General features: G+C 44.6%; 1 protein-coding gene across 1 annotated transcript; it reads left to right on the forward strand.

Moving 5' to 3' along the window:
• The first annotated feature begins 75,097 nt into the window (after positions 1–75,097).
• On the forward strand, positions 75,098–208,646 carry C5_1H10orf71 (chromosome 5_1 C10orf71 homolog). Its single transcript, XM_078642709.1, has 2 exons — positions 75,098–75,167; positions 198,780–208,646. The coding sequence occupies exon 2, from the start codon at positions 198,925–198,927 to the stop codon at positions 206,947–206,949; it is 8,025 nt and encodes a 2,674-aa protein (XP_078498835.1). The 5' UTR covers positions 75,098–75,167; positions 198,780–198,924; the 3' UTR covers positions 206,950–208,646.
• The last annotated feature ends 79,712 nt before the right edge of the window (positions 208,647–288,358 follow it).

The raw sequence follows: 288,358 nt of genomic DNA on the forward strand, positions 1-288,358 counted from the left end.
GTACGATCGATTATTCAAAGTGAAACCGAACAAATATCGGCTATCAGGATGAATAGGAATTGAAAAGAAAGCATTCTTCAGGTCAATCACAGAAAATGTAGATGCTGTCGGAGGAACCAAAGTAAGAAGTGTTGTTATGTCAGAAACCACTAGGTATTGTGGGACTACAATCTTTTTAACTTCTCGCAAATCAATAACGAATCTGTAAATCCTAGTGTCAGTATCTTTTTTCAAAATGGGAAGAATAGGACTGTTGCAAACATTGTAAGGGACTTCCTCCACAACCCCCACTTCAATTAAATCATGAACAATGTGTATAAGGCTTCTTCGCCTTCCTGTGAAATTTTGTATTGAGGCAAGCGTGGCAATGAAGCGCCCTCCTTGACACTAATATGCACTGGTGGAATAACCATTTGCCCTACATCAGTGTCTGAAGTAGCCCACAAAGTACTAGGGAGTGAAGCTAATGCAGTATCCTCTTTAACAAGACAAGATCTCTCAATTGTGGGGTCATTGTCATTCAAAAAACACGTATTCCTTCAGGAGAACATCGTATCGTAGCCCTGAAAGTCTTGAGCATATCAAAACCCACAATATTGTCTGGTGTGTTCGGAGAGAGCAAAAATGGACATGGAGCAGTGAACTTATCAACATGTAATGCAAGTGGTTGTGACAATGGACTAAGGGAGGGTGTTCCATCGAACCCTATTGATGTAATGGTTGAGCCAGACAGGGGAGCCCTTGGAACCAATTGTTTAGATAAGGCGCTACGAGTAGCTTCTGTATCAACCAGAAACTGATCAGTAGAACCCAAAACATGTGCTGTAACATAGGGACCTCTCTGATCTACTGGAACTTCAACTGATTCCTTAACCCCTCCTAGGCAATCCTATGCATAAGCAGAATCTTGAAAATCAGACGGCACATAGTCGGACATTTGATATTGGTTCCGTCTATCAAAAGTGTTAAACCCATCCTGCCCACATGTATTAGCATCAAATCTAGCATGATCACCTGTGCTTCCTCTGGGCCCTGAATATCCTGAACGATTCCTCATTTCTCCCCGTCCACGTGGATACTGCTGAGCACGCAGAGCTGGACAATCGGGAGCCCAATGTCCAAATTTCTTACAGTACGCACACTGGTCAACAGACAAATTCGAACGAGTATAAGAAGGAAAAGACGAACCATAAGATCCACGTCCACCTCTATCACTACCTCTAGAAGGCGGACCATAAGCCTGAGCCAACATAACCTTCGTTTTTAATTCTTTAGTCTTCTTATCCTCATTACCCTTTGCTTCTAATTCCTGGTGTTCATAATACCGAGCCATAGTCAAAAGGGAAACTTTATTATTATTATTAAAGAAAATTTATATGCAGAGAGCGCGACTAAGCCCGGAGGCATCAAGGCGCTGAGGATGGAATCCAGAGAGCTCAAAAATCAACCAGGGAGGAATTAGAGATAGGCTTCTTGGAAACCGGAGAAGCGGTAGTCCATGAACTCTCACTGGCCTTTAGGCATCTAGCTATTCCTGGCAACAGGTTTGCGACATATTTATCGAAAAACAAATGCCTACTCGTGTCATCTGTCAATGACTGGCCACTAAAATCGTGGAATGCCTCCTCAAAGTGTGTAAAGAAATCTGAAACTGATTCATCTGCCTTTTGCTTATACAATGCTAACACAGTCCAATCTATCTTTTAAGGGGGAATAATCGTCTTTAACTCAACTAATATAGCTGCAGGAAGATCCAAAATCAATTTACACGGTTTCTGTGCAGGTTCCCGCTCTACATCCATTTGTTCTAACTCTTTCCATAACGCCCCAAAAGTCACACGATCATCTACTTTACGCACAATTCTCCACATGTCAGGCGTTAATATCAACCCAAAGAACATGTCTATATAAGGCAAAGTCATAGTACAAGAGCTAATGGCTCCCTCAACTTCCTCATAAAAATCTGCTGGATTTTTCCGCGGATCAGGCAATGCAGTTTTAAGGGCCATAACATCCGCTCTATTCCAAGGAGTGTAGACCCAATTATAAATAAAAGAACCCTTTACATCAGCAGAACTTTTATCATCATCTGTTCCCTTGCCTCTAGGAGGAACATACAAAGGCGCGGCTTCCCGCATAGGTTTCGCATGAACTATAATGGTCTTATCTGTTCCGACGAGAGAAGCTTGTACCACGCCGGTCTGAGATGTTAGTGCAGCTGCTGCTGCCTTTTTCTCCTCTCGCAAACGGACTGAATCAGCACGCAGTTTAACCAAACTCCTGATTGTATCAGCCACCTGAGAAAAGACAAAAAGACCATCACGCATTTGTTTACAATCAGTTGCAACATCATCTGGTTCCAATTCATCAGAATGTTTCCTAAACCGCTCAACAACCTCTGTGGCAAATACCTCAGTAAAATATATTTGCTTCCTTTCCTGCCAGTTTTTTATGTCATCTAAAAGCTCAGAAGCAGGGGCAGTACTATGAAGGGCCTTACGAGCAGCAGATCTAAGCTCAGACGAACGCTCAGTGGACAACATAGAACGAGTTTCCCGTGCTTTCTCCTGTTCTTTAGAAGAGTCCTCATCTGACTCACGAGGGGCAGAGGGAAGAATATACGGAGGTGGAGAACGATCTAATAACAAGAAATCATCTTGAGGTTTATTAAGGATAGGATAAAGGGGTTGCCTAACAGCGTATTGGCCAGTTACCTGTAAATGGCGCTCACGATCCTCTCTCTCTATCAGTTCTTTTATGTCCTTGTTTTTCAACGCTAATGCTTTTGCATAAATGTTCTTTCGCTGTTCTTTTTCAATCAAGGCTTGCTCATGCTTCATTCATTCACGCACTTCTTTCTCCCACATTCAAGCACAGTCAAACATATCTTGCCTAGTCTTCCTCTTAAACATACATTGCTCCGCATGCTGAATCTATCGTAAATCAAATGACCCATGCATAGGACAAAGCAGTGCAGGATCCTTACGAGTATATTTATTCCATAACGTTCTGTACATTATAGAAGAAATGCCATATTTAATATACATATCCCTATTAGGCGTCCCCTCCGGGGGGGGGGCGGTTGTGCTTCATTGAGTCTTAAACTGGTACCACTACAAAGGCAACACATCCTACGAAGTGTGCTAGAAACAGGCATGCCAAAAATAGTGCAGAATATGCAGTATTATAACCAAAGTAGCTCTTAAGGTACCTTTAGTACGATGTGCCGTTCAAATCAATTCAAATAGAGAAAATTCTCCTCATTACCTGCCTATATGAATTGCAATTTATATATACATCACATACAAATCCAAAGTTGGCCAACACAAATCCCAAAATTCAAAAGCCACAGTAAGTGTTACTAAACTACCTTACCAATCCCAGGTATCAAAACCAACAGCAAGTGCCGCAGAACGCCTCTTACCAATCACTTGGTGTCCATGTTCCAATTGCCAAGTTCTCTAAATCGACCAAATGGTCACTGCACGGCAAACCAACAGAAGAGATCTCAGTCGAGGACCGGCACCACCTGGATGGTCAGATCAGAAAGAAAGGAAAAACGCTGTGGTTGCCAAGACTCGGGTCTCCTCGAGCAGTGATCGCGTCCAAAGCGAGATTCCAATCCTTTGTTTCGACCACTCCTTCGGGCATCTGAGTCGCTGATGAGCCCCGCGTTGGAGCGCCAATTTGTAGTAGTGGTCCTCAGCAAGGTCTACCAGTGCTAGGGGTTTGCCCTTCTCTGCACAGAGTCCTCAGACCATAGAATAGAAGTTGGCAGAGAAACTGGAATAGAAAATACAAGATTTATTAAACCTCATGAGGTGGAACTACATTCACACAACACCCTTCGGTAATGTATGAAGTAGCACACTGAATGGAAGGAGCTTGATCTTTTTATACCCACACAGGGGCTCAAAAGAAGGTGGTACAAGTACAAGAAGAATGTTTTAGGTACATATAAGGTCATACAGAAAATGCACAGTCAACAAGTGGGAGGAGCTAACAGTTGCTAATTCTGGTGAACACATCCTGACAGTTACAGAATAACAGCAGCTGCATGGACAGCTGCAAGTTCAACTGAGCATGTGCGAAGCAGAAGAAACTAAATATAACCTGTCTCTAGGCAGATTTCAAGGGCAGACAACAGCATACAGGATGGCTTCTGCTAATGCTAACCCAATCGCTGCCAAATTACAACAACTTTGGGCACCTCGCGCCTCCATGTCAGCAGCTTGTTAATCAGCACGCTCTTCAGTTCTGGCAGCCATGAGAACTCGCTCCAAACTAAGAGATTCTCAGCATTCACCATCGAAACAAATCTGACAAGCATCTGTCAATCACTCTGAAGCGTATAGCTTCCTCATCATTAAATTATTTGAACTTATAGTGTTTGGTGAACGTATCCAGTCTCTCAACAAATTCATCAATGGTCTCACTGGCTCTCTGTTGTTCTTGACTGAAGATGTACATTGTGTAATCTACATTTGGCATTGGATTGAACTGCTTTGATTTAACTATATGTAATTTCTTCAGTTTGCAGCATTTTCTGTATGACTTCTATTACACCTTCACCAGCAGGATTTTTAAAGGATTTGATCATCTTTTTGTTTTCTGCTCCTTCCATTGCATAAATTAAATCATCAAATGTCTCTATCCAGGCAGTCCACCTGTCGCCAATATTTAGCTTTATGGCGGTATCAAATGGCGGTGGTGGTTTCAAGAAGGTGGAGGCCTTGTAGCCATTTACAAGATTGGCTGAATCCAATGGTGGAGTTCTTTCCGACACTGTCTGCTGTCCACTAGGACCTGCTTCAATCATACCATCTCTAAGGACCTGTTCTGTGCTGGCCTCCGAGTCAACCTGGAGAGTCGGTGGAACCTTGACCTCCATCTTGTCTCCATTGGAGCAATTCCCTGTTTTGGAGACCTTTGAAAATTGTTCTGAGCTGCCACTCAGCAGCTTTGGTCGTTTGCCGCATCAGGTTTGGACAGCCCCGCACGCACAGCTTCCTCTGGAGTAGCTTCCCTCACCGCTGTGGCACAAAGACACTCTTTGCTCAGTTCTGGTAAGCAAATGACCATTTCTTGGATTTGAATTTTGCTGCTTGTAAGAGTCTCTATGTATTGATTGCCACCTGATTGATCTCTGCTTCCCAGCACTTCTCTTCGCATTGCTATCACTCTGTATCAATGTATGGCTTTGAGTTGTGTAGTAGCGCAGTACCTCTTTCTGCGGCCTTCCCAGCAGAAACTCGTTCAATTAGTGAAGATTTCGCTATCTTCAAATGCTTCACATGGAACTGGAGCAGCACTTTGTCTCCACATATGCCAAGTTTAGATTCCGCAATTCGAATGAGGCACACATAGCATGCACAAGCAGTTTGCTGGATCAAGGCAAATTTTCTGGGAGAGCTCTGTTGATCTTCAGGCTACTTATCCCCTATCTCGCCGCCAGTTGTAGCGTTCTGCCAAGTCAGGGTACTCATCAATTACTATGCCACACACAGAGCTTAATATAACACATCTTTATTCTTCTGTGTGTAACAGTGAACTTAATATTCTAAAACTGCCTCCATTTCACTATGCTCTGACGCTTATGTCACTGTTATTTGGAGTCAATCAAGAGTGATAAGGGTTATGGCATTACAAACTCACACAACACTACAAAGAATTTACTAAAGATTTGAGAGGTGCACTCAATGGTGTAATTAGCAAAAAAAGTTCATAGAATTTATAAATCTTCTGTTCCTTCTTTATTGATTTCTTTTTTTTCCTTTCTTTTTAGAATACAGAGGCACAGCCAACGCGTTTCATTCCCTTTCGTGCCTTGGGAATTTCGTCAGGGCTAAAATAACATCATCTCAATCCCATAATTCGAAGGAAAAAACTGCACGTTCACCGTAGGTGCAAGATAAATGTATTGCCAGGGACCCAAGTATCCGGTACCTTTATTCTGGTTTTCTGGAAGGAAGTCCAAGTACGTTCCTCCGTGTATAAGGATTAATAATGTTTGCAGAAAAAACGAAAGGTTGTCCTTGTCCCCAGGGGGGGGGGGGGGGGGGGGGTTTGTCCTTTGCGCCAACAGTTCCTATGGATAAAGATAAACTCGAAACCGGGTGGCGTTTATTCAAGTTGCCACGGGCAGTGTGAATCACTGTCGTAGGACCTCTGATATGGTCTACGGCACCGTCTGCTCCTCCGTCCGTATTCGGAAGCAACACTACACTCTGGAGAGGCAGCAGAACCTTTTCTTTTCAGTTTTATATAATGTGAACTTGTCCCAATGGCAATTACACTTTTAAAATCTATGGCAATACGGTTCTTTTCCCGCTGACAGCATCTTGTAATGTAGAAAGCCATGAGTCTCACATGGAATGGATTTGGGCTTGTCCACGATGCCTCTGCTCTTTCCTGTGCGCATAACAGTCCTGAACAGCTACCTGAGTAAGTTCCAGATTTTTCAGCAAACATTGAAGGGGGCTTACATTATCTTTTGAGTTCACCAAGAGAGTCTCCTGCCTTGCCTATTGATAACCTTCACACACACACAGTTCCTCAAGTGACTCAGCTACTAGACACACCTACTGCACAATACCGTGTGCATCAGATGGATCTTAATGGACTGAAGGAGCTATCAGACCCTCCATCAGAGGATGTAAATGTAAATGTGTTTGCATTTATATAGCGCACTTCTACCCAGAGGTCTCGTAGCTCTGTATTCATACCGCTGTGGAACCCATCCTGGCTCTCCTGTGAAATGTCCACTCCTGGGCACCCCAAGGTGAAGCCAGGCATACAAGCGCTGCTGGGGCCGTTGTGGAGATTAAGCATGCTCATGCCCAGAGTCACAGAGTGGGACCCATGATTAGACTAGGCACCGAGGTGAGAATTATCAGGTCCGGGGAAATTGAGTCCAAGAACCGCCGAGGCGGGAATTGAACCCTGGTCCCGGGCCAGACCTCTGCATCAGGGTCTGCCGCTCTAACCATTGAGCCACGCTTGTCATCATACAGATTTTGGGGGCCCCTGGCAAGACACAGTTGAGGCCCCTGTATGGAACAAACTAGAATTCTGTTACCCATTTCCTGCTAATTCAAGCCTGCATGATACAACAACAATACATAATATGTTCAACTTTAACAGGGTCACACTAAATGTTTGAAATATGTCCAGCTTGGGACCTCAAAAATCCTTAGAATGATAATGTGGCCAACTCAATATTGGTCCTGCCTGCCCATACGGGTGATCTGGGCGGGTTGTCCCCGGCACGGGTTCTCCGCCCTCCAGACTTCCTAGCAGACAAACCCAATGCTCTGCAAAAAAGGGCATTCTGAAACCTTCCCAGGATGAGAGTCACCAGGAGCACACAGCCTTTCTCCAGCAGTTGCATAGACATGACACCTCTTGAGAGGAGACATTGGATTGGCCTCCACACACACGCATCATCACACAGATGCTAAGGGGCACCTGAAGTTCACCTGAAAGGACCTTGCGGCTTGTCCGCTACCCCACGATGCAGGCACAGCTGATGATTCACTAGCTCCATTCACAAATCCCTGGGAGGGTCCTTTCTCTACGCCTAACAGTGAATGCCCACACATTCACACTCACTGCCCTGTATGCGCCCAATGAGCAGCAGGAGCATTTCCTCCTCAACTCCCTAGGTTTGGTAGTCGATCTCCAGACCAGAACATAGTCATTGGGAAGGACTTCAATTTAGTCCATGATAACTTCATGGTAGGTCGGGGCCACAGGCATAGCCAATCAGACGTGCTCTCAGACACAGGGTTACAATGGCTCTGGGATGTAGGCCTCACTGATGCCTCATGAATCCTTAGTCTGGAAGTTACACTTTCTTCTCGGTGTCACACCAAGCCTACACTTGGATAGACTGTTTCCTAGTCTCCTCACACATACTGGGGTCATAGCCCAAACAGATATCGAAATGGCTGCCATGGCCGACCACTCCCTGATTAAGCTGACCTTCATCATGCTGGGCCCATTCACCCCCTACTGTCAGTGGTGCCTTAACGATAAGTTACTCACCTACGATTCTATTAAGGAAGAGATCAAAAGAGGCTATATGCCACTTCATTCACCTTAATGACATGCCCACCACTTTGATCGCCCTTCTTTGGGAGATACTGAAACCAGTTTTATGCGGGACACTCCTGGCCATCTCCTCAATAAAGAGCGGCAGGAGAAGAGGGCTGCTCTTAAGGCCACCTTGAAGACGTTAGAGGAGACTTATTTCTGAACGAGCACATAGGCAGCTGATGCTGGTTAGAAAGCTGCTCAAAGCTCTTGATTGGGATATGGCAGAGTACACTCTGCTCACACTAAACAGAAATACTACGCAGCCAGAACTAAAGCAGGACCCATAAACTCGCCCATAATCTTCGGGCACAAATCCAAAGAAATAGGATTGCTGACTGCTGAGGGCCACAGTCCTCTCAATGATGCAGAGATCACTCAAATGTTTGAACGCTTTTACGCTGATCTATGCACACCAAAAGTGGCGGACTCAGGGAGATCCTCCAATTTCTCCTCATGATACGCACACTAGGGTGCCCAAGGTAGATGCCCTATCAGAGGATCACATCAGGACGGATGAGGTCCTGGCTGCTACATATATAGGATACAACCTGGCTAGGCTCCGGGATCTGACAGTTTCACCCCAAGATTTTATAAGCTATTTGGCCCTCAACTGGCACCTATTCTAACACACCTTTATAACTCATTCAGCGAACTAGGCACACTCCCCAGGACGATGAGAGAGGCCTTGATTACCGTCCCCCTAAAACTAGGGAAGGACCCTCAGTTATGTTCCTCATATTGACTGATTTCACTTCTGAATGTTGATGCCAAGCTCTTTACTGGAATTCTAGTGACGCGCCTAAACCCATATATGCAGGGCTCGATAGACCCTGACCAGGCGGGCTTCATCCCCGAAAGGGGCTGTAGCGACAACAGCAAGAGACTCCTGCACCTAATAGATAAATTCACAAGGGCGGATCACCTGACCTTGCTCCTTTCTGTTGATGCTGAAGAGACTTTTGACAAAGTGCACTGGCCATTTTCATCGAGTGCTGTAGCATGTGGGGCTGGGAGCATTACTTTTAAAATAGGCGTGGAGTGGCTATTCCAATCCCGTCACCCGAGTGAGGGTAAACGGCTACACCTCTAGATCATTAACAATAGCTCAGGGCACTCACCAGGGTTGCCACGAATCTCCCGGACCACGCTTACACATCTGCACTGGATATGGCCCAAATTACAGCGATACTAGGAAACAGTTCTCAGAGACATCAATGAAATATTTGAGACTGAAACCCCCTATTCCCTAGTTACATGTTGCTGTGTCTCCGAAACAGTTGACCTACCCCCTTTGCTCAAACAAAGAGAGAGTGATAACAATGGGTTTTACTGGGGCCAGACAAGTTATCACTTCTAAATGGGGCACAGTCACCACACCAGTCCACTCAGACTGTCTGCACAGGCTCTGGGAGAAACTCACAGCTTCCGTGGAATGAGTGATGACACGCTTCGATAAAATGTGGGGACCATGTCTTTGCTTTTTGGCTCAAGAGTATCGAGAACTCCCTTTCCCCCCATTACTTATGGGTGCTCCACCTAACAGCGGGCGAACTCCAACACACTGGCAGCCCAGACTCTACCCAGACCTCCTGAACAGGCACCCTTGCTAGCTGGAGTATTCCCCACAGATCTACAGCTTCCTGATTAAGCCCATAGAACCCATCACTCCCCTAATAATCCCATCCTTTCCCCGCCCATGTTGGGTCTGTTCCCTCCCTCTATTCTCCCCTGACGCCCCGCCACCGCACTCATCCGGCCTCAGCCGACCTCTGAATGTAGGTGAGAGTATGTGTTAGATAAAATTCCAATAAACAGATTTGAACCACAAAAGGAACTGGGTAGAGAGACAGTCAGAGGTAGAGGTAGGCAGAGAAGGAAAGATGTTTAGAAACAGGATAGACAGATGTCAAATAGAGGAAAACAACTTCTTCGGTGGGCCTCTTGGACAGTGGAGACCCCCTGGGCAATTGCTCACTTTGCCTAACCTTTAAAACTTCTCTGTGATGACGTCCAGTACAATCCACACCTCCTGAGTAATGGGTAGGGTTTCTACTGGCAATGAGTAGCTCATCATCTTCTCTCCTACACAGGTGCACACTGCAGAAGTGGCCGGGGTAACTGTCATAGCAGCTACAATTGTAGTTTCATTATTGTTTGTGCTGTATGTAAAAGAAAATACTGTAACATAGGTTTTTAAAAAGAAGTTTTACTAATGCATAAAGTGAAAAAAGTTGTGACTAACATATGTCTATGTAAGATATAAAAATGTGGTGCTAAAAATGTCTGTTTTGTACTCTACATTAGAAAATTATAGATAAACATACATTAACCCACAACCTAACCCCTGTTACATTTTCTTTATCCCTAACCTTTTTTCCCCAAATACCATTTCCTCTGTTATTTACAGGAGAATCTGCAATGCCTCAATATCTTCCGCAAAGTTCTGGAAATAAACATACATGCCTTATAAACCTCCTCATTATAAATAATTTGTCTATAGCACTGTATTACAGCTACTTAGCAGGGGTACATGCTCAGATATCCACCTATGCATAATCTGCTGTTAACAGATGTTTTAGCCTTATTTACAGATGTTTTTCAATAGGCTTTGACTTTAATCTGCAACCTCCTTCCAAACATACTTCTGCAACCCACATCAGGTGCACTCAGACTTTACCTTGCTTAACTTGGAGTAATACGTTCACCCTAAACTTTTGTGATTTGTAAGTTGTGCACTATCTAACTTTCAACATACACAACCACACTTACCTCGTGGGCTTACACTTTTCCCATGCTATGCACCCACAGGTGTGCAAACAGAAACTCTATGCTGTATGTAACTATGGTGATATCAGTGATGTCATCAATGATGTCATTTAAAATGCATGAGGGGTGTAATACGTGAGGTCATGAGCTGCCAATGGCGCAGAGTTATAGTTAGCTCAGTAAACTATAAATGGAGAATTTCTGTCTTTTTAAACATTAATCTTTATCTTATTTCAACACCTAACTATAATGTCACTTTAATATTTGTTTTTTAGTGACTATACTGTAGGAAAGTGCTCCCTTTTACATAGTTGCCCCCCCACTTTTTGCCTGATGTTGATGTTCTTTTGACTAATTGTGCCCTGGGTTCCTGCCAACCAGGTACCCAGGGCCTATGTTCTTTCCCTAAAACTGTACTGTTGCACACCAAACCACAACTCTCTGGCCAAATGTAAGTCCATTGTAAAAGGTACCATGGGTAGCTAGGTCCCTGTGACTAGGGAAGGCCTCTAAGGGCTGCAGCTCATATTGCGCCACCCTTAGAGGCCCTGTACCCTGACACACATACACTGCCATTGCAGGCTGTGTGTTTTGGTGCAGAACAAAGTGAAGAGTATGCCTACAACCAACTGTGTTATGGCATAGGTCAGCCACCACTCTAGCTGGGTGCACTATGCCACTGGTGAGGGTACAGTTGCATGAGCCCTGTACCCCTACAGTATCCATTCTTAGGCATTGTAAGTGCAGTAAAGCCATAACGTGTATATTGTCTGGGAGTTTGTCATTACGAACTCCACAGCACCATGATGGCTTTACTAAAAACTGGAAAGTTTGATACAAAACCTCTCAGCACATTAAACCCACACTGATGCCAGTGTGGGATATAATGCAAAATGCACTTAGAGATTCCCCCTGAAAAACGACCTGACTCTAGTGTCCTGGCTGACTGGCTGTTTGCCATCTGCTACCCCAGACATGTTTCTGGACCCCTGGGTGGAGCGCCTCCCACTCCCAGGAGTCCTGAAACAAAGCACATCCTGGGCAGAGGTGCCAAGCCTCCTGCCCCAGGATGGGCAGGGTCCTTGAAGGGGTAGCTTCAAAGGCTTGCTGCCTTTGTGAACTGACCCAGCCATGTGGTGCTGCCAGCACCTGGCCCCCAGCGGTTCTGCCCCCCACTTAGGGAGGGAGAATTGGCAGGAAACCCAAGATAGGAGGAGAGGTTTGCCTACCTTTGCCAACCCCACCCATCAGGTGGGGGAGGCAAGGTGAAGCACCACTCTAGGTCCCTGCCATCTTGAAGATTGGTGGACCAAAACAACCAGAGTGAGGCTTGTGCCCCCCTCCCATGGAGGGTGGCATAATAGGGGGTGTACCCACCCCAAGGAAGTGACCCATTGGTCCCAACCTGTATCTACCTGAAACACCCTTAAATTTAGTATTTAGGGTCAACCCCAAACTGTGCCTCCTCAGACAAGAAGAAAGAAGAAGAAGAAGGACCAAAGAGCCATTCTGAAGGAAGAAGAGGAGGACACCAACTGACTTGTCCGCGGCCCTACCCGCCTGTCCCGAACTCGACCTGCTCCAGTGGACTCCTTGGTGTGTCCTGCAGCCTGCAGCCCCCCAGAACCCAGAGGATCTGTCTTGCCTTACCCAACAAGGCTTTGTCTCCCGTGAGCACCAAGATTTGCTCACCAACAGACTCTGGCTCCAGCCAAATCCACGAGTCTGCACCTGACGCCCAAGGCCCGAGTCTGAGTGCCCCAACACTACAAGGAGGTCCCTCCGGCAATCCTGACCTAGGATCTGGTGATCTCTGACCTACCTAAAGTCTCCCAACTACGCTTGCAGCCCCTATCTAGAGGATCCCGCAACCGGAGCCGGCAAGGAAAACCCAGCGCAAAAAGGCACCCGGCACCCAACGCCCCACAGTCTAGGGTGGCCCAACCAACGGTGTCCCGACATCACACAACAACCAACGACATCCCAACTTACCTCTCCAACTGGTGGTTGCCTCCAGAAGATTTTCGTACCCGAGCCTGCATTGTTGGTTCTGACCAGAGCTTCCCCATTGAAACCAACAGGGCTCCCGACATCGATCCCACACCCTGCACCCGGCTGCCTCTGTGTCACTGTGAGTGTGCTAACTTGGATCCCCCTTTGCCCTGAGCTAAACCCCAGGAGCTTTGCTCCCACATCCAAGTGGCATGCCCATGAGCAGCCACAAACCAGAGGTCCCCTATCCCCCTTTGGATAATATTGGGCCTCAGCACTCTGCACCCGGCCACCCTAGTGCCGCTGAGAGTGTTCTTTGAGTGCATCCTTGACCCCGGGGGAACCCTGGTTCTAACCCCAGAAACCCAGATCCCTCAACCAAGTACTTACCTTTAAAACAATAACTTCCTTTCCTCCCATAGGTTTGCATTGACCGCTTTTCTGTGAAAAAAGTTCTAAGTGTGGAGTTGGAAATTGTACGAGAACTTAAGAAACTGTGGACCAGATGTAGGTCGCCCAATACCAGTCAGTAACGGCCGAAATTTCCGAATTTCGGCCGTTACCGACCGGTATTGAGCTTTATAGATGTAGGTGGCATTTTTTTAGGATTCGGTATTTTACCGAATCGGTAATTTAAGGATTTGGTAAAATACCGAATTCTTAACATACGATTCGGTAAATTACCAAACCCAGGATGTAGGGAGCACTCAAGTTGGTACATTCCTCAGTTAAATATTCGTTATTTACCACCAACTACAAGTTGGTGGTAAATAATGAAAACCTTTGAAAAAGCATTTTTTTTGCTTTTCCAACAGTGCGATAGGAATGAATGGCAATTACCAAATCGGTAAATACCGATTCGGTAATTACCGAAACTTACCGATTCTGTAATTTTTAACGAAAAATTACCTACATCCCATTAACCTATTATTAAATACCGAATCGGTATGATTCGGTATTTAAGAATAGGTAAATTGAGATTACCTACATCTGGCCCTGTGTGTTTACAAACTCTGACTTACTTACCTTTTATTTAGGAAATGCCCCAGTGTGATATCTAGGCACATCACACTGAGTAGAAAAAGTAATCTGAAAAGTAATCTAAAAAGTAAACACAAAGTAATTGCAAAGTAACTGAAAAGTAATGTAAACTGTTTTTGAACATTTGACCTAACTGTAACTACATTCAACTGCATTCAGCTGTATTATCAGAATAGTACTATTGAAGGACTGTGGAAAATTGCTAACATGACTATCGTGTCGCCATCTCGAAACGTTTCCGCGAATTTTGCCCTTGAATGTACAAACCCTGCCGATCCTGTACCCTCCCCACCTCAGGCACAGCTGTGCACACAAGAACTCCCCCTTCATGACATTTGCCACCGAGCCGGCCCGGGAAGGTGGCCTCGAACTGTTTCCCACACTCTGCTCCTGGGTACACATATCTGCCTTCGACAGCAGCTGAAAGCTATGAACAGGATCATCAAACAACCTTCCTGTGCGGCCTAAACACCTCCTCCCTGGGAACAGCGGAATCTAGCCCTTTATGACCTGAGAATACGACATCAAACACTTGCTGCTTCCTCCATCCTGTTTTAAAGACTCTTGTGTCCGGACATGAAAGGCGGGAGGGGCGGAGCTTTGGGTATAAGAGATTGTAGCCACGGATTGAAGTGGCAGTCTCAGCAGATCAGTTTGTGTGTATTCCAGGAGACTGTCCTAACCCGGGTTAGCAGAATAAAGATGGTGTTCCAGTTTCAAGCCTGAAGTCCCGAGTCCATTTCTTTTCCTGGAAGAGGTGAATGTAGACTTAGGCGTGCCCTGCGCCGCTGGCCCGTATCCTCACAGTAACGAGTGGGAAGTATTCGGGGGTCCGTTCTACAGAATGGCGCCCGAAAGGGAACACCTCCAGAGGTCATAGGTCAAGCCCGGTGGTCGTGGACAGGTCCGGTGATCGACATCCAAGGGAGGCGCCCTACACCAATTCTGTCCAAGTTGTCAGCTTGTAGACCTGCGGACTTCGAGAACCGGTCCTCACCACCCGGTCTGGGCTAATTGACTACAACTCTGGCTGGGGTTCCTGTCGGACAGTCGGATTCCAGGAAAAGAACCGGGATCTGCGGCTGAGACTACAACACCTTTAAATCGGTCAGGTAAGGGGGGGTCTTACAAACCCACCTATATTTAATTCGGAGTTGCAACTAAATCGGTGTAAATCGGATAATTCTGGTAGTCTTCGGCCTTTGCAAAGTACAAAGCCAGTAGTGATTGTTTTTATTTACACTACTGATTAATTCAGGTAAATTGGATTTCGGATAAGTAAACATGCCTAGGCTCAGTAAGTTTAAGAAACTGTTTTGTTGTTGTTGTTTTAGTTTAGAAGATAGGTTAGAAGAGAATCAACCACTACCCCCTCTTGGTACACCTCTGTATGAGATGTATGTCAAGACGGGAATAACTCACATAAAATGGACGTCAATTTGGCGGAAATGGACCAAAAAGGACCACGAACGTCAATGGCCAGAATAGGGATCCTTTGATCAAAATATCCTAGAGTACCTTGAGCAAATGCTATTTTTAAATAGAGCTCGTCAGGCCATGTTCGAATCTTTTTAAGTCTGGCAGAAAGAAGCTAATCAGCAGAAAAGGAAAGCCGAGAAACATGCTCAACGGCATCAAAAAACACTAGATGAGGGCAAGAATAGGCAGAACAAAAGAGATACGGAAGAAGAAGAAATCATACAGGACAGGAAGTTTAGAACAGAAATTAAAGGATGCTACGTATCCAAACAAAAGAACGAAGAAACAGAGAATCAAGATCTCCTTATGAGACAGTTATTGGAGGATAGGAAACCTCCCCCTTACAATCCCTCACCTATCTACCCTGTGCTGGTACAACAGAACGGTCAACATAGTTGCTCACAACAGCCAATTGCACCCCCACCCGAAACCCAGCATCAGCCAGCCACTGAAGTTCAGCCCACTGCCTCCAGCTTGAGCTCAGTACACCAAGCGGTCCCGCACCCGCCTCGGTCTCCCGTTCATCTATCAGCCCAATTCCTGGAACACAGTACAGCAAACCGCCACGCACCCTTTGAATCTAGACTCATCGTTAACGAGTACCCAGTTAGTTGAGGATCCCAGCGCACATCAACCTAGACCCAACATGTCCACAGCAGTAAGCCAAGCGGAAGGATGGAAAGAACAGGCACTGAGTGAGGCAAGAACCCTATTTTCCCCCAATACATACTTTCTCCGGTCTCATCGGAGGCAGACAGAAGAGGAAAAGGTTATACTAGAACAAGGCTATAGATGGATGTCTGACGCTAGCTATACATTCGATCAGATTTGGCAAACGATGAGGCAGTACGCTCCCGAACAACAGTTTATGGTATTCCTCAGCATGTGTACAGAGGTACAGGAAGACTGGGTGACATTCCTATCCCCACTGACACCCATTCCCTTACAAAAGATGAAGGAGGAGATAAAGACGGGTCACGTAGTGTCACACAAGTTAGAGCACTTCCTTTTGATACTCGCGCAGTATAGAAACGAGCTCATGACACGCATGACTGAAAACGAACGATCACGAATGAACCCTATGCGAGAGGTACCCCCCTTCTTCCACCCAGCTACCCCGGCCATTGCCCCAGACCCAACTGCCAATCCCCCGATCCTCGGCCAACCAGAGATAGGCCCCCACATGGTTCGGCAATGGGTACACACGCCTTGGCAACGATCTGACATATTACAGTTTAAAGCAGCATTACCAGATCCGCGCAAAAAACCCACAGCCTATTACAAGGAATTAGAGCAGCAGCTTAACACCTCCATCATGACATACACAGACATAGTAATGTTCTTTAGTATCGTAGTTCCAACAGACGTATGGGCTGAAATACACGGAACAGATCACGCAACACGATTAGGAGACACATGGAAGGCTCTAGAGCAGGCCGACCAAGATCGAAAGGTAGGAGATAAACCACCACAGATAATACTCTACTTACCAAAGAAAATAGTCGCAATGATGAAAGGAATATTGAAACCTAAAAATATAATATGGGACAAACTGACGGCATGCAAACAGGGCAAAGACGAAAGCGTCTAGGACTTCTTTTCCCGTTTCGAGCAGACTTTCACTGATTATAGCGGTCAAGACCCATCCACTGGAGGCGGCCTCCGCCTCTTTGTGGACAAATTTGTTGAAAACTTGTCACACGATATATCCCTCCTCTTAAAGACGTCCGAAAGCTCCTGGCAGGCGGCTACAAAGAGGCGGTTGGTCATTATGGCTAACTACTACCAGCAGAGGATACATGAGAAACAGGAAAAGGAAGGAAAGAAAATGAAGGATCTGAAAACAAAAGCACTGCTCCAACAGGCTTATCCTACGCCCCAAGTAGCCCTGAGTCCGACCAATAGACCTCACCCCATAAATAGACAAAGGCCACCCTTAGGAGAGAACCAGTGTTCTTATTGCAAACAGGACGGCCACTGGTCTAAAGACTGCCCTGTCCTCGCCGCCAACATAGCCGCTGGCATAACCAGACCACACACATTCCGATCACCAGGCACTCATCCAGTACAGGGGCAAGGTAGAGGCAGAGGACAGGCCACACCACATCAGCAACCCAGAAAAATATCCAATCACTTTGATAAACCAGCTGAAAGGTCCCAAAACTATTATACGGAGGACTATGACCCTGAGGAGGGTGAAGGTTACCAGACAGCACAGGACAGCCAAGAGAGGGGAAATGGGCCAGTACAGATTCTAACCGACCAAGAGGGGCCTTACATTCGTATAGGCCTTCCCAATGGAAAGCAGGACAACTTCCTAGTAGACACTGGGGCAACAACAACTTCAGTCTCGCATGCACTGGTCCCTGGGGCACCCCTTTCTGGCATTACAAATGTTTCCGTAGGTTTTGCAGGTATCCCTGTAGCCAGCCCCGTGTCACCCCGTTTCACTACCCCTACCCTTGCAATTAGGTCTATACACTGCCCACGCTCCAGTCGTCCTCATGTCTGAATGCACGGAGAACCTGTTAGGCTTAGATTTATTAAAAGCATTACACGCTACCATACAGTGCTCTCCAGACGGCGTACAGGTGACTATGAGTGCCCCTGAAGTTACAAAGGCCTTTTTTCCTCCACGTGCCAATTACCGCCTGAATTGTCCGCAATCCCGGACGCCCTCTGAGCCCAGTCCGATACTGATGTTGGATGCCTAGACATACCACCCTACCACGTACAGCTAAAAGAAAATGCCCACATGCCTCGCATTCCCCAGTATAAGATACCCGCAGATGGTCAGCATGCACTCATCCGGATAGTACACGATCTAATCAAGAAAGGAGTAGTAGAGGAAACAAGGGGAAATGAATGCAACAACCCCCTTATACCGGTCAAGAAGAAAGGTCCAGCAGGAACTCCCCATGTCTACCTACTGATAATTGACCTCCGTGCCATCAATAAAATAGTTGTTCCCCAGTACCCTGTAGTGCCCGACATCACCACGTTACTAACCATGATTCCCCCTACTGCCACGCATTTTACCGCCATCGACCTAAAAAATTCGTTTTTCTCCATCCCCATACACCCGGCCAGCCGTGATATATTTGGATTCACTTTTTAAAAAAAAAAATTATTGGGAATATAAGTGCAGTTACAAGAATAGAAAACATTATTGAATTAATCCGGACATAAAAACAACAATTCTTAGATAACAGGCTCAATACAGAGTACAAACAATAGATAATGCAACTATACATAAATACTCATACAGAAGATAAAACAGGACCAAATTCATCTTATTTACAGTTCATAATAGTAGGATCTTAAAAAGATACGCCAGGACATAAAAGCCCAAAAAAGAAAAAAAAGAATTTCATCTAGACTGTTACAACTTAGACTGCCTCCAGTCAGTGACAGGGGCCCAAAACGTTCTTCCAAAGTCCCGTGTTTTTAATCTCTTTTGTTCATACAGGCAGGACTCAATATTATGAATTCCAAGCAACCTAGAGAGCCACATTTGGAAGGACGGAGCCGCAACATCCTTCCATCCTGCCGAAATTACCAGCCTGAGCACAACCACAGATAAAAAAGTCAGTGCTTCTTTGCTTCTTCCTCTTTCCCCAGTTTTAGATTAGAATCCGTGCCCAAGATCATTAGAGTAGGGGATAGATCGATCTTATGACCTAGCAGCCCCTCCCAAAATTTTTCAATCCCGTTCTTAACTTGGGTTAAAAGGTTACAGTTAAAAAACATATGCAATAAGTCTGCTTGACCATCCCCACACCTTGGACACATGTCATCAGCCCTGACCCCCCCATGCAAATAATTTCGCCGGGGTATAGTACAGGTTGAATACTGTTTTGTAATGCTGGGCCCTTAATTTTGTGGCTCTAAAAATCTTTTTATTCAACAATAGGGCCTGGTCAACATCTATATCTGGGTTTCCCAATCCCAAGCTACCTCGGTCTTATCAACATCGTCTTGGATCTCTGAGATAAGGATGTTATACAGGATCCTAATTTTTTTACACCCTCTAGTCAGTGCATCCAACAGGGGGCTAATAGCGGGAGGTGGCGGTTTTGGTCTCTGAGCCTTCAATGAGTGTACCAGTTGGGTATAAACAAACCAATGGTTGTCTGGGATTCCAAAACTATTTTGTAGGGCGTCAAATCTTGCAATCCCTTCTCCATCCATTAATTGCCACAAAGTTTTAATGCCCAACCCTCCCCATACTTTAAAAGTCCTATCTGCTTCTATCACTGAGAGGAAGCTCAAGTTATAAATATGTAAATATGGATTGATTTTGGGGATGTTGCAGAACTTTCCACAGGCCTTCCATACTCGCCAGACACCGTCAATAATCTTATACCTCGCCTTCTTATAAAATCTGCGATCAATTTCGCATAACAATAAACCCAACGCCTTTCTTCCTAGCAGTAACTCGAATATAGAAGGGGGACGCTCAATTTCTATAATTAAGTCATTATGATAAGACTCTGACTGGAAAAGCACAGTCATTTGAGTCAGAAGACATGTCCAATGGTACAATCTTAGGTTAGGCAAAGCCAGACCCCCCCTCTCTTTCGGGAGAGACAGCAAATTAGTAGACCGCCTTACCTTCCCAAATTGCCAGATAAATTTAATAAACATTGATTCTAGGTTCGTAATTATTTTCTCCTAGAGAAATAATGGTATGGCCCGAAATAAATATAGTACCTTTGGAAACATTGTCATTTTGACAGCATTCACTCTCCCAATCAATGATAAATGTAGCCCGTTCCACCTTCTCAAATCGGACTCAATTGTTTTAATAAGCGGTGTATAATTTTCTTCCAAAATTTTATCAACAGAGGCATTAATTATCACCCCTAGATATACAGCTGCGTCCACAAATCTAGGATCCGATTTCACTATGTTTTTCGTGCAAATAATCTGAGTCTTCGCTTCATTTAATAAGTACCCAGAACTAGCACCAAATTGTTTTGTCAGATCTGACAAGACCTCCATCGCCTGCTGGGGATCGGACGAGAATAACGCGATATCATCCGCGTATGCTAAAACTTTATTTTCATATCCATTAACCCCTTCGACGCTCATGACGAGCTGGGCTCGTCATGGCGTAGCCTCCTCGCACGCTCATGACGAGCCCAGCTCGTCACGTAAAGTGCGATTATGAAAAACCCAGCGTACGGGCGGAATTCCGCCCGCACGCATGCGGTTAAAAACCACTGGTCTTAACCTGGGACACCCTAATATGGCCTGGATTAGCGGATCGATATATAGGGAGAAAAGAATCGGGGAGCACGGGCACCCTTGACGGGTTCCTCTCCTTATAGAAAACAAATTTGATTTCTCTCCCAAACCGTCACTCTAGCAACGGGCTCTTGGTACATCGCCCTTAATGCTCTAATGATTTTCTGCCCGAACCCTCTTCCTGCTAAGATGTCCCAGAGAAAGCTCCAGACCACCCGGTCAAAAGCCTCCTCTGCGTCGAGCAGGATCATGGCCAGCTCCCCTCCCGTGGCAGCATGGGCGTCAAACAGAGCAATAGCTCTGCTGGTATGATCCGTCGTGCCACGTCCGGGGACGAACCCATGCTGCCAGGGGGAAACGAGACCGCCTATGATCCTGCCCAACCTCAAAGCCCAGATCTTAGAATATAGCTTAGTATCAGAGTTAATAAGGGAGATAGGTCTATATGACCCCGGATTCTCACTGGGTTTCCCTTTTTTATGGAATATAATGATGTTCGTCTCTTTCCATGAGTCCGGGGTCTGCCCAGAGCAAACAATCCCATTGAAAAGATCTACTAGCAGAATAATGATTTCAGATTCTATGCTCTTGTAGACCTCCAAGGGAATGCCGTCAGGGCCTGCAGCCTTCCCCGAGGCCAACTCATGTAGGGTGGTCTTGATCTCTAGTTCGGTAATATCCTTATCAAGTTCTTCTTGTAGTAAGGTATCAAGGCGTGGTCCTGAGTCATCAACGCTATCCTGCTGTTCTCCGTCCCTAGCCTCCTCATCATATAGTCTCTGAAAGAAATCTCTGAAAACATGTAAAATCTCTTTAGCTTCAGTATATTCTTTACCCCTTTCAACTATCTTTGTAATTACGTTTTTGGACTTCTCTTGCCTTAAACGGAGAGTAAGAGCTCTACCGGCGTGTTCTCCTGTTTCATAATGGTTGGTTCTAGTAGCCTGATATTCCCCTATCGCCTTCTGGGTAACCAATTTTTGTAATTCTGCCTTAGTAGCAAGGAGGGCATTATAGCTATTACTCCCATCCCCACCTGATGCTATAATCTTAACATGTTCTTCTTCAATAATTGTTAACCTCTCCAGAAGTTGAGTTTCCACCATCCTATCTTCTTTCCTCAATTTTACTGAAAAACTAACAGTCTCGCCTCTCAAAGCCGCTTTGAAAGATTCCCATACTGTATTACGAGAAGCGAGGTATCTATTGGCATAATAAAAGTCTTCCGACCACCTCCTGATATGTGCTACAAATCTAGGATCTTCCAACAGTCTCCTCTCAAAGGTCCAAGAGGATCTCAATCTTTCACCACCAACCCTTTTATACTGGACTACCAAAGGGTTGTGATCCGAAAGTACCCTCGGTAACCTAGAGATGGCAACTCTATTGATTTCTGATGAAGGAATAAACAGATAGTCCAATTTAGAGTGCTTCTGGGCTGGGTTCAAGAAGTAGGTAAAGCCAGGGTTTTGTGGTTCCTTGTTACCCCAAACATCGACTAAAGCCAACGATCCCATAAGTGCCTTGATCGCCCTGAAAACCCTGGGTTTTCGACCTACATATTTTACTTTATCATCCCAGTTAGCTGAGATATTTAGATCTCCGCAAACTATTAAAGGCTCCATCCAGCCGGCTAATTCAAGCTCCAGAAAATCAAAAATCTCGGGGTCATCCCCGTTAGAACCATAAATTACACACAAAGTAGGACCAATTTCCAACTCTGAGATAACCCATCTCCCGTAACTATCTGCCTTCACCCTTTTAACACCACCCAAGGACTTCCTAACCAAAACGGCGACCCCCCTGATCATTGTAGATTGTAAGGAGCAGGCGACCAGCTCAAAGCCGTTTAGGAACAGAAGGTTCCTCTTCGCCCAGGGGAGATGCGTCTCCTGGAGACAGAGCACATCGATCTTATTAAATTTAACAAAGTGGGACAGTCTTTGTCTCTTCCTCCAGTCATTTAGGCCGCCCACATTTAATGTGCAGATTCTGATATCTAGCATCCTGACTTTTGGTTTGACGCCCCTGTGAGCTCTGTCGCTTGAATCTGTGAATTTTAGTTATCTGCTCTTTTTGTCCGGATAAACCAACAACAACAATAATGCATTTTATCTTCCCATTTTCCATTTTCATCGTTCCACAACCTGCGAGCGTTGAGCATCGACCTGGGATACTGCTTCTGCCACCTCAGTTTCCGTTGCCACCACTCGCTCCTCCAAGTTTGACACTCTGTCCCCCGTGGTGGCACAAGCTTTAGAGAGTTTCTGCACCACTCCCTGCATTTTCCTCATCGCAGCCTGCGATTTCCGACTATCCTGGCGCGTCTCCTCTCTGTGTGCTAGAATCTCTTGGTGTATTGACTCTAGCAGAGACATTTGTGTCTGTTCCACTAGGGGACTGCCTATTAGGGGCTGGGTGGAAGAGTGGTCCCAACTTAATTCCCTTGGCACAAGCTCCTGCCCCCAGGCGGCCTTCTTAGTTTTCATAGCGGTGGCTGGCAAGTCGTTCTCTGGGTCGGTATCTGACTCCTCACCTGAGCTATGATCTTCCTCCTCTTCCGACCACTCTCCCCCACCATCAGAAACAGAGAAGAAGGCTTCACTTGGTTCACTCTCCTTTTCCCCAGTGGCTCCTACTGTTGCCCCATTTATTACATCTTCTATTTCAACAACTGGGGGTTCTAGTGGGACTTCTAATGAGCCAGGTAGTCCTGCTACTCCAACAGATTTTGTCTCCCCAGTACTCGAGGATGACGAGTTTGCAACTATAGCAGGCTGTTCCACCTCTGTGGGGGTCACAGTGGTCCCCAAATCTGGAACCAAGTTCTCCTTACTATTGGGTAGCACCTCCTTCACACAAACACTTTCACCCAGAGTTCCTTCAATGGGTACTTGAGTCGGGAGGGGTACAACATAGCTCCCTGATGCGTTATGCTCATCCATATGCGTACCCTCTCCCAAATCCTTATGCCCTTTCTCCTTACCCGCCTTAACCAGCATGTCCAAAACAGAGGCAGTAGCTAGTCGGGTCTTGGGGGCTCCCTGCTGCCTCTTCCTTTGCTGATCTTGTGGGGGATGCTCTTCTCCCCGAGCTGCGTCCGATATCTGCCTCTCAGCCTCCTCTTTAGGCGCTTTTTTTCTGGCATTGCCCGTTTTCGAGCTGAGATTTTGTTTGGGAGCCATTCCGCCCTGGAGCCACCTCCACTGCCGATAATCGGTCCGACTGCAATCCCCAGTGCACTCCAAGCACAGTTTCCTCTCTCTCTCCCGGTTCCGCCGGCACCGCGTCGAACTCCGCGGTGATTCTGATTCCGATTCCGATTCAGCAGCTGGCTCCGCCCACCTCTCGGAGCGTAGCAGCCGGGAATAACAGCCTCCAGCGCCTGCACCGCTACCCTGAGAAGCTGCCTCGCGGACCCATATCGGACGAGGGTCATCCACATTGCTTTTCTCCAGCACCGGAATGAGCCTCAGGATCAGGTATGCGTGAGCCTTTCTTTCTCCTTACGCGATCGAGCGGTTTGCTCTGCTGTGCGCTACACCGTGGGTCTCATCAATGTTGGCGTCCTCGCCGCAGCTCTGCACCGGCCACTCAAGCGGCCGCCATCTTGCTTTCCAATATATTTGGATTCACATTAGCTGGCAGAAGCTTCCGATTCTGCCGAGCTCCACAGGGGTACACAGAAAGCCCTAGCATATACAGCCAGGCCCTGAAGAGTCAGTTGGACACCATGACCCTACCCCCACTTCAGCACTCATACAGTACGTCAATGACCTACTTATCGCTTTCCCATCCGAAAAAGAATGTCTCGAATGCACCACCATACTGCTCCTACATTTGCACAAGTACAGGCATAAGGTCTCCCTCCCCAAATTGCAGTACTACCAACAAGAAGTTACATACCTCGGACATCTCCTATCAAAGGAAGGGAGACGACTCACACCATATAGGATACAGGCAATCTTTAACATGAGCAGACCCCATACCCAGACGGCAGTCAGAGGTTTCATAGGTATCACGTCCTACTGCCATCAGTGGATCCCAAATTACTCTCTCACAGTCAAGCCTTTGCTCGCACTAATCACAAAGGAAGTTCCCGACACTGTGCCAAGGTCCTCTGAAAGTGAGCAGGCTTTCCAGACACTCAAACAAGACATGTGCTCTGCGCCTGTACTAGGTTCCCACTGCTACACCAAACCTTTCTTCCTTTACACACATGAGCGAGACGGATGCGCACTGTCCGTACTGACCCAGCCTTATGCCGACAAACAGCGCCCATGTGCCTACTTTTCAGCAACCCTAGACCCTGTTGCCCAAGGACTCCCGAGTTGTTTAAGAGCCGCTGCTGCTACAGCTGTGTCGATACGACAAAGTGCCGGACTAGTGATGGGTCAGACCCTCACTGTAATGGTACCGCACTCTGTCGAGGCCCTCTTGAACAAAACAAAGACCCAACACCTGACTAGTGTACGCCTGACCAGTTATGAACTCACACTCATGGCAACCCACATTACCATACAGAGATGCACCACACTTAACCCAGCCACCCTACTGCCCGCTACTGACGGACATCAGAATGATACTGATCCACATGACTTCCTTTTCCGGAAGGAGGAGGAAACGAAAGGACGAATTGACCTGTCAGACCTACCCTTAAGTACACCGGACGGCACACTCTATGTAGACGTGTCGTGCTTCAAGCAACCTAACGGGAAGACCACAGCAGCCTATGCAGTAACCACATTACAGACAGAAGTAGAGACAGCTAGGGTACCTCAGCAATCAGCACAGGCAGCCAAACTCATAGCACTCACCAGAGCTTGCGAACTCAGTGCTGACTTACGGGTGACTATTTTCACTGACAGTCAGTATGCGTTCAGGGTGGCACATAACTTTGGCAGACTGTGGGCAAACAGGGGGTTCCTCACATCCCACGGGACACATATCCAACATGGTGTCTTGATAGACAATCTGCTCGACGCTCTGACACGCCCCAAGCAACTGGCCATAGTGAAATGCAGTGCACACAAGTGAATCACAGACAACATAGGATGAGGGAATGCCTTTGCTGACCAGACAGCCAGAAAGACAGCACAGCAAACAGTAGACAGAATGTATGTGTCAGGCCCGGCTAGACGGGTCCCCGAGGGAGGGATGATTGAAGACTCGATAGACAATGTGAAAGAAATACAGGCAGAAGCGACTGAGACAGAGAGAGCAGTATGGAATGACAAGACCGCCCAACTAGACGACAAGGGATGTTGGACAGACCTCTCGGAGCATCAGAGATGGATGCTCCCAGATGCCTATGTCCTCCCAGTGGTGACAATGGCCCACGGACCTGCACACATCAGCGCAAAAGGGATATGCAGACTCCTAGCACCGACCTGGGCCAACAAAAACATTGCCAAAACAGCCACAAACCTAGTAAAGACCTGTATGGTATGCCTCATGCACAATCCTGGCAAAGGCACTCCCACGTCCCCTGGCAATTTCGCTCCTCCTTCTTTCCTATTCGAAGTCCTACAGATGGACTTCATTGAGATGGAATGAGTGAACAACCTAAGATATGTACTAGTAGTGGTCTGCTCCTTTAGTAAGTGGGTAGAAGCATACCCTGCAAAAGACTGTACAGCCACCACGACAGCAAAAATCCTCCTGAAAGAATTCTTCCCTAGGTTCGGACTACCCCGCCTGATATGGAGTGACAATGGAAGTCACTTCACAGGCCTGGTTATCCAGAACGTTTGTACAGGTCTAGGCATCAGACAGAAATTCCACGCCACGAATCATCCGCAATCCGCCGGATTGGTGGAAAAATACAATGGCACCCTCAAACTCAAAATATCCAAGATCTGTGCAAGCACCAGATTATCATGGCCGGATGCACTACCACTAGCCTTGCTGTCCACCAGAACCACACCACACTCGCGGTCCGGACTCTCACCACACGAAGTGGTCTTCGGTAGACCCGCCAATGTGTGGGGAGTACCCAGACCAAAGAGGTTTTCCGAAATAGAATACCCAATGTTGATAGATTACCTGAAACAACTCACTGATAGTTTTCGGTCTATCCGCACACAGGTAGAAGACGTCCTTCCTCCGATTCCTGAAGGACCCGGCCACACCATATGGCCGAGCGATTGGGTGCTGACCTGGAACTTCCAGAGGCAGAAGAGCCTCGAGCCCCACTGGAAAGAACCGCAGCAGATGCTCCTGGCTACAAGGACTGCTGTCAAGGTCGAGGGTCGGAAAAAGTGGATCCACGCAACCCACTGCAGGCGTGCACCTCTGCCATTGCCCCATGATCGGTGGGTGAATACCAACTCGCCAGACCAAGACAACGGGACAGCTCCAAGGTCTATACCCTTTAGTGACACACAACCGAAAGGCACAGAGACAGAAAGAGAAACGGACAATACGCTACTGGAGGCCATACCTCCTCACTCAAGAGACGAACAATTGTTTGATGATCACACCACCCCAGGCAAAGAAAGATACAATTTAAGACCAAGAAAATAAAGTGGGACATACTATTTGTCGTCCTCTGACAAGTGTCTGACACCGCTGACCTGACCACTAAGACAATCGCACTCAGTCACGACCCAGATACAGGATGAACGGAAACAACGAAGCACAAGTAACAGAACAGCGAGAGAACAAAAAGGAAAAGTACTGTAAAATGCTACATGGAAGGTTCACTGTATGTCTGGGCTTGCTACTAATCATCTGTATGGCACTGACTATCATCGGATGGGTACTACATGACATTCTGCCTAAACCAGTACCCAAAGATCTATCAGAACATGAGCATGCCATAATGCCACCACATGAGGGCCACAGACGACGAGAATATGTGAACAACACATTCCTCCAAATGCTGCTCCGACACCAGCTCGTCATGAACATTACTAACTGTTGGGTGTGCGGCCTGATACCGCATTCCACCAAGCGAGGAACACCTTTCCTTCCCCTGCCATTTTCAGAAAACGGGTCCGCATGGGCCCTCTACAACATTTTTGCGGGTGCATACCTGAGCACTCCAATCCAGGCCCCTGACACCCCGTTTGGGCCTCAGAGAAAAGCAATAATACACAGAGTCATGGCAATGATGGACTATCTCAAAAACAATAACACCGGAACTCCAGGCGAAAACGAAAAATATGAACAATGGAACTTGACCTACTATGTAGCCAGCTTCAAAGAAAGAGAACGCAACAGGAAGCCACCACCAGATGTCTTTGTGGTGCCGCATAAAGGAAATCTATGCCTCCAAGTAAAAGGCGGAAACAGCAAAGCTCAACTGGGCACCAGCATATGCAGCAACACATATGCCTTCTCTGAAACCGCATCCCCGCCACTGGTGACGGCTCAAGGCACCTACTTTGTCTGCGGTGACAAAGCGCATACCTGGCTCCCAGCCAACTTCACAGGGACTTGTTACATTGCCTTCCTCCTCCCACCAACATACACCGCTACAGTTACCCACCATCAGATGGGATTCAAAACACGACAGAGAAGAGACACTCTCAACTCCGAAAGCACTGCAGGCCAAATAGCAGGCGACTTCTTCAAGGGACTCATTCCTTTCTGGGGTCCGATGGTCAACAGCCAAGAAGTCAGATATCTGTCCAGAGTGGTCGAAGCAACCATCAACAAAACAGCAGGAGCACTGAGCAATATCATAGCAGAGGTCCAAGCGGACCGCCTCATGACACTTCAGCACCGCATGGTGCTCGACATCATCCTGGCAGACCGTGGTGGTGTATGCAAACTGATCGGGTCCAGCTGCTGTGTTTACATTCCAGACACCGCGCGAACAGTGTACCAAGCCATTCAGAGACTGCATAAAATCACTGAGTCCATCCACACAGAGGATGGAAGTTGGTCCTTAACTGGCTGGGCATGGGGGCTGATCACAAGCTGGGGCTGGAGAATAATGACTGTTATCGGAGCCATCCTCGTTGCTCTGCTCTAATGCTGCCTCTGTATCCAGTGTGGGCCGGCACTCTGTGGAATCTGTGCCATGTGTCTAACCCCCACGCCTGTCAACAACCGCAAGCAAAAAGAAAAGAAACAACAAGAAATCCATGAACTCATGCAGATACGCTTCTAGGGTTTGCCATTCAATGGCAAAAGGAAGGACTGAAGGACTGTGGAAAATTGCTAATATGACTATCGTGTCGCCATCTCGAAAAGTTTCCGGGAACGTTGCCCTTGAATGTACAAACCCTGCCGATCCTGTACCCTCCCCACCTCAGGCACAGCTGTGCACACAAGAACCCCCCCTTCATGACATTTGCCACCGAGCCGGCCCGGGAAGGTGGCCTTGAACTGTTTCCCACACTCTGCTCCTGGGTACACCCATCTGCCTTCGACAGCAGCTGAAAGCTATGAACAAGATCATCAAACAACCTTCCTGTGCGGCCTAAACACCTCCTCCCTGGGAACAGCGGAATCTAGCCTTTATGACCTGAGAATACGACGACATCAAACACTTGCTGCTTCCTCCATCCTGTTTTAAAGACTCTTGTGTCCGGACATGAAAGGCGGGGGGGCGGAGCTTTGGATATAAGAGATTGTAGCCACGGATTGAAGTCGCAGTCTCAGCAGATCAGTTTGTGTGTATTCCAGGAGACTGTCCTAACCCGGGTTAGCAGAATAAAGATGGTGTTCCAGTTTCAAGCCTGAAGTCCCGAGTTAATTTCTTTTCCTGGAAGAGGTGAATGTAGACTTGGGCGTGCCCTGCGCCGCTGGCCCGTATCCTCACAGTAATGAGTGGTTCTACACTGTTTTTACTTACCTGTCCCACGTCTGGCTTGGTTCTAAAGATAAATTACAACAAAGAAATATTTGTATACAAAACAGTTAGTCAGAGTTCAGTCTTTGAGTGTTTGAAACCATTTCTTGCCTAAGTGTGTACAATAAATGCTTATAAATAGAGAGTAAGGTATTATCTACATTAACGTCTTTAAGCCTTTGGGGATCCACTGGAATCTGTGCACGCTATACCTTACTTTGTTATAGTATACACAGAGCCAGCTTCCTACATATACATAAATATATATATTTATGTAAAGCACAGTTGTGGTAACCACTATGTAGTTATAATTAGGTCAGGTGCAGCTTGACAAATCTTCATGAATCTTTTTTAAAAAAAGTTAATCTACTCCAACTCATTCCTGGAAAATCTCAGTTCGATCCATCAAGCAGGGGCCAACAATAAAAGGAGTCTCAAAACATTGATTAACCATTTTAATTCCCCTCAGAAACTTTGCTTACCAATACAAAATAAATAACTGAACAGAATTACACTAAATTTGTCAAAACCTTAGAACTTTACTCTGGAAGCATGCTTTTGAGAAATTTGCAATTAAAGAAGTACTCAAGGTGGTCATGAAGGGGGGTAAAAAGATATATCTGGTCAGTTGGTCCACAAGGAGTCCTGTGGAACCCTAATTTTAAAACATGGGGCATTCTGATTGGCCAAGGGAGCGTTTTCTCCCCTGGGCTTTTTAGCCCCACTGGGCAAGAACCAGTTCCGCAGTAAAGAGTAGTCTGATTGGCGGGCACCAGCTAGAAAAGAAAAGTTCCAGCTGCTGTTACAGGACTTGGGGAGTTGGTCCCCGAGTCCTGAACATTTTTTGTAAAAAGCTCATAAGGGTTCAGGGTGGTCACACCTTGATCCCTAGATATATGTGGGGCAGGAGATCCTAAAAGGACCCCCGCCCTTAAAAATATTTGTACCTGGCCCTAAAGAGGGTGCAATCTGACTATGGAGGGTAGATAGAATGGGCAGGAGAAGCACAATGGACACAAAGGACAGAAGAAAGAGGCAGCATACAGGCCACAGAGGATAGACACCAGCACAAAGACCATGGAGAACAAGGCGGCATGGTCAGGGGCAGCAAGCTGACCATGAAGGACAGGTGTGCGGGAGCAGGCCATACACATAACAAGCTGAGGACAGGAAAGAGGGGGGAGCGGCAGCAAGCTGGCAATAGAGTGCAGGCAGGCTCAGACAGCAAGCTGACCCCAGAGGGCAAGCGAGAGGGGGTAGGGGCATGCACATGCAGAACAAAGGGCAGGTGTGAGGGGGATCAAGAGCAGGGGCAGCAAGCTGAGCTGACCAAAGAGGCAAGACTAGCAGGGGCAGCAAGCTGACCACGGACAGCAAGCGGAAAGTGGCTGGGGACCACAAATGGACAAGGAAGAGCAGATGGGAGGGGCAAGAGAGAAAGGCAACAAGCTGAACATGGAACGATGGCCACAGGGGCAGCAAACTGACCCCAGAAGGCATGCGAAAGGGGGGGAGCACATACAGGGAGAATGGAAAGCAGGAGGGAGGATGGCAGATGCAGGGGAAGTAAGCTGACCATGGAGTGCAGGCGGGAGGGGTAAGGGAACACACAGGAAGAACAGAGGGCAGGTGGAAGAGGGCATGGGCATAAAGCTGAACACCGAGGGCATTCCTTAATGGGAAGGGGCAGAAAGCTAACCAGGAAGGGCAGGTAGGAGGGAACAGGGGCATGCACAGGGAGAATGGAGGGCAGGCAGAAGTAGGTCATGGTCAGGAAGAGAGAGTTGACTACAGAGGACATGCCGACATAGGCAGGGGCAGCAAACTGACCAGAGAGGGCAGATGAGAGGAGGCAAGGGAACAGACAAGGAGAACAAGGGCAGTTGAGAGTGGGCAGGGACAAGGGCAGCAAGCTGATCATGGAGAGCAGGGGCACACACAGGTCAAACAGAGGGCAGGTTGGAGGGGCAGCAAACTGTCCAGAGAGGGTGGGTTGGCATGGATAGGTCCTGCAAGCTGACCACAGAGGGCAGGCGGGAGAGGCAGAGGCATCCACAGATAAAACTGAGGTCAAGCATGAGAGTGTAGGGGCATGGGTAGCAATCTGACCACAGAGGGCAGGTGGGAGAGTGTAAGAGCCACACACACATGGAGAATGGAGGGTAGATGGGAGAAGGACAGGGCATGTAAGCTGACCGCAGAGGACAGGCCTGAATGGGCAGGGGCAGCAAGCTGGCCACAGAAGGTAGGAGGGCAGGCGGGTGAGGGCACAGGTATACACAACGAGAATGTCAGACATGCAAGAGGGGGCAGGGGTAGCAAGGTGACATGGACAAGAAGCCAGCAGGGACAGCAAACTGGCCACCTGGGGCAGGAGTAGGGCAGGGGCCAGCACATGGAGGGGAGCAAGGGCAGCAAGCACAGTGGATAGGCAGGCTGTGCTAGCACACAGACACTGGAGGTTAGGTGGGACTGGGCAACATACTGACAACAGAGGGCAGGCAGGAAGGCCATGAGCAGCAATCTGACAATGGAGGTTAGGCAGGAGGATCTTGGCCAGTGCATGAACAACAGAAGGCAGGCTCGAGGGGTAGATGCAGAAATCTGACAAGTAAGGGCTGCGGGAGGGACTAGGGCAGCAGACCCTGTGGTCAACCAGTACTGTGCAGCACATAGCCATGCACAGTCAGGTTTGGCTGCTTGCAGTGGATTAGGCACAGGTGAAAGCACCTCTGCACACTGCTGAAGGTCTTGTGCAGCTGGGGATTGTCCGCCTGTGGTGAGAATGGGTGCAGGGCCTACAGCAGACCCCCCACTGCACACCGCCTTTAGCAATGTGGAGTGAGGTGCTTGGTGCCCATTGGGGGGTGTTGGGTGCAGAGCTTGGCCAGAGGCTAGGCTGTGCAGCCACCCCTTGCTGTGCCCAGCCTATGGCCATGCCCTATAGAAGGTTGGTCACCCACGGGGTGGGCCTAGATCCACCCCCGCTGTGCATAGTCAAATGCTGTGTGCAGTGGGGGGTGTTGGCTGAATATGATCAAAAATATCCCAGAACTTCACTGTAAAAACAAACATTAAGGTGATGGTATAGTTAGGTGTGGCTATAAGATCTCACCTGACATTAAAAATACCTAGAAATGCACTGAAAAGACCAAAGGTTAAAGTGACATTATAGTTAGAAAATGAAATTAGATAAAAGCTAACATTAAAAAGAAAAACTGAAATTCACCAGTTATAGTTCAGTGAACTAACTATATCTTGTGCCAATGCATACACTGCTTATGATCACACATATTACATCACTCATATAATGGTAAATGGCAACATTGATGACATCACTTATGGCACCTCAAATGACACTGTTGATGACATCCCTGATGACATCACCCAATAAACGTGATAGTTTGCTATAGGCTTTCACACTGGAAAGTATTCAGCAGGCTACACCTAGAACCGCATTTCTATAACCTTTGTAGTGCTAATGGTTGTAACCTTTCACAATATGCAGAACATGAAGTATATCTGTGAAATCATCCTTATTTAGTAGATATGCTTGTTTATCTACCCCTCCCCCCCTACCCCCTCTCACTATCCTATTCAGGATAGTGAGAAACATAAGGAGTCTCTAGACATTAATGTGATTGCAATTTACGTAAGTGTAAACTTACACGTGTAAAGTATTAGCAAGTTACCTTGGTGAACAGCCCCAGTATTGTCTCTGTGAACATTTATGTGATAAGGAATTTATTAAATCTTGAATACTGTTCAACAGAGTCGTGATTATTTGCCTTATTAACATGTATCTATTATATACCTCATCTAACATAGAAGTCTAAGTCAACCGCTTCACATCAATGCATTAGACACTGATAAGGCATGCAACACCCCGCTCCAATGCACATCTCTCTGTAACTTGTATAAATATCTCACATATATTCCTGAAATGAGCAGAATGGTGTAGAACATTGGAACAACGCTTACAATCATACTGCAATTTTAACCGTTTATGAGTCACCCATACATTATACATTCTTCAACAATGTATAAAATCTCGGAATTTTCACTGAATTTCAGGGCATATTATATCTGCACCTTATAAATCTCCAGTTTATATAGAATGTGTTGATAGCACCGTATGACAACAGTTTTGGGGGCAGCTTTTTCGCTCTTCTGCGCGGGCGGCAAAGGCAGGGACCGCCACAGGCGGCAGAGTGCCTAGCTACGCCACTGCATGACAGCTCTTTAACATCAGCATGTGCACAAAAATCGACAAGTGGACAATGTATTGTAAGGATAGGATTTCGTTTTTCTCACATTTTGTGCCAACAGGTCTTTGATTTAAGCTGCAACTTATTTGTAACAAATATCTGCAATTCACACTATGTTTGCTCAGTCACGACCTTCTTTAAATGAACTACAGTTTTCACTTTAAACATTACTGGTAGTTAAACTGTGCACCATAACTTTTCTAAGCATGGGCGGATTTTGCGGATTGGCAATCCGCGAACTTGCGTATTTACGGATTCGCAATCCGCAAAATCCGCAAACTCCCGCGAATGTGCGGATTTTTTCTTTTTTTTTGTGTTCGCAAGGGTTTCTGCCAGTTCGCGAGGTTTGTGTACCAGTTCGCAATTGCGAACTTACTTGTCGGCTCGCAACGGCCGCGACTATGTTGTTTCTACGTCTGGTTCATAATCACAGGTTTGCGAAGTTACCCTAGCGGTCGTACATGGGCGCGGCCATCTTGTTTGCGTGACGTAATTCCGTTTCCGGGTGCTATGTGTAATCTCGCAAAGTGTGCGGCTTGCTAGTACAATTTTGCGTGTGATCGCGAGGAAAATCTCGCGCGAACTTACCCACGCAGTCGTGAACGGGCGCGGCCATCTTGTTTCTCATTCATTGCTATGGTTCTGGGCATGCTTTCTGTATCCTCTCTGAATCTCTGCCATCCTTTGCTTGTTTGAAGTTTTTTTTAATCTATTTTACTTATTATCTATCCCTCTATTTTTCTAGCTCTATATTTTTGTGTTTTCTGCTACTTTTTGTTAATTTTAAACTACTTTTTTAAACTCTTTTCTTTTCTTCTTCCCTATTCTATTTCTTCTTTATTATTTAGCTTCCTTTCTGCCCAGACCATGGTAAAGGGAGTCGGGAAGCAGCCCGCGAAGGGGAAGGGTCCCGCACCCCGTGCCCAGCTCCCGTGCGGGCGTTTGAGGGGGGAGAATGTTGCGCCCCGGGAGATCTTCAGCGCGGTGGAGGTGGCCGCACTAGTTTTTTATGTTCAGCGCCGCCTCCACAGGACCATCATGGCAGGCGGCAAGATCGCTAGCGGTTACGGGCGCCGGAAGCGGTGGGAGAAGGTGTGCCGGTCCATGTACCACCAATCTCGGGTCCGACACACCTACAACCAAGTCACCCACCGTTGGACGGATATCCTGGACCGGGAACGCGATCTGCTGGACCTGCTTGGCCTTGAGATCCCCGGGCTTGGTGAGTAGTAGTAGCTATTTCTTTACTACTCTGTTTTCTCCTGCTCTGTGTGTTATTATCTTGCAAATTTTTGTTTTTTACCAAGAGCAATAATGCTGCTGATTACATTGTAGGTAAATTATATTTCAAAATCTTCTGTGCATTTCAGGTGCACTGCTCTCCTTCTCAGTAGCGCTGCTACTATGCTTATTTGTTTTCGATTTTGTATTCATTTCATTGGCCTGTGAAATTATGCATGAGTGTAGTTTAAAGAACTGTGTAATGCTAGACACTAAGGGTCAGATATTTAATTACCGGCGCATCCCTGCAAAGTAGCAGGGATGCGCCAGTAATTGTGCGCCACGCCACCACCACCCATGGTGCACCGTATTTACAATGCAGCGCACCATGTGCCCAAAACGTCACCGAAGCTTTACGCTTCTGTGCCGTAAAGGCGGCGCATTGCTGGAGTTGTGTCGCAATGATGGTGCAGCTCCAGCAATGCTCTGGGGTGCTCTATTCCCCAATGCTGCGTCAAGCCGTACGTCTGCTTCAAGCAGGCGCAGGGTTTGAGTCACGCATCATTGTCCTCAAAGTGACCGATTAAAATCTTGTAGATGTCACTCAGCCACTTTTAGGATGCGTTCCTGTGCAGGAACGCCCTCCCTTGCGCCGGAACGCCCCCTGATGGCGCAGGGCTTTACAACTTGATGCATCTCCCACATGCGTCACGTTGTTAATATACGCCGCACCATGGCGCCTCTTTTGTCCTGCCGCTGCGTCACAAAAGTCACGCAACAATGAAGCAAAAGAGCCGCAAGGGGCTTCTAAATCAGCCCCTACAGACTCAAGTCCAGTCCTTCCTTTGTACACATGGCGATAAGAAGAAATAGTGGTGGAGGATTGATAGTTTGAGTATTTTAATGACTGGTTAATGTAGTAGGAAACTTTTTAGTGTTGTCGCTGATCTGCAATCACGATGGACTTTGTCTGTCACTTTGCGTGCTGCGGACTGCTGCCTGCCAGTCCTAGGCGAACCTTTTTAGTAGTTTGTTTAGTGAGTTACATAAGAACTTTCCAAGTCGACGATCCGCAAATCAAGCAATACTAATAACGTAGTAGACCACATGGGATCGGTCAATATATCCCATGGAATAGTTGTCTATTTGCTATTTCGCCAAAATATTTTGTTATTGTTCTTTTGAAATGTTTGATTTGGTAGACAACAATCATTCATGTTTTCGTGTCTTTCTTTCTTTCATGTTGTACATCAGCTCCCCCCAGGGGCAAGAGGACAGAGGAGGAGGTGGTTGCTGCTGCTGCTGTAGAAGGCCAGGATCGGCCAGGCGAGGGCTCCTTTGCTGGCCCCAGTAAGTTTTCATTTTAATATAGAGTACCTATTTTTTCCTAGCGTTCCTCATTCGATTTTTTCTAAATCGTCTTTGATTTTCTTGTAGACTGTATCTAAATTCTTATCCTGCCTCGACTATGACTCCCTGTGGTATTACTAGATTATTCTTATTAGTCTGTCTATGTAGCTAACTAAGATTGCACATTTGGCAATTCCATTGGACTCCCATTCTAGTCAGCAATAGCTCTATGCACTGAGCCTTCCCTGGAAAAAGGAACATTTTTACTTTAGATTAGACAGTCACAAATTATTACATTGTTTTCTGTTTTTTTTCACATTTCTTTTTTCCTAGACCAAATATTATATAGTAGTGAGTGGTGTATTCTAACAATCTTAAATGTACTTTGTAGGTGGAACATCTGGTGGCGGGGCCAGCGCGGAGGTGGTGGTACTGGATGAGGAGGACACTTCTGGAGAGGAGGCGGTGCAAGTGCCGGACGACACCAATGTGCCTGTGAGGGTTCACACGGTGGTGGCGGGCAGAGGTAAGCTATATATTCCTTACTTATTGAGATTGAAGACTGCAGAGTGTGCTTTCTTCACGGGTGTATTAAAATCAACCAGGTAGTAGCCTGGTAGTAGGCTCAAATAATGATTTCATCCCCAGACTGTGGTGGCCTGAGAAGGCAGAAATTCCACCCCACACTACCTCCTCGGCTCGCAACCTTGGGGTACAGTTTGACGCCGATCTATCCTTCAAACATCAAGCGTCAAAAGTGGCAGGCACTTGTTTCGGGGTAATAAAAATGCTTAGAAAGTTCTTCGACTTGCTGCCCCTCGAAGCAAGGAAAACTGTTACGATTGCATTAGTCACCTCCCGCATTGACTATTGCAATAGCCTGTACGCTGGCACCAATAAGATGGTTACTCATAAACTCCAGATGGTGCAGCATGCAGCTGCAAGGCTGGTTCTGAAATGGCCAAGAAGATCCTCAGCAACCAAAGCCCTCAATGCACTACACTGGCTGCCTATAACTAAAAGGGTCCTCCACAAAGTTTTAACTATCACTTTTCGCGCTGTGCATAATTTAGGCCCCACTTACCTAAGAAATAAATTTGTAAAATACTGTCCAAATCGCGCACTAAGATCCTCCAATGCCAACCTTTTGACCATCCCTAGATTCAGACTCAAAACCCGCGGGGGCAAATCCCTAGCGGTGTTGGGTGCCAAAGCATGGAATGCCCTACCCCCTCTATTAAGAGCACTGGACAAGGAGTCTGAGTTCCGCAAGCAATTGAAAACCTGGATTTACAATCTTCCAGACCCAATGGCCAGAGCGCTAGTGTGATCCCGGTTATGGTCTCCTTAGCAGTAAGGCAACTTTTTCATCTGGTTGTCCTCATATTGGCGCCGAGATGCTCCTTGGAGCGATTGCTAGCGCGTTATAAATGGACTCTACATCTACATCTACATCCTCTAAATGTACTTCGACTTAGCTGTGAAGTTTTTGGCGAGAAGAATCCCAATCAGATCTGAGATGAACTTGATGGATGGGATGAACGAAAAGCGAAAGAAGGGTGTAAGTAAGTTTATCACTGTTCACTCAATAAAAAGCAAAGCACCTAAAGTCATCCCATATGTAATCAAATACATCCCATGTGAAGTGATAGATAATCAGATTATTTAGTTTCTTCTTTTTCCTTCTATAGTACTCATTTGCACTGTAGGGTGAAAGTTAAAATAATTTAGCAGTAGCCCTTTTAACAGAGTATTCTCAGTGCCACCAGTAATAGAAAAATATGAGCTTCACCACCTGCATGTACTGTACCGGTACAGTAACACAAGTCTGTCTCACTCATCATGGTGTGCGTCTGTTTTTCTCGGGTGCAAGTTCACTGCGCTGGCATTATGCCGGCTTGCAGAAGATAACGTACCAATTTTCCTAAACAAGAGAGAAGAAGAAGAATAAGACTGGTGTACTGTCATAGTCGACTGTAATGGAAGTCCATAGTGCTCGTAGAATTTGTTCCTTAAACTCCCACTAATGTTAGAGCAAGGATGAAGAAGTGGGAGGTTAGATAGATACTGGCCTCAATAGTTATGTACTGTGCTTTCAAGTTGCTAGTTGTACTGTGACACAACTTTCTGCTCAATCATTTTGTGTTAATCTTAAGAGCATTGGTTACAGACTATGTCTTTCTTTCTTTCTTTATATAGTTGCTCCTTCCAAATCCAAAAAACCATCAAGGAAGGAGCAGACTCGAATGGCCCGGCAACGGAGGCTGGATGCCACTGTCGCAGAATATCGGCGGCTGCTGGCCCTGTAGGAGGAGGACACGCAGTCTACTAGTACATCTACTGCGACAGCTGCATCCTCCTCCGGGCCCACACGGGCAGCCAGCCAGCGCAGTGCTTCAGCGGTACGGAGCCGGGCTACCAAAACCAACCGCCACCGCCGAGCAGCAAAGACATCAGCTGCCCCCCACAGGAGTTGCAAGGCACGCCAGCGCCGCTTATGCCTTAGAGTGTCCTACCTGGAGCAGGAGGTCTTAACTTATAACAACTTGGTGGAGGGCCTCCGCTCCGACCATGCCACCCTCCGCAAGTAGTATGATGCCCTGGCCGCTACAGTGATTTTGGAAAAGGGGGGTGGTGATGGACAGAGTTTCTGAATGATGCAGAATACTCTTACCAAGTCAATAGATCATGGTTTTAATCCATCACCGTTTTTTAGCTCACTGCACCATCCCAGCTCAGAACCTGGCTATATGCAAATTAGTCTGTTCCTGTCCCAGTGCATGATGGGAACAGGGCAAACCAAACTACCAAGCCAATTCTTATACTGGGAAGGAAACAAGCTTCCGGGGACCGGTTTCTGGCATCACAGCCTTCTTCGGCCCGGCTTGCTTGAATCCTGATGGTGCAATGAGCAAGGGACTCACGTCTGAGTATACCCTCCCACACATAGTGTGGATAAAACCGATTTTGGAAAAGGGGGGTGGTGATGGACAGAGTTTCTGAATGATGCAGAATACTCTTACCAAGTCAATAGATCATGGTTTTAATCCATCACCGTTTTTTAGCTCACTGCACCATCCCAGCTCAGAACCTGGCTATATGCAAATTAGTCTGTTCCTGTCCCAGTGCATGATGGGAACAGGGCAAACCAAACTACCAAGCCAATTCTTATACTGGGAAGGAAACAAGCTTCCGGGGACCGGTTTCTGGCATCACAGCCTTCTTCGGCCCGGCTTGCTTGAATCCTGATGGTGCAATGAGCAAGGGACTCACGTCTGAGTATACCCTCCCACACATAGTGTGGATAAAACCGATTTTGGAAAAGGGGGGTGGCGATGGACAGAGTTTCTGAAAGATGCAGAATACTCTTACCAAGTCAATAGATCATGGTTTTAATCCATCACCGTTTTTTAGCTCACTGCACCATCCCAGCTCAGAACCTGGCTATATGCAAATTAGTCTGTTCCTGTCCCAGTGCATGATGGGAACAGGGCAAACCAAACTACCAAGCCAATTCTTATACTGGGAAGGAAACAAGCTTCCGGGGACCGGTTTCTGGCATCACAGCCTTCTTCGGCCCGGCTTGCTTGAATCCTGATGGTGCAATGAGCAAGGGACTCACGTCTGAGTATACCCTCCCACACATAGTGTGGATAAAACCGAGTTTGGAAAAGGGGGGTGGTGATGGACAGAGTTTCTGAATGATGCAGAATACTCTTACCAAGTCAATAGATCATGGTTTTAATCCATCACCGTTTTTTAGCTCACTGCACCATCCCAGCTCAGAACCTGGCTATATGCAAATTAGTCTGTTCCTGTCCCAGTGCATGATGGGAACAGGGCAAACCAAACTACCAAGCCAATTCTTATACTGGGAAGGAAACAAGCTTCCGGGGACCGGTTTCTGGCATCACAGCCTTCTTCGGCCCGGCTTGCTTGAATCCTGATGGTGCAATGAGCAAGGGACTCACGTCTGAGTATACCCTCCCACACATAGTGTGGATAAAACCGATTTTGGAAAAGGGGGGTGGTGATGGACAGAGTTTCTGAATGATGCAGAATACTCTTACCAAGTCAATAGATCATGGTTTTAATCCATCACCGTTTTTTAGCTCACTGCACCATCCCAGCTCAGAACCTGGCTATATGCAAATTAGTCTGTTCCTGTCCCAGTGCATGATGGGAACAGGGCAAACCAAACTACCAAGCCAATTCTTATACTGGGAAGGAAACAAGCTTCCGGGGACCGGTTTCTGGCATCACAGCCTTCTTCGGCCCGGCTTGCTTGAATCCTGATGGTGCAATGAGCAAGGGACTCACGTCTGAGTATACCCTCCCACACATAGTGTGGATAAAACCGATTTTGGAAAAGGGGGGTGGTGATGGACAGAGTTTCTGAAAGATGCAGAATACTCTTACCAAGTCAATAGATCATGGTTTTAATCCATCACCGTTTTTTAGCTCACTGCACCATCCCAGCTCAGAACCTGGCTATATGCAAATTAGTCTGTTCCTGTCCCAGTGCAACAGGGCAAACCAAACTACCAAGCCAATTCTTATACTGGGAAGGAAACAAGCTTCCGGGGACCGGTTTCTGGCATCACAGCCTTCTTCGGCCCGGCTTGCTTGAATCCTGATGGTGCAATGAGCAAGGGACTCACGTCTGAGTATACCCTCCCACACATAGTGTGGATAAAACCGAGTTTGGAAAAGGGGGGTGGTGATGGACAGAGTTTCTGAATGATGCAGAATACTCTTACCAAGTCAATAGATCATGGTTTTAATCCATCACCGTTTTTTAGCTCACTGCACCATCCCAGCTCAGAACCTGGCTATATGCAAATTAGTCTGTTCCTGTCCCAGTGCATGATGGGAACAGGGCAAACCAAACTACCAAGCCAATTCTTATACTGGGAAGGAAACAAGCTTCCGGGGACCGGTTTCTGGCATCACAGCCTTCTTCGGCCCGGCTTGCTTGAATCCTGATGGTGCAATGAGCAAGGGACTCACGTCTGAGTATACCCTCCCACACATAGTGTGGATAAAACCGATTTTGGAAAAGGGGGGTGGTGATGGACAGAGTTTCTGAATGATGCAGAATACTCTTACCAAGTCAATAGATCATGGTTTTAATCCATCACCGTTTTTTAGCTCACTGCACCATCCCAGCTCAGAACCAGGCTATATGCAAATTAGTCTGTTCCTGTCCCAGTGCATGATGGGAACAGGGCAAACCAAACTACCAAGCCAATTCTTATACTGGGAAGGAAACAAGCTTCCGGGGACCGGTTTCTGGCATCACAGCCTTCTTCGGACCGGCTTGCTTGAATCCTGATGGTGCAATGACCAAGGGACTCACGTCTGAGTATACCCTCCCACACATAGTGTGGATAAAACCGATTTTGGAAAAGGGGGGTGGTGATGGACAGAGTTTCTGAATGATGCAGAATACTCTTACCAAGTCAATAGATCATGGTTTTAATCCATCACCGTTTTTTAGCTCACTGCACCATCCCAGCTCAGAACCTGGCTATATGCAAATTAGTCTGTTCCTGTCCCAGTGCATGATGGGAACAGGGCAAACCAAACTACCAAGCCAATTCTTATACTGGGAAGGAAACAAGCTTCCGGGGACCGGTTTCTGGCATCACAGCCTTCTTCGGCCCGGCTTGCTTGAATCCTGATGGTGCAATGAGCAAGGGACTCACGTCTGAGTATACCCTCCCACACATAGTGTGGATAAAACCGATTTTGGAAAAGGGGGGTGGTGATGGACAGAGTTTCTGAATGATGCAGAATACTCTTACCAAGTCAATAGATCATGGTTTTAATCCATCACCGTTTTTTAGCTCACTGCACCATCCCAGCTCAGAACCTGGCTATATGCAAATTAGTCTGTTCCTGTCCCAGTGCATGATGGGAACAGGGCAAACCAAACTACCAAGCCAATTCTTATACTGGGAAGGAAACAAGCTTCCGGGGACCGGTTTCTGGCATCACAGCCTTCTTCGGCCCGGCTTGCTTGAATCCTGATGGTGCAATGAGCAAGGGACTCACGTCTGAGTATACCCTCCCACACATAGTGTGGATAAAACCGATTTTGGAAAAGGGGGGTGGTGATGGACAGAGTTTCTGAATGATGCAGAATACTCTTACCAAGTCAATAGATCATGGTTTTAATCCATCACCGTTTTTTAGCTCACTGCACCATCCCAGCTCAGAACCTGGCTATATGCAAATTAGTCTGTTCCTGTCCCAGTGCATGATGGGAACAGGGCAAACCAAACTACCAAGCCAATTCTTATACTGGGAAGGAAACAAGCTTCCGGGGACCGGTTTCTTGCATCACAGCCTTCTTCGGCCCGGCTTGCTTGAATCCTGATGGTGCAATGAGCAAGGGACTCACGTCTGAGTATACCCTCCCACACATAGGGGCCGATTAGGATGGCGGACGGACTTGCGTCCGTCCGCCACCCTTGAGGAGGAGGGAACGTCCGCAGGGGCTGCGGCGTTCCCTCCGTGCTGATTAGGATGTGACCGCCAGGGTGGCGGTCACATCCTCTATATTTAACATTGCGGCGGGTGCAGCTTCAAGCTGCACCCGCCGCAATGTTAAAAAAGCATGTTTTACATTTACATGCACAAAGCGGCCGGCACCGCACGGTGCCTGCTGCTTTGTGCACGCAAATGCAGGGGGGTACCATAGGTACCCCCCATGTGCACCCCCCACCCCCCATTCACCCAGGGGGCCCGCAACGGGCCCCCAAAGTGAATGTCCGTATGCTTTTCCATGGCGGAAAAGCCGCCGTGGAAAAGCATGTATTCACGAACATCCTAATATGGCGGACGGTGTCTCATAGACACCGCCTGCCATGTTATAGCTTTTCCGCCACGGTCGGAAGCCGACCGCGGCGGAAAAGCGGCGGACGGAATTCCAGACCCACCAGCCATCCTAATTTGGCGGTGGGTCTTTGGAGGCTCCGCAGCGGTTTTTCCGCATCCTCCAGGCCGGCGGACACTTCCGCCGGCCCGGAGGATGCGGAAAAACCGCCATCCTAATCGGCCCCATAGTGTGGATAAAACCGATTTTGGAAAAGGGGGGTGGTGATGGACAGAGTTTCTGAATGATGCAGAATACTCTTACCAAGTCAATAGATCATGGTTTTAATCCATCACCGTTTTTTAGCTCACTGCACCATCCCAGCTCAGAACCTGGCTATATGCAAATTAGTCTGTTCCTGTCCCAGTGCATGATGGGAACAGGGCAAACCAAACTACCAAGCCAATTCTTATACTGGGAAGGAAACAAGCTTCCGCTACAGTGAACAGCATCCTGCCGTAGTGTCCCTTGCCCCTTTTTTAGAAACTTTTGGGGGGTGGGAATTGGGAGTTGGGTTCTTTTTGGGACTTTTGAAGGACAATCGTTGGGGTTAGGGAGGGTCTTGCGGGAGATTATTTTGTTAGGGCTACACAAATATAATTTTTGAAACTTTATCTGAGCATACCTGTTTTTTACTGCTTTTGAGTCTGGTGGGTGGGGGTTTAACAGTAAGTTTGTTTTCCTGAAACTTAAGTCTGTGTCATTTTCTTCCTTTAAATGTCAATGGCTAAATGTTTTCAACACTAAGTGCCTCTCACAGAGTAAGTGATCTCCCCTTTCCCACCATGGATTTTCTTCAAATCACTTGCAACCAAAATTACACATTACCACGAGTGCTCTAAGACCCCAGAACTCAGTTGCAAAAATCAAGAACACCTCGAAACACATGCAATCCTGCTGCTAGGGCTAACCCTAAGTTACAAAAAGTGCCAAAAGGCTTTTCCGCATGGATGTTGTCCAAACCAGTTTTATCCGGTATTAGACCTTCCCAGCAATGGCCCCAGAGCCGTCAACCCAGGCGAAAACAAGTAGAAGACCCTCAAACAGCCAAAAAGCAAAAGTACAAAAATGTGGACTTTGTCACTTTCCTGAAAATTTCCAAAATCACTCAGTGCGCGCTCTGCAGCTAGGCCCTAACTCCCCTCTGCCTTCATGGATTCCCTTCAAACGTCTTGCTATCAAAACTATCCATACCCAGCGTTGCTCCAGACCCCGAAACCCACCCACAAACACCAGGAAGCCCCCCAAACAGGCCCCCGAAAACGCTACATTGAGCGAAATGTCAGAAAATGCAAAAACTTTTTCCTCATGGATGTTGTACAAACCAGTTTTATCCGGTATTAGACCTTCCCAGCAATGGCCCCAGAGCCGTCAACCCAGGCAAAAACAAGTAGAAGACCCCCAAACAGCCAAAAAGCAAAAGTACAAAAATGGGGACTTTGTCACTTTTCTGAAAATTTCCAAAATCACTCAGTGCGCGCTCTGCAGCTAGGCCCTAACTCTCCTCTGCCTCCATGGATTTCCTTCAAACCTCTTGCTATCAAAACTATCCATACCCAGCAGTGCTCCCAGACCCCGAAACCCACCCACAAATACCAGGAAGCCCCCCAAACAGGCCCCCGAAAACGCTACATTGAGCGAAATGTCAGAAAATGCAAAAACTTTTTCCTCATGGATGTTGTACAAACCAGTTTTATCCGGTATTAGACCTTTCCAGCAATGGCCCCAGAGCCGTCAACCCAGGCGAAAACAAGTAGAAGACCCCCAAACAGCCAAAAAGCAAAAGTACAGGTGATTAAAGTTTTAATTATATTAACTGTGCAAAACAAAGAAAGACAGAAACACAGGAATAAAAGTGAATATGTACGAAAAAGAAAATTTTTGATTCATTGGCTCATTTTCAGGGCTCGGTGTCAGGGAAGAAGAGTTCGTCCTCATACTCTGCGAATTCAGACAGGAGTAGGTCAGTGTCACCTAACACAGAAGAAATTCCCTCATCTAAGTTGCTGTCCTCCTCGTCTTCTTCCATCGTGCAATCTGGTACTATGTAATCTGGTGGTATGAGGTGCTCATTCATCTTGATCATTGTTAACCTCTCCACATTTTTGGGTGAGAGGCGGGTCCGTTTGCAAGTTACAATGCCACCAGCAGCATTGAAAACACGTTCAGAAGACACGCTTGCGAGTGGGCAAGACAAGTAATGTATAGCCAGGTTGGTGATCTCTGGCCACAATTCTTTTTTCCCATGCCAATACGCCAATGGGTCAGCATTAACATAGACCTCTGTTGAGTCATTCAGATAGTCCTGCACCATCGACTCAAGGTTCTCCACGGTTCCTCCACTTTGCTTACTTTTTGCTCTGACCTTTTGAGAACCAAACCCAAACTCAGCTAGCCAATCCTCTTCAATATCATCACCCGATATTTCTGTTGTGTCTGGTGCAGATGATCCGGTTGCCGGTGTCTTTAACGGCTGAGAGGTCACTTCTGCCACAGCCACAGGTGCAGAAGTGGAGTCTTTTGACTGGGGATGGCCTGCTGATGCTGATGTACTGCCTCTTCCTTGAATTTGCTGCCGTTCTCTTTCAAACCTCATGGCTGACAAGGCTAGCCAATGTTTGTACTTTGTAACATCTTCATCACCAAAAGGAAATAATGCACTGCCTGCCAGCGCCTTTTTGTAGCGTGGATGCAGAATAGTAGCACAAATGTAATGCTGTTCTGAGTGGATATTTTGAAGACGTTCATCGCCAAGTAGGCGCTCTAATAATTTCTCCGCCAAAACAAAAGCTTCTTGCTTTTCTTCATCTTTTTTAAACTTAGAAGACACCGCCTTCTTTTTGTGCTCCAGCATGCGCAATAATGGGATAGCTTTTCCCAAATTACAGTCCTCCCTGCTGACTGCACGCGTGAAGACCTCAAAAGGACGAAGCATGTCTGTCAGGCTTTTAACTAACTCCCATTGCTCCGCATGTAACCTCAGGTCCTTCACAGCTGTACCCAGTGTAAGGAAATACTGATCGAGTACCGTAAACTGCTCATACAGACGCTCAAGCATGTAGAAGGTTGAGTTCCAACGTGTTGGCACCTCCTGGATGAGTGCTTTCACTGGCATTCGACGTTCATGTAGCAGGCGCCTCAGATGCTTCCGGGCCTTAAAAGAATGGCTGAAATGGTTGCACATTTTTCGGCAGGTGACCACTAACTCGCATGCTGGACTGTCTTTATCCAAGAATTTTTTTACCACCAGGTTTATACAGTGCGCCAAACACGTCACTCTGAGATAGTTACCCAGATCCATGGCCTTAACTACATTGGCGCCATTATCCGTGGAAACATAACCAATCTGGCGTCTTTTTGGGGACAGCCAGTGAAAGACCTTTGTGTTAAACTCATTCAAAATGTTTTCTGCTGTATGACGTTTCTCCAAGCCAAACATGGCTAGTGTTGCATGTTTCCGAGCAGCTTTAAAAACTTGGTCCAGGTCAGCACCTGCGTTTAGCTTTGCTTTAACCCCTGAAAAAAAGACCCAGTGTGCAGTGATGCACATGTAATCAGTACCTGCGCCACTGGTCCACATGTCTGTTGTCAGATGTATAGTGTGAACAGCACTCTTCTGCAAAGCTGCCCCAATCACCTCCAGCACATCTTCATGTAGTGCTGGAACCGCAACTCGGGCAAAATAGAACCGGCTAGGAACCTTCCATTTAGGGCAGAGCGCTGCCACTAATTCTAGAAAACCAACCCCTTCTACAAAAGAAAAAGGGAGAAGATCCAGCGCTAGCATTTTAGCCAGCTTAGTGTTATACAGACGCACTGTTGGGTGGTTGCGTTCATATGGCGCGTCTGAAAACAACATGGTTCTAATGTTGCCCTGGACCATTTTACGGGATGATGAGGATGACTTCTTCGACCCAGTTACGCTCGCTGATGAACTTTTTCGCATTGGTGTCTCACTCTGTCCCACACTCTTAGTGTGGCTCACAGGGGGTGTGCTGACAGGGGTACTGGGTGTAAGTGAAGCGTGTGACGCTTCTTCCTCCTCGTCATCATCAGATGGAACATCAACGTTTTCTTGACTTCCAATTCGGGCTTCCTTGATCTTCTTTAGGTGCGCAAACCATTGGACAAGGTGCTGTCTCTTAAGATGACCTCTCTGGCCTCCGGTACCATAGTTGGTACCAAGCTTACCACGACTAACTGCAAGCTTACAAATGCTACAAATGGCTAGGTTTTCCTTTTTTGGGCAAATACTAAAGAAGTACCAAACTGCGGACTTGAAATGTCTGGGGGGGCCAGAGGAGGCGATACTGGTGGTGGTCATGCTGCTAATGCCAGATGAAGTGGAGGATGCGTGTTGCTGAACTTTACTACGTTGTGCACTTTGCCCACCACTAATTGAGGTCGAGGTGGATGGAGGTCCCTTCTGGCGAGGAAGAAATATGGAAGCGGTAGGTGGTGGTGTACTAGTTAACTTCAATGATTGTGGTGTTCCCATTGCCTCCTCGTCGACTTCATCATCACGCTCAGCAGCTTGTCGGGCTAGGGTCAAAATGTCTGTTTGCTGCATGCCCGCTGGGGCTTCAGTGACGTTAGTAATGACTGCGTCGTCGTCGTGAGAGTCTTCAGCAGCAGGAGTATACGCCACTTCTTGTTGAGCGTCATCACACTCCATAACTATGAGAGTTTTGACGACCTTCCTTTTACGCTTAGCTACCTTTGTCAGATCATGGTGTGCCTCAGCCTCACTCTCAGACGGCAGTGGTGCTGGTTCCCAAGTAAGATCCATATCATCAGAAGGAGGTGGGCTTGAAGAAGATGTAGACACCACCACCCTTGATCTTTTCCTTGCTCGGGATGTGGAAGACAATGAATGATTATCAGGAGGAGTGGCTTCCTCGAATGATACCTCGGCTTGATTGTCGATTTCCAGATGTGCCCCTACTTCTGGAGGAACAACTACTGTGGGCACTTGTTGTGCACCTCTGCTTGCTCCTCTCCTTGCGCCGCCTCTCCTTCCACATGTACTTGGGCTTGTACTTGCACATGTGGTTGTTGTTGCGGCTGTGGTTGTTCAACACTCGTCAGATGAGTTACAACAACCTGTGTTGATTGAGGGACATTGCTGCTACTTTCTTGCGATGAGCCAACATCACTGATCGATGGTGATTGAACAAGTAGACTGGCTGCCTCTGCAGCACTCAAGGGCTTGGACTTAAGTTGGCGTGGGGGTGGTGGCACTGAGCCCAATGGAGCGGGGGTGCTGCTCCCAGCTTGGTCCCCAGCAGATCCCGCTGCTGCTGCAGGCGTACTTTTTTTTTTATTCCCAAAAAATGTGGCGGTCGGCACACCAGTTTGCTTGGTAACTTGCTTCTTCTGCTCCTTTCTGGCATCTTTCTTGCTAGAGGAGCTACGAGGAACTTTTTTTGGGGCCATCTTCTTCAGATGTCACTCAGAACAGCAGGCCGCAGTTGCACAAGTTGCAGAGTTGTCTGTGGCCACACGTGACATTGTGCTGCACACACCGCAGCAGGACTTCTTCCTGGCACTGGTGGTTCTCTTGTGCACCTAAAAGCAATGGAAGACAGAGGAACATCAGTTATACAACCCAAAAAATCGACAAAAACCACAAAATTCAGCACAATCCCAGCCCACCCATGCCCTCAATAATGTTTAAATTCAAGAAGACACCCCACAGAAAGACTAGGCCCATGCACCACTCACTACCCCTGGGCATAATGGATGAAAGTTATGCAAAATGGGTGCACCCCAAGCACATGTTGCCTGTACCAGCACTCAAGATGGCCACCATCACCCACATGGCCAGTCCACATCAACAGTACACCCCAAAAAAAACGAAAAACACACAAAAATCACCACAATCCAATGCCATCCAGGATGTTTACATTAAAGAGAGTGAGAGCCCACAGGCAGACTCGCCTCCCCTTCGGCTTTGGATCACGCCGAGAGGTACCGACGGACAGAGCGGGGCCTCATTCTCCGAGCCGTTGCCGGGTGAGGTGAGGCAATCTTCCCACACAGAGTTGGGGAAAACATCCTCCACATTCGCATCAACTGGGAGGATACGGTAGGACGGTCTTCGTGACCATTTATGTCACTACTTACAGGCAAAGTATGGTCTGTTGGATTTCATGTAATTATGTTCCAGTTCTTTTTTGTTCACTTTCAATAGTGTATTTTGCAGTAGCATACTAGTTAGCTTGGCCCTGACGAATGCCGGTGAATCTCCACCTTACGGCAGAAACATGTTGGCCTGAATTATTACCAAGCAAAGCTGACAGTGATTTTTTCACACTGTCCCTACTCTGTTTTTTAACCTGACGTCCAGGTGAATATTATTAAAATTTCTTCATTTGCCTTGACCGCCATTTTATAACACATCACTTTATTTTTTATTGCACTGCATTACATCAGCATCACCAGTGGTGAGGACACTTACATTCTCTGAACTATGGCCTAGTGATACAAAGCCAATACATCAGGGCTTGGGGACACAGACCTAGTTCAAGATGTCCTACATGATGAGGCTCCGCTACATGGGTGGGCTGATAGGACTTAAACTATTGTTTTGAGTGTCTCTCCATCACGTGATAGCTGATGCACTGCACTCTTATTGTGCCGAGTCTGGCGATAGTCTATTTTTACTCAGCTAGTTTAGACCTTCAAGTTTCTTTGTTGTTAATGTAGACTCAGTGCATGCACCACTCACTACCCCTGGGCAAAAGGCCCCACCAGCAGCCCCAAAAAATCGACAAAAACCACAAAATTCAGCACAATCCCAGCCCACCCATGGCCTCAATGATGTTTAAATTCAAGAAGACACCCCACAGAAAGGCTAGGCCCATGCACCACTCACTACCCCTGGGCATAATGGATGAAAGGTAGGCAAAATGGGTGCAGGCCTCAGACACTGCCTGTCTTCAAAATGGCCCCTTGCACCCCAAGCACATGTGGAGGGCCTGCCTGTACAAGCACTCATAATGGCCACCACCACCCACATGGCCAGTCCACATCAACAGTACACCCCAAAAAAACGAAAAACACACAAAAATCACCACAATCCAATGCCATCCAGGATGTTTACATTAAAGAGACCCCACAGGCAGACTCAGTCCATGCACCACTCTCTACCCCTGGGCAAAAGGTCACAACAGCAGCCCCAAAAAAATAGACAAAAACCACAAAATTCAGCACAATCCCAGCCCACCCATGGCCTCAATGGTGTTTAAATTCAAGAAGACACCCCACAGAAAGACTAGGCCCATGCACCACTCACTACCCCTGGGCATAATTGATGAAAGCTAGGCAAAATGGGTGCAGGCCTCAGACACTGCCTGTCTTCAAAATGCCCCCTTGCACCCCAAGCACATGTGGAGGGCCTGCCTGTACAAGCCTCAAAATGGTCACCACCACCCACATGGCCAGTCCACATCAACAGAACACCCCAAAAAAAACGAAAAACACACAAAAATCACCACAATCCAATGCCATCCAGGATGTTTACATTAAAGAGACCCCACTGGCAGACTCAGTCCATGCACCACTCACTACCCCTGGGCAAAAGGTCACAACAGCAGCCCCCAAAAAATCGACAAAAAACACAAAATTCAGCACAATCCCAGCCCATCCATGGCCTCAATGATGTTTAAATTCAAAAAAACAGTTGTATCATGCACCCATAACTAACCCTGGTCCTACTGGATACTGTGGCTACCCACAATATATTTTATTTAATGTTCAGAAAAAGTTCCAAAATTGTAGTTGCAGCAACTGTAATGCCCCAAACAAACTTCCTTGTGAAAGTTGATTTCTAATCCAAAAGTGATCAAAAGAAAGTCAAAAAGGCTTTAAATCCAAATATCCAGCAGCATCCACAAAGAGTAATCCTTCCAGGTCAAGGTCCAAATGAAAGTGACCAGCACATGAAGAAAGCACTGGGAGGAGCCTGCTGGACAGGAACAGGAAGTTGGAGACTGTGGGGCACTTCCTTCCAAAATGGACTCCTTGCTAAAAAAAAGTGCAGGCAAATGTCAACCTGAGGAGTGATTCTGATAAAAATCATCATTTTCTGAAGGTTTATGCTGTTTGCTGGTGGATTTCTTGTGCAGAATAGCAAAATCTGTATTTCGCGAGTGCGAGATTGTTGCTGCCCGCCGCACCTACGTGTTTGCAATTGCGAACTCTCGCGATGCGTGCTGTGCAAGGTGGCAAGGCGCGATGACGTAATCGCGGTAGACAAACTCCCGCGGGATCCCGCAGCAAGATCCAAAATGGCGCAGCACTCGCAAAATATCGAGAAAAACAACTCTGCAAACGCTGAATGACGGTAAGTGAACGCCGCTCGCCGCAAAATTGTATCACCAAGAAAAAAAATCCGCCGCGTGCGAATTTACGGATTTTTGGCAAATTCGCTAGAGTTCGCGGATTGCGAATTTGTCGAAAATCCGCACATTCCGCGAGCGGAACGGATTTTACGCCCATCTTACTTTTAACATAGTGAATCACACTCATCTGTCGTACTTCACTATTCCAATTTCAAACATGCACACATGTACATATAGTCAATCTATGCTGTCTATGTTAGTGGGCACTTTATTACCTACTTTGCTTTCTAAAAAGATCTAGCAGTTTATGGAGTAATGTGAAGAGCAGTAGCTTGGATGATGTTATCAGTGATGTCATCAGCAGTGTCCTCAATGATGTTAATCAAGATGTCCAACGTTTTAGTCTACTACAAAATTCTCCATGCCATCTTTCCTAATGCTCAGTGTAATAACCATATGGCAGCACATCCTCACAATCAATCTATCTCTTTTTAGCGGAAACATATTTGTAAAACAAGTTAACTTCTGAATTTTTTAAAACATAAACTCAAGTGTTATCCCCAAAGCTATATCACTGATTACATCGTAAATGACTAACAAATATTTCAGAGTGGCACTTTCAACAGAAGGAGACAACCTGTTGGTTAAAGTAATTTATGTTGTGGCTTGAAACATTGTCCTCTTTCTCCAAGACCCATCAACACTCGTATCCCTGGAATGATTTTCTTTCAGATTATCAGAAAAAAATATTGCCACACAAACATTTTGCAGCCTAAATAGCAGTACAAAAATATCATGAAGATAAGTATATATAGTTATGTATAGGTTTTATATAAATGTACCTTTATAATATACATATCTTCAAGATACGTGGACCTGGGGTAAAGAAAAGTAAACCTATGCTTACCTAAGTATACTTAATTTAACACTACTTTTATAGTCAATGTTTAGGCCATGGTATTTTTGTTTAATATTTTTTTCCTCGATATTCTGACCTACAACTGTCTGAAACTCCTGAGTTGACCTAACTCTAACAAAAACTGTCACTTCCTCAAAATCACTCCACCTTCAAACTTAACTACAAACTGTTAAAGAAATAGGATCTAAAAGCTCTCTTGAGTCAAGTAACTGGTTTAAGACTTCCTACAATATTGCATGCAATATTTTATTATTTCCTTTATTATCCAAATCAATGGTGTGACTATAAATAAGCAAATTCAATTATTCCTGTGTGAAATGAATGAATGTAAGGCCTTTGCCCTTGTAGAAAGAAGCTCTATTGTAGTTGTTCTGTGTAAGAAAATAGGGCCAGATGTACGAAGCATTTTACCGATGGCAAACTGCTGTAATTTGTTACCGAATCACCTTTTACTTTTGTGATTCGGTATTAGGAAGGGGTGTCTTTAGGGCGTCCCTTTCTAATACTTAATAGCACTGGTGTGTATGACTGTTTTACGACCGGAATGCTGTCACGCAACATTCATAATTTACCAACTCTGTAGATGAGGCAGTAACCAATTCGCAAATGGGAAGGGATCTCCAAGGTAACCCTTCCTCTTTATGAATGTGGGTGAAAAAAAATTAGGAGCAGGCAGTGATCCCACAAACCCCTGCTTACTCTTAAAAGATTAAAAGAAAACTTTTAATTTTCATTTTTGTAATGAAGCCCATTTCCTTTAAGGGAAACGGGGTGCATTACAAAAAAATGTATATGGCTTCATTTAAAAAGCAATCACAGACATGGTGATCTGCTAACCCCAGAAGGTCACCATCCCTGCGATTGTATCCATTCACAATGGGTCCCAAATTGAAACCTTCCGCATGAATAAGACAGGTTAATTGCGACCCACTGAGAATCGCAAACAGTGTCTGAGACACTTTTGTACATAGCTGTTTGCGATTTCCTAATAGCGAATCGCTAAAATGTACAATCAGGAAGTCTCGAATTTACTTTTTCGTACACCTGCCCCATAGCGTAAGAAGAGTTTCCTGCAAGGGGAGGGACTTTAAACAGAACCTTCCAACACACTGAGATTATATAGTAACAATTCTCGTACAGAGGGAGATATCATAGCAAGACAATTTCTTTACAGGGATATCCAGTAAGGAATGTGCTTTTATAAAGGAGAGTAATGTAAGTACGCCTGGTGGAAAAGGATATTATACAATGGTGATTTCATACAATTCCCGAGTCCTTCATATAATTTTTTTCTTTTAAGTGGTTATGATTTTTGGCATATTTTTTTATCCTGTGGGAAGACCTCCAAGTGGAAACTGTCTCATAGGAGCTGCATACTTGATGTGAGGTCCGGCCACGAGACATTTCCTGCTCGAAGTTCTGTGGAAAAGATCACCTCTCAGTCAATTGTTACTCGAGACCAGACAACTGCCTTTCACACAAAATGCTTAATGTTCACAAACAATTTTTCGTAATATTGCCCACCCCTAAGTAAAGTGTTTCTTTATTGTTACTGTTGTTACTGTTAGGTAACATCCAATAACAACACGATCTACCATCAGAGATATTGTAAGGTGAGCACTCCAGTGGTATAGAATTCTTCCTGTGTCTGGGACTCGTGGGTGACTTGCACCCGTCACTTTCTCCTGTTTTCTACCTCCTACATTTGTTTGTTTCGACACCTGCACAAGTGCCACCAGTGCCTACGTAACGTTTGTTCTTGTGCTGGAGTGTCCTCCATATATTGCAGTATTATACCTCTATATTTATTTTGTACGCCTTTTGTAACCTGCACACGTCACTTTTTCCTCCTGCAATGCACCGTTTGCTACCTCTTGTATTTTGTTGACTCACGATTGTCATTTTTGTAATGCACCATTTGCTACCTCTTATATTTTGTTGGCACACAATTGTCATTTTGCTTCATTTAATGTAACGTTTGCTTTTGTATTTTGCTCACTTGTAATGTTCTCATGTATCAGTTCTGTTCCTATTGTGAAGCGCTCTGACACCTTCGGGTAAAGTCCGCGCTATATAAAAATGCATAAATAAATAAAAATAAATAAATAAATAGAACTGTTTGGAAAGGGAGCATTCCTGTAGAAGAACTGTCTGCTTGAGTAAGGAGGGTGTTCATATTTACAAAGCGAATGCAAGGACAGTGCTTGTATAGTGGGAACTAATATCCTATAGGAAGTGCTCCTTTAAAAGGCGCTGTTATAAAGGGTCCTCATATTCCGCTCTATATGTTCTGATGCGGTGGCAGTGCTGCCCTCCGGGGTGATGTAATGGCTCCGTTTTGCATCATCTGTTCAGTGGTGACACCGTCTCTGTTTTTAGCTCGGTCTCACTTACACGCTTACATCATATTTCTGTCCCTTCGGGCTCCTCAGGCCCAGCTTTCGAAGCTTGATGCATTTCTATAGGAAGCGCTTCCTGGGTCCTGTTCTTTGAAGCGTTATATAAGAAGTGCAGCTCATCGCCAACACTGCACGCTTAAGTAGGTGATTAGACGCGAAAGACTGCCATTGACACTTGATTGTCTCAGCAGCCAATCAGACCAGGGGGAGTGCCCAAGGCTGTTAGTTCACAGCAGTTGGGCTCAGAAATGGCGCTCGCCATCTCTCTGCCCTCAAGGTCTCAGGCGTTAGTGACAGATTGGCTACTGTGGTACAGAGACATTTCCTTATTTCCCAGTTTTGACTCTTCTCTTGCTCCTCACTCTTACGGCCTTACTCTAGAAACACTGTCTGCACCACTATGTTCTCTAACTCCCACAGCTCGAAAAAAATGTATAGACTATATTAAGAGTCCTCTGGGATTCAAATGTCGATTCAACTTGAATTTTCTAATGAGATGCGTTAGTCCGAATCCATAAAATATCGAATTAAAAATGGACAATGTTTAATACTGAGAACAAGGCAAAACCAAGCACCAGCAAAACCAACAGGTTGGGGGGAAAAAAAAAGACATGCGATGATGTGAGCGCACAGCTTCATCATGTTGTAGACACACATGGGGCGAAATGTATGAAACAATTTTCGTAGGCGAAGGCAAAAATCGTTTTCCAATGTACCAACCTCTATTTTGCGATTCGGTAACCTGTTACCGAATAGCAAAATGGGTTTGCGAGTCGGTATTAGGAAGGGGCGTTGTCCTTTCCTAATACCGAATCGCAGCGGTAAGTAGGAATGTTTTGAGACCAAAAACCGGTCGCGAAACATTCGCAGTTTAGCATCAGATTCAATCTGATAGTAACCCATGCGCAAATTGGAAGGGGTCCCCAATGTACCCCTTCCCCTTTGTTAATGGTGGAGAAAACTTTTTTAAGAGCAGGCAGTGGTCCCAGGGACCACTGCCTGGGGGACCAATGCCTGTTCTTAAAAAAGGAAAATAAATCTTTTCATTTTTTCTTTTAAATGCAACCCATTTTCCTCTAAGGAAAGAGGGCTGTATTTTAAAAAAAAATGATTGCTTTATTAAAAAGCAATCACGAACATGGTGGTGTACTGACCCCAGGATTCCAACATTCTCCTGAATTTGGCGATTCCTATTGAGTCGCAAATTGCGATCTACCTCGTTAATATTAATGAAGTAGATCGATTTGCAACACCCTGGGAATCGCTAAATGAAACTCATTGTGTCTCATGCATTAGGAACAGCGATTACCTAATTGCGATTCATAGAAAATTGAAATTAGGAAATTGCTATTCCTAATATTGATACATGTGGCTTATGGTCTATTACGTGTGTGCACCTACAAAATGAAGCAAAAACCAGAAAAGAAATAGAAGTAGAGCAAAAGTGTTTTTAAAACGGGCCCGGCAGCAGCAATGTGCTGCCTGGTTCGTTGCAAAATAAAAAAATAAGTTACTTAAAAAAAAACTTTAGGGAGGAAGTAGCAAAGGGAAGCCGGAGGGTGAGTTGGGGCAGCAAAAGGGAGTGGGCTATGGGAGGGGGCATCAACAGAAACTGGGTGGGAGGGAGAAGCAACATTCAATTGAGAAACACTAAAACGAGAAAGCAATGCCGGGTGTGGGGCGGATGCCAATGCAAATTAGCCTCCGGGACATTTAAGTAGGGAAAAGATAACTTTCTAAAAGTTACTTTTCCTTAATACTTATTGAAAATATGACTTCACAATTCAATTGGATTTTTAATAACTATAAAACATAGTTAATAATCGGATGGGTTTCTCGTAATGCGGTATTCGTTGGCGCCTACTCAAGTATACGTGGTGTATGTAGAACGTGACAATGTGAAACAGTGCCACAGGCAGGGGGATGACCCTAAACCCCCAAGGTAGACACAAGGCCTCAGAACAACAAATGTAGATTGCCTGTGCACACGTGAAATATAAAGGCAGAACAAATACTGCAAATCCAGCATACAACAATAACAGTAGTCCAATGATGATGATACAATGCCCAGCCAGGCTGGGCATCGTATTGGCATTAAACCAAGAACAAAACGCATCATTGGACTACTGTTATTATTGTATGCTGGATTTACAGTATTTGTTCTGCCTTTAATTTTCACGTGTGCACAGGCAATCTGCATTTATAAAACATAGTTTTTTAATTATTATTTTAGCTGGTCCCAAAATACAGTATTATTATTTTTAATATGTTCTCTGGTTTTCCACATAGTATAGCTAGGCCTACCAAAGTGAAAACAGCTTTTGAGTGTTAATCACTGTAAAGATATGTGAACACCAATCTTCTACTTACCTTACTTTTAAATACCATGTACCGTGCCTTGTGAGTGTCAAGGCTTCATAGGAGTGACCTGTTCATAATTAAAATGGAGGTTTTTACATGTTGAAATGGTTTATTTTGATAGGTCGAATTACGGGTTTTACACTGCCGCCGTCAAGCTACAATTGTTGGCCAGAAGCCATGTTTGCACTGCCACTGTAGTGGATGGTGTAATAAGGGCTGCATTCAACTAGTGGTATTTAACTTCCAGGCACTGGGCACATTTTTGATCCTATATCATGGAATTATAGGCAAGTTAAATATACAAATTAGGAGTATGGCAATCCGACCATGTTAAATGGCGTAGTATAGACATGTTACTACTGGTTAGTAGGGGTAGAGTGCACAGAGTTTTAAAGCTAGCAAAAGTGAAAAACATCCGGGGAGACCACGTAGAAAAAGCGGATTTCCTGCACTTAGGCTCTGGCTGAGCTGTTCCAAAAATACAGACCTACCAAGTCCCAGCTACTTTTCAGATATAGGAAAATACAAGATTCAGCAGATACAGAAAATATCCCTGTGACAGCAGTAGGACTTTCAAGATGCCTAGGTAGATTATTACCTAAGTGAGAATGGTGTCAGAACGTGCATAATTAATCAACCATCCACTTATACAGTCATATCATTGAGTTAAACACCTGCTCCAGATTTCTTTCTGTAACTAACATATCACACTTGCCTTAACAGTGCATGTTTTGTGAGAGGTGAAAGCTTCTACATTCTGTACTGCATAGTCTGTTATGCAGGGAATGGAAGATTTCACTTGCTGCCTTCTTTGAGAGACGGACGTTTGTTTTCCTACAGCCATGCTGTACCTGTTCTTCGAGGATGCAAAGTTTGCACTGCTGCAGCCTGATCAGCACCTGTCCTGTGATGGGAAAAGTTTGCACTGCTACTGCTCTAACTGTACTTGTCTTCCAAAGGAAGGAATCTTGCACTGTCCAAGATGTATCTGTTCTATGGAGAAAAGGTGTTTCCACTGCTATTGCCCAATTGTATGAAAACACAAATACTATAATAAATGCACTTATATAACATGCCATACAAACCAGAGGCCATTTCAAAACATTTGATATAAGATACCTGAAATCCTGAGGAAGGCACTTGACTCCAAAGGAATAATATTCGAGCACTGAAACATTTCGGTGGGAAAAAAAACAGAGTCCATGGCTTGTCCTTCCTATTTTTAACCTTGTGGACACACCACTACATAACGTTTTTTCTCACCCACACACATTTTAATATAGGTCTGACAATTTAATTGACATAAGGGAGATAACCTCACTCAGACTAGAGAACCCATCACGAGAAGACTCTAAAACCATTGAATAGTAATACTACCCAAAGCTTCCCAGTACTAGATGCGGAACATACTGTCAAGAATACCACACTAGGTAGATGAGGAATCATCATCCAATATGAATACATGAAAGAATAATAGTTCCAGAAGGCGTTTGACTGTTTATTCCAGGAGATTTGTACTTATTGTATATTTATTAATTTTAACAGAGAACGTACGATAGTCCGTAACCTCCTCTCTCTCCCTCTTTAGTGTGCCAGCTACCAATGTTGTACCTGTCCTGTATCCATGAGAGAATCACGTGGTCTTCCTTCTGATACTGTGATCTCTCTTTTATTTATTCTTTGTGTTAGGGAAGTTTACGCTTCTTCTGTCCATATTGTACATTTATTGTGTTTTGAAGCTTGGTATAAAACCTTTCCATACACAAAAGACAAAACGACCCACAATGCCAATATTTGTTTAAAAAGAATGAATCCTTACAAAATATGTGAGCAGAATTTCCTATTGATACCCCTTTTATCTTGTGAAGTTCTTAATGATAAAATCCAATAAAGTGTTTTAAACGGAAATAAAATGTGAACACAGTTTACCTTTGGTTTTAATATGTGAGAAAACAAGGACCCCCTGATTAGGATCAGATTCCTGGGTCAGGGAAAACCCTTTATGTAAATAAACACACCCAGGTACCTTTGGTTTTACGCATGAAACATGCAGTTTTCAAATTGCATTTGACATCGTTGTCCCTGATTACGAGTTTGGGTGCTATTTATCACACTTGATAAATAATGATACATGGGGTACGTTATTTAGCAGGTGCAATAAATAAAGCTATTAAGAGTTAATGGAGAATATCGGGATTTTTGGAGTTAAATGCATTAAAATCTGCATGTTACAGTAAACATTATATTCTTTTCACCCGTTAAATTTCAGCAGGCTTGCCCTTTTGAGATTTAATGAAGGTTGACATATTTAACGCATCCGATAAATATATGATGCGTTAAATACCTACCAACTCGTAATTCCGAACTGTGCGCAAACAGGCTTATGCATAGTTTGGAATATACTGACCAATTCCTATTCAAGCCATAGTCACATTTTAAAACATAGCTTACATAGCTGACAGGTGGCACCATGTCATTTATGACATCTTTGGCCATATCTAACCATTTTAGCCAACAGCACTTTGCATGCTAGGAATTAGACTTGATAATGAAAGTGTTAAAATCAAAAACACAAACCCTACAATGTAACATGCTGTTGGTTGAAAAGCCAGGACTAGCTGATAGTATCATATGTCATAGTGCCACTTTACAGCCTAGTTAAATGCAAAATAAAATTTAGTTCATGATGTTCTGATTTTTGTCTTGTAAGCAATGGCTGGTTAAACAGCTGGTTGGGTGAGAGGGCAGAGATTAAATGGGGACATCTCAATGCTAATGGGCTAACATTAACCCTTGGAAAACCACCATAATAAAAAAAAAATTATCCATCAAAACAATGTGAGCAGCAGTTGGAAGTGTCCACAGAAACACTGAGAAAGGAAAATGTGTGCTGGCACCCCTCTCCCCATTTTAGAGGTCTAGAAATTCATGTTATTTTGGTGGTGCACCTGCAACACAAGTGTGATACGCCCTGCCTTGAACAAGTCGAGTACATGCTGCAAGCAAGCCCCCACGAGGCCATCAGTGGCTGTTACATTCAGCTTGCCTTATCTCATGAACTTAGAAAGAGAAAATGCACTACGGCATGTTTTGTGAAGGTGAAAAGTAATTGGCTGTTTCCAACATTATTTTGCAAGTTTACGCCGGATCAGTTTTTTTTTACTTTCATGTCTTTGGAGGTAAGTTAAGGAGACGCTTGCTCCAAACACCATTTGCCCTCGTATTCTGAAAACAGGATTTTGGAGGTGATAAAGTCTGGTAAAATGTGACCAGAACGTTTGTGCCTATTTGTTGTGTGGTATTATTTTGTTGTATTGATGAGTTTTGTTGTATTTCATGCTATTGTGTTTTGTGACAAAGCAAAAGGAACAATTGATAGACGGAGTGCTGAACAATTCAAACATTCACCCCAGTCACAAGGATCTGGGATTAATCCATTGTTCTTATGCTCACCACTCCACCCAAGTCTGGACCCAGCCATATGCAAATCAGTCTTGACCCTGTTCCTCGTGGAATAGTCCGGCCCGAACTGCCAAGCCGGGTCTTCCCTGGACCAGAAACAAGCATTCTAGGGCCGGTTTTGGGGCATTACCCCATATCAGTCAGGCTAGCTTGAATCCAGTGGCGCAGTGAGCACCGCACCCACGTCTGGGCATACCCTTCTCACTTAGGGCGACAAAAGCAAAATGAAAAATTGATGGACAGAATGCTGAAGAATTCAACATTCACCTCCAGTCACAAAGATCTGGGTTTAATCCATTGTTCTTTTGCTCACCTCGCCACCCCAGTTTTGACCCATCCAAATGCAAATCAGTTTTGACCCTGTTCCTCATGGGAACAGTCCAGCTCGAATTGCCAAGCCAGGTTCTCCGTGGTTTCAGGGCATCACCCCTCATCAGCCAGGCTAGCTTGAATGTTATGTTATGTTAGGAATGCTTGTATAGCGCATGACTGCCCCAGCAACGGGGCGTTCCAGTGCTCGCGAACGGGTGACCATGGAAATTGATTGCTAGCCAGATGGAAAGACAGCCAGGTAATGTCCGTTTCTAAAGGCCCAGGGAATGGGAGCGCAGCATGCACGCACATTGTGTGCTAGATGGATGACAACAGCCAGGTTTTGATCTGAATGGCCAGTGATCTTGTGTGCTGTGGGCCGTTATTGGAGTAGAGTTCCATAGGGCTGGGGCCAGGGACCTAAACGATCCCCCCCCGCTCTGCTCCTGTGCACCCTAGTAGTGCAGGCCAGATGCAGATTGACAGAGCGCAGTACTCGCGTTGGGACATATAGTGTGCAGAGCCCCTGCAGTATCTGAGAGCCCTGGCCGTGTAAGATCTTTTGAGTGATGCAGAGAGTTTTGAACTGAATTCTCTGTTCGATAGGCAGCCACTGTAGGCGGTACAGGAGATGGGAGGTATGGCAGTGCTTAGGGAGGGCAAAAAGAATGCGGGCAGCCACATTCTGTGCCCTTTGAAGTCTCTTCGTGACAGTTTTATTTACGCCCAGTAGCAGTTCGTTACAATAGTTAAGACGTGACAGAACCACCGACTGAATAATCACTTGTGGGGTGGGAGCGCCAAAAAAAGAAAAATGTGTTTCAGACTGCGTAGGTGGCCAAAGCATGTACCTGCCACTTTTTTGGCATGAAGCTCGAAAGAGAGGGAGTTGTCCATCAGAACCCCTAGATTCTTAACTGTGCTTGTCGGTTGGGGTGGAGTGCCCAGGGCAGCGGGCCACCACTGGTAGTCCCATTTGTGGGGGTCCAACCAGAAGCACCTCTGTTTTTGAAGAATTAAGTTGGAGGTAATTTTCCGCCATCCAATCTGAGAGGGCCAAGACATCATCACAGAATTTCAGTTGGTCTTGGGCTGGGTTGTTGGTGAAAGTGAATAACAGTTGCATGTCGTCCCCATATGATATCAAGTTGATCTTCCGGGCTTTGGCCAGGAGGGCTAGAGGGCGGACGTACTCGTTAAACAATGTGGGGCTCAGAGCAGAGCCTTGGGGGACACCACTGCTGAGGGGATAAGTGCTGGACAGGTAGGGAGGGGCGTGAATCCAGTGGCGCAGTGAGCACTGGACCCACGTCTTTACATACAGTTCCCACTTAGGGTGGCAAAACCAAAAGGAACAATTGATGGACCTACTGTTGAATATTGCAAACATTCACCCCCAGTCACAAGGATCTGGGTTTTATCCATCATTCTTTTGCTCACTACGCCACCCTAGCTTGGACCCAGACATATGCAAATCTGTCTTGACCCTGTTCCTCATGGGAATAGTCCAGACCGAACTGCAAAGCCATGTCCTCTCTAGACCAGAAACAAGCATCCTAGGACCAGTTTCGGGGCATCACCACTCATCAGGAAGGCTAGCTTGAATCCAGTGGCGCAGTGAGCACGGGACCCACTTCTGGGCATACCCTTCCCACTTAAGGCGACAAAAGCAAAAGGAACAATTGATGGACGGATTGCTGAACAATACAAACATTCACCCCCAGCCACAAGGATCTGTGTCTGTTTTGTGCAGCATTATTAGCAAGTGATTTTGTTGTATTATATGCCACAGAAGGTTCTTTGCATTCCGTTTTGGCTGTTATGATTTGCCCTATTGTTTTAAATGTATTGGTATGCTGCTTTGTGCATGCTATTGGGTTATGTTCTATTGTTTAATTTAGATATGTCATGCTGCTACATTTCCAGCCAAAAGCAGCACATTTACTTTAAAGATCTCATGGCAGGCAACCATTTACCACAGAGAATGTAAAATAGCACTACTCTCATTCTTCAACTACTTAACCCCTTCGGCGCTCATGACGAGCTCAGCTCGTCATGAGCGTAACCTGCGCTACGCTGATGACGAGCTGAGCTCGTCATGTAACGCGGGTTTTTTAAAATCGCAGCGCGCAGCGGGAAAATCGCTAGCGTGCATGCGGTTAAGACACTAGTAAGCCCAAAACTGAAGCAGCGAGATTAACTTAGCTCCACAATGATTGCTTTATGTGATACTTCCCTTTGCTGCTTCATTTATCCTTCCGTTGAGCATTAGGGTTTGCTGGTGCACCAGGTCTCATGCTTGTGCTCTTCAGCATGGTCTGGTATGGTATTTTGTCAACGTCACTCCTGAGGGTGTCTTAATGTTATTTTTCTTTCTAGTTTCCCCTGTAGGACAATCTGATTTGCTGTTTTTTTCTCATTCTCTTTCCATAAGGTGTGCGGATGCAATGTGTCACGCGCCCCCATTCCATAAGGCTGCCCAGTGCTCTTTGATTCCCATACGTGCCCCTTTATAAGGTTGACTTTTTTTTGTCAAGCTTACATTCCAACGTAGCTTGATGTGGTGTTTCTCTGCTGATTATTTCCTAGAGTAGGCTAACGCCTTGTCCCACACCCTCATTCCCTAGGGTAGCCAGATGTCATGTTTCTCCACATTATTTCGCTGCTATAGGTTGATGCCATATCTCTCACACTCACTTCATAGGATGGATTGCTAAATGTCTCACAAGCTCACTCTATGAGATGAAGCAGAGACTTGTTCCCCCTAGCCTCGCTTGTGTGATCCAATGCTCTAAGCCCCCCATTCTCACTATTGTGGAGTGATACCAAAGGTAAGTTGAGTCCCCATTTGACGTTATCTGGTGCCATTGATTTCCCATACAAGCAAAGTCTAAGATGGCTGAATGCTGTGTGTCCTTTGCCCCAGATTCATAAGGTAGCCTGACCCTGTGTCTCCTTTCATTGCCTCTGATGTCCTAGCTCTCACCCACTTACCCACAAGTTTAACACCATAGCTGTCCCACATTGATAATTTACATTTCTTTATTTAACATTCTTGTATGTCAGTCCCGCACTAAAATGTATCAGGGCATTCGTTATACAATGTAACATTACCTGGGATAAACAGATTGAATTTCAGAATGATTAAACAGGAGGTGTGACATTGTATCACAGAACTGTTTCTGAGTTGTATAACAAAAGAGCTACAATGTTTTTAAAACCAGAAGTTAACTGTATGAAGCTAGTTGAGGAAGAGGTAGAAGAGGTGAGTCTTAAGGTGCCTCCAGAATTTAAAGAGGTTGAGCTGAGCTCTGATATTGAGTAACAGCTACCTCCAGGAAGTTGTAACTGAGCAGTGAAGGGCTCCTTTTTGTAAAAGATGCTCTGAATCTAAAGCACTCACTCTGCAGAGACTTACAGCTCCGCAGACCATTTAGTCCACCAGACAAGAGTAGTAATTATGGATATGTAAGGAATGTTCTTTTGAGGAATAGCTTTCCAAATAAGGCAGCACAATTTTAACCTGGCCCTTGCATTCAAAGGCAGCCAGTGAAGCTCACAGAGAATGGGGGTGATCTGGTCAACATTTTCTGATGTGATAGTTAGTTTAGGCGCTAAGTGAATTGTTACTTTAAGTGGTGAATAAACTGTTGTAGACTCTTGCTTGAATTGCATCCATAAAGTCTACCCAGGAGACAATAAGAGCATGAACAGTTAACTTCAGGTGGTCTGTAGACACAAGATGCATAATGTTCTTGAGAGCCTGGAAGAAGATGTTTGCAGATTTAGCCGTTTTTTTCTAAAATAGAGCCCTGATGCCACGTGCCTCCAAGATCTAAATGAAAATAAAGAAGGCCAATGCCTCGACCCATTACCATGAGGTCACTACCAATGTAGTTTTTATTACATTTTCCACCATTGCTCCTTTCAAATTGGGGCAGTAGCACTCCCTAACGCCTCTATTCTGCTATGTTTGGGTATGAAACACCTTTGATCTGTTTGTATTAATTTGGGAAGCAGTCTCTAAGCTACGATTTTCCAGATAATTTTATATTCTGTATTGAGAATTGATGGGGGTCTATAGGATTTGAGATCAGTTGGGGACTTATCGGCTTTCAATAAGGAATTCACTATTACCTCTCTGGTTGTGGGGGGCAGAACTCCCTCAGCAAGTGAGGTGGTATAAAGTTGGAATAAGTTAGGGACTAGTTGTGTCGCAAATGCTGAATAGAATTCGATGGGGGACCATCTGAGCCCGGGTTTGATTACAGGCAAGTGCCTTTATTGCACCACGGATCTCGATAGGGGAAAGTGGCCCGCCAAATCCTCGGCATTTGCGTCGGAAATAGTAAGGAGCTCTACAGATCCAAGAAATTCAGTGGTTGCTTCTGTTGTGTCAAGGGGAGGGGCTGCGTAAAGATTCATGTAATACTCCTGAAATGCCCTATTTATTTCTGCTTGGGAGGTGACCAATGTGTGGTGACTATCATGGACCTCCAGGATTGGTGTGGGTGATGTTTGTGGTTTTATCTATCGCACTAAGAATGTGCTGGCCCTGTCTGCCTCTGCATGCATGCACAATGTGTATGCATTCAAATCAATCGTTCACAGTCGTTCTAATAACTTTGCATATTTTATTCTAGCCTCTTGTAGATCTTCTGCTCCTCTCATATCCGTTCTGGCAGCTAACTCTAGTGCCTGCAATTTATCCTCCAACTCTGTTATGTCTCGGGCTACCTCCCTCTAAGGCACCTACTAACGTCACCATGGAGACTCCTCATATTTTTACCTTAAGAGCTTCCCATTCCACTGATCTAGTCGTGGCTGTACCCTCATATTTGTCAAAATATGTAGTGATGGCAGTTGCTAGTGTGTTATGAAACACTGGATCTTCTAATTTTAAGGGCTCCAAATGCCATGTCGGTATTGGCGAGGGGATCCGGCCCCAACTAAGAATCAATTCTATTGGATTATGGTCTGAGATGGTTTTTCCCAAGTAAATGCTCTGTATGATCGATGGGAATAGGTCTGGTGTGCAAAGGAGGTGATCCAGAAGGGTGTGTAAACAGTGCGGGTGGGAACAATAGGAATATTCTTGCATATCAATATGCTGTAGTCTCCTGATATCAAGTCAACCCCACCCCTGTGTCCCTCTGGCTAAGTTAGTGGCCTGCGCTATAGCAGTCGTGTTCGATAGGGGAGGGTGGGATCGGTCTAGTTGCACATCGAATACCGCATTAAAATCTCCTCCCAGTATCCACGTATACTGAGTCCAGTCTGAGAGAGCATGCAACAGTCGGGACAGGAAGGCATCCTGATCAACATTAGGTGCATAAATGGACCCCAATACTATTTGTTTGCTATCTAGGGCTCCTCGTAGCAACACATATCTACCTTGGTCATTTATTCTGCTCTCATTAAGAGAAAAGTGAACCCCGGCTTGTAACCAGATTGCTGCCCCTCTTGAAAAGTCAGAATAAGCACTTGCATAAAGCTGGCCCCTCCAACATCTCTGCAATTTACAAGTTTCTGAGGATATCAAATGTATCTCTTGCAAATATACTATTTGAGCTCGACAACTGTGTAATTGAGCTACAATTCTATGGCACTTGTGAATCGATCCCATACCCGAACATTCCAGGAGATGATAGTGTACGATTTAGCAACCTACATCATTAAAAAAACACAGAAGCCATTTTAGTCCGCCCCCCCTCTCTGACCCCCCACCCCCGCGATTGCGAGCAGATAGACCAGCTGCAGTTTAACTAATATAACATTAGCCCAATACTGGGTCAAACGATTAAACTTCACTCAACCAAACTGTGCAAGAAACATTAAATTTAATACACTTTCACTGAAACAATTGCTTTCACTTGTGGGGTAAGCTGCGTACTTGTTATAAGTATATACCATATGCAATGGGTGGATTATCCCAAGACAGGCCAGACCACGGGACATTTCAAACGATTCTTACCATACAGACTCTTAGGATATATTCCTATCATGGCATATTTTTCACTAGCCGGGGCCCAACTGAAACCATTTTAGAACTTTCCTCAGATCATGTGTATAATATCTGAGTAGTGAAGGGACATCCTCCCAGTGCAACCACAACAGATTCAGCCCAGCGGGTCGTTACTCAGTTGCGTGGACTCTGATGAAAACAATGCCACCCAACCCCCCCCCGAGTCTGAGTTCATCTCATCAGAGGGGCTTGCGCTGATAGGCGAGTGAAGAGTCCGCAAGGCAGATGCAGACCGGAGGGCTTCCTGTCTGCCCTCCCATACCACCTGACGGGAAGGAGGGCTAGTCCCAGTACTTTGTGTCATAAGTCCTTTTCTGCGCCTCCGAGGTTTCTGTTGTGAGTTCTTAGGGCGTCTAGTCGGTAAGGTGTCAAGGAAATACCTGTCCAGCCAATCCCATGCACTCTCCTCGCGTCGAAGATTAAGGAAAGCTGGTGGTGGATGATTTTCAATTTGGTCAGGAATAAAAGGGCGAATGTAAGACCCGCAGCACGGGCCGAGCCTTGACTTCCATGAATGAAAAACATTTGCGTTGGACCGCTAGAGTGTAGTCCTGGAAGATTGAAATGTTTACATTATCTAATTGTAGCATGCCATTGTCCCTTGCTGCTTGTAACACGTGATCCCGATCCCTGTAATTCAGGATCCTGGCCAGTATCGGTCAGGGGTTCACCTCAGGAATGGGCCGATGCTTGGGGACTCGATGGGCCCACTCAACCATGAAGAGCGCAGACAGTATTTTAGGGGCCATGCTAGTTTTTAGCCACTCCTCTATAAATGTTGTTGGGTTAGGGCCCTCCGATCCCTCCGGAAGACCCACTATTCTGAGGTTATTGCGCAAGGTGCGTCCTTCTGCATCATCCGCGCGGGCCTGTAAGGATTCAATCATTGTTGGCGCATATGCAGCAGTTGCTCATCATGCTCTTTCACCTGCGGTACCATAGTGTCTAGCATCTGCTCATTTGACTTCACTTTATCAGCCAGTTTTCTGTGATCATCATTGAGTAGGTTGAGTTCTGCCGAGATTGCGACTAGCTGCTGTGCGATTGCGGATCTGGAGTCATGAATTTCCTGCAGGATCATGTCCAGTTTATCAGTGGAAGGGGTGGATGTGGCCCCATCCTCAGCCTGCCGGGAGCGCACAGATGAGGTTTCCAGCCCTTCCAGACTCCGACACTGTTCTTGTCTTCTCTCTGCCCATGTTTACTGGTGATTGGACTAGTTATAAGTTATGGCTCAGCACTCCAGAACACCACTTCGATTAAGTCACTGAGCCTACTGGATGATGAATGAAGGTACTGGAGGGAACAATGCTTGAGAGGGTGGCATGTTGGTATTCGTAGGTTCTCACAGCCCCCTCCTCATTGGTCTCTGGGGGGGCACAGTGTCTAATCTCCTGTAGCCTCTCACAGCACTGCCCAGTTCCACTCAGTTATCAAGGCGAGGAGGGCACTAAATCAGTGGGACAACAGACCTGATAATCCCTTACTTACCCTTGGTGGTGAGATCCGCCCTTCTTCTCTCTCTGGTGCGTAATGTATGGGACAACCACAGTACCCCTCTCCGGGGGTGGCCCAGATGTATGTGGTGGGCTTATCCATGGTTTATATTGTCCATGGTTGGGGCCAGCCCACACTGGTGGAACCTCGGCATGACGTGGGGACCCCGGTATTACCATCTTCCGGGTCCCATCTGTCCCCGTAAGCCAGAATTGAGGAGAGGAGCCCCGTAAATGTCCTCGTCAGTTAGCAGGACCTTGGGGGCACAGGCAGGCCTCTGTGGCCACCAGAGGCCAAATAGGATAGTTCCCAGGGCCCCCGCTCGGGCCCGCATGCCCAGAAGTTCAGTATCAGTTCAGAGAGGGGGTCGCCTGGGGAAGCCGGTACCCCACTACGTACCTCGGTACTCAGGGACTTGCCTCTTCGTAGGGGGGGGGGCGTCTCAGGTATCCATCCGCCCTGTCTCCGCACCTCCACAACCCCGCAGAATTTAGAGCCGCAACCAGGGGGAGGAGATAGATGGATCCACAATTGCCCCTCGGGTCTGCCGCATCCGCTGAAAAAAGGCTGCAGTAAATAATCCACTTAATCCAGTTCTGGATGATGTCTGGCAGCCGTCCCATATCATGCCATGTCTCCGTAGGGCTCTCTAGTGCTCAATGCCGTTTGGGTGCAACCAGGCGAAAATCCGGGGTCTCGCGTGTAATTGCACGCCGTCGTTGCGCAATCCAGTCCAGCGCGTGCCTCAGGAAAGCTCGCTGCTTTGATGCTCACACCTAGAGGCGCAGGCCCGCCACGGCGTAGGGATATTCTGAGGTCCTGAACCCGTCCAGTACCGCTCAGCAACTCCCCTCTGGGCCAGTTTTTCAGCCCTTTGGTGTCTGGCTACATTTGGAGACCTGGCCAGCATCTGAAAAGGCAGAGTTTGTAAATAAATGGTCGGATTAGGCACCCCAGAGCATGTCACTTATGCGACCACCATCTTGGGCTGCTAGCCACACCCCCTCTATTCCTGCATTCCTCCTGCTTCGCTTGCACTCCACTAGAGCTCGCTTCACCTTTGTTAGTTACATTCTTTGGCCCAGATCTCGTATAATTCATATAAACATATATAAGATCTGCAGGCTTGGTGTCCAAACTGATTCGAGACACCCCCACTGAGTATGTCACCAAGCTCACAATACCACTAGAAACACCTCTTACCAAGGAGAGTATAGTTCTTGGCAACTATCAAACATGACAACTCTGTCCCATCAGGGATTGTAGAAACAAGGCTTCTTTTCGCTCAGTCACTCGTGCTCACTTTGTCTCAGAGAGCGATACACAGAATAAACAGTGGGGACATTTCTCAATAAGTATTTGTTGAACCAGCGTCATTCTAGTGTAAAATAGGTGTGCTGAAACAACCGTTAGACAGTAACAGATATAAATGATGATAAGCACTAACAGGGTAAAAGAATGGTAGATTTCCACCATAGTGCTAAAACTATAAATACAGGCAAGTATAAGAATACATGACAGTAATAAACGCGTACTCCTAAGATGCGTCCCTAACTAAATGTACCTGAATGTACCTAGCATGGATGTGGGTGTAAAGCCAAGACTCCCTCTAGGATAAAGTCAACCCCAGTACATGAAGATAGAGACTGTGGGACCCCGTTCTGGTCTCGAGGTGCACACCCCGCAAGGGATGTCAGACCACTGCAAGCTGGAGTGTCTGCGTGCAGGAGCCTCAGCGTCTCGCATCAGTGTGTTGGCATGGAAGTCCTTTTCTCCTCTCTGTACCTTAGAAAGAGATGGTGTATATATACCCAAAGTGATACCCCCTGGGATATACCTCGCGTCGTCATGTTGAACTAGGATGACGGAAGGAATAACCCTTGTACATAGTTTTTATGCAGGAGATGTTCGGCCTGCTGTCTAGCTGTGATTCCAAGAATCCTCATGCATAATGAATGAGGCTTAGGCCTTTCGGAGAAATCCCCAGGTCCTCTAGTCATTACCTCAACTAGGTAAAAGGTCAGTCCTAAGAACCGTTATGTAGTGTAATATGAGGGCAATGTAGGTTAAAGGTGCATGTATTACCTGAACAGATATTGGGGTACTGATATGGACTATAACAGTGCCGCCATCATGCCCTCCGACGCTCTCCTCATGGGCCGAGCTCAACACTGCTCATCCCGAACACCAACTACCAACATATCCTCGCACCACTCCTCACGCAAGAGGCAGGGCACCAATGTAATCTTGTCCGCCATATCCCCTCAAATCTGCCAAACTTCCATCTCCCCCCAAAAAAAATCATTGCATCACTCGCTCTATTGAATGTCCTAATGCCATATGTCTATCGCACCCCTGCAGTTCTTTCCTGATGCTTTGGGACAGTCAGATGCGTTCCTTGATGCCATTTGTCTCCCACACTCACTCATTTGTGTGTCCTGAGGTTGTGTATCTGTCACACTTGCTCAACCGTGTGTCTGGCACCATGTGTTTCCTACACTCTAGCATATGTGAACTGTTGCAATGTCTCTCGCTCAGTTATGTGCCCTCATACCATGGGTCTTCATCATTTATCCTTTGAGTGTTCTGGTGCCTTGTGTTTTTCACATTTGTGTAGTTGTGTGTCCTGCTTACTTGCATTTGCAAAAACACAAAAGAGTTACCCTTATTCACTGAAAAGGGACAGGGTATATGTAACAAACAAACTGTCATAAGGCTGTATCCTGAGGAAACGATTTGCGTAGATGTCGTTATACCTGGTGGTAAAGAGAGACAATCCCTGATCAAAAGGGAAGAAAACATTTTTGAGGCCTTGCTCAACTTGATAAGGGATGATTTGTAAATGCTTAATGATTGTCCTGAAGAAGGTGATGAATATTTGATCTTTCAGCGAAACACCACGTTGACAGTATCCTAAAGTTTGGCTTTGTTTCGAATCTGGTTTTAACTTTTTCATTACATTTTTTAATTATATTTTTTATGTTAATATGATTGTAAGGTAGTATTCTATCAATATATATGAAGATCTGTAAGAGTGGCGTTTTATAAGAGATTTGTATACATCTAGCCCCGCTCCTCCTATGGCACTCTATATTACCAAATGGTAATAAGGAACTGTATAGCGATGGATAACTTGAAAAGGTCAAAGTGGTTAAGTTACGTGGAGTCAGTCTTAAAAGAGATAGGGCTCCAAAAACGTTTTAAAGACCCCCTGCATGTAAGAGGTGCCTAAGCAGAAAGTTATCAGCATGTTTAAGTTAAAGGCTGAACACAAGCACAGGGAATATTACCAGGAAAAATCCACAGTACAGGTTTATCACCGTAATCCACTGCCTATGGTGGGAGACTTTTCCTATTTAGCCAACATAAACAGAGCACGCCAACGATTTATTATGCTAAGATTCCGCACTAATTGAATTCCCTTAATGCTTGGTTATCCAGAAAAAACATATAACCATTCCAACTTAATCATGTGCCATGTATGATAATTTATCACCACAATCCAAATTGCATATAGTCCTATTCTGTGGGCTGTATGAGAGTGAAAGGAAGGCATACCTGAAGCCAATTCTAAAGAAAATGGGACATAAGCAGTGCCGGGTAGCTTTATTTTATCTAAAAACCCGACCCGACCCCTTGGTTCGCTACTCTGCCCCAACATTCTTATGGGCCTGTATGAAGAAAAGGAAGGGGTTGACATTTAGCCCATTAAGCTAATTGTAAATTTTGATGAATTAATATTCGAGAAATGAATTGCCTCTTTTATTATATTTTTAATGCATTTTCATCTTATTCTAGGATCATGAAGAACATTTTTGTAATCTTAATGATAATATTCTTGTAACAACATTTTATTAATGTATTTATTATGTGTGCTTTTATGGTAATTTCTAATATGATTGAATAAAGATGATGATGATGATGATGAAGAGATTTGTATCACCTGCACCCACACTTTACAAGGACTTATTGTAATTTTCATGATATGTATTTTGTGTTTACAAACAATGAAGTTTTATAACTGCTTTTTATTTATTTTTGATGAATAAAATATTTAGTTTTACATATTTATTATTCCATGTGTTGTTTGGCTTGTCATTGGAAGTATCAAGACATTTTGTAAAATGAATTTCGTTTGTTCTGATTGCAGATATTTTTTTAAGTGTTTAGTTTTGGAATCCCATTGTTCAATAACTACGTGATGACCATTGTTTTTGCCGCTTTGTAAAATAATTAGCTGTTTTTGGTTTTAGCTGAAGGTGGAACGGGATCCTTATTATTGTTTGTTCCTGCTTACTTGCGACTCTCACTATTGCTTAGTTAAGTGTCATGATGCCATGTCTCTCATGATCGCCTTAATTTATGTTCTGATGACGTGTGTATCCCAGCCCAGCCTTTGTGTGTTTTACTGCCCATTGGTCTTTCACCCATACTCAGTTATGTGTCTTAATGTTATGTTCCACAATCGCACCTTTGCGTATCCTGGTGCCTTGTGTCTTCCACATTTGTGTAGCTTGTGTGTCCTGATTCCTTGTGGCTTTTACTCGCGCTTAGTTGTGTGTCCTGATGCCATATCTGCCACATCTGCCTTGTTTTTGTTCTGATTCCATGTCTCTCCCACACTAGTGAATTTGTGTGTCTTGAAGGCATGTGTTTTTAGCACTTGCTCAGTTGTGTGCCCTGATGCCATGTTTTTCTCACACTAGTACATTTGTGTGTGTTGATGCATGTGTCTCCGATACTCGCCCTTCGTGTGTTCTGATAGACTAAATCTCTCACTCTCACTAATTTGTCTGTCGTGATGCCATGCCTCCCACACGCTCCTTGCTGTGTGTCCTGATTCCGTGTCTCCCACACTATGGGGGTCATTAGGATGACTGGTGAAAGGGACCACCCGCCATAAGGGCGGGGGTACCGTGGCTAGCATTAGGATGCGCCCGCCACAGTGGCGGGGGCATCCTGCATTCCTACCATTGAGGCGGCCGGTGCACTCAGCACCGCCCGCCACAATGGCAGGAAGGCATGCTGTGCACTTCCATGGCAGGCACCGTAGGTAACCCCCATGTGCACCCCCAACCCCCCGGAGTCCATGGGGCCCGCATCAGGCTCCCAAAGCAGACTCTGCATGCCCCTCCGTGGCGGCATTGCCGCCACAGAAAGGCATCTGAAAAAGCCCATTGTAATATGGCTGGCGGTGTCTGATAGACACCGCCACCATATAGACCCTTTTCCACCCCGGTCACCGACGGATGGCCTTTACGTCCGCCGCGGACCCCCCAGCCATACTAATATGGTGGGGGGTCATTCCGGCTAGGATGGCAGGGACGATCTGCCCGCCATCCTAATGGGAGCCTATGTCTTAATGCTATGTGTCTTTTACACTCTTTCCATTGCATGCCCTTGATGTATAGATCTCCCACACGAGTACATTTGTATCTTGATGTCATCACGTACATCTTAAGGATTTTGGGTGCCCTGGGCCAAACGTATTTTGGGGGCCCCTTGACAGAACAGCTTTGAATTTATGATCCGGTTTCAGCTTTTTCATGCCCTCTATGGCCAGGTCACTGAAGGAGCAGAGGCACACTGGTCCACATTCTAAATGTGTTAACATCTAATATTTATCGATGTTGATGTGTACTTTTAACATTGTAATACAGCAGCTCACTAATATTTTCTGTGACATATGAAGATGTGAGGTCCTGTTTTGATCTAAAGGAAACTTTTTTGTGGATGTTGCATGAATGATAAACACAACATTTATCTGCAAATTGTCTGTAATAGGCTCTCACACATCATCCACATTAAAAATAAATGAAAGGAAAACGGTATTGGTATTTGAAAAAATCTGCTTAAGAATTATTCCAAGGCCACCAGGGCAAGACTCTGCAGGCTTTATAAGGGGCTCCCCTGAAAGTCTGGGTTCCAGGGCCAGAGCCCACTTTACCCATGCCTTAAAACGTCTCTTGATGCCATGAGTCTTTCACACTCGCAAAGTTGTGCGTCCTGAAGCCATGTGTCCCCCACGTTCAGTTGAGTGGCCTGATGTGTGATCTGTAGCCCTGGCTCTGTGGGTGGCCTGTTGCCAGGTGTATCTCACAGCCGGTGCTTCTGACACTCAGCTCTGTACTCTTGACCTCTGTTGCTAAAACTGTCCACACCGACTCAGAGTCATCTCTGCATTTTTTGGTGCTCTTTCAGCAGGCACGTGGATGGAGCTTCGCCCACTGTGAGCTAACCAGAACATCCACAAAGCCTCCTGGTTCCGAAATGTCCTCTTCAAAACCCCCCAAAAACAACCGGCCCGAGTGTCCGGCCGATGATGCCGCGTGTATAAATAGCCGCGGTGCGCGCGCGCCCGGCTGGGTGAGACACCTGACACTGCCTGGTATTCCAACCCCGGGGCTCTGCCCTCGCGCGAGCCGAGCCCTGCCCGCCCGCGCGCTCACCGGCTGCACTTCTATTTCAGTATTTCGGAGGAACGTCCCATCCCCTGTGCGTTGACTTTAGCTGCTGTGGAGCTCTTCCTCCTCCCCTGCCCTCTCCCAGGAAGAGGGCACGGCCCGGGAACCCCGGAACCTGTGAGAGCAGACCGGGGGGGCTGTGACCTTTCACACCTGCTTCTCTCTTCCGGCTTCGGGGTCTTCACGCGGCCCGCCAAGCTGTGACGCCCCTTGGACGTAAATATCACTTAGAAAAGGTAAGGCGCTCAGAGACCGCACGAGCTGGATGTGTGAGAGGGGCCAGGCCGGCACAGCCCTAAGCCATGCCTTAAAAAGGAAAGCTGGACGGGTGTGTGACTCTGCCACGGTCCCTGCTGTGCGCCACATTGAGAGGATAGCACTGCCACCACAAAATGTCTGTACCTTCTGCCCAAAAGCTAGACTGCTGAGAATGGCTGGCCCTGACTGTCTGAAGAGAGCATAACTATGCATATATTGTAATTGAACTCTAAAATTTACTATATCACTCTAAGTCCTCATTAAGAGGGCACCAGACCGACGGTCGAGTGATGCTCTAGAAATAGAAACATTTCGTGAAGAGTACAGCAGCGGAGTGTGGTAAGTGTCTCACAAAAAAAACGGAGCATTGTTGTCAAGTATTGGTGGTATTACAAGCGCACGTGGCCTGGTTGAGAAGTGCTGAGATGGCGCCACTGCAACGTGACAGCCCGCGGATGAGGGTTGCTGCTGCTGTCCTGTAGAAATCAATTGTGGGGTTCTTTAAGATTACCACGGATCCTCGTTGGGCTAAAGGTAAGCTGTGCCTTGATATTTGTGGGAGGGTGGGGTAATTTTGGGCGGCACTGAGATATTTGATAGGTACAGTTTGTGATTGGTGGGCGAGCAGTTTGGTGCACAAACCTGTATTGGATGCAGTTTGGATAGTTTATCAGTGATATAAATGATTCGTTGCTGTTATGCTCGCAGCAGCCATTATTAAGTGTTAGGGTGTATTTTGGGGAGCAAAGCTCTAGCTCAGGGGCTATATATCTAAGGACTCTGAGCTATGCTGTTGGTACATATTTGTATTATTTGGCAGAGCTGGGAGCGGTTTAGGGTTCTGGGAGGATTGAGCTGGTTTTCCATTATGGTTTGTTGAACTGGGTGGGTGAAATTTAAGTTCACTGATCATGGTTATGGTGCACCTTTATTGAATGGGCAGTGGTGGGGTGTAATTTGTAGTTTTGGGCACGGAGAGAGTCCCGTCTGGGTTGCTTGGTTCGGTCAGCATGAAGTCATGATACCAATTAAGCTGAAGCTGATTTTAGCACAGAACTGTTGGTGCAGTTTTGGTAACTGGGGGTGGCCTTACCATAGTTCACCACGTTGTGCTGTGATGCTTTGTGCTGGGAAGGTATTAAGCTGGTAGGTCCGGCGTGGGGTACTGAGTTCACAATTTGCAGCACTGAACGGGGTTGTCGGTCAGTTTGGGGTATTGAGATGAGTGGAAGTTAAGGATTTCGAGATGGCTGAAGGTGGAAATTGGGTAGAAACTAAGGTTGGCTCCCTCTTGGAGAATAAGCGGGTTTGAGGTCTGGCATGGTTCGCTGACCTGAGTGTTTGTGCAGTTTAGGGTGCTAACTTGTGTTGCAGTGAAGTTTGGTGCACCCAACTGTATTGTGGTAGCCATTTATAGTTAATTGCCAGCCTTCGAGGTGCAGGTTGGAGTAATATGCTGGGTTTGGGGTCCCTTGTAGGCCTGGGTGGAACTTGTGGAGTTTCACTCCACAGAATTACGTGGAGTTACAAAAAAACTCCTTGAGATTCCACGGAATTCTGCTAACAGGCAGGAATAGGCATGTTGTGCAGTGATTTAGGTCCGGGAGCTCGTTCTGCAGTGAAAAATCCACAAGAATGGCATCACATAGCGGGCCAGAGGATACAACTCCATGAGTCGATTTTGCTGTCGCGTAAGTAGATTTTCTACTCGAGCGGCAGCTTTCTGACCGCAAATGGTCGTGACCCCCTGCGTTGGAGAAATCTCGCTTGGTGCTCTCCTAGGGACTGAAAATCGCACATGGGTACGCCAAAACTCGTTCGCCAACTTACCATTTTTGAGCCACCCACGAAAAAAAATTCCACTACCAGCCAGGTGGTGAAATTTTGCTGGTACTCTGCTTTACAAGTGTAGAGCTGAGTAGCTAAAATTCAGCCAATATCGCAGATGGAGCGGAATATATCCAGGGCCGGACTGGGAACCACAACCGGCCCTGGCAAAGTGCTCGGCCGGCCCCCCTCCCCAATCGGGGGGGTTGGATGTGCCGCCGAGCTCTTTGCCGGGGGCGGTTTTCAGCCGATTTTGGTACAGGGCCGATTTTGCACCTGTAACAAAAACGGCCCGCAGGGCCCAACACCGCCCCCACTCGTGCTGCGCACTGGGGGATTGCCCGGTGCCCGCTATGGCCAGTCCGGCCCTGAATATATCTCCCACCCCTAGTCCTTTGCTTGACTGGATAGACAAAGCGGGTTAAGGCGCATCTTGGTGGGAATGAAATATTGTGGAGTGTAGTTTAGGTCACTGTGCTACAATGGTTGTTCTCTTTGACCGCTGACCTCCTTTTAGGGTGAACTTGCCACATTTTCGATCTGTGTGCTGTTTAGCGGTACTGAGCTTATTAAGTGCAGTTCACTGCACTAAGTTGGGGATGCTTGCAAATAAAGGCACTGATCTAGATTACGCTGCAGCTTTGGGTGCACAGTTTAATGGTGACGGTTGGAAGAATGTGTTGATTTGAGGTGCTGCTAGTGTGCTGGGTTGGACTGCGGTTTGGGGCTCTGAACAAACTTGTTGTTCCAGCTTGTTATAGTGAGCTGAGCAAAAGTATATTTTGTAGCGCTTATCTAAGTTGGGGTGTATTTTTTGACACTAAACTACACTATGTGGTGTGTTGCATTGAGGTAAAGTAGGGCACAGTAGGACGCTGGCTCTTTATATAATATAACACAAAGAGGTATAATGTGTATATTTTAAAGAGACTCTCGGTATCTCTTATTAGTGGACAGGGGCTTGTTTTAACAATCCCAAGGTGCTCTTTTTGTGGTAGTGCGGTCAAGCAGCCATAGCCTTATCAATGAGGAGTGTTAGACATTTGTTACATACACACAATCAATAAATGATACGCACTCAATAAGGAGATCCACACCAATAAAGAAAAATAACACGTATCTTCACATAATTTTTGACACCAAGAACTTCTTTATTGGGTAAGTACTTTTAAAAATAGCAAATGGGTACTTAGCCGCGACTTACTGGACCAATTCTAGAGTTAAGGTAAGTATGGAGCAAGGTCCAAGGCAGCACCTATAGATCACCTTGGTAGGCTGTGGGACGTCCAGGTGCAAAGGTGCTTGTGGCGTCAGGTGGCCCGCTGATTTCAATGGAATGCGGCCCTTGGAAAAAGAGGCTGCAAGCTGGGGCTGGGGGGGGGGGGCCAGTCCGGGAATACCCACAGGGGAACTCGGTCCTTGAGATAAACAGGTACTTAGGGACGCCGTTGGTCCACTTCTCCTCGGTCTGTAGGACTCGAATGCAGTGGTATCTTTATGCTTCGCTTCCGTGCTGCAGGAGACATTCGCAGTTGAGGGGCCAGCACAAAGTGGCTGCAGGCAGTGACTGGAAGTCCAGTCTGGGCAAACCCAAGGTGGATTTCAACTCTGGTGGGTCTCAGGACCTCGTTGGCAACATTGGCGTACATCGACTCGGGCTGAGGGGCAGAAGGGCAGTTGTGCTTTCTGGTGTCAGGTTTTTGCAGTCCAGAGTCCTCGCTGTTCTTCTTGTGTGGCTGCAGCGTGGAGGGAAGTAGCCTCGCTACTCCACGGGAGATACTTGTTGCTCCTTGAAGTGCTGGCAGTTCTTCCAAGCTTTTGGAGGCAAAGCAGCTGCAGGACGAGTCTTTGGCACAATTGTCAGGGACAGCAGGCAGGCAAGAAGGATTGGCGCCAAGTCAGTTGCTGCTTCTCAGTTCTTGATCTTTGCAGCTCTTTGGTGTTCTTCTTCTTCTTAGGTCTTTAGAATCTCCTTGCCAGGGGCTCCCCTAAATACTAGATGTAGGAACCTTAAGGGGAGTGAAGGGTGGTAGCCAATCGACTACTTAACCTTGGGGTCACTACTCTCCTATTTGACCACTTCCTGTGGTAAGTGGGCATAATAATGTCTCAGAGTTGCTAATTCTGCCACCATCAAGATGGCATAAGTTTCCTAAAGGGGGGCACCTCACGCAGCTCACTTTAGGGGTGTGACTGGCCTAGTAGTGCACCACTCCTCTCCGCATATCCACATGGGCCCAGGTCAGAGTGTTAGTATTACAGGGTGTTGGCATTTTCCCTTCTGGGATTGCCATGGTTGGATATCAAAGGTATCAGAGACCTATAAAGCCTCCGTCCTTGATATGCTGATTACTTAGCCATACTGCTTGGAGGAGGTGACAACACCTTCGGCCAGAGCAGGCATTGTTTATGCCCTCAGAGAGCGTAGGCTCTCACCTGCAGGGGTCAGAAACCTGTCTGTGGTGGCAGACTGGTCAACACAAGTCAGCCAGCACACACTGGAGGCTGGTAAGTTTTCAGGGAGCACTTTAAGGTGCTCTCTGAGTGCATGTGTTAATAAATCCACCACTGGTATCAGTGTGGGTTTATTAATACAAGGAGTTTGATACCAAACACCAAAGATTTTAGTGAAGCCATCATGTAGCTGGGGAACGCGTTTTTGCCAGTGTCCACCACATGTGCTTAAAATGGCTTCCCTGTTCACTTGTGATATCTAAGAATTGACTTAGACTTCACAGAGGCATATCTGTTTATGCAGATATGTCCACACATGTAGTATAGTGCACCTTGTAATCATGTGGATATGACTTTATTGATATATGTGGTTGTATTTTGTTTTTATAAAAGTTTTAAATAAAACTATGATATATGTGAATATATTTTTATTTGATTGTGTATTGATTGTTGATAGTTCATAATTAGGGCTCCCGGTTTTATGGTGTTTAAATTTTGGACATTTCCATCTGTATTTATTCATATTTATTTTTTGTCAGCTTTATCTGTATTTATCCACATTTTTTATGGGTTTCATGAAAAAATAAAGCTGAAACTGGTATGTTTCTACATTTATTTAACCAATAAATGTGCAGTCATGCGTGAATGCTTGCCATGTTTCAGTGGTATGAACACCGGCAGAGATAAATCAATGCACTTATATGAAAATATGCAGATTTCAGTATCAGCCTTGTGCTTATTTTACAGCTGTTTAAGCCTCATTACTAAAATAACTTTTTTTAACCTTCTTAATAAATTCACGCAGTTATTGGGCTGCCAGTCATGGCAAGGTGTATTTGGAGTCACTCAAAAAATACCCAACTTCCGTTTTTATCCAAATTTAAAAATAAATGCAGACAAGAAAATAAATGTTTTTCTGTCTGTATTTATCTGTAAAAATCAGTAAAAACGGAAAACAGGGAGCCTTAATCATATTGCAGTAACCTATATACTCACCCTTTTATCCTCTTTTCTCCTTCTTTGTGAGTTAACATACTGGGGATAGGCCACCTATATCACACAATTTGCATATCAAGTTTGTGGGCATTATTGTTCTCTCAGACTAGGTTTGTTCTTTAGATTATATTGAAAAGGGAATTATTTTCTTTGTGTTACAAATAACCATCCCTTTTCTAAGTATTAGGGTACCTCCCTCATATTTTGGCGGGCCTCAGGGATGTTTGCCATGTCATGTTTTCACTTTTATCTGTATAAAGACACAAGCCTGCAATGGCAGTTTGCATGTTGACTCTGAGTGGTCCCTTATGGTAGTACAATACATGCTGCAGCCAGTGGGAACCACTTTAGCCTCCTGCCCTAGATACCTGGGGTACCACTTAATAGTGACTTACGGGGGTGCTGTCTTTGAAAATTAAAAGTCTATTGGCTATCAGTATGTGTCATTGGACTCAAGTGATACCTCACTGATAAAACCTAAGTAAGTTTAAACTTGTTTTGGGGTTGCTTGTGGTCTCTTCTGGAGGTGGATTTACCTGACAGTTGGAACAGACTGTTCCCATAAGGATCAGGTCAGTACTGATTTGCATATGGTGGGCCTTTATCTAGAGTGGCATGGTGGGCGAAAAACGATGGACTTGAATGTGACCTGAGTGATTGCTAGTGCTGAGATTAATTCTAGCATTCCATCCATCACCTCGTTGTTGCTGCACAAAAAAATGGAATGCGATCTTTGAAAATAAAAAGTCTGTTGACATCCTGGAGACCAGATTTATCCTGTACCCCCTTTCAGCCATGTGATTAGTGCTTGTAAGGATCGGGCACTAAATATGGGTTGTGGTTTGACTTTGGTAATGGTTTGCACCATCCACCAATGGAAGGAAGACATTTGTTGGGCAAAATAATCCCATGACCTTATTCGTTGTCCTTGTGATAAGTTCCTTCTACAAAAGTACACAGAGGTCAGATGTGTTCCTATAAAAATTGAGACCTCCGTCAGTGGCGGTAAAGTTGACTGTCTGATTTCCTGGAAGGGCACTTTATGAGACCACTTACTTGAATAGTATTCGTACCACAAGCAACAACTGGACTGACTTATATGCTATGTTTTTATCACAAGCAAAACCTCTATGCTTTATACAGCATCAGAGCTCGCCATGCTGCTGTGAGTACCACAGAGGATGTAATGTAGACTGGCCACTCCAGACAGAGAGAGTCTTGCACACCTTGTGCCTGACCAGTGTGATCTCACTGTGTTCAGCCAAAGAATGTGATGGCTCGTTCTATCAAATAAAACACAGCCTTGCTTTTGAGCTTTCCCGGAGGTCAGTGTGTTAAATCATTGGAACCAATAAAGAAGACATGGAAACTCAACATGGCTACCTGTGTCATCTGGTGTAGGATACAACACAGTGCCCATGTATTGTAGTCACGAGGCCAGAGATTACGGTTGGGGTGCTAGTCAGACCCCGTTAGAATGATCCTCACGGAAGCCACATCTGGCTAAGCTATCTGCAGGACTTAGACATAGCAACTGTTGACATCCAATGAGAATGTTCCCACACTGTGCACACTGATAGGTGACGGTGAAGCTGACAGTGGTGAGGCTGCCATTCCTCAAGCCTGCTGACCGGCCTTCGAAGTTCACAAAACTCCTGCCTATCTGAGACCGCAGTTGTCCCATCACTTGAGAGCTTCGATAACTATGCACAACCTTATAGGAAGTGGATACTGCTATCTAAGGACCCTGCTCCTGCAGTCCACAGGTGAGGATTTGAACAGTCTTTAAACCTCTGTTGAACTTCGTGGGCACTGCAAGCTATACACGGGTGAGAATGACAATCCCGCAACTCAATTTAGACCGATTGTTTGCAATCTCTATAGAGCATGTGATTTTCAGGACAAGGCAACAAAATTATCGATTTCAGGCTTGTCACCTTGCTGTGACCTGTGCGTTAACAGATATGGGCATCTGCTGCAAAGGTCTTTCAGAACTGGTGCCCGGATTACTCATGGGCAAACTGGATGTCATTAACATGAGCGGACATTCTTGTCTTTGTAAAGTGTATACCAGAACACAACTCACGGCTCAGAGCAGCCTTGCAAAGGTTAAAGGAACACTTATGGGGTCAGAAGAAGGCCAGTGCTGTCTGAGTACACCAACAGGAATATCTTGAAAATGCTTTCAGTGTTAATGGCATCTCTGGTGACCCTCTGAAGGTTGAGAATATAAAATCGGCCCCTGCACTCGGCAATAGGCGAGTGCTCCAGAGCAATATGCACTAGGCCGCTAGTTGCTACTGCTTCATGCAGGGTCTTGTCAACTTGTTCTAGCACCTTCTAGACCTGCTCAATACCCCAGTTCATTGAGACTATTATGAACCCCACCAAGCTGACCTTTGATTAATAAAAGGTGGCTTCGTAAATGACAGGACACGGTTTTACTTTGAATATTTGACGGTCACTGCTTGTGATGGACACTAATCAGGTGATCAAAATTAAAGCCCATTTGAGAGAGAATGGTCCCCTTACATGGATTTATTGGTGAAGGAGCACATTATTTTGTGTGTACTTTGACAAATACATGTGCTGCCCGCACACCCTGCCCCTTTCATAGTAGTGGAGAGATTTTGAAAATACCAAGAGTTGGAATTTCTCCACTCAACTATGTTGACATATTAAGTGGCCATACCTCAAACTGAGCAAAAGTTTATAGCCATTGGAACGGTAAAATCTCCCAGGCTGACACTGTTCGGCCCTTTCAAGGCAGCGCGTTCTAGCTCTTATTCACATGTCTAGGAACAGAACACAGAAGAATATTACATGCTGTTCTGAATGCAGGGGCGATGCATGACGCAGTTCTGAAAATTATAAATAAGAAACACCAACATGAAAAAATGGCTGTTTCCCTCTTCAAGAGCATTCTTCAATAAGGCCCCGCACTGAGGAACTACATGCTTCCCGCCACCATCTTGTCTGGAAAGACTGTTGGCTCTCCAGACTTGAGACACAAATGATGGATTACACAACTAAGATGTTCACAAAAGAAGGTAAGCATCAAAAGAGGGCCAACACCTTATCCAATGTCCCTAGGTAAAACGTCATACTTCACAACAGGCATCCAAGGGAAAACAGAGCAGATGTTTGAAATTACTACCACAAAAGGATCAAAGATCAAAGCTGAAGCAGGTGAAAAAGAGGAAACAAGAAATGCCAACTTCAACAAGAGATGCAGCTTCATAAATCCTGGGCAGTACTTCATGTTTGGACCAATCAACTTAAAGCCGACAGTGTGGACAACCAGGGGGCTGTGCCACGTCCCATCAGACACACTCCAACCCCAAGTGTCTGTTCCTTTCCTAGTACACCGGTAGTGTCAGCACCACTTTAAATGGCCAACTTGGCCCTCCCATCAGTGCTGCCACCCCAAAAGGTGGGAGAGGTTCCAGTCTGACCTCCAGCCAGGAATCAGACTGACCCTTAAGCTGCAGGTCTTTGTGCCATTGAGTCTATACAAACAATTAACATGTTCATGATCGGCTTGTTTTGGGGGTGGGGGGGCAGGGGAGGGGCAGTGCTTCAGTTACACCCTTGGGCGTTCATAGAAGCAAACACCTTCCAAAATATGAGTGAGGAAATACATAGATTGCTTTGTGTTTAAATAATACCTTCAAACTTGAAACTTTGTAGGTATATACTGGCAGACATACAGTCTCTTACCTTAAAAGTCTCTGAATCCCGGCCACTCCCTGTTGCCAGACTGAGGTATTACAAAGTCCTGAACTTTGCCCCGCCATATATTTTCCCAAGACCTGGGGCTGTAGCCTGTCCTGCCCTTCAGCTCAAGAGCCATCTCAACCCCACCCCATCCTCCCGTTTCCAGGCCTCCACCCACATACCCCTGAAGTGCTAATTGTATCTGTTAGATGTCTTTTTGGGGTCATGGTCATATACTTTTCATCGAACATACCCATTAATAAGAAGAGAAAATAATATTTGGAGAATGTACTAGACATGGAGGTTTCACTCAGCTTCCGGTGGCAGCGGTGGAGGGTTAATGCAGGTCACTGTGGGATGTGGGTTGTCAGTAGGACACTTAGAGGCCAATATGCCTCTCTCCAGTGTCCAATTCTAACCAATTTTTTCAATATTGTCATTCCCTACACCACGATGCACCGACTGTCAAATAAAAGGGGCGGCTTGGGGCTTATTGCAGGTGTGACCTGTAGTCGGGCTAGGGTTATCACTACTGCTCCTAATCCCAGTAGTATCATTAAGGCATGGGTTTTATGAAATCATTTCCTCACTACGGGTATGCAAAGATGACATCTGTGCGACCCTGTAATAGGGCATTGACCCTGAAGGTCAACCATATCGTCAAAAATAATGTTGCTATTTGTATAGAGGGCAAAGGTCACACAGGTCGGCTGTAATGAAGAAATTCGTCACTTTGATTGTTTTATTTTAAAAACTAGACACCAGGAATAGTCTTAGTGGGGGTGGGTGGCCTGGCGATGAGATGGACGGTAGTAGGCCGCAAGGTCACATAAGGATTGTGTGGTCTGAAGCGGCGCAGCATCGATGGCCGGGTGGCCAAGAATGCCACTCAGTGCCCGGGAAGAGGGGCATAGGCATCACTGTCTAACAGTTTAAAAGATATATATTAAATATCAATAGATTTCTCAAATCAAAACCCAATTGTTTAAGAAAATCTGCAACATAGCAGTTCGAAGTCTGAAAATGTTTATTACCAAAAAAATCTATCTGTGAATCACAGAAATCGGCAAAAGTGGGACCTCCCAGCACACTAAACGAGCATAAATGCAAGCAGAGGCAAGACATACATGTATAGTTTTACTGATGATCATGTGATGAGACTGAAACAAAGGCATTCAAAGGTGCAGGATTCTGAAGTCATGGGAAAATATTCACGTTAGCTTCAAACAGATACAGACATGTAAACTTTTGTCGCAGAGCAAGCTAATCAGACATTTCTTGCTTCAAGAGACAAGCATAGGAACAAGGCTTTACACGTCATAGATGTGGACAGCTTGTATTCGTGAGTAGAAAGATGACTGCTGTGGTTATAGTTACCCAAAGCTCAAATTTAAAAATCTCATCCAATTAAAGATCTTCATCCTGAATTCTCCTTTTGATTCCTATTTTGTGATTTAATCTTGTCATTATTTTAATACTGTGGCGTCCCTTGCCTATTGAGGCAGCAAGCTGAACAGATTACAAGTGTTTTTGTGGTTGGATGACACCACCTCGCGCAGAGGCTCAGACACTCTAAGGTACATTTATGGCTGCTTGTGCCACTGCACACAGACTGCAGTTCATATAGACTCAGTGGCGGAATATGACACTCATTGTCCTAGGACCTAGTTCATCCTCTGAAATTTATAGGACTAATTATGTCAATTGACCCCAGTCAATCCTCCAAAACCGTAAAATGTGCCCAGATTCCAATATAGTTAATGGGTTGTACAAATTGTAACACACGAAACACTAATTAATCAAGACACACATAACTCATGCATTGAGTAAGTCACTGAAGCCATTGAGTTGTGCCAAACTGATTTGATGAGGAAAGCATTCTTGGGAAGACGAGTTGTGACATGTGAGACAGATCTGCATCAAATATGGGTGCATATATAAGCGAGATCAATGTTGAGCCTTCAGGAGATGTTAGCAGTGATGATGGTTTGATATCACAAATGTTTGAAGGTGTCTTGCACATCTAGCCATGTCAAGGCAGCTACTTGGGTCAGTGGTACGAGCAGGATGGTTACAGCATACAATGTGTGTCGAGCCAGGTTTGAAGCTCTGACTCAGAAATTCATTGCAGTTGCATTTCCCATTGACACAGTGATGAACTTCTGTTGTGCGGCATAGTATGAAAAAAGTGTTCTTAAGTCTCTATAGAGCACTGTCCAACTTGCTGAACTGTAGTGGTCTACCCACAACACTCTTAAGGCTAGCCTTTCTCCAACACTTATACATTAAGAGGAAAGATGCCACCATGGACAGGCAAGACCTCTTCGGCACAGCATCTGTCTACTCCCAAGGGTTCGCAAGCACTTTGCAGACAGGAGGTACAAATAGCAGGCCATAGTAGATGCAGCAGACTGAATAATTGTACGGCCTTCGGTGTCAGCATCAGAAAATTGTTTTCCACAACTCCATTAGCTAATTCTTGGGGAACATATTATTCCTTCCACTACAAAGTTCTATGGTTGTTCTCTGGAGCATTGGCCTTGACATACCCTTGCCAAGGGCCCAAGCCTTTGCCATGGGTTGGAGGCTACTATTCGGCCACACAAAACTTTTCACACACATTATGTATGTCCTTCCATATGAGGGACCCTAAGGCCAGTAAGGTCCCAGAAATCATTACACAGAATATGTCCAACATAGTGTGGAAAAATGTGCTCATATCAGCACTCGTTCTATGTGCCACTCCTACCTATATTTGGCTATGCCAGCCTCCCTGCAAGACAACAAAATATTCTTACTTCCATTTTATCAGATAAAATTATCTTGCTGTGTAGTTGAAGTCATGAAGTCTGGGGTAGGCTTTCTATAAGAACAGAGATGGCAGAAAAACAACATTTAGGTCATAATTATGAGTCTCGAGGCCTGAGGACCGCCAGACCTGCAGTGGCGGGCCAGCCACTGACGCACTGGCGATCTGATCACCCTATAAAGGCTTTAGTGGTCATACCGCCATTGCACTGCTGCGGCTGCCAGGGAACCGCCTGTCCCCGGCAGTCCTGCAGCATTCTGAGGCACGGCCAAGCATATTACGACTTTCCTCACCACCAGTGCTGTCATGGAAGGACTGGCGGTGAGGAAAGAAAGGGAGCCCTGCAGGGCCCCCTCTTGCCCCTGTAAACAGGGATGCTTCCGGGGTGCCTGCCAAAAGTCGTAATGGGGCCCTTAGTGTCTATGGTAAAAAGAACATGCACATGACTAATACCCTCTTACAATTACGGAATATTAGCCCAAGTAGTCTTTCTGGATGAGGTTCAGTGGTCCACTCTGATCATTGGCATTCTTTAAATACATTTCTTCGCCAAGACTTCAATTCGTCCACACTGAGCTGGAAAAAAAAGAAAGCAGTCCACTGAGCTGGAAAAAAAAAAAGAAAACAGTCTTCTTTCATGTCTCTGGAGTGGAAAGAGATATCAAAATGTAGGTTTTCTTTAGCTTGATATGCATAACTATATGTTGGCAAGGGAACCATACCTTATCAGCCCCTGTCATCATAGAAATAATACTTCTATGATATGTTCACAGGCTATATGTTAGGAGAAATGGCCGCAGATTTTGCCTTGCAATTACCTGTTTATGTGGCATTTTCCATTGAGGATACAATGTGTTCTCCTTCTTCAAGTAGTAACTAAAACATTAGTTACCAGAGAATCCTATACTGCTGTAGTTAACTTTCAGTGTGCAATTTATTAGTTTTATAACACTTTTATTGATGTTATTTCTTGGCAGGTGGGAAGAACATTAAACATAAATCATAAATGTACAAGACACATTGAGTACTTTAAATTGATACCCACTCGCAAACCCCAGGTAAGCGCTAACGAATCCAGATAAAGAGTTCCATGAAAATCAGGTTACTGAAATCTGAAAAAGGTCGAACTAAAGTTCCAAGATGTTGTCATGTTTCAAAGGGCATACTGTAGCACAGTTTATAGGTTCTTCCACCTGTGAGTAGTGGTTGACACCTCTCATTCACAACTCCACTGGTGGTGATCTTTCAGATCCCCAATGCTTCCAAGTGTCCTTTTAGCTAAAAGAAGTCCCAACAGTTCTAGGGATCTCTCTCCACAGGAGTTACTATATCTTCCATGAACCCCAAGAGCCCAAGTTTAGCAGAGAAGTCGACAGGCCACCCTAACACCAGTTGTATGTGTAACATTTTGCAAGTATTCTTGGATCACCCCAATGCCTCAGACTTTCTGCAAGAAATTGACCATTGAGGTGCAGGAAGACGATTCGGGGACCGGTTTCTTTCCAACTTCCCAAGATGTGTAATAAACTCTGTGAAGGTGTGATATTTCCGCTTCTTGGTGGACTGTGTTCTCTTCTGTTCACTCATCTTCCTCTATTGGCCAAAGGCGACATTTCCATCATGACCGGAACTCAGCAGATAGATCGAGAGCATTGAACATTAGGGATTGATAGACCTGTGGCATCTTCCTGCGATGTGTAATTTATGAACATTTTATATTTTTCATTGCAGGCCCTAGTAAAACCAGAACGGTAATTGTGGATTACTAGATCTACACTAAGAGGCAGCGGGGTACTTTTGTAAAGCAACTCACACTTGTTGCCAGCAGAGTTGAACACACGGAAAAAAATACCGGTGCCCAAGAAAAAAAAACATTATTTGGGACACTGAGCAGCATGCAAGCATATAAGAGCTGCACTGAGGCATAAAAACCACTCACTATGATGCTAGAATCCAGTATTTAGCAGTTCTCTGGAGTGGAATGGCAGTATTCGGGAAACATTGTTTACAACGCATGCGATACATCGCATGCCATTACAACGCAAGTCGTTACAACGATGGGTTGTTACATCGCATGCCATTACAAAGCAAGTCGTTGCAACAACTTGCTGTAGGGGGCAGAAGGTGTTGGATTTTCAATCCAACATATTCCCTACTGTTGCACACCCTGGAGTTGGAATAGTAAATTATACTATTCCAAACTCCAGCGCCCCCCTTCAGCAAGTAATTGTAAGACTTGCGTTGTAATGACGTGCGTAGAAAAAGCATGCATTGTATGTAACGAGTGCTATTCGCAGTATTCTATTCTAGTTCAAATATAGATCATGAACAAGTCAGCTTTTAATCCGGTTTATTGAGTTTGTCACACCTTTGTACCATATGCACATCCTTCTCATTGGAGCCATTTCCTGAACAGTCAGCAGGCTCAAAGGATATGTGTTGGCCCTTTATTGCTTTGTTTCTGGTATGGAGAGGTGACTGTGCTTCAAGTTGCATGTAGGCTCAGGCCCTGCGGTTCCCCGAATCACGGTGGGTTTCTAAGTCCTGATACCAAGTTACCAGCAGAGCAAACCTCTCCACTCTGTGTGCTTCAGAAGTTGAACAAAACTGTCATGCATGACTGCCTTACCGTTACAATAGGGAACCCACGTAATTGTTTGTTTTTGATCCGTTGTACGCAGAATCTATATGTACAGAAACAGGTGTAGGATTTGTGGTATTTTGTAATAAACAAATATATATTGTCAGCATTTGTGTCTTGTGCTTTGGAATTCAGTTTAAGGTACATTGACGCGTCTGCCTTCAATGTTAACATTTATCTCGATGCTGCTATTTAGGACCTGGATTTCTGTGACATAGATTTTTTTAAAGATTAAGAGATAATTTTTAAACAAAAGCAAAACTATGCTTCCCATGTCGAGAAGGATGTTGCAGTTTGCTTCACGCATTCGTGTGATGATAAAAGCGTATTTGCCATGTTTTTGTGGAGGTTGTCTTGAGATTTCCTTGATTGTGACCCTTGTTACTTTCAAAGCAAACCTCTATTTCAATTGGTTGTAAACTTGTACGTCTAATTTCCATTTGAAGGTGGGCATATCTTCAGTCTTATCCTGTTTTCCCATGTCTGTTGTGCAGCTCAATTCGTATATACCATGATATTTTAGAGATTAATTTATAGTACATGTTTTGATACCGAATTACCTTTGCCCAGACAGGCCACTGGCTTCCTCCCGACTTAAAATCTGACATCAACCATATTATTCAGCTAGTTGGTCACAGTCTGTTCCCTGCGCTCCCAGAAGTCATTAAAATCCTTATTTGGTAGTTTTATCTTCTTTATTTCCTACTCTCCCTGCTTCAGAACTGCCAAAGTCATCCACATTAAACAAATCTACTCACTGCCACCTTCATCCCAGCAACTGCTATCCCTTTTATAGGCTCTCCTCCTGCCCTAAAACACGCCGAGGTCCTTTATTTAAGTAACTCACCAAAAGCAGCTTCTGCATTCTTTAAAATGAGTTACACAATGACTATTGCCACACGTGCCTCAATTTTACCAATTCCAGCCTCCGGATTCACCTGTTCTCCATTCTCATCCTTTTTATGGGTCCTTTTTAGTCTATTGAAACAGTGGATCATGACATATTTCAGAAAATTATATTACGCTTTGCATCACTGGTGCTGCTCTCTGTTAGTGCTGGTTCTTTCACAAGCCTGATATGTTGCCTTGGTATCCGAAGATGTGTGTGTCTGCTTCACTTCTACAAATGTTCCATTGGCTCTAATGTTGGCCTCCTCCGCTCTGCAGCCTCTCTAAAAGATCATCTCCTCTTTTGTTCCCTCTATGACCTGATTGTTGATAGCATTCAAATCTCAGTGCGAATGGGACAATCTTCAGTGTTGTATCTGACCACTGGGTTTAGGGGCCATGGGCTTTAAATAATGATAAATTTGTTAGATCAGGAAAAGTAGTGCAGCCAACAATCCCATTTGTGAAAATGTATCAAAATTCATCTTTGGTTTGTAAAAATCCATTGCTATCCACAAACAAATTATAAGTCAGTAGGCGGCTGGGTATTGTTGTCAGGCCCACGTCATCTAGGGCGAAGTGTAGTGTTAGGATTCAATCTGTACAAATCTCATCCCACCTACGGTGCTCTAAAAGGAAATGTGGCCACCAAGAAGCCTTTAATAAGAACCAGTATTAGCTATGTTACAGAAAACACCTTTCAGCAGGGCTTTAAGTGGAATGAAAAAACTCAAAGGGGTGTGGCCGATGTAATTAATTGCGTGGCTTAAAACCACATAGGTTAAGAATCTGTGCTTAGCCTAGTGTGCCGTCTAACTAGAATTGTGCTGCTTCTCTCGTTGCATCCAGATATATCATACAAGTAACATTACACTAACAACAGGCCAGGACTACGGGTTTTGTCAATGGTTAGTTCCGTAAGATAAATAAGCAACAACTATGACTTCATTGTACAGAATATTGAAAATGCTTCATTTTTGAAATGATGAGGCTGTGAAAGAACTATAACGAGCCTCTTTGATAAAGTTACATCAAAGGCAGTGAAGGGTTGCACTGCTGCAGAGTTAAGATTTTTTTGTTCACCCTGATGGTGAAGGCAAAAATGGAGAGCTCGATAGGGACCCGTCTCAGCATCTGCTTTTTAGAACTGCCGGTGCTCAGCCACGGCTGGACCTGGCCTACCTAAGGCCCTGCCTTTGAGCACACACACCAATTGTTAGTCCACAGCAGTAGGTCTAGTCTTGTATCTTTCTTTGTTTTGAATATTGATCTACAAGCCTCTAGCCAACACACGTAGTTATGCCACCAACTTCATCAGGGCTACAAATATAACTCATTACATGTATTTTGAAACAATGTCATCTGGATGAAATCCCCAAAACCGATAGTATTTTGAAAAGTGTTTCTTAAAACCGGACAGAGAGTACCCCCAGCATCTAAGTGTTTATCGAATTGGCTTAGGATCTCTGACATCTTTATAAAAGTAGTCCATGCCTTCAGGGTAGTTCGATCTACATTGTTAAAATCATTTAGTTGTTCTAATATTTACAATTTGAACCAGTGTATTATACTTTTTTCTCCATGCTGTTATGGATTGACTATGTTTGTCTATGTCACTATGCAGGTGGGCTCATGTTTGCCGTGTTGTTATGACATGGCTTTTCAGAGCAGAGAAAAAAAGGTTTCTTTGCTCAGGTCTGATTAACTAAAAATCACCAACAAAAGGCATTCTAGAAAATTACTGTAATGTATACTCCACAATATGAGTATGTTCAATATACTTTATTGGCAACTCTGCATCTTATCTTAGCAGCTATAACACCACAAGGAAAATAGGGTCCAAGGGATATTTTTAAGACCTGCCTAGGTTCGCATCCCCAAACAACAATTCATAACACTAATAAGAAACAGGGGTCTAATCAAAAACGAAATGTATTGAACTATAAAGGAGGTGCAACCGTCAACAAATCAGTCGAGGATACACAATTCCTATGAAGCCTATAAAAAGGGGAACATACCAGTGAAACATAGTCAAAAGACAAGTGATTGTTAGAGAGACTCAGAGAAAATATCTATATATGGATTCCCATCAAATGTCTTGTGATGATCTATATTCTCATTTGGTCATCCAAGGTCATGGAGTGGTTGGTGTCTAGATCATTGAGACTGATACTGCATCCAATCAGTAGAAGGTTCAGTGAGTCTGCCCCACAAGCACTGTGCTGACCATGAGCAAGATTAAGTCATATGGGAATGTGTGCAGTGCAAACAAAAATCGTGGTGAGATAAAATAGAGTGGAGAGGCAGAAGAAGAAACAATTTATTCAGAAGATTGCCTTTCCCTCTAATTAAAATCAAGAACAGTGCAATATGTCAGTCTTAAACAAATATTCGACTGTTAAAAAATAGGCCAACATGTTTCAGCCAAGGGGGAACAAGGTCCCACGGCTTTCTTCAGGGCCTCTGTTCTAAAGAATTACTACTGCTAATGTGATTGTAAGGAAAAATTAAAGTGTTTACAAACAAAAAAGGATATAGATGGGCTTTTAGTCCATAATCATGTTCCTCCGTATCAAACTGGTGTATCTCACATGTAAGAAAAACAAACACACATGTCTCAGTCAAATGTACACTTTGTATGTTCCAAAACTGTAATCAAAATTATAAATATGCACTCACCCAGGTTGACCGGGGACTAGACCTCACCTCTCCTGGACCCAGCTCAGGAAGATGGAGGCCCAGCTCTATGAAAGAAAGGTACAGGGTGTTTTGAGTGAAGAAGTGGCTCTATGCACGCCTGTTGTCTTCTTAAACCCAAGAGAAACACCTATGTTTAACCCTCTTTCATTGGTACTCATCCAATCTAATAGGGAAAGGCCCACTCTACTACCTGTAAGTCACTACAAAAAACACCGGGTTATACTTCCATTAAACAGTTAAAACAGAAGAACCCATGAACAGCTAGCCTAGAGTGGGTTTGGGGTATAGTTGTAAGTTCTCTATCTTAGATCTACGATTGTTTACAAAAGGAATCCTACAGTTAGCAGCATCCGGACAGTCTCCCAACAACGGACCTGTCCGTCGTTGCCTCTGTGCCCAATCCGAGTCAGGGGGGAGGCAGCTGTTGCCTCATCATCGAAATATTTAAACAAAGGATGTTATGGGGGTGGAGTTTCGTTATCACACCCCCGCTTCGTGTTTAAATTGTACACTGTTTCGCCACTGTGTATCGAGTCATCCTGCCCTCTACCAGCCTGTATATTATGTAGACAGTGGGGGCCTTACCAAAAAGCAAACAAACAGAAAACAACCATACCGCCGAGTTCCTTGTCCTCGCCAATTTCACAAACTGTTGCCCAACTCTCGCGGGAGTTGGGAGAACTACCGGATGACGGCACTCGCACTCAATCCGTAGTTCAAACGGTGCCCCTCGCACAATGGTATGATAGAAATAGTACGCGAAGGCAAACAGAACCCAGCCATCGACATGAGGATCAAAGTACCAAAAGAGGAACCCATTAGGTGCAAAACAGTAACTGAATGGTCCTTAATTGTTGGTATCCTTCAGTCTAGTGTCGTTACTAACACAAATACGCTAAGGTCTAAAGTCTTGTGCAGGTAAAAGAATAGAGTTTATTTGTGAGTGGTAAGCTATGAAACAGTTATACCTCATCACATCTGAAATAGAGGAATGGCATTTAACATTACGTTCAAAAGCATTATGTTCAAAAACATTATGTTGTGACGGCAGAGGTGACAAGTAAGGGGAACCTGATGTTCCTAAAGTAATGTCAAACTTAAGTAGCGTCAACAGTAATGTAAAAAAACGTGTGGACCAAAGATGACTGCATCTTCCACCTAATGAAGTTACTTTAGGTCTTTATCAAGGAGCTAGAACCAGGAACAATGCCCCATCAAAGGCTGGTCCAAGGTATCTCATCATTCAGCCCTCCAGAATCAGTGGATCATTTATAGATCCATCGTTGTTCTTTCTTGAATAAGTAACTAGCTATATCTCCAAAATGTGATGGTACATAGGGTCTTTCTAGCACTGTCCATGTGAACTCCTTTTCTGTGTGTCTCAATTCAACAAAATGTCTAGTGAGTTTAGTTATAGTCTTTCTGCACCGAAACGCACTCTTATGTTCCAACATCCTCAAGCGAACCTTTTGTGTAGTCATTACAACATAACTAATAGCACACAGACAGGTCAGTAAATAAATTACCTGTGTACTTTTACAATTGGTGAAATGACGCTGTTCCCAAGGGCGATCTGTCCCAATCTCAATTTCAGTGGTGTGTTTTGTTTGGGGACATACCGAGCAGCATCCACATGGATGATGTCCTGTTACTGCTGGTAAGTCCCACAAGGTGCCAATCGTGCGTTTTGTATTTTCCTTTCGGGGAGTATGTACTAAGCGATCGCGTATGTTACTGGATCGCTTAAAGGCAAATAGTGGGGGCTCGATCTTTTCATTCCCCGCATTCAAGATAAGCCAGTGGCGCCTGACAATCCTCTGAATTTGATTAGACTTAGTACTGAAAGTACTCACAAAAGTAAGCCGATTTAGTGGAGGTTTTGCTTGAGAGGGTTCCAACAATGTATCTCTATGGTTATTGTCTGCCCGCTTGAGTGATCTTTTGATCAGTCCTTTGGGGTAATTTCGAGCATTCAGATGTTGGGATAAGCCTTGTGAATGTTTCATAAAGGTCTCTTTGGTTGAGCAGTTCCGCCGGACACGGAGTAACTGCCCATAGGGCAAGTTGTCCCGTAGGGATTTCGGATGCTGGCTTCCATACAATAGCAAGGAATTTCTAGCCATGGGCTTGCGGAACAGCTCACTCTGTAGTCCTGAGGGAGTGGCATAGATTGAGAGGTCTAAAAAAGACAATCGATCCTTACTTATCTCCACCGTGAAGCGTAAGCAACGATTCTGATTATTAAGCCACTGGTGGAACAGTGAAATAGACTCCCGATCTCCTCTCCATATCACCAGCACGTCATCTATGTAACGTTTCCACCATACAATGGATGGAAAAAAAGGGTTAGTTGGAGTTAGGACGTGCTGTTGCTCAAAGGTATGAACATAGAGGTTCGCCAGGGACGGCGCGAAAATACTTCCCATGCTCGTCCCTGACACTTGTAAGTAAGTTGTCTCCTCATACTTAAAAATGTTTTCTTTCATGGCAAGTCTGGCTAAGGACATAATGAATTGGACAAGTGTGGTGGAGTCCAATACTGTATCACCCAGGATGGACATGATGGTATCTAAAGTCTCATGCCGGGGTATAGACGTATACAGAGACTCCACATTAAATGAAACCAAATAGTCTGTTTCGAGGTTGTACTCTATCTCCGGTATCAGTCGCAACACATCTGTGGTATCTTTTAGGTATGTCGGCATAGTTTGCACAATAGGTCGCAGAAAATGATCCACAAATTCTGATAAGGGCTGTAAAAGAGAACCCAGACCAGATATTATTGGTCTTCCAGGCGGTGGTCTTTGTGCTTTATGCACTTTTGGCAATGTATAGAAATAGGGTACAGTGGGATATTTCGTCTGTAAAAATTGGGCCTCGTGATTGTTAATCCAGCCCTCATTTAGAGCCTCTTCCACCAAGATCTTAATTTGATGACTCAAGCGTGCAGTGGGGTCTTCTGCTAAGGGTTCATATGACGATCTGTCACTGAGTTGGCGAAGACATTCTGCCCTGTAATCGCACGTGTTCTGAATAACGATTGACCCACCTTTATCGGCTGGCTTGATCGTAATAGTAGCATCCTCTGCTAAAGTCCGTAGGGCTTGATGTTCACATTTAGATACATTTCTGAAAGTACTGCTCTTATCCGTGGTCCATATTCTTGCGATATCATCATTAACCGCTTTCTCAAAGGTGACAAACTGGGGAGGTGTCAAGTGAGTAGGCGGAGTGAAAGTGGACCTGTTTCTCAGTCCCGTATTCTCATTCTGAGAGAGCTCTTCTTCTCTAGATTTGTCTTTGAAAAGGTAGTGTAGCCGTAGTTTACGAAAGAAGTGGGCAAATTCTACTTGTGCCTGAAATGGATCCCCATTGAAAGTAGTAACATAGCTCAGCCCTTTATTGAGTACCTTGTCCTCTGTCTCGCTCAGTTGTCTACTGCTCAGATTGATCACGAGGCTGGATTCTGGTTGTTGGTCGCTAGAGGTGGATTCCTCCTGGTTTGGCTGCGAGTCCCTGCATGTGGCCCTGTCGATTCCTCCCAATGTACCTGTGGTTGCTGGTTTCTCCTTCTGGCCCTTGACCTGCGCGGGCCGAAACCTAAACAAGGCTGTGCATTGTAATGTGGCTGGTAGCCTTGATAGGGGGAGGCCATGGGCGGTTGGAAGATATGTGGAGGGTGTGCTTGATGTCCCCAAGGCGGAAGGGGCCACCATGGTTGAAAGTGTGTCTGTTGTTGTCCCCTATACTTCTGGAACCTATTTGGCCCCCCTCACCCTCTGCCGCCCTGCATTGCTGAGCTCGAGGTATCAGAATCACTACTGGAATCAGTACTAGAACCCGAGTAGTTAGAGCCATACTTCTTACCACTTTTCCTAAACTCAGGAGCGACATAATTATCACTTGTGTAGGGATAGACATGTTCATGCTTAAACATGGCCAGATCTTTCTTGAATTTATCTATTTTGATCTGTAAAATAGAATCCTTAAACTCTTTATTATTTTTGTTCGATTCATCTTGCTGTTTTTTAAAAAGAGTCGGTGTAATTGTAGCCTTAATCTGTGATTCAAGTATTTGAATTTCAACCAAAAATGAGTCTGCCACCCTCTTAGCTGTGCTAATTATAAGAATTAGCCAGTCTCGCGTACAACGCCAGGCTATAAGAGACCAATCTTTCAAAAAAGCCTTATCGTTCAAAAAGAGACGAGGAGCATTAGTTACTATCAGGCCTGGTGGGGCGCAACCTGCCCTCATGTATTCAGCCATCGCAATACCATGCACCAGGGTACGAGATTGTGATTTCTTCAAAGTCAGAACTTTAGTCCATTCATCGACCGTGCCTCCTACGGGGGGGGGGTAATGCCTCTAAAATACTGGGCATACTATCCAGTATGGATTGAAAAACAGAGTCATCATATGCTAGACCTCCAAACTCAGCCATGCTGGGTTAAAATAGTGACGAGAAAGACAAATAAAGGAGCCAAACCAAACAGACGGAGATGAGTTCCGCAGCAAAAAGCCCCCAAAAATGTTTGGGGGGGGAAGACTACCTAGAGAATGTGTAGCCGTCAATTATACTCAAAAGGACCCGCAGCCGTCAGCTGCACAAAATACTATAACACCACAGGGAAAATAGGGTCCAAGGGATATTTTTAAGATGTGCCTAGGTTCACATCCCCAAACAACAATTCATAACACTAATAAGAACCAGGGGTCTAATCAAAAACTAAATGTATTGAACTATAAAGGAGGCGCAACCGTCAACAAATCAGTCAAGGATACAAAATTCCTATGAAGCCTATAAAAAAGGGAACATACCAGTGAAACATAGTCAAAAGACAAGTGATTGTTAATGAGACTCAGAGAAAATATCTATATATGGATTCCCATCAAATGTCTTGTGGCACCTCTGCTAAAGTCCGTAGGGCTTGATGTTCACATTTAGATACATTTCTGAAAGTACTGCTCTTATCCGTGGTCCATATTCATGCGATATCATCATTAACCGCTTTCTCAAAGGTGACAACCTGGGGAGGTGTCAAGTGAGTAGGCGGAGTGAAAGTGGACCTGTTTCTCAGTCCCATATTCTCATTCTGAGAGAGATCTTCTTCTCTAGATTTGTCTTTGAAAAGGTAGTGTAGCCGTAGTTTACGAAAGAAGTGGGCTAATTCTACTTGTGCCTGAAATGGATCCCCATTGAAAGTAGTAACATAGCCCAGCCCTTTATTGAGTACCTTGTCCTCTGTCTCGGCAGTTGTCTACTGCTCAGATTGATCACGAGCCTGGATTCTGGTTGTTGGTTGCTAGAGATGGATTCCTCCTGGTTTGGCTGCGAGTCCCTGTATGTGGCCCTGTCGATTCCTCCCAATGTACCTGTGGTTGCTGGTTTCTCCTTCTGCCCCTTGACCTGCGCGGGCTGAAACCTAAAAAAGGCTGTGCATTGTAATGTGGCTGGTAGCCTTGATAGGGGGAGGCCATGGGTGGTTGGAGGGTATGTGGAGGGTGTGCTGGATGTCCCCAAGGCGGAAGGGGCCACCATGGTTGAAAGTGTGTCTGTTGTTGTCCCCTATACTTCTGGAACCTATTCGGCCTATTTTTTACCAGTCGAATATTTGTTTAAGACTGACATATTGCACTGTTCTTGATTTTAATTCGAGGGAAAGGCAATCTTCTGAATACATTGTTTCTTCTTCTGCCTCTCCACTCTATTTGATCTCACCACGATTTTTGTTTGCACTGCACACATTCCCATATGACTTAATCTTGCTCATGGTCAGCACAGTGCTTGTGGGCCAGACTCACTGAACCTTCTACTGATTGGATGCGGTATCCGTATCAATGATCTAGAGACCAACCACTCCATGACCTTGGATGACCAAATGAGAATATAGCTCATCACAAGACATTTGATGGGAATCCATATATAGATATTTTCTCTGAGTCTCAGTAACAATCACTTGTCTTTTGACTATGTTTCACTGGTATGTTCCCCTTTTTATAGGCTTCATTGGAATTTTGTATCCTCGACTGATTTGTTGACGGTTGCGCCTCCTTTATAGTTCAATACATTTAGTTATTGATTAGACCCCTTTTTCTTATCTTAGCAGACCAGTCTCTTCAAATCATCCGTTAACTGTCCTCAAAGACTTCCCTTGCCCTGTTCATTCTATATTCTACACAGAGATGTAGAATACATTCCAAACATGGAATGTATCAACACCACACATCCCCCTCCCATATAAGATAGTAATACAACATTGAACAACTATATACAAAATATTTACAATTACAATAAAACTATGACAGCATATAATTTCTGAGTTTGTGAGGGGTATGAATGACTCTCCCCATTCTTCCCAATCTTCTAGAACCCATTTCTGCTTGTTCTTGTACTTCTGCAGATCTTTCTAGCTCACCAAGTGTTTCTTCTACTTCGACTTCATCCTCCATCTCATCCTCCCACAACCAATCATCATAAATAGCTGTAGCTCCCCCAACATTCTCCTCCTGTGCTTTTTCAGTATTCCTACACTTGGCTATACGACTCATATGCCATACACTATCATCACTCAATCTTGCAGAATTTTTTTAACACTCTACCACTTTAAGTGGTTTAGAAAATATGCTTTCTCCTTTTGCTACTTTTCCACATTTCTTTGTTTTTACCAAATCTCCCACCTTTAGATCTTCCATCTTTGTTGCATTCTTTGTATCAAAATTATTTTTATACACTTGTTGTGCCTTGACCATTCAATGTGTTTAGTACTATCCATCCATCCTATGTTATATTTAGTGAATGGTTCTCTTCCCCTCATTAGAACAAATGGGCTGATACATGTGAGAGATGGTGTTAACCAATAGCCCCACTGCATTTTTTTTATCTCAACTTCCCAATTCTTTCTATTCTCACAAGCAATTTGAATAGTGCCCTTAATAACACGATTAAATTTCTCAACTGCACCGTTCCCTGAGGGATGATACACCAATGTTTTTGCTTGTACTATGCCATTCCTTTAAAAAAATTGTTCTCCTTTCAATGACGTAAAATGTGTGCCATTGTAACTCACTATCCTTTTTGGCTAACCTTCTTTTAAAAATACATCACTTAAAAATGTAATTACTGTATCTGATAGAGCGCGCGAGGCCACCCGACCAACAGTTTTCGCCGTTTTCCGGCTTCAGGGCCCATATACTTTTCAAATCACCATATACATCGATCAGGTGACTTCACGAGCTCTATCAAGTTGGTGTGTGTGTGTTCCCTGCTACCAAATTTCGGTGCACCCGACTTACCATCCACCGATGCGGGTGCCTAATGACCACAATGAATCAGGGAGCTAGCTGTAAAGGAAAGGCAGCAAAATACAAACCCAACCAATAACATTCAAATACTGTTTAAATGACCACGGACAACTGGAAGTTTAAAATGTTTATCTAAAGTTCAATATTTTCTTGCATGAGGTACAGTAAAATAAGGCAATCAATAACCAAGATAACGTAAATCACATAAGCATGAAGAAATAATGACAGAGTGATCATCAAGGTACTAAATAAAATGTAACGAGAAAAGATACTATGCAAGTCAGTATTATCTAAACAGGGATAGACTAAGTGTGGGTGACTATAGGAGAGTTTATAATGAAAAACACGCTTCACTTAAGGTGAAGGGGCCTTTGAACAATCTAGGCAACGAAGTTCTAGACCATATCAGGAAATGACACACTGCTATGCAAAATATAATTTCTAACAAATGAGAAGACATAGGAATAAACTTTATGGAAAAATATAAATGACTTTCAATAGTTGCGGAAAGGCATGGAAAATATAACATATGCAATGTTGAACTTTATTAAAGCAAAAGTTAGAAATTCAGAAGGTGCAAGAATTTCAAGAGGTTCAGAGCAATATTTACCTAGAAAAGTGTGGAAACCAAACCCTGGCCACGGGTCAGTTAAGGATAGGAAACCCTCAAGGAAGGATACCCCTCAAAGGACAGCAGGTGCAGAATGGACACCCAGGATAGGACAGGATACCCTCGGAATAGGAATCAGGACAGGACCCTCAGGACAGGACAGCAAACCCTCAGGACAGGACCCTCTTCAGGACAGGACCGGAACCCACAGTTCGGAAGCAACGCCTGCGCTTCACCCGCTCTGCAGCTATCGATCAAGACCCCGATTGGGTCAGCGAACTCCCAGCTAAGTGCTTTGCCAAGCACTTTAAGGTTCAGTAAAACCTTAGTCTATGGTCAAATTCGGACAGAGTGCTCCGCAGCGCTCTGTATTCTTCAGTCACCTATTGAGTGCGTTGGGTCAGTGACAGGTCAGCTAAACCAGACAAGTCGGACGGTTCACTAGGTGAACCCAGGGTAGATATACAGTTTGGGGACAGTGTACCACCCCCCAATGTTGCAAAGTGTCAGAATCCCTCAATTTCGATTGGTCCTAAGGTAGGGTTTGGGTAACACACCAATCACAATACACGATTTGAAGCCTTCATTTACATATTTGGGTACCGCCTAGCAGGTTTGGGGTTCCCATGAGAAGTTACACGGCAAACAGTAGCGCAATATTACAATGTATCATATAAGGAGCCACATTCGCTGTTCTCGCAGGGCAGAGGTGACTTTCTCAGGAGCATCTCGCCCATCACTGCCAACTGGCTATGTTCCATCAGCCAAGGTCCCTCGTGCTGCCGAATGTCGCACAGGCGCAGAAGGGACCTCCAATATGGCTCTCCTCTCACTCAGACCCCCATTGCCCGCGGTACATGAAAAGTAAGCGAAAACAAATTAATACATAATAATGTCATTATGAAAACACATCACAGGATTTGTACTTTTAACTCATCATCAAGAAATAAACTTATGCATTTAAATGTTAGCTACATTAAGACGAACACAAGAGCAGTGGCACGAGCAGTACCACATGATAAGCACAGCTATGAATTACGCATGCGCATAACTTTCCCTCCACTTCTGCAGACGCGTCAGGACACGTGAGTGTGGCTGACGCATGCGCAGTATCTAAAATACAAGCGGCGGCCATTTTTTAGGGACACGGATTAATTCATTAGAAATACCCACAGGCAAGCTTCGGGAACTTTGCTTAAACAAAATAAATGTTAGTAAAACATACATTTTTGTTACCTTATTACACATAAACGAGGTTCTTGATTCCGGCAAGCCGCAAAATATGCGAAGCTTTGCTTCATCAATCCCCTCTTTGATGATATTTACTATCATCACAAATTATAATGGAACCAGATGCCAACTTTCTTTCACACTTTATAAAGTTCTATTTCTTCCAGCAACCGTTCTAACTTTTCTCTCTCAGTTTTAGTAGGGTGAGAAGTCTTCACCTTTTTGTATATCTGATCATTCACTTCCTCTAATTCAATCTCATCCACACTTCGTTTCACTCCTCTTGCATTTACCTCGTGCTTTTTGGTGCGCTTGCGGTATTTACAGCATAAGAAAATGGAAAGTATAACAAGACCTATAATACCAATTGGCATCAGAATTTTGAATAATAAGCTTTTACCTATGCTAGCAAGCCAATGACCTACATTTGAGAGACCATCTACCAGTCTCTTCCAGGCACTATCAACCTCGAGTGGTTTGAGTTCCTTTGCCAAATTAGTAATGTTTTTCACATATCTTTTGATCTGTACACTTTTATCCGGAATATAAGTGCAACAATGTTGCGCCTTCAACATCCGGCAGACTCCGCCCTCTTTCGCTAATAAGGTGTCAAGAGCAAGTCGATTTTGTAAAACCATTGATCTGATCGCAACCATTTCGGTATTGACCAGCAGAAATCCATGAGCTGTTTCAGTAGACAGCACATCTACTATAGTAGACAATTTGCAAATTCTGTGAGTGTTCAGAACCACTCCCACTCCAGGTATCAGTGCACTGAAAATACTACCCATAATTTCACCTATACTTTCTCTTTTACTACGCACTAAGCCATTAGTATCTTCATTGCTTCCAGCTTTTCCATTCACATGGTATATTTTCGGGAAAACAATGCCAAAGTAGCAGCTTCCATACCAGTGATCCGGCAATTTGAAATAAGCCTTGTCCCCACAAATATAATAAATTCCAGGAAACACAGGCTCTGACCCATTTTTGAAACCCCAACCTCCAATTACCTTGTAATTATGTTCGCATTCACTGGAACCAATGAAAACATTATTATAATAGCTAGTCTTCTCGCGGTGAAGACATAGCTTGCCTTTCTTTTCAAAATCCAGCAACAGAGCAGGACCCGCTCCACCAGATGATGTGCCTTCCATGTTTTCTGCCCACTTTGGCTTTTTCTGACTTTCGTCATTAGCCTTCTTCTGAATTTTAATTCTCCTTTTCTCTGCCATGTTCAGGAACATCTTTTCCTGCTCACGCAAAGAACAAGTCAAGTTATCTCTGTGTGCGTCTGCTATGTCAATGTTCCCTATAGTCAGAAAGTAGTCTCCCATATATCTTATGGTGTCAGTTTTGGTATGTACAGGATTCAAGTTCCCACGTATAGGAAGTTCAGAAAAGATCACGTCATTGTTAGAGTAATAATACTGTAACGGTCCTCTTTTGTAAAATAAACTAGCTAAAATGCTACAGGAAATTCCATATGTCAATGGCAGATGATGGTATGTCACGCCTTCAGCCACCGAAGTAGGTAGCTTCATGCAGACATAGCAATCTTCAATTTCCATAGTCTCTACATAGTGTATTAATAAGTTTGCGAAAACATTTAAATGTGTCCTGTTCTTCATTCCATGATAATGTAGTCCTCCCTCATCTGATGCTTCTAAGTCTCGTTTAGTTTGTCTCAATGCTCTCTCATGTCTTTCTACACTCTGTGTTGTTAGCTCCTCATTGTCAGTATTTACAACTTCAGTAGGGACAATGTTAGTATTTTTACTTACAGCAAAGGGAATGAAAATTGTTAATCCTATCCAGATAACTATCAGTACTACTACACTACATATACACACCTTGCAACACGTCTTAAAACGGCTGCAACTAGGTCTACCATTCACTGTTGAATCAGACATTTTAGCTCAGAAGGAGTGTTCTCACCCCTCTTTTTAGCTTTTTACACAACTAGCTTACTTTGTGCAAATTCACGGTGGTTCGTCTTCCTCTTCAGCTGAGTACTCTGGGACAGGTTCTCCGTCGCTCACGTCAGTTATATCAAGATCTTCAAGTTCTTCCAAAACCAGTGTCCATTCAGGAGACTTGTACTTTTTGTTTTGTCTTTTTATTCGCTCACTCCTTCTTTTGGAAGAGTCTTCTTCTTGCTCTGCTATTCGAGCACTTCTTCTTGCTTCTGCACGTTTTTCTTCCACTGTCTTTATCCTTAGTCTCAATCTTTTTACAAACCTAGGCTCAAGGTTGTTTCTTTTCTTTAGTCTCTTAGTTGGTACTTGGACTTCACTATCTTTTCTTATCCTCTTATTCTCTTTAGCTTGTGGCAATTCTGCTTCACTTTCTTCTTCTTCTTCCCTTATCTCGCTAGTTCCAGGGCTATCATCAATTTCTTCTGCCTGGTTACTAATCTGGCCTAGTTCAGGAATATTTTGTTTTTGGCTTTCGATTGTCTCTGTTTCTGTTTCTGTTTCTGTTTCCTGAACCCGTTCTTCTAACCCTATCTGATCCTGTTCAAGCACTTCGATCTCTTGATTTTCTTCTGCTCGAACTATTACTCTATGTCTAGTCTGTCCCTTATCCACATCAGGAGTTAGTGGAGGCGTATCAAACACTTGCTCTGTATCCTGCACTTGTTCAGTATCGGGCACTTGTTCAGTCTTATTCACTTGTTCTGTATCAATCACGTGCTCTGTCCCTGTCTGACCTTCTCCTTCCTCAGTTTTGATGTGAATCTCAAGATTCTGAGGTTCTTCGCCTGTGCCTTGTTTTTCCTGACTAGTCCACTCTCTACCTTCACTAAGTCGTTCTCTTGTTCTGATAGGATCTTCGGTCAGATCAATCATCGGTATCCATTCTTCTGGCCATATGCTTGGCAGCTCGTCTTCAGCTACTCCTGGCTCAGTTTCCTGGACCTCTTCAGCAGGCTGGATTCTTGGCAGTTCGTAGTCAACTACTCCTGGGCCAACGTCTGCTGTTCCTGTAACTTGACTGGTGCTGGGCTGCTCGTTGTCAGTTGCTTCTGGTCTGGCTCCTTCAGGGTCCTCTGCTGGTTGCCCTTCTTCTTCAAATCCTCTGTCTGGCAATACCTTCTGGGTGTGTCCAGCGTGGATCCACTGAGGAACACCTGCGACCTTCACTGCAGTGGTTGTCACCAGGATTACTTGGCGTTTCTTTCCCCACCTTGGTGCCAGACAGCTTGATCGAGTGTGCTTCTTTATTTTGACCCAATCTCCTGGAACCAAGCTGTGGAGAGGAGTCGTTGGATTGAGGATGCCGTCGTCTCCAATCTGGCGAGAGATAGAACGCACTTGGTCACCCAATCTTCTGCAGTATTCAAGCACCAAATCATCAGTAATACTCAACAGTTTGCTTCCTGGCACCCATGCTTGTCTCATCATTCTTCCCATAATGATTTCATGGGGACTTAGGCCTGTCTTGCGGTCTGGAACACTTCTTAGTCCCATCAGGACCAGGGGCAGGGCCTTCACCCAGGTCATGCCAGTAGCATCTGTCAGCTTTGCTAGTCTGTTTTTGATAGTTCCATTTACTTGTTCCACTATTCCAGAAGCCTCTGGGTGGTATGCACAATGGAGTTTCTGCCTTATTCCGAAGGCCTTACAGAGTTCAGCCAGTATGTCATTCTGGAAGTGTCCACCCTTATCTGATTCAATAATGCATGGTATTCCGAACCTAGGTATCAGTTCTTTTAGTAAACACTTCGCTACTGTCAGTGCGTCACTTTGAGGAGTAGGGTAAGCTTCTACCCATTTTGAAAATACGCAAACAATGACAAGGACATATCGTTTCCCTTCACAACGGGGCATGGTGATGAAATCAACCTGTATCCTTATAAAGGGACCCCCTGATCTCCCAATCTTGCTCAGTTCAACCATTGTCCTCTTGCCTGGGTTCATCTGTTGACATGACAGGCACCTCTGGCAGAGGGACTCTGCTACCTTCCTGAACTTTTTACTGTACCAAGTCTGTTGAAATACCAGAATCATGGCATCCCTACCAATGTGTGATCCTTCATGTATTAATCTTGCCATTGTGCCAAGCAAGTGTCGGGGTAACACAGGCATACCAGTTGGGCCCAAAATCACACCATCCACACGTCTCGGTCTACACCCATCCTCCTTCCATTTCTCTCTTTCTTGCCAAGGAGCCGACTCCTGCCACTCTCTCACCTCATCCCATGTAGGCACTTCCTCAAACACCTGAAGCTGGCAGCTGGTTCCTGGCCCCCCTCGTTTTGGATTTACAATATACCGATCTTTGGCACACCATTGAGCCACTCGATCAGCATAATCGTTCCCCAGTGATACTCTGTCCATGCTCCTTTGATGAGCAGTACATTTTACCACTGCCAGTTCTTTGGGCAACTGGATGGCCTCTAAAAGGTCATGAACAACCTTTGCATTCCGAATGGGAGTACCTGAGGAAGTCATGAATTCCCTCTGTAGCCATAATTGGCCAAAGTCATGCACAACGCCATAACAGTACTGACTGTCAGTATACACTGTTATGCGTAAGTCCTTCCCAATTTTGCAAGCCATTATCATGGCTATCAATTCGGCTACTTGTGCAGACTTGATGTTATATAGGTAACCTGCTTGTTCCATTTTTGTGTAAGACACTACTGCATAAGCAGCACTCAAGCCTCCTAATTCATGTCTTAGACAGGAACCATCCACAAATAGTTCTTTATCATGCTCAGGCAATGGTACTTCTTTTATGTCTGGGCGTGGCTTGGTACTGAACTCTGTTAGGTCAATACAATCATGTTCATCATCATCCCCACCTTCCATTTCCAAGGGGTCGGGGAGTAAGGTGGCAGGGTTCAGAATACCGCACCTAACAATGCTTACATTTGCTGCACCCACAAGAATCCTCTCGTATTTAGTCAGCCGACTAGGGGTGAGATACTGTGTTTTAGTTCTGGTCAATAGAATTACCACTCCATGTGAAACATACACGGTCACAGGATGTCCCATGACAATGGACTCACTCTGTTCCAAACTTGCACAGGTAGCAGCTACTGCTTTCAGACAGCCTGGTAACCCAGCAGCTACTGGGTCCAGTGTGGCAGAGAAATAAGCCACAGGCCTTCTGGTCGTGCCATGTTCTTGAGTCAGGACAGACAATGCGCAATTATCGCGAGTGTCACAGAAAAGGGCAAACTCTTTGGAATAATCTGGCATTCCCAACGCAGGGGCGGTACACAGACAGTTCTTCAATCTTGTGAAAGCCATTAGACTTTCATCGTCCCACTGTACAACATCTGGCATTCCTCTCGTGGTCATTTTTATCAAGGGCCTGGCTAAGGCTGCAAATCCCAGAATCCACTGCCTGCAGTACCCTAATACACCCAGGAACATTCTGACTTCTTTTTGAGTACGGGGCAACTGCATCTTTTGGATTATTCTCACTCTTTCTGATGTGACTTTTCTGACACCCTTTTCTATCTGGTGTCCTAGATATTTTACTGATTTCGCACAGAACTGTAGTTTGTCAGGGGCCACTTTATGCCCTTTCTCACACAGATGATTTAGGAGGGCAATGGTGTCAACTACACAGTCCCTGTGACTTTTAGACGCCAGTAGAAGGTCGTCTATGTACTGTACTAACACAGAGTTCCCAGGTAAGATCAAAGTCTCTAGACATTTTTTCAAGATCTGATTAAAGATAGAGGGGCTCTCTGTATACCCCTGAGGGACCCTGTTCCAACAATACACGTGACCCTCAAAAGCAAATGAGAAAAGAAATTTGCTGTCGGGGTGCAGGGGTATCGAAAAGAATGCATGACACAAATCAATCACAGTGAACCATTCAGCATCCCAGGGAATCTGGTATAATATCACTGCAGGGTTTGGGACAATAGGGCAGCAAGGAACTACAATTTTGTTAACCTTTCTCAGGTCCTGCACTACCCTATACTTGCCACTAGGCTTTTTGATGCCCATAATCGGTGAGTTGCATGGGCTGCTCATCACTTCCTGTATGATGTCTCCTTCTAATAATTTTTGTATTTCCAGAGTGACACCTGCTTTCACTTCAGCATTCATTCGGTAGGGCCTAGTGTTAGGATATACTGCATTGTCCTTGATGGCTATTTGTATGGGGTCCACATCTTTCATCAAACCCACATCTTTTCCAGTGAAATCCCACACTTCTGGCTTTACGGCTTCCTGGAGTTCTTGGGGCAAGTCCTGCAGGGTCAATCTTTTAATTTCTGAGTCAGGTCTAAGCAACAGTAATTTATAAATGCCGTCTTCATCTGGGGTCTGTATTTCAACACCCTTTGGTGTGCAAAAGATGGTACAGTTCATTTTGCACAGCAAATCACGACCCAGTAGATTCACTGGACTGGTGTCACAGACGACAAATCTATGCATCTGTTTAAAATTTCCAATTGAAATCTCCATTGGTTCGGTAACAGGAGTACTAATCAATTGATTAGATACACCCACTACTTGGATATTTTCTCCCGAGAGGGGTAGGTTTGGAACGTCCACTGTTCTTACAGTAGAACGGGTAGCGCCAGTGTCCAACAGAAAGGTGACATCATTTCCGTCAACCTTTCCTTCAATATATGGTCCAGACTGGTCTACCGGCAAGGAAGCGCCAAGTACGCACTCCTCGTCCTCCCCTCTCAGGCCCCGTCAGTCCTGATCATTACAAAGGAAGGTATCATTCAGCAGATACTGCGAAGTTGCTGTATTTCTGTTCTCCCCGCTTTCCCAAACCTCTATCTCTTCATTTTCTGCCTGTCTTCCCCTGTATACCTGCTTGGGTGCTCGAGGCACCTGAACTGTTTTTACCTGGGGTTGAGTCTTTCTTGGTCTTTCTTTCTGCGTCTGTGGAGTTAAATCAGGAGTTTTCTCATTAACATCGACTAATTGGGGACACTCGTTTCGCCAGTGTCCAATTTCGCCGCACTGATGGCAGGGAAATTTTTTCATAGCCTCTTCCCTGCTAAATTTGGGCCGGGGCTTTCCTCCACCCCCTCCCCCAGGACCTTTGTTCTCAGCATTTTTAACCATGTTACTCAATTGTTTTTCCTGTTGTTCTGCGAGCTTCACCTGAGCCCACATAACCTTCTCCTTAAGGGCCTTTTTCTTTTCTGCCATCTCGTCCTCGCAGTACTTAGCGTACCGCAGGACCTCATCCATTTTCTTAGTATGCCAACAGATTTTATTATCTTTTATCCACTGACAAATTTCAGGTCTTAAACCATTTACAAACCTGTAAATAAAGTGCGTCATATCCTTCAGGTCGATGTTGTCAATACCACTGTATGTTTTAAATACCTGCAATAACCTCTCATAGAAGGAGTGCACTGTCTCGTCCCTTTCCTGTGTTGTTCTATCTATTTTTGTCCAATCAGTTTCCTTTGCGGGCACCTTTTCTTTCAAGTGCTGAATTACCTGCTCATATTTTCGCATGACATCCTTTGATGGCTCTCCAGTTTCCGTGTTTCTGGGGTACTCCTCACTCGGCCAGTCTATGTTTATTTTACACTGGGTCCATAAATCTACTGGAACCACAATGTCGAAAAACCCATCCAGGTCTTTCCACAGACATTTCTGTACCTTCACGAACCTTTCCACCTGCCTGTACCAGTCAACTGGTTTCTCTCGTAATTTTGGAAAATCGTTCGTGAAGGACACAATATCCTGCCTAGACCAGGGCACATGCACATATTTCCCTCCTGGAACTTCGCGCATGGGGCATAACTGCTCAGGTTTTTCTACCTCTCTTAAAGCAAACTCGGGAGTCACTTGTCGGGAACGAACCTCTTCCCTCTTTTTCGCCCACCTGCTTCTCCACTTTTCCACATCTCCCCATTTCTGCAGTACCCCCATTAATTCTTTAATCTGCAACTTCTTCCCTGCCACATTCAGGTGTTCTATGTCTTTGTCTGAGAAGTCTGCTCTGTACGGTTTCTGTAAGGGCTTGGATTTTGAGATATCTACCCCCATACTAACTGCTGTTTCGGTCAGTTTTTCATGGAGCACTCTGGTGTTCCTTGTAAAGCTTTTACATATGAACGACAATTCTTCTTCAGAGTAGGTATTCAATCGATCCAACCCCACATTTCCTGCCATTAATTCTTCTATTTCAACCCTCAGCTTGTAGAGGTCTAAAGGTTTTGTTTGCGGAGTCTGCTTCTCTAATTCACGACTCCAACTCTCAATTTCATCCGGAGTTACCAGAGAGACATTCCTAGTACCTGTTGCTGTCTCTAATTTAATTTCTTTTGTATTAAAAGGGTTATACCTCTGCTGTATTCCCTTTCCAGTCTGTTTGTTTGGCAATTCCAAAAACGCAACTTCAGACTCGCACTCACTGGACTGATCATCTATAATGATCGGTTCCTGTCTCGGGGTTGCCATGACTGGGGTTATAACTGGAGTAATCGGATTTCCCTGACTATTTCCATATAACGGGACCACCGGTCCAATAGTTACTGGAATAGTCAATGCCTCGGGACTGGTATTTAACTGAGAAATTTTCTGAATTATCTCTGTTCTTTGTCTAGCTAGAGCCTCTTGCTCCTTTTCCACTAGTACCCTTCTTAGAGTTGTGTCATGTAATATCTGGGGGGTCAATGGAGGAGTAAAACTCGGGGCAGTAGGATGCGTTTCACTTGGTCCTCCCCCATAATTTGGTTTCGGGAATAAAGTTCCAGTATTAAAGGACCTGCGCTCTTCCCCATATGGAGGTTGAACAAAAGGCAGTCCTGAATTCGAGGGTTTCTCTTCGCTTTCATACAAGGGTCTGGGAAAAAAGGTTTTCGTACGTGAATATTTTTCTTCCTGACTTGCGGGCACTTTGGGATATATATCCCTTGTTTCCGTCAGTTCGGGTTTTTCAGGATAGGGCAATACTTGACCACCCCCTCCCAGTCCCAGGGACCTGTCTTCTTCTTTTAGGAAGTGGCGTCGGGGAACATCTCCTACACTGGAAGGTCGGGTTCCCTCATTGTAAGGTGGCGGACTTCTGGTACAGATGTCATCTATTAGTTCATCATCTGAATCCCCCAGGGCCCCCCAATGCTTACATTTTTCAGTACTTTTCTCACCCGCTCCAACGTTATGACATGCAGGCATCATGGGAAACAGACCCTCAACAATCATGCTCTGCCTCCACTGTTTCATCCTTTTATCCCTGGATTCCTGTTTCTGCCTGGGGTACCACTTGGTCAAACCCTTGTCCATTCGGGGTCTTTCTCTTTCAAAAGCCTCAATCTCCCATTCCTCTAATGCCTCATACTGCGTTAGTCTCGGTCTGGGATGCAGTTCATTCATTCGGGTTCTTAAATTAAATAAGATCCTACCATTGAAAGTACCATCTAACGGAAAAGCCAATACTCCGTCATCTTTTGTGTACTTCACCCAATTCTCCAGCCACACACAGGTATTGTACCCTCGGTCAAACATCATGAATGAGGCGGGAGTATTGGGTGCTGGGACAAGAACACCTTCTCTTGATTTAATCGGTTTGTTCGTTTTAAAATAATTTTTCACCTTACTTACAAGGGACATTTTTCTCTTGGTTCCGTACATAATATCGTATCTATTAGCCTTCCACTGATCCCTTTCAAACCCTAGATGCCTTGGATCAGGTCGAGTCTCTGTAGTCCGCGAGTGCCACATACGACTTCTGCGCTAACTTTGTTTACAAACTACCTCCAATCAGAACGCGCTTCAGAAAATTCGTGCAACCAATGGGTGCGCGACACAAAATAAGCTCCGCCAATGGGTGCGCGGCCCCTTCGTGAGACAGTTCCCACGCTCCGGCGCTCACCCCTCCTTTACAATTTCAGCTCCGCTACCCGCCCGCTGCTTCTACCAATCCCAGCGCGGCACAGAGTGACGTCAGAGGCGCTTCGCGACTGACTCCCTCCCTTCACAAGGTAACGGAAACTTTCTTTCTTTTAAAGTGCTCAGTGCTTGGTTATTTTACAACAAATACACATTCGCCACAGTGCTCAAGTGTCTAGACAGAGAAAGAATTGTTTTACTGCAAGTAAACTACTTCCATTTACTTTTCACGCGCTGCGGGCAGATCTCTTCCGCCTACCCTTCACTCTAGCATCGGTGAACCTGTTATTCCCCTAAACTCATCCACTTCTTTCCGGGATATATTCCGAGTTTAAGGTTTCTCAGCGGACCCCTCTGCTTTCACGCTAGCTCCGAGGAACCTGCTACTCTTCCGATGTGACCCTTACTAGGTTACGCCACTATGGGAATTTTGCCAATGAACCCCGTTACTGTCATTTATTCACACATGTATTCAGAAAACCCTAGTTAGTGCTTCCCGGTTATCCTAACCTGCACCTAACTTTCCTCGAACCTGTGACCTCAGGACAATGGATTCTATTCACCACTTGCCCTTTCAATTCCCCGGGGAGTTCGGACAACACTTAACTAAACGATTGACAATTGCATGGATTAGTACATATAACAATATAAGAACAAGAATAATAACAATACAAAAATTCATGAATTTCAGCAGCGTATTCACAAGAGAGTGATCAGTTCCCTCAGAACAGCCGCTCTTACAGCAGCATTAATATAATAGCAGCTTCCGACTTAAATAGTCCAACTAATCCCTGCCTTACTCTCAACTAGTCCCTAACCATCCTCTAGCTACCAGAAAACTGATAGAGCGCGCGAGGCCACCCGACCAACAGTTTTCGCCGTTTTCCGGCTTCAGGGCCCATATACTTTTCAAATCACCATATACATCGATCAGGTGACTTCACGAGCTCTATCAAGTTGGTGTGTGTGTGTTCCCTGCTACCAAATTTCGGTGCACCCGACTTACCATCCACCGATGCGGGTGCCTAATGACCACAATGAATCAGGGAGCTAGCTGTAAAGGAAAGGCAGCAAAATACAAACCCAACCAATAACATTCAAATACTGTTTAAATGACCACGGACAACTGGAAGTTTAAAATGTTTATCTAAAGTTCAATATTTTCTTGCATGAGGTACAGTAAAATAAGGCAATCAATAACCAAGATAACGTAAATCACATAAGCATGAAGAAATAATGACAGAGTGATCATCAAGGTACTAAATAAAATGTAACGAGAAAAGATACTATGCAAGTCAGTATTATCTAAACAGGGATAGACTAAGTGTGGGTGACTATAGGAGAGTTTATAATGAAAAACACGCTTCACTTAAGGTGAAGGGGCCTTTGAACAATCTAGGCAACGAAGTTCTAGACCATATCAGGAAATGACACACTGCTATGCAAAATATAATTTCTAACAAATGAGAAGACATAGGAATAAACTTTATGGAAAAATATAAATGACTTTCAATAGTTGCGGAAAGGCATGGAAAATATAACATATGCAATGTTGAACTTTATTAAAGCAAAAGTTAGAAATTCAGAAGGTGCAAGAATTTCAAGAGGTTCAGAGCAATATTTACCTAGAAAAGTGTGGAAACCAAACCCTGGCCACGGGTCAGTTAAGGATAGGAAACCCTCAAGGAAGGATACCCCTCAAAGGACAGCAGGTGCAGAATGGACACCCAGGATAGGACAGGATACCCTCGGAATAGGAATCAGGACAGGACCCTCAGGACAGGACAGCAAACCCTCAGGACAGGACCCTCTTCAGGACAGGACCGGAACCCACAGTTCGGAAGCAACGCCTGCGCTTCACCCGCTCTGCAGCTATCGATCAAGACCCCGATTGGGTCAGCGAACTCCCAGCTAAGTGCTTTGCCAAGCACTTTAAGGTTCAGTAAAACCTTAGTCTATGGTCAAATTCGGACAGAGTGCTCCGCAGCGCTCTGTATTCTTCAGTCACCTATTGAGTGCGTTGGGTCAGTGACAGGTCAGCTAAACCAGACAAGTCGGACGGTTCACTAGGTGAACCCAGGGTAGATATACAGTTTGGGGACAGTGTACCACCCCCCAATGTTGCAAAGTGTCAGAATCCCTCAATTTCGATTGGTCCTAAGGTAGGGTTTGGGTAACACACCAATCACAATACACGATTTGAAGCCTTCATTTACATATTTGGGTACCGCCTAGCAGGTTTGGGGTTCCCATGAGAAGTTACACGGCAAACAGTAGCGCAATATTACAATGTATCATATAAGGAGCCACATTCGCTGTTCTCGCAGGGCAGAGGTGACTTTCTCAGGAGCATCTCGCCCATCACTGCCAACTGGCTATGTTCCATCAGCCAAGGTCCCTCGTGCTGCCGAATGTCGCACAGGCGCAGAAGGGACCTCCAATATGGCTCTCCTCTCACTCAGACCCCCATTGCCCGCGGTACATGAAAAGTAAGCGAAAACAAATTAATACATAATAATGTCATTATGAAAACACATCACAGGATTTGTACTTTTAACTCATCATCAAGAAATAAACTTATGCATTTAAATGTTAGCTACATTAAGACGAACACAAGAGCAGTGGCACGAGCAGTACCACATGATAAGCACAGCTATGAATTACGCATGCGCATAACTTTCCCTCCACTTCTGCAGACGCGTCAGGACACGTGAGTGTGGCTGACGCATGCGCAGTATCTAAAATACAAGCGGCGGCCATTTTTTAGGGACACGGATTAATTCATTAGAAATACCCACAGGCAAGCTTCGGGAACTTTGCTTAAACAAAATAAATGTTAGTAAAACATACATTTTTGTTACCTTATTACACATAAACGAGGTTCTTGATTCCGGCAAGCCGCAAAATATGCGAAGCTTTGCTTCATCATATCTGCATCAGCTTTCTCAACAATTTCCAACTCAACCCATTTACTAAAATAGTCCATTAAAACAATGATAAATTTACGTCCTCCATTTTTGGTTTGCACAGGACCAACAAAATCCACTGCTAATAAATACCAATCCATATCTGGACATTCCATGGGTAACAATTGTGGTTTCATTGTTCTTAATCTTTTATCTGAATCTGCACACTCCTTGCACTCCCTTACCACCCTTTCTATCTCAATGTTCTCACAATACCAAAATGGCCTTCATGACACAAATCTATATATTTTTTTAATCCTTTCGGTTGTACAATTTTTCCTCCTCTGCTCACAAATTCTGATTCTACACTTAACGCACTCCTCACTTCCCAAAAACGTCTTTCTTCTACCACATCTGGTTTCCTTTCTCCCCATCCTCCAATAATTCTTTCTTTAATTATTTTCATCAACTCATCTTATTCGTATTCTATAATCCATTCTTTTCTCTCAGTAGATTTCAAACTGTCATCCTCAACAACAGTAACTTGATAGTCATCCCAATTACTCCTTGGTACTTCTTTAATTGGTAATAGAATCCTACTTAAACAATCTGCAATTTTATTTTGTACACCTGGCACATATTTTATCCTGTAATTATAAACTTGTAATCTCATTGGAAGTCTTGCTATTCTTGCTGATGCTTTCACCATTCCTCCTGTAGTTAATAAATTCACCAAAGGCTTATGATCTGTTCTTACATCAAATTCATTACCCCACAAAAATGCCCTAAAGTGTTCCATTCCCCACACACATCCAAGAGTCTCTCTTTCAATTACAGAATATAGTCCTTCAGTAGGTGTTAAACTCCTTGTAGCAAAACCAATCACCACTTCCTTATTTCCATTTTCATTCTGTGTCAATAATGCACCCAAACCCTTCCCACTTGCATCCACAGTTAATGTACTCCTCAATTCTGGATCAAATCCCTTAATAGGTGTAGCATTGCAAATATCTCTTTTCAAAGTTACAAAACTTTCTTTACATTTAGCATTCCAATCAAATGTACTTCTTTGTTTAAGCAATTGTCTCAATTCATATGACTTTTCAGCAAAATTTCTTACAGATTTGAAATAATACCCTGCAAATCCTAAAAACGAACACAGTTCTTCCTTTTTATTTTTTTTTGGTTCAGGTGCCTCTTTTACAGCTCCAAATAACTCCTTCTTTGGAGAAATACAATCTTTCCCAATATTGTGACCTAAATAGTCCACCTTTGCCTTTGCAAACTTACATTTTTCATATTCAGCTGTTAATCCTTTTTTTCTTAATACATTGAACACATCTTTCAATTTTTGATCATGTGTTCTCCTGTTTGCTCCCATTATTAAAATGTCATCTTGAAAATACAATACCCCTGGTATGTCTTTCAAAATCTCACTCATTAATCTTTGAAAGACTGCCGCCGCAGAAGCTAGTCCGAACGGCATCCTTACATATTGGAAACATCCAAATGGGGTTATGAACGATGTTATTTTCCTACTTTCCTTATGTAATTGAACCTGATGGTATGCGGATGATAAATCCACTGTAGAGAACTATTTCATTCCTTTTGTTTTTGCCAATAGTTCATTCATTTTTGGTAAAGGATATTTATCAAATTTTATTTCCTTATTTACACCCCTTAAATCCACACAAAACCTAATTTTTCCATTTGATTTTCGTGCCACTACGATCAGAGACATCCATTTCTACGATTCAATCTGTATAATCACTCCTGCTGTCTCCAACCTAAGCAATTCCTTTTCTAATTCACCCCTCACTACAAATGGAACACTCCTTACTTTAAAATGAATAGGTACTGCATTCTCCTTGAGTTTAATTTTATGTTTGAACCCTTTGAGCATACCAATTTTGCCTGAGAATACATCTTTAAAATCTTCTCTTATCTTTTTAGCCAAATCATCATCATCACCTAGTACTAATAATACCTGTTCTTTGCCATTAGGATTTTGAATTATATCCAAACTCCATTGATCTCTCCAACCTGACACACTAGATCCATATTCAGCAACATACATCCTTCCTTCTGCTCTCCTTCCTTTAAATTCGAACGTTACATCTCTGCATCTCACCATTGGAATGCTTTCACCAGTGAAACTCGTAGGATTAACATCACATACATTAAGTTCCTCACCTATTTCATTCACAAATTTGTCATTCCACTTATCCACATTTACAATAGTGTATGGTGACCCTGAGACTGCTACTAACGTCACTTTCACTCCAGCCACAACAATCTCACAAGATGGCTTGCTTCTCCCTTTACTCTTCACATCCTCTTCCGAACACTCCTCTTCAGTTTCTTTTCCTTCCTCTTTTCCTGTGATATATTTTATTCTTGTAGTTTTGTCTTTCCTATTACAGGTTCGTGCATAGTGTCCAATTAGTCCACACACAGCACATTTTTGATCTCTTGCTCTACAAGCTTTGCTGTTTGCTAGAGGACTATAGCTTCCACACCTATAACAGGCTAGATTCGATTGACTTTCTTTTCTATATTCCGTTCTTACTGGATAATTCGTTTTTCTTTCTCCTTTAAAATCTTTCGATTGATCTTTTTCAGGATTTTTATTGCTCACCTTAGTAATTTTTCTTACAACACAAACTTCTTCTTTCTCTTTTCCTTTATCCTCCTCAAGAGCTGCTTTTGCGCATCTTACAGATACTTCTGCTTTTCTCACAACTGCAAGTACTTTGTTCAATGTGCTATCACCCATGGTGCATAATCTCTCTTGTACTCTTTTGTTATTTGTCAACATAATGATCTGATCTCTTATCAATTCTTCTTCTATTTGACCAAATCTACATCTCTCTGCCATTTTCCTCAAATTACTCAAATAATCATCTATTTTCTCGTTCTGCCCTTGTTTCCTTCTGAAAAATGTGTACCTATCAATAGCTACACACACAGTAGGTGCATAGTATTTTTTCTAGGTCTTCCAAAGCATTTGCGTAAACATCCACTTCATTTTCACTTCTTTCTTTCTTTTGCATTTGGTGGTATTGTCTAATTCCTTCTGGTCCTAATGAATGTAGCAATATACCTTTTTTTTATTTCTGATGTCATATTTTCGTTGTTTATAGTGACCATGTAGTTTATGAAATACACTTTCCATTCTTCCCACTTAATGCGTGGCTCCCCCGGTTCTGGTAAGAATGGTATTGGTGGTGTTAATGTAAAGGTTTGTGCTCCACACATTTTTACTTCCTTTTAAACGTTTTTTCCCCCTTATGTTACAGTTACTGCTCTGCCTATGTAGGTCTGCTTATAGATTTGCTTATTTTTCCTTAGTGATTATGTGTTCCTTCAGTCAATCCACAAATAATATATACTTCCTCTTTTTTTTTTAAACATAAAATACCAGCATGTGTTATCTCCCAAAAAAATATAAAAATGAATCTTTCCTTACGTTAACACTAATATAATGAATCTCAGATTCAATGCGCATTTGCTTCCTGCACGCTAGAAACAGAGATTATGTTAAAGTCCTTACACTACTTTGTTTACGCGCGTGTGTTTCAAAGCGCTTGACAAAGTATTAATGGTGTTTCACTCACCACACTCCGATGATGGTTCCTTCACTGGTTCAGTTCCTTAGTCGTGTGGTTAATAACTTAACGTTCTTCGTAAATCAAGAACGTGCCTCCTGTAATTATTTGCTTAAACGCTGTTAGTTTCCCAAATTAAAATGGCCTCTGCACGTTTTACGATATTACGTTGTGCGTTGCGCTTCATCTCAGTGCCCACGTTCTCTCGTATCTTCGTTGGTTGCCTCACGTGATACTGTAATCTTCTCGCGCTTGCCTCATGCGTCACTTCAGCCTTTAACGTTAGTTGCTTCACGCGATACTGCAATCTTCTCGCGCTTGCATCATGCGTCACTCCAGCCTTCTCGCGCTTCTCTCGCACCGCAATTTTAACAGTAAGTTATTTTTATTTCTCTTCTTTTATTAATTTTTTTTAATCCACCACACGCTTCCTTTTTACATCAATTCTAACGGTGGGCGTAGTTCGCGAAGTAGCGCTACGCGAAGCTACGCGAAGTGCACTTCGCACTACGCGAACTTCACATAGCACTACGCGAGCTGCGTAGTAGCATGTTCGCACTGTGCAAGATGCATTTTCAATGATTGCACAGTGCGAACAAGCATCCGGCACTGTGCAATCATTGAAAACGGCATCTTGCACAGTGCGAGCTGTAGTTTTCTGCCGCTCCAGTAGATTTTTACTCGAGCAGCAGCTTTCTCAACGCGAACTGGTAGTTTCTCATCGCGAGCGGTCGCGAGCATGCATGACCACTCGCAAATAGAAATCTGACCTCCCCGCGTTGAGAGTCTCGCCGGGATGTCATTTTGCTTGCTCGCCGTCGCAAACATGACGTTGAGGACCGCGAACAAGCAAAAAATGACCGCTGCACTACGCTATGCTGCGCTTCGCGTGTTCGCAGTGTGCTACGTGCAGCTCGCGTAGTGCGAAGTTGCGCAAACTTCGCAAACTACGCGAGCGTAGCGTAGTGCTTCGCCCAGGGTTAATCAATTCTGGCTCGCACTCGGCTCACCTTGGTTTTGGAGTTTTTTCTTACTTCTTTTTCTTCCTTTTATCATAAAGCTCTTAATCTCTTTTCTCTCTTTTTTTCATTCAGTTCTCACTTGTTGCGTGGGTTCTTGCAGAGTTGCTCCCCCGTCGCCAACTTGTAATGTATACTCCACAATATGAGTATGTTCAAAATACTTTGGCAACTCTGCATCTTATCTTAGCAGACCAGTCTCTTCAAATCATCCCTTAACTGTCTCCATAGAATTCCCTTGCCCTGTTCATTCTATATTCTACACAGTGATGTAGAATGCATTCCAAACATGGAATGTATCAACACCACAATTCTTTATTTGATGAAGTCTGCATGGGTTTTCCAATGAATTGCACCATCATTCACCGCCCTGCTCTGTTTATGTTGAGATAATGCTGAGCCAATACTATACATTGTAGTTTTCATTATGTCGTGGAGACAGTCTTGTATGCCTCATGTCGTTCTGTAGACTAATTTAAATATGCCTTGTTCTATTGTGTGATTCGATATCAACCACGTTGATTTGGACGTAAGCTCCTTTCCCAAAAATGTTGTGACGCCGTTGTGATTATTGTCATGTTGAGTTGGCTGTACTGTTGAATCTAACACATTGCCATGGGGATGAGGATGACTTCCTTCCCCCATGTTGCAGTCTTACACTTTTTGCGGAGGAGAGGGGCTTGTGTTTGTCCAGTTTTGTGAAGACAGACATCTATTCCCCATGCTGTTGGTGACGAGGACATACCTTTCCTATGTTGTTGTGGATGGGGAATCTGTTTCAGTAATGCTGTTCTGAAGACTAGCTAGTACTCCTTGATTTGTCGGGGTGAGCGTTTACTTTCCATGTTGTTGTGGTGGCACATGTGTAAACTATCAACCCATACAATGTGACATAAATTACTGACTAAAGTAAAGTAAAGTCAACATAAGGCCATAAAAGTCACAGAGCGCAGCAGTCAACATCATGCTCCGCCCTGCAAGCAGTCTGTTGTTTTTGGCAAATGCATAATGTTGCACCCAATTAAGAGTTGAAAGCATGTTGAAATTAGAGTTTTCATTAACCCTGGGCGAAGCACTACGCTACGCTCGCGTAGTTTGCGAAGTTTGCGCAACTTCGCACTACGTGAGCTGCACGTAGCACAGTGCGAACACGCGCAGCGTAGCGTAGTGCAGTGGTCATTTTTTGCTTGTTCGTGGTCCTCAACGTCATGTTCACGACCGCGAGCAAGCAAAATGACATCCCGGCGAGACTCTCAACGCGGGGAGGTCCTGTTTCTCATTGCGATTGGTCGTGCATGCTCGCGACCGCTCGCAATGAGAAACTACCAGTTCGCGTTGAGAAAGCTGCCGCTCGAGTAAAAATCTACTCGAGCGGCAGAAAACTACAGCTCGCACTGTGCAAGATGCCGTTTTCAATGATTGCACAGTGCCGGATGCTTGTTCGCACTGTGCAATCATTGAAAATGCATCTTGCACAGTGCGAACATGCTACTACGCAGCTCGCGTAGTGCTACGTGAAGTTCGCGTAGTGCAAAGTGCACTTCGCGTAGCTTCGCGTAGCGCTACTTCGCGAACTACGCCCAGGGTTAGTTTTCACTTCTTTACCAACGAGTTAACATTTTGGACATCCATGTTTGTTCCCTGGCCATGTATGTTTGTTTTATCCATACTATGGGGGTCATTAAGATAGCGGGCGGATCGTCACCGCCCTTATGGCGGTGGCGATCCGCCCGCCAAAAACCCCCGCTTGCATATGAATGTCCCCCACCACATGTACCACGAACAGTCGACCGGGCGGAAAAGCTATTAACATGGTGGCGGTGTCTGGGAGACCCCGCCATCCAAATTAGCATATATGCGGGGACATGACTCTCCATGGCGGCATGATGTTCCCAGCATTGGGGGCCCGTAGCGGCCCCCCAGGGTTTCTGGGGGGTGCACATGGTACCCCCCTGCATTTGACAGTAGAATGTGGCAGGCACCGCTCGGTGCCTGTCACGTTGTACTGTCAAATGCACAACTTGCATTTCTGGCATTATGGCGGGCAATGCTTTCAGCACCGCCCGCCGCAATGTCAGAAATGCGGGATGCAACCGCCAGTGTGGCGGGCGCATCCTAATGGGATGTGCGGTACTGCCGCAAGCATTGCGTGTGGTCCCTTTCCCGGGGGTATGGTCGGCGGACAAAGTCTGCCCGCCATACTAATGGACCTATGTTTCGTGGCTTGCTAGAGACAAGTTTCATCCAAGATTTTATTTGCCACTTATTAGGCTTTATTTGATTTTGGTGCTCTGGGCCCAGTTGCGGTAAATATTAGTGCATGATGCCAAAGAATTTGAAGCTGAATATTTTTAAAATTAGAAACATTTTATTCCATTTGGCAGACAAATAGAAACGTTTTATTGCCAAAGTTAATGTGTTTATTGAAAGAGTGCTTGGCTGTTTCCTTCTGCCCAGCTTGGAAAAGGCTAATTTCAGATGAATAAATTTTTAAGAAAAACCAAGCACACTCCTTTTTGCATTGAAGAGTTGCAGAAAATATTTCACAGTATGTGGTGGTAAATGTTTCAATATTCATCTCAAAGTGTCCCTGGTGTCAGTTGTAAGTTGGTACATCCTCACTGGTGTAGTTTTCTTGTCACACTCCTGTGGAGATACATACCCTGGGGCATCTTCTCCCACTGGATATTCACCTCTGTCTTTCACGTATGATTCTTTCCTGTTTGATCTGTCCACCTTCTGAATTTTCTGGATGGTTTATTGGCTTAAAAAAGGGTGGGTTCATATTTCAGACTTAAGAAAGGCCTATTGAAATGAGATTGACTTGCCTGCTCTTCTGTTAAAATACCCACCTTCAGTATTATTGTTTATTTTATTTAGGGTATTTTTATACTGAGGACCTAGCTACAACGTAACAGAGTACTTCACAGAAAACTGTAACAGTAAATACAAGAGAGAGCTTGAAGACCAAAAGAAAAGGAGGTGAGATAGGTTAAAAATTAGGGTACATTCTCATCAAGTGTTTCTGGAAAGGGTTCCTTGTTTAAATATCGATTACAAAAATATAGATGAAAAAAATCTCGCTGTAAAAATATCGATTACAAAAATATCGACTCCCTATATTTAAACAGGTAAGTACAATAATATCGACTCAAAAATATAGATGTAAAAAATATCGACTTTAAAAAACGAACATAACTTAAATTAAATTAATTAAATAATATTAATATTATTAACAAAATAACGTAATATATATGTTAACTAATTATAACAAATAAACTTACTTTAAAAAATATGAACACAAAAAAATGTACATATACATATATTTATTTAAATACATTTTATTAACTATTATCTTTATTTAATTTATAAACTTTTTAAATTATATAAAAATAAAATAAACACATATATAAATCATTTTAAATAAAATATTCTATATTTAATAACACATTAAACTATTTACAAAAAAAAAGACATACATTTATTAACAAAATAAAAACATTAGTAGTTAAAACTTTGGATAGAGAAGGGGTACAAATTACTATTCCCACTCCAGTAAGTGCAACAATAGGGAAAACGCTGGATAGCGGAGGGGTAAAAATTACTATTCCCACTCCAATGAGTGCAACAGTAGGGAAAGCGCTGGATATCATAGGGGTAAAAATTACTATTCCCACTCCAGGGAGTGCAACAGTAGGGAAAGTGCTGGATAGCGGAGGGGTACAAATTACTATACCCACTCCAGTGAGTGCAACAGTAGGGAAAGCGTTGGATAGCGTAGGGGTAAAAATTACTATTCCCACTCCAGTGAGTGCAATAGTAGGGAAACAGCTGGATAGCGGAGAGGTAAAAATTAGTATTCCCACTCCAGTGAGTGCAACAGTAGGGAAAGCGCTGGATCCCGAAACAATAAAAAACAAAACCATCAACATTATTATTAAATTTAATTTCCAATATTAATATAATTAATATATACATTTAAATATATTATTAATAACAAAGATAATTAAAAAAAATAATTACACATTATTTAACACTATAAAATCCACTACACACACCTACAATTAATTACACAATTACATTTAATAATTACTAATTAATTAATTAAAATTAATGTATCATTTATTATTTATTCAATACAAAATTAATTACTTACCACCTTTCACACCATTTACACAAATAAACACCAAAACACACACCTAAAATTAATTACACAGTTACAATTAATAATTACTAATTAATTAATGGTAATTAATTTGAAAGCCTTTAATAACTAATCAAAACATTTTTATTACTTACCACCCTTCACACAATTTGCACATATAAACACCACAACACACACCTAAAATTAATTAAACAATTAACATAATTATGTATTAATTGACTAATTGAAATTAATGAACAACTAATTATTAAACTATTATTACTTAATCAATTAACACATTAATTATTTAGTAAATTGTATAAAATTTAATTGTATTTATTTATTTATGTTATTTATTTTCTTTAAAGGTTTTATATAGCGCTGGCTAGACCCAGAGTTATCAGAGGCTTTACAGGAGTGCAAGGAGGTACAGTAATTGATACATTTGGTCTAAAACATTGCCATACAAACCAATATAACAGGAAAAGCAGATAAATACAAGTGCTATTTACAAGAGTACAATGATAAGCTCATGTGGGTAGAGTATGATTAGATTAGGGTGGGTGTGAGGGAGTGAAAAAGAGAAAAAGAGAAAAAGGAGGGAGATACGGAGACTGGGAGATTAGAGGAATGCGGTCGTGGGAGATCAGAGGGAGGCCTTGCTAGAGTCTAGATGTCATACTTGAAGGAAGGGGCAGGGAGAGTGGCATGGGGAGGGAGAAATAGTAACGTGAGGGAGGGGAGAAAGAAGGTGGAAAGGGGAGTGGAGAGAGTTGGAGGGCAAAAGAGGAGAGCCTGATGAGGTGAAGAGCAGGAGACGGTGTCTGAGGTAGGTATTATTGTCCCCAATATTTGTTGAGGAGGTACAATTTGAGGTCTTTTTTGAAGTTGATGTAGGAGTGGCTTACAGCGTAGGTCTTTAGGCAGGGAGTTCCATATGGAAGGAGCGTTTCCAGAGAAGGATCGAGCCTGTTTGCTTTTCTTTTTTAGCAGAGGGGGAATAAGTATGAGGGCGTTGGTACTCCTTGTCGGTCGGGTGCAGCCTGCTTTGTGTAGTTTGTCTATTTCCCTATAAACCCACAACCTGCTACGGAACTAAAAACGCTGAATTAAACTTACAATAAATTAATAACTTCTAAAACTCTAAAACATATAATAAAATAACAAACAATTCTCATTAAAAACACTAAAATACTTAAAAATTTTAATAAATCGATATTTTTGTAAACTATATTTTTGTGAACGATATTTATTACAAAGATATTTATGTAATCGATATTACTTACCTGTCAGTCGATATTCTTGTCAACTATATTTTTGTTGTCGATATTTCTTCCCCACGATATTTTTGCGGCAATATTTCTGTCCCACAATATTTTTGCGGCGATATTTATACTATGCACCCCCCGAGGTGATAGCAAGGTATGGTTTTGAGTCTAAGGGGCGGATTATGTTGGCGGGCGGACAAGGTCCGCCCACCATCGCAGCTGCAAAAGGGACCGCCCGCCATAGTTGCGGCGGTCCCGCCATATGAATTATGATGTGCCCGCCACTGTGGGGGGCACATCCTGTATATTTTACATTTTACATTTTACATTGCAGTGGGCCGTGCTGCAAGCAGCACCCACCGCAATGTAAAAAATACATGTCGTGCTTTTACATGCACAATGTGACAGGCATCGCTCGGTGACTGCCCCATTGTACATGCAAACGCAGGGGGATACCATAGGTACCCGCCATGTGCTCCCCCACCCCCCAACCCCCTGGGGGCCTGCAACGGGCCCCCAACAGCAGGAACCGCAAGCCTTTCCATGTCGGCAATGCAGCCATGGAAAGGCTGATCACAGCCTGCATAGTAATATGGATGGTGGTATCTTCCAGACACCGCCACAATAATAAACCCATTTTCCGCCGGTTGGCGGAAAAGCGGAGGATGGTCTTTCCGTCCGCCGCGGACCCCCCAGCCATCATAATATGGCGGGGGTCTTTGCAGTCTTGATGGTGGGCGGATCGCCCTTGCCGGGCCGGCTGTGACCACCACCGGCCCACAGGGGGCGATCCTCCCGCCATCGTAATCGGCCTCTAAGATTTTTTAGACGATGGCTCCTAATGTCTAGCCAGTCAGCAGTTCCTTTATATGGAGAGAGGCTGAAAAAAACAACGAATGTAGAAGTAAGAACAGCAGATAGATGTAAAGTGGCATATAAAATGCAAGCTATCAAGAAATGGGTGAACAATTAATTGGTAGTTGGAGGTGGAAACACAGAGGTCAGAACTTTCCCACCACGCAATCCGGCAATTCCACAGGGCAAATTAAACAGTATGGGAGATGGTAGGTGGTCGCTTCGAAATAACCCCAAATGCACTAGATGCAGAAGGAATGTTGCATTCTCCTAAGATTCTGCTCCTCTATACCCCTTCATGTTTGACTTCTCACCTGGATTTAATATAAGCTAGGATTTGTTTGATCATGCTCAAGATTCTTGAATGGAAATCAGCAGATGCTCCGGGACCTAATACAGATGTTGTTTGCTCTGCTTCTGAAATGTATGTTGACAAACTCTCACAGAGCCCGGAAGATGGATGTCTCCTCGGGCCTGACTTAGTGCCAACCAGTCTGGAAGCCTAACCCTGGCCACCAGAGCATGTCATACTCACTAGGACAAGGGCACCAACAAGTACACCTTTTCGAGGATTTATAAAACGCTGGGATCCATAAAGCTGAACAGGAAATCTGAGCATTGAAGGCAACATTGGCACCCTGTCAAAGTTTCCATCGTAGCCTTGAGAATGTGACCGTGTGCAGTGGATCTGTGTCAGGAACGCAGACTGTAATGGATTCCACTCCCGCCACAGAGTTGTTGCCATGCAGAGCTCTGGGCGGCACGCCTGATCCGCGTCACGGCTCTTTAGGATTTGATCCTGCGGGCCAGGTGCTACCGGGCTTGGCACAGGCTTTAGGAAAAAAGACATAAATCTAGAGGGACTAAAAAAGTGTTGTGGGCTGAGAGATGGGCCAAGGGCAGAGCCCAGAACATGGTCTCTTGCTAATCACCGGTGCCTGATGGCAGCACAGCACAGGTTTTTATTAGTCTCAGAGCCACAGTGATAACATTATTAATTCAACACTAAATCACTTTTACTTATGCAACAAGTGCAAAGGCTGCATTGATCAGTTTGTTATGCCTCTTATGGAACCGTTTATAATGAAGACTCATTTATGGTCAACTGGAGCGGGAGTTCCACCATTAATTCAGTAACTGACGGTGAAGCTCTTAAACTGTCAAAGCTCCTGTTCTGCCAAACCCACACCTTCAGATGGCTCAATCAGATGCAGCTGAGCCACAGGGCTGCTGATGATGACACTGCCTTTGGAAATCCTTGACCCATCAGCTGCAGGTGATAGTGATGGAAACCCTTCTGTATTAAGGGTATCCACCACTGAGTTTTCTTGCTCGGAACTGTTATGAAAAGCATGGCGGACCAAGGCAGGAAAAGAGGCAGGGATCTCTAGATGAGGTAGAAAGTTCTCTGTTGGGTGGCAAACCGTTGAGTCAACAGCCTACGCCAAACCAACAGTCTGGCAGGTGGGTCGCTAGACTCTAAGTGAGCTCCAAATCCTTTGTCAGTAAGTACTCCAGGAACCTCCTCCAAGGGCCCCATTTACAGTTTCATGTAGATGGGCAGATATCAAACTTGAAGTTCCCTTGCCTCATTTAGAGTTGGGGTAATTGCTGCTTTTCCGGTAGCACGGCCTCAGCCATCTGTAGCAATGAAAACCATCGAGCTGGCGACCTGTCCGCCAAAGGGTCAATAGGTCACAATACTGATAGCCCCACCCTATTTGCCGGTGCCCAAAGCTGTGCTCACAAGCCCGCGGCCAGTGCAAATGAACATTAGCTGGTAGTCTTAAAGCACCTCATGCCCAGCGGCGGTTCCTCCACTATGGCGGAGAAGCGTTGACCCACTTCTCTCAGAGCAGTCAAACAAGGAAAAAGAAAAGGATAATAACACATTGTTATTATCATTTTATGATTCTGCATGGAGCCAGGTTTGAGCGGGGCAGAGCTGGGCTGGTTCACAGGAGGAGGAGTGGTATAGGCACTACTAAGTGGGTATGATGGTTTGGCCGGCCATCTTGGGCCAGCCAAACCATCATGTTCCCCATAGCATTTCTCCACCCGGCTGTGTTGCACAGCTGGGTAGAGAACTGTCCCATGGCTCCCAGGCATTGCCTGAGCAGACAAACAGGTCCCTCAGACCAATCACAATGCTGCTGTCATGCTTGTGACAGTATCGTCGTGATTGGCTATGGGGAGCCTGGGAGCTTACTGCTTCCGGGAGTCAGGAGGAAGAGAAGAGAACAGAGGAGAGGTGGCGGCCGCAACCAGATAAGTGATTTTTTACATCAATCCACCCCACCCCCTTCCGCCACCCCCGTTACTTAGCAGCCACCATTGCTCATGCCCATTTCATCCACTACCAGATGCTCCTTGTCCCTTTATCTCACTCTTGCAGATTCTTGCGTTCTCTCTTGGTGACAGTTGTTTCATATTTCTCTTTCTCCATCTTTCTGATTTAGTGTGTTTTCCCTCTCTTGCTAATTATCTGATGAGCACAAATAACTGTTGGTCCCCAAAAAAACAAGTGCTGGTGGTCCCCAGCGGCCTCTACTAGCTCAAATTAAGCCCTGGATTGAAGGGATGGTGCTTCTGCCATATTCTGGCAGATGAACCATGTTGCCAAGTTTTAAATGACCCCTTGTGGATCTTATCATCAGTGGTGAAGCCTTACACTGGGGCTGGAAGATTAGCTCCCACCCTTTGAGTGCCGCTACTTGTCCGGATCAACAGGTCAAGTACTTATTTATTACCTTTAACTGTTATCTTTTGTTTAACCCACAACTCAACAAGTTGTGGCCCACCTGCTTTCTCTAACTGCGTCTCCCGGGAATAAATTCAGTGTATTCCGAGGTGACGGCGGCTTACATTCTTCTTCTTTCTTCCATCTGCCCAGCCAGCCAGGGGCGGCTCTGCAGAGACTGGGGCTGGTTTGGAATGCGTGGCGAGGCTTTGGAATAATAACCACCTCTCTGAGGACAGTCAGTCTTTGAACTGGCTCTCGTTCGACAGCGGGTCCATTTTAATGTCTTCTTCTCATACATCCTTCCTACAGCAGACGTGGACCTGCAGCTGGCCAATGTTCCAGCTAGATTTCAGCTCTCCCGCATTCGAGCCGCACGTCAGTCCCAACACTTCAAAAGGGCTACATGTGGCAGTGGCAGGAGGGTATCCATTTACTGGAACCCCCACCTTCGAATGAGCTTGCCCTTCCTCTTACTTCCTGTCGGAGTCACTTCAGGAAAGGACAGAGAACTGTTTTGTTTAGCCATCTCCGCATGGGCGGCTCCTCTGTTATGGCACAGAGCGTCGCCCCACTGTTGTGAGGCAGCAGAGGCAAACAAGAAAAATGCAATGATAATAAAACCATTCCATTATCTTTTTATTTATTCTAAGCTTGTCATTGCCAGCCAAGTCTTAGGGTGAGACCATCATTGCAGCGTTGCTATGCCAGCATTAGAGAGGAGGCGTGGTGGGGGTACTGTAAGTGCACATGTCAGTTTGGCCGGTCGTTTAAGGACAGCCAAACCGAAATTAGCACTTAACATTTCTCCTACCCAGCTGTGTTGCACAGCCAGGTGAAAAATGGCGCAGACTCCCATCAAGTCAACCCGCTCAGCATGAGAGCAGACCCGTGATTGGCCCCTGGGAGCCTGTGCAGTGCACCAGCGTCAGAAGAAAAGCACAGAGATGGCAGCCGCAGCGGTAAGTGAGTCAATTTATTATTTCACCTTCTCCCCCTCCACTTCGAAATTAGAGCAGCCGCCACTGGCCACCTGGTGTGTTTAGTGATTCCCACGTTAGCATCCTGTATTTTTTTAATGCCTTCATTGCTTAATATTTTAAATGATGATAATAATAATAATAATAATAACAACAACAACAACAATAATAATAAGCATTGCTTTTGTACCCACAAAGTCGCTCATTTTGGTTGTGAATGGCTACACCTCTTCTTTGTGAGTTTATCATTGCAACAAAAAAGTTTCTTGACAATGTTATCCACCGGTGCAATTATACATCACTGTATTACATCACTGACATCATAAGCGTTAATCACTGGCAATTCTAAAGGGTTCGCCATCAACCAACTATCATTTCTGTCCACGAATTGGGGATCTACCTTATTCCCCAAGAGATGTGAACCCCAAGATGTGGATTGATTACCCACAATGTTAAAAGTATATTGTGCCTTCGGAGGTTGCTATGTGGCTCAACCACCTTGCATGCTACATTGAGAAGTTGCCAGAGCAGCGGTTTCTTACCGATTTCCGTTTTCTTTTCTAGAGCAGGTGGCACCCCAGCTCATTAGCTGCACTTTCAGAGAGAGTAGAACCATTGATACATATCTACTTTTCCCCCTTACAAACAGAACATCAAACAGTGTATGAACTAGTCTGATGCCACTTAGCCACTGACATGCTACTAAAGTGCTGCTATATCCCAGAACTGTCTTGCAATCCCCAGTCCTGGAAATTAAGAAGGCTGATATCCATATCCAGTTCCCTCTGGTTTTGGATCCTATCAGCCCTTCTGCCAGCTCCATTCCCTAATCTTTCGACCTTTAATTCCATTGTACTTTCTGATGGAGTGATTCCAACAGAGTTTGTGATACTAAGGGGGCAATCACAATTCTTGCTGCCTTGCCCTTTAGTTTCATTGCCTCGTCTATTGATGCAACTGTCTCATGTGTTGGGATTATTGTTTCTTTTTATGTCATCGGACTTTTTCTGTGACATTGTTTATTCAGTGACACAGCCTCCTACATTGAAGTAATTACTTCTTATATAATTGTAAAATTGTTTGTGTGTCAAGGTGAATCTTTGACAGCTTGTCATCAAATGAATGTGCACAGAGAGCTAGAGCTGCTGTACTGTTTAGGAAGCATTAGTGTTTTTTTTCTGATCAGAGGGTGCCTTTCCCAGGCCCTTGTCCTATCGCTCATTAAGATCTGCAAGACATAAACCTGTGACGGGTAAATATTTATGCAACTGGAGACCCTGCTCAGCTGAGAAAGGCAAGTTGTGCAATGTCATCAGAAGTAACTATAGAAGACCAATAATGAGTTTCAGAGCCGCATGAGATCTGAATAGGTGGGAAGGAGATGGTGACTGGCCAGTAAGACATCCGGGAACACGTGATTCAGAGTATGTATTCTCTGTGACCTCTGTGCCCCTCTCTCTCTCTCTCTCTCTCTCTCTCTCTCTCTCGCTCTCTCTCTCTCTATATATATATATCTATACTAATATAATAAAGAGAGAGCCCAAACCTTTGAGGCGGGTAATCTCAGGAACCACAGCACCAATCACAACACCCAATACAGCGTTGGAAAGGGCAGTTGCAGCAGAAGGACATAGGCTATGCAGACGCCCACCATATACATTTAAAAGGTAAAAGAACCGTGCTAGCAAAGTAGTCCCTTGTGGGTGTGTGTGCGTTGTGCTGTGGGCGTGTGCTGGGGGCGTGACAAACGCTGGGGGCGTATGGTACGTTCCGCCCTTCATGCCATGTCTCATATGTGTGCTGTGGGCGTGTGCTGGGGCGTGGGCGTGTGCGGGGCGCGGAATTACGGAGAAAAAAAAGCGAGCGATGTTCCCAATATTTCATTGTTTTTTCTTCCGAGGTTCTGTACATTCCAGCTCCGGGTGTCCACCCTGCTCCCTTTAAATACCCCTGCACCCCATAATCATAACCCACCCTTACTCCTTAAAATACCTCAACACCCTTAAATACAAACCCATCTTAACCCTATAAATTTACCCTGTACCCCAAAACCCAAACCTATCCCTAAACCCTAAAAATACCCCTGTACCCCAAAACCCAAACCTAGCCCTGAAACTTATAAATACCCCTGTACCTCAAAACCCAAACCTACCCCTGAACCCTAAAAATACCCCTGTACCCTAAAACCCAAACCTAGCCCTGAACCCTAAAAATAACCCTGTACCCCAAAACCCAAACCTACTCCTGAACCCTAAAATACCTCTGTACCCCAAACCCCAAACCTACCCCTGAACCCTAAAAATACCCCTGTACCCCAAAACCCAAACCTAGCCCTGAACCATAAAAATAACCCTGTCCCCCAAAACCCAAACCTACCCCTGAACCCTAAAATACCCCTGTACCCCAAAACCCAAACCTAGCCCTGAACCCTAAAAATAACCCTGTACCTCCAAAGCCAAACCTAGCCCTGAACCCTTAAAATACCCCTGTACCCCAAAACCCAAACCTAGCCCTGAACCCTAAAAATACCCCTGTACCCCAAAACCCATACCTATCCCTAAACCCTAAAACTACCCCTGTACCCCATAACCCTTAAAATACCCAAACACCCCAAAACATATACCTCAGTACCCCAAAACATATACCCTATACCCATACTTACCTTATCCAAACATTAAAAAAAACATGCTTTTACCATTCATGCATTTACAACGAATTTCGTTGTAAATGTATGCATGGTAAAGCATATAATATGTAATGCCATGCGTTATAATGGCATTGCGAAGTCATGGTACTTTCGTAATGAAAGTATGCGGAGTGATGGTATGCGGAAAGAAAGTTGCGGAATAATGGGTGTTTACCCTCCCCCGGTAAGTACATTGGTGGCACGGCGGGCCACATCTCTAGCAACATACTCATATTTTTTCACCACCGATTTGAAAAATGCACAGGTCTTTCTCATTGATGGCCAGCACCGACATACACTTTTAGACACACCTCCCGCCACAAGTTCTAGAATTGCGAAATTTAGAGCTGGGGAGCTACGTTCGAATCTCGGCATCAGCTCAACATCCTGTGATTCCAGGCAAATCGCTTTGTCTCCCCGTGCCTACCACAAATGAATGTGTTCTTCTGTAATGTAAATTGTGCTCATGCCATGTTGTCGAGTTCGCGCTATATAATATTGCAAGGAAAAATAAAGTAGGGAAAGTCGAGTTCACACACTACTGAACGCACACTCTTAAGTGCATCAGCAGTGCACTGTGAATCGGAGCGTTTCACAGGCCTGTCACAGATAAGAAATGCTATCAAAACGAAATCCTACAAAACAATATACTACTGGCCGGCAGCAATTCATACCCGGACAACGTCGGGACGGGCTGCTAGTATATATATATATGTACAGAAAGATGATAGATAAACAGATAGATAGATAGATACATAGATAGATAGATAGATAGATAGATAGATAGATAGATAGATAGATAGATAGATAGATAGATAGATAGATAGATAGATAGATAGATAGATAGATAGATAGATAGATAGATAGATAGATAGATAGATTACCTACAGTCAGTCGCCAGTAGATAGGTATATTTAGGACCCAAGTTTCCATAGACAAAACGTTTTTTGTTTTGCGAATAACTTTAGCGCTGTTTAACGAATCGTCAACAACATTTTGTAAACAAGTGCGCCAGTCACTTCAGCTGCTGTCTGGAAAGTTTTGGAATAGTTCGTCATGTTGGGGCTAAGAAAAAGCGGGGCCCAAAATGCGTTTTCCCCTTGCAATTTCCCAGTGGGATTTTAAACACAGCTACAGCCTAAATCGCTGAACGGAATTACACACAATTTAGCAGAAAGATAGATCTTGATCCAGAAAGATCTCTTTTCGTAACCTGGTGTACATCTGTTCAGTTTTTGAGCTATTACAGAAAAAATATTTATGTATATCTAGAGAAGCCGTATACCGCTGATCGATCAACAGTGCTGTGATTGGTTGCCCGCAACCTGAGAGGAAAGTTGCAGCTGCCATTTTGCATATCAGGACTCGGTCCAAGGGGAAAAACACCCCAGAAAATTGGATGACAGTGTCACAGTAGAGGTATCCTGACTCCATGGGAGTGATGGAGGTGTCTATGAGGGAACCTCGTGCAAAAAATGGCCAAATATTTTTTTCTTGAGGCGTGGGAGGACTGCAGATCCACTGGGGCGCTCAGTGTGAACACCTGTGTGAATCTTCAACGGATCTGCAGATCCAGGACTCAATTAAAAAGAAAAAACATACACTCACACTGCCATTCACACACACTCTCTCGCCCGTACACAACCACTCACACACACACACACACAAAAACGATTTACACACCCACACAAGCACTCTCACACTCACTCACAGACCCACACAACCACTTACACACCCACACACACCCTCACATATGCAGTCAGAGACCCACCCAGCCACTCACACACCCACTCATACAGCCATACAGCAACTCAAACTCCCACTCATACCCATACAGCCCTCATAGACCCACTCACAGATCCACAAAACCACTCGCATACCCACTTTTGGATCCACACAGCCACTTACACACCCACTCACATACCCATTCAGCCACTGACACACCCATTCACAGACCTACAGAACCACTCAACCATTCACTCACATATCCACCAAGCTAATCATACACGAATACAACCCCTCACACACCCATTCACACACTGACACCCCCACACAAGCACTGACAAGCCCACTCACAGACACACAAAACCACTCACACACCCACTTACTGATCCATACAGTCACTCACACACCCATTCACTATGGAGTAAAGTCTCAATGAACAGCTTAGGGTGCAGCAAAGCACTATCATGCACATACATTAGCAGCAGACGTGTGAGCATAGAAGCTCTTTTACTCATAAATAGTCCACCCGCTTTAAAAGCAACATTATACGTCAAATGATATGTTAGAAATACTAAATAAACTTCATTAGTAATACAGAAAGAAAAATAATTGTGCAGAGTTTTATATAGCGCGAACTAGAACCGAACTGAATCAGTTATCAGAGCGCTTTACATAGCACCAGTTACGTTACATGAGGACACACTTTCATTTTAGGCACGGGGAGATTAAGTGATTTGCCCAAGATCACAGGGGTTTTTTGGCGTCGTTACCGAGACTCGAACCCAGATCCCCAGGTCCGAGGTCGAGCGCCTTAGCCGTTAGGCCAAATTAACTTATGCAGTAGCTCAGTGTCATTTGAGATGTAATGAGTGATGTACTATGTGAAGTCATTAGCAGTGCATTGCGGGGGTCATGATTTATAGTTAGCTCAGGTAGCTTTAACTGCTGAATTTCTATGGTTTTGTGTGTGTAAAATCTGAGCCTAACTATAACGTCCCTACAACCTTCGTTTCTTTCAGTGAATTTCTAAGGGTTTTTAAATTCTATTCCTTAACCATAACATCCCCATAACCTTTGTTTTTTCATATATATATATATATATATATATATATATATTTTTTTTTTTTGATGATAACGACCATTGGCTAGACAAGATTGTACTTTGGACAAGATATATTGACGACCTATTTATTATTTGGAGGGGTGATCGGTCCTCTGCTGAGGAGTACATTGCCACTCTAAATAATAATGAATTCAATCTAAGATTCACAGGGAACATCAGCGATACTACAGTCAATTATCTAGATCTCCAGGTCTATATTGAAAATAACGTTCTAGCCACTTGCCTTTTCAGAAAACCCACTGCAGGGAACGCAGTATTACATGCAGATAGTCACCACCCGATTAGCCTTATCAAGAGCATCCCGTATGGCGAGCTCTTGCGCCTTAAGCGCAATTGTTCTACGGAGAAGAGCTATGACAGTGCTAAAAAACAGGCATTGCAACGTTTCAAGAACAGGGGCTACAAGAAGGGACATTTGCAGAATGCGGAACTCAAAGTACAGCAAATTGATAGAAGAACCTTATTATCTTCCGCAAGTAACAATAAAACCAAACCTGAAGATAATACTGTACGTATGATCACCACATACAATGAGAAATCCGCACAAATTGTCCAAATCTTTCAAAAGAATTGGCATATTCTTCAAACTGACTCAGTTTTGAAGAAGCATATCCCAGAACGTCCCGCAATCACATATAAAAGATGTTTATCTATTGGCGACCATCTTATACATAGTCATTTTACTAAACCAACAGCCACCAAAAACAAACTGGTTATAAATGGCTTTTTTCCTTGCAAGAAATGCAAGGCCTGTAAATTCAGCAAGAAAGTTACTAGTTTTGAGGGTGGATCGGGAAACAGCAGGCCTATGAGAACGATTAATAAGTTCTATAATTGTAATTCCGAATATACGGTTTACTGTCTTGTCTGTCCCTGTAACAAAAGATACATTGGTAGCACCAAAAATCCTACAAAGAAACGCATACTGGAACATATGCGGGCGATCTCTAATAAGGACCCTACCTACCCCGTCGCTAGACATTTTGAGCTATATCATCAAAGTAATAGGGATCTATTACAATTCTATTGCATCGATGGGTTAGACAGACATGAGAGAGGGGGAGACAGACTGAAAAAACTCAGAGCCAAAGAGTCCCGATATATTATAGAACTCCAAAGCATGAGCCCGATTGGACTCAATAATGACGAAGAGCTTTGGGCACACCTAGACTAAAGTATTTTCATCTGAATAATGTATTGTTCAAGTATCCAACTAGCATGATAGAGTGCACTAAGAAATGTAGGTTCTTACTGTCAGAATGATACACATGTAAATATGGTTACTGTATAATTGACATGGATACCTGCTTTCGTATTCCTCTCAACGGCCCATTATCTAGGGGTCAGTTTTTAATAATTTAATAATCTGATGTTATTGAAGCAAGTATTTGTAACTGGACATATTGACAAGTATTAGGCTGGGAGCCTTTTGCCCATACAGGGCTCAATTATGTTATCTCGGCAGCTGGCTATACATGATGATACGGGGTTATAATGTTCTTTTAATCTCTGAACTTTTTGCCTTTATCAGCTGTGGCATCTGCCGAGATTTTGAAAAATCAATACAGGTCATGGAGATTGTCAATGATTAATTTGCAACTCTATAATTAAGAGTCCTGTTTTTATGAATGCATATTGTGAGAGGAAATCGACTCTCTTTATTTAACACTGTACAATTATTGTTTAAGCACTTGCACTTATAAATTGTTTTTGAATAATCACTTTTTTACCCACTATAAGATGGCCGCCACCATACGAATGTATAGTTGGTTAAGATTATGTCCGTCATTTGTTTCCATGGCCATGGAATTGAAGGTTGGGTTTAAAAATCATTGAAACACCATGGGTTATTCGACATTGAAAAAGCCGCGAAGGCGAAACGCGTCTGTCGAATTGGAGGGAAGAGGAAACTGTAAAGCACCAATTAAAGCATCTTAGCTTTATAATCTGACTCCGCGTGTGCCTCTTACTTTGTTAGCAGTCCTGCATGCTTGCTAAAGTACAACAATATGGAACGACTCACCATCGTTTGAGGGAGCACCCGGAAGAACGGAGCGACGGCGGTGAAGTCCTGTCTCATAAATCAATATGGCCGTCAGCCCGGAGGCTTCGAAACGCACAGCAACGCCGAGAGATACATCGGAGTAAAAGTGCGTGGAATTGCAAGAGCGCTGCCCGTTGGAAATATCAATACGGACTTGACAGATACGAAGACCGTGAGAAGGCGGCGGCGAACCTGACGGAAAACGACACAGCCCTTCCTTGAGGCTGCAGCGCGGACCGGGGTGAGTCTCTGCCTTTGCATGCGTCAAACGAACTGTGTTACAACTAATAGCTCTGAGCCTCTATTTCGAGGAGTAACATCACGGTGCAACGTTGTCCTCTTCCCTCCCCAACCTGTACAACTAGTGCAAGTATTACAAGGGCGCCACGGAATATCGCCTCAAAAACGAGAAAGTATTTAAAAAGACTCCCTTACTAACTTGCCATGTCCAGTGTTAAAGAACGTGAGGAACTGGCGATAGGAATGTTCAAGCCCAATCCTGGTGCTCGGCCCAAACAAAGTGCAAATACAACAGCCACGGCTAGCCCTGCCAGCAATTTAACAATTCTATTTCAAAATCTAGAGAAAGCCCATGAAAGAGAGTTGAGAAAATGGTGGGAGGCCACCTCATTACAGGGATACGTGGACTGTGACCGTATTCCAAGGGGCCTCAGAACCTATACTGTTCCAGCCTACGAAAACCCGGATCCCCAACTGCTAAAAGATTGGGCAGTATATACAGCTGAATCAGACAAGGGTTTAGTAAAAATGCTGGTCCATTATGCATGGAGCGACAGAAAGAAAGCTCTAGACGAGATAGCAAGACTGGAGGACCTAATAAGCAAAGAGCAAGACATCACGGTCGCACAAGATCTAAAAGACAACATGCTCAAGAGACTCAAGAATTATGAATCGACGATCAGAAGGAGAAAACAGAGTAAGTTCGAACGTGACGAACAGGACTATGCAACAGGGCGAATACTAACCTTTGCAAAAAAATATGATAAAGTGAGATCAAGATTAAACAAGGTAGGAACAACAGCCACGGACGGTCGGGAAACTTCTGAGTCGGAAGTAGAACTCTCGGAGGAGCAGTCTACAACTGCTGTGGATGGTCGAAGAGTGGAGGTGGAAAATGGAAATGATCCTCCATTTTTTCGGGAATACAAAATCATCACAGAAAGCCGTCAAAGGAAAGCACAACAAACTCACATCCCTGTACAGCAAAAATCGAAAAATCCAAAAGGAAAACCAGGCGGGGCAAGAAAAGAGGTGGTAGAATTGCCAACCCAGAGAGAAACCAGGAGTCAACGGCAGAAGAAGAACAAAAACTAGAGGACCAGCCTGCACACATAGTGGTTAATCTCTCCAAAAGAACATTAACATATGAGGAACAGAAGGTTTTGGAACTGGGCCCCACTTTCTGCCCAACATCAGGATTTGATTATGCTAACACACGTATCGACCTATTCAAATTCATAAGAAAACTAAAATTTCAAAAAAAAATTCTGATTAATCCCCAGGATACATCATCCACACCTCTTCCTATTCTGGAGGAGGAAGATATAGAAGAGGCCTCACAAACGGTTAATACTTTCCGGGCAATGTCCACTTTACAAGCATTAGAGAGTTTGAGCGCCGGAGAATCGATGGCGCCAAACACCCAGGAATATCTAGAACAAGCAGGAATAACCCAAGTGGGAGGCAGAAGTAACTTCAAAAGAAAATCTCGAAAAATCCCTCAGACTCCTTTCGATGCAATTGATGTCTTTAATGAAGCCGTCATCAATGATTTGAAAAATTTGGCCAGCAAAAACCGGAAAGGAATTGATAACTTTAACATCCCGAGAAAATATTGGGAAGCTCTGCAAACCCTAAAAAATGATAAAACCATAGAAATAAAACCTTCAGATAAAGGTGGCAACATGGTGATTTTTAGTAAAGAACCTTATCAGAAAGAAGCAATGAGGCAACTGGAGGACATTGAATGTTACACTAAAATCCAACGTAACATTTATGGGGCAAGCATCCTACAATATCATCAACTATTAGGACAATGGAAAGCAGAGGGCATGTTAAATCATGATGAGTATCTCTTCCTGCTTTGTGAAGAACCGACGCTGCCCACATTCTACCACCTGCCCAAAATTCACAAACACTATAGTAATCCACCTGGAAGACCCATAGTTGCTTCTAACAACAGTCTCCTAGAGAACACTGCAATATATGTGGACTCTTTTCTATCTCCCTTTGTCAAGAACCTAACATCCTATATACAGGACACTCGGGATTTCTTGAAACATGTGGAAGGAATCTGTTGGGAAGAAAATCTGTTACTGATAACACTAGACATCACAAGTTTATACACCTGCATCTGCCATTCTGATGGCCTGGAAGCGATCAGATGGTTCTTGGGTCAGAAACATCCCAAATTTGCACAACACAACGACATGCTGTTACAGATGGTATCTTATTGTTTAAACAATAACATTTTTGTCTTTGATGGACAACTGTACCTACAAAAACGGGGTACAGCGATGGGCACGTGCTTCGCCCCCAGCTATGCGAATCTTTTCGTGGGCTGGTGGGAGAAGCACGTGGCCTGGGGAGATGATAACGACCATTGGCTAGACAAGATTGTACTTTGGACAAGATATATTGACGACCTATTTATTATTTGGAGGGGTGATCGGTCCTCTGCTGAGGAGTACATTGCCACTCTAAATAATAATGAATTCAATCTAAGATTCACAGGGAACATCAGCGATACTACAGTCAATTATCTAGATCTCCAGGTCTATATTGAAAATAACGTTCTAGCCACTTGCCTTTTCAGAAAACCCACTGCAGGGAACGCAGTATTACATGCAGATAGTCACCACCCGATTAGCCTTATCAAGAGCATCCCGTATGGCGAGCTCTTGCGCCTTAAGCGCAATTGTTCTACGGAGAAGAGCTATGACAGTGCTAAAAAACAGGCATTGCAACGTTTCAAGAACAGGGGCTACAAGAAGGGACATTTGCAGAATGCGGAACTCAAAGTACAGCAAATTGATAGAAGAACCTTATTATCTTCCGCAAGTAACAATAAAACCAAACCTGAAGATAATACTGTACGTATGATCACCACATACAATGAGAAATCCGCACAAATTGTCCAAATCTTTCAAAAGAATTGGCATATTCTTCAAACTGACTCAGTTTTGAAGAAGCATATCCCAGAACGTCCCGCAATCACATATAAAAGATGTTTATCTATTGGCGACCATCTTATACATAGTCATTTTACTAAACCAACAGCCACCAAAAACAAACTGGGTATAAATGGCTTTTTTCCTTGCAAGAAATGCAAGGCCTGTAAATTCAGCAAGAAAGTTACTAGTTTTGAGGGTGGATCGGGAAACAGCAGGCCTATGAGAACGATTAATAAGTTCAATAATTGTAATTCCGAATATACGGTTTACTGTCTTGTCTGTCCCTGTAACAAAAGATACATTGGTAGCACCAAAAATCCTACAAAGAAACGCATACTGGAACATATGCGGGCGATCTCTAATAAGGACCCTACCTACCCCGTCGCTAGACATTTTGAGCTATATCATCAAAGTAATAGGGATCTATTACAATTCTATTGCATCGATGGGGTAGACAGACATGAGAGAGGGGGAGACAGACTGAAAAAACTCAGAGCCAAAGAGTCCCGATATATTATAGAACTCCAAAGCATGAGCCCGATTGGACTCAATAATGACGAAGAGCTTTGGGCTCACCTAGACTAAAGTATTTTCATCTGAATAATGTGTTGTTCAAGTATCCAACTAGCATGATAGAGTGCACTAAGAAATGTAGGTTCTTACTGTCAGAATGATACACATGTAAATATGGTTACTGTATAATTGACATGGATACCTGCTTTCGTATTCCTCTCAACGGCCCATTATCTAGGGGTCAGTTTTTAATAATTTAATAATCTGATGTTATTGAAGCAAGTATTTGTAACTGGACATATTGACAAGTATTAGGCTGGGAGCCTTTTGCCCATACAGGGCTCAATTATGTTATCTCGGCAGCTGGCTATACATGATGATACGGGGTTATAATGTTCTTTTGATCTCTGAACTTTTTGCCTTTATCAGCTGTGGCATCTGCCGAGATTTTGAAAAATCAATACAGGTCATGGAGATTGTCAATGATTAATTTGCAACTCTATAATTAAGAGTCCTGTTTTTATGAATGCATATTGTGAGAGGAAATCGACTCTCTTTATTTAACACTGTACAATTATTGTTTAAGCACTTGCACTTATAAATTGTTTTTGAATAATCACTTTTTTACCCACTATAAGATGGCCGCCACCATACGAATGTATAGTTGGTTAAGATTATGTCCATCATTTGTTTCCATGGCCATGGAATTGAAGGTTGGGTTTAAAAATCATTGAAACACCATGGGTTATTCGACATTGAAAAAGCCGCGAAGGCGAAACGCGTCTGTCGAATTGGAGGGAAGAGGAAACTGTAAAGCACCAATTAAAGCATCTTAGCTTTATAATCTGACTCCGTGTGTGCCTCTTACTTTGTTAGCAGTCCTGCATGCTTGCTAAAGTACAACAATATATATATATATATATATATATTACCTACTGGCGATAGCCAGTAGGTATATATAGTTAGGATTGTTTTCCATAGGGAAATTGCAACATTCTATTGGGAATAACTTTGGCGCCGGTTGAGGAATCTTCCTGAAATTTTCCTTAACTTTGCCTCGCGGCGCTCCGCTCCTTCCCTGAAAGTTTGGGGGGGATTCGTCAAGCGGGGGCCGAGATAAAGGGGGGTCCCAAAACGTGTTTTCCCCATGTTAATTTCCATAGGGCGGTTGGACTCACTTTTAGCCGGAACGGCTGAATGGTTTTCCATCAAACTTGGCAAAATTGTAGGGACTGGTAGCCCGATGTGCCTTTGCTATGTCTCAAGATATGTGCTCCAGTGGTTTTTACGAAAATTAACTTTGAAAAAATATATATTGGGCTACATTGGGCTATATATATGTTAGAGCCCAAATGTAGCCCAATGTAGCCCAAAGATGGCCACCAGAGACAAAAAAAAACAAATGTAGCCAAAATATCAGCCAGATGTTGCCCAACTATAGCCCAATGACAGAATGTCCCAGAGTGTTCTAAAGAACAACTAGAGCGCTAACAGTCTTACTTATGACAAAAGTATGGCACACCTGAAGTCATCTTGATTGGAATAAAGTGTTAACACTTAAAACATTTAATTTGCAAAGGAACAAAATGAGGGGGGTTCATTTTGCCATAGAAATTATGATTAGTGCTGAAGAAAGAAAAATTAGGGCACATTTTGAGTGACTTCTCAAATCCTCTTATATTTCATTAAAAAAATTCTGATATGCAGTCTCCCAAGATGGCCACCACAGACAAAAGAGCCCAAATGTAGCCCAAATATCAGCCAGATGTAGCCCAACTGTAGCCCAATGACAGAATGTCCCAGAGTGTTCTAAAGAACAACTAGAACGCTAACAGTCTTACTTATGACAAAAGTATGGCACACCTGAAGTCATCTTGATTGGAATAATGTGGTAACACTTAATACATTTAATTTGAAAAGGAACAAAATGAGGGGTTTCATTTTGCCATAGAAATTTTATTTATATATATATTCACTGAAAAAACCATAGGTTACACACCAGTTATAGTTAGGAATTAGCATTTAAAAAACCTTTGAAATTCACTGAAAAAACCATAGGTTTCACACCAGTTATAGTTAGCTGGAAATTTTACTCGCATAAAACCATTGAAATTCCCATGTTATAGTTAGTTGGACTCACTATAACTTGCACGTCTGCAATGCACTGCTGATGACGTCACATATTACATCACTCATGCATATATTTAAATATTTAAACATTACTCGCTAATATATGTATTCACTAAGATACACTTAATAAGCCAGTTAACCAATCAATTGTTTTTTTTAAAAACACTGAAAAAACCATAGGTTTCAGGCCTTATATAGTTAGGAATTAGCATTTAAAAAACCTTTGAAATTCACTGAAAAAACCATAGGTTTCTGGCCTTATATAGTTAGGAATTAGCATTTAAAAAACCTTTGAAATTCACTGAAAAAACCATAGGTTTCAGGCCTTATATAGTTAGGAATTAGCATTTAAAAAACCTTGCGAATTCACTGAAAAAACCATAGGTTTCAGGCCTTATAAAGTTAGGAATTAGTTTTTTAAAAAAACCTTTGAAATTCACTGAAAAAACCATAGGTTTCAGGCCTTATATAGTTAGGAATTGGCATTAAAAAAACCTTGCAAATTCACTGAAAAAACCATAGGTTTCAGGCCTTATATAGTTAGGAATTAGCATTTAAAAAACCTTTGAAATTCACTGAAAAAACATAGGTTTCAGGAGTTATATAGTTAGGAATTAGCTTTTACAAAACCTTTGAAATTCACTCAAAAAAAACTATAAGTTTTAGTGGTGTTATAGTTAGCTGGACATTTTACTCATACAAACCATTTTCAGTGAATTTCAAAGGTTTTTTAAATGCTAATTCCTAACTATATAAGGCCTGAAACCTATGGTTTTTTCAGTGAATTTCAAAGTTTTTTTTAATGCTAATTCTATTAGCGGATAACGTTTAAATATATTAATATCCTAGTGGGACCACCTGAGCAGCCCTAAGGGGTCAGGGTGTTTCTACCCTGCCCCCTTTTTGTGTTCTACACGTTTGTTTTTCTGCTTTCTTGTGCCTCAGTCTACTAAGACCCAAGATGGATGCCAACACTTCCTGGTTAGAAGTGTTGACAGCCAATGAGCATGCAGCTTTCTCAGGAAGGCATGCTGATTGGCTGTCACTGTCTGTCAACACTAGCACAAGATGGATGCCAACACCTCCTGGTTAGAAGTGTTGACAGCCAATGACCATGCAGCTTTCTCGGGAAGGCATGCTGATTGGCTGCCACTGTCTGTCAACACTCAAAACCAGGAAGTGTTGGCAGCCATTTTGTGCCTTGTTAGAACCAAGGCACAAGAAAGCAGTGAAACAAAGGTGTGAAACTCGCAAAGGGGCCAGAGTAGAAGCACTTTGACCCCCTAGGCCTGCTCAGGGGGTCCCACAAGGACCCCCAAGGCAAAAAAAATAATATTTTTTTTAAAAGAAAAGTCGCTGGGTACCTCCAATTTATATAAAAATGCTACATTTTTAAAAAACTCTGTCTTTCTTTTTTTCTCCAGGGTACGCGTACCGGTACGTGTACCGATACGTGTACCAGGGCGCGCACCCCCTCAAAAAAATGTCAAGAAATAATGAGTGTGAGTGTGTGTGGTGTGTGTGTGTGTGGGGGGGGGGTGGGTGTGGGGGGGGTATGTGTGTGGGGTGTGTGTGTGTAGGATATGTGAGTGTGTGTGTGTGGGGTGTGTGTGTGGGTGTGTGTGTGTGGGGGGGGTGGGTGTGTGTGTGTGAGGAGTGTGTGTGTGTGTGTGTGTGTGTGAGGTGTGTGTGTGTGTGTGGGGGGGGTGTCAGAGGTGTGTGTGTGGGGGGGTTAGGTGTGTGTGGGGATGTGTGGGGTGTGTCTGTGAGGTGTGTGTGTGGGGGGAGAGAGGTGTGTGTGGGTGGGGGTGTGGGGTGTGTGGGTGTAGGTGGGGGTGTGGGTGTGTAAGGTGTGTGTGTGGGTGTGGGTGTGTGGTGTGTTTGGGTGTGGGTGGAGGTGTGGGTGTGTGAGGTATGTGTGGGGGGTGTGTGTGGGGGGTGTGGGTGTGGGGTGTGTGTGTGTGGGGGGGGTATGTGTGTGGTGTGTGTGTGTGTATGACTAAAATGTTCAGCTAACTATAACTGGTGTCAAACCTATGGTTTTTTCAGTGAATTTAATAGGTTTTTTAAATGCTAATTCCTAACTATAACTGGTGTGAAACCTATGGTTTTTTCAATGAATTTCATAGGTTTATTAAATGCTAATTCCTAACTATAATTGGTGTGAAACCTATGGTTTTTTCAGTGAATTTCAAAGGTTTTTTAAATGCTAATTCCTAACTATAACTGGTGTGTAACCTATGGTTTTTTCAGTGAATATATATATATATAAAATTTCTATGGCAAAGTGAAACCCCTCATTTTGTTCCTTTTCATAAATGTATTAAGTGTTACCACTTTATTCCAATCAAGATGACTTCAGGTGTGCCATACTTTTGTCATAAGTAAGACTGTTAGCGTTCTAGTTGTTCTTTAGAACACTCTGGGACATTCTGTCATTGGGCTATGGTTGGGCTACATCTGGCTGATATTTGGGCTACATTTGGGCTCTTTTGTCTCTGATGGCCATCTTGGGAGACTGCATATCAGAATTTTTTAATGAAATATAAGAGGATTTGAGAAGTCACTCAAAATGTGCCCTAATTTTTCTTTCTTCAGCACTAATCATAATTTCTATGGCAAAATGAACCCCCTCATTTTGTTCCTTTGCAAATTAAATGTTTTAAGTGTTAACACTTTATTCCAATCAAGATGACTTCAGGTGTGCCATACTTTTGTCATAAGTAAGACTGTTAGCGCTCTAGTTGTTCTTTAGAACACTCTGGGCTATAGTTGGGCTACATCTGGCTGATATTTGGGCTACATTTGTTTTTTTTGTCTCTGGTGGCCATCTTTGGGCTACATTGGGCTACATTTGGGCTCTAACATATATATAGCCCAATGTAGCCCAATATATATTTTTTCAAAGTTAATTTTCGTAAACACCACTGGAGCATATATCTTGAGACATAGCAAAGGCACATCGGGGTACCAGTCCCTACAATTTTGTCAAGTTTGGTGGAAATCCATTCAGCCGTTCGGGCTAAAAGTGAGTTCAACCGCCCTATGGAAATTAACATGGGGAAAACACGTTTTGGGACCCCCCTTTTATCTCGGCCCCCGCTTGACGAATCCCCCCAAAACTTTCAGGGAAGGAGCGGAGCGCAGCGAGGCAAAGTTAAGGAAAATTACAGGTAGATCCCTCAACCGGCGCCAAAGTTATTCCCAATAGAATGTTGCGATTTCCCTATGGAAAACAATCCTAACTATATATACCTACTGGCGAAATGTGCCCTAAAGCTTCTTTCTTCAGCACTAATCATAATTTCTATGGCAAAATGAACCCCCTCATTTTGTTCCTTTGCAAATTAAATGTTTTAAGTGTTAACACTTTATTCCAATCAAGATGACTTCAGGTGTGCCATACTTTTGTCATAAGTAAGACTGTTAGCGCTCTAGTTGTTCTTTAGAACACTCTGGGACATTCTGTCATTGGGCTATAGTTGGGCTACATCTGGCTGATATTTGGGCTACATTTGTTTTTTTTGTCTCTGGTGGCCATCTTTGGGCTAAATTGGGCTACATTGGGCTACATTTGGGCTCTTACATATATATAGCCCAATGTAGCCCAATATATATTTTTTCAAAGTTAATTTTCGTAAAAACCACTGGAGCATATATCTTGAGACATAGCAAAGGCACATCAGGGTACCAGTCCCTACAATTTTGTCAAGTTTGGTGGAAATCCATTCAGCCGTTCGGGCTAAAAGTGAGTCCAACCGCCCTATGGAAATTAACATGGGGAAAACACGTTTTGGGACCCCCCTTTTATCTCAGCCCCCTCTTGACGAATCCCCCCGAAACTTTCAGGGAAGGAGCGGAGCGCAGCGAGGCAAAGTTAAGGAGAATTACAGGCAGATCCCTCAACCGGCGCCAAAGTTATTCCCAATAAAATGTTGTGATTTCCCTATGGAAAACAATCCTAACTATATATACCTACTGGCGACTGCCAGTAGGTAATATATATATATATATATATATATATATATATATATATATATATATATATATATATATATATATATATATATACATATATATATATATATATACATATATACATATATATATATATATATATATATATATATATATATATATATATATATATATATATATACATATATACATATATATATATATATATATATATATATATATATATATATATATATATATATATATATATATATATATATATTCAACACGAAAGTTGTCCCTTACTATGGAGAGCCCACAAGCAGGTAGGTTTCAAATTCCGTTTAATGGGCAGAATTTCATTGCAGTGAAAGGAAAACAAAGTCCAATAAATGATGAAGCCTGACGCGTTTCATGCTCGGCAGAGCATTTCTTCAGAGGCTGTTTACAACACAGTGTGGAGAAAAAAGTTTTTTTATCCATTCTCACCTGCTCCGGTGGGCGTTGCCTCCCCCAGAGCCTGCTGGTGCTTGGAGTCCTTAGATAACGCAAGTGCGCTGCTCCCTGTGTTTAAATGTACTTTGGTCAATATGAAACCCCAGTGGGTCCGGAGATTGCATCCTGTTGCTCTGCAATGCCAGTGTACTTCTGCACAACGACCTTTTCTGCCAACTCACACTGCACGCTGAAATAGCCACAGTCTGAACCACTCGTTCTGTGGCGGGGCGTCTCCCCCAACCGGGACTGGCCGGGCAATATTCAACACGAAAGTTGTCCCTTACTATGGAGAGCCCACAAGCAGGTAGGTTTCAAATTCCGTTTAATGGGCAGAATTTCATTGCAGTGAAAGGAAAACAAAGTCCAATAAATGATGAAGCCTGACGCGTTTCATGCTCGGCAGAGCATTTCTTCAGAGGCTGTTTACAACACAGTGTGGAGAAAAAAGTTTTTTTATCCATTCTCACCTGCTCCGGTGGGCGTTGCCTCCCCCAGAGCCTGCTGGTGCTTGGAGTCCTTAGATAACGCAAGTGCGCTGCTCCCTGTGTTTAAATGTACTTTGGTCAATATGAAACCCCAGTGGGTCCGGAGATTGCATCCTGTTGCTCTGCAATGCCAGTGTACTTCTGCACAACGACCTTTTCTGCCAACTCACACTGCGCGCTGAAATAGCCACAGTCTGAACCACTCGTTCTGTGGCGGGGCGTCTCCCCCAACCGGGACTGGCCGGGCAATATTCAACACGAAAGTTGTCCCTTACTATGGAGAGCCCACAAGCAGGTAGGTTTCAAATTCCGTTTAATGGGCAGAATTTCATTGCAGTGAAAGGAAAACAAAGTCCAATAAATGATGAAGCCTGCTGAAACATCTCTGTGTAAAGTGATGGTGGTTTCGTGTTGTGTATGGTTTGTCCCTTAATAGACAGTGTGTGTGGCATTGCGGGTAGTGATTGGGAAGTGCAAAGGTGATTATTTTACAATTGAATACCATCACTTTACACAGAGATGTTTCAGCAGTGAACAAAAGCCCACTGGAGGGCAGTAACACCCACAAATTTAAGAAATGCTTTACTATCAAGTATCCAGCCAAATATCAGCACAATGCAACAACACCACATATGAATTCGAAAGTCAAAGACATAGCGTGTCATAATCATGCACTACATGACCCATAAACCCACGGGTGGGCGGTAATAATTAGAAACGAAATGACATATGTTGTGTGCTGGTTGTTGTACAAGCAAAATAATTTTTGGTGCAATGTATATACAGTGATGTAAAGAAATGGCTTAAAATCGATCTCTTGGATGCAAAACAATGAGGGTGTATATGTATGTACTACATGTCCCATAAGTCATAGAGGGAAGAAACCCTTGCTGAACGATCAGGTGATAGTGGGAACACCCCAAGGGGGAGTGACCTTGTAATTTGAAAATTGTTTTTTGTTTATAAAGTTGTGGCAGAGCTTTTTTCTAACTAACCGTGACCAAGACAGCGGAGGCTGTCGAAACGCGTTGGTTTTTGCCTTTGTTTTTGACATCCCCCATGGACTAAAAAATAAAACAAACTCGAACAAACCTTGCGGAATAAGATTGGGTTTCTTGTGCGACTCCATGGTATCCTCTGGCGGAGGAATCGTTGTTTGGATGAATTTAGCGGTTGGGCTCAACCGCAGGAGTATCGCGGCCACTACTTGCAGCGCCTAACGGGGGAGAAAGCGAGCCATATGGTGTGATATATATATATATATATATATATAATTTTTTTCACTGAAAATACCACAGGTTACAGGACTGGTATAGTTAGGCTGACATTTCACTCATACAAAACAAGAAAAATTCAGCCGTTATAGTTAGCTGAGATAACTATAAGTCGCGCCCCTGCAATGCACTGATGATGACGTCACATATTACATCACTCATGATATGACTGATGATAGTTAGGCGGGGCGAATATTCGGCAGTGCTGTTAATAAATCATCTTTACTGAGTATCTGTGGATAAGACTTCTTTTAGGGGCGAGTGCACGTTTTACGAGCGTTTTGCACGCTCGACTGTGAAACTGCATATATATATACTAAAACAAACCCTCCCTGCCATGTCTGGTGAACATCTCTATAGTGTGACCTCCATCCCCTTCCTGATGGTCCACGGTGGAGCGCTGTTTACTGTATCTTGATAAAAGGGCTTCCCCTTCTCCTAGTTGTCATCTAACCCACTACGAGGAAATATGTTCCCTGTGACCTCTCGTCTGTTTCATTACCTGCCCCATCAATTGTCAACTCTCCCAACATCGCTCTCCATGCCTATAGGTCATCCTCTACCTTTTTGTCATGTCTGGTTTGTTGCACACAAATTATTTCAGCTGTTGCCCATTCTTTTATGTCTCGGACCCAATGCAACATTTTTGGCAGTTTGCGGCTGAATCACAAAATGGCTAGCCGGCGTTTCACCAATATCAATCCCAGGAGGACAAATTTCCTGCTCAGTCTTTTACTCTTAGGTCGAGGCAAAAGACCCAACAATACCACCCGGATTTCCCTTTGTATCGCCCACCCCGTCGCTCCCCGTAACGCGATCAAGACGTCAGTCCAGTATGATTGAAGTTCTGGACAGAGTCAGACCATGTGGATAAATGTAGCCTCCGCTTCACCACTTCTAGGGCACTGCTCGGAACGCTCCTGATAAATCCGGTGTAACATTTAGGGAGTCACGTATGCCTGGTGTACGTAATTAAACTGGATCAACTTGAATCTTGCATTTGTGCTTACCTGCTTGACCCCTTCATGAATTCTAGTCCAGCCCCTTTCTGTGATGGTGCCACTTGTCAGTACCTGCCATTTTGCCTGGATTGGTAGTACCTTAACTGCCCTATCATCCCGTAGTGCTTGGTATAGGTGTAAAATTAATCTGCGGCCCTTGGCCATCCTGATCAGAGTCTGCAACACATTAGAGATAGGGGGTTCATATGGTAACATGGGCAACAGCTCTCTAGCCACCTGGGCTATCTTTGCGTATTGTAGTTCCATCGCTTGCTCGCGCATGACTTACTGTTTGTTCTCATGTAAGTCCCCCATGGTCAGGCACCCCCCTCTATCCATTTGTGCACAGACATAGATGTTGAAATCTGGTGAAAGGGTCCAACCACCCACAGGGGCATAGTGCTTTTATGTGATTCAGTGGTGATTCAGTATTTTTTGAGAAATTGATGTTGAAATATAATTGTATGTTATAGCAGTTGGGCTAGTAAGAGTTCCGCGAGCGTCTCGAGAGAGAGCAAAAATCAAAAAATGGTGCCCTGTGATTGATCAAGAGGCCTATTTTTCTTATGAGCTTTTAAGCTTTAACGGTAGCAAGAGGGTCTCATGAGTCCTGCAGCACTCTGATTGGTTGGCTGTTGGAAAGTTAGAAATGAAATGGCCACCATTATTGTTTACTGTGAAAAATTGGAGGTGATCTAGGAATAAAGTAAAAAAGCTAGAAAAGGCAACAGCAGAAAGGCATGCTGTCCCCCTAGATTTAGAGAGGAGGTGCCTAAGGGATAACAACTGTGAAGAATATCAATGTGTATTGATTCAACTAATTTGTATGATCTTGTGGAACTCTCGCAAGATCATAAATAGTAAAAAGAAGCAGATGAGTTCTCATTACACTCTATTCGTAGGAATGCATATTGTGGTCCTTGTGTTTGAGAAGAAGTGTATAACAGATAAGTACTGTGATGAGTAAATAGTTAATACTTATTTTCAAAAATGTTTACAATCTCGCAAGACTTGCTGGATCGTGAAATGTATGAAGGAGTTACCAATGTTTGTATACACTCTTCTATGCACACTTGTTACTATAGGAAGAAGTCTTACTAGAGATGGTGTTTATCAAAGTCTACTATTTATGCACATTGGCTTCGGAAGAGTTATGAGTAGTGTTAAGGCTCATCTATACAACCTACTGTGCACACCCGTCATCTCAGCTACAGGTCTGAAAGGAGTGGCAAGTCCTTCCCCACACTCTACTACACACACTTGTCATCTGAGATAGAGGTCTGACAGAGGAGGCTAATCCCTCTCCACACCCTACTGTCCTTCACCTGAAAGAGTGGTCTCAAAGGAGTGGCCACTCCATCCAGATACCCTACTATGCACACCCATCATCTGAGACTAAAGTTTCAAAGGAGGGGCCATTCTCTCTCCATTTACCCTACTACGCACACCCGTCATCTGAGATAGAGGTCTCAAAGGAGAGGTCAGACCATCAACACACCCTACTGTGCAATCTCATAATTTTAGAGAGAGGTCTCAGAGGAGAGGCCAGTCCCTCCCCATTCGCTACTAAACACACCCATTATCTGAAAGAGAGGCCAGTCCATCCACCCTTCCTACTATGCCCAACCGTCATCTGAGATAGAGGTCTCAAAGGAGAGGCCACACCATCCACACACCCTACTAAGCATTCTCATCATTTGAGAGTGAGGTCTCAGAGGAGGGGACAGTCCCTCCGCACTCACTACTATACACACCCATCATCTGAAAGAAAGGTCTCAAAGAAGAGGCCAGTTCACCCATCGTTACTACTATGCACAGCTGTCATCTGAGAGAGATGTTTCAAAGGAGAGGCCAGTCCATGGACACACCCTACTACAAACACCTGTCATCTGAGAGAAAGGTCTCAAAGGAGAAGCTAGTCCATCCACACACCCTACTATGCACATCTGTTGTCTAGGAGAGAGGTATTACGTAAAGGACATTTCCACTTTACATCGACTCTTTGCGGGCACTTAAAAACATCTGTAGGCGTGCCGAGCGGGTATGGCGCAAAGCCTATGCCAGCGACAAAAAAGCTTTGTATTCTGCGGCTGTAAAAATCTACCACCGAGCAGTATGCAGAACCCGTGCGGCATACTATGCCCTACAATTTCGTACCAGTACCAACCCCTCCAAAACTATTTTTAAAGCCCTGAAAGATCTTATTACCAAAAAAGTGATCGCGACTCACCAGGGTTCCATTGCCCATTGTGAGGCTTTGGCGGCTTTCTTCTTGGAAAAGGTCCATGCCATCTACAGAGCTTTTCCTATGGCTGCCCCCCCTGTTGGCGGTCCCCTTAAGCCCCTTACCTTGGATGTGTTACATTCCTTCCGGAGACTAACATCGGTGAGTTTTGGTAAGCTGGCCCAACAGGTCAAGTCAGGATCCCCGGCTGATCCTCTTCGCCCGGCTTTGTTTAGCGATCTACCATCCAATGGCCTCCCACCGGTTTGCTCCCTAATTAACATCTCTTTAGCATCCGGCGTGGTCCCAGTGAAGTGGAAACAGGCGGTAGTTGTGCCCATCCTTAAGAAACCAACTTTGGATGCTGATAAACCTGTGAATTACCGCCCTATTTCCCTTCTCCCGTGGCCTGCCAAAGTTGCGGAGGCGCATGTCAACTCTGTCCTCTCTGATCATCTTCTACAAGCTAACATCTTGGACAGGACGCAGAATGGTTTTCGGGCAGGGCATAGCACGGAGACGGCTCTACTTTATATGGTAGAGCATTTGCGCTCCGTGCTTGACGCGGGTCAAACGGCGGCGCTGGTGCTATTAGATCTCAGCGCCGCCTTTGACACCGTGGCCCACCCGATCCTTCTGCAGCGCTTGGAGGAAGTGGGTGTTACCGGTCTTGCGCTCCAGAGGTTCCGATCTTTCCTTGCCAACCGTTCCTTCTGCGTGTCCGTTCCGCCCTACCAGTCCAAATTCTATCCTCTGGAACTGGGGGTCCCCCAGGGCTCCTCGCTGAGTCCCACATTATTCAACCTATATGTGAGACCGCTGGCTGAGGTTGTCAGGCATTGGGGCATGACCATGGTGTCCTATGCCGATGACACCCAGCTAGCGGTTACAATCAGCGGGGATGCGGATGTGGATGCCCCCAGATTCCAGGAGGGACTTCGGGCGGTCGCCAGCTGGATGACTTCCAACTGTCTCCAGCTGAACGCAGGTAAGACGGAGGTTATGATCTTTGGGAAGCAGACGGAACTCTGGGGCGACAGGTGGTGGCCATCGGACCTGGGCCCCACACCTATCCCGGTCGCTCAGCTAAAAAATCTTGGGGTGTGGCTCGATACATCTCTCTCTTTTGAATGCCACACTAAGCGCACGGCGGCCTGTTGTTTTGGCATCTTGCGGGGTCTACGACCCGTACTTAAATTTTTTGATGCGAGCACCAGGCAACTCGTCATTCAGGCCACCGTGATGTCACGCCTTGATTATGCCAACGCCCTACTATTGGGCTTAAATCAGGCGGAACTCACCCGCCTGCAGCATGTACAGAACGCAGCAGCAAGAGCGGTCGTGGGCTTGCCTAGATTCTGCTCTACAACCAACACCTTGCGCACGTTGCACTGGCTTCCGATCGCTCTTAGGATCCAGTTTAAGGTCCTTTGTGTTGCTTACAAGATTATTAAGGGATCACCTGCCTTGATTCTTGCCAATCTCCTGTCCCGTTATATCCCAGGCCGTGCCCTAAGATCCTCCGACCTGGAACTTGCGGTTGTCCCCCGGTTTAAGCGTTGCCGGGCCGGCGGCCGTTCCTTTCAAGTGCGTGCCGCCGCGTTATGGAATTCCCTTCCCTTTGAGATTCGTGCACTCGGGGATTTGCTCTCTTTCCGGCGAGCTATAAAACCTTTTTTGTTTCCTTAGCCCCCATGTTCTTTCTTCCTTGCCTCGTTGTGTTGTGTTGCTACCTGGCGGGCGCCAGGACGCTCCTTCGCTGGAGCATTTGTGCGCCTAATAAATTAGTTTAACATAACATAACATCCTACTATGTACACCTGTAATCTTGGAGAGAGATCTTAGCAGAGAGACAAGTCTTTCCCCTCACCCTACTATGCACACCTGTCATTCAAGAGATAGATCTCAGTGTAGAGGGCAGTCCCTCCAGACACCCTCCTATGCACACCTGTCATCCAAAGAGAAGTGTCAGCGGAGAGGCCAGTCCCTCCCGCACCTTACTACGTACACACGTCATCTGAGCGAGGGTTCTGAAAGGAGACGCGAATCCCTCCTTGCACCCTACTACACACACCGTATTCTGAGAAAGAGGTCTGAATGGAAAGGCCAGTTCCTTACAACACCCTACTACACACACCTGTTATTCAAGAGAAGGGTCTAAGTGGAGAGGCAAGTCCCTCCACACACTCTACTATGCACATCCATCGCATGAAAGGAGAGGCCAGTCCCCCACACACCCTACACTGCTCACCTGTCATTCAAGAGAGGAATCTCAGGGGAGAGGCCAGTCCCTCCACATACCCCACTATGCACACCTATGTGAGAGAGGGGTCTAAAAGGAGAGGCCAGTCCCTCCCCACACTCTACTACACACACCTGTCATCAGAGAAAGAGGTCTGAAAGGAGAGGCCAGTTCCTCCCGCACCCTACTACACGCACCCGTCATTAAAAAGAGGGGTATAAGCGGAGAGGTAAGTCCCTCCACATACCCTAATATGCACACCTGTCATCTGAGGGAGGGGTCTGAAAGAAGAGGCCAGTCCCTTCCTGCACTCTACTACTCACATCATCTGAGAGAGAGGTCTAAAGGGAGAGGTCAGTCCCTCTTGCACCCTTCTGCGCACATGTGCTATCTGGGAGAGAGGTCTGAAATGAGAAGCCAGTCCCGACCCACACACTACACGCACACCCGCCATTCAAGAGAGGGGTCTCAGTGGAGAGACCAGTTTCTCCACACCCACTACTACGCACACTCGTCATCTGAGAGAGGGGTCTGAAAGGAGAAGCCAGTCCCTCCCCCACATCCTACTACACACTCCGATCATCTGAGAGAGGGGTCTAAAAAGAGAGGCCAGTCCCTCCCCACATCCTACTAAGCACACCCGTCTTCTGGGAGAGGGTCTGAAAGTAGAGGTCAGTCCCTCCAGGCACCCTACTACACACATCCGTTGTCTGAAAGAGGGATCTGGAAGAAGAGGCCAGTCTCTCCCCACACCCTACTACACTCACTCGTCATTCAAAAGAGGGGTCTCACGGAGAGGTCAGTCCCTCGCCACACCCTACTGTGCACATCCATCATCTGATATAGGGGTCTGGAAGAAGTGGCCAGTCATTCCCTGTACCCTACTACACATACCTGTCATCTGAAAGAGAGCTCTGAAAGGAGAGGCTAATTCCTCCCCACACTCTGCTACACCCACCCGTCATTCAAGAGAGTAGTCTCAGCGAAGAGGTCAGTCCCTCCATGCACCCTACTATGCACACGCATCATCTGAGATAGTGGGCTGAAAGGAGAGGCCAGTCATTCCCCATACCCTACTACACACACCTGTCATCTGTTAAAGGGCTCTGAAAGGAGAGGCCAGTTCCTCCCCACACCCTACTACACCCACACGTCATTCAAGAGAATGGTTTCAGTGGAGAGGTCATTCCCTCCATGCACCCTACTATGCACACCCTTCATCTTAGAAAGAGGTCTGAAAGGAGCGGCCAGTCCTACCCAGCCCATGGGGTTGGGTGCATGCCTCATTTTCGTAAGGTAATTAAGTATTACCTAGAAATTCACTGAAAAAACAAAGGTTAAAGTAAAGTTATAGTTAGGTGTGATAAAAGGATCTGATTTTTTGTGTAAAAAAAACCTTAGAAATTTACTGATAAAAACAAAGGTTTATGTAACGTTTTGTTAGGTGAATATGTCAGTGATAACATTAACGTTTTGAACTAAAAAAGCACAGAAATTCACCAGTTACAGTTAGCAGTGTTAACTATAACTTGCACACCCGCCATGCACTGCTTATGACCTCCCTTATGACATTACTCATGACATGTTCTATGATATAATTTATGACATCTCTGATGACATCACTGATGTATCATCCAATGAGTGTGCTAGTTTATTTTATAGTTTACATAATGACGGGTAAGTACTATATTACTTGTCTGCCTAATTTTGTACAGCAGGGATCCAGCTAATGGGTGTACGTTTTTACACAGCACATCTGCTTCTAATGCACCAAGGTATTTAGAGGTATTGAACATGGTATAAACCTTTGTATTCAAGATTAACTCTGTGTGCAGGTGGCAGTTGGCAATTTGTGTTTATTATGTTCCACGCAAGTTTAACTCAAAGTACAATGACCATCGCTGTGCGTGGTGTCGGTTTGAAAGCAGGGCCTGGCCCCAACCACCCGCTGGTGTCCAACACACCATGTGCTCCCTACCCCTACACCATTGGCCGTGCACAGTAGGGAGTTCCCAATCCAAACCCCTGCTGGCGGCCAGCTCCCTCCACAGGTAACACTACCTTGCCTTTTTGTATGTTTTTAAACAATTTTATAGGACAGATGACTGAGACCCTAAGATGGTTACCGCCACATCTTTCTTGATGTGGAGGTAGTCAATTAGATCATATCTAGATATCTGTTGTTTCCGCGGATCCTCCGCGGTGTGAAATAGCTATATTTTTTTAACTTAATTTCTCAAAAACTACTGAACTGATATCACCTGAATCACAAAAACGCACGCTTTCTGGAACAAGATCTAGCTTTCTTGGAAATTTAGTATAGTTCTGGTCAATCGCTTTCGCTACTGCTATGTCTTATTTTTCCTATAGTAAAAGGAATGGGGAAAACCCGTTTTGAGACCCCCCAATTTTTCTCTGCCCTGCTTGATGGGTCACCCCGAACCTTTCAAAGAAGGCGCTGAGGTGGCTGCGAATTTATTTTTTGGGGAAAGTTTCATGAAGATCCATCAAAAGAGTCAAAGGTTGAGTATAAGTTATAGTTAGGAAAACTTAATTCCTCATTTGCATAGAAAACCAATTTTAATTACAGAAGCCATAGACATTCTAAAGTTATAGCTATAACTTAAAGTTATAATTTGCACCCGCCCAAAACTTAGAATAAATCACACCCCCTACCGTGCACAGTGTTCTTATAAATTATGTAATTTGGGGTGTTAGGAGTCTTGTTTGAATTCTATCATTTAACATGCTACAAGTGATGTAACCTGTTTACCACGGCGAATATTTCGCCGCGGTGCGTGCGTTCTGAAGGGTGGGCGGGGCTGCGTCGGCCAACCGTCGTTCGCAGCACCAGGGAGGGAGTGATCCCGTCGGCCGTGGGCCATTGACAGAGTGGAGTGTCATACAGTAAGGTGGAAGAGAGTGTTGTAGATTGGAGTGTCGCATAGTGATATGTCATAGTGTCGCAGGGTTTCTGTTCTCACACAGAACTGTGCACAGAGGATTGGAACCTCGGCGAATTAGGGTGACCCAAAACTCACCTTAGTACCCAACTTACCCCTTACCGAGCTAGCTACAGTGTCTCATTGGTCTTATCAAACTCCCAATGTTTAGACAAACCAGAACATGAACTTACAGTACCTCAGGATACGTGGAACTCATGAACACTCTTTCGTTATATTATCATTACAAACCAGAACATGGAGTAAAGAAGAACACATGTGCATTTGAAATGTTTATTTACTAATGCCGTCTTCTCAGGCGCAGTATCTTAGATAATACAAGTATACTTATTATCAGTAGCAAAATTACCAGCATAGTTACTAATACATAAAAAACGAATGGTGACAGCATGTTAACATGCTGTAATGAATAAGAGTTAACAACACTTATTTCTCACCCTCCCTAACTCATATATTATATTATTATTTAAGAAGGTCTCTTTGGGTTGGTTTAGGGCGGGCCCATACCTTAGTGTCCTAGCATGACGGAATCACATCAGCATACACCAGCTCTCTCTGCATGTGCACCGCATCAAGTGTGTTCAATGTGCCTCATGCAAAGCAATATCAATCCCGCCTGAAGCCAGAGTTGGCAAAAGCTGCACTTGTGTTATGACTATGAAGGCGTGGAGATCAGACCTCATAACAATTCCATATCGTGTTGTTCCTGAAACTTCAGCACTCTTCGTGCAGACATAGTTTATTAAGCAAAGCTGATATCAGAGCAATAACATATTATTCTCACATAAACCACGGCGAACTACTAGGTTGAAAGCTAAGTCAACAATTAAGTGTCGTGTGCAGAAGTTGCAAGAATGGAAAATGGCGTTTAAACCTCAAATGTACCTATGCTAACTTAACACGATATAAGGATATTCAGGAGCTACATGACACCCCCCCTTGATCCGGACGGACCAAATATGATAACAGAAGTGCCATCTCATGAGAGCAGAACTCAACAGTAAACGAGCATGATCCGAAACTAAACATTAAAAATTAATGCTAAAAAATAGCCCAAAAATATAACGTGGCTCAAGCCAATAGGCAAGGAAATAATAAAAAATTTGACAAATAAGTCAATAAAATCAATGAAATGCTATTGATCAGCATGTCAATCCGAGGCAGTGTCTATGACAAAACTGTATATGCAAAGTAAGTAGCAACAGCCTTCAATAGGAAATCACTGTCCTCATCCGAAAACAGTTCAGCCATCCAATTTAAAAGATGAAAAGAACATACGTGTTCTCCCAGCACCGGATCCTCTATAACCATCAGAGGACAGCTCGGTGGGTTTTCAAGAAAACTTAGTTCCAAGAAATTCTGCGCTGCCGACAATATATCCCAGGGACCAATTAGTCCATGCGCCACTGCTAAGGCCATAATCCTCTCGTCAGAACAAACCAACTCGTGAGCAATGATAGGACTCATCAGCTGATTAAAATCGACGTCAGGAGAAACCGGTCCGCAGAGACACAAATCAATGGCCCAATGGAAATCACAGTTCAGGCAGTGAAATACAGGCTGGACACAGGTGAAATAGGAGAATCGAAAAGATAATCCATATGCCGCGCTCAATGTCGCCAACGGCAGTGTGCCATAATATTCAAGCATGCGGTTGCGAAACTGCGTCAGTAGCTGTTGCGCGGGGTCTTGCACAGGAAGGACATCCATATTTAAAAAGACCGAAAACCACTAGAGCGCCAGCCGCTAATGCAAGTAAAAATGGGAATCCTCCAAACAAGGATGAAAAAATAGAATGGAAGAAAGCAGGGATGACTCCAAAAATCTTTTCAAATGAAGTCACGAGACCACTGCTAACAACTTTAAAAAAATGCGCTAGGCCTTTTGTGGAGGATGCGTTAAAGATAGTACGAACCATCGCTCCGAAATGCAAAGGCAAATCAGTATTCAAAAGAGCCTGAACCTCTGTACGGGTGTTTGCAATGTGAAGCACGAAAGTTTCACGGGCCGAGCTCAAGGCCACCTCTTTCTGGGACAAAAGAGCCCTTATTCTTGCCATGCCGCTGAATTCTGCTCCCAAGGTTGGTATCTGTGGCCAGATGGAAGACTCCCTATGTTCATGTGTGGGAGGATAAAGCACATTTCTGCAGCAAATAACCCGCTCACTTACTGTTACGATGAAAGCTATACCTTTAATTAACCCACAACAGTCTTCATTATTGAGCATCAAATAACTACCATTTTCTAATAATTTAAACGTGGGGATGATAGCAGGAACTGGCGTGCCTTGTAAAACGCAAGCCATATTCGGTCGGTCTTTGTTGCATGAACCGTGTAACTGTATGTGTCTACACATTAAAGAATGATCTGGCGTCTCAGTACACTCCTCCCCATTCAGATAAACTTCTTGGTCATCCTTGAAACATCTGTATGTGTATGGAAGCGACCAGACTTCATGAAGGAAACCGCTACCTAAAGGTTCATAACGACCAATGGGTACATATTTCATACAATTTGAAAATTTATATAAAGCAAAAGGCAGCGTTATTAAACCGTGGATAAGCCACGTTGCAGCAGTGGCTTCTGCCACGGAAAAAGGTAAAGATTCTAACCTTTCAATATGTAACATAGAAAAGGAAGCATCGCGCATTGAAAGCAAGCGTTGTTTGTCAGTCAAATTAAACGGTGCAAATAAGGAAGAAACGTTCATGTACCCCCAGGGAACTTTACCATTCTTCAGAGTCTGAAGGGTCCATGCAAACTGCATGATTGATCGTAATTGATACTGACCATGGTATAATACTGACACTTCATCATGCACAATATCGACAACTGACGACACAATATTATCCAATGTGTAAATTCTAGAGGAAAGCACGTTAATACTATTGTCAACAACTGCAAGCACTTTCTCAAGATTCGCCTGATCAATAGCCCTAAGGCGTGTAGCAGCCTCAATCTGTGAAAGTTTCCAAATTTCATTGTAAACCCAATATAATAACCTTTTCGACCTGCCACTAGCCGGGCCTTTAATGAAATCATTCAAATCCACGTCTGCATTCAGTTTAGATAGGTGACTCTTAACCGCAGGTAAAGTTGAATGTTTCAGCCAATTTTGACACAATTTGCCTACAGAATAAGAGGTGACAGTGTGAACCAAGTCAAACCGGGGATCAGATCTAACAGTTTTAAAACCGTCAGTTAAACCCAAAAATCTATTTTGGCAAGAATCAGCACTACGGTGCCAAAGCAGCCAACCCTTAGGATTCATACTGGAAACGTTAAAGGAGGAATTAAGGAGTAGAGCCTGTAATTCTCTAATGGACAACTGAGTAAAATTACTCCAACCATCATATTCCTCCAACTCCGGGAAAGTAGGGGTGTTCAACTTTTTAGAAGTAGCCAATCCAAAGCATGTAGTCTGGGAAATTGTTTCATTTAAAAACAACATATGATTCGGGATGAGACATGCACGGTGCAAAGCCTCAGTGCCTTGTACCTGCCAGGCCCTTGAACCCCAAACTGATTTAAGGTCTATTGTTTCCTTCCATAGCTCATAGCCTCCAGTAACTAATTGATCAAGGAAGGCCTTCGAATACAACAATTTAGTATCGGTAAGTCTAACTTTGGACATTGGCTTGTTATGAAATTTAAAATAAAAGGACTCGGGATTGGACTGGTTAAAGTCAGTGAAATAAGTATACTTTTTCAGAAATGTTTCTGAACTCCCTTGTTTAGGTGCTGGGCAATGTTCCCACTGAGTAAAATTAACAGTATCCCTTCGGGAAGATGTTTTGTGTAAGAAGTGATTGCCATAATGTTGGTAGCAGAATAATTCACCATAATTAGCAGATTCTAAATATAAATCCTCAGCATCAAAGGCAGCATAGTATTGCAAATCAGAAAACAAACTTTCTACAGCATTAACATCCCAGTCATCAGAACGAATGTTCTGTTTCACCACATCCCCCATATTCACTCTAAGTACATTTGGAACATTAACGACTTCCGTTGGGCCATGAATCTGAAACCGAACTGCATCCCACACGATTCCATCAAGGACAGGCCACGCTGTGATGTTAACCAAAGTCAAGTCTCTTTTAAATCTGTGTGTAGAATGTGACGAGGAAAGCGGGCCCAAAGTTCCATTTAAATGAGTAATGCATGTTCTTTCCTCGACATAGTGTCCATTGATGATTCGAAAAAAATAAAACACAAAACCAATTGACATAAAAAGGTAAATCGAAAAAAGGACCAGCCAAATGTATGTCCAAGGGGGAATCAAAAAATGTTTTTTAAACAGGCTAGCATAAACTGCAATTCGAGAGGGTTTCTTCGAGGCAAGGGAAGCAGAGTCAAATGAAAATCTGGATTCCGTGGCTAAACGTGCTTGCAGGTCAGGCATGGACAAATCAGTGGGGTAGGCATAGTCTATCTCATCAATGTTAGTTCCGGGTAAATTATTTAATAAAGGACTGGAAAGAGCAGGTAAGTCGATGGCCACCTCAGGTTCATAATTGGAAGCAGTGGGCATAACTGAATTTCTCACAATGGAAGGACAGGAAACAGCCGGTGTCATGCTAAGAAGAATCGGCCACTCTGTGTATCTTGACATTGTCAATTGAAATAAACCTGTTTTCCTTACGACCAGGAAGTGGTGGTAAAATGACTGTTCTTGTGCCCTTCACTCCAAGGACAGGAACTGGAGCTCGATATGAAGGACCAAATTCTTTCTTGTTATCGATCTTCTCTCGAACCAGTTCGCCAACTTGGGGTAGCCAGCCAACTACCGGGATCTGCAACGCATCATCCGACGTGGAGGGCAAATGTTCCTTTGCAAGACTGTCTCTGGTCTTTTGTAGATTCTGTAAAACATTGCAATGTTCATCTGCGTCAAAGGAAGTGGCGCGAACCACACAGTCTAGACCGTCAAGGTCAGGGACGTACATCTTGATGCCAAAGAGCATTTCGTATGGGGTCCGCCCACCCAGAGACCTTCTAGGGAGATTATTAAGAGCACGCTGCACGCCATAGAGGTGAGCCAGCCAGTTTCTGCCAGTGCCTATAACTCGGTCTGTCAAAGATTGCTTTAAATCACGGTTCATTCGCTCAACTACACTGTTACCCTCAGGTCTGTAGGGAGACGAAAACTTGACTTGGACCCCCAACGAAGTCATGGCATCCTTATACGCCTTAGAGGCGAAAGCCGGACCCTGATCCGAATGGAAGGTACCACAGGCAAAAATCCCTATAAAGACACGCAAATCTCTAATGACAGTCCGTGAATCAGCGCTGCGATGTGGCCATACCCACACAAAGCGTGTGCATGAGTCAACTGCTACTAAGATGTACTTATACGCAGTATCAGATGAAAAAGGACCGCAGTGATCTAAATAAACACAACCTAGCGGTTTATTAGAAATGTACAACTGAGTCTGTGGCGGACGCGTAGCAGTCGAAGGTTTAATCTGCTGGCATATGTCACAAAGAAGGACATAATCACGCGTCTGTTTGTACAGTCCCCGCCACCAGAAACGTTGTTGTAATTGAGTTACAGTGGCCGAGACGCCCGCATGCGCAGATGCCACACCTTCATGTGCCGCTGTAATCAAGTCTGCTCTGCGATCCGAGTTGGGAATCAGCCGTTCCCCAACGTCAGGAATTGTCACAAAAGGAACCTTTTCGGGACTTAAGTGGTATTTGTACTTCGAAGGGAATCCCGCAGGATGTTTACTTCCCTTCTCAGAGGCAGCAACTGCCGCCAAGATGTCGCTATCAATCTTGGTTTTGGATCTAGTAACCGCTGCAACTAAGTATGTAGATACTGCTGATTTCGCCGCTTCATCAGCAAGCGAATTGCCAACGCGCTGATGACCGAGAGTATGAATCACATAAACGAGTGGCAACTTAGCCTTAAGCTCAGCCACTCGAACCCAGATCATTTTATGTTTTATTGTGCTACCCTTGGAATCATGAAAATCATTTTGAATCCAAAAGAACAAGTTCTCATTGTAAGACTGGACACAGTAGTAAGAATCACTTACAATCAGAGTAGTAACACTAGGATCTGCGTACTCCAACGCTAGTAAAAGAGCACGAAGCTCAGCCAATTGTGCAGTGCAGTCGCCCAGGGGCAACGTGTGTACCTCCCTGGAAATGAACTCATCGTTCAACATAGCACCAACCACAATAGCGCATGCGGAAACGTAGGCATGTTTAGAGCCATGCGCAACCTGCGCCGACCCATCAGTGTAAATGATGCAATGGAAGTCCTCCAAAGGTCGCATAGCCAGAGGAGCAGGATGAACGAACTCATACTGCAAGTACTCCTGCGACCGTAATGAGGCGTCAAAAATAAACGTGACATCCGTGGACGTCAATGACGCTGCCCATTGAATCCACCGTGGTTGCAAAGCTTTAGAATTCGGTACACTGGCTTTCGTGACTGCCTCCAAATGAGGACAGGGTGTCACCACTAACATGCGCTTCCCCTGTGACAGAGCTCGTTCTTTAAGAATCGCCATCTGTACAGCAGTTAAAACTTTCTCCACAGTGGGAAACCGCAATTCAGCCGAAGTGTACAAGTGTGACTTGTAAGCAATTGGTACTGTGTCACCTTCATTAAAAGTCAGGTACGTGAAACCCACCACCCCTGGAATTATTCTTATCACCAGGTTGCTGTGGTTATCACGAGTCAGTAAGTATTTAGAGGCGAGCAGATCAGCCTGCAATGATTGCAAAATGGCCGAATGCTCAGGCAGCCAGCATGATTTTGAGAAAGTTGGTTGTAGCAAAGCATACAAAGGCTTGATACGCTGGGCATATTCCGGAACATAAGTTCTGCCGAAATTCAAGAAGCCCAGCAAAGACTGTAATTTTTTCAGTGTTGTAGGAGCACGCAATTGTGCGCATTTCTCCAAGAAGTGAGGAGCCAAACCCCTACCTTCATTGTTCAGCTCATAGCCGAGGAACAACACTGTGTGTTCTGCAATGTGCGATTTTGCAAAATTAAATTTGTAACCCATATCTGCAAAGTTACAAATTATTGAATTTACACGACACAGATGCATCCAAATCTCGTCGTCTGTGAGATAAATGTCATCCACATAAGAACATGCATCCGGATCGATACTCTCTAAAAGAGTGACTATTCGGGAGGTGAAAACTCCAGGACTATTCTTGTAGCCCATTGGGAGTCGCCGGAAGCGTTTTTGCACACCAGCGGACGTAAAACTTGTCCATTGGGAGCTAAAGCTATCCAGTCTGTGGGCATAAAAACCGTTGGAAATGTCAAGCGTTGTCTTGAAACGCTTACGCACTAGACTATCCACCAGGGCTGAGCCGTGAGTATTCTGTACTGCACAGTTACGGCAATGCGAGTTCAAATGCCGGTAATCCAATACCAAACGATATGATTCGTCAGGCTTGGTCACAGTAAAAAGGGGATTATTCATCGGTGACACACACGTTTCAATAACTCCCTGATATTCCAATTGTTCAAGGATTTCTGCGACGGCAGCTTTCGCTTCACGCCGTATGGGATATTGAGGCTGAGGCTGCGGCTGAGACCGCAACGGAATTTCGTGGCAAGGAGACAATTTATCCCAACCACATTGGTTGCGGTACAGAGCCGGCGCAAGAGCCCGAGCCCACTCTTCTGCAAAATGCTGCGCATGCTCTGACGAGACAGTTTTTGCGAAGCTGGGAAGGATTACCTCCTCCCCTCGCGGCGCCGCGAGCACAAAAGGTGGGGGCCAGTCAGTCTCTGAAAGCAAAATGTCATACGTAGAAGAAAGATTCTCCCAAAATACCCCTCTGACAGTACGCTGTATGTCACCTTCAATTAACAGGACAATTTCAAAAAGTCTTTCAGGGGGAGCAAGTCTCGTATCGGCTGTTTCTATTACAACGAACACTTCAGTCGCTGTCACCCTCAGTAGTGGACGCAGCGCCTCTCTGACTATGGTAATCTCCGCCGCGCTGTCCAGCAAGGTCAGAGCCCCAGTCAGATTCCGAAGCCGCGTTCTCACTATCTGTGGCATATCTATGCGCTGTTAAGGCTGCGACTTTCTTTTTCGCAAACTGCGGACGCTTAGGCGTAGAATCCTCCTGCTTCACTGCGCCGTCCGTCTGGCGGGACTGACCACGTCCTTGTTGGCCACCACGTCCACGTCCACCACCTCCTCCACCGGTCTTCGGGGCCGATGTGTCCTGAAAGGAATGAGGAGAGCGTTGATCAGAACCCTGAAATCGATCAGGTGATTTAATCATCGCGCGATCGCGCAAATCATAAACTTTTTCTGTCGGCGCAGGAGCTTGTATTGCAGGAAAAGAATCCTGAGTCTGTTTATTTTGCTTCCCCTGTGTCTGTTTTTTAGGCCAATTCTGTTTTTTGGACTTGGGCTGGACATCTGTCACTGCAGATTGTCCCTGAGGTTGTTTTTTTTCCTTTACTGAAAAATATTTCAGACCTCTACTTGTGCGGCCTATTGTCTTATAAGCGGCCACAACTATCTTTGCTAACTGTCGGGGTTTATCGGCATCGGGCAGAGCAGCCAAAGCATTCGACACCTGAAAGTTCACTGCATCTCCTTTAACATTGGAGAGAATGAGATCACTTACAATCTCAAAAGAACCACACAGGCGCATACCCAATTCAACCGCTGCCTCAGGTCCGTGATCATTCTGAACACGTTTAATGATCTCAGGCAGTGCATTCATAGACGGGGTGCCAAAGCACCTCGTATAAACGGCTGCAAATGTTTTCCCCCAGCTTTCACAGTCAACAAGCTCAGGAGTCAAATCCTTCGGTAAAGTGATCGTCAACATTCTATGCTTATCAGCAGGAGTAGAATTCGGAAACACCGCCTCCAGTTGATCAAACTTCTCAGCTAACCAGAATGGGAAGTCATCGTTGTCAACTGGACGCGGACCAAAAACCCAATTTACCATCACCGGATTAAGACGTATACCGCCTCGATCCAAAGGAACGGCGCACCCCCCTGGGGACCACCAGGTAGATGTCGACCGATGTATTGCACTAATGCTCGAATCACGGAAATGGAAACCACATGTAGCCTACGAATTTCTGCAAGGGTACAAGCGCCGTGATTCGGGTGCGGGGTAAACCCACCCAACGCAGGCCAGTTAGCACCTGGAATTGAGAGTGGACCTAACCTCGCAGCGGACAAAGAGTGGGGGAGGGCGCCATCAAACCAAACTCGATGCTGCCAATGATCAATAGGTATTTCCAGTGCCCTGTACGGAGTATATTCAGCCGGGACAGCGGAGGCGGTGTAGGAGTGGAACAAACCAGAAGTTGCGTCCACAGCCGGAAACGTAACCCAAGAGTAAAATAACTCAAAAGGGAACGCCGGATCTGCACCCACCACTAAAATCACAGCCATACCGTCCACTGGGACTTGGTACGCCTGCAGATGTGTGCGCACCGCTACGCGACTATGTTGCGCAATTGCCACCGCCATGATAACACTGGAAAGAAGAAAACCCAAAGAAGACTTTGTAGCACAACTGGGTAGTAACTCAAAGAAACCGTTTAAGAAAGAATCAAGCTTGAAAAAGACCTATTTCAAAAAATAGGTAGGTTTCACCGACACCCCGTTTTCCGGAAACGGAGGCGAAGGGGTTAAGGTTTGAACGATATACTACTCGAGTGTCATGATATAAGACCACCGAAACCGTTGGGCGCCATGTCGCAGGGTTTCTGTTCTCACACAGAACTGTGCACAGAGGATTGGAACCTCGGCGAATTAGGGTGACCCAAAACTCACCTTAGTACCCAACTTACCCCTTACCGAGCTAGCTACAGTGTCTCATTGGTCTTATCAAACTCCCAATGTTTAGACAAACCAGAACATGAACTTACAGTACCTCAGGATACGTGGAACTCATGAACACTCTTTCGTTATATTATCATTACAAACCAGAACATGGAGTAAAGAAGAACACATGTGCATTTGAAATGTTTATTTACTAATGCCGTCTTCTCAGGCGCAGTATCTTAGATAATACAAGTATACTTATTATCAGTAGCAAAATTACCAGCATAGTTACTAATACATAAAAAACGAATGGTGACAGCATGTTAACATGCTGTAATGAATAAGAGTTAACAACACTTATTTCTCACCCTCCCTAACTCATATATTATATTATTATTTAAGAAGGTCTCTTTGGGTTGGTTTAGGGCGGGCCCATACCTTAGTGTCCTAGCATGACGGAATCACATCAGCATACACCAGCTCTCTCTGCATGTGCACCGCATCAAGTGTGTTCTATGTGCCTCATGCAAAGCAATATCAATCCCGCTTGAAGCCAGAGTTGGCAAAAGCTGCACTTGTGTTATGACTATGAAGGCGTGGAGATCAGACCTCATAACAATTCCATATCGTGTTGTTCCTGAAACTTCAGCACTCTTCGTGCAGACATAGTTTATTAAGCAAAGCTGATATCAGAGCAATAACATATTATTCTCACATAAACCACGGCGAACTACTAGGTTGAAAGCTAAGTCAACAATTAAGTGTCGTGTGCAGAAGTTGCAAGAATGGAAAATGGCGTTTAAACCTCAAATGTACCTATGCTAACTTAACACGATATAAGGATATTCAGGAGCTACATGACAATAGAGTTGAGTGTTGTAGGTTGGAGTGTCATACACTGTCATAGAGTGGAGTTCTGTGTTTTAGAGTGGAGTGGTGTAGAGTGAAGTACCATGTTGTAGGTTGTGGTTGAGTGGAGTAGCACAAAGTCCTGTAGAATGGACTGCCATGGAGTGGTGTAGAGTGTAGTGGCATAAAGTGGAGTCGCGGGGTATAGTGGAGTAGAGTGGAGCAGTGTGTCATAAAGTAGTGTGAAATAAAGTGGCAAGGAGTGACATAATGGGAGTTGAGTAGAGTGTCGTAGAGTGGAGTAGAATGTTGAAGAGTGAAGTGGCGTAGAATAGAGGGGCATAGAGTGTAATAGAGTGGAGTACAGTGTCATAGAGTGGAGAACAGTGGAGTGGCATGGAGTGTTGTGGCATAGAGAGGAGTGGCATGGCATAGAGTGGCCTGGCATAGAGTGGAGTGGTGCAGAGTGGAGTGGCATGTCAAAGAGTAGAGTGGTGTAAGTGGATTGGCGTGTCGTAGATTAGAGTGGTGTGTTGTACTGTGGAGCAGCATGTAGTAGAGGGTAGTGGTGTGGAGTGTCATAGAGTGAAATGGAGTGCAGTGTCATAGAATGGAGTGGAGTGGCATGTCATAGAGTGGAATGGCATGTCGTAGGATGGAACTGCATGAATAGAGGGGCTTAGTTTGGAGAAGTGTGTTGTAGAGTGGAGTGTTATAGAGTGGAGTGTTATAGAGTATGGTAGAGTGGAGTGGTATAGAGTGTAATAGAGTGTTATAGAGTGGAGTGGCTTAGAGTGGAGTTCAGTGTTGTAGAGTGTGGTAGAGTAGAGTGGCATAGAGTATCATAGAGTGGAGTAGTGGAATACAGTACAGTGTAATAGACTACAGTGGAATAAAGGGAAATTTTGCGGCATAGAGAGAGTTGCGTAGAGGGGAATAGAGAGTCATACAGTGGCAGAGAGTGAAGTAGAGTGGAGTGAAATAGAGTTTTGTAGAGTGGAGGGGTGTAGAGTGTCGTAGAGTGGAGTAGAATGTTGAAGAGTGGAGTGGCGTAGAGTAGAGGGGCATAGAGTGTAATAGAATGGAGTACAGTGTCATAGAGTGGAGAACAGTTGAGTGGCATGAAGTGTTGTGGCATAGAGAGGAGTGGCACGGCAGAGAGTGGTGTGGCCTAGAGTGGAGTGGTGTAGAGTGGAGTGGCATGTCATAGAGTAGGGTGGAGGGGTGTAAGTGGATTGGCGTGTCGTAGAGTAGAGTGTCGTGTTGTACTGTGGAGTGGCATGTGGTAGAGGGTAGTGGTGTGGAGTGTCATATAGTGAAATGGAGTGTAGTGCCATAGAATGGAATGGATTGACATGTCATAGAGTGCAATGGCATGTCGTAGAATGGAACTGCATGAATAGAGAGGCTTAGTTTGGAGTAGAGTGTTGTAGAGTGGAGTGTTATAGAGTGGAGTGTTATAGAGTATGGTAGAGTGGAGTGGCTTGGAGTGGAGTTCAGTGTCGTAGAGTGTGGTAGAGTAGAGTGGCATAGAGTACCATAGAGTGGAGTAGTGGAATACAGTACAGTGTAATAGACAACAGTGGAATAAAGTGAAATTTTGGGGCATAGAGAGAGTTGCGTAGAGGGGAATAGAGGGCCATACAGCGGCAAAGAGTGGAGTAGAGGGGAGTGACATAGAGTGTTGTAGAGTGGAGGGGTGTAGAGTGTCGTAGAGTGAAGTAGAGTATAATGGCATAGAGTTGAGTGCTGTAGAGTGTCATGTCATAGAATGTCATTGGGTAGAGTGTTGTGGCATAGAGTATCGTGGCATAGAGTGAAGGGGCATAAATTTGGGTGGTGTATAGTGGAGTTGAATGTTGTAGACTGAAGTGGAATGACGTGTAATAGAGTGGTGTGGTGTGTCATAGAGTGGCTAAAAGTGTCGTAAAGGGCTGTATCGTACAGTCGAAAATCGAGTCGTAGAGTGTGATGGCATGTCATTGAGTAGAGTGACGTGTCATACAGTAGAGTGGTGTGGCATGTCGCAGAGTATCTTTCAATATATATAATGCTCTTTTTTTTAGCTTACAATAGGTACCGCAGTACTTTAGAGGGAATGTTGCAAAAGTACAGTGGCACTCCGTAAACTTTTTTTTTTTAAATATAAATTAATAAAAATACTTTTCTTACCTCTACAGACTTTACGAAACTGCCTCATTTCTTTCTATACATTACACAAAGAGTACTAAGCTAAATTTTACGTAAAAATACAGAACAAATAGAAAGTGTGGTGTAAACAAGATGGCTGCCTTTTCATTTTGCAAAGGCTTTGATTAACAAAGAATATTGTGTTTCGTCATCACTATGTAACACGGTATACCACAGCCCAATATTTCTCCAAGTGTTTGTCCTTATCAAATAAAAACCTACTAAACCAATTCATAACAAATTACAAAAACCACCCTTTCCACACCATAATCTATATGCCTGCCAAATTTCATGGAAATCCATTCTGCCATTTTATTTTTCTGTGACTGGCTCTGGCATAGGTGTGTAGGGCGGGGTTGGTCCATTACGGGGAGGAGTCGTGAGCGCTTAGAAGTGAGCATGTCAGTTTGGCCGGCCATCTTAGTCCTAACAAGCATACATGTGCGCTTCTTCACAGCCGGGTTGGAGAAAAGCCGCTGGCTCCCAGGCACTGTCTGAGCGGCAGACCAGGCCGCTCAGACCAATCCTGGCACTGCACTCATAGCATGAGAGCAGCATCTGTATTGGGTGGGGAGACTGTGCCTCCCAGCACTGAGGCGGCAGACTGCTGCGGCAACAAGCAATTTATTTTATTTAGCATTATTTTCTGACCCTAATTCCCCCTGCTCCCACTTTCGTTTTGCAGCAGCCGCCACTGCCTTCTGCCTATTAACATCTTGCCAAACCCAAACCTTCCTTGTTGTCCCTGAGTGTCTGAAGCCTCCATCTTTCTTTCTTGCCTCACTTTGACCTGGCCAAGCAACGCATATAACCTTTGTCCAAAATGGCACTGTACAAATCTTTATTCTGACTTATTTTTCCCTGTAGCGTTCTCTTAGTCCTGCTTTCTTTCTTTCTTCCTCCTTTTTTCCCCATGCCTCCTGTTGACTCACTTCCTATGCTCCTTTTCTCTCCCTAAAGGAGGAGCCAGGGGCAAATACAGGCACCTTGACACCAGTTGAGCTGCATTCCTCCTCACTCCCCTTTCAGCCACTCATGTCATCTTCTAGAACATTCAAACACCGGATGCTTGTATTATTCTTAGGGCCTCTTCATTAGCTCCCTCTGGCACCTTCTTCTCCCTGTTAAAAATGGTTATCCTTTAGGTCAAGCCTCTTTGCTTGCCCAGGTGGAAGTGAATTAGCCTGGCCACAGTTTTCTCTTCTTCCTCGCCCGCCTTCCACCTAGCATGGCCCGCCAATGAATGCTGTGCAGTAGCCAGCGGTATGATGCTAGCGCTGCTCACTAGCTGAAATAAGGGGACCAGGCCTCTCTTCATCACAGTGCCTAGCTTTTGGAAACAGTTCGAAGTCCATTAGCATTTTCTGTGTGTGGTCAACACAATGGATGAAAAACAAAACAAAGCTTGGGCCCCAGAAGAAATTGTGCTTATCTGAGCCAGGATACCCCAGAAGAGTTAAAATCCACAATAAACCGTTTGCCAGGACACACAACAGTTGTTTAAAGAACTATGCCAGAAGATACAACCCCCATATCCCAACGGAACTTCTCAGCGAGAATTGAAAACACTATTGAAAATACACTCATAAAATTCCAGTGTAAACCTCACATACCAAAATGCTGCCAATGTGTATTTGGGTAACTTTTAAATAACCTGAGATTATGCAATAAATCGAGGCTGCTGGGTAAAGATTCCATGGTTCTTCAAATGCTCCAGGGTGTCACCAGTGATGTAAGAATCTTATTCGGTATGTCCAGTACTGTCAGTAAGGTCAGATTGTTGCTTAATATGCCAGGGAATGCAATGTATGGGAAGCAGCTCACCATGCAAGGGGGTGCTCAGAATGCCAGGTGTTTACTGCATATGAGAGGCTCGGGTACAGTCGGCTAAAACGCTGCTAATAAGTTAGGTTTCTGCGAAAAATGCCAGCCTGGAAAGTCAGAACTACAGGGCTGTCGAATGAATGTGTCATGGGTGGGTCGAAACATGCCAGGAATCTGCTCTTTTTATTGTTTTCTTTATTTTATAGCAGATATTGCTTCACAACGCTTAGAGGAGAAGGTGGTTGGCAGGAGTGGGTGAGGATTATAAATTCGGGTCAATAGAATTGTTGACAGCATTGCTGTTCACACATTGGCGTTTTTACTAAGACAATGTCCAAATGCCTGTTGTAAAAGATGCAGTTTCAATCCTTTCCTGAATCCTTTCGGGTCTTCTTCATGAGATCAGGGCAGCGAGGTAGGGAGAGGTTCAAGAGTACGGGTTTACATTTGTAGAGATCTGTGGTTGCCTCCAGATACTTGAGTCTGGCTGGGGGTGCAATGTTTGGGGAGGGTAGGTAGTTCATCTTAGGCACTTGAACAGCTGTTACAGCTTCCTTCATTTAGCGAGGTATTTGGGACCAGTTGTGCAGTGCCTTAATACATGAGGGAGAATCTCTTCAATTCCACCCTTGGCTTGACCTGGTGATGCACACTTCGACATGTATGCAAATTAATGAAAGGGCTCCATGGCAGAATAGAGTTAAGTGAATCTCCTGTGACTTCTGCACATGGCACATTTCTTGTAGTACCACTGCACTTGTTTCTTTGTACGCAAAATGTAAAAAGTAATGGCCGCCTCATATGAACTTGCAATGTCTGCAGAGTAGATCCCACTCAGAAAGAAAAACACACAGGCACACATAGATGCCTAGAGTGCATTTAAAGAGATACGCACAAAGACACAATCAGACAGAGACATCCTAATGTATACAAAATCACACATATACATATAGACTTACAAACTGCAAGAGGTGCATAGTTAGAAAAATTCCACACACAAACTATGTAGACTTAAGCGTAGAAGAGCACACACATGTATACACCCACCCACATTCACACACACTAACTGGACTCCAACACATACTCTATGAAGAAAGACAGACAGGACACATAATGTGTGCAGTTTTGCATATACACACTAAACACGAACTCACGCACACTTTTCCCACATACAGATTCAATTATATTCAGACATACACAGAGACACGAACACGTACACATGGACATGCACACACAGATGGACACACTGTTGGTTTCAGCGTGTGCATACACACAGAGACACCCACTGTAATGCACGTACACGGACATTTACTGAATGCAGATGTGTAGAAACCCCTAAGCAGACCTGCGCACACATACAAAATTCTCTTGATGGTATTAGTGGGCCTTTCTAAAGAAAAGAGTCTTAACAAATCCTTTGTTTATATTCCTTCAAGGTCACAAATAGAGAAAGTCAAGTACTTCTCCAGATTAGGTCACCCATCTGTCAGAGCCTTTCCACCACACTATTTTTAACTTCACTCTATAGATGGGAAGAGACGGAGCCGAAGGGAAACCAGCAGAAAGGCATTGCTAGGGAAGGCATGAGGGCAGTTACAGCGAAGGAGAGCTGAAGGCATGTGCTCACCCCCATGCTGGGAGCCCTGGGCAACCGACACGTGTCTGACTCGTGGAATTGGGCAACTGGGCCTGGGAGGGCGAGTCTGGGATAGGAGAAATAGCACAAATGCTTTCAAACTGAGCAGCCAACTTTAGGCAAGGAATGGAGAACCGCGCACCCAAGCAGAGCAAAACTAACAGCAAAGCTCTTCCGAACACTTATCCACACACATGACACTCCGCTGAGACCCTAAACAGGAGCTAGTCCACCATAACCAATATACTGCATTACTACAAATGCACGAGTCTTTTTTTTAATCTTTGTTGGATGCTGCCAAAAATGACTTACTACTGAACAATATGCAACTGTACCAAATACAATGTCCCAAACCATTTTGACCCCTGTCATTGAGAATACCAGAAACCTAACAGGGTGCTAGTGCCAGATTCGGAAAGTCGTATGGGATGTTACAGGTGGTCGAACCTTGAGTGTGAGTTTGAGATACATTGGCTAATCCTGCATCCGTGCTCTGGTAGGGTGCATACTAAGACTGCTAGGCCTGCTGCCACGTGTCAGAGTCAATGATGACCTCAGAGGCAGGCCAGGCTGTAGTATCTGACACACCTACTCACAGAAACAGGCCTGGTGTATTTTTCAGTCTATGTCGATGTCCTCCTACTTCTGGGCTGCCCAGCGCCCCCTATAGGTACTGCCCCACCTGCATTTCTTATTTAAGAGATGGTGTGCTATGACCCCCACCCTAGCCTAGACTAGAATAAGCCTCTATATGATTGGCTCCCTGGAAGAAAGAAATTCTACAAAGGAGACTGGCTCCCGGTCGTCACGTCAGAGCTCTCCAGGGAAAAGGTGGGGAAAGGAATTAGGCGTCAAACCTAAAAAGTTAAATATCCGTGGACGTTTTAAAAATATAACTTTATTTCTTCATTTGAAAAGCAGTATAACATTGCATTGGATAAGGCAGTTCATAAAATGGCGCTGGCTGCAGCTCAGATTTTCAACAGTTCAGAGCGATACTGAGAATGCATGATTGAGGAGGAAGGGGTGTGCATGAGAAAAGCAGTTCCGAAGTAAATAAAATATACTGTAGAAAAGGGCAGTGGAGAAGTCACATCTCCATGTCTCTCACTGCCATTTACAGCCACAACAGACTGCATTGTTGACATTTTCCCTGGAGCTCCAGATCTTGTGCCAGATGTAGGCACAAAAGATCAGCGATAGAGATGGATCCAGCCAATGTGTACAATGACAAATGACAACCTGTTATTTCATCTATATTGGGTACTCTTTAAGAATTTAAAGAATTAAAGGTGGTGTCATTTCTCAAGTATGCCGACAATGACACTGCCTTATCAACACAACCACAATACTTGTTAAACCAAAGGGTGAGATAAACAGAGTCCAAAAAATCCACTTTAACTGAAAGAAAGCCACAACATTGCCTTTTGTAAAGAGGAATTAGAAGCAATGTTTATGTCACTTTGTTTTGCTCATAGTGAACTGCTGTCAATGCCGTGTAGCGTCGCGAGTATTATTACGATATGTTTCAGTCTGGACGTGGGGATTCCTGCAGACAAAAGAAGGTGTCATGACGTGACTGCCTGACCCCTGTCTGCGACAGGACAGGCAGGAAAGGAAGGGGCGTGGGGAGTAAGGGAAAGAAAGGAAGTGGAGTTAGTTAGAAGGTGGACACGAGATAATAAAGACGTGTTGATTCACCTTCCCGGCTCCGTGTGTTTCCTTTAGGGGGAGCGTGACACTGGCGACGAGGGTGGGATCTATATCGTTCCCCACACCGCTCGAAACCCCTGCCTCTGTGAGCAGCCGGAAACGGAGAGCCTGCAGACCATGCCGGGACGACACGCGGGAGCGCGAAAGAAGTAAGCGCTCGGCCCCCCCAGGTTGCTGCCAGACACAGTACCCAGAAGTCACAAGTCACCTGCCTGAGGGGAGATTCGCCCAGCGGGAAATCGCCAAGCAGCCAGAAGTGCGGCGGAAAGGCAAAGCGAAACGGCGCGAAACTCGAGGAGCACCCGGTGGTCGACTGCAACGACCGAAAGTGAAGGGGTGAGTCCCGAGAATCCAGAAATAGCCTGTTAACTCGGCGGACATTCTAAATATTGTCAGACACTCGGCAGAAAACTTGGAAGTTGCAAAAATACAGACTCCAACTGAAGCCACGTGTCCCGAGCGGCGGCCATCTTCAGGTCAGGCACCGCCCATAGACCTCCCTTAGCAATTTCACGTCGGCCATTTTGAAGTCAGGCATTTGAGCAAAGGTGCAAATTTTCACTCAAATTCACCACAAAAGCACATCAAATAAAAACAAATGTCAGTCACCAGCTCATCTAGTGGGACAGGAGGAGCGCCAGCAGCACAAGCAGCTCCAGGCAACGCACCAGTGGCCGCCCTACCACATCCTACAGTCTGGGAGTGCCATATTTGAGACCCCCAGAACCCCTGGAACTGACATCAGGTAGCAGCATGGGACCTAAGTGGAAAAGTTGGTCCGAAGATTTTGAAGACTACATGACCGGGTCACAAGTGCAAGACCCCAAACAGAAGCTAATAGCCCTACGAAATCTGGTGGGTAAGGACATTACGCAGATCATTAAGGAGCTGCCCAACGCAGCCACCGCGCCATATGATGACGTGAAGGGAGCCCTGACCGGAGATTTTTACACAAGTACAACTTAGACTACGAACGTTAAACATTCAACCTAGCCACTCAGGAGAAGGATGAGCGAATGTGTGATTTCATTGTGCGCATCAGACGACTAGCCCGTCACTGCGACTTCGATGACTTCAACACAGAAGATGCATTACGACTTCGCATAATTGAAGGGTGCCACTCTGAGTCACTACGTCGACGGCTGCTGAAGAAGCACTATACCCTTGAAGAGATCGAGGAAATGACGCGCATAAACGACCAAGCAGAAGACCACGCAAAGAAGATGGAGGTCAACAAGACCGATAGGAAAGAACAGGCCTTCAGAATGCAAGTACACAAAGAAAAGAAACATCAGACTGATCGCCACAGATCTAGCAAGTCGACGCATTCCACATCTTCTCGGAAGCCAACTACACATTATGAATCGCGTGAATCGCGACACACCAAACACAACAAAGCGGCGCCCGCATGCTACAGGTGTGGACAGGACTATCCCCACTCAGGACAGTGCCCAGCCATAGGACAACGGTGCCACCGCTGTGGCAGGGAAAACCACTTTGAAACCGTTTGCCAAACCCAACGCTCAGGACGAAGATCATCAAAACCCCGATCTTCCAAACAGCATCACGCCCGTGCAGTGACGGGGTGCGAAAGACACTCGTTCAGCTCTTCCCGGTCAAGTGTCCGGTCCCTAAGTTCATATCGATCACGAAAATCAACATCCAGCGAATCTCCATCACGCACACCCGTGTCACAAGACAGTGATGAGTATATCTGTATGGTCTCAGATCCAGATTGTCTAAAGAAGTATCCAAAACTGACATCATTGAGCGCACGTCTGGCCCAACTCCGTGGGTATCACCTGTGGTAGTCGTACCAAAAAAGGGACAAAACAACAAGGTGCGCCTGTGCGTCGACATGCGCGCACCCAACGTAGCAATTGAAAGAGAACGCCACCCTGGACCACACCATCAGCGACATGATCGCTCGTCTCAACGGAGCCACAGTCTTTTCAAAGCTCGACCTCAACAAGGGTTATCACCAGCTTGAGCTTCATGACAAATCTCGTTACATCACCACGTTCACAACCCACCAGGGACTCTTTCGGTATAAGCGCCTACATTTCGGCATATCATCTGCCGCCGAAATCTTTCAAGAAGCTATCAGGTGAGTAATCCAAGGAATTCCAAATGCATTCAACTATAGCGATGACCAGCTGGTGTTTGGAAAAGATCAAACTGAACACGACACGGCCCTCGACAGAGTGTGTCATGCATTACTGAATGCCAATTTGACTCTGAATGCAGCTAAATGCGAGTTTCACAGATCGACCTTGAAATTCTACGGCCACATCTTCTCAAAGGACGGCATGACACCTGACCCCGACAAAGTCTCTGCCCTTGCAGACACACCAACACCGCAAGATGTGAGTGATCTCCGTTCCTTTCTTGGCATGGCGAGCTATTGTGCTCGCTACATTCAAGACTTCGCGACCATCAGCCACCCTCTTCGAGAGCTCACTCGTCAAGGTCAGCCTTTTGACTGGACAGAAGCATGCAGCCGATCATTCCACAAAATCAAACATGCTGTCAGTTCCGCCATCAACCTGTCCTATTTTGATACTAAGAAACGAACTGAAATCACTGTCGACGCCAGCCCGGCGGGCCTTGGCGCCATCTTGGCTCAATATCAAGAAGACTCAGACCAGTGTCACATCATCGCATATGCCAGTCGCAGCCTCACCGATACTGAGAGACGGTATTCGCAGCCTGAGAAGGAGAGCCTGGCGGTGGTCTGGGCCTGCGAACATTTCCATCTGTTTGTCTATGGCAAACACTTCACCATCATCACTGACCACCAGGCGCTTATCACCATTTTCGGCAACCCTAAGGCCAAGATGCCCCCACGTATTGAGCGCTGGGGCCTACGTCTCCAAGACTACATTTACACCATTGTCCACAAGCCTGGGAAGTCAGAAAACCCAGCAGACTACATGTCACGACACCCTAAGGCTATCACCAAAGAGTCCCACTGCGTGGCTGAAGACTACATTCACTTTGTTATTGACGCGGCGTGCCCTCCCACCGTTCCTCTTGAAGCTATTCAAGAAGCATCCATCCAGGATCCGGTCATCCAGGACATCACTGAACGCATTCGCAGCAACTCCTGGCGACACGTGAATGACGATCCAAGCTTGAAGTCTCGGGAGATCCTGGCATTCAAGCATATCCATGACGAACTATCCATCAGCAAGGATGGCCTCATCTTAAGGGGGGGAGGATTGTCATTCCTCAAAGACTGAGACAAGGAGTGATTAACCTCGCTCATGAAGGCCTCCGAGGGATCAGCGCCACCAAGAAAGCTTTACGAGAGCGCGTTTGGTTTTCGACACTAGATCAGATGGTGGAAACTACCCTCAAAGACTGTATCTCGTGCCAGCTGGTAAGCCGCGACGAACCACCGGCTCCACTGCAGATGTCAGAATTACCTAAAGGTGTGTGGCAACAAGTTGCCATCGACTTCTTCGGACCTCTGAAGTGAAGCCAATACATCATCGTTATTATGGATGAATATTCTCGTTTCCCATTTGCGCACCTAACATCATCCACCAAGGCAACTGCAGTGATTCCAATACTCGATGAGACATTCGCAGCATGGGGCATCCCGCTGCGAGTCAAGTCAGACAACGGACCCCCATTCAATGGCCATGAATTTGCGGACTTCGCCAAACTTCTTGATTTCAAACACCATAAGATCACACCACTATGGCCTCAGGCCAATGGCATGGTGGAACGATTCATGGGGACCCTGAAGAAAGCAGTGCAGCAAGCGGAATTAGCTCACCGAGACATCCAACAGGCACTAAATGAGGTGCTAAGGGCCTATCGCACCACGCCTCACAACACTACCAATCAATGTCCAGCCACCCTGATGTTGGGAAGAGTCCCGCCTACCTGACTACCTGCTCTGGACGGCACGATCCAAGCCCGAGCTCCAAACGTTGATCATGAAAGACTGGTCAACATCGACCATGAAAAGAAACTGAAAATGAAGACATATGCCGACCAACGCAGGCACGCGAAACCCGCGGATATTCGAGAAGGAGACTGGGTGATGGTCCGGCGGGACCGACGAACAAAAGCGGACAGTCGCTACCTCACACATCCCTTGAAAGTCAGCCGCCGGAAAGGAACCATGATCACAGCACAAGGCGATCACATGCGAATCACCTGAAACATCTCACACTTTAAGAAGTGCAACTCTCAAGGAAGACACAACAGTCGACACTGGGAATCCTCCACTGACTCAGAGAGCCAAAACAGGAGCAGTGACCACAGTCATTCCAGCCCGACAAGACGGGATCACCCCATGCATCCCCGGATCAGAACACCAGAACAAGTTGATCGACCCAGACGGCAAACCCGACGGCCGGAGCGTCTCATTGAAGTGATCTGAGACTCAGTAAGACTTTATACAAATGGGGGAGATGTCATGACGTGACTGCCTGACCCCTGTCTGCGACAGGACAGGCAGGAAAGGAAGGGGCGTGGGGAGTAAGGGAAAGAAAGGAAGTGGAGTTAGTTAGAAGGTGGACACGAGATAATAAAGACGTGTTGATTCACCTTCCCGGCTCCGTGTGTTTCCTTTAGGGGGAGCGTGACAGAAGGGTGTGGCAAGAAGGAGGCAGAATGTAGGAGCAGGGCTGGGAGAGAAAAGGAGAAGGTAGATAGAGGGTTGCACAGGGTGGAAATGAGGGGTGACAGGGAGGGGAGCAAGGAAAATGAGATAGGGAGGGAGAAGAGTACAGTGGAAGATAGAAGATGGAAGGAAGGAAGATCAAGGAGGGAATCAGGAGAGAGAGTGATGGTCAGTAGGAGGTACCAGAGGAATGAAGGGGTGAGGAGGAACTTATAGAGATGCTAACGTTAGAGATAGGAGGAGAGGGGTCGAGATAAATGATGAGTAAAGGAAGGGGAAAAGGAGGTGTGAAAAATAAGGATGCACATGATGACAAATATAATATAAAATGGCACTGTTTCCCATTTTTTCCAATACTTCTTGAAAGAGAAACAACCTTATCCACCTCTACCCCCCACCCCCCTCCGCCACCAATGATTGGGCTCCCTAGCTGCCCTCGCTCTGCACAGTATTGGGGCTACTGTAAAGAACATCTGCCAGGACTGCTCACGGTTCATCAATTGGGCCCTGTGTGGCACTGGGAGCTCAAGGCCACCGGGGTTGGGCTATCAGTGTGTAGCACCTCACCAGAGGTGGCCAAGATGGCGGATACAATGAAGTTGGCCTTACTAGAGCATGGGCGGGACCCTCAGGAAGTATTGTGGACGGGTGAAAGGACACAGAGTGCCGGCCCCACATATTTTACTCTAGGATTTTAGGATGGATTTGGGACTGCTAGGAAAGAAATTAAAAGTGAGTGCACCGTGTCTGCCGAGTAGCGGAAGTATGGAGGGACCACTGGAGAATTTTAAAGTGAATGGATGCATGTGCCAGTGAGTGTGGTCTGTTTTTAATGGGTTAAATAAGAGAGCAACAATAGTTAAGATCACCCATAGAATAGTAAATGTACAGGAATTTATATAGCGCAAATCACCAAGCGGTTTCTAAGCGCTTGCTTAGGGAACCCGTCCTGGTATTCCCCTGTGAGATAACCCCGGCAGGGTATCCGCAAGGTGAAAGCCAGGCATCCCGCCGCGAGGGGCCGTTGTGGAGATTAAGCAAGCTATTGCCCAGAGTCGCAGAGTGTGAGCCTGTGAATTGAGTAGGCACCGGAGCGAGAATTGTCGAGTCCATGGACATTTTAGAACTCAAGACCCCGCCAAGCCGGGAATTGAACCCTGGTCCCGGGCTGACCTCTGCTTCCAGGTCTGCCTCCTCTAACCAGTGAGCCACACTTCTCCTAGTGCACAGAGGAGTGGTTCAAGGTAACAACTGCCATGCTTACACTGTTTCTTGACGCACCAAATAAGAGACCTGTCTGACAAATCTGTTGCTTGGAATTGGGAGTTCTGTTCGGAAAAAGGTGAGTTGGTTGTATCTGCACTCTCAAACCACCAGGGACAAGCGTCTCTTCACAAACCGAGCATACTGCGGAGAAGATCTAAACACAATGAAGGCAAGGAGAAGTCGAATTGCAAGGGTAAACAGGCAATTCTTTATACAGGTTGGTACTGCTACTAACATAGATAGCATTTTTTAAATTTAACTTGAAGCAGCAAAATAAAATTTCAAATGATGAAGTCTTAGGGCTACCAAAATGAATTTAATATGATTTAATTACATTTAATTACGAATTAGGAGTGGTGTTGGAATAAAGTTAATGTAACCTAATTTCATTTATTTTAAACGTTTTTAATGAAATTAAGGGCTACAGTAAGTAAAAGCTGTATGGTCATGTTAAGTTTCTTTTTCTGTGTTACCTTTAGTTAAAATCATTAAGGAATGGGATAGTGTTACCATTAGGGCTAGGTTAAGGTTATTTTATTTTATTCAAATTATTTAAGGACGTGTTAAAGTTGGCAGTAGGGTGTGGGTTAAATATATATTATTTTATTTAAGAGAAGCTAAAATAATAATGAAATTGGGCTATCATTATAATTAAACTTAGGTTAAAATTAAAGGAGTTAGGGTTTTTATTGTGGCTATGTTATGGTTTATGGAATATAGTTAAAATAGAAATAATTTAAGACGGGTTAAATACATCACTAGCTAAGGTCAATTGTAGAGATTAAGAGCTGGGTTTTCGAGAATGGTTAAATTAGGAATAACCAAATAAATATAATTAACGGCAATTGAATTTAATGATAAGCCAATTTAGATGTATGGTTCATGTGTTGAGGTTGAGTAAGTGGTAAATTTAATTTCATATTTATGTTGTTTATGTTGTTTATGTAGTTGCTAAGTAGTGGGTCGAAGGTAATGGACGTCCAGGTAGTAAAATACATTATGTAAGGGGCAGGCACTGCAAAAGCTTTAGTAGTGCTCAGGGCAAAAACGTTTGCGGCCCTCACTCTCACTCTCTACTCCAAGGAGCACCTCTGGATTAGGAAAACATTTGCTGGAGAAACAGAGAAAGTATTTAGCGGTACCTAATGGTGTTGCATCATCTCCTACTTCATTCCTGCTTTTTAAGTCTCAGCTGTTGTCGAAGATCTGTGTGTATAATACCAACAATTAGAGAGGTCATTGGATCAGCCTATTGCCTAGCATTTATTGTCTCTCTTGTCAGATTCGCTTGCTTGATTCTTATTCGATGACTTTCCTTCTTTACTTTTGTTTGTCTGCCTCTATGGCATAGCTTTTCTAGTATCTTTTTTGATTGGACGTCTTATATTCAGTGGAGAAGCGTGGCTCAGTGGTTAGAGGCGGCAGACCCAGAAGCTGAGATTGACCGTGGACCAGGGTTCGATTCCCCGCCTCAGCGGGTCTCAGGCTCATAAAGTCCACGGACTCGACAATTCTCGCTCCGGTGCCTACTCAACTCACGGGGTCACACTCTGCGACTCTGGGCAATAGCTTGCTTAATCTCCACTACGGCCCCTTGTGGCAGGATGCCTGGCTTTCACCCTGTGGACACCCTGCCGGGGTTTCTCACAGGGGAATACCAGGACGGGTTCCCTAAGCAAGCGCCAGGATGCCCTTGGGGTGACAGGTTTGCGCTATATAAGTACACCTACATTCTACATTCATCCAAGGCTAACATCAGGAAACTTCTTTATTTTATATTTCTTTGAGCACTGTGCAAGAGTGAGTGTCTTTTGTTGGTCTGTCCCCACCTCACATCCCCATGCCAAGATCGCTCAATGTTCCTCCTCACTCCTCCCAGCTTATCCATAAAATCACAGCAGCAGGTATATTTTGGGTTTCTCTTTTATCTTCTTTCTTTCACATATTGCATGTGAGAGTAGGCCTTAATGCAAAAGGCAACATTTGGGCGCTGGGGAAGCAGAGCCCCAAATGGGCATTGGTTCCAGTTCTGAGTCATGTGGAAAGCAAATGGTACTAGTTTTCCCATAAATTGTGACACTTCCTCGGAAAGCTGTTATTTTTTTAATACTTGCAACTAGTCAGTCCTCTGTGTTATTTTTAAACACAATAATCTGTAACATACTTTTTAAAATTATATTCACAGTTTCCTGATATAATTTTTGAAAAATAAATAATGGCTTTTACAATGATTGAAAATATTGAATTTGCTGTTCAGTTTTGCTATACCTTAAATTGGTGTTTGATTTTCCACCAGAATTTTTTTGTTATTCAACCTTTTTAATAACCTTTTTTAATAACATTTTACAAACAAGCATTGGGAACAGCTTTGCACTCATATTATTAAGGTGAGACCTAGTGACGTTGCACAAGCCCCAAAAGAGCACAGGGCCTGATGCAGACAGCAACAGCTTCATTTCTATTGCGATGGCACTTGTAAGAGGACAGTACTGTTAGTTTTCAAAGAACTGTAGCATGTTTAGTAGAATACTACAGAATAGCACAACTAGACACATAGGGCCTGATTATGAAAAGTCCATGCTGTGCAGGAACTGGGGTGCATGCACACGGGGCACATGTTGTGCCCCCCTCGGTGCATCCACATATGGAGGAGGTACAGGGGACCCTGCAAGACCCCCTTTGTTTCCTCTCCGCCACAGCATACATGGAGGAACCTCAAGACACCGCTGGCAGAGAGGAAACTCGGAAAATGCTTGGTGGGACCACCGCGGTCCCGCCAGGCATATTGAGGACACCTGACTGCCGCAACACCGCCAGGGAACCGCGGTTTCCTAGCAGCTGCAGTGGGACTGTGGTGGTCCGACCACCCGAATCGTAATAGGGTGGTTGGGAGCCCGCCACCACCGTGCCCCCACGAGTCTGGTTGTCCGTGGACCGCCAGACTCGTAATCAGGCCCTTAATGGGAAGGCACTAGAGATGGATGAGACACTGAAAGCTCAGGACAGGCTCGAAACAGATCTTGGTTCTGGTTCAACTTGAGGTCCTCTCAGATCCTTGAGCAGGAAACAGTCCGAGCTTTCATGGTAGGCGATGCTGCCTATTTGTTACAGCTGCCGTGCGGTCTTGACTTAGCATCACGTGAAGCCCAGAAAATCTCCCTGTTCCGAAAAAAACATAATAGTTATTTTTGTGAAGCACTCTTATGGCCTTCGGTAACGTCCATACTATGTTAAACTGCAGAAATAAAATCTGGATTCTGCTGCTCAACCACACTCTAATCTCCTCCCCCAAGAATTAAAGTCAAAGCGTTAATCTTTAATATCAGAAAGAGACACCCATCCTGTAGCTGACTTGCATTGAACTGAACAGTATAAAACTGGAACACTTAGGATTAATCTGTCCTTCCCTGCTTGATCCCAAGCACATACTTTGTTTCACTGAGCATTCTTTTTGTTCATTATCACATATGTGAGCACCTTTAAATACACAAGTTCAAAATTTGTGGTGTATAAAAAACTTCTCTTGTGTTATTGTTTTAAAAGCCTATATTGTGGTTCAATAAAAATCTAAGATGCATATAGGGTGCACATAACAACTGATTTGCCTGTTAATTCACTAATAGTATTTCCATCAGTGCAGGGGCAGAAATGTTTCTCAATTCATGTTTAAAACTCTCACTTTTAATACTTTTCAAAGCAGATATATAATCTGATGTACAACGGTGAAAAACTACTATGTGCTAAAGAAATACACTTTAACATTTTGTTGACAATACAATATCTATTCTAACATAATGGTTGTTGCATGATTTACCTGCTAAACATTTTCAGGACTCGGTGGGTGCACGAGCTCTATACAGAACCGACCTTTGGATTGGGTCTGTTTCGGCTCTTCTGTTACTTTGTTGTTTTGCCTACCTTCAGAAAACACCATAATATCTCTGCATAACAGCTGCTGTATGTTTATAGGGATAGTTCAAGCGCCTTTTATGTAGCATCATGAATGTAAGGCTTCACACATCCCTAGTGAATCAAGGGGGCATATTTATGATTTCTGGCGCATCTCTGCAAATCAGCAGGGATGCGCCAGAACTGATGTGTCACGCAATTCCCACCTTGCGGCACCACAGATGCGCCGCATTTACAATGCGGCGCACCATGGTGCAAGGAAGGGCAGATGCGTTACGCATCTTGTGTGTACGGGCGGCGCATTGCTGGAGTAGCGTCGCAAGTACGACGCAACTCCTGCAATGTACAGAGGCCACCCATACATAACGTGGTGCGTCACTCCTTATGCCTGCTTCAAGCAGGCGTAAGGATTTGACCCAGCAGCGTCGTAAAACTGACTCAGTGAAATCTTGTAGATTTCACTGTGTCCGTTTTACGGGGCTTTCCTATGAGGGAATGCCCACCCTGCGACAGAACGCCCACATGAAACCTGACGCAGGTTTCATGTGGCGCAGGGCTTTACAATGTGACGCATTTGCCTAGATGCGTCACGTTGTAAATAGGTCGCAGGGATGCACCACGTTTCCGCGCCGTTGCGTCATGCAACGGCGGCGTAAACGTGGCGCAAGTCCGACATAAATCTGCCCCATAGTGTCTAGATTGTTGGCTATATTTGAGTACCATTCATGGCACTGCTTAACTTAACTCAGTGGTCACAGGCGGTGTGTATTGGCGCTAATTCTATGGGGACTGGGACATTTGTTTTTTTTATCACCCAACTCTGATCCCGAGCAAGAAGAAGGATGTCACAGAAGGAAAAAAGCTAGGAAAAGAGTGACACAGAAAGACAGCAGTGTTAAAAATGAATCCTACAAGAGTGAAATAAGACACAGAAAGAGTAAGGTGGAGGAAGAAAGAGGCATGAGGTGGGACCATTATTAGATGGCCTTTGTACTCAGCAACCCCGGCATTCGGCAGTTCTGATAACATGCTCCTAGGATAGTGTTTGTGTGTTGGGAACTGCAGTTGTAGACAACATTACAGTCCTCCCATTGGCCAGCAGTATGTGACAGATCTCTTCAGTTTTTTAATGTCTTATCAGTTGGTGATGTCTGGTTTATTGGCTGACACAGTACTGGGTGATGAACAAGACCTATAGCTAATATGTCTTATTTGAGTGTCAGAGGATTAAGATACGGTTAGCTTCCAACCGCAGAGTATAATGATATTAGTATTAGTGTGGGCCAGAATGGTTATATATGAATTAACTTTAATGTATAATACTCAGATTGGCCATTGGCCAGCTCTGCTTTGCTTACCTGGATATAGGTAGCAGTGTGCCGGTTAATTTGTTACATATCCGTGGGATGTAAATTATAGATTGTTCTTGAAGGTAGAATTATATTTCTGAGTTCTGGGTTATGGAATGATGTAGTTATCATCGAAATCGTCATATTTCAACTGTCTTCTGACGTGTGTATGCTTATGAATTCTTCAAACCTTGGCTGGTAGCGAGTTCCAGAGTTTGGCGGCTCATATTTTGTAGTTTTTGTTGGTATCCAAGATATGGGAGATGGGACACAGTGTTTTCATTGTGTGGAAGGCACTGTTTTTGTCATTGTTGACATGTGGTATCAAGGATAGGTCTGAATGTATGGTTACCCCAATGTTTCTGACTTCTCTTGATATTTCCGGAGTGGATTTGAGTTCCTTGGGCTATATGTTAGTAGACGGGTATTGTTGCTGTTTTCCACAGGCCATGATCTCAGTGTTTGTAATTTTGAGCTTTAAGTGGTTGCTCATCATCCATGTTTTTATAGTGCTTGTGTTAGTATAGCAAAGCCTGCACACTACGCATGTATCATCATCTTCTTTTATGGGATATTTTTTAGGTGCAGTGTCCATGTTATTTTGAATTTCTGCAGTTGTGTGCTCTTCAGCACAAACTGGCAGATGGTATGTGTTTTTTCAGCCCAGAGCACAGGGCAAATTTTGCCTTGATACGAGTATCACTATTATGCATAATGGTTCCCAATTGTATTAGTGCAGCACGTTTCTATGAGGAGGGAATTAATAGTGTTAGACATCAATTACCGAAATGTTGATGCCATATGTTTAAAGGGTTAGCCATCACCTCCACTGGGTTTATTCCATGTTCTCCATCATGGTATCTGCAAGGCTTAGGAATTGAAGCCTATCTTTGAAAATGGAAACAGACATTGGTCATGGTGTTCCCTTGGTTTATGATGTTTATTGGCATTCTGTGTCCCAGATGAAAATTGCTGAAGATGAATTCAGCACTAGGGGCCGAGACTGTGCCTGAACAGCTGCTAGAAACCACAATTTATTTACAGATATCTTGAGAGCAGGCACCATATAAAATGGAATGGATTGGTTTTTGCATTGACACTGTCTTGCATCTTTCTTTGGATGTGGGCTATCTGAGTGTGTGGCAAATTTTGTATTCCCCTTTTTTATTATTCATTAGCATTGTCCCTGCATAGTAAACAGGCATGTACCACTACATTGAGTGCCCGACTGCATGTGAAACTTTAATCCTGACTTTTTGTTTTTCATTGCAATCATGCTAAATGAGCATGTGTGTAGAGTCCTAAGTGTGTCATAACACAAGGTCCAGAAACTGTTCTGTGTCCTGGAGGGTTGCACCAAGCCAGCTCTTGTAGCAGGCATATGATTACAGTCCGTGCACTGGGTAAGTTAGCGCCTAGATACCCGTATGTGTGACAAGCAGCGCTCTACAAATCCATCTTATATTACATTACATTACACATTACATTTCAAATCAGTGGTGTCAGTGTACTGAGTTTTCATGAATCTTTAATATTTCCAGACCATTTTCTCTGAGGTAGGAGGGAGCAGGGTCTTCTGATCCATCTGGTGTCCAGGCTTTAAGGTGAACCCCAGAACTTGTGCTGACATTCCACGTGAGCGAAGAATATGAATATATATGCAATAGTTGTGTAGTACATGCATGGTAGTAGGACTCTGTATCTGGTGAGAGTTTTACTACTGGGACCTGAGGGATCCATTTTGATGGTCTCTGGTTTAGAATGGTACAAGAATGAGGATGGATACAGCTTGCCCAGACAGTAAAAGTGCATTGGCCACATTCTTGTGACTGAAGTGGGGAGACCCAGAAACTGGAATGAGAGACGATGGAGGCAAGGTTATCATTAGAAATTCAATGAGGCCCTAATTATAAGATGGCTGCTGATTAGTTCTTCCTGAGCAGTGCCATTTGGTTGATGGGAGGGGTGAGACTAAAGTACTGAAGTTTCTGTTGTTCAAGATTAATACGTTTCTAAGCATGCCATCATCACTGCTACCTTCTGTGAGAGCCTTCAGCTTGCACACAGGCTGTTTTTCAGAGACATTTGTAAGTGAACCAACCCAAACCGATTCTGAAACATTAAACAGTGGATCCACTTCCCCTTCAGGAAAATGAGTATAGTAATGGAACTCCACCTTACTGTGTAACAGTTCCAAGTTCTTCACCAAAGAAGGGAGGCCTCTGGTGAGTACTTGAAGTATGGATGTGTGACCACAGCTGGTGTTTGCATTTTTGCCAGCCTCCCAGAGGTAAAGGGACATCAGCTGACGCCTGCACTTTCTGCTGGAGGAACTGAGTCTGTCTCGAGCCTAGATGCCTACAGGCCTGCAGGGAGAAGGAGAGTGCCTGGCCGTGCCAAAGGAGAGACTGTCCAGGCAGGGGGAGAATCCCTGCATGTTCCTGGTGTGAGGAACACCCAGAAGAAGCAGACTGACAAATTGTGAGCACAGACCTGTGTTGTGAAAGAGTCCTTGAGCAGTTCTGCTGCTTTGAAGTTTCAAGCATGAATGTGTCACCTACCATCCCGCATCTTGCTGTGTGCCTTGCAGACTGGTGCTGCCGCTACTGATATCAGAACCGAAGATCAAGTATCGGTCAGCCTGTGAGGCTGCTACTACCAAAGATGAGTGCTGCTGTCTGAGCCTGCCATGCTGTCTCCATCAAGTACTCTGTGTTCCAAGTTCCAAGTGATAACGCTGCTGCATCCTCTGCAGTAATAGAGCCACTGCCACTGCCACAGGAACACGAATCCTGAACGCATCTGCCCGCATCACCAGAACTGCATCGCCAGTGGGCGGGTAAAAATAAGGCCTATGAATGTGGTGAGAGATTAAACACTAGGCGAAAGCTGCCCGGGTGAACGCGAATTTTTTTTAAGCTGTTTGAACTGATTTTCCATCTAGTCAGTGGGGAGTGTTTGAGTGAACTACACCTGTGCCTAATCAATGCCTATACCCACGCTAAACACCGAGGGCTGTAGACATTCGATAACTAATAACGAGTGGTGGGGGATACTGAAGGGTGATGTGCCTCAGTGAAGATAACGAAAAGGATTACAACGGGGTAACTGAGAACCTTATTGAACGGTGCAATATTTTATTTTGCTGTGAGATTGAGGAGCTTTCTTTTAACTAAAAGTACAATATGCTTTTGAGTTTATTGGTTGACTAATCCATCCTAAGGTGTTGACCCCTAAACTACTTCTCTGAGAAGCCTTTGAGTGCTCGGCCTTGCTATCCTAGAGTCATGTAAGGATGTGTGGAAAGGATGCACCTGGTTTAGTTTGCAGAGCGATAGAACAATAGTGGAAAACAACCTCATCACCACGATTGTGGCCAGTAGCCTCTGTCCAATCTCTGCCCCAACCACCTCCTAAATGGGGAGTGACATTGGTTTTCTCAATGTTGTAAAACAGCTTTGCATTTTTTTCTGGGCTCTTGAATGTCCCGTTGGTTTGCGAAGATTATTTTACCAATGAGAATGTTTTACTTTATTTCACACATTATAGTTGTTATACAATGTGTGTTTTTACTTACTAAGATATTTACTAGCCAGGGCTTATACAGGCTCAGTGTTTGATTTGCCAGTGGATACAAATGCAGTTTGCAGTAGTTTATAACCTTCAGGTTCTAAAAGAAGTACATGATGAATAATTTATTTTGTTGGTAGCTGAAGTGGCATAGGGCCATGGCACAGGAAGTCACTTGTGTTGATTCACATGGTGTGAGATATTATAGGTGCAGGGAAGGTGGCACAGCCTCCAATACTGCTATCAAGTAGTCTGTCATTGGTTGATGCTTTTAGTTGGAAAGCCCATGATTCACACAAGCACTTTCTTTCCTGTCTCCTCGTGCCTCACCAAATAGCCCTGGTAAGTCACAACACGACAGCCTCGTGGGCCTGATTCATCACCAGTCTGCCCATCTCGCATTGCCACTCCTTCCAGCCCTTGGGAGAATGGGACGGGTGTGCCGAGGTAGGCCACATCACCATTGTCATTTCCAGTTTTTCACTGACCCATCCGTGATACTGTACTCCCCCGTTTTTCACTGGCATATACCATAACCTGAAGTCAAACAAGTGAGGTGAGTTGAATGGGTGCTGTTTTTACAGGGACTGTGATGTTTGGTGCTTGGCCCTATAGGATTATGGGGCCAATTACAAGTGAGACATTTTTTCAGCCCAGTGTCCCATTCTGCAATAAATGACTAGGAGCACAGATAACTCCAGGGGTGGGTGGGGAAGACTTGGGGGCAGAGGAGAGTATAGTGAGCCATCTGGCATCTACGTTAGGAAGCCTACGCATTGCATTTTATGTGCAACGGAGGAGATAAATAAACGGGAGCAGGACCACTCAGGGTCCACTTCTAGAGAGTGAGAAATGTGCCTGTTTTGCGCTGTTTTCATCTGGTGCTGACTGGCACCATTACAGTGGCAGTGTAGACAGGTGTGGTTTAGATCCAGAGAAAGCAGCCATCCTGCGACCCCGCTACCCACCCACAACACCCCATTCAGCACCTACCTGCCTTCCTCAAGTTATACCTGTACAGTTGTACCTGGCTGTGATCTGAAATCAGCCTTCAGCCCCAGCGGTATTGGAGCCCGCCGTTCTGCCAGGGAGAGTCACAGGGAATCCAGTCCTGCAGCAGAGCCCCTCCTTATCTGGCAGCACTCTGGACTTGCAGCGCAAAACTGCCTTCAAGCCTACACCAATCCTGGGGCAGCACAATACGTCCTGGAAAGTGGGACGTGCTCTGCCACGTGGCCGCTTTCTGGCAATACACTAGCCCTTACTCCCATAATGCTTGCAGAGACTTTTGTGACCATTTCTAGTATAGAGGCCAAGAAAACTGAAAGAGCGCCTCTGAGAACTCTTGCCAAGACACTGAGGAACCAAGATACAAAATACACTAGGACACTAATGTGCCTAGAAGATCAGCAAGCTCTGCCAGCTCCACCAATGCCGCCACCAAGAAATGGCCGGCACCTGTACTGCTGACGATCAAGCCAAGGATCCTAAAGCTTAAATCATTCAAGTTGCAAATCATCAGTGTTGAGGTGGTTGATCCTGTGCCAGCCAGGAATACGGCTGGAGAACATACTAATACTGGCCAGATCAGACTTTCCACTAGTAGGACAGAAGAAATTTGAAGTGGCCCTCGCCAGAGCACCAGGACAAGAAGAGGTGGTAGGTGGAATAAAAGGCAGACCCCACTATGACAGCCAGCAGGGTTGCAAAGGGAGATAACATCAGCCTACGACAACTGCAACCACCAAATGTCTCGCCGAGAGAAAGATGTGCTCGATGCTCAGCAAGCGAAACCACTTTGCATGTGTATGGAGGAGCAGGGGAGGGAGTATCAAAACACCAGGGAGACCCTGCCCCAATCTGACGCTGCATGATCTCTCAGTAGAGGAGGATGTTCAAGAATCACTGACACAAACCGTGACTCTCAACAGGTAGACTCAGTATAAAAACGAAGACATCTTCTTGATGTCTTTTACAAGGCAAAACAATAACAACGAACGAAGACCTCAACTGATCTGTGAGTGAAGGCGCTGATCGACACAGTTGCACCAGTCAATGTGATGAACATCAAACAATAAGAAATATTCAAACCTTGACCACGCTAGCCTTTACTAATACTACATTCTACGCCTATGGGGGCAACAACCCCTAGTGCTAGCTGGCATCATGGAAGCGACAATTCAGAATGGACACACAAAGAGCCAATCTTGATTCTACAACACCTTTGAGGGGGAAGGTATGCTGCTAAGCTGCCATACTCATGAAGACTTTAGTCTCATCTTCTTTGGTTGATGAGTACACGAAGTGCAACTTCAAGGTATCATTCAGTACTTACAAGGCCTCTTTCATGCCCTGGGGTGCCAGAAAAACACACATCAAGCTTCATATATATAAAACAGTAAAACCCACAGCCCTCAGGCACAGATGGATAACATTCCCACCTGAGGCCAGTAGTGGAAAAGGAATTGGGAAGGCTGGTTCAATTGGATTTCTTGAAGAAAGTTCAGGCCCAGACTGGCCGTTGCGGGCACCGGGCAATCCCCCGGTGCGCCGCAAGGGTGGGGGCCGGTTTTGGGCCCTGGGGCCGTTTTTGTTACAGGGCCTGTAACAAAATCGGCTGAAAACCGACCCGGCAAAGAGCTCGGTAGCACCCCCAGGGGGGGCGGCTAAGCACTTTGCCAGGGCCGGTTTTGGTTCTCAGTCCGGCCCTGAGAAAGTTGATGGCCCATGCCAAGGGTATCCCTCATGGTCATAGGGGCCTCAACTTTATTTGGTATCAGTGGAGGAATTCCAGAATGCCATCAGGTAGATGCTGTTAAGCTTGGAGGATACTGTGAATTTCGTTGACGACATCCTCCTATATTCAAACCTTTTGAGCATGACCAAGGGCTCATTACTAAGTTTGTGTTGGTTCAGTCTTGTTTTCAAACTTGACATGGTCACTCGCCAGGAATACATTTTGATACGGGAGTTCCCATAGTCAATTTTAATCCATTTATTTACCCAGTCTACCACCTATTCCTACAAACACCCAAAATCAGGGCAGCAACCTGAGCTCTGGCAAACACCGGGCCAGAGGGAAAGAAAAAGGGTCGCCAACAAATAGCCCTAGTTTCTGGGAGTCTGTTAGGTATTGCATCAATCACCCAGCGAGGAGCAAGCTGGTAGATGAAGCATGCCACTAGGTGGGTGGGGGCTATTGCATCTTTGAAATAAGCATCCCCGAGACTTGTGGATACTAGTGGACCTAAGTGTAAGGTGTTCTTTTGGTTGTACAGAAGAACAGCACACTAATTTGTGGTGTGAATTCTCATATATTCGACAACTCTAAATGAACTTCAGCACCACCTGTGAGCGATGCTGCAGTGACTGAAAGATCAGGGCCTAACTCTTCATAAAGGAAAGTGCTTCTTTTTCGAGAACCAGATCAAATACTTCGGCTATGTGTTTTCTAGAGGCCTGAAGGTGGACCCACACAAGTCGGAAGCAATCCAGAATGCAAACACCGTGCTGAATGTGACATAATTAAAAAGCTTCCTAGACTTGGCTAATTATTCTGTGAGATTCATACCTAAGTTAGCCATGCTGTCAGAAACGCTGAGGGCCCTAACAAAAGGCCAATACCCACTGGGCATGGGGAAGTAGTGCAGAAGAAGCATTTATCAACATCAAATGAGCACTGCTCCATGGCAAAACAATAGCCTACTTTCATCCCGAGAAAAATATAGAATTGTGGACACAAGCTTTGTAGCCTGGGTTGATGTCCTAATACAACAATAAGGCTGAGAGGAGTGGGTACCAATTATATTCGCAAGTAGGGCACTGATAGAAATGGAATCAAGATATGCTCAAATCAAGCAATAGGTGTCGGCCATCAAATGGGCATACCACCGCTTCCACCTGTCACTTATGGTAGGGAATTAATGGTCATGACTGACCTACACCACTCTTCAATCTATTTACGGCAATGTCCCAGCATCCTCTGCCATAATTGCGAATTGGGTAATCCAGTTAAATCAATATGCTTTTACAATGATGTGTGGACAAGAATTTAGTAACCCTGCAGATAGCGGAGGGATAGGAGAAGGAAGGGTTTGCATTTATATAGCGCTTGCTACCACTGATGAGGTGTTGAAGCGTAACACGCTACTCTGTAACTCAAACAGGATCAGTGGGGAATTAGTATAGTGAAATATGAAATTAATTTGAGCTGTGCACATGTTAGTTTGTTAGTTTGATTGAAAAGGATAGTGGAGGGATAGAAGAGGGAGAAGGGTCTAGAAAGTGTATTTTATTTGGAGCTCACAGCAGTAGAAGGAGGTTTGGGACGAGTGAAGGGGAGGTGGAGGGGCGAAGAGTCAGAGGGAAGGGTTTAGAAAGGCTTGTTTGGGAGATCTGAATAGTAAAGGAGGTTTGAGACGCAAGGAGGGAAGAGTCTAGAAAGGGTTATTTTGGGTATCATAGTAGTAGAATGGGGTTTGGGATGAGTCAGAGAGTGGTGGTAGAGGATATATTGAGAGAGGTATAGGGTGAGAAATAGGGTAGTGTATTGGAGATGCTGAATTAGCAGTAAAGTAATAAATATGAAGTTACATAGGTACATGGAAGGTATTTATGTATAAGTAAGGTAATATATGTAGATTTAAGTTTTATTTAATGACTCAGGCTTTCCGGTGTTGCTGTATTTTAAGCCATTTTCTTTTGTTTTTGTGTTTTGTAATTCAATAGTGAAGCAACTCTTGATAAATAGTTTTGATAAAACCTTTGCTTATCCAAGCAGTCACCTATATACATGTTAAACATAGAATAATATAACCAAAAGTAATATGTTCATTTGGTAAGCAGAACTAACAAATAGCTAAATATTTATAAACATAATTATTATACATGTTTATACAAAGCAATATACATATGTAGGTACGCAGTTCTAAAACTCAGAAGGTCTCATACGTAATTTCAGTTTAAAGATATTGTTTCATATTTCAAGGAAATGCTTTGTAAGCTTAGTGTGAAGGAACATGGGAATGGACAAGATGAGACTGTTATCAAAAAGACTCTAAAGCCCATTGTTTGAATGGGAGGAGAATATACAGAATGAACTGCAACATTTCTTTCAAAGCTGTTCCTAATAATCCATGTTCCTAGAGTAGGTTATCCTACACTCTTTGCCATTGCTTTTCCTGATACTTTCCACTCTCTTGTCCGCCCTGAAGTTAACGGTTTTGTGCTGAATGTGAACGCTGATTCGCAATCCTACCAGACCTGTTTTGCTGATTGCAGTTGCTACCTCTGCTGCATGATTATTTTGCTTTTGTAAACTTCCCTTTATGGGAAGTTTTAGCTGATAATATTGATCGAAAATGAGTTTCATGATCACTCTCACTCTTGACTTTTGAACTTGAACTGTTTATGGGTTCGTCCTAACACCCATTTAACCCCATTCTTTAGAATAGGGATTCATTCCTTTATGGATCATGCTGTATTTCTTATTTGATGACTTGTTCTAACGAATATTTCACTATCAATTCTGTAATTTGGTTTATGCCTTTTCGACTAATTGGATAAAGAAAATTAAATAAACCTCTTAATGAAAATAAAATCCTTAAAACCAAGCAAAACTTTCAGTATTGACTGAGCATAGGGATAGTATTGTGATTATTGATTTTTGTTATGTATAACTCCTGATCATCTCATATACAACGGCAAGTTTGTTTTGCAGAGATGTGAGAGGACATTTAGAGAGAGAGAGAGAGAGGAAAAGGGAGTGGGGATTGTAGGAAGCTGGCTCTTTATATGGTGGACTAAAACAAGGTACATTGTGTAAAGAGTCCATGCAACCCTTATTGGTTTACAGAGACAAACATTATAACACTAACTCTCTTTTGTAGTAGTGTGGTAAAGCAGTTAAGGTTATGTAGGAAGCTGGCTCTGTATGTGGTATGCCACTAGGTGAGTATACCATGCACAGAGTCAAGAGATTCACCCAAAAGTGAACAGGTCTCAATGTAAAACCCAAAGTGCTTTATTAGTGGTAATGTGAGCGAGTAGTCTTAGGCCTAACACAGAGTCATTTATTGCACACACATTGACCAATAACTGACACATGACTCAAAAAGGAGATCCACAACAATTTTATAAAAAATATGCTTTGTTTGAGTTTTATTTTAAGACCAAGATCTTCACAAAAAGGTAAGGACCTTTGAGTCACCCAAGGGGCATGTAGAGGCGTTAGAATACTACAGGTCAGAGGGGGGCAGAATTGCATGGAAGGAACACCCTTGACGTACCCTGGGGTAATCTGGGGCACTACACTACTACAGGCCAGAGGGGGCAGACATTTCCATAACGTACACCCTTGAGGCATCCAACTCAACCTCTATGGGAAAAATACGTCAACCTCTGGAGATAACCTTTGCTACGTTTGGATTTAAAATGGAGGTTAGGATGGACAATGGGTCCTTTTTTCAAATGGCTGAGCTTAGTAACTTCTTACACCACTCAGGAATCAAGCACCGGATGTCACGCCCCAATGGCCCCAAGCTAACTAGGATATGGAGAACTTTATGCTACTCTTAACAAGGCAATACGAATCGCAGTGGACCAATAGAAGAATTAAAAGCGGAGTCTCCATCACGTTCTACGTATGTATTGCAACACACCATATAGTACCACCAATTGATCTCCAATGGCTATGATGTTTTGGAGGCCATCCTGAGGTAGCATCCTGCTGGTGCCTGAATGTTGCCCGAAGATTCTAGATTTAACCGTAACCCAACAATGGTGTTGAAAAACAAATGAACAGGTGAGTTACAACTGGAATGGCAGGGAACCCCGATAATATCCAGAGACCAAGTGCTCATCCGACACCAACACCCCGGGGTGGAAGTTCCTGAACCCTTAAAAAAATAAGTGAGCCGCAATCTACGGTGGTTTGATATCCCTAGATGAGAGTACAGAGGATCCCGGGGAAGAGGCAATGGACGATGTGGACAACTCCTCCTACTACTGAGGCATCACCTGCGAAACCACCTGCCAACAAGGGACATTCAGAGGTGAATGAGCCTGCCCAGGAGAACAGAAGGTACAGAGAATATCGAAAACCCCAAGCAGAGGAGAGACCAACAGGTGAAGACCCCAGGTTAGCTCTCGAAGCCAAAGGTACAATCTGAGGTCAATCCCTGCCCCAAGTCAAATGTTGCGGTACTATGTATATGATACTTTCTGGGAGCAATGTACATAATTTCTTGGGTTGTGGAACTTCCCTACACAATTTCTGAGTTTTTGTGATCCTCCTTTTCACAAATAAAGTCATTTTGACACAATGGCACATATTAAGTGAATGGTGGTAAATCTGGAGTGAAAAAACACAGTTCACATGCCCATTGTACTGGGCTTTACCTCACAGTTTTGACAATCATTTAGATTCTGCTGAAATTACCAGGAGTTGTGACAGTAATACCATAAACAGTTAAAAAGTGCTATAAAACTAAAAGTTGACTGAGTGAGGATGCGGAAATACTAGGTAGTCATGAAAACAACTCAAGCTATACGCCAGCATTAACAGAAAATGTCTACATATGATGATGGTATTGGCTGCTAGTAATGCAGTTACCGCTGTTGCCCTGATATTCATTAAACCAGTGAGTTTATTATTGGGCCCTTCCCATTCATCACTTGGAAATGATGCATTACGGGCACTTGTCACATTACCACACACCTTTTTCACTTTTCCAATTCAATTATCACCAACCTTTTCCTGGTGATAATGCCAAACATTCTGTGAATGGTATTGCACTATTCCTGCACTGTGAATGCAAAACAAATCTTCCACACCTAGTTGACTTTACCTCAACTCCCCAAAAGGATACATGAACAGTGAAATGTGCAACAATCAGATTTGCAGTCATAGTTATCATTTGTTCCCAGGTCTGTATGACTCCATATTTTTGACAGTTTTACTGTTCTCATATAATATACCTGCTTGCAAAAGAAATGTCGGCAATCTAAATATTTGGATAGGGTGACTATAAGGCGATGTATGGAATAATTAAATAAAAAAGTTATTATGAGGCGATCATGCTGCATTGTACTTAGAAAGGGCCTCTTCTGTGGAGATTGTGGGGTTTAGTCAGTAGCTATTACAGTGGTGCCACATGAGCATATACCAAAACCTTTACTTTTTAGTATGAAAGCTTCTGATTTAAAATTTCATAAAATGATTTAGAGACGCATAAGAGGATATGATAACTAACTGTACTCTCGTTTTCTCCTAGAAACTGAAGGCCAAACTGTAACCGGAGAAAGCAAGCATGAAGAAGTCACAGCGAGAGTGAAAACTTTAGGGGGAGAACACATACAACTTGATCTGCTTACACCTTAGACTTTCACAGAATCTCCTAACCACCTTCCAGGCTCAGTATGCCAAGACGCAAGAAGCACAGTAATAACTTGGGTGACTCTTCGAGCAGTGGTTCAATCATGGATGATACAGACCGTGAGGTCAGCTGCCTGACAGACCGAGCCTTCAGGAGCCTATGTGTGGCTGAAGAGGAAGCCCTGAATGGATTGCATCCTATAGGATCACCAGACAAGGCCCAGCAGTTGACAAAGCTCAACCAGCTGAACCATGCCACCAGTAGAAGCAACTTCCTTAACAAATTGTCCATTAGGGCCAATGAGCATAGCAAATGGGCTTCCACATTCCAGCAGACGCCAAAATGTCTTAAGGAGGAACCAAAGGGCCTGAAAAATAAATTGAATAAACCAAGCATCATAGAATTCTCCGTGCCTGACTTGAGGAAGCACAACCAGAAGTCTAAAGTATCCTCCTTAATTAGGACATTTGACAATATTGAAAATGAGTGTCCAGCACCTGAAACTCAACTGTCCCATAGAAAAAGTTCCCAAAAAAGTAAAGGGCCTTCTATGGGTGACACAGGGCACTCTGCAGTTCTGAATACCCAGAAGGACCTGCCTGAGTTCTCTAACACATGTCAAGAAAATTATTGGCTCAATGAAAAATACAATGCTCAAAAAAGCAGAATTGCCAAGAACTGGATTCACTCTGCCCATGATAGCTTCAGCCCTATCGAGATATCAACTTCACAGGCCCCAGGGTCACTCCAAGACAGCACCCATAGAAAGCCATTGAAACATCAGACTGAGGAAGGGATGGAATCAACAAATAAAATCACATTTTTGCATAGTGAGAACAGTGCTTTTAAGACATGGACTGATCACCACAAAGAAAGGGTTGAGAAACTGGACTGTGCAGAATGGATAAATGAACAAATTATCATCGAAGGTTATGAAAATATGCAACCCTTTGAACGCACCCACACATCCATTTATGAAGAATCATACAGCAAAAGGATACACGAGCAGAGCAAGTACCTAATAAAGGCTAATCCAATATCACATTTTTCATCGTCTTCCCACCAGCCAAGGACACTGGACATGCTCCAAGATAAGGAGGTGTGTTTGGAAGCAGTATCACCATCATCATCCTCACCCTCATCATTAATATCAAGTCACGGTACCTTAGTTAAAAAACAGATAAGAAAGCTTCCTATGGAGACCCCATGCTCTTTATCATTGCAATCAACATCAAGCGATCAGGCCATTTTCAAGAATACAAAGAAGGAGCTCTTTGAAGAGGCGCTTCCCTCCTTATCAGCATCAACTTTGTCAAGCCAGAGAACCATGGCTAAAACCAAAGAAAAAAAGGTCCCATTGGTAGCTCCTCCAACCTTAACACCAGCATCCACAGGAATTAACAGACCCATAACCAATAACCAGGGGGAAACCCTTCTGACTGATTCTTCTACTTCTGTAACAGTGTCATCCACATCAATTCACAGGACTGTTGCCAAGACCTCAGAGAAGGGTATTTTGGTGGAGTCTCATCAAGCCTCATCATCAAGTAACAGTGAGGTTGTTAGGGGTCAGAAGCAAGAGGCCATTGTAGAGATTCCATCATTACCAGTACTGCACACACTAAGTCAAAGTCACACAGCTAGGAACCAGGAAAATGGACTTCCCTTGGAGACATCTTCACCTTCACAGTCATTCTTAACCAGCAGTATAATAACCCAACAAGGAGTGTTACCAGTCGAAACTATTTCAGATCCAGCAGGTAAAATGGATGTTGTTTATAACAATGAAAATTGGGTCTGTATGAAGGATGAGGCCTCATTATCTGCTGGGAGGTCCCCATCCACATGTGCAAAGACAGCTAAGAACTGTGAGCGAGAATATGCATCGCCATCTTCTTTATTAGACCCGGTAAGACACCATGCTTTGTCTGCAAGCCAGGAGGAAGTCTTAACTGAGGCACCTTTCTCAGTGTCGCCAAAGGACAAAAGAGCATTTATCCCAATGCAGGAGCGGACTCTTACAGAAAACCTGGGGAGTTTGTCATCAGCATCAAAAAACAACCAGAACAACATGCTAAATAGAGACGTTGGGGTCCCCACAGATGAGTGTTTGAAGTCAACAACACATTTCAAAAGGACAACGCTTGACAATCAGAATGAGGACTGCTTGATGGAAACAAATGCACCACTATCGACGTCAAGCAGCATTAATAGCATGGATTCACACCAAGCAAAAGATGTCCTCAGAAATGTAGTATCACCATCATCTTTGTTACCATCCTCAAGCAAAATCAAAACAGACTTTCCATGGGACGCTGCAATCCCAACGGAACATGTGTCATCACCTTCTTTCAGAAATAGGACCAGGGTACATAAACAAGACCATATTGTTGCAAATGATTCAAGTGCATCAACCTCTACTTCCCACGAAGTTCCATCTATGAGCAATTCTTTAAGGCCAGAACAAAAATATGAACATGGAAACAAAAATCCACCATGGAGGCAAGGAAAAGTAAAACAGAGAGTACAGCAAGAAAATTTAAATGTGAATGTTAAGGCCAAAGAGAATGTGTGGGTGTCTCGTAGACCAGCAACCGCTACCGCTTCTTTTGCAGACACCGTACAAGTGACAAAGCAAGAATGTCAAACCCGAATGATTAGCCCCTCATTTAATATCACAAAATTGTTGACACCTATTATACAACGGAGACATATCATTGAAGCGCTAGATGATGACCTAGAGCTTATAACTCCCCCTCCTGGAGATATTCCAGCAATGAGAGAACATGAGACAAGAACTTCAGTTGATATATCAAGGGAGAATTATAGGTCCAAGGCTTCAAGTTTGCTATTTAATCTTAAGGATGTTCGAAAACGTGTTAAAAGCACTTACAGTACCTCTCCTCTCTTAAAAATCCCAGATGAACAAAGCAGCAATAGGGAAAATGGAAGGCTGGAAAATGATAGGGTAGAAAATGGAAAGACAGACAATAGAAAGGTGGACAAGAAAAAGAAAGGGATCGAAAATGTGCCCAAGAAAATGGAAAGGGTGATGCTGGATAGTGGCCAACTGGAAAGGGAGGCACAGAAAAGAGAGAAGCAAGAGCAAACAAAATTGGAGATGGAGAAGGTAGAGACTGAGAAACGAGAGAGTGAGAAGCTAGAAAAGGAGAAACTAGAGAAAGAAAAGCTGAAGAAAGACAAACTTGAGAGGGAGAGGCTAGAGAAGGAGAACTTGGAGAAAGAAAAACTGGAGAGGGAGAAGAAACAGAAGGAGAAGCAGGAAAATGAAAAACTGGAAAGGGAGAAGACAGAGAAGAGGAGGTTGGAATGGGAAAAGATTGAGAGGGAGAAGAGTGAGAAAAAGAAGTTGGAGAGGCAGGAGAGGGAAAAACTTATAAGGGAAAAAATTGAAAGGGAGCAAAATGAAAAGCAGGAAAGAGAGACAATTCTGAGGGAGAAAATTAGAAAGGAGAGGATTGAGAAGGAAAAAGTTGAGAAGGAGAAGAATGAAAAGGAGAAACTGGAAAGGGAGAAGATGGAGATGATTGCAAAGGAGAAGATGGAGAGGGAAAAACGACAGAGGATGAACTTAGAGAGGGAGAAAATTGCAAAAGAAAAACTTGAGCAGGAGAGAAAAGAGAAGGAGAAGCTGGAAAAGGAGAGACTGGAGAGAGAAAAAATGGAGAAGATAGAGAGGGAGAAGGCTGAGTGGGAGAAGCTACAGAGAGAGTATTTAGAGAAGGAGAAAATGGAAAAACTTGCAAAGGAGAAGCTGGAGTGGGAAAAGCTTGAGTTCCAAAAACTGGAGAGAAAAAAATATGAACAGGAGATGTTGGAGAGGCTGGAGAAGGAGAAGCTGGAAAGGGAGAAGCTGGAGGAGGAATTTGAACAGATTGAAAAATGGAAGCAGGAAGAGCAAGAGATGAGGAAGCTGGGAAGAGAAAATATGGAGAAGGAGAAACTGCAGAAAGAGAAGCTGGAGAGGGAACAGATAAAAAAGATGGAGCAGGATTCGCTAGAGAAAGAAGCTATGGAGAGAGAGAGGCTTGAGAAGGAGAAACAGAAGATGGTGAACTTTGAGAAAGAGAAGCTGGAAAGGGAGACACTTGAAAAGAAGAAATTGGAAAAGGACAATTCAGAGACGGAGATAGATAAACTGGAAAGGGAAATGATAGAGAAATTTGAAAAAGAAAAGGTAGAAAGCGTGGCACTGGAGAAGGACAGACTTGAGAGGGAGAAGCAGAAGAAGGAAAAGATCGATAGCCAGACTCATGAGCTGAATAAGGAGAAACTTCAGAGAGAGAGGCTAGACATGGAAAAAGTGGAGCGAGAGAAAGTGGAGAAAGAGAAGATGAAGAGGACTGAGAAAGAAAAGCTGGAGTTGAAGAAGCTAGAAATGGAAAAGCTGGAGAGGGAAATGACTGATAAGATTGCAGAGATGCAGAAGCTAGAGGGGGAGAAACTGGAGAAGGAGAAGCTAAAGAAGGAAATGATTGATGGAGGTGAAGAGAAGAAAAATCAGGAGAAAGAAAATCTCGAATGGGATAGACTTGAGAGGGATAAACTGAACAATGAAAAAATTAAGAATGAGAAGCTGGTGAGGGGAGAGATAGAGAATGACCAGCTGGATGAGGAGAGGCTGGAGAAAAAGAAGCTGGAGATAGAAAGGAAGGATATGGTTGAGAAGGAGAAGCTACAGAAGGAGAAGCTGGAGAGGGAAACGCTGGATATGGAAAAGCAAGAGAGGGAGATGATGGAGAAGATTCAGAAGAAGAAGCTGGAGACGGATAAGCTAGAATGGGAGAAGCTAGAGTGGGAAAAGCTGGAGAAAATGGAGAGGGACAAACTGGAGAGGGAGAGAATAGAGAAAAGTGAGAAGCAGAAACAAGAGACAGAGAACCAGGTTAGAGAAATGAGGGAGAAACTTGAGAGAGATAAGGCAAAGAGTGAGAGAATACAGGAGAAAGAGTTGCAAAAACGTGAGAAGGAAAATATTGAAAATGTGAAAATGGAGAAGCAGAAACTGGAAAAGAAGTCAACTGAGAGGAAGAAGGCTGAGACTGAGAAGTTTGAAGAAGAGAAATTTGAGAAGAAGATCATAATGGAAAATCTTGAGAGTATTGAGAAGAATAAAACTATAATAAACAAACACAACACTGAAAAAGAGGGAGAAGAGGACACTGAATGGGAAGGAATTAAGATTCCTAATTTAGAGGAAGAAATGATCCTGAGGGAGAATCTAGAAAAAGAAACAGAAGAGAAGGAACCAAAGTTAGAGAAAGGCCTTTCAGAAAATGAAATGGATAATGGAAAATCAGAAGGCAAAAAGATGGAAATTGATAGTTTCATAAGCCTCAAGTGTGATTACCAGGAATCAAGCCTTACGGTACCCATAAGGAAGAAAAAACTCTCCTATCTATTTGTTGAACAAAATTCAAGAAACATTGAAAAAGACAATGAAGTTGAACTCAGTGGACATTTAGCAGATAATTACCTCACTTTAAGCTCTCCACAAACTGTTCAAGAGAGTGAAAGGCCTCAAACTGTTGAACAGTCAATGGCTGATATATCAATAATTGAAGAAGGACTCTGTAAGCAAACAACAAGAAATAAAAAACAAAACACTGTTAGCGAACACCAACAACAAGAAAGATGTCAATCTCTTCATCTTTATCATGAAGAGAATGCTTTTACACACAGAGACATGGAAAGCCAGAACAAAGATGAGCATCTTTTACCCCAGTGCAAGGTACAGAATTATGAACCTCAAAGAAGTGTTGAGCAGGAAATTATCTGTCTCCCCCAATATTTAGCATCTGATCCCCTCTCACCCAAAGGAATGTCATCTGACAGTGAAGAAAAGACACCTTCAGTGCAGAGTAATGATGAGAAAGACAGCAAAAGGGCAATAGCTTCAAAATCACCTTATTTATGCTTTGAAGAACACCCACCAGAGGAACAGAGCCCCAGAGTCATGGAAAAGGTGGATGCTAGTGAGAAGCATGCTAAGGATATACTTGAAAGTGCTGCAACAAATAAAGAGGTGTGTAAAGAGGAACTGCAGTACTACGCTTTGAGTACTTGTAATCCTAAATCAGAGGAAAGGAGTACAGGACCAAAGAGAGAAAGCCAGATGGATATAAACGACAGCCTTCTGAATCAACCTGAAGAAAGCAATATGATCAGAGAGCATTTGCCTGAAAGGTGTAAGGCTAACTCTGCAAACTTAGGAGAGAGCCAAAAATCACCTTCCACATGGTTTAAGCCCAATCTCTTCAAAATTAAAGATAACCGGGGCAAGTCCTCATCAGTCACAAAAGCAGTGAAGCTTCCACTGCCCAGAAGTTGTTCTGAAGAGTGCTTGCTCAGCTGCAAGTGGGAGGGAGGATTGCAGTCTTCTAAGGAAAGGCTGGCACTTAGAGAGCTCAAAGCCACCAAGAACGTTAGAGAGAAACCGCTAGATCTAAACACAAAACAAAAGTTACAAAAATCAGCTCCTAATAAAGTGAACAGCTCTGGTCTGGGGTCGGCCTTTAGAAGGATCATGAAGCAACTTTCACAGCCAGAATCAGAAACCATCTGCCCTCTAACACTGGACAGCCGATGTTATTCACTACCCAGATTGCTAGATGATGATCTTGATATTGGCCATTTATTTAGCAGGACTAGCAAAAGCAAGGAATCTGAAGGCAGGCCTATAATAAGGGAAGCCCCTGCAATCATACATGCCAGGAGCACTTCCTTAGAGTCCTCAACAAGCCTAGAAGATGGGTTGTTTTATTCTGCGCCAAGTTCTGAGTCAGAGTACAGGATACAATCCTTAGCAGAGAATGCAGTGTCAAACAGGCGTGGGTCCAACGTGAAGACTGCAATGAACACTGAAGTCATGGCATCCCCTGTAACCAGCCCAGATTTTGAGGACTGCATTCATTCTCCTGCAAGCGCAACTTCAGAGGATTTACCACATTTTGTTGATTCAACTGAATATCCAGAAGATGTTGCATACTCTACTGTAACAACTCCAATGTCTGAAACAATCATGTACTCTTTACAAACAAGCAATGTATTAGAGAATACATCAAGCTTAGGGTGTACTAAAGCAAATTCTGCTCCTGAGTACTTTTCAAGTCCTGCTGGTAAAGAAGAGTCCTTGAAAGGTCTTTCAGAACCAACCCTGGTGAAAGAACCTTTAGAAGAATTAGCCAAAGCAGATTGCAAAACCATGATATTGAACCATGATGAAGGCACTATAGAGGGAAAGGAAAGACCTCATCTTTTACAAAGCAGTGAAAATATGATAGCAAAGCCACCAACAGTCCCACCTAAAACAGAGAAAGCAATGAGACGTGCCAAGCGGCTTGCAAGTAAGAGGCGAAAGAGTGATGCACAGCAGAAGAAGGCATACATTGATGGTACTGAGCCAGTCCTGACAGTGCCCTCTCCAATGGCTCCATCTCACTCAAGTTTGACTAGTTCTGTGCCAGCACTGGTCCATTACAAATCAGAGTCGCTAGACAAAGACCCAACTATTCTGAGAGATGAGGGGGAACACTCACTAACTCCTGTATCCCAGTTCCCTTTGACTCAACGGAAGCTTCTTCAAGATCCAGATTCGGGTCAATACTTTGTAGTGGATGTACCAGTTCAGGTCCAACTAAAGACATTTTTTGACCCTGAAACTGGCAAGTACATTCAAGTGTCTGTTCCTACGTCTGATGGCAATTTCACTCAAGCTTCGTCCATGGAAGTCCTGAACAGCCCTTATGTACTGTGTCCCAGCTTCATTCCAATGTCCGTCACCTCCCTGCCACCTGCAAGGTCCTCGTCTCAGCTATCAGCACCTGCTGTACTAATGCAGGAGCAGTTAAAGACAGAAAAGAGAGACACTTGGGGTCAAGATCTTGAAACTAGGGACTTTCTAGAGAAGCATCCCTATATCGAGCCAGTCTGTAACTCTTACAGTTCCAGCCCTTACAGCATTGATACAGATTCATATGATTCCCGGAGACACGACATTATTTCCATGAGTGATCTAGATGACTTTGCGGTTGAAGGAATTTCCTGATCATTTGAATAACAGAGAAAACCCTATTTTTAAAAGGATTTAAATTGGATCTAAACTCTACAAAATATATGAAAATGTATATTCTCAGACACAGGTTTGAAATTTGCACAAGGACAAGTGTGACTAGCAGGCTCTTGCACTACAGGCCTATCCCAGGGCGGTGTCTTTTCCAAATGGCGGAGGAAGGAAGAAGAAATCAGTGATCTCCTTGGATCACACATGAGGTGTGAGGACTGCGGCAGGGTCGTCTCCAAGCGATCACTGTGGAAAGCAGATGGGGTGGTGGCCTCCCGAGCACAGACCCCTGATTATTATCAGGTACCCTAGAGGAAGTGGAGCAAACATTATCAACTTGAGTATCAGAAGTCTAGCTTGGATACAAAATATGTTTTCAAAACTGCAACTTTTAAGTCTGGCTTAGGCGGTTCCCATGTCTGCAACCTGAAATCTGCTTTTTTTCACCATATTGGCCAGGCCACTGTTCAACTAAGGGAGACTTGATTTACTCCATAGGTTAGATTTAGGGAACCCACAAACCAATGACGTAATATGAACCCCTGCGGTGCGGGGTGGGTTGAGGTCCAGGGGACCTCCTCTGGCAATGTGCACAGGCGGCGGGGCCCTGGCCTGAGATCTCCTGATTGGGTCCAGAGTGTGGGCGGGCCTCCTACCTGTACTTTGCGGGAGGGGCTAAAGTTTTGTTACGCCAGTGCCCCAAACAAAACAAAAAACTCTACTAATACAGGAGCAACATCATAACACAATAAGAGAGTGGTGTGCTATTACAGCAGCACCAGCTTACTATAACAAGGAAGTGGTCTGCTATTACAGCAACCACATCATCACATAACAAAGGGGTGAGCTGCTGTAACAGCAACAGAAGCATGATATCACGGGGTTCTGTGCCACTTGCACTGGACATTGCTTCTAAGGGAAAAGTATATGCCTGTATTTACTTGCATTGCTACCTATACATGTAATAATGAATAATGTTTTAAAATGAGTCTATATTTATTGCCAACAGTTCAAAGTAGACTTTAAAGTACTTATGTCAAAATCAAACCCATAGTAAGAAGCTGCATTGATTGTTTTAGCGCTTACAGCATGCAAACAGCATTCATTTAATATAGATGCGGGGCACTGAGTAAATGCATCTATGTAGATACCAAGTGAGAGACCCTTATACACAAGATGTCCAATCTGATACCAGTCCATGGAACTAAAGTGTGGTTAAGAATTTAAAGAGATACCTCACCCGGTGAACAAGGCACACTGTGAGTGAATATGTAATCCTGCCCCCTCCAGCCGGTTCTGCAGCTTGTGCTGTTCTCTGCCCCATTGCTGAAGTGGACTTGTGCCCTGAGAAAGAGATCACTTACCAGTCAGTGGAGGAGAAGCTGATAGGGATAGACAAACCTTTCCCCACATGATTTATACAATGTTGTCTGTGTTCATGTTTGCCAGGTCCTGGTTTAATGTGCACCCACCTAAAACAAAACACCGGCACACAGACCCTATCCGCTGCCCAAAGGTCCACAGAGTGGTGGACACCTTTCTTCCAGTTGTAAATGGAGTCACAGTGCTACTAAACAGATGAAACAATTAACTTGAAATTCATAAAAGGAATTTATGAAAAACAAATACAATTTTGCTAAAGTATGTTTGACTGGAAAAAATAAATGACGTTTCATACAAAATATTTTGTCAGTTTTTTGTCCAATAATTTCGAGTGGAAACAAAAATGGCTGGCACGTTAATACAGGATGTGTTACATTATTTAACTTGCTGCTCGCATTGCTTTCCTATGTACAAATATTTTCGCATTCTAGCCTTCAAATGTGTGTGGATTCTCACTGTAGCAGAACTTTCCTGAGGAAGATAGTAACATTACTTTATTGTTAAGTCTAAAAGCACTGCCTCTTCACAGTTGATCACAGCTCGTTACCTAATTCCTGATCACTGCTCAGTAAGTCTTGAGTAACTTTTTGATGTGTCGAGAGCTGAGTACCACTGTATACCTATGCTATCACATTCTTTCTGCATTGCGGGCGGGTGGGCGGAGCTGCCCAGGCAGGGCAGGAGTGGTTTGCCCACTCCTGAATGCGCATGTCTGGGTAGGTCGGCCCTCTTGTGCCGCCCAAACCAGTCATGCACACTCTGCACCTCTCCATGCAGGCTGCATTGCAGACTATATGTAGAACATGCCATACCATACAGCTCATGGCTGGGCGGCATACCGACCAATCACAATGCTCCACTGGAGCGTTGTGATTGGCTTAGGGAAGGGGAGGGAGGCTAACCCCTCCCCACGTGACCCCGAGCCCACCCGCTCACCTGCGAGCCATGCCGGCCGCTACTGCTCGGAATGCAAGGCAGACCTATTGACTTTTTAAATACTTGTCCCCTGTGACTTCTTTTATGCACTCCTACAAGCTTTTCCTTTAAAAACACATATGGTCTTTATTGTTTTTTTTCTTTATTCTACCTGCCATAAAAGAAAAAAACACTGATACTATATTATCAATATTTACTTATAGACCTTTCCCCATTTTGTCTGTGATACGTCAAGGTGTAAGCGTTAAAAATTACACATCGTTTGATATTCCTTACCTCCATCCAGCAGATAACATAATAACATTCTGTCAGGAATACTAATCAATTTATTCCCACAGACCCTAAAACCTAATTAAAAATCAACTTGCACACCTCATCTAACCCAAAAACCTCTTTCTTCCCACCCCTGGTCACTAGTCTCTGAACACCCTCCTACAAGCATTTCTCAATGATAGAGTGAGTAAACTGAGAAGCAGGTAGGAATGCTGAATATCAATGTCTCAAAAAATTGTTAAACAAGCCTATTGGACTATATAAACAGAGACCGATTTTAAAAAATCAGTTCACATTCCCTATAACGTACCAAGAGACACTAAAAAAAGCACAAAATAGCAAAAGGTACCACTATGTGAAGGTTTAAGTTTTAGCCAAGCATATGTCTAAATTGATTGAAAATTGCTCTCTACGTGCATATTTATGGCCTTATTATGATGCGGCCCGGAAAGGCTCCGACCGTTGGTCGGAGCCTTTTCGAGCCTTATCTAGGTTTAATTTCCGACCACTGCATTACAATGCTGGCGGTCGGCAATTAAATCGGCCGGTCATTATCGCTGGCTTCCAACGGGCTCAAGGAGCAGTCAAAGGCCAGCCCGTAATCTCAAAGGATGGCTTTCCACCCTTGGGATTACGATATTCGGTTTCCGGCAGGCTTTCCCGACATGGAAAGCCTGTCGGAGAACCTCTGCAGCCTCCAGCTGGGGGGCGAGTGGGCACCCCACCCCCGTTTTTCCCTGCACCGTGTGGCAGTCACCCTGAGGTGTCTGCCATACAGTGCAGGGATGAACACAGACTCCCATTCCTCTATGGGAGCTTCTGTTACGTCCGGTTTACTGTTGTAACACGAGCTCCCGTTTGGTCACATCGTGCTTAGATGGTCGGGACCGCCGACCTGAGGTCGGTCAGTCCCATTTCTGCACTGGTGTCCCAACATTGTAAACACCCCCTTAATGTTCCCCAAAAAACGTATTTTCACTTTGTTTTGAAAGATTTTGACTTAGATTTTAAAACCAATACCATTTAAAGTGAGCATATAAGTAATCGACAAAGTGCAATACAGGATGCAATAAAATACATCATGTATTGCTTTTGTATTTCTTGACAAATAATATATTTCATGACACATACCTTTATCGTTTAATGTAAATGTGCCGTCCAAATACCTAAAGTATATTTTAAAACTTGGAATGTGCTTGTTCAGTCTCAAACCGACAGATATTTCCTTTATAGACCAGTCACAGAAGGTACTGCTAAAAAAATTTCATTATTGCAGTCAAAGATGAAACTTTATAATCAGACGGACATCTCTTTCTCCCCATATCTGGGACTCCCAATACAAGGAAGCCTTGTGGCCCAAAGAATCTTTATCTCCTCCTGGTTTTGTGACATCACATCATCTCTATCTCGTATTAAGAAGGCAGTGGGGACAGAGCAGCAGCGACCATTGGAAAATTGAGACGCCGACCTAACTGCAACCGGGGCCCAGGTGAGCCTGATGAGGTGGGTGCACAACATGAGGGGGACGACCCCTGGCTTGTCAAAGATGGCTCATTTCTAATGGAGGTGGCACAAAGACAGTACGCGGGCCCCCAACCTTGTGCTGCTGGCGTGAGAGGCCCCCCCCTTGGATCATCGGCAGGCTCCCCAGGCTACATGCATACTGAACTTCCCCTCACGTGGTCGGGCCGGGTCTATCAGGCCCTGGATCCCTGTTTGCAAGTACCTGGCCGGTGCTGCCTCGAATTTTTCGATACTGACTGCTGGAAGATGGTGCCTGGTGAGTCTAGTGGGGTGGCACAACTGCTGCGGTTCTCACCTTGATGAGCCCCTCCACTGGAAGGAAGAACTAGTGCTCGGGGGGGATCTTGTCCCCCAACCTCTTGGATGTCTACTGACTTTTGAGTTGTTGGGCTGCCCATGTGGTGTGGCTTCTGTGTCCCGCCCTGTGCTGCCTGTCTGGTACTTTCTGACACCTGTGGTCCTGCTCGGCTGTGAGACTCATATGTGTATATGTGTTGTAGAGGAGGTAGCGTACCCCCCCACAGCTACTGTGGTTTGGGGCAGGGTTGTGCTGGCCCCTGGGGGCCTTGCCCTAAGTGAGAGGTCAAAACACTTCACTCTTCTGTCCCGAACGTGGGAACTTCACCCTGCAATCATGGTAAAACAGCGCTGTATGAAGGGGGCTCAGAACCTAGGGAGGAACACCCCATCCTATGCCTGTAGTTGCACTGCAAGGGGACAGAGGGGCCCCACAACTGGATCGATGAACTTCTGGGGTACATCAGGAACGTGAAGGCCACGTTAGACCCCAAACTGGCTGGATTGACAGTGGAGATCCTACTTAGGACAGACCAGGCCAAACTGAGGGACAGGGTGAAGTGCAACAAATCTGCTATTTCTGGATTCTGCCCCTCCATGGTGGGTGTGCAATCTCAGCAGAAGGCTGTTCAGGAGGAGGTGACCCTGTTACAAAACCGAGCAAATGATGCTGAGGGCCTTTCCCGGTGTAATAACATTCAAGTAGTGGGGCTCCCTAAATGGGCAGAGGGCCTCAATAAGGACCCCTTTTTTCAAGACTGGCTACTGAATGCGGTGCTTGAGGGGGGAGGTCTTCATTCTTCTCAGTGCAGCTCTCACATAGTGGGGCCCTGCCTTGACTAGTGGTGGCACGGGTCTTCATTTATTGTGACTGTGATCATATATTACAAGTAGCCCACACCAAGGGCCCCTGACAAGTAGAGAACACTCCTATAAACATGTATCCAGACTGACCAGCAGAGGTGCAGTCTCAGCATAGCTCATTTATACAGATCAAGCATCAGCTTCGCCAAATGGGCCTGCAGTACTCCTTGATGTTCCCTGCTAAACTGCGTGTCCTCGGCTCTGGCACCACTGGGACAGGTTGGAATCCAAGGCGGGTCTCGCCTTCTGCACGTGAGGCCGCGAATGCTGGAGAATGGTGACACAGGCCTCCTCCTTGCCGGTAGCGATGCCAAGATACTCTCAGGGTAGGGCCAACGGAGGAGCAGACCATGAGGTAGCAGCCCCTGGCAGTAGCTGAACTGGAATCCTGCCATATCAACACCACGGACTCACCTGCACGGTCCATGGCCTCCTCCTTGGATGAAGACCAGTTACGTGCAGTGGCTGACATTCTGCCTGAGTTGTGAGCTGGCCCAGCTCTTACCCCGATTGTGGCAGACCAAGTGAACTGAGTGGTGACATTAAATCCTAATCAATTGTCCCCGGGGGTTTTGGTGGATCATGCCTTGTGGGGAATGGGGCTCTTGTTTGCTTTTGACAGGTGCAGGCAGTCCTGGCTCCCTATGTTTCTTCCCTATTGCTGGATTCCCCCACAACCTTGGTAGACTTCATTAGACGGGTTTTGTTTAATGGCTGTTTTTTAGTCTGGGGCTTGTTCCTGCTTCAACCTGGGGAAGGGATGGATGATGACGTTTTTGTTCTGATCTATTCTGCATTTTTGTATGTGAGCAAATGTGGGCGCATTGTTGGAGGGAGCTGGATTGGTGGGACACAAGTGGCACATGGGGGGGGAGCTATGGTATTCTGTAATGGGCGTCCAGAGATGCTCGTTCTCCCCCTATAAATCCGTTCCTATCGTGGAATGTGCATGGGATCGACATATCTAGATAGTTTGCCAATTATTTGCTTGGACCCTGTCCATCGCCGGGCTATTGACGCTCTGTTGATACTTGCAGAGATCCGTCTGGCATTAGACTATATGGCGCCTGATAAAACTCTGGGTACAGATGGACTCCCGTGAAGTTTTACTCAACATATTGTGCAACGCTTGCACTAAAGCTCATACAGGTCAGCGAAGTCTGCTGGTGTACTTCCTCCACCTATATGAGAGGCATTGATCGTGGTGCTACCAAAGCCAGATAAGGACTTGTTGAAGGTGCATTCCAACAGCAGCTTTCTTTGCTTAATAAGGACTACAAGGTACCAGGGAAGCTCATTGCAAAGCGACTTACCACCAGTCTGGTCCACTTGGACTAGTGCTGCTTTATTTTTTTCTGGGGTTTTATATAGCGCAAACTTGACCTCAAGGTTTCAGGCATTAGAGAGATTTACACGAGCACCAGCTGCGTTACATGAGGCCACGTTCATTTTTGTTAGGCACGGGAGATTAAGTGATTTGCCCAATATCACAGAATGTTGCACGCCCTTGCCGAGATTTGAACCCAGTTCCCCAGATTTGAGGTCGACCGCCCTAGCCGTTAGGCCACATTCTCTCCCCATTTGGCTGAAAGTCTGAAATGGGCGACCACTGATACGGTGATGTAGAGAATGCTGCCAAACAGATGAAAGCGGCACACTTTCTGGATGCCTGGGACGCATACATTCAAAAATTGACTGCTGAGACAGACGAGAAACCCCCCTGAAGTGTGAGTGGGTGTTTACGAGCACTAGCTGACCTCGTGGGATAGGTTGGTCTCAGTACAATCAAGTTTCCATCTGCACCTTCCTTGTGACTCTGGGAGTGGGCCTCCAACCTGCACTGTTACCTCAGTTGCACTTCAACCAACAGTGAGGCGGAGAGAATAAGTGAGCCCGAGTGACTGAGTGAAAAGTTCTGTACTGTTTCCATGATCCCTGAGGGTTCAGGGTTGTCATGTTCAGTGGTTGCCAGGAACCATTCACTTCCTGACAGGTTTGGGGGGTTTACGGTGGCACTGTGAGCTAGCTGGTCTAAAGGCCCACATATCCTGCAGGGTGTACGGAATCAGTCTTGACACCAAGCCCCTAGTTTATGTTGTCCAAACAATGCGCAGATCCTACGGATTAGTAGGAACTACAGGACAGCTAGGTAAAGCAGCTAGAAACCTGTTTTAAGGGGCTGTAGATCTAACTGTCTATCGGTGAAGTATATCTTGGTTGTTGCACTTTTTCAGTCAAAATTTACTGTATTTAATACTGCGAGCTGAACATTGTGCATGCTCAAGAAATTGTTTTATAACAATAAGTGTAGATTTTATGTATATCGTTTAAAAGTATAGGTCTAGGACCATTGTTTTTTGTATCACATTGAACCCAGGTCCACGACCCGTAATGGGAAACCCCATTTTTGTAATGACCCCACCATTGTGGCCATCGACTCCTGTGCTAGACATTTTTTAGGAAGGGCAAGTTCAGGGAAATAGAGACCTCAGGTCTTTGTTGAGCACAGATTTGACAGATTGACTTTTGAGTTCCTTTTCATTGTTTATCTCTGATTGTGTTTTAGAAAATAAATCCTCAAAAATATGACTTTGTAATGTATCTATTTCATTATGTTTCATTAATAATCTTTTTGTTTTAATCTGTGTAAGGCATCTTCACCATGTCATCTTCATTTGGACATTTCAAAGTTGTGACATTTGCAGTTAAATGGTGCTGTTTCGCATTACAAAGGGACATAGTGTGTTCCTGTGGAAGACACACACAGGCTTGGTGTACACATATCTGGTACTGAGACAAGGTGCATAGTGATTGAATGAAAGTTTTTAAGATTGCATTTGACTTGTTTTCGGTTAAATAGTGGCACCAAGCCAATATGTGCTGCTTGATTTGCTCTAACCAAGTGGTAGTCAACCAAAAGCATAGTCATTCCCCTTCACATGGGCCAAATGAATTTTTTTTTAAGTGTATGAATATGTTGCTGTGTCTCATGTGCAATTCTTATTGTGAGGCAGAAGATCTGTCTCTAACTGATGAAACAATCCAATTTTTGTGCCAACATTGTTTGAAGTGCAATGTCCAAAATATAACTGGTCTCAGAAAGGTAAATGCAACCAGAAAATAGTCCACAGAATGAATGGTAGTCAAACGCTGAAGGAATTTAGGCTTGGCATCTCTTGGTGGTGGTGGGTCTTTCCATCCTCTCCTGGTGGGCCGGATGACTGTGTACTCCTACGGGGGGGCTGGTGGATCCACAGTTTCAGGGAATTAGGTGGGTACTGGTGTTGCCTCTTGTTACAGGGTCTCCTTTTCTGTGCCTGAGGAAGATGGACCAGATGTAGTTTGGCCACAGAAACGGGAAGGGATTGATCCTTAGGTGGAGTGGAGGTATCATGAAGCACAGATGTTTTGCCACGTGCTCTGGCTGTTGGTCCTATAATGAATGTAACAAAAATAGTGTTGATTACACATCCAATTAGTTTTAAGCAAATATAATGAAGCAGCCTAAAAGGTAAAAAAACTGGAATATCATGATTAGACCTTTCTGTGGAAATGTAATTAATTACACAAACAGTTTATGTTTCATACAAAACTACTTCAAATAAACAGGTAAGAAGATGTCCTGAAATGATTAAAAAAAATTAGTAAGTGTACATGAAATGAACCAACCATTCAACACAACACAGTAGAGAGAAGACATTTAAAATGTACTATTCCAATCCCTAGCAGGATAAAAACAGAAATGTACACAATAGAGAGATGTTTAGAATTAGTCATCATGAAAAAAGCTGAGTTCAGTTTTCACATATGCCACTTTTATTCAGCTTACAATTTTGCAAGCCTTATATTTTTAAGGTCAGCAAACGTTTATTTGTGAAACTAATGACATCAATTCATTTACATCACAAGAAAAGGACACTATACAAAGCTCAACACAAACTATTTTCAAAAGAGAGCATTAAATAGATTTTGATCAATAAATTAAACTTTACCATAGGTGAAAATATGATAGAAAGGGAGAATTAGCAAACTTAATTGGCGATAATTTTAACACAGAACTAAAACAAGACATCCTGGTGGTAGTGGTTATTTCAATGAAACATTCACAACACTTGCAAAATTGTGACTTGAACATACCTTGTCTAAATCTGGAGTAGAAAAAGAACAGACATTTACTATGTGAAACACATATATGTTATTTGTTATTTGGAATACAAACACTTACAAGCACAATAACATCATGTGAAATGTGATGGCTATTGAAACCTGTTATCTTAAATACAACAAAATACATTTAAACACGTAAGATGTTAGTGATATATTTAGGTTTCTACGTAAAATAAATAGTGCTGAACACATTAGCAACAGCTAACCTTAAAGCAAACAGGACATTTAGGTTTAGTGACACATTGAAAAGTGTAACTTACCAGCCTCCACTCCACCAGGTATTCCTGTCACGCCTTCGAGGTGTGGGATCTGCAAGATCTCCTCCTCCTAGGACACGAGTTGTATGGGCGGGGCTTGAGAGACCCACCACTATTTCTGTGGGCCTCCAGGAGACGCTTAAAGGCCAAGGAACGCACTCCCCCGCAGGTCATTCCACCACTTACTAATTTCCTCCTTTGTGTGCTGATTGTTTGCTACAGCATTCATGCTGTCGACTATTCTGGACCACATATCCCTTTTCTGAAATAGGGATGGATTTTAGACTTGGGCTTCAAACAATTGTTGCTCTGCTCTTATAATTTCATCAACCATGACCGACAATTCCCCCTCAGTGAAACGTGGTGTTTTTGTGCCCTGGCATTATCTGGCGTTATAAATGTGATAACAACAGGGAAATAAATGAAAGAAGAAAAAGGGAGAAGAAACAGGGAAAAACAACAAAATAACCCAATTTCTGTGACAGAATTTCGCCTTTCAAATGACGTGGTGCTTGGAATGGCAAAGGATCATGGCCTGCTTTGGAGTGGGTTTTATAGTGTGGTATATAGGTACAAACAATTTTCCAATACACATCGGGTGTGTGATGCTAGCACCCAGCCTACAGCCACAGGAACAGTCCAATATTAACCGCGTCCCACAACGGAATCAGTCTGTTTGGCATGCCACCGTTAGAAGACCACCAGCACAACTGTGAAATCTAAATTGGCGTGGCGCAGTCCAGCTGCCCTAATGGTGACGGAATACTATTCACCAGCACTGCAGCCCACTCCGCATCATAGCGGTGAGCCACGTATGTGGCAGTAAACACTGTTGACGCAGACGGAGAGTCAACCAGCATACATTTAAATAGGGTGGGCGGACCGCTGTCAGCCGGATGGGGTACTTGGGACTACCGCCGCGGCAAGATGGTGGCAGTACCGCCAAGATCTAACTCAGGCCCTTACACATTTGTATGCCATTTTTACTTACTGCTTTGGAGGAGCTTGGTCATTCTAAAACTTTGTGGTCAGGTTGAAACTGTTGCCTTTTTTGCAGATTGATAGTATGTGATCACCATGCCCCGCAGTACAGAAGCCAATGTTCCCTTGATCGACGGAAGGCCTCATCATTAGGATCTTGCTACAGATACCCTGTTCAAACACATTCTTTCTATAAGCCATATAACGTATGCGTCAGTGTGAGCATTGATAGGGAGGAAATGAGCCAACACCAACAGGCTACAGAGTCCAAGTTTTAGGTTTGGGTGTACCAGGACAGGAAAGCCCTTAACATCAGCAGAGGTGGGGAAGGAGGTGTTATGGGGCAGGTGTACCCTTAGAAATCCCCCTCCTTTTAATTAGACCTCCTGAAGGAAGTGAATAGTGTAGTAAGCAGAAAGCAAACTCTCATATTAGAAATCATAATATATTATTAAATGTCTAAATACTATAGTTATTGTGATACTAATTAATGACCGATGGTGGAACTATAGTTGTCTAGGAAAGTGCTGCTCAACCGTACGCTCCGGTGGAAAGTAAATAAACATCTGTGGACTAAGAATGCATTAGTGAGGCATCAGGATCCAACATAGACGGTGATTTGCACTACAACACAATAGTCCTTACATGTCCAAGTCATCACAGTTTCATAATATATGTTATGTCAGTGCACAGATATCTCATAATTCCTACAACATGTGGAGAGGAGTGTTCATGTTCCATTACTCCATGCCTTGAGACTGTGCTTCCTAATAAAATCACATTCTGTGAATGATGTCGTCATTGTATTCTAACATTTATTTAGCACTCCACACTCCGATGTGGGGTACCTAACTGCATTTTCAGAGCGACAGCATGCTACGCCAATGGGTAATGGGTGGTTGGCAGAGTATTGAACTTGTGACCGTATGTAGGAACAATTTTAGTATCTTGTGTGAAAAACCATAAAGGATCATTTATCTTGTCTTGGGGCACAGAGTCTAGCATTGTGAGCGATTGGAGCAAAAATATAATTATAATTAGGACTAAAACATAAGCAGCAACACAGCTCCCATCTATCCAAAGGAGCAAGAGGGTTCTCGGAGCAAGTCCATTAATCCGCATGGCAATATGTGTAAGGCAGGGATGCTGTCAAATAGGTCAAATGGTGCCAATAGGGCAAGAATGGGAGTTGTTGACATGAACAGTGGTCAAGCACCTGTTTTAAAGGAGGGGATACAGCGTACTGCTGTATAAAAAGACCTCATGAATGAGGAAAGAATTGGAAAAGTAATCAAGGCTGGCAAACTGAGCGTAAACAACAATTAAATCTCATAACGGCATAGATTTCAATAGAGGTGGATGAGGCACTAAAAGCACGAGCCAGGTTTGAGCCAGATGCCTGACTCTGGTTCATCTCCAGGTCTCCTTGGATCCCCGTACCAAAACTAGCCAAGTTTTCATGTGGCTTCTACTTGTTAACCACTCTAATCTAGTTCACTGACAAAATATCAACTACCAAAATATCTACATACAAACATTTTGAGTCCAAATATTGAGTTTAAAAAGATCAACTACTTGTAATTAAAATTACAAAAATATCAGAAAAAAATGGTTTGCACTAATATAGTTGTTTAAAATATCAATGTTTCAATGTATATACATTTAAATAATACAAATTATTTTATACTAATATAACTAAAATAAAATATATTTAATACGTTTTTGAAAAATATTGCAATTATTATTTTTAAAAAAAGTAAAACAAACATACATTAATATACATATTTTAATTTACATATATCTAATTTAAACAATCACAAAATTAATATTTGTAATTTATATTATTATATTGTTTTCCTGTTCTGTGCATGTGCTGGGCCTGATTTTTCTATCCTACTTAAATATTTGCAAGCCTCCCCCATTCCACTCATCCACCCCTCATTTTCCTTTATTTTATTAGTGTTTGTCAGTGTATTTTCCATTTTTTTCCGTTACTTTTTTAGTTTTTTCCTGTACTTCCTTTGTTCTTCCTATTTCTTTTTTTTCCCCACCCAGCACCATGGCAGAGCAGGGAGAGACAGGGAGCGGCGGCAGCAGTGTGGCTTCCAATGCCACCAAGAGGTGCAGCCCCATGCAATTGTTTTGGAGGTGGAAGTGGCCACACTTGTTTTTTACATGCAGAGTCACCTCCCCTCCATGCTGGCAGCAGGCGGCAGTCCTGGGAGTGTGTTTGCTCTACGGGAGCATCGGCTGCTGTGGGGAGGGAACACATGTGTGTGCCGGCACACTGGGGTCTAGTGCACCCAGCAGCAGTTGACACACCGCTGGGTGGACATACTGGACCGGGAGCAGGACCTGCTCGACCTGCTGGGAGTCAAGCTTTTGGGCTCGGTGAGTAATTATTTGCTGTGTTGTACAATGCTTATATATTTCTTACAAATTACATGCTGCTCACACTCAGATGTAAGGTAAGATTACATTACGTATATTATGTGATCCAGTTTGACCTTGCCAGAAGCTCAGCATTGCCTAATCGTACTCGTTGGCGCTTGCTTGGGTTGATTATTCAAAAAACAATGCAGAGTCCTCTGTCCTGTCAATAAAATAGTGGTAATAGTAGTAATATCAGTGAGTTCGTGTTCTCAGATCCTTTCTTTATGTAGCTCATGCAAATCCAACCAATCTCCCAGGGCCATTTTCTCCTGCTATCATGTATCTCCCGTCCTCCTTGAGCGCAGACCTAATGGCTGTATTATTACTGTAATGCCTTGCTTGCTTGTTTGTTTGATGTTTTGTTTCTTTGTGTTTCAAATAATAAAAAGTTTAAAAAAAAAAAAATCTCCCAGGGCCAGATGTATCAAGCATTTTTTCATTTGCAATTGGGCAGATTAGCAGAATCTGCCCGTTTCCGAATGCAAAAATTTCTTTTCCGATGCAGAAAACCTACTTTTGCGATTTGGTGACCTGTTACCGAATCGCAAAATAAGTTTGCGATCCGGTATTAGGAAGGGGCGTGTTTAGGGTGTTCCTTCCAAATACCTAATCGCATTGGTATGTATGAATGTTTTGTGACCACAATTGCCGTCGCAAAACATTTGCATTTTGCCACCTACTTCAAGCACATGGTAACCCATTTGCAAATCCCTTTGAAAATGTTTTTAAAACCATTTTTAAGAGCAGTTAGTGGTACCATGGACCATTGCCTGCTCTTAAAAAATTAAAAGAAAACTTTTCATTTTTTGTTTTGTAAAGCATCTCGTTTTCCTTTAAGGAAAACGGGCTGCTTTACAACAACAAAAAATTGCTTTATTGAAAAGCAATCAGGAACATGGTGGTCTGCTGATCTCAGCAGGCCACCATCCCTCTAATTTTTGCGATTCCTAGGGGTTCGCAAATTGTGACTACCTCATTAACCTCATCGCTGCTTGAGAGTTTCCCCTGCTGTGCTGAACAGCAATAAAAACGGGTGTGGTCATGGCGAGCTGAGCTCGTCATAAGCACACGAGCACTGTGCTGCATGACGAGCTGAGCTCGTCATGAGCATGGAAGGGGTTAATATTCATGAGGCAGGCCATTTGCAACCCCTTAGGGATCGCAAAGGGTGTACTATACACCTTCTTACATTGCAATTTGTGATTTCCTAATTGCGAATCCTTGTGATTCAAAATGCTATCTACATGTATCTGGCCCCATTGATTTGTAGTATGCTTCTCCGTACTGAAAAAAAGGGAGACTGAGTTGGCCCATCAAAGGGGGTTGAGAATGAGATTAGAATCAAAGATCATTCATTGCAATGCATTAGTAGTTCCAAATGTAGTTTAGGAAATTTGGACTAGGACTTAGCTTTAGGAAATTAAGAATAGGTCAACTTTATACTAGCACCATAGGCAATCTGATTTTGAAAAGTACAATGTTACTGCGTTTGCCTTTGCCTGTCAAAATATTTTTGGGGACATTTACTGTACCACTAAACTATTTTTTAATCTTTTTTATTTCTTACCTCAGCACCCAAAAGCAAGAAGAGGAGGTTGGAGGTGAGCAGGGAGCTGGGAGTGCCACCACCAGCACAGCAGCTGGTGGGATCAGCTGACCCGAGTAAGTCCTCCTGTAAATATTATTATTTCCTTAACTTTTACCTCTCAACATTTAGGGAAAAATCCCTTTTTTATACTGTGCCTGTCTCAGTTTTTTCCTTGTCCTTTTCTTTCTAGCAAAGGTTTGTTAAATTGTTGTTGTTCCTGATTTATCCTAGTTTCTACATTTCATGTTTCTGTAGCTGACTTCCTCCTGTCTGTGCTAGTTTGTCGATTTCTTCTGCTTTGTTAGTAAGCGTTCCCTGTTCACTTATATATCTTGTGGACTGGTACTGTAAGACTAAGAGAATAGATTTTCAGACAGGTACTCACTCTACTGTGAAGATTGCATGCCCAAGTACGCTATTCTACTCATGTTTGTTGTGAAGGCATACTTTGCTCATGTAGGTATGCTTAAAGGTGTGCAGTTCCTATAGAAATGAAGGTTGGTAATGCCTGAAGGATCAAGTCAGAGGGATCTCATCCTTCAGGAGTATGAGCCCTCACAACCTCTAGGAGTGTCATGCTTCATCATAGGGCAGCTCCTCTATTGGTCAGCGCGGCAATGCCCAACCGCCTCAGCAGGGTGGCTCTTTTCCAAAGTTCTTTTAAACTGCTGTCGTGAAGTATGGGTGTAAAGGGGGCGTGGTTAAGGCGCCGATGTAGGTGGAAGCGGGACTCCGGAGCTCCTCCGTGCCCGCCTCACACCACCACATATCCTGTGCCCCGGCTCACACTCCGACCCCTCAGGAGTGCTCGGCAGGGCATCGGGGACACGCAGGGAGAATCTGGAGGACTGGGGGCCCCTGTAACTGCCCCCGCTGTACTTGGAGCGGCGAGCGCGGCACCCGGGGAAGAGAGCGCCCAAAATGGCGGCCGCCGTCCTGCCCTGACGCGCCTGGCGACGGAGCTCGGGAGGCGAAGAGGAGCCCCCTGACGCTGTGGTGGCTGACCGCTTGCCGGTGGAGACCCCGGAGAGCAGGCAGAGGTGAGGGGTACTGGCTGGCACCCTCGCACGCGGAGCCGAAGGACGGGGGACGACCACCCTGCCTGACCCTAAAATGGCGCTGCCTGGGACCCTGTGACCACCTTGGCGACTGTTTGCGGAGCCGCTGGGACCGCGTGGAGCACTGGGTCTGCGTGAAACACCTGACCCACCCTCCTGGTGGTGGAACTGCCGGAGAGCCTGCGCCACAGGTGGGTGGGTGACGCACGAGCAAAGACGACGAGGAGAGCAGGGGGTGAGGGGCTGGCTACCCACCCCCACGAGGCACTGAATCTGCAGGCGGGAGGGAGCGCCTACCTGCCCGGGGACGCCCGAGACCAGCGTGCCGCATTGGGACTGGTGCTCATAGGCGCACACCCTGCCTGAGCCTTCTAGACGCGGGAGCCTCGCTGGGTGCCCGGACCCGGGGCTCTTGTGCCCCACGACCCTGGTGAAGCGAGCCCTGGCCCTAGGACAACGGCACGAACTGGACCCCACGAGGCACGGGCCCAGAGATCGGAGTGGACGACGGGCTTGAGGCGGACCAGGGGCAGAGAGCGGGAACATCGGCGACCGCCGCAGGGGCACGCGACGCTAGCTGCCCGCCAGAATGACACGTGGCAGCAGGAAGAAGGGCTTCGAGGCCCTGAAGCTGGACGACCCGGGGCACCTCGATGACGACGTCCCACCGGGGGCGGGGGCCGGGAGTCCGCCCCACCCGCGGGACCCCTCCCTGGGGGACATAATGCAGGCGATTGTGGCGTCGCGGGAGGCTCTTGAGAAGCGCATAGACACCATTGGGTCGGACCTGACCCTGCTGAAGGATGACCACAGGAAGCTGAAGGAGCGGGTGGCGACCTCCGAGGTCACCCTGAAAAGTTTGCCTGGGGACGTGGCGGAGCTAAAGACATCGCTGGCCGAAATGGCGCAGAAGGTACGGGTGCTAGAGCTCCGAGCTGAGGACAGTAAAGGGCGCTCTCGGCGCAATAACCTCCGCCTCGTGGGGGTCCCCGAAAACGCGGAGGGGCGGGACGCGGTCACCTACCTGGAGGACTGGCTGCGATCGGAGGTGGCCCCGGAAGGACTTTCGACGTTCTTTGCCATTGAACGTGCACACAGGGTCCCTGCGCGTCCCCCCAAACCGGGGGCGCCTCCGCGACCGATTGTACTGCGTCTCCTGCACTTCAGAGACAGAGACCATATACTGCAGAGGGTGAGAGACATCCCGGACCTGAGAATCGACAACAGCAGGATCATGGTCTTTCCGGACTTCACCAGAGATGTGCAAAAGCAACGGGCCTCCTTCCTGGCGGTCAAGCGGAAATTGAGATCGTTACAACTGCCCTACGCTATGCTGTTCCCGGCGCGGCTGCGGGTGGTCGCTGGAGAGCGCACCCACTTTTTCCTGACACCACAGGAGGCTTGGAGCTGGCTGGATGCAAGGGGGGAGCCGGGCACGGACCACGCGCCACAGACCCCTCCCAGGAGACACTCCACGGAGACACTGCCGACGCGACGATCTGGCTCCCCATCGGGCTGGCAACAGGAACGAGCCAAGGCGGTGCAGGCAGTGGCGGCCATCAGCCAGGGAGACGCCAGCCCCTCCAGTAGCGCATCGGAGCAGTCGAAGGCCAGTGCTCCCAGCCCTGGCTCCAGCAGTGGGCACGAGTTATCAGAGACTGATCTGCCGGTGGTGACTCCCCAGACTGCGGATGGTATCCTTGGCTGAGATGGTTCGTGGGACGCTGACCACATAAGTAAGGTACTGGGATACGCGGGCGGAGGGGGGCCGCTTCCGGACGCTATGCAGTGGAGTGCGGATGCCCCCCGGGACTTCTTACTGAGACCTTGGGGACGGGGAGAGTCGGGGGACCTCTCCTGTTTGTTGATGAGGGAGGTGGGGCGGGGGCGGGGGGCTTCGGGCCTGTCTGGAGCCGGCATCGCTGCCACTCCAGCCCTATTTTGTAGTGATATGCTTTTTGATACTTGAGTTTGGATGGGGTTTCCACGTTGGTTGTCTGTCCGGGGGTGTGGGAGTTGGGGTAGGTTGTTCATGCAAGTTGGGGGGGGACGAGGGGGGGCCTAGGCGTGCTGGGGGGGTTGCTGAGAGGGTGATTAGGGTATGGTGGACTCTACCATGGGATCCGACTTAGGCTACAAATGTCTCACATGGAACGTAAGGGGGATGCACTCGATGCATAGGCGTCATAAGATCCACTCCTATCTGGTCAGGCGGGGCATACACATCGCCTTCCTTCAGGAAACACATCTGCTGGATAAAGAAGGGAGGGCACTGCAGCGGCGCTGGAGGGGGCAGGTCTTTCACACTGGCTACTCTGCTTATGCTAGGGGGGTGGCCATCTGGATACGGGCGGGGGTACCCTTCCAGTGTACACAACAGGTAATTGACCCAGAGGGGAGATACATAATGGTGCGAGGCAAGCTGGACGGGAGGGACCTTAACCTGGGTTGCTTGTACGCTCCGAATGTGGACCAACCTGCTTTCCTCTCACTTCTGTCCAAAAAACTAGCCCAGTTCTTAGTGGAGCCCTTGCTCCTGGGCGGCGACTTTAACAGTGTGGCCGACGTTGCCCTGGACAGATCCCACCCCCCCCTACAGCATGCACCAGCTGGTAGACTTGCACTCGCGCGCTCCGCCTGGCAACGCCAGTGGGGACTGGTCGACTCCTGGAGGGCTAACCACCCAGCGGACAGGGACTACTCATTCTTCTCTGCTCTCCACGAATTACACGTCCGCATTGATGCCTTCCTGTGCTCACAGGACGTGCACGCGGAAGTGTGCCACAGTGAGTATCTCACGCGCTCGATCTCTGACCACAACCCGCTCCTCGTGCGGCTGCGCTGGTCGCAAATCCACCCGAGGATCCCGGCTTGGAAACTCCGCCCTGAGGCACTGGACGATCAGCTCTTCCGGACCACAATTGCATCGGGCATCGAAGAGTATTTCCAGGTGAATGCGGGCACGGCGGGTTCGGCTGCGACGGAATAGGACGCATTCAAAGCTGTGCTACGAGGCCAGTGCATTGCGACGACATCGGGAGTGCGGAGAACGTTACTGGAAGAAATTGAGAAAGAGGACGAGACCCTGCGGGGGCTGGAGAGGGCGAGGCCTGAGTGGCCGGACACTCACGAGGCTCTGCTGGGGGCGCGAGAGGCGGTGGCGGCAACGGTGGAGCGCCTCCGGTGCTTTGACTACAAGGCCTACCTCACGCGAGCGCACTCGGAACGCGACAAATCGGGGGCTCTCCTGGCCTGGCTGGCCAACCCGGCCCGTCGGAGCTCGGTCATCCTTGAGCTCAGAGACCACGCGGGGCGCCGAGATTTGATCAGCAGGGGATCAACGCGTTGTTCTACGACTACTACACGGAACTCTACCGCAGCAGGGTCCTCCCTTCGTTGGAGGAGTTCCAGACCTTTATGGAGGGTCTTGACCTGCCGGAACTGGGAGAGGAGGACGCGAAACGACTCGGGGACAAGATCGAGGAGAGAGAGGTGCGGGTCGCCATCAAGAGCATGGCAAGGAATAAGACGCCGGGCACGGACGGATTCCCTATGGAATTCTATCTCACCTACGCGGATCTTCTTGCGCCCCGGCTGACGTGGCTGTACAACGAGTCAAAGCGGTTGGGCTGTCTCCCCGAGACCACGAGGGAGGCGCTGATTGTCCCCCTACTGAAGCCGGGCAAGCAACCGTGGGACAGATCGGCGTACCGCCCACTGTCCATGCTTAACCTGGACTACAAGATTCTGAGCAAGATCTTGGCGACGCGATTGCTCCCTCACATGCCCATGCTGGTACATGCGGACCAGTCGGGTTTCATCCCGGCCCGCAATACGGCGCTTAATGTGCGGCGACTCCTGCACATTCTAGAGGCTGACACCTATGACAGCGACGAGGCAGTGGTGTTTGCTGTCGATATGGAGAAGGCATTTGACAGCCTGGAATGGCCTTATCTCTTCCATGTTCTACGAACGCTGGGCCTTGGTGAAGGCTTCGTAGATTGGACGAGGCTGCTCTACCAGAACGCGACGGCGAGAGTCAGAACAGGGAGGGTTATCTCTGAGATGTGCAGGGTGGGCAGGGGCATCCGTCAGGGATGCCCTCTTTCCCCCTTGCTGTTTGCCTTGGCTGTCGAACCCCTTGCAGCGCGAGCCCGGATGGGCCAGGCGTATCGGGGACTGGACGTCTATGGCCAAGTACACCACATCGCATTATACGCAGATGATCTGCTGATGTTCCTGGCGGACTCGGCGGACTCCCTGCGTGGTGCTAAGACTCTCCTGCAATCGCTGAGCAGTATCTCGGGCCTCCGTGTGAACTGGGCGAAGTCCCACCTATTCCCGGCCCGCCCGCGGAGAGCATGCCCGCAAACTACGGAGGGCGTGACTTGGGAAGAGAGAAGCCTACGATACCTTGGCACCTCGATCTTCCATGACAGGGCCGATATCCTTGAGGGGAATATCGGGTCGGCGATCAGGCGTACTAAAGGGAACTTCGACTTTTGGGGCACGCTCCCATTATCACTCATGGGGAGGGTGGCGCTACTCAAGATGGTGACCCTACCGCGGCTGCTTTACTTCTTCGGGACCCTCCCGATCTGGATCCCGGCGAGCTACTTTCGACGGCTGCGATCGATGGTCATCGGCTTTCTATGGGGGGCGGGCAGGCGCAGGGTGGCCCATGCCACACTTCTCCGCCCTCGAGCGGACGGAGGACTGGCAGTGCCGGACTACGAGCTCTACTACTTGGCGGCGCAGCTGCAGTGGCTGACACAGTGGGTAGCACGGGCCAGGAGAGGGGCGGACGGATCGGGAGAACCGGTGGGTCCGGTCCAGGTGTTGTCCCGGATCGTCCTGGGACTTCCGATGGGGGATTTCCACCTCACTCAGGAGTTTGCGACGGCCCGAAAATGCTGGAACAGATATCGCCGGAGATGCGGTATTGCGGTTCCGTACGCGCCTGAGATCCCTCTTAGACTCTGCGGGGCACTTCCGCACGGGGGCTCGTGGCGCGGGCTGGACGGATGGGATCAGCAGGGGCTGTCATCCATGGGTGATCTGTACGAAAACGGGGCGATGTTGCCCTTCGACCTCCTCCAGGACCGCTTTGAGCTGGCGGGCGGGGACTTCCTCCTTCATGCGGCTCTAACGGCGGCGATCCGCAAACACTGGGGAGCGGGCATGTCGGAGCCGCCATTGTCCCTGGGCTGCCAGTACATCGTGATGATGACGGGGACGGTCAAGGCTGTCACGTGCCTGTCTCGTCGCATGGTCTCGGAATCCGTCGCTCCACTGATGGCCTTGAAGGCGAAATGGGAGGCTGATTTGGCGACTGAGATCCCCGAGGAGGCATGGAATGGCATACTGGAGGGGGCCCGGAATGGCACGCGCAACGCGAGGTTCCAGCTGGTGCACTTTTATGTCCTGCATAGGGCCTACCTGACCCCTGACAAATTGCATAAGTACTTCCCGGCCCACCCGGCGTCCTGTCCACGTTGCCCGGCAGATCCCGCCGACTTCCAGCACATGTTCTGGTCCTGTCCTGAGCTGGGGCCCTTTTGGGAGGAAGTGGTGGAGGTTCTGAGGGAGGTGACGGAGAGGGACCTGCAACTCACCATGGCGCATTGCATATTACACTGGTTCCCACACACATCAAAAAACAAAGTCACTAGCAAGTTTCTGGACTTGGGGCTCCTCCTGGCGAAGCGGGCCATCACGTCCCAATGGAAGGCGTCCCGGGGCCCCGTAGTAGAGCGCTGGAAGGCTGAGCTGCATAAATGGGCTAGATGTGAGGGTGAGCTTCGCCTGCGGGCCGCGCTCAGGATAGACAGCGACATAGCACTGGAGAGAGCCAGGGCGTGGGAGGGGATGGTCCTAGGTCTCACGCTCCTGGACATGGAAGAGGAGGACTCCCCGGTGCATAGTCCGGCCCCGGCGGGGCGCCCATCTGACGGGGGGACGGCTTAGGCCCGCTTTGCTGCTTCCCTATCTTTGCGTTCCAATGTGAGGACTTACGAATGGTTGCTGATAAATCCTGGTGCTATGTTCCGGATCTGGTCTTGTTGGAAGGGTTGAGAACTTGATTAGGTGATACTCTGGCACGCCTGGGGGGGTGGGGGGACTGGGCGGGGGCGGGAGGGCGGATAGGGGTGGTCCTGGACGAGGGTGGAGGGGTAGGTGGGGATGAGGGTGTTGCGGGGGAGGGGGGGGGGGTTTGTTCAAGGTGGGTGAAAAGTGGCTCTTGGCTTAACTGGGCTTGGGACAGGGAGGAGGGAACGTTAGGACCAAAAAGCAGCCCTGCCATTCCCCACCCGCTTGGTGGCTATAGACATATACAGAATGCTCCAGCGCAGTTTCTATTCCCCCCGTGATATTGCCGCTCAACCTCCGGGGTGTGAGCTGAATGGCTGTGTGATACTGGGATGAGGGGGCGGCACTTCAACTGAGTACCAAGGGGAGAGGATTGAATATACTGTACGCTTCTCTGTTTTTGCTGCAATAAAAAAATATTTGCAAAAAAAAAAGTGAAGTATGGGTGTAAAGGTGAGGATACAGTGAATGAGTAGAGTGGTGGGTTTTGAGAATAACTCAAAGGGATACTTTAAGTCAAATTTTAATGTGTAAGACTCTAGGTTATGTTAAAAACAAGTATAGGCCAGAGAGGATATAATGGTCCACGTTAGCTCTAAATGGTAGTATTGGTCAACATGTTTCTTGCCGATAATGTCATAAAAGATTTGGGCAATTTGTCAGGACTGGGAAATATTAAAAAGCTAAACTACTCAAAGGGAGGACAGTCAGCAGTACATGTGTCACCTAGTGCTGCGCCATTCCCAATGCCACAGGGTATCTGATCTATCTTGGTGCAATCGATAAGTAAACCGACCGATGAAGAAGCGCTAGGTGACACATGTACATCTCACCGTCCTCCCTTTGAGTAGTTTAGTTATTTAATATTTCACAGTCCTGACGAATTGTCCAGATCTTTTATGACTAGGGGGCTTATTATGATGGCGGGCGAACATAGTCCGCCCGCCACCGCAAAGGTAATCGGGACCGCCCGCCAGGGATGCGACTGTCCCACCATGCAGATTAGGATGCGGCATATTATGCATTGTGGCGGGCAGTGCTGTCAGCAGCACCCGCCGCAATGCACAATATGTATGTTGTGCATTTGCATGCACAACGTGGCAGGCACCGAACGGTGCCTGCCAGCGTGTTCATGCAAATGCATGGTACCCCCATGTGCACCCCCAACCCCCCCAATACCATGGCGGCCTGTGAGAGAGCGCCATGTTATTTTGAAGGGGTGCATTATAATCCTGAGTAGTCAGCACCCACATATTTAGAGGACCTTTACTAATGTAGTTTAGAAATGTAATGGTAGGCCGGGGATCAGTGCAATATGAAGTGGAGTGTTTATTAATCATAGACTAATGTAGTGCCTTTATTAGAAAATGTGATGCTGCATAACGTAGAAATATAATCTTATGTGAAATGTCATGTTAACAATGATGTGCCCTAATGAAATTATAAATGTGTTTATTAACGAGCGGATTAACATAGAGTTTAATGTGAAAGATATTCCTTGTGGAATTAACGTGCAAGTGGTGAAATGTAATGCCATGTTATGTTAGAAATGCATTTAAAAGTGCAAAGGCCTGGGACATGCTGAAGCCAGTAGAGGCCTAACTGTATTTTTCTTGGTTAGCCTTAGTCGGAAAGAATTGAGTTCTCTCGCCTGGGAAAGGCTGTCTACAGCAAATATTTAAACTGTAATTTTGAATGTTGCAAGGATGGTCTCATGTATTTCAGCTTGCAGGTGCAAGGTCACAAGGCTCGTTAGGTAGAAAAGTCCATTGTTTAGAAGTTAGGATAGTAGGCGCGATCGCAGAGATGCTACCAAAGAATTTGGGAGTGCAACATTCAGCGGAGAAGGTGCGTGGGACCCAAGGTCACTCCAACGGACGCTGGATGGAGAGGTGCCATAGTGGAAAACTCCTTGGAGCTACACCTGCCAGAGGGGCGTGTTTGAAGGCGTGTCGACTGTTTTTGGGGTTTTGTATTTGGGACACCCCTGAGGGTGGAGAGGTAGTCTGGAGCAGAGAGCAGAGAGTAGACATCAGTCTAGTAGTTGGGAAGTGAACTTGGGAAAGGCAAGATGTAGATAGTTGTGAATTTAAGGCAGAGTAAGGTGTAGCAAGGAGCATCTTAGAACGAGCTCAGTAATTGAAGTCACCTATTAGAAGTGAATGTACTTCTTAGGAAGTCTTCACAGCTGACACCTTTTCTCTCGCCTGGGAGGTACGTTAAGTAGGGATGTCACTTTAGAGTTAGTGTAGGGACAGTCTAACCATATTCTTTCCTTTTTGTAAATGCAGTCATGACTTTCTACTTTGTCGGTAATGGTGTGTCTAATGCTTCATGAGTTAACCCCGATTTTTTATTCTGAGTCGGTTGAGACTCTTGCGTAGGATTACCTTTGTATTAGTGCCAGTCTATTTCTTGAATCTATTGCAGAGATGTTTGTATGTTCCAACTATTTTTGGCTTTGTAATAAATCTTCAAATCTTCAGTTCGTAGTCAGTGGTCCTTTGAGTCTAATTGAATTGGATTGTAAATTTGGTTGAGCTATGAATTAGAAAACCTTTCCTTTACGTTTCTATGACAGGGAAAAAAGATCCAGTCGACCAGTCCCTGGGATTCTAGAGATTGGTAAGGAAAAATCTAGATGAGAATCCCAGCTTCCCCAGTTGGTAGCATTAGAGGATGGTTCCCTTCTAGAGCGGGGGAAGATCTAAATTAAGATCAGAGTTTCCCGAGGCCCATAGAAATTAGGTAATGATTGCCCAGTGGATTGTCAGCGGAAAACAGCGTTCTATGGAGACCGACGGAGAGTGACGGTGTGGTGAAAAGCAGCAGTTCGTAGGAGAGTGAGTATGAATAGGGTTATATGTTAGATTGCGGTGTTATATGTTTTGTGCTGGTTGTGAGTTGCTGTGTGTCTGTAACCTATCAGTGAGGTGATTGTCCGGTCGTTTCGTGGACAGACAGTTGCCAGTTCGGTGACAATTACGCGACTGTGGACGTACAGTCAGACTGTAGACGTACAGTCAGCGAAGTGATTGCTTGGTCGGAAGTGATCATTTTAGTGTATGAATGGAACGTGTGCGTTAGTGAGACACGAACTGTGAAGGAGGGGAACTGCTGCGAAAGCGGAGGCGAGTAACGTCAGAAGGTGCCTCGCTGGGATAGGGCGGTTGGTGTGAAGCCGCGCTGGGATTGGTGAATTGTCATCAGGAAGTAGAAGAGCGCTGCTGGAGAAGAAACGCTGGGTTTTCATCATGAAATGTTTTAAAGTTTTACAAGGTTTGTTCCGAAAAGAGAAAAAGTTAGAACCCCAGGGAGGAGAAGAGGCCCGCCCGAGGATACTCCAGCTCCTTACATTGCTACAAATGTTGGGTTGCATACTATATTGTGGCTCTAGAATTGGTGCAAGATGACTGATGGAAATGAGGAGTTAACTTTTTCTAGATATGAAACTTTTAGATTGGAAGTCTTGTATCAGTTGAAATCGATTATGGCTTCTTTGCGACCTCTGCCTAGACGACACAGTTTGAGTCATTAAATGCATGGATCAGGGCGGCGCACGAAAGGAACAGGGACAGGCGACAGGAAAGAGTGAAGAGGTCAGTTAGGGCAGTCAGGATGCGAGGTGGGATACATTGGCAAAAAGGTGGAGGGTACAGACGATTGATGGAGATAGGTTGTACCCACTGTTGGTTGAAACAGAGCAGGCGCTGAAAAAGAATACAGAGGAAGACGACAGTGATACAGATGACAGCTTGATAGAAAGGCTGTTATCTGAGAGACCACCTCCATACAACCCAGAGTCGGGGGAGGAGAAGTCAGCTCCGGTAGAGGAAGCCAGGGTACCGCAAGTCCCTCCTAGAACTGAAATAGTGGGAACGCTCTTGGCAGGAGAGGGACAGAATGTAGAAGGTGTCAGTTCTCAGAGGTTGCCGGGTGCTCTTACAGTACCGTTTACCATTGGTCCCATAGTGTCAGTGTACAATCCAGAGCAGGTGCGAAGCATAAGTCCACCACAGACGGGAATGGAAGGAAGTATCGTTATGAGAGGAATAGTGTGGTGGACAGACTGAGCCAAATGCCAAGGCCCGTAGAATCAAGTAACCCTTTGCCAGCGACAACAGACTCGTCGAGAGGACCGATGGATTTGAGGGGCCCAAGGCCAAAGTCTTTCGGGGTATTGAGGCCTGATTTGAGAACATGGGAGACATTTGAAGGGTCTCAGGGCTACAAGCCGAGGGAGGATTGGGACCATGGAAGTACCGAAGGCAGGATGGTTCCTCACAACACCCCATGAAGAGAGTAGGCGCAGGGGACCAGACAGTGATTGTAGGGAATCGGGTGGTGCATCTAGTCGAGGTACCTTGAGTGCAGCAATTAAGGCAAAGAGGATTGATGTGATGAGGTTAACAGCAGAAGTGGATGAAATAGTTGAAGGAAATTTGCCTTTAGAGAGAATTGAGCTTTATGAGCCAGATGAGTTGCTGTTTGTAGCGAAGGATGTGACTCGGAAAGGTAGGTCGACGCATGAGAAACTGACTGAATTGGCGAATAAATATCATGTGGATCTGTCTAGGACAAAAATGCTCCAGGGTAATCACCGACTGCAGTATACCGATCAGGACTTGGAAGAGAAAAGGGTGATTGGACTAAAGACTCATATTCGAGAACTGATTATAGGGATACGAGCTTGGAGTAGACTCAATAAATGGGAAGAAAGGTGGTCAAAGAAAAAGAGTGTTAGGAGGAGTGTGACAGAAACACTACCTTCAGGAGGAGGTGTTGCAGGAGTATATCCTTTACGGGAGGTGGCCAATGGAGGATATGTACATGTGCCGTGGAGTCGTGGGGATTTGGCTGCCTTCACAAATGATTTCCCAAAGCTGAGAGAGAGCCCAGTTGAATGGTACAAACAGGTAGAAATGTTTGTTAAGATCTCGAAGGTACGGTGGATTGATCTGAACACCTTGTTTGATATTGTGGTTCCAGGGGATTTGTGGGTAGCATGCAAGATTACTGTTGAATGGCCCACTGTGGAGCCAGAAAGGGATGCTGCCACGAATGGCCCGTCACCTTTGGTGATGAGGAAATAAGAACAAGTGATTACCTGGTTGAAATCTAAGGTATCACCACTGGATATTGACTGGGTGAAGATAGATCGGACAGTTCAGGAACCCAAAGAAACAGTACATGAGTACTATGAACGATTGTTGCAGGTCTTTAAGCAGTATAGTGGCCTAGATGTAATGGACCCTAAGGACATGGAACAGTTTGTGTCGAAGTTTGTTCTGGGTTTGAGACCTGATATTTGCCTTATGATCCAGCAACACTTGATCTGTTGGCTGAACAAGCCACTGGATGAGATTTTGAGGTATGCCAGGTACTGCAGTGATGAAATTGATTCGAAGCACAAGAAGCTTAAAGACAAGCTGATTCTGGTCCAGATGCAGTCTGCGGACAAGGGAGGCCAGGCCCAGTCAGCAGGTGGAACTTTAGGGAGGAGACCGAATGGTCCGAAGAAGGGAAATGGAGATGACTCTAAGCCGAGGGTAGACTTGGTGTCTTTGAAAAAGACTACTCAGTGCTACCAGTGTCATCAGATTGGACACTGGAGACGCGAGTGCCCCTATAATCCCAAAAATCAAGAGCAACAGGAGGAAGTGGCTCCGGTGAAAGTGCCCCGGGTAATGACGACAGCAGTACCAAAGACTAAGTCGATAAAAGGGGGGACTTCGGCTCCTCGAGTCCAGGTTCCTCAGCCACCAAAAATATCGACAGGGACTCTGACTTACCAGCAGATGCCGCTCTTTGATGAGAGCGACAACTGCTACTTGGACCCGTTGGCATGACGGTGCCTGAGGGGGGAGGAAGACTGCACTCTTGGGACAGTCTTGGAGGTAGACCAGAGGGGACCATTTGTTGAAGCTGAAGTTGATGGTCATCCTACCACCTTTTTGGTTGTTACTGGTGCTACCCGTTCTACTGTGAGATCTGCAGTAGTCCCCAACCTACCCCTTCCAGGACAGACAATCCAAGTTGTAGGCGTTGCAAATAGGAAATTGACGAATCCCCTGGTGAACTATTTTCTCCAACTTTACTTCTGCCCTACATCAACTGCGTCCCTCCATGTTCTTGCTTAATAATTAAGGCACACATTACTGTTTTCAGCACTCAACGATCTTCGCATTTCAGCTATTTATGGATGTCTCCTAGCAACTTTAAGCTACAACGTGAGACATTGTTACTCAGCAGACGGGGTGAATTATCCTGCAAGACTACGGTGACCACTTTAATTATTTTAACCTATTGTTTTCTTGGGGACAGTTTTTCTTCTTTCCTTTGTATTCTGTATAATTCTTTTGTAGCCTAATTGTACATATGGATTTATTTCTTACCACAATCTTATTTAAGTATTCTCCATGGGAGTGATAATCTTAGCAGTTATATTTAAAGACATGTATTTTCTGAATATCTTTACATTCATATTTGAAATAAGTCATTACATGAGGTGCACGCTCAGTTTTTCTGTTTAGGATTGGTGTAATTCTACGGTGTTACATTATACTGTGTGGCATTATATACCATATGCTACACCTACTTAAATATTACAGTTATGTTATCTTTCTATGGCGTACATATACACCCATTTACACCCAGTTTTACAGTATACATATAATGTTTCGTACCGTGTGGTTTGTACAACACACCTAAATATACATATGCACATTTTGCTTTGTTCAGTGTGCCATGTTCACACTTCATATGTACATTTTGCTTTGTTCAGTGTGCCATGTTCACACTTCATATGTACATTTTGCTTTGTTCAGTGTGCCATGCTCACACTTCATATGTACATTTTCCTTTGTTCAATGTGCCATATTCACACTTCATACGTACATTTTGCTTTGTTCAGTGTGCCATGCTCACACTTCATATGTACATTTTGCTTTGTTCAGTGTGCCATGTTCACACTTCATAGGTGCTTTACACCACATCTGTGCATTCTTCACTTTGTTTCATGTGGTACAAGTTGTTTGACCGTTCCACCCTTCTATGGATTCATCACTTACTATGACCTTTCCATTCTGTTGTGGATTCGTCATTTACCCTTCACTGTTTTACATGTTTCTTACTACTGCTGTACACTGCTTCATTAACACCTTTTTGTCTGCATGTGTTCTCTACTCTTTCACTTCTCCCTGCACTTATTTAATCTTTTCCACTTCATCAACTGATTGTCTTTACCCTGTACTTTACTCTTGTTAGCCTGGCCAGCTCTGATTATGTTTGTACTTGGGTTGTTTTATTTTAATTGTGTGAGGGAGTGGATGCTTATCTTTTGTGAGAAAGGTGCATGAGTTGTTTGTTTTTATCTTTCCTACTGTCTTTCCGGCTTTTCTTCTTTCATTTTCATAAACTATTATTATTTTCATATGCAACTTCTGTTCCATTGCTCATTTCTGTTCTCATTTCATTGCATTTGTCTGCTCTGTGCTTCTTGTTAAATTTGACTTTTGCACTGCTTGCTAATAATGCTTTTTTCCTTTTCTGTCAAAAAAAGAGGGTGATGTTATAGTCAAAAGTTGTCCTTGTTTCTTTGGGGACAACTTGTCAGTTCCGCTCGCCTGCCCTCGTGCGCTATTGTTATTTGATATGTCACTCATCCTGGAGTTCTCATTCGAACCCTGCTGCTCTGTAGGTTTGTCAGTTGCGGCGGGGATACCAGGATGAGCGGTCGTGGGTTGTGCTACATATCACGTATGTAACCAATAAAGGTTTTCAAACTAAACCTTCGTTCAAGGACCATCATTTCCACACAAGAACTCTTTCAACAATGGTTCATGTATAAGAGACAGTGTTGGTCAGTTGAGAGCAGCATTTGCTGTATGTACCATCACCGGATTTGTTGAAGCTGCGTGCCTGGAAGGAGTATACTCCGCTCAGGTGGCTGAGATCATTGCCCTAACTCGTGCCTGCTTAGCAGCGGACCACATTCGAATCACCATTTACACTGACAGCCAGTATGGGTTTGGTGTGGTTCATGACTTTGGACAGTTATGGTCTCAGAGAGGTTACATGACCTCATCTGGATCCCCTATCAGGAACAGGGAATTTGTAAGATTACTTTTGGAAGCCTTGCAATGTCCCAAAGAGATTGCGGTCGTAAAATGCACGGGTCATGGGAAGGGGACAGATTTCGTGTCACTTGGAAACAGATATGCTGATTAGGTTGCACGTTTCTGTGCCGAGCAGGGCTATTCCTGTACTGAACAAGACATAGAGGGATGTCAGGAGAGAACTGAGTTAAACATGATGATGGAGATGGCAGATACTTGGGATGTGCTCAAATGCATGCAGGAACAAGTGTCGGACCATGAGAAAAATGTGTGGATCAATTCAGGCTGTGTGAAAGGTGATGTGGATATTTGGGTCTCAACTGATCGGAGAGCTGTGTTGCCGGATGAGTTGTTGAGTCCAATGGCGAGGCAAATTCATGGTGCAGTTCATTTGGGAAGAGATGCGATGGTGCGAGTGTTCAGGCAAACATGGTACAATCCGAGATTTTGTGCGGTGGCAGAAGCTGTGGGTCAGAGGTGTGTTACGTGTCAGCAAATGAATGTTGGAAAGAGAACTGCAGTTACCATGAGTCACATTGGGAGGTCTGGAGGGCCCTTCAATAGAATGCAATTAGACTTTATCGAGATGTCAAAATGCAATAATTTGAGGTACATCTTGGTGGTGGTGTGTGTGTGCTCACGGTGGGTGGAGGCATACCCGACCCGCAGGTGCGACACACTTAAAGTACCTAAGCTATTGTTGAGAGAACTTGTGCCTAGATTCGGGGTTCCTACCTCTTTGGAATCGGACAGAGGAACTCACTTCCATAGTGAGGTCATGAAGATGCTTTGCACAGCGCTGAAGATTGATCTGAGACTCCACTGTAGTTACCGACCAGAGGCTTCTGGGATAATGGAGCAGATCAACGGAACTTTGAAAGCCCAGATGGCAAAAGTGTGTTCATCCATGTCCCTAAAATGGCCAGACGCTCTACCTTTAGTGCTGATGAGTATGCACAGTACCCCAGACAGGAGAACAGGTCTCTCGCCTCATGAAGTGCTGATGGGGAGGGCAATGAGGTTACCAGCGGTGCCATCGACAGCCTTACTGAGTATCACAGAAGATCTGATTCTTGACTATTTCAAGGGACTTGCTGACATCATCCGTTCTGTGTCTCATCAGGTGCAGGCTGCTTTGGTCCCGGCTTCCAGTGATCTCTGCCACGACCTGAGTCCAGGGGACTGGGTGCTGGTTCAGAAGCATGTGAGGAAAAGTTGTTTGGACGTTTGTTGGAAGGGACCCTATCAAGTCATCCTTATCACGAACACTGCTGTGAAGTGTGGAAGGTTCCTGAATTTGGTGCATGCTTCACACACTTGTCGAGTTCCAACACCCTTGGAAGAAACAGCTCCTCTCCCAAATGAAAATACAGCTGAGGTGGCAGGGCCACAGGAGGGGACAAGCCAAGCTGTGAGGGTGTCTGATGAAGCTTGTTGCTCACTAGATCAAGCTGGGGAAGGCCACAACGGAAGTGAGGCTGACACTGCCTCAGAAAGGGGAAGTGACTGTGAAAGTGAGCCAAAGCCAAACTCAGCTGGAGAAAACTGTGAGCAGAGTGAGCAAGAAGGCAGGAGAACCAGCAGAGCAGAGGAGCAGTGGCAGGAAAGACAAAGGCGACTGAACCTGAGGTTGGTTTCTAAAGGAGATCTTGCTCCTGTGTCCGAAGAATCTGAATCCGACGGAGACGGAGAGGGACGAGCTCGTGGAGGATTGAGGAGGTCCAGGAAAAAGAGGGTGCCTTGTCAAAAGTACGCAACTCCAGAGTGAACCTATACTGTGACTAATGCCAGGCGTGTTGAGATCGGGGAGGGTGAGGGCAGTGACAGTGATCAGTAACAGTCCTAACATTAAGTTGGATGTGCTGCTGTTGGTACCAGGACTTGAGATCGAAGGTGTACTGACCATCACTGTTCCAAATCACCCAGTTTGAGCGGAATTCGTCACCTGATTCTGAGTAGATTGATCTTTCCTACATTTGGCCCTGAAATACCATCTCATGAATCGATTGTTCTTCATCTTGAACTTTTGGAATTTGTGTTAGAGGCTGTTGGAACTATGGACTGAAAACTTTTGCTGTAAATATTTTGTTGTAAATAGCCTAGGTCCGAGTGGAAGAAGAAGAAATTTAGGGACTTCCCATTGAGGACGGAGAAGGGTTAGGGTTGTCTATTGTTGCTGTAAATAAGGAACTGAAATTAAAAAGGGGACTTTCAGCCTCTGAGGTGTGGTTCAAGTGCTTCAACTGAAAGAAGGAAGAAAGACTTTCGAATATTGTTGCAGAACGACTATTTCGAGAGACAAGTCCTGAGACCATGGGGCTGGAGACCCGAATTGTAGAGCTAGGTGCATTGTAGGCACACTTGTAGGAGGAGTAATACTCTTCATTATTCTAGTAGTTGTAGTTTCGTATTTGGCACCACATGAGCAGGCAGTGGAGGTTAAGGGAATACCTACACCTACTACTCCTAGCAAAGAAGAGGTCAAGGTAGGAAGTGACAGAGCTTTGCTGTTAGAGGAGAGTCGTAGATTACATGCAGATCTGTCTAGAGGTAATTTCAAGCTTAACGCGTATGCGAAGTTGTTGTATGAGTACATTGATGCAATGGATGCGAAAGATTGCTATGTGTGTATGCAATTGCCGGCTTCTGTAGATGAGGGTATTAGATACCATCATCTTCCATTGACATATGGAATTTCATGTAGTTTGCTGCATAGCATATTTTATGGTCGCAATCATTTTCAATATTTCTTTTCGAATTATGATGCAGTGCTTCCTGAAGTGCCGGCATACAAGCATTTGAACAAGTATGATTATTATAAGTCAGAGGACAGAATTGGGACATATTTTATTTAGATCCCGGAGTTGGATACAGCTTATGCACATCGTCACAATCTGACTTGTTTGTTGTCAAACACAGAGAAGAAATGTATTGATCAGGTGGAAGACAGATATCGTAAACAGAAGCAGTTACGAGATTTTGGACAGGGTAGAGTAGATTGGACAGATGAAGAGAAGTTGCACAAGTCCAAAGGGAGTTTTGGTCCAATAGCTTTGGATGAAGTACAGAAGGGTAAATTGTGCATTCACCGACCACAGACTTATTATGAGAATGTCAATGTAGGTCACACCACGTGTGAGCATACATTTACTTTAGAGTATTATGCGACAGATTTCTTGCAAAGTATGGTACAAGTGATTCCGACTGTGTATTTTGTTTGTGGGAGGAATGCCTATGTGTGATTGCCTGAGAAATGGTATGGTACGTGCTATTTAGCAATCATTTTCCCTAAGATTTACCATACAGAGAATTTCAAACTTCCCAAAGGAGGACAACATATGAGAGTGAAGCGAGGTGAAAGTGTAGAAGCCATAGTTGGAGATGTTTTTGGAGCAATGATACCAACTCTGGGAGTGATATTGAATGATGTGAAGATCAGGAGATTGGCGACGGTTGTTGACGAGTTATCTATGAGTACCGCTAAGTCCATAGTGTTGGTTGAGGGTGAGATGTTATCGATAAGGACTATGGTTTTGCAAAACCGTCTTGCTTTAGACGTCCTTCTAGCGAAAGAAGGAGGAGTCTGTAAACTTTTAAAGGTTCAAGAATGTTGTACTTATATACCAGATAACAGCAAGGATCTGGAGAAATATATAAGCAACATTACTGCGATTCATTATGAGATAGAAGACTTGACTGAAGAAACCGTGTGGGAAAAGATTGGAAATGGTTTTGGTAAGGTTGGCAGTTGGTTTGCGAACCTTGGAAAAGGCATTCTTGGTTATATCCTGAAGCCAATTATCATAGTGGTCTGTTGTGTGATCGGATTGTGGGGTTTGATACGAGCCTACAAGTGGTACAAGTCAAGTAGACTGGAGAGGTCAATGAGAATGCAATAGAGGCGAATGGAGAGACTGCAGGACAGTGAATATCGTAGTCTGAAAAATATGGAGTTGCTCAAGAGAGGGAAAGTGGCAACAAGCTCTGTTTAAGTCAGTTCTTCCCTGGGGATGGTGTAGTATGTGATGACACAGGTCATCAAAGGGGGGGACTGAGAGAGCGCCATGTTATTTTGAAAATTGTAGGGTGCATTATAATACTGAGTAGTCAGCACCCATATATTTAGAGGACCTTTACTAATGTAGTTTAGAAATGTATGGTAGCCCGGGGATCAGTGCAATATGAAGTGGAGTGTTTATTAATCATAGACTAATGTAGTGCCTTAATTAAAAATGTGATGCTGCACACATTTTGCTGCATAACGTAGAAATATAATCTTATGTGAAATGTCGTGTTAACAATGATGTGCCTTAATGAAATGATACATGTGTTTATTAACGAGCGGATTAACATAGAGTTTAATGTGAAAGATATTCTTTGTGGAATTAACGTGCAAGTGATGAAATATAATGCCATGTTTTTTAGAAATGTGTTTAAAAGTGCAAAGGCCTGGGACATGCTGAAGCCAGTAGAGGCCTAACTGTATTTTCCTTGATTAGCCTTAGTCGGAAAGAATTGATTTCTCTCGCCTGGAAAAGGCTGTCTCCAGCAAATATTAAAACTGTCATTTCGAATGTTGCAAGGATGGTCTCACGTATTTCAGCTTGCAGGTGCAAGGCCACAAGGCTCGTTAGGAAGAAAAGTCCATTGTTTATAAGTTAGGATAGTAGGGGCGATCGCAGAGATTCTGCCAAAGAATTGGGAGTGCAACATTCAGCGGAGAAGCCTGGGACCCAAGGACACTCCAACGGACGCTGGATGGAGAGGTGCCATAGTGGAAAACTCTGCGGAGCTACACCTGCCAGAGGGGCGTGTTTGAAGACCTGTTGACTATTTTGGGGGTTTTGTATTAGGGACAGCCTCCGAGGGTGGAGAGGTAGTCTGGAGCAGAGAGCAGAGAGTAGACATCAGTCTAGTAGTTGGGAAGTGGGCTTGGGAAAGGCAAGATGTAGATAGTTGTGAATTTATGGCAGAGTAAGGTGTAGCAAGAAGCATCTTAGAGCGAGCTCAGTAATTGAAGTCACCTATTGGAAGTAATGTAAATGTAAATTGATACTTGTATAGCGCACTACTCACCCGCAAGAGTCTCAAGGCGCTTGTACGAATACCACTGTGGAACCCATCCTGGCTTTCCCTGTGAGGTGTCCACTCCTGGGCACCCCCAAGGTGGAGGCCAGGCATCCTTAGTGTTGTGGGGGCCGTTGTGGAGATTAAGCAAGCTATTGCTCAGAGTTGCAGAGTGGGACTCCATGATTGGAATAGGCACCGAGGCGAGAATTATCAGGTCCGTGGAATTTTGAGCCCAAGACCCGCCGAGGCGGGGAATTGAATCCTGGTCCCGGGCTAGACCTCTGCATCAGGGTCTCCCGCTCTAACCATTGAGCCACACTTCTCCAGTGAATGTACTTCTTAGGAAGTCTTCACAGCTGACACCTTTTCTCTCACCTGGGAGGTACGTTAAGTATGGATGTCACTTTAGAGTTAGTGTAGGGAAAGTCTAACCATATTCTTTCCTTTTTGTAAATGCAGTCGCAACTTTCTACTTTGTCGGTAATGGTGTGTCTATTGCTTCTTGAGTTAACCCTGATTTTTATTCTGAGTCGGTTGAGACTCTTGCATAGGATTACCTTTGTTATAGTGCCAGTCTATTTCTTGAATCTATTGATGAGATGTTTGTATGTCCAACTATTTTTGGCTTTGTAATAAATCTTCAAAACTTCAGTTCGTAGTCAGTGGTCCTTTGAGTCTAATTGAATGGGATTATAAATTTGGTTGAGCTATGAATTAGAAAACCTTTCCTTTACGTTTCTATGACAGGGAAAAAAGATCCAGTCAACCAGACCTGGGATTCTAGAGATTGGTAAGGAAAAATCTAGATGAGAATCCCAGCATCCCCAGTTGCATGTCTTTTCATGGCGGCATCGCCGCTCTGGAAATGCCTATTTCCGCTGCCATCATAATATGAATGGTGGCATCCGCAAGACACCACCATCATATTGTGTCCCTTTTCCACCGGTCGACAAATCGACTGGCGGAAAAAGGTCGATTTGGCCTTATTTTGAGTTTTGCGGATGGGATCCTCTGTGACGAACGTGCCAAATACAATCTATTTATCCTGTTCCTTCCCCTATACTGCTATGCGTTGTTTTCCCCACCATCTACTTACGGCAGTCAGGATATCTACATGACTTTATACATGACTTGTGTGATGTACTATCATTATTATTCATCTGCCTCTTTAGAGTGAGGGTAGGATTGAAATTTGGAGAACAGCAGGGCCATTGGCATTAAAGTAAGATAATTGTCCATTACAGCGGCCACAGCAGCAGATGCAGAGAGTAGCAAAGTGCCCAATGCGCTAGCTAGCATGCCACCATTAATTTAGCACAACAAGAATACTTGCAAGCCATCGTGCATAATGTCTTACTCATTAATGAGGGCACATTTTGTTTCCACAAAAAGGGGCCCATTATGATGTTAGGTAGACTTTCATCCGCCCAACACCGTCTCGGAAACAGAACAGAGTGAACTCCAGTCGGAAGTCCCACCATCGCAAAGGGGAAAGAACAGGAATGCACCGTATTGGATAAATACGGTGCATTCCTTCCCCTTCCATGTGATGCAGGGCAGCAAGGTGACTTGCTGTCTGCCCTGCACCACAAAGGTCATATATATGGCCCTTACTACCCAAACTAGTTCACTTCACTCCACAATTCTCTTACCGGAATAAATGAAGTAATGGGTGCCATCTCTTTCTAGCTTCCAAAACTCACTGCAGGGTTTCCCAAGGTACCTTCTTAATGTTGGTGGTAGTAGTAGCAGGCTGGTACGCTAACAAGGAAGGCATCACAACAAGAGAGGTCCCACTCCCACCTAGGTGAGCTCCAACTGTAGGATTCATCAAAAGGGTTATTCATCAAAGGCAACTAAATTTAAAGAAAAAAACAGTTAGCAGTTATATATTTATATCATAGCTCTGGAAAGACTGAGACCAAACTACTACCAGCATGACACAACAAAGAAAAAAATACCTGATATTATAACAAAAACTAGAAATAGTAACTTCTGAGCAATGAGGAGCTACTTAATTAAAACTAAAGTTACAAAATCCCTGAGTAAGGAGAAGTGAACTCAGAGTCAGGAGTAAAATCAACAAGGCTAAGTGTTTACGCAATACAAGGCCGGAATGATGATGTTGACGAATTATGTTTTATATCTAATCCCTTTTATGCGTGAGTAGGTAAGTTGGCCCGGTGTGGGCTATTGCTCAGGTAATTTCAGAAATATGAATTTGCCCAATGTCATCCAGCTCTGTTTTTCCTTCAAATGTTACCTGACCCTTTTGTATGTTCCTCCCTTGCGTCTTATCTATGTCTGACCCTAGTAAATTGGAGATTGTTTAGCCCATAGTTTGTACCTCAACTGATGATGGCCCTGTTTAGTATGTATTTTTTATATCTTAAATGAATGTAATTGTTTTTTAACATTGTATTTCTAATCAAACTCTTTTTATCCTATTTCTATCTGTAATTATTTATTATTATGCTATGGAAATGAGATATATTCACTGTATGTATGATTTTTAAACTTTCATGATCTTAATGGCTAAGGTTGAATAAAGTTAATTGAATGCATGTATTGCTCAGGTAATAGAAGAAACCGCAGTGAGTTGGTGTTGCTTCTATCACATCTGTCCCCCCAAGTTTGTGATCCATTTATTCTGTAAATTAAGTCACCTCAATTAATCACACACCCGGGGTGACGAAGGGTAGGGGTTTGATGAATGGATGGAAAAAGGTTTTGGGGAAAGTGTGACTAAGACAAACACTACACAACAACAATATTCTTCAGGGTGACACATCAACATCAGTGTGTTGTAGAAGGAAATCAAGAAAGTATGACACAGTTCAGTTAAAACCATTGAAAGCAGTTCTTCAGCGGCAGAGATCCAAGTTATTATGTATCTAAATGTTATGTCATCTAGGTTTGAAAAATACAAATTAATGAGGAGTGAAAAGAAGATTAGTCTGGGTGTGATGAGAAGGGCTGTACTGAGTGGTAAGTGCCTGGATACCAAAACAATGTTCATCCAACTGGCCACTTGAGACTGAACAGTGACAGAAGCACCTCTGTTACTGAGAGTATGCAAATGGAGGGCAAATAGGAAGGGTGTTTGTTTATGGTCACCCAAAAGCTTGACAATGGGTTGATAGTCTACCAAAGTTGGGGTACCAGGAGGGAACATTTGAATGGCAATGAGATGGGGGTACAGAGAGGCCAAAATAGGAGTCAGAGGCAGAGAGGTACCAAGGATCCTGGTCCCACAGTGAGGAAGGGTCAAACAGTCCATGCTACAGTTTACTGTACCACTCTGACCAAAGTTTGTGCAGCCTGGCCCCCTCTGTAAATAGTGAAACCACACAGGTCTAAAACTTATGATTGTTTAAAGAAAAATGATACTGTGTTGCCAAAGTGAGCGGTGCATCTGCATTCTTCTTGGAATGTCTGTCTTTAGTCCCTGGCTGAACCGGTCCTGTAACGTAAGAAGAAGAAGCCTGCATTTGGTGAAACAGTATTTGTCAGACAAGATCTGGTTACCAGTACTATCCTTCTGATACAGATCCCGTAGGGGTGATGTACAGTTCCCAAATCCCCTTTGCAATACTCCTCAGGGAGCATGAACAACCTCCCCTGTACAGTAGTATGCAAGGAAAAAGGGGAAGAAGGATAAAGAAACAAAGGTCCACTACACGTAGGCCTCCTCGTCTGATGGGAACCCAACCTCCTCCTATGAGATTCCCAGAAGCGAATGGTGAGAGAAAGGACATGAACCATAGCCATTCAGCCACTCACAACACAGATACGTGCCCTTTAGGTGGTGAAAAGGTTAATCCCCCAAAATCAATCAACTCACATGATCTCATACTCAGGGTCTCGTACAGGCAACTGTGATCTGAGGAAGGCAGTCTATAGATGGTTAAACCAAGCCGGCACCAATGTGAGGGTACTCCAAAGAAAAGAAGATAAAGGAGCAGTGTGTATGGAACCACTCTCTCCTTGTGAGTGGGTGCTAGCTAAACTGAATGTATCTCCCACCAAGTACTAGCTTGCACAGTAATACGTCTCACAGGCTACTAGTATAGGAAGGCGTGGCAGATACATTCTTTGAAGCCAAGTATTTGTGTATGATGAGATCCTGCTACACATGATACTTCTCACGCCCAGTGAGCTGAACAGAATACCAAGTCATGAGACAGAGTGCCAGAATAAAGCTTCTCCCGCAATCAAGTAAGAAGCTTAAAGCTCTAGGCAATCCTGCTCATCCTGCAACAAAACAAGGTTCTAGGGAGTAGGCAAGCACAGGAAGCCTACATCCACCACAAGGATGAACAGCAAGCACAGGGAAGACTGAAGACGCTCCCCTCCCCAGAGCACACAAACAAGCAAAGTCACAAGAGAAAAGATACGGCTTACTACGAGATCGTAACGGTGTCCTTCTCTCGTGGTGAGCGTACTCCAGAACAGCCGAATGCCGCTCTGTGGAATTCCAGAAATTCGGCAATTACCCTTCTAAGAAAAGCGGGCGGGGCTCTCTTTGACGGTAACAGCTAACAGGGCAAGGCACAACACAGCCTCTCCTTGGGGAGCCCTTGAACAGACGGAAAAATCCCTGGAATCTCCCTTACGACCCACGGACCAGAGGCTCTAAAATTCAAATTGACAAGTGCCAGATCTCTCCGGGGGAAGGGCTTATATGGGCAGTCCCATTTCCCCGGATAACATTCGGCTGATGCACCGTTGCATTCTGGACCCAGTAGTTCTACACACCATTCTTACCCGCTTTCATACTGCCCTATGGGGGGATCATGACAGTATTGATGTTGTAGAGTCAAGGAGAAGGACAAATGGTAGGCTTCATTAGGAGTGTACCAACTACCAAGACTCAGAAGCAGAGCACGAGCATAGAATGCTGCAATCATTCATTTTTTATCAGTCATGGCAGATTGATTAACTGAGAAGTGGGAGCAATTTACAACCAACAGACAAGTAGCTACATGTACCAGCCTGATCAATCTCTCAACTGTCATCATAACATTTAACCGAGTGTGTGCATCATTTGATGATGATGATGTGGCATCACAAGTCTGTCTCCAGTTACAAGCAACAGCCGCTGACCACAATCACATAAAGGGAGTTTCACATTTTAGCCAGCACACATACTCAGCAGAATTTTCAAATCAACACACCTCTCTCCAGTCCACAGAGCTGAGTAGGCCTCAGAGTTATCGTCATGTTGGTTTCCCCTTGAAGTGGATAGACTCAATACCTTCCTTCTTCTGGCTGCTGAGGTAGTCCCACCATGAGTCCTTCTAACCTCCGCCTGACTCTGCGTAACGAATCAGTCCAAGTCTGTCCCAAGACCTGTAGTGCACTGCTGTAGAGGAACAAGAAGAGAAACAGAATTTGAATATTTTGTGTAGATTTTTGTTTGTTAGCTAAAGTGACAGTTCTTGTCTCTGAAGAACCAGAAAAAAGGAGTGGACCATCCAAGTAAATCAAACTAAGTAAGAAAAGGCCAATCATCGTCGGAAAAATGATCACCCATCAGGCCCCAAACATTGCAAATCCTCAAAATTCAGTTTACAAATAATTAGTTGAACACCCTCCCTCACTGTCTGCCACCATATGGATCATCAATTATCACTCACAATCACTCAATATTATATCACTCAGAAGTGCAATAGTTGGTTACCTATTTCAATCCAAGCACAGAAGTGGGTACACAATTGTATTTCCTCTTTGATGAAAGCAAATCATTGGAATTTGGCAGTCTTGTAAATCAAATGATCTTTAATGCAGCGGCCCTGCTACTGGATGAAATAAATGGATAGGCATGGGAGGAAGGTATGCATTGTCTCCAATCTCCTTGAAGGGAATGGGGAGGATTCTTCACCCACACTGGTCCAACTGCAATCCGGCCATACATGTGCCTGAAAATGGTGGCGCTGCATAAGTCAGACACAAACATGAAGTTTCACTTGCTATATCTTTTTTTTTTTTGGGCAGAGCCGTTCAACGATAAATAATTCAAACGTTCTGTCGTGGCCTACTCTCAGTCAAAGAAGTAGAGTTTGTCCTCAAATTCAGGTGGGTCATCCATATGTTGGTCGTCGTGATCTAACGAACTTGAGTCAGACCAATCACCCTCATTCTCCTACTGTGGTATTTTAGGCATGGCGTAATTGTGTGGCATTAAGTGTTGGTTCATTTTGATCATAATCAGTCTCTCCACATTTTGAGGCAAGAGACTGGTCCTTCTAATTGTGACAACTGCGCCAGCTACACTGAACACACTCTCAGCAAACACACTGGCTAATACATTGGCACATCTTCCCATACCAAGAGACCAATACTTTTAATCCACACATACCACAGAAACAGTTGTTTCATGCACCGATGACTAGAATTTGGCCTACTGGCTAAATGGCCCATTGGCAGACTAGGCCACATAGTAAAATAAATTAAGAAAATGTAGTGAGCTGTGCAACATTTTTCCTTTACAAAAGATTACAAATTAAATGCAAAAAAATAACTAGGCCCCTTCTGAAACTGCAGGCCAACCACCACGATAACATTTAAAAATCCAAATAAAAGTGCAAATAAATACTAGTGCAAACCTTCTATCAAACAAACAAAAACCCTATACAATAGTTTTTGAAGACTCACTAACAAAATATCGAAGGTCAGAATATCAACCTACAGATATATTGCAGCAAGAATATCGAAATCAAGAATATTGACATCCTATCTACATTATGGTAAGCACAAAAATATCAGAAAAAAATATTGATGTAAAAAATATCGCTGTTAAAAATATCGTTTTTTTAAAGAAAAAATGTAAAATAAAGTTAATAATACATATAATTAAAATAAACAGTTAAACATATTTTTAAATGTTTAAAAATTATAAGTAATACATATATGATTTAAAAATGCATTACAAATATAATATATAATATATAAATACATACTTATTAATATTTTATATTAATTATTTTAATAACTTATTGTTTTAAAAAATCGTATAAATTGTAAAATACATCTATATACATAAAACAATAATACAAACAAAAATTAAATACATATATATAACAAATTTAAAAAAATGTAGTCTTTTTAGAATTAATTACATACTACATTAGCTAAAATAATACAACAAATAATGCAACAGTAGTGAAAATGTTGGATAGCGTAGGGGTTAAAATTACTATTCCCACTCCAGGGAGTGAAACAGTAGGGAAAGTGGTGGATAGAGTAGGGGTAAAAATTACTATTCCCACTACAGTGAGTGCAACAGTAGGGAAAGTGTTGGATAGCGTAGGGGTAAAAATGTCTATTCCCACTCCAGTGAGTGCAACAGTAGGGAAAATGTAGGATAGCGTTGGGGTAAATTAACATATTTATCAATTAAATAATGTTTGTAAAATAAATAACATATTAATAATTAATTGACAACAAAATAATTAATAAATACCAATCAAATAAGTTAATATTTACTTAAATAGCATTAAATTACTTCCCACACTATTCCTCCATTAACACACAACACGCTACACATAAAAAAACACAATTAATTTAATTATCAATTGATAAAAATTATTTAGCAAAGACAAATTAATTAACAATAAACTAATAATCAATAACAATAAATAAAACCATATTAATTAATTAATTAAATGTAATTACTTCGCACCCTATTCCCCTATACACCCACAACTCACTACACATAAAAAATCACATAATTCATTTAATTACACATTAACCAATTAATAAAAATAATTACCAATTTATAATAAATTAACAATAAATGAATAATCAATAACAATAAATAAAAACATATTCATTAATTAATTATAATTAAATTACTTCCCACCCTATTCCCCTATAAACCAACAACCCGCTCTGATACTAAAATGCAAAATGTACTTTAAAAAAATTACTAATTTCTAAACATTTAATACATATATTAAAAAAGTTATGAAAATACAATAAAACAAATTAAACAAACATCCAAAATACATACTAAAATACATAACACTAAAAACAAATCGATATTATTGATAATGATATTTTTGCTAACGATATTACTTTCTTCGATATTACTTACTTCGATATTAAAAAAAAAGATATTACTTACCTTAAGGTCGATATTATGGTCAATGATATTCTTGACTTCGATATTCTGTCCCTACGATATTAAAAACTCGATATTAAGGTAGGTTGATATTTAAAAATCGATATTTTGACTGTGCATCGTTTTTTTACTTATCTGTGATATCACAAAAATAAAGTCCTTAAATCAATTGTATATATACAGAGACTAAGAGGGTGATCCTTCCAGCTCCAAATCCCAAAAAATGACCAGGAGGTGGCAAAAACACTGGAAGGAGCCTGCTGAACAGGAACAGGAAGTTAGAGCTCTCTGAGGCACTTCCTTCTTGTTGTAAAAAAAAAGTTAAATAAAAAAGTCTTATCCCACAAAAAAACAACTTGAGCGGTCCGCTAAAGTAGAATATCAACTCGAAAATTTCTTTTCAAGGGGATTTAGCTGCTTCTCGAGTAGAGAAGCTGATCACGTTGCCGCCACTTGCGCTCACTGGTGTCACAAAAAAAGCGATGTAGCTACCAGAAACTGCGCCAGCTGCCGCCAAACGGTGTGTGTACTCACTAGCAGCTGACAAGTCTTGCAGTGCTTGCCAGGATGGGCGCACCAACAGAAAAAAAAAATCGCCACGCACCAAATAGCAGAATTTTGCATGAACTGTGTGTTACACGTGGAGTGTGGAGTTCCTGAATTCAGCAAACTCCGCGAGCAGAGTGAATTTTTCTGTCCACCCCAAAAAGAGACTTTTAGAACACAAACAAACCTCTCAATTATTCCATTAACACTTGGATTGGAAAAGAAAGGGGTTCCGTGGCTGCCACAAACCCGTCCCAAATATGCCTTAGCATTGTTGGACACAAATTGAACATCAATGTCACTGATTACAGTGGCAGATAAAACCTCTGTACTGAAAACTTGATCAATACATTTCAACACTGCATCAGTGTCTCTAATATTTTAATTACAGGCATATGTGCAAAGGTATCAATATACTTGTGGTAGTGACCAATAGGCCCCCTTATATCAATAGCAATTTTCTCCCAAGGATTCGTAGACATTTTATAAACCCCCATGGCAGAAGTGAGATTTCAAAATGTTATCTGCTCAGGCACCCTTTATACATTCCCTGAAAACTCCTTCAATTGAAATATCCATACCAGGCCACCCAATGTGAATTCTTCGCACTCCTTTTAGTTTGTATGATGCCTACATGTCCTTCATGGTTGCTTAGTAATGATATTTTTCAATCCACTAGGGGAAAGCTCTTTCATCCCTCCTCACAAATCCAACCACCACTGAAATTTCATTCCTGACCTCCCAAAGAGGGCTAGATTTACTTGTTTAAACCTCCTTCTTCAACCATCCACACTGTATACACTCCTAAATTGTTGACAACATTTAATCCTTTCCTTACGCTCTGCTCCAATCATTCAACATCAAACCAGAATACCCCTCATTCTGGATTAGTGCAATTGTGTATTCATCACCCACATTGTCTTTACATTCCACCTTGTCCATAGGCACTCTTGACAGAAAGTCAGCTACTACATTGTCTTTACAGGTACACACTCAAAGGTGTACCCCATAGACATGAGCGGGAGTCTCCATCTCTATAGCAGAGTATTTATCTTCTGATGGAGATAGAAAACGTAAGGTAAAAGAAGTTGTTACCTCAATATCATGCCGCCCTTCTGCATTAAGACAGCACCCAACCATTCGAGCTTTCATCAGTAGTCACAAAGTTTTGAGCGGACATATCAAATCCTTTGAGTACAGCTCAGTAATAGCTTGCTTGATATAATCAAAATCTTTTTGGCACATTTCATACCACCTGAATCTGGTCGTACTTTGAAGAAGTTATCTGATATGATAAGTTCTTTCAGAAAAAATACGCGCATACCTAGAAAGAAATTCAGGTAGGTACAAAAAAGATCTCACATCAATCTTGCTTGTAGGTGCCGGAGCTTTACTGTGATCCGGTTTTCAAAGAAGGAATATTTTGAATGCTCTGCAGGAAGGCCATTTTTATCCAAAAGCTTAAGAACTTTCTCTTGTCTTGAATTATGTTGTATCAAATTTTCCACACACGCAAATATGTCATCCGGTAAACAAAAAGACCCTTTAAATCTCCCATACAATTTGAACATTAAGGGGCCTATTAAGATGTCCCTGGGACCAAAGGTGCTTGTCTCTGTGGTACTGTCACAAACGCATTGTCTGAGTGTTTGGCACACCGGTTTGGTATCTGTGGTCTTTTGGGGAGAATGTTGCTATGCAGTTCCTAGAGTACTAAAGCACAAGTTGCAGTCCAAATTTTCCTTACGTTTGTGAAGTGCAATTTCCACAGAGCCGTTCTCACTGCACACAATCGTGCTCGGACCTTTTACCATCACAGACTCCTCCACGCTGGGACCTTTCCTTGTGCATAGGAGAAGTATGCCCCGGAGTCCACATTCCACATAACTGGACCAGGAAGGACCAGGGGCTACGTTTCCTTTGTCTTTCCTTTTGATTTGCTCTACTCCTTTCTCTGGGCCTCTGTGCGCTTTCTAATTAAATAAAAGACACTCGTAAGCATCTTGCTTTGGCTCCTACTTGAGCTTATATCATTCAGCAATCAGAAGTCTTGTCCTTACAGAAACTTTTCTGGTTCCTAGAAATAATCTACTTTCATGTCATGATGCAGGAAAAATTCTATCTTGTTGGCAGGGTCGGTAAGACTGGCCTTATGTGAATTAAGACAGTGCCCGATGGGCTGGTCTGAAAGATCAATGTGTTGACCGTTATTATGTCTTGCCTAGGCAGCTCAATCTTCGAGACATGCTGTATTCAGGAAATGGGCATATAACTCCTCCCACTTTCCACCCATCTTTTTAATTGGCTCCTGTCTAAGCTTGGGCAAAGCACTACGCTACGCTTGTGAAGGTTGCGCTACTTCGCACTACGTGAATTGCACGTAGCACAGTGCAAACACGCTTAGCGTAGCGTAGTGCAGTGGTTATTTTTTGCTTGCTCGTGGTCCTCAACGTCAAGTTGGCGACCGCGAGCAAGCAAAATTACATCCCGGAGAGACTTTTTCCTCGTTCGCGATCAGCAACATCAAGTTGCCGATCACGAGCATGGAAAAGAAACCTCCCGGCGAGCTTCTCAATGCGGGGAGGTCAGGTTTCTCATTGCGAGTGGTTGCGTATGCTCGCGACAGCTCGTGATGAGACACTACCAGTCCGCGATGAGAAAGCTGCTGCTCGAGTAGAAATCTACTCGAGCGGCAGAAAACGACCGCTTGCATTGTGCAAGATGCAGTTTCAACTGATTGCACAGTGCGGACTAGCATCCGGCACTGTGCAATCAGTGCGAACAGCATCTTGCACAGTGCACTACACAGTTTGCGAAGCTACGCATAGCTCGCGTAGTGCGAAGTGCACTTCGCGTACCTACGTGTAGCGATACTTCGCAAACTAAGCCCAGGGTTACGCCTGTCTCTGTCCTTTGGAAATGGTGAATTTTCATTGGTCAATAGGCTTAGTAGTCCCTCCTTAGTACCGCCTGTCTCTTCTTGTAACCTCCCATGAGGACACCCCTGTTACATGTTATTCCCTGGGTTTAATTACAGCCTCAAGGAACTATCTTCTTAAAAGGCTTCAGGCAGGACACACACTTAGTCCTAAGGCCGGCTGGCAGTGGTTACTTCACCCAATAGAACATCTCACATTTACATGAGACTGTCTAAAAATGTCCCTTCATCAGCTCCACACAGAGACAACCTTATCAGAAATTAATGTAATAATTCTTTTGTCACATTTCAAAGCTACCAATTGTATATATAGACATAGCTATTTGAATGTACTCGTAGTACTGTCTTGCATGCAATGTATTATTGGTAGGGTGGATTTACCATATCTTCTGCAGGGTGCAATACCATATGTGACCAAAAGAGCTCTCCTTTTGGCCACATAAGGTACTGCACCCTGCAACATGGCTAGGTAAAAAACATTGGCATTTATAATGCCAATAACTCCACCTTTGTAGACATGCAATGCTGGTGCCTTGGTCACTAGGGACCTCTAGGAGCTGCTTGCAGTACTGCACCTAGACATGCAGTGCTGGTGCCTTTCTCCCTAGGGACCTTTTGGAGCAGCTTGCAGTACTGCACCTAGACAGGCACTGCTGGTGCCTTGCTCACTAGGGACCTCTAGGAGCAGCTTGCGGTACTGCACCGAGACATGTAGTGCTGTTGCCTTGCTCACTAGGGACCTCTTGGAGCAGCTGGCAGTACTGCACCTAGACATGCACTGCTGGTGCCTTTCTCCCTAGGGACCTTTTGGAGCAGCTTGCAGTACTGCACCTAGACAGGCACTGCTGGTGCCTTGCTCACTAGGGACCTCTAGGAGCAGCTTGCAGTACTGCACCTAGACATGCAGGGCTGGTGCACTAGGTCTCACATTACGGAAAGTATGAGCTATAGGTGTTGCATTATTATTTCCAATGCCGATACCTCAAACTATCAGTAATGTGAGACCTATTGCACTGCAAATGCTTGTTTTGGCTTTTCCTGAGTCTGTCTTATGGTCTGCTGGGCTGGTTTTTACTTTTGGGTTCCCCAAAACACTTAGGGGCATATTTACAAGGAACTAACGCATCTGCATAGATGGGTCAGTTTCCTTGCGCCAGTGCCAAATGTCCTTGCGCCACCATGGATGCGCTGTACTTACAATACAGTGCTCCGTGGCGCAATGATTAACAATGCATCACAAATACTCATACATCTGTTGGCACAAAAATCACGCATTGCTGGAGTTGCTCGTGAAAGTGACACAACTCCAGCAATTTGCCACAACAGATAGGTGAGTCTCATACAAAAAGCCATGCGCCATTCCTTACGCCTGGTCTGAGCAGGTGTAGGGAGTTTGACCCAGTGAAGGCATAGAGTGACGCAGTGAAATGTTGTAAATTAACTGCATCAATTCTATATGGCATTTTGCGTAGAAAAGCCCCCCCTGCATACATTATACCTGGCGCAGGTATATAATGGCTCAGGGCTTTACAACGTGAAAGATCTCCCTAGATGCGCTACAACGTGACGCATCTCCCTAGATGCGCCACATTGTAAATTGGCTGCATTGTTTGTGCCACTGTTGCCCAAAAAAAAGTGATGCAATGCCAGTGCAAGGGGCTTGCAAATCTGCCCCTTAGAGCTTTAATATGAATTTGGCGGTCCAGTAGACCGCCAAACTCACGGTTGCCGTGTATCTACAGCTGCACTGATGGTCCCACCACCGCCCTATTACAAGTAGGGCAGTGGGACCTCCATGGGACCGCTGCTGCCACCAGGGATCGACAATCCCTGGCGGTCTTGCAGCGAGATTAAGGCCGCAATATTGCGAGCTTCCTCCCCGCCTCACTTTTCACGGCAGTGAAAAGTTTGGCAGAGAGAAAATAAAAAAGGGCCGTACAGGGCTGCCTTATGCCTCTGAGGTCGGGGACACTTGCAGGGGGCACATGGTGTTCCCCCTGAGTGTATGCACCTCTAGTTCCTGCAGGGCATGGGGGGCGCTCTAGGATAGGGAATAGATTTAATTTACTATCCAACACCTTCCCTAGTGTCCACGGGGACTGGAGTTGGAATAGTAAATTAAACTATTCACTATCCAGCGCCCCAAAGCACTATGTGTTGTAAAGGCATGCGTTGTGACACCCGCGTTGTAAAGGCTTGCGTTGTGAGGCATGCGTTGTGATGTCATACATCCGCCCACACAGGTTTGGCGGTGCTCCCCACCGCCAGACTCATATTAAGGCCCCAATACAGCTGTATTGACTAGTTCAAACCTATCTCGATTTGCAAACTTGGGCCAATTTTTAGCTTTTTAATTCACTAATGTGGGACACGTTTATTTTCCAAGCCTATATTTTTGTCCCCGTCTGACCCTGCGTGTTGGTCCTGCTGTCTGAGTTTGCGTTTCGAGACGCTGTCTGTCACAAGGCCCTGACAGACAGGCGGCACTAGTAGGCCGAAGTGACGACAAGAGGTGCACCTGCATCTTTTACATCCAGTTAATATCTCAACGATTGCCAGCACGCTCTGCGTGGTGTCTCTGCCGCCCCAGGGGCCTGCAAAACACAGCTACCCCCACCTTCCCGCCGGTTTATATCGAGTGAGGATAGGCCCACCTGCTGCTGGAACGTCTCCTGCATAGAGACAGCTTTCAAAAGCACAAGCCTGCTGCCCCTGTGGGCTCATGCGTCCCAGAGACTAACCTCCCTAAGGAGGGCTTTTTGCTTTAGGAGGCTTTTTTGACGATTTTTTCTATCCTTACAGAAGACTGTGAAGATCTTTTTTTAGGTTGACCTTTGAGACATCTTTAGGTGTCTCACCAGACTATTGTTTTTCCAAAAATAAGTATGCATAATATACATACAAAGAGGGGATTTATTTTGGACGGGAGCCTTTAATTACTAGGTCTGGCATTAGTCAAAACCTTTTGATTTATAAACAAAAAAAAAATGTCTACAATAAACTGATTTAAAGGATGTTTCAGCAAGCTTTTTTCATCCATTGGTCTGCTGGTGTGTCATTATTGTTATGTTATGTATGTATTTTTGTAAAGCGCGCGAATCACCGGGGGGCATATCGGCGCTGTATACCGCTGGGGAACCCGTCCTGGCTTTCCCTGTGGGATGATCCCTGCTGGGAATCCCCAAGGTGGAGCCAAGCATCCCCAGCGTTGGGGGGCCGTTGTGGAGATTAGGCAAGCTAATGCCCAGAGTTGCCGAATGGGACCCCTGGTTAGAGTGGGCACCGAGGCGAGAATTATCGAGTCCGCTGACCCTGGTCCTCGACCTTGCCGCGTCGGGAATCAAACCCTGGTCCCGGGCCGACTTCTGCTCCCGGGTCTGCCGCCTCTAACCAATGAGCCCCACCACTCCACTATGGGGCAGGGGGTCAACCCACTCCAACCACTGGATAACTCACTTTGAGAGACTGCATTTTGCTCTTTCACGATGTGAACAATCACAAGCTAGTTCCCTTCTGTGCCAGTGTTTTTAAAATGTATTACTCTAATATTGCCTTTGTGTTTAAAGTCTAATTTGACAGCAGGACACCAGGTCAGATGTAAGCACAGGCCAAACTCCACTCTATATCAGTTCCTGTTTCCAGCCACTGCTGTTGTAAATTTGTTTTGGATTGTTCTTTGTTTACTGTTTGACCTCTGGTATTTCACAGCATCACAGATTACGCCTTTTAGAAATTGTTCTCAATTAAGTAATTGAAAGCTTCTACATTATACATGTGAATTCGTAAGCAGAGAATTTCTCAGAACACATTTATTCTGGGCTCAATTTTACCAATGGTTCTTTAATAAACTTTGCCCAGGAAGAACGCCAGCCTTTATCATATTTAATTTGCAGCACTAGTAACACTTCTGTATATTGCCATTTTTCTATCTCTTTTTCTTCCTTTCTCTCTACCCTTCATTCTTGCTTTCTTTCTTTCATTCCTCTTTCCTTCTCTCATTTTTGCCTTTCATTCTTTTTTCTTTCTTCCTTTCTTTTATTTCTTTCATTTCATTATTTTATTCCATTTTTACTATTTTCTTTAATTCCTGCTTTCTTGCATTTCATTTCTCTTTTGTTTCTTTCTTGCTCTCCGTTTTTCTTGCATTCCTTCTTTTCTTTCTTTCAGTCCCTATTTCCTTATTTCTTGCTTTCCTTTTTACTTTCATTCCATCTTTCCTGCTTTCTTACTCTCTTGCCTTCATTCTTTCATTCTCTTTTGCCTTCTTGTTTCCTCTTTCTCACTTTCATTCCTTCTTCCTTGCTTTTATTCTTTCTTACTTTCATTTCTTCTTTCTTTCTTCCTTTTCTTTTTCTTTTCTTCTTCTTTCTCTCTTGTCTTTCTTTTTCCTTCTTTCTTGCTGTATCTTTCTTTCTTTCTCATTTTCACTTCTTTCTCTTCATTCCTTTCTCTCCTGCTATCACTCATTCTATCCTGTATTCTTGCCTTCTTTCTCCCCTTTCTTCTCTCTAGCCTTCCTTCTTTCCTTTTTGTGCCCTAATTATTTTGCATGTTCTTTCTTTCTTACCTTCTTTCTTTCCTTCTTCTGTTTCTCCTTTTTCTTTCTTTCCTGCTTTCTGTTCTTTTTTGTTTCTTTGTTTCTTTCTTTCTCAAAGGCAAGAGGCTGTCATCCAGTGGGAGAATGACTGTTTTTTTAGGGCTGGGTAAGCCAAGTCCTTTTAATTTTACTAAAATGTTGTGCTTGTATGACAGAAGCAAGCAAGGCTGAGCAATGCATGACACTACAATGCAGCCGCAAACATTGAATGTGTATTAACCACGTATTTCTTTACCATGCATGTCTTTACAATGAAGTGTGTTGTAAAGGCTTGTTTGCTAAAAGGATATGCAGGGTAAATTACCAATTCCCGACCCCCCACACTGAACCCTAAAACTGACCTGGGCCTGCCCTTGAAACTACCCCTTTCCCTCCCCCTCCCAGGGGCCTACAAACCTGCCCCTTACCAAAACCAACCCCGACCCCAGCCACCCCACCCTGAGCCCTAAAATGTTCCCCGCCCTTAAAACTACCAATACCCTTTCCCCGGCCCTAAGCCCTGAAAGCCTGACCCCTTCAAAGAAAGAAATGACCCCAATCCACCTGACTGGTGCCCTAAAACCTACCCACAATGCCCTTAAAACTACCCCTTCCCCTCACCACGCCCTGAGGCCTAAATCCCTGCACCCTACCAAAACTTACTCCGGCCCCAGCCACCCACACTGAGCCCTAAAACATACGCCCGCCCGGCCCTTTAAACTGCCCTGACCCCCCTTGAGCCCTAAAACCCTGCCCAGTCAGCACATTTTTCATTACATATTCAATTGTATCAACTTTCAAAGCATAGTAAATAGTAGATTGTTAGAAGCGGCTGTCTAGTTGGCAGAGGTATACACTTCTGACAAATAGGGACACACCTTTTCTAGTCAGGGTAAGGGGATCACACACTTAGATAATCCCTGCTCACCCCCTTGGTAGCTTGGCAAAGCAGACAGGCTTATCTCAGAGGCAGTGCGTTAAGCATTTATGACCACATACAGTAATAAAGTGAATACACTACAAATGGACACGACACAGTAGTATTATAAAAATAAGAATGTTTATATAAGGCTTAGCACAAGACCAAATAACGACAAAAATATACCACAATCTTAATAAATACTCTTGGAAGGAAAAATAACAGTTCAAATGTAGTTTCTTCTTAGCACAAAGTCTTTAGTAACAAAAGCAACTCTTCTTCTTTAAAACACAGTTCTTGGCAACAATGTAACCCACACGGGAGTCACACGACGTCGAGGCAAAATTAATCCAAAGGTTCGGCGTCGACCGCGAGGTTCGCTACATTGAGCCCGGAGTCGCACAGACCCCCACAACACAGTACCTTGGAAAAGTGAAGCACACGATGATCAGCGGCGTTGAGATGTTCGGCGTCGCGTCTTCGGCGTTGATCGAGCCTTGGAGTCGGGGCGATCTGCAGCTGCGTCGACAGATGTCAGGCAGGAGCAGAGCTCACAAGGCGAAGCAGGATACGGCGTCGGCGTCGATGTCGATGGTGATGTTGCAAGAGTGAGCAGCGCTCACGGCGTCGAGAGGGCTCGGTTTCGATGCGATCAGCGGCGGCGCCGACACAGGGTCACTTGGAGCTGGAGCCGAACTCACTACTCACTGGCGTCGCTACTGGCGTCGATCGGGCCCGGCGGCCGGCGTCGAAGGTGCGGGACACGGGAGCTGCACTCACGATGTCGAGCTGGATTCGGCGGCGTCCGTCGGCGTCGGGATTGCTGGATTCTTCAGAGGTGCTGGATTTTCAGGTTCCAGCAACAAGCACTTTCAGCAAATAAATGAAGTCCTTTGGTCCTGTGACTTCAACAGGAGACTGGCACTCTTCCAGTCCTTTGAGATTTTCCTTGGCAAAGTTTGAGAGTACACACTCAGTTCCTCTCTCCTGGTTCCTTGGCAAAAATAAAGAAGCAACTGCAGGATTCCCCCAACAAACAGCACACTGGCAGAAGGGGTAGGCAAGTCCTTGGATCAGCAGGCTTCTTGTCCTTGGTTCAGGTTTCCTTGTCAGAAGTCATCTAAATTCTTGGTTCAGGGGTCCTTCTCTTATACCCCTTTTTGGCTTTGATCCCTTTGTCCATGCAGGGGAATTTCCCCCATCCTGGGTTTGTTGTGGGTGTTGCCAGGCCGAGGCACCTGGCCTATTCACTGTGCAGGGCAGAGTCTTCAGCCGCCCAGCAGGAGTGGAGCCAGCATCGTCACTGGCAGGGGCAGGGCCATCAGTCGCCCGGTAGGAGGTGGGGCCAGGATCATCCCTGGCAGGCACAGAGCCATCAGTCGCCTGGCAGGAGGTGGAACCAGCATTGTGTCAGGCAGGGCAGGCTATCAAGAGCTACTCTTCCCCTACTCTCAATGCAAATGCCCCACTCACCCCATACTGACTCATTCAGACCTCTGGAGCCACCCAGCTCCTGTCACACGCACACCAAACCAGCAGAGACCAGTAGACAGTCAGACAAGAAAATAGCCACTTTCTAAAAGTGCTATTTTCAAACACAGAGTCTAAAAACCATCCACCCAAACGGATGCGTTATTAAACCCTGAGTTCAGGGATACCAAACTCGACATTGCACCATGCTCCCCGAGCCCGCTAGGATTATAGCATTAATAATCCTGGCAGCCCATTCTAACTGATGGAGAGAAGGTAACCTTACAATTGTGAAAAACGAATATGGCTGTAATTCACTATTAGGACATGCCAACCTTGTCAGGCTTGTCCTACCTTATGCTGACAAGGCACCCTGCCCTTGGGCCTACCATAGGGGTGACTAACATGAAGTTAAGGGAAGGTTTAGGGACTGGCAAGTAGGTGTACTTGCACAGCCCGCGTGACAGTCAGACTGCACGTAGGTCTAGCAATGGCAGACCTTTAGACACATTTTACTAGGCTGCTTTTGTGGGTGGCACAACACGTGCTGCAAGCCCACTAGCAGCATTTGTATTTACAAGCCCTGGCACTCCTGGTGCACGCTACTAGGGACTGACAGTAAACCAAATAAGCCAAACATGGAATCCAATTAATACATCAATTTCACATAGGGAGCACTTGCACTGTGGCACTGATCAGCAGTGGCACAGTGCCCAAAGCAATATACCAGCAAAAACATCGTAAACAGAGGAGGCAAACAGAAAAAAAAATGGAGGAGAGACTCATGCCAATGATGCCAGGTTTAACATAGATGATGACCTTAAAGAGCACCAGGTTACCCACCCAGTCATATGTACCCATAGACATTCTTTCAGAGAGCACCAAAAATAGACAAGTAGTGAATCAGAGAGAACAAAGTAAAAGTGAGACCAGCCCCCACATGGTGTGTAGCGAGCAAGCGCAGTGAGCAACCACTACTAGGGAAGTTTGGGGTGGGGGTTGTCACCCCAAGAAAAGTTTGGAGACAGAAAGGCCAAAAAAAGCATTTTTCAACACATTTTCTCTCCAAAACCGCACTGATGACATCACCATGTCTGCAACGAATGAGGCAATTCCAATAATTGATCACGTCATCCATGTACAACTGAGCCAGTTCATAGGTGTAATGGATGATTCCATCACAATGCCCTTGAGCCAGAGAATTATTAAAGACATCATCTTTGTGCCATGGTCTCTCCTGGGCTGGGAGCTTGTGGTCGCTGCAGGGGTGCAGTGCTGCCAGAAGACCACATGCCATGACAATGTTAATGTTAATAGAATTTGTACAGCGCATGAATACCCTCAGGTGTCTTGGCGCTAGCGGACTTAAAGTGCTGTGCTCACCTATACTACTGCTGAAATAACCAGGTCTTCAGCTGTTTCCTGAATTCCAGATGATGGGTAATTTTTCTGAGATATAACGGGAGAGAGTTCCATTCTTTGATGGTATTAAAAGCTAAACTCCTCCCACCCCAGTTCATCTTATAGATCCTGGCTGGCTGCATAAGGTAAGCATTTGCTGACCGCATCACTCTGTTTGGGGAGTACCATCTAAACAGGTCCTCTAAGAACTTCGGTCCTTCTCTATGTAGTGCCTTATGAGAAATGCAGAGAGTTTTCAATTTTATCCGCTGGCAGACTGGCAGCCAGTGGAGTTTTCTCAATTCATCTCTGATCGATTGAAATTTTGGAATATCCAAGATCAGTCTTGCAGCCGCATTTTGTACTGCCTGTAACTTCCTAAGGAGGGCAGACTGAACCTTGATGTACAAACTTACAATAGTCAAGTTTAGACAAGACGAAGGCAGTTACTAATGATTTTCTGCAGAATTTAGGAATGAACGGCAGAACTTTCCTAATAGTCTTAATCATATAGAATGAAGACGACACTATCTTAGAGACTTGAGTCTTAAAATTCAGCTTTCCATCTATGATGACCCCAAGATTTTTTGCTTTGTCTACGGGTGTAGGGGGGGTCCAAGACTGTCCGGCCACCAGGCAGGGGACCAAGAAGGAGAGAGATTTCCAAACATTATCACCTCTGTTTTACTCGAGTTCAGCTTCAAGCCGTGGGTACTCATCCATTGGCTAAGAGACAACATACAATTGTGAAGATTAGGCGAGTGATTAGTGTCCTTATCCACTGTGGAAATCACCAGCTGAGTATCATCAGCATATGACGCTGGAGTAAGATTAAAGCTTCTAATCAGAGGCACTAGCTCTGCTACATAAATATTAAAAAGCGTGGGGCTTAATGAAGAGCCCTGTGGGATCTCGCATGAGAGAGAGAGAAAGGTGCCGACCTAAAATTCCCCAGGTGCACTGATTGAGTTCTCTCAGATAAGAAAGATGTCAGCAGGGCAAGGGCTTTACTTTCAATTCCAATCTCTTTTAAGCGCTGAACCAAAACAGAGTGATACACCGTATCAAATGCAGCAGATAGGTCCAGCAGCACCAAGGCTGCTGAAGCCCCGCTGTCCAATGATACACGTATTTCCTCTGTGGTCTTAATCAGAGCAGACTCAGTACTATGGCTCACTCTAAAACCAAACTGGCTATGATCTAAAACGTGATTAGCCGCAATAAAAGTTGCCAGTTCGGCATTCATGATCTTCTAGGCGCTACTCTTGTTTCCCAGACATTACCTTGCATTCTGGGACATGTACTTTTGTTTTTTCAGTCATGGGCCTGAGTCGCAAAGTGCTGAGGCTAAAAGGTCACGATGGGGTGAAAGCATCACACGCTGGTCAGGAGTCATTTTACAGTCTGTTTTTCAAAGCGAATCACAATTTCATCAACCAGTGGTGAGAAAAATTAAGACAATAAATGTTTTTGATACAGTGTTTGGGCCTTCTCATTAGCTACCACTCACTACACCTAGGGGCATATTATCAAGGGGGTTTATCTGCGCTTTTTTGGCTTTAAAAGCCAAGAAAGCGGAGATAAAATTATCTCCCTATTACCTAGCTGTCGCTAACACCAGTTAGCGACAGCTAGTAGGAGATAGCGACCATCTTGGGCCCCACTTTGCATGTCAGTGATATTTATCACTAATGACATGCAAAGTGGGCGTGCCAAGATGTTAGCGACTGGAAACAGTCGCTAACATCGCTATCTCCTATTACCAACTTTTGGAGATATTCGCGCTAAGCGCGAATATCTCCAAAAGCTAACACCTGCCCTGAGCAGTTCTTAGCCATGTTATCCAATGGGAGGTGGATAACATGGCTAAGAGCATTAGCTCGGTAATGCATGAATATCCCTGACTTTTCAGCGATATTCATGCATTGCGGCCGTTTTTTATCGCATTTGCGATAAACCTTGGTAATACCAAGGTTTATCTGCGATAAAAATCGCCGCAGCTCAGCGGTAAAATTTTGTCTCTAACCAAGCAATAGCGATAATTATCGCTATTGCTTGGTAATATGCCCCATAGTCTCTGTATGTGTGCCCACATACTTGGGTCTACAGGGTACTGCTGACATGATGCCAGTTACCAAGTGGCTTTTCCTGATGCCAACAACTTTCTTTCCCATCCCCCTCCAGCAGCAGTGTGCCCCTGAACCAGCTGGCATCCCATGATGGTACACACATCAGACTGCCCTTGCATGTGTGAGCACCCTTTAACATGTTGGTACACCTCTCGCAGCACCCACTCTTCGGTCACAAGGTTTGCTGGCCTGGCAGTTTGTTCGCATAAACCCAATGCCACCTTCTCTTCATCATGGGGCATGTAGTCAAGTCAAGGAAAGCTTTATTCGGCTGCTATATAAAACAGTCATAAAAGCACATAAAATTAAACACACAACATATTATTTACACATTGATTTAAAATGTAATGGAAAGCAAAACTTTGTACATACTGAGCTATTCCAATAAAATACTTTTCCTTAAATAAAGTGCAGCTTTTAAGAACTGGGCTACCCTCCGTGCTATGTGCTCATTCGCTATTAGTTGGAGTAACAGCATGGCTTGTCGACACTGTCTAAGCCCAAGTTGCCTTAAAAAGGGTAAAATCCAAACTTTCCTTTGCTCTGAATAAAGTTTACAAAATAGGACTAGATGCATGAGGGTTTGATCAGAAATATCGCAAGGGCACGGAATTAAAATGCGGGACCAATCATTCATATTGGGGAATGTCAGCAATCTGTGGATAATACCCAATCTTAAACTTGTAAGAAGGAATCTATCAAAACTTCCTGGAACAAATGATAAATAGGGCTCCATCCCAGTAGAAGTACGTAGCAATTGGTGTTGTCTCACAGTTATTTTTGCTGCAGATTCTCGGTTAAATCTTTTAGCTTGTAGGAGCTGGATGCCCTCTTTCTTTAGAGCCTTTCTGGAAATCTTCCTCATTAATGATGGGGTTAAAAAGTATTCAGGATGTCCCAATTCGTTCATAAAATCATGTACAAATTTAATCCAGGGAATGTTAAGAGCCCCTTCCAATCTTAGGGTATCTTTTAAAATCACTCTTTTCAGCTCTGTCTGATCCTTGTACCAGATTCTATGCCAGAGAAGAATCGGCTTTAGTTTTATCAAGTCTGAAATATGATTTAAAGCTAGCTCCTCGTGGCAAATAAAGGTGGGTGTGCTAGGGGGGACAGAAAGTATGTACCTTGTAAATGCATTTTCAATTAGTTGTAAAGGATAGGTGTCCATGGGGCATGTATCATGCAGGGTGCCTAGTATGTTAAACCACTGAGACGCACATAACCCCCAGCACCTAATCTGCACAGACTACATACTAGTCAATCATGGCCAGCACCCTGTCCGTGCTAAACATACAAAGGAAAACAGCTTTCCACACACAGACGTGGGAGGACACAATACAAGCGTCATCTGTGGTTTGAATTCTCATTATAAATGCTTCACTTTAAAATACCATAACATAACACCAATGTAAAATTAAATACAGGACTGTAAGTACCAGAATGCACTCTGCCTTGCAGAAGTCCTATATACAACAATGCGCACTATACATGCAGTTTTGATTTTCATTTTATAAACGCAGGAATTCAAGTTCCATAAAGCAATATCCCATGAGAAGGTATGATATAAAAAAATCATTTAGGGCCCGATGTAGGTAATTCTTATTTACCACTTCTTAAATACTGAATTTTACCGATTCGGTATTTAAGAAGTGGTAAATATGAAGGGGGAGATGTAGGTATTTCAGAATCTGTAAATACCGAATCGTTAAGATTCGGTATTTACCGATTCTGTAAATACCGAATCGGTATTGCCCATTGATTCCTATGGAATCAATGGGAAATACCGATTCTGTAATTACAGAATCGGTAAATTCCGATTTTAGCAAGGGTGCAGGGGGTGTCACTTTGACACCCTCTAGCACCCCAAAGACGGCATGTGAGCCATGTGGCAGACAGACATGCCCTAAGGGCATGTCTGTCTGTCACATGGCTAGGTATGCATGCACACATGTGCATGCACACCTGGATTCGGTATTTTACCACCCAATTGGATTGGGTGGTAAAATACCGAATCTGAAAGGCCTGCGGCACTCAAAGATGTGCTACCTACATTTGCTTTTACAGAATCGGTATTTTTACCGAGTCTGTATTTACCGATTCGGTAATTTTACCGAATCTGTAAATACAGATTCGGTAAAATACCGATTCTGTAAAGCATGCTCCTACATTAGAAAACCCTAATACCGGTCGGAAACGGCCGAAATCGGCCGTTTCCGACCGGTATTAGGGCTCCTACATCTGGCCCTTAATTTTGAGTTTCATTCTGGTTCTGTAAGTACCAGAGTGAAATCTATCAAGCACAGATATGCTACAAAAATACAAATTGTACATGTTGCGTTGATTTTCATTTTATAAATGCAGGAGTACAAGTACCAGAATGCAATATTCCTCCTACGTGTATTATATAGTACACACCGAGTACATGTTCTGCTGGTTTTCGTTTTACAAATGAAGGACTACAAGTATCAAAATGCATCCTAGGTCAATGATAGCAAAAAACACACTGTACATGTTATTTTCATTTTAAAAACGCAGGACTCCAAGTACCAGAATGCAATATTCAATGTACATGCATGATATAAAACAATGCACACTGTTATTTTGATTTTATTTTTACAAATGCAGCTACCAGAATGTAATATCGAATAGACAAGAAGAACACAAGCTGCTTGTGTAGGTTAGATTTTCCTCCTATGAACGCAGGCTACAAGTATCAGCACACAAACTGTGAAACAGGGCACGATAAGTTGTTGTAAAAACAACTGAGGTGGTAAATCGCAAATCTCTAGTCACACACTGACCTGCTAAAAAAGGAGGGATGCTATCTCACTCACTCAGCACTACCTCATACCCCAGGACCTAAGCTCCTCACTAGCCAAGCGCCTAGGAGGCATCACGCGGTTCTTGGGAGCGCTATAGATACTCATCACACAGACCTAGCTGCAGATAGTGGTGTTACGCAAACCCCCCTCCCCCAGCAAAATGAGCTGAGGGGCCACTGAAACTCTCACACCTCACACACATTCTCAGTATGGAGGCTGAACTGGGGGCCCTTAAAGATGGAACAACACCACCGCAAGGGCCTGAGCTGTGTCCCTGGCTGCAGAGAGACATAAAGGCGTCATGTCAGCGCTATGCAAATCAATAAAATTAATGAAAACATATACAAAAGCTTTTTTTAATTCATGAACAAGCGTGAAATTTTGCATACATTGAATATAATGATGTGACACACATCCCTTTATAACTGAACACCTCTTTGCCAAGCAGTCCTTTCATTATGCTCTGAAGGTAGGATCATGCTGATGTGTTACAAAGCCAGCATAACAAAACACGGAAAGCCACAATAATGACGCTGTTTGTCTCAACCGCGTGCCTGTGCCGGTCTTCTCGCCTACAGCATGGCTTGGCGTGGCATAAACGGTATACTCAGTGGGAGAAAAAAAGTAGGGGATCTGTGGGCGGAGACTCCGAGGGCGGAGCTAACCCAATGATTCAATCAGTGGGCGGGGTCAGAGGTGTGGCCAGAATGTGCCAAACATCCCAGTTTTTGGTATTTGTTTGGCATTTCACCGACCAGTTACAGCTTATTGTGTTATTTAATTCAACCAATGGATTCACTTGATTATTTAAGGTTTAATAGGAGTTACTGGCATTTAAATACATTCACTCACAAAGTGGGATATATTTCCAACACAATGTCCCAAATATGCTTAAAAGTGGAATCATAAGCCATTTGTCTCCAAGCCATGCAGTTTCTCTCATTAGCACTTCTCCTCCATTCTTCCACAAGAGCAGTTCAAACATGAATGGCAAAACATCCTAGTTTGCAAATGTTTTCTATACAATTAAGGCAAATAAAAAGTTACTAAACAACGGGACTTGAATTGCTGCAAAGTGGACGGCCCTTTGCAAATGTTGACTGATCACCATTCTCACTGCTGCATTTGTATGTTATACTGATACTTAGAGGCAGAATCTTTGCAGAGACTTAACATGTGTAAAAATGTCTAAATAATAAAGTATAAGAAAATATATTGCATTACGCAGCAGCCTCTTTTTTGGTGCATAATTTAGTCAACACTGCAGCATCATTTTGTCCCCCATTGCTGCATAACTCCAGTGGCTCCAGAGCAGGCAGCACATGTTAAAAGTGCTTGTGCATGAAACAGAGAGACTGTGAAGTTTGCAAACTTAGTTTAGTGTACGTGCAAATCCTGCATTGCCGATCCTTGGTGAGTTGCAGCTACTACTGCTGAAACAAGGCCAATGGAGGTACCAATGGGTGAGGGGGACTGGCCTCAATGGCAGGGCCGGCTTTAGTGCTGGTGGCGCCCTGTGCAACAATGTTTGCTGGTGCCCCCAATCATCACCTTCGCCTCGGACTCCCTCACTGCCACCCTTTAACAGTCCCCCTCAAGTCTCCATAACCACACTCTTTCTCAGATGCATTTCATTTGATTTACAGCGCCACTCACACCAGTGTACAGTGTCAGAGCACTTTACATCACATACACTACACAGAGACAATTATTTATACAATTTATACAATTATTTATACATGTGTAAATCACTGTATACGAAATGTTACATACGACAAAGGACTACAAGGTGTAGAAGCCGCATGACAACCATACTAGCAGGCAGTATAGTTTAATAGCTCACTGTCCTATATTAGGATTTTAACTTATGAACTGCAAGTAACAAAAGGATCTCTCTGACAAAGCAGTAACCTAATAACCTAGTTAACATTATGTGCACTACATTCTCTCTCTAGCAAGAACATTAATCACCGAAGATATCATAACATTTTATTGTTGCTGAAAATTGCTGGAGGCCAGGAAGGACGCTGCAAGTTTTTTTTAAAACCATAATATACTTGCAACACTAGGCACCCACCCGAAATAGGTACCCAGTGTGGTCACACCGTTCGCACCGCCCTAACCTGCTCAAGGTTCATGTGACCTCAGTGACAGAGTCACAGTGACTGGATCACTGTTGCTCTAGGGTGTGCTGCTTCCTAGGCCTACCCGCAAGACTGGAGATGAACTTTAGTATGGATTGTTGTGGACAGGCCTTCAAGGTTACCCCACAATTGACACCACTAGGGTACAGCTGCTTGTGCTAAGACATCAGGCCTTCTGAGGTCTAGTGGGGCCTTCTAAGGTCTAGCATGGGAATATGCTCCCTTAAGAGAGTGGTCTGGTGGACTGGTCATGAAGGCTGAACCCGGTTCCCCAGTTCCAAATTGGAAAGCTCTGGCCATAGTGTCACAACCTCTCCCCTGCTGAACACCATAATGCCCCACTGAGAGAAACTCGCAAGTAAAGCATGTGAAATGTAAGCAGAAACAACATGGTTACCTTAACGATCTCTCACTCACTATTCAGAAATCAGCGAGTGATTTTACCTGAAAAGTTAAGGACATGACTACAGGGCACTGAAGGGAACCGTTTCAATGTCCATTGCTTATATCCTTACAAAACGTAAGCAGTATGGTTTAAAAAGACCACATCCATAAACACAGAGCCATGTTACACATTTTGTTTTCCAATCTACCCATCAACCAGATATTGCAATACATACAGGAATGGTGCACTTCTCCATCTGGGGACAACAATGCTGTTCAAAGAAAGACGAGAAATCAAAAGTAGAGCTTCACTGCAACGTCTGTAAAGTGAGGCTGATGCGTTTGGATGTGAATAAAACCAATCTGACCACTTTGCAACCACTCTGTTTTGCTTTATTTAGTTACGTATTTATTTTTCATATTTAAAACCTTTTATTTCTCTCCTCCTGAGGCTGCACTTTTGAATAGAAAAATTTCAGAAAAAGGGCATTTCCCAGAAGAGTGTTTTTCTTTTTTGGATCCATTTCACAGGGAAGCAACTAAATGAAAGAAGGAAAGAGAGGTTGTGAATCGTTTCTTCAAGTCACGGTTTTCAGTAAGTGAGGAGCAAGACAGAAAGAGATGGAATAATAGGAAGAGAGGGGAGCATTATGCGAAGAAATTGAGAATCATTGTGCTCAGGGCAGGCCTGGGCTCGATTTGGCCCTGTCGGACCAACTGCGTGAGTCAGAGAAAGTCACATTAGGCACAACCAGGCCCAGCCAGAGCTGGCTGGACCGGGTTGTGCTTAATGTCACTGTCTCTGACTCACGCAGTCGGCCCGACACGGCCAAATCGGCCCCAACAACAGAACCAGCCCCTTGTCCCAAACCCGGCCCCCACCCCATCCAGCCTACCGGGGAATTGCCCGGTGCCCGGACTTACCAGTCCGGCCCTGAGTTTCAGCCAGACAACATCCATTTGTCTGTGGGTGTGTCATTCACATTTTTATCCAACGCACTCGAGCATGAACAACAATGACTTTCACTCAGCTGTCTATGCAAGTATTGAGGGAACAGACTGTATCAACGCGCTACATCTGACCACCCATCTATTGAGGCACTCTTAGCTGTAACCACATTCACGTCAGTAGATTTGACATTCCAGCTTGGCATGTGCTTCGAGGACAGGTACACGCTGTGCAGTGAGGTGTTCCGCGCCAGGCAAGGGCATGCATCTGTGGTGATGTGAATCAAGGTATCACATGGTGCAAGTTACTTGAGCATGTGTGACCTTCATATTTATTGGGCTATGTTTCCTAGCAAAGTGTTCACTGGAAACAATGGTACTGGAGTCTTCTCAGTGTTTGTTGCATTTTGTGTTGTTGTACTCTTGCCCAACCACTGGTACTGTTGCATGTGACTCTGAGGACTGTGAGCACTGAGCTGAGAGACAGTCATCTAGCTGTTGGGCCCTGTAAAAACATTTGTTTTTATTTGAGGAGCTAAGTGTCCCCTCAAGTAATTGGCAATCCTTGCCAGGATGAACCTCTAAAGTCTTTAAATAAACCTGAGCTCCACCCCCTGGTAGCTATGGAACAGAGTAGACAGGCTGAAAAGGCTTACCTTTAAGGAAGATGAAATGCACAATAATAAACAATGAAAAACAATTAAAGAAAAAATTTAATTATAGAGTTAGATGTAAAAAACAGAATGAACCACAATGACAGAAAACCTATAAGGGGAGCCAGAGATATGAATTTCTAACGTTTTAACTAGAAATAGTGCCAAGAATACAAAGTGCCAATGATAGTCAACTGTTGTGACAGAACAGGACCTAGACACAAATCGATGCTGACTGTATTGAAGTGATGGTCGGATACACTAACCAGGTTCACCCCAGGCAAAATGTTACCTTTCTAACTTTAGTCATGTAAGTCCCAATCCATCACAGGAGTGCACTTCTAAACACTCCCCTGGACCTCAAGGGGGGGAATTTACAAACTCGCAGTGTGGCAGGATGAGGCCTGGTCCAGGTCCAGTTGCCACTGAGCACCTGGGTAAATGCAGGAAAAGGCCTTGGAGTGTACTTCTTTGTCCTGGTTGCAAGAGAGGAGCAGGCCCAACCCTCCATCACAGGTTGCAGAGAGTAGCTCCAGGAGTGTTCTGAATTTGGTGCAAGGAGGTGGAACATTTATTCCTGCCGTGAATTAGAGAACCACAAATATCGGAAATGAAATATCAAGAACGAATATATTGACTCTGTATACATAACTATATGATCACTTATTTCGAGCACACAAGTATCGTTAACAAATTTATCGATTTTCAACAGATATAACAAAAATACCAAAAACATAAATATCGTTACCTATAAATAAAAATATACCATGCCAAAAATATCAATTACCACAATATCAACTCAAAATTATCGTCAAAATAATTAAATTAATGAAAGTACCAAAAACCCTATTTTTACATAATCCAATTACTTAAAAAACATCCTAAACTTATGAAAAACATCTATAATGAAATTAAAATATATTACATCTCCAAAAAATTCAACATTAACCCTCTAAAAATAGTACAACTATAAAATAAACTATAAATATACCTAAAACATAATTATTAACTATAAACATTTAAATATAAATAACAATATAAAATATTATATCAAAGCAAATAAATTCAGATACAAAAATATATTTAAAACATTTATATACATATGGACTATTCAAGATTAAATGCACTGCCCTCTCCACCAACATCACGTTGTTAATCGTGGTTTTTGGGAGTGTTCAAGGTCCGTGCCTGGTGGTTCTGCCGACCTAGTGGCAGACAGGAATTTGCGTGTGAATTTATATATATATATGTATATATAGACATATATATATAACATATATATATATATTTTATATATATATATGTATGCATAAATAATAATACTAAAAGGGAACATAATTTAGCGTTTACCACAGAAACATTTAACTGATTAAAAAAAAATAACTTTTTACTAAACCAACCAATATAATAACACTATTAACAACTTTTAACCAATCAAATAACTCAACCAATTAAACATACAATATAGAAGGAGTACTAAACCCAGCAAATAATTACTCCAAAACAGCAAACACTGCAAAAGAAGGAAACCCTACTGGAAGGATTCTGCCTACAAACAATTATAGGAGAAAATATACATCTCTACAACGACATATTCAAGTACGTAATACTTATATTTAAACTAAAAATGAAATATTACTAAACTGATAAATTGTTAATTAACAAGTAAATAGTAACACACTCTGCAACGTTTAGTGTTTTTTACACAGACTACCTAAAAGAAAAGAAAACAACTTCTACACCAACAAACTGCAATAAAATCTCAACTTTAATGCACTAACATTATAAAATAGAGTAAGTATAGCTAAATAATATATTAGAAACTCGCCTGAACAGTACTGAAAACAAACCTAACTCCCTAACCCTCCACAGGCTTGCAAAAAATACAAATTTATCTTACTCTAATTGTTTTTCTTCCTTCAACAGAAAACAAAGATCTGCTCCACCTTTAAACAAGGTGAAAGGAAAAGCTGCAAAACACCTCAACAAAACATACAAGTAAATACAATAAAAGTAACTGCATTTTTTAAAATATATTAATAACTAATATGCAAAAGTTAATCATAATATACATTTATATGATTAAACTGCTTACAGATATAATGACAGAAGGCCCGAAATGTATCACTTCACGAAAAGAAAAACAATAATTAAGTCATGTGGGTCACACCGACAGCCAAGAGAGTACAACAACAGAAACTAATAACTGAAAATGTACTGAATATTATTCTAATGCATGCTATGGAAGGGCAACAACTAAATAAAATGTTGTAATTAATGTAAAAGAGGACTACCCCCCCCAAATGTTACAGAAATAGAAGTGAGAGAAATTTTACAAGACAGAAGAGAGGAAAACACTAGTACTCAGGCAGGAACCCACAACCGAAACCCTTAAAGACATACTACCCAAAGCCCCTGAACACGTAACTGGCCAAATACCATCTACCTCCACTTTAAAACCTCTAATTACATGCACTAAAAAAGATACCACAGACCCCCCACCTGCTCCTAGAAGATAACAGAACATAGACATACCAGACCATTTAACAATTACACATAAAGAGGAACCCTTCCTTTTGCATGACAATAAAAATAAAAACGTATGCTGATCCTCTGCACTGGAAACAACTTAATGAAACCTACCCAATGGCAAACTGTAATTATGAATGGGACCTTCAAAATGTGTTACAAACCATTCACTTAGACATACACCTTACATGGTGAATATATAAACACCAATATCAATTTCATATAGGCTTTACTCCCTAATAAATAAAACAGTAGCTACTCTGAATTCTCAACTATATAAAACAACAAACAAATAACTAATATCCCCAGAAAATAATCATAGACTTTGAACAAGGTATCAAAATAGACCCCGTACACCCATACAAGGCAGCTACTTTCACTTTAATGAAAGTATTTGGTGACACCTCCAAAAATCTACACTAAGGGCCAGATGTAGGTGGCCCAATACCGGTCGGTAACGGCCGAAATTGCTGAACTTCGGCCGTTACCGACCGGTATTGGGCATTTGGGATGTAGGTGGCCTAAATTGCAAATTCGGTAATTTACCGATTCGGTATTTTAAGGAATCGGTAAATTACCGATTCCTTAAAATACCGAATCGGTAAATTACCGAATTTGCAATGTACGGAGCACTCAAATTAGTGCTTTTCCCATTTTAGGATTTGTTATTTACCACCAACTATAAGTTGGTGGTAAATAAGGAATACCTTCGAAAATGCAAATCAGTGCATTTTCAAAGGTGCCATGTGGCAGACATACATGCCCTTAGGGCATGTATGCGTGCCACATGTGCACCCATACCCAACTGAGGGGTGCAACAGGGTGTCAAAGTGACACCCTGCCACCCTTCAATATTTTCCCCCTTTTCCCGAATTGGTATTTACCGATTTGGTAATTGCCATTCTTTCCTATGGGCCACCAGGCCCATAGGAATGAATGGCAATTACCGAATCGGTAAATACCGATTCGGTAATTACCGAATCTTACGAATCTTACTGATTCGGTAATTTATAACGAAAGATTACCTACATCCCATTTACCTATTCTTAAATACCGAATCGGTAAAATTTGGTATTTAAGAATAGGTAAATTGAGATTACCTACATCTGGCCCTAAGGTCCTGATTACAAGTTTGGCAGTCTCAAGACCGACCATCGCACCTCTGGCGGTTCGACCGCCATATTAGGAGACATGCGCTTACATGGACGAAAGACCGCAGTGGTCCCCCCAGAACCGCCAGACAAATCTGACCATGGCGGCGTCAGAATAGGCCAGTGAGTCAGTCGGAGGCTCAGACCACCAGTGTCAAGTCCAATATACTTTTATTTGAGTTAGTTAAAAATCAATAAAGGGTGAGAATACCACCATGCTACATAATACAGTAAATAAAAGTTTTTTAAAGAGCTAGTGATAAACCACCAGTGTGACTACGAGTTTCCTTACAGACGGCGTGACTGTGGCAGCCACCACATCTTAGAAGGCGGAAAGGGAGGGATGTGAGGGCAAAACTCAGCTTTACTCACCTCTACATGTCCTGTGCCGCCAGGAAGCCGATAGTACACGTCCTGCCACTGCTGTACCTGCTTGATCATGTCCAAAACCAACGCCGTTGCAGACGCAACCAGTGGTAAGTCATACTACAACCTGTTTCATTACAGTCCTCAGAGGTTGCTTAGTCAAACATATTTACTGGGACCCTGTTTGGGATTGTATAAATGTATAACATATACATAGGTATGATGCCCTCTGTGCCCAAATTCCTTTTACTGCACATTTGTACCAGTGCTCAATTTGAGCCAGTGGTTGCCGGGGATCAGCATCAGCTCTTAATTGCCAGCACCGGCACTTAATTACCAGAACCTGCATTTAGGACAGCTGTCACATGGCAACACTGTTTGTGAAATTTAAAGATGGGGAGAAAAACAGTTGTTTGTTAATTCAATATATGTTAAAAAAAAATCTAATACCTGCCACCGAAGCCTTTCTTAAAGCGTTGGCGGCCTCAAACAGTCTGAATTCTCACACTTGTAGCAGTGTGATGGTTAGCATTTGTGTAAGGACAGTGTCAATGTGTGGTACAAACTGCGGTGTCCTCCTGGCGAGGGCCCTTGCACTTTTTCTTTTTACACCCTAAGCACTGCATTGTACACAAATAGACATGTGTATACAACTCATAATCGTTGATAGTGATGTGTGCATACAATTGTGTCACATAGCAGCACCTTCTCATCAATATCACACTTATTAATTGAAATTACAGTAACAGCAATCAGGTGTAAAGCCAGTTTAAGGAAAAAGTAGTGTTTTTAGGGATCTACGAAAGGAGAAATGATTGGATTCTGCTTGCAGATGGAGGGGAAGGGAATTCCAGAATCTGGCAGCATTGAGCGAGAATTGTTGGCCTCCACTTCTAGCCTTCCTGATCCTAGGGATAGTGGCCAGGTTCAAGGTTTTGAATCAAAGGTTTCTGTTGGGCTCATAGGGCTGGATAATATTATGAAGAATGGGGGGACCTGTTTTTAAATAGAGATTTATGGGCGATACACAGGGACTTGAACTTGACTCTCTCCTGGACAGGAAGCCAGTGGAGTGATTTCAAGGCAGGTTTGGCCGACTGATGTTTGGGGGTGCCCAGTAGGAGTCTTGCGGCCCAACTCTGGATAGTTTGTAATTTGGAGAGGGTGGCGACAGGGGCACCTAAATAGAGTGCATTCGCATAGTCCAGCCGGGATAGGACGAAAGCCTGGACCATGGTTTTCCTGAGCTGAAACGGCAGGACAGGAAGAACCTTCCGAATCATTTTCAGGACACCATAGCACAAGGCGGCCGTCTTCCGTGCCTGGGTTTTGATTGTAAGATCTTGGTCGATCCAAACACCCAGACTCTTTAGCTGGGTCTTGGGAATGGGGGCTGAGCATAGGGAGGTGGGCCATATTTCTTTTAGTTCAAGGGGAGAGCGATTACCCAGGATCATGATTTCACTCTTTTCCCCATTTAGTTTAAGAAAGGAGTCGCTCATCCAACTCGCAATCTCTTCCAAGCAGGAACGCAGGCATGTGGTGGAGCTTTCCGCTCTATTAAGCCCAATCACCAGCTGTGTGTCATCTGCGTAGGTGACTATGTGTGTTCCAAAGAGTAGAACTGCCTCTGCGAGGGTGCAGGTTTAAACATTAAATAAGGTATGGCTCAGGGAGGATCCCTGAGGCACTCCACAGCAGAGGGGTGTCATTTTGGAAGTCACCTCATTAATCTCTGTGACACTGTAGTGGGGATGAGCCGTACATTTACACAGTGTTAAGTTGGCATGGGCTTATTATAAGTTTAAACGCCATGTTTACTTTCCTGCGCCGCTTTGCACACGACATGCACTTGCGCTATTGTTTAGAGAACACTGAGTATTTCGCTTCACATGAGAATAACTTGTTTTGCTGCATTTCTAAGCTGCTTCGTTAGTTTAGTCTGTACATTGAGTGCCGAGACCGTCAAGGTTATCTCTTAGACACTGTAGCTGTTGTTCTAACTGATCAGCACACGTTCTAGCCTTAACACATATGCAGCTGCGGCCACCTCTGATATTGGCGTGTTTAATAATGCACTGCGTAGGCATGATCACACACACTTGGAGAACATTCGTATGCTGAGAGCTTGGGCAGAATTTGATGTGATCCACTTCTGCTAATACCAGAGATATGGGGCCGCCTATGTAAGCCTAAAGAGACCTTCTACAGTTATAAAAAAACCTACTAGCAAATGAGGGTGAAATATAGGTATATTTTAAACCTGTTTCCATTTAGCATTATAACATGTTTTCTCCCTTTGTATTTTAAATAATATGTCTGCTTGTATTAGCTAAGGTGCTGCGCATGAGATCACGGCGTTAGAAATAAATATTTCAAACTTGCTCGTGTCTCCTTTTACTCCATGTTTTGGACTGGTATGAGAGTATAACGAAAGAGTGTTCTTGTTTTCCACATTGCCTGAGGTAACCTAAGTCGCATGTTCTGGGTTGTCTAACCATTGGTATTTTTGCTATAGGGCGAAGAGCCAATGTGACACTGATGCTAGTCTGGTAGGGGATGTTGGGTACTAAGGTGAGTTTTGGCACACCCTAATTCACTAAGGTCCTAAGTCTCTGTGCACGGTTCTGTGTAAGAGCAGAATCCCTGCAACATGGCACCCTAACGATGGTGGTCTTAATACATGACGCTTGAGTAGTGCTTCTATCAGTCCAACCCCTTCACTATTTTTTCCGGTTAACAGTGGTGATGGATAAACCTACCTATAGTTACATAGGTCTTTTTCAAGCTTAAATCTTTCAAAATGGTTTCTTTTGAATTACTACCCAGTTGTGCTACAAAGTATTACATTGTACTTCTTCTTTCTGTGTCATTATAGCTGACATTGACATACTGCTGCATAGACACATTGTGGTCCGCAACCATTTGCAGGCTTATAATGTCACCTTGGATGGCATGGCAGTTATTTTGGTAGTGAGTGCTGAGGTAGCATACCCTTTTGAGATTTTCTACTCATGGGTAACGTTTCCTCCTGTGGATGCGGCTACTCAGGTGTTTCACACTTATACTCACACAGCCGTGCCCGTGGAATATATTCCTTATAGGACACAGGAAGTTCTGATTTCTGCATGGCAGCACCGTGTTTGGTTTAAAGGTGCCCTTCCTCACAGTTTAACGGCAATTAGATAAGACCCTTTGTCCATTCCAGGCGCTTCCTGGCCTGTTTTGGCTGGATTTATCCTGCATCCTCGTGTGGGGGTAGTTCCCGTTGCTGACTTGAGGCTCATATATAACTCCGCAATAGGGGTTATTAGGGCCCTGGTCCAATATATCACCCGTAATTTCCAGGGCGGGACCCTGGTGTTGCGGCGCTTCCAGCTGGACCGAGCGGAATGAAGCTTAGCCCCGTGATGGTTAATACGGTTATGGAAAAGCATCCCCAAGATAAGGATGATATGCCTTTTTGGCTTGCCAAGAAGTTTGACCAGCTGGAGGCAGTTTTTCCTAATTCTAGTCCCGTAGAATTGGATTCTTACAATTAGTTTGCCCAAGGACTTGGTAACGGAAGCCGGTGACTGTGAGTCATGGGGTAGAATTTTTGCGGCAGTGTACACGCGGTGCTTCGGCACTCCGTCAAAGGCTGTCCATCCGACGATCATTAAGCGTGTTCACAATGAGCACGGACCTGAGGCAGTGGTTGAATTGGGAATGAGACTCGTTGGCACGTTTGACGTCGTTTCCGATCTCGTCCTTTCTAACATTAAGGGAGATGCGGTTAACTTTCAGGTGTCTAATGCCTTGCGCGATGTCCCCGATGCCGATAAACCCCGACAGTTAGCGAGAATTATTACAGCGGCTTATAAGACCATAGGCCGTAATAGTTTAGGTGTCAAGCCTTTTTCTACAAAAGAGAAAAAACAGATTCAGGTTCCAAAGTCTGACAAGGTTGATCAGCCCAAATCTCAAAAGCAGAATTGGAGTAAGAACAAAAAACAGGGTAAACAGCAAAAGAAACAGGAGTCCCGTCCCGCATCACCAGTGCCTGCCTCTATTGAACGCGTCTATGACTTGCTATGATTAAGTCACCTGATCGCTTTCAGGTTCCTGATCAACGTTCTCCTCGTTCTTTACAGGACACATCAGCCTCATCGTCCGGTGGTGGAGGCAACGGCAGAGGTCGTGGTGGCCAGCAGAGTCGCGACCAGCCCCGCCCGAAAGACGGAAAAGGCAAGTAGGACGATTCTTCACAGAAAAGACCCCAGTTTCAGAAAGAGAAAGTTGCCGCTTTAACAGCGAGATATGCCACAGATAGTGAGAACGCAGCTTCGGAATCTGACATGGGCCCTGATGCTGTTGGACAGCGCGGCAGAGATTACCATATTTCGAGAGGCCCTGCGTCCACTACTGAAGGTGACAGCGACTGACAAGTTTGTTGTTGTTGAGACGGCTGACACTAGAGTAGCTCCCCCTGACAGGCTTTATGAGATTGACCTTTTAATTGAAGGTGACATACAACGTACCATAAAAGGGGTATTTTGGGAAAATCTTACGACTACCTATGATATTTTGTTAGCGGAGGCTGACTGGCCCCCACCTTTTGTTCTCGTGGCTCAGAGAGGAGAGGAGGTAATCCTCCCTAGTTTCGTGCACACAGTGTCAAAAGAGCATGTGCTGAATTTTGCAGAAGAGTGGGCTAAGGCACTTGCACCTGCTTTGTACCGTACTCATTGTGGTTGGGATAAATTCTCCCCCCAATACGAGATTCCCTTGCGGACTATGCCACAGCCTCAACCTCAATATTCCATGCAGCGTGAAGCGAAGGCTTCCGTGGCAGAAATCCTTGAACAATTAGAATATCAAAGAGTGATTGAAACTTGTGTGTCTCTGATGAATAACCCACTTTTTACTGTAACCAAGCCTGACGGTTCATACCGTTTTGTATTGGATTACCGGCATTTAAACTTGCATTGCCATACCTGTGCAGTACAGAATACCCACAGCTCTGCTTTGGTGGATGCTCTTGTGCGAAAAAGGTTTAAAACCACACTTGGCATATCCAATGTTTTTTTTGCCCACAATTTGTCTGGTCTAAGTTCCCAATGGACCAGTTTTACCAGCGGTGGTAAACAACGCCAATTTAGACGCTTGGCCATGGGCTATAAGAATAGTCCAGGTGTGTTTGCTGCCCGTATAGTCTCTCTTTTGGAGGGAGTCGACCGAGATGCGTGTTCGTATGTGGATGACATTTATCTCACAGACAACGAAATATGGGCGTATCTGTGCTGCGTTGATCGCATAATTTGTTGTTTTGCGGACTTCGGTTACAAATTCAACTTTGCAAAGTCTCACATTGCAGAGTACACAGTGTTGTTCCTGGGCTATGAGCTCAACAATGAAGGTAGAGGATTGGCTCCTCTCTTCTTTGAGAAATGCGCACAACTGCGTGCTCCGACAACACTGAGAAAATTACAGTCCTTGCTGGGATTTTTCAATTTCGGCATACTTACATTCCCGATTATGCTCAGCGTATCAAGCCACTGTATGCTTTGATACAACCTACTTTTACCAAATCGTGCTGGCTGCCTGGACATTCAGCCCTTTTGCAATCTTTGCAGGCTGATCTTCTAGAATCTAAATTCTTATTGACTGGTGATAACCGCACCAACCTGGTGATAAGAATCGTCCCTGGGGCGGTGGGCTTCACGTACCTTACTTTTAACAAAGGTGACACAGTACCTATCACTTACAAGTCACACTTGTACATTTTGGCTGAAAGCGGTTTTCCACTGTGGAAAAACTTTTGACAGCAGTGCAAATGGCGATTCTGAAGGAACGCACACTGTCGCAGGGAAAACGCATGTTGGTTGTTACCCCGTATCTTGCCCTGGAAGCAGTGACGACAGCCAGTGTACCAAATTCTAAAGCTTTGCACCCCCGGTAAATCCAATGGGCGATGTCATTGACATCTCCGGATGTCACGTTTGATTTTGATGCCTCCTTGCAGTCGCAGGAGTATTTACACTATGAATTTGTTCATCCTGCTCCTTTGACTATGCGCCCTTTGGAGGATTTCCATTGTATCATTTACACCGATGGTTCTGCGCAAGTCGCGCATGGGTCTAAGCACGCATACATCTCATCCTGCGCAATTGTGGTCGGTACAATGGTGAATGGAGAGTTCAAGTCCGATGTCGTGCATACGCAGACATTAGGGGACTGTACCGCCCAATTGGCAGAGCTCTGTGCTCTACTGCTTGCATTGTACGCAGATCCTGGTGTGACTACTCTTATTGTGAGTGACTCTTATTACTGTGTCCAGTCTTACAATGACAATCTATTCTTTTGGAGTCAAAATGATTATCGAGACTCCAAGGGTAGCACAATAAAACATAAAATGATCTGGGTCCGAGTGGCTGAACTGAAAGAGCGATTGCCACTAGTGCATGTAATTCATACTCTCGGTCGTCAGCGTGTGGGAGATCACGCTGTTGGCAATAGTTTGGCCGATGAGGCCGCAAAGTCAGCAGTAGCAACGTATTTGGTTGCAGCAGTTACACGTTCCAAAAGTAACATTGATGATGGCATCTTGGCAGTAATTGCCGCTACTGAGAAGGGGAGTAAATATCCTACTGGATTTCCTTCAAAGTACTCTTATAGCTTAAGTCCTGATAAAGTTCCTTATGTGAAAATACCCGACGTCGGTGACAGATTGATTCCCAACGAGGTCAGTAGGCCCTCACTGATTACAGCTGCCCACGAAGGCGTTGCGTCCGCGCATTGCGGGCGTTTCGGCTACTGTATCTCAGCTGCAACAACGTTTCTGGTGGCGGGGACTGTACAAACAGATGCGTGATTATGTCCTTCAATGTGACATTTGTCAGCGGATCAAGCCTTCGACTGCGGCGCGTCCGCCCCAAACACAGTTGTACATATCTAATAAACCACTTCGGTGTGTTTATTTAGATCACTGCGTTCCTTTTTCTTCTGATACTGCGTATAAGTATATCTTAGTGGCAGTTGATTCTTGCACACGCTTTGTTTGGGTGTGGCCGCACCGCAGCGCTGATTCGCGAACTGTCATAAGAGACTTGCGTGTCTTTGTGGGAATTTTCGCCTGTGGCACCTTCCATTCGGACCAGGGTCCAACGTTCACCTCTAAGGCGTACAAGGATGCCATGAGTTCATTGGAGGTCCAAGTCAAATTTTCGTCTCCATACCGGCCTGAGGGCAACAGTGTTGTGGAGCGAATGAACCGTGATTTAAAGCAGTCTTTGACAGCCAGGGTTATAGGTACTGACAGGAACTGGCTAGCCCCTCTCAATAGCTTATAACGTCCACTTAATAATCTACCTAGAAGGTCTCTGGGTGGGCGGACCCTATACAAAATGCTCTTTGGTATCAAAATGTTCGTCCCGGACCTTGAAGGTCTAGACCAGGCGGTGGCTGCTGCCCCCTTTGACATAGATGAACATTGTCATGTTTCATAGAATCTACAAGAGATGAGAGACAGTCTTGCAAAGGAACACTTGCCCTCCACATCTGATGCTGCGTTGCAGATCCCGGTAGTTGGCTGGCTACCCCGATCGAGAACAAGAAAGAATTTGGCCCCTCGTATCGAGCTCCAGTTCCTGTGTTTGGCGTGCAGGGCACAAGAACAGTCATTTTACCACCACTTCCAGGTCGTAAAGAGAAAAGGTACATCTCCATTGACAATGTCAAACTACACAGAGTGGCCGATTCTTCTTAGTATGACACCTGCGGTCTCCTGTCCGCAATGCTGAGGAATGCTGTTCTAGCTCCGGCACCTAGGAACAGACCTAATGTTGTTTTAGAGATGCCTGCTATTTCAAGTCCTTTGTTGAATACCGTACCTGATGCCCATCTTGAGGATGCTGAATACACTTACCCCACTGCTTTATCGATGCCCGATTTACAGACCTCAGTGGCCAATGAGTCCAGGTTTTCATTTGACACTAACACTACCACATCAAAGTCCCCTTCAAAGATTTCTATTTTTGCTACATGGTTTAAAAAACATTTTTTGATTCCCCCTTGGACTTACGTCTGGTTGGTACTTTTTTCAATTTTTTTTTCATGTCAATTGGATTTGTGGTGTATTTTTTCCGTCTTGTGAATGGACACTACGTTGAGGAAAGAACTGTTATTCGACCAATTAATGGAACATTGGCACCCCACTCCTCATCCCACTGAATAAAGAAAGACTTGGCCTTTGTTAATATTACTGCTTGGCCCGTTTTAAATGGGAATGTATGTTACGCTGTTAAGTTTCAAATACATGGTCCCACAAAGGTTATAAATGTCCCTAACATACTAAGAGTTTCTATGGGGGATGTGATTAAACAAAATATACGTTCTGATGATTGGGATGTTCAAGCTGTACAGGCTTTGTTTTCAGATTTGAAATACTATGCTGCCTTTGATGCTGAGGATTTATATCTAGGTTCTGCTAACTATGGTGATTTGTATTGTTACAAGCACTTTGCACAAGGCAAACACAAGAAGGAATATAGTTAATTATACCCAATGGGAACATTGTCCCACTCCTGTTGAAGGCAGCTCCAGTGCTCTTCTAAAGAGATTCACATATTTTACCGATTTCAATCAGTCAAATCCTAATGCATTTTATTTTAAGTTGACAGAAAAGTCCTCTTCCAAAGTTAGACTTACCCACTCTAAATTATTATATTCCAAGTACTTTCTTGACCAATTGGCTATTGGGGGCTATGAACTGTGGAAAGATACCCTTGATCTTAAATCTGTTTGGGGTTCTAAAAATTGGCAAGTGCAAGGCACAGAGGCTTTGCATCGTGCATGTCTCATCCCAAACAATACGTTGTTTTTTAATTCGACTATTTGACAAACCACCTGCTTTGGATTGGCTACTACCAAAAAATGGAATGCACCTTCTTTTCCTGAATTAGAAGAGTATCTCGGCTGGGATAATTATACTAGTATAACCATTAGAGAATTACAGAGCATGATGCTGAATTCTTCATTTAACATTTCCAGTTTGGATCCTGAGGGTTGGTTGCTTTGGCACAAAAGTACTGATTCCTGTCAACATCGTTTTCTGGGTTTATCCACTGGGTATACACAGGTTAGGGTGGATCCCCGGTTTGAGAGTGCCCATTCCATCACTACCTATTCAGTAGGCAAGCTGTGTCAGAATTGGCTCCAACACTCCACTTTAACATCAGTTAAACTTCATTTGTCTAAGCTGACAGACGATGTTGATCTGAATGACTTTGTCAAAGGTCCTGCAACTGGCAGATCCAAGCGGTGGATTTATGCTGTTACAACGAAGTTTGGAAACGGTCTCAGATTGAGGCTGCTTCACGATTAAGAGCTATTGATCAGGCTAATTTAGAAAAAGTGCTTGCAGTTGTAGATAATAGCATTAACACGCGTTTTTCCCGCATGTACACATTAAACAATATTGTTTCATCTGTTGTTGATATTGTGCAAGAGGATGTGTCTGTTTTGTTTCATGGACAAAATCAACTGCGTTCCATCATGCAGTTTGCGTGGACTTTGCAAACGCTAAAGGCCGGTCGAGTACCTTGGGACTACATGAACACGTCCTCCTTATTTGCTCCTTTTAATTTGACTGGAAAGCAACAGTTTATGTCGATGAAAGATGCAGCGTTTTCTATGTTACATATTGAAAAGTTAGAACCTTTACTGTTTTCTGTGGCCGAATACAATTCTGCTGTGTGGCTTGTTCATGGGTTAATCACACTCCCTTTCCCTCTGTTTAAATTTGAGGCTTGCATGAAATATTATGCCATAGGCAGATATGAACCTTTAGGCAGCGCTTATCTCCATGAAGCTTGGTCACTGCCATTTACATACAGATGCCTGAGGGAGGGTAAAGAAGTTTATTTATATTGTGAGGATTGCACAAGGACACCGGATCACTCATTAGTCTGTAGGAATATCCAATTACATGGCTCGTGTAATCAGAATGCGCCTAATTTGGCCTGTGTTTTAAAAGGCACTCTTACACCTGCTATCACACCGACATTCACATTACTACCAAACGGTAGTTATTTACTTTTCAATAATGAAGACTATTGTGGGATGTTATCTGGAATTCCTTACGTGGTTACGGTTTCCCAAAGGGTAGTTTGTTGTAAAAACGTCCTGTTTCCTCCTCCATATGGGAAGCTGGATGTTTCCATCTGGCCGTCGATTCCGACCTTGAAAGCAGAGTTCAACAAGATGAGTCGCATATGAGCTCTATTGTCCCAGAAAGAGGTTGCCCTTTCATCTGCTTGTGAAACATTTGTCCTTCACGTGGCCAATACCCGCACAGAGGTGCATGCTTTATTAAATACGGATTTGCCTTTGCATTTTGGGGAGTTAATTCACACTATCTTTAATGCTTCCTCGACCACGGGGCTGGCTCACTTTTTTAAAGTTGTTAGTAGTGGCCTTGTGACTTCTTTCCAAACTGTATTTGGTTTGTTCCCGGCATTTTTTCATTCAATTTTTTCCAGCCTCTTTAGTGGATTTCCCTTGATGCTTGCTTTGATTGCCGGTGTGCTTTTATTACTTTGTTTGTTTAAAAATGGATGCACATCCTGTGGCACACGACAATATATCCTGACTGTTGCTGCTCTGCAGCCGAATGCTTAGCTATTATGGAGCGCTGCCTCTGGCCTCATTGAGTGCGGTTTATGGATTATCGTTTCGATTTTCCTTTTTCACATGTGTCCAGCCTGTCTTTCATTGCCTGAGCTGCGATTTCGACTGGGCCCTGGATTTGAGTCTCTGCAATACGGCGTCTCCCAACGCGGATTATGATCAACTGATGAGCCCCTTAGTTGCTCATGAATTGCTATGTCTGGCGACGGGATTATGGCATTTGCAGCGATGCATGAAGTCTTGGGGCATTGGAATGTTTTTGCAGCGGTGCATGACTTTTTGGCACGCAGTTATATTGAAGAAAAGCTGAGTTGTCCTCTGATGGTACTAGAGGCTCCGGTTATTGAGGAACATGTTCATTCCCATTACTGAATTGAATGGCTGAAATGTTTTCGGATGAGAACAATGACTTCCTATTGAAGGCTGTTGCAACGTATGGTGCATACACGCTGTTGGAGTGAGACACTTTTTCTTTTCTCTCTCTTCCACGACTGACGTCATGTGTTGGTCATGTGTTGAACAGCGGATTTATTTTTCCTTTTCAATCCCTTCGAGTTTTGATTAATCAAGACGAATATACTACATTTGTGTATTATTACCAAATTCGGAGTTTGCTCCCGTTGTCCCGTTGTGGCGAAATTGAACTTGACTCTGGCTCTCGTACTTGAACTCTGCGTTCCTGATTTGCCCCCACTGCTTCCACGTGCTCCGATCAAGGGAGGGTGTAGTGGGGATGAGCCGTACATTTACACAGTGTTAAGTTGGCATTGGCTTATTATAAGTTTAAAAGCCATTTTTACTTTCCTGCTCTGCTTTGCACATGACACGCACTTGCGCTATTGTTTAGAGAACACTGAGTATTTTGCTTCACATGAGAATAACTTGTTTTGCTGCATTTCTAAGCTGCTTCGTTAGTTTAGTCTGTACAGTGAGTGCCGAGACCGTCAAGGTGATCTTAGACACTGCAGCTGTTGTTCTAACTGATCAGCGCACGTTCTAGCCATAACACATGTGCAGCTGTGGCCACCTCTGATATTAACGCGTTTAACAATGCACTGCGTCGGCATGATCACACACACTTGGAGAACATTCGTATGCTGAGAGCAAGTGCAGAATTTGATGTGATCCACTTCTGCTAATACCAGAGGTATGGGGCCGCCTATATAAGCCTAAAGAGACCTTCTATAGTTATAAAATAACCTACTAGCAAGGGAGGGTCTAATATGGGTATATTTTAAACCTGTTTCCATTTAGCAATGTAACATGCTTTCTACCTCGGTATTTTATGGAATAGTAACTATACTGACAATCTTGTTTCTAATAATATGTCTGCTTGTATTAGCTACGGAGCTGCGCATGAGATCACGGCGTTAGAAATACATATTTCAAACTTGCTTGCGTCTCCTTTTACTCCATGTTTTGGAGTAAAAGCAATGCGTTGATTCCTTGCTTTCAGGGGAGGGAATGCATCGATTCCTTACTGCCAGAGGAGGTAATGTGTCGATTCCTTGCTGTAGTGTAGAGTAGGTGATGTGTCCACTCTCAAACTCTGTGCTTGTGCCACTTGTGTTGTTGTAAGAGCTACACAGAGCTCACTCTCATGTTCAGTGCCTGCATCGCTTGTGTTGTAAATTCTACACAGAGCTCACTCTCACATTCTGTGCCTGCGTCCCTTGTGTTGTTGTAGGCATTTCACCAAGCTCGCTCTCACATTCTCTGCCTGTGTCACCTGCACAAGACATAGAGGCACAGAATGCGATCGGACGCTGAGCCTGTAACACATTTGTACGTTCTGCACGAAGCTCCTGTGTGGTCAGCATGGAGTATCTGTTCTGCACTGAGCGCACTCTCACATTGTATGCCTGTGTGACTTCTGCTTCTGGGTGCTTTATAGAGAGCACCCTCACACATACCTCTTTTTTTTCTTTTGAGTTTTATATGGTGTGAACTCAGGGCCGGTTCAAGGATTTTTTGGGCCCCAGGCGAAGGGGAATGTGCGAGGCCCCTCTAATTTACATAAGTGACACCTACAGGGCTCGGAAGCTGCTTTGTGCAGACTCCTCCTGGGCCGCAGCTACCCTCTCTGCCACCTACAAGCACCTTTTTCACAGCTCTAATCGGGCTGAAGCTGTGAGAATAGAGTTGGGGCTGAGAGTTAAAACAAAGCTGACTGTAAAGTGCTGACCATGAGCGTCCGGTAGTGTTCCTCAATGGGCAGCCAGGCAGGAGGCCTAATTACAGGGCACACCTGCAATCAGGCCTCCTTGCAACTGGCACATGATGAACTGTCCATCTCCCCTAGGCCTCCTCACACCATCCCTGAGAGGCGGCCCCCACCTGTAAACAGACACCTTTCTTCAATGGGATCGGCAGGGGCACAAGAGGTTTGGTGGTGTAGTGCACTGCTGCGGGGCCCCATGCTGGTGGGCTTAGAGCGAGGTCCTGGGCAGCAGTAGCGGCTGGTGACTTTTGATAGTGGTGAGGCGGGTCTAGCCCGCCTCAGTCTGAGCGTAGCCGGGCGTGGAAGTCTGGTGGCCCCATGATGTTGTTACCCATCCGTCATCATCAAAATGCTGGTACTGGG

Source organism: Lissotriton helveticus, chromosome 5_1, assembly GCF_964261635.1.
Source record: "Lissotriton helveticus chromosome 5_1, aLisHel1.1, whole genome shotgun sequence".
Lineage (NCBI taxonomy): Eukaryota > Metazoa > Chordata > Amphibia > Caudata > Salamandridae > Lissotriton > Lissotriton helveticus.

Excerpts from the sequence above, each read along its gene's own strand:
- C5_1H10orf71 (XM_078642709.1), top strand. The coding sequence starts at position 198,925 with ATGCCAAGACGCAAGAAGCACAGTAATAACTTGGGTGACTCTTCGAGC.